The 231,686-nt window shown below is 41.0% G+C and overlaps 1 protein-coding gene across 7 annotated transcripts; it reads right to left on the bottom strand.

The window, feature by feature from the left end:
• Positions 1–24,023: 24,023 nt before the first annotated feature.
• On the bottom strand, positions 24,024–207,310 carry CHN1 (chimerin 1). 7 transcript variants are annotated; one of them, XM_060177688.1, is made up of 13 exons: positions 207,156–207,310; positions 152,279–152,317; positions 146,473–146,528; positions 137,375–137,406; positions 134,959–135,072; positions 132,420–132,516; positions 81,068–81,145; positions 61,089–61,173; positions 51,013–51,186; positions 49,361–49,438; positions 43,150–43,287; positions 27,193–27,298; positions 24,024–24,834 (listed from the first exon to the last, which is right to left on the bottom strand). In XM_060177688.1, exons 1-13 carry the CDS (start codon positions 207,172–207,174, stop codon positions 24,663–24,665), a joined length of 1,188 nt encoding a protein of 395 aa, XP_060033671.1. In that variant the 5' UTR covers positions 207,175–207,310; the 3' UTR covers positions 24,024–24,662. The 7 variants fall into 7 exon arrangements, with proteins under 7 accessions (XP_060033671.1, XP_016044344.1, XP_060033670.1 ...); XM_016188858.2 differs by lacking the exon at positions 132,420–132,516 and adding an exon at positions 111,710–111,998 and having other exon boundaries at positions 207,156–207,284; XM_060177687.1 differs by lacking the exons at positions 132,420–132,516; positions 146,473–146,528; positions 207,156–207,310 and adding an exon at positions 111,710–111,998.
• Positions 207,311–231,686: the final 24,376 nt, after the last annotated feature.

Genomic DNA, 231,686 nt, shown 5'->3' with positions numbered 1-231,686 from the left:
GAGCACCCCCCCGACACACACATATGCTCCTGGGACACCTACCCCAGCAAACCCTCATCTCCATCATAGGTATCAAATTTCTTCAACTCCTTCCCTGAAACTGCCCTATAATCCACCCCTCAGTAATCCGGTGGTCATCTCTGTGGAGGGGACAGCACCATGCAGACACTCCTATTCCCAGGCAACAGGACTACAGTTAATAGGGACTCCAGGGAGCGATGCTAACACTCTAGAGATATGGTCTCCACGAGGAGCTGCATCTCCTGATCTTAGTTGAATTGTCCTTGGTCGGGGCATGCTGGGACTAGACCGAATAGAGGGCTAGCTACTTCCTCCATGCCTAGGCCATCCTAGTTCCCCAGGATCTGGGGGATGGGAAGAGAGAGAGAAGGCCTCTCTCTGTTCTGGACTCGGCTCATCTGTGGGGGTGCAGAGCGAGTCTGTTTAGTCCCACTGTAGCACCAGCTGGCAAGCTCACCATATCTTTCTCTATCCCCCATGCCACCTCCTCCTCTCACCTAAAATGGGAGGAGAGAGGGGGAGGAAAGGCTGCCTTTTCCTCCTGTGCTGAATTTATCCCAACTGCCAACGGGCTGCAGAAGCTGGGGAGAAGATATATCTAGAAGTCTTGTTATAATCTTTCAAAATCTCCCAGTGTTCTCCACCCACTCCATTTTCTTCCTACCTTGCAGAGGAGAGGAACTAACTCTGTTGCTCCAGCCTGCATCTGAAGGCGCAGTTCCTAGTTTCCTGGGGACACGTCACGCCCCAGTCTGCTGAACCTTGCTTCTCACACACAGGACTGCAGACTCGGACAGGTGCTTTGCATTTTCTCACCAGCTCTTACCTTTGCCTGGGCCGCTGGTTGCACCTGACCCCCTCTAGACTTTGTGCTAAGCAGCAGCCCACTGGGTTTCTCTCACTCCTACTCTCTCTCTTACTGGAGGTTCTAAAGAAGAGCAATAAAAACAGCAACAGTCAGAGAAAGAAAAAGAAAAGTTCAAGAATTTACAAAGTAGAAGGTCAGGTTTGGACTGAAAGAAAGCAGAGATAGTAACAGGACAGGGGAACTCCTAAGAGCCATGGTAGCACCTCTGTTCACTGACACTAATAGTCTAAAGATGATACAAGATCAATCAGTCATTTCCCTTCTGGAAAGAGGGAGAATCAACACTAGAACTCAGTCATATGAATGTTTAATACATGGCAGTGGATACAGGCAAATAAATGTCCAGCACTTGAATGATGAACCAGAACTGTATCAGGCTGGAACCAGAAAGGAGCTTTGGGATATAGGTTTTGTGGGTCCCCTGTCTGTAGAACCTTGAAGGCAGTGGTGCCTAGGAACTGTGAGTCCAGGGAGACATTGCAGTCATAGAATCAGACGCTGTTTAAACACGTTGCCATTGATGTTTTTCTGATGACTCAGCTATTCAAATCTATGGACCACCAAAAACCATGTCAGTCTGGTTTTGTTTTGCCTCATGTGCAGACTTCCATTGTGCCCAAGTGGAGAAGCAAGCACTGGCACTTGCCATCTGACTGTCCATTTGGGTTCCCCACTGGGAAGTGTACACTTTGGTTATACTGAGCCCTGACCAGTGGAAGGGCAGGGGAGGTCTAAGTGACTGCTGCTGTCCTTCAGTTAGGCCTCTCCTAGGGCCCAGAGGCTAGCAACACAAGCAGCCAGAGGAGGCAGATGAGAGTGCCATTTGTTGCTCTGCTGTTTTGATAAGATCACACATTTTGTGACCTCATAGTAAGTGTATGGATTTACACATCACATTTTGTGCATGAACATGCGTGTACAGGCTGCTTCATGGGAACTGCCTGGCAGCAGAATGTAGATGAATTGTCCTCTCTGTCCTTTGATTTCCAATTCTCTGCAATGAGAATCTCTTGCTCTTGTAATGAGAGCAAGAAAACAACAAGATTAGTTTATTTTTATTTATTTTATTTGTCTATTTCTTTTTGCCAGAGCACTGCTCAGCTCTGGCTAATGGTGGTGCAGGCGACTGAACCTGGGACTTCAGAGTCTCAAGCATGAAAGTCTCTTTGCATAACCATTATGCTATCTACCCACCACCCACACGATCAGTTTATAAAGAGAAGGAATGTGCATCTGGGGAGGTGGTACAGTGGGTAAAGAGTATGCTTTGTACACATGGAGGCCAGGGTTCTAGTCCCTGCACTGCTTACAACCAGGTGCTCTGATCTCTGTCTCATACAGTAAACACTGTTTTTAAAAGAGGAGAAGAACTATTTTTCTTTTCAAATAGTAAATGCAGTCGGCTTTTTCGCCTAGGACTTTATGTCTAACCTGTGTTTTCCTATTTACCTAGTCATTTCTCCATCCATCTGAGTATTTGCAAAGAAAACTATAGGGAATGATGTTGAACAGATTTTTGTGATGGTTATTTTTGGATGGTGAGACTTCAAATGTCTTTTTTTTTTGGGGGGGGGTGTTTTTCTTTGTATTTACTTCTTGTTCAACATTTGTAACGATGTGCATTTCTAAAGAGAAGTACAGCCTCTGGGCTCTATTGGAGTGAGCACCAGACACAGCCCATGAATGCATGGGACTCAGCAAGACTCTGACCTCATGGCCCTGCTCCCTGGTAGCACCTAGGCTGCCTACTGAAGGCCTGGCTGGGCAGGTGTGCAACTCAGCAGGGAACAGAGAAAGTGAGTTCGCAGGTGGCACTTGGGCTCTATTGAACCCCACCCTCACTCCCAGTGAGCAGCATTCTGAATCTTTGATGTGCATTTTATGACTAGCTGGCTGGATCTGCAACTCACTAGGACTCGGGCTCACAGTTCCAGCGTAACAATGACAAATCCCCACCCCTCCCCACATCTTGCACATTTCTCCCTCACCCCTTCCACCTTGCACTTGGAAAAGAGGCTTGCAATAAAAGGGCATCCAAATGAGATACAAAAAAAAAAAAGTAAGAAGAGGAAGAAGAAGGAGGAGGAGGAGGAGGAGGAGGAGAGGAAGAAGAAGAAGACAAGAAGAAGAAGAAGAAGAAGAAGAAGAAGAAGAAGAAGAAGAAGAAGAAGAAGAAGAAGAAGAAGAAGAAGAAGAAGAAGAAGGGGATAAACCCGCTGCTGGTGAACTCTCACTTCCACATTCTATTATTTCCCAAGTGGCGAACTGTTGATTGTAGCCAAACTGCTCTCATCTTTATTGTCAGTACCTGATAGACTCTGCTTGAAACCAATCATCTTGTGCTGCGCCCAACTTAAAAAAGATAAAAGTTAGGTGCTGAGGTTCAAGGTTGTTCAGGCTTGGTGGGAATCTGCTTGTAATCCATTAATGTGGAATAAATGAAACTCCCTGCCCTCCGTGTGGCCTCAGGTCTCATTCCTTGATTACTTTTGAGTTATACACTGAAGAGCTATATTACAGAATTTTTTATAACAGATGCAGATAATAATGTAATTAGGAGGACCTGTGCTATATTAATATCACATTGAATTTTTAGATGTCAAGTTGTCATTTAAGTATATTTCTAAGCAGTGATAATTTTTAAGTTACATTATTTATTAATAAACACATGCTAAAATTTCATAAAAAGGGGGGGGGCTTTCATGCCATCAAGATCTAAGTGTCTGCTGAATGATTTTAGCTCCAGCAGACCAGACAGGCAGGTCCTCCTTGTGTTTGGATTTGCAGTGAGCATATTATCTTAAATGTCCGATGGCTGGAGAGCTGTAGCCACTTGCTCACGTGGGATGAGGGTTAGAAATCATGACACCATGACTAAGGACAACTGTGGCATTCATTACCTGCTGGAGCGATAAATACAGACACTGTGGCCTGGTAACCTCGCTCCTAGGCCAGGGCTCTGGTTACCACAGAAACGTGCTTCCTATAATCCCAAACTGAGAACAACCAAGTTTCCACCAGCATTCCCAGCACGAGCGCTCCAAATCAACGGAGCTATGTTTTTGTTTAATGGAACTTTATGGGTCCGTCTGCAGGAATGTGGATGGAACTCACAAAGTGGATGAAGCAAATCTCTGAAGGATAATTATTTCATTCACACAAAGTTCAAAAACAAGTGACACCGCGCTACTTGAAGGCTATGAAAAGAGATTGAAAATTCAGTACGAAATAAAGCAAACCTAGCCATCTTGACAGAAGAGTGATGACACAGATATTTGCTGTGTAAGTATTCACTAAATAGTCCAGTGGTGTCTTTTTATTTTCTATTACTATTTAATGGTGATTTACAAGACTATAAGATATTAGGGGCAGAATTCCTCACTGCTCCCACAAAGGTCTGTGCTGCTTTCCCCACCCCCAGGATAACCACCATAGTTCTCCTAAGGTCTTAGAGACAAATTGGTTACATTTTGTTGTTCAGTTGTGTTTTATCTACTTCTCTGAATATATGCTACATTTCACAATAAAAATGATTTAAAAGTACAGGCAGGGGCCAGGAGGTGGTACATCTGGTTAAGCGCACACACTACAGTGTCCAAGGACCTGAGTCCAAGCCCCTGGTCCCCACCTGTTCTCTATCTCCCCCGCCCCTCTCAATTTCTATCTATCCAATAATAAATAGAGAATAATTTTTTAAAATATTTATTTTATTTATTTATTCCCTTTTGTTGCCCTTGTTTTATTGTTGTAGTTATTATTGTTGTTGTCGTCATTGTTGGATAGGACAGAGAGAAATGGAGAGAGGAGGGGAAGACAGAGAGGGGGAGAGAAAGATAGACACCTGCAGACCTGCTTCACCGCCTGTGAAGCGACTCCCCTGCAGGTGGGGAGCCAGGTTTCGAACCGGGATCTTTATGCCGGTCCTTGTGCTTTGCGCCACCTGCGCTTAACCCGCTGCGCTAACAGCCCGACTCCCAAGAATAAAAATTTTTTAAAAAGTAAAAAGTAAAAGCAAAACATAGCCGAGCTTCTTCTTCCTAGTCTCCATGCATGGACCCTTGGGCTTCATTTAAAAAAAATATTTATTTATTTCCTTTTTGTTGCCCTTGTTGCTTTTATTATTGTTGTAGTTATTATTGTTATTGCTATTGGTGTCATTGTTGTTGGATAGGACAGAGAGAAATGGAGAGAGGAGAGGAAGACAGAGGGGGAGAGAAAGATAGACACTTGCAGACCTGCTTCACCGTCTGTGAAGGGACTCCCCTGAAGGTGAGTAGCCGGGGGGCTCGAACTGGGATCCTAACGCCGGTCCTTACACTTGGCACCACATGCACTAAACCCGCTGCGCTACCGCCCGACTCCCTGGGCTTCATTTCTTTCTGGAACCTCAAGCAGCATCTTTCTTAAAAGTCTATGACTTTGGTCATAAATCAGTATGATTTTATTTACCAAGTTCAACATATAGCCTTGTACCGCTGGCTGTGTGTGTGGAGTAGGAAATGTTCTGCTTCAAGAGGGGGAAAAATTAGAAATAATCATAAAAACACCAGACCAGCCTGTAGAGAGCTCCAGTGTCTGGGAAGTTGCGCAGTGAAGGCTGGTATGTGTGTCAGTCCTGCTGGTCCAGAGGATGGGCTAGTGGAGAAATGGGTGGGTGACTAGGTCACAGCAAAGGAAGGCATTCTCTGAAAGTGGCAGATAATCATGGAATGTCAGAGGAGGCCAAAGAAGTCTGCTCCCCCCACCCAGGGGAAGGGTTCTGTGCTTGAGTAGCGAATCCACAGCGTGGCTCAGGAGAGTCTGGAAAACCAGACAGATGAGTCTTTCCCCCAACCCTTCAGCTTATTGCTAGTTTAGGTCTGTTAATCAGTGAGTCAAGGACTGAAACCCATCCTCTCTCCATCAATCTGCAGCCCCTGGAGAAATCACAACCTAAAGAGTCAAAAGAAAATAACTGAACCAAGAATGCATACAGCAACTATCAGCAAGAAAAAATAGACAAATAAATACGAGGATTTAAATGTTAATATAGCAGCCTGGGCGGTTGAGCAGTGGGTAGAATACCTGACTTGTAAGCATAAGATCCTGAGTTCAATGCCCTGCATCCCATATCTGTTAAGGTAATGCTCTGATTCTCTCTTTCTCTCTGGCTCTCTCTCTCTCTCATTAACAAATGGATAAACAGGGGGCTGGGCAGTGGTGTACCTAGTTGAGTGCACATACTACAGTGCACAAGGACTCAGGTTCAAGCCCCTTGTCCCTACCTGCAGGGTATATATCTCCCACACATTGGGTTAGCATTCGGCCTTTTAAAAAAATGCTACAATGTAGATGGATTGTTTTAGGGTTAGTGAAATAAAAGCAGACACAGAAGTTTCAATATTGTGTTTCCACTTAAAAAGAAATGTTAGGGGGGCTGAGCAGTAGCACAGTGGGTTAAACGCACATGGCACAAAACACAAGGACCGGTGTAAGGAGCCCTGGCTCCCCACTTGCAGGTGGGGGTTGAAGCAGGTCTGCAGGTGTCTGTCTCTTCCCCTCTCTGTCTTCTCCTCTCTCGATTTCTCTCTGTCCTATTCAACAATAATAATAACAACTATAAACAACAAGGGCAACAAAAGAGAGGAAATACAGTATCCAGGAGCAGTGGATTCAGAGTGCAGGCACCAAGCCCCAGCAATAACCCTGGAGGGAAAAAAAAAAAAAAAGAAGAAATACTAGAATAGGTAAATTCTCAGGTAGAAAGTAGAATAGTGGGACAGGGGAGATAGCTTAATGGTTGTGCAAAGAGACTCATATGCCTGAACCTCCAGAGTTCCAGGTTCAGTCCCCTGTACCACCATAAACCAGAGCTAATCAGTGCTCTGGTCAAAAATAAATAAATATTAAAAAAACAGAATAGGTGGTCTAAGAGGTGATGCAGTGGATAAAGCATTGGACTCTCAAACATGAGGTCCCGAGTTCAATCCCTGGCAGCACATTAACCAGAGTGGTGCCTGGCTCTTTCTCTCTCTCCTTCTATCTTTCTCATTAATAACTATGTAAAATCTTTTAAAAAATTAGAATAGTGGTTCCCAATGCTGGGTGCGGGGCGGGGACGGAGGAGAGTGGGAAAAGAACTGAGTTGCTTAAGGGGTAGAGTTTCTGTTTGGGATGATGGGGAAGTTCTGGTTATACAGTGGCGATAGTTACACAATGATGTAAATATACTTCACTAGACTAAGTTGTACACTAAGACAATGACTAAAATAGTCCCTCTTGTTATGCAATTTCACTATACACCAGAAGAGATTGGTTAACAAATTCATATGTTAAAATCCTAACCCTAAAGCCATGGTATTAAGAGGTATGGGAGGTGAAGAGGGAGATTAGTAGAATGTAACATTGCTGAATGGGGTTAGTGATTCTCTGAGACAAGAGAACTTGCCATGTGAGGACACAAGAAGCCAGCCATCTGCCAGCCAGAAAGCAGACTCTCAGGAGACACCAGGTCCTCCAGCTCCTTCATCTTGGAGTTCCAGTCTCCAGAATAGTGAGAAATAAATGCTTGTTGTTTCAGTTTCCCAGTTCATGGTGATTTATTTTAGCAGTCCAAACTGACGAAGATAGGCTACATAACAACAACAACAATAATAATAATCTCTTCATGTTGAGCTGGAGGAAAGAAACCAGATTGTGAAGTTGTTTACTGAAGAGCAAGAAAGAGAAGGCAAGGTAAAATATTCTCCCTGAAGGGCTGGGTGGTAGCGCAGTGGGTTAAGTGCAGATGGCACAAAGCATAAGAGCCGGAATAAGGATCCTGGTTCGAGGTCCCGGCTCCCCACCTGCAGGGGAGTCGCTTCACAGGCGGTGAAGCCGGTCTGCAGGTGTCTATCTTTCTCTCCCCCTCTCTGTCTTCCTCTCCTCTCTCCATTTCTCTCTGTGCTATCCAACAACAGCAGCAGCTAGATCAACAATAAGAACTACAACAAGGGCAACAAAATGGGAAAAATGGCCTCCAGGAGCAGTGGATTCGTAGTGCAGGCACCTAACCCCAGCAATAACCCTGGAGGAAAAAAAAAAAAAACACCTCCCTAAAGACTGAAGAGGACAAAACCAAAGACTATCTCCTTGATTTGTCTCTGAAGTCTTGCCATGAATAACCTGGTTGCTTTTTCTTGTGCCTTGACAACGGCTTTGTAGCCCTATAGTGTGTCTCCTCTACTCTTCCTGGTGTAAAGTCCCTGTAAAATTACCTTTTATTATTCTTTTAGTCTATTAGCCTTCCCTCGATATTATTTGAAAAAGAAAATGAATTTCAAAACCAAAGATGCTACACAATGTTTACATAGACACAATGGAAAAAAAATTGCTTTTCAAACAGCTTGAGCAGAAAAACCTCACATCCCCGTGGCAACGAGATTCCACTGTGACCATGCAACTCTGTTAGGTCACCCCCACCTCCAGCCTCCTGAACATCTGTAAGCCTTGACTCTCAAGCAATTACACCTACTGTGGTGGTTCCACAGCACCAGGACTGCTGGCTGTGGGTTCTGGTCTGGTCAGGAGGGGACATTCCAAGAGTCCCATTTAGCCTGGGGCATCTAGCCTGGAGAAAGGAAACTAGCTTTTCCTGGAAGACTCTGAAAGACTGGGGATTCTGGGGCAAGCTGTCATACTTTTAGACATGCAAAGCCCTGAAGTCTGCTCAGGGTTTGGAGTGCTGACCAAAATTAATAGGGTTGTGAAGAAAAGGTATTTAGACAGTAAATTAAAAAAGAAAGAAAGAAAAGGAAGTAAAAAACAAACAAACAAATAAAAAAAAGATGAGCTGAGGAGATAGCATGATGGCTATGCAAAAACCTTTCATGCCTGAGGCTTCTAGGTTTCAGGTTCAATACCCAGCACTACAATTTGCCAGAATTGAACATTGCTCTGGTCTTTCTTCTCTTTCATCTAATTTCTCTCTCTCTCTCTCTTTTTCTCTCACTAAAATAAAATAAAATATTTTTAAAAGACTGACTGAGGGGGTTGGGCAGTTACAGACCTGGTTAAGCATACATGGTATGAAGCGCAAGGACTCGGGTTTGAGCCCTCAGCTCCCCACCTACACAGGGGGCACGCTTCACAAGTGCTGATGCAGTTCTGCAGGTGTCTATCTTTCTCTCTCCCTCTCTATCATCCCCTCCTCTCTCAATCTCTCTAATAAAATGGAAAAGATGGCCACCAGGAGCAGTCAATTCATGGTGCCATCACCAAGCCCCAGTGGTAACCCTGGAGGCAAAAGAAGAACTGACTGATTATAAAAACTGCACTGCTGAAAAGATGAGAATACTGATCAGTAAGGACTGGAAACCCTGGAACCTCAAGAGTTCAGGCTTTCTTTTTTGCCCATAGCCCCCAGTGAACCTTCCTGTGTCTGCAAGGGAGAGTGACAATAGTGCAGCTCCCATAATAAAGGAGAACTTGACCATTCGTGGCTCAGTCATTCCAAAACGCTATTTGAAAGTGACACTGGGGAGTCGGGCGGTAGCACAGTGAGGTTAAGCGCAGGTGGTGCAAAGCACAAGGACCGGCATAAGGATCCCGGTTCCCCACCTGCAGGGGAGTCACTTCACAGGCGGTGAAACAGGTCTGCAGGTGTCTATCTTTCTCTCTCTCCCTCTGTCTTCCCCTCCTCTCTCCATTTCTCTCTGTCCCATCCAACAACAACGATGACATCAACAACAGCAATAATAACTACAACAACAATAAAAAAACAAGGACACAAAAGGGAATAAATAAAATATTTTAAAAAAAAGAAAAAGAAAGTGACACTGCGAACATGCATTTGATAGAAGGACCTGTTCTGAAAGTTCAAAGGGAAGGATGACATGGAACTAGACAAAGGAAATCTGGGGCTGGGTGTTGGCGCACCTGGTTGAGCACACATGGTACAGCGCTCAAGGACCCAGGTTTGAGCCCCCGTTCCCCACCTGCAGGGGGAAAGCTTTGTGAGTGGTGAAGCAGGGCTGCAGGTGTCTCTGTCTCTCTTCCTATCACCCCCTTCGTTTTCAATTTCTAGCTGTCTCTATCCAATAAATAAATAAAGATTTGAAAAATTTTTTAAAAAGACCACTTTATAAAAAAAAGGAAATCATGATGTCTATTCAAAGGAATAAAGCATTAAGACTGGAATTTGTAGTTGAGATTTTACTGCCCTTGGCATTTGTAGACTTTCAGGTCAACAGCATATAACTGTTTTGAACCCCATTAACTAGCTATCTTTCCCTCCCTCTCTCTCTTCCTCTTCCTCTCTGCCACCAGAGTTATGAGTAGGACTCAGTAACCACACAACTCCACCACTCCCATCAGTTATTTTTTTACATAAATAGTGAGAAGCAAAGAGATAGAGGGGGCCAGTGTTGGGCGGTGGAGGTAAGCATACATAGTACAAAGCTTAAGAATCCCGGTTCAAGCCTCCGGTTCTCCACCTGCAGGGTCGTCACTTCACAAGCAGTGAAGCAGGTCTGCAGGTGTCTATCCTCTCCCTATCTTCCCTTCTTTTCTCAATTTCTCTCTATAAAAAAAAAATTTAAAAATGGCCACAGGAGCAGTGGATTTGTGTAGGCACTGAGTCCTAGCAACAACCCTGGAGGCAACAACAACAAAAAAGAATAAGGTGTAAAACTGGAAAGATGGGAAGCCCCAGTAAGGCTTTGGTGGCAAAAATAAATAACTTCTCGCGCAGTCTCCTCCCTTCGGCAGCTGCTTTGTATTGTACCCAGCCCAAGCTATGAAGACGCAAGTCTGTCTTCATAGATGTTTGCTTTTAACCAATGTAATTAATATTAATGGCATTTAATTTTTTTTAGAGGAGGGTGCCTCCACAAAGAGCCTTCTGTAGACAAGCTGTTGGATTCCAATAAGCCCTCCCTCATTAATCAGGCAGGAACCATTCACATTGGGGAACTTTTCATCCACAGCCAGTCAGCCCAGCACAATGGCTTTTTTGGTGGGTGGGCATCTCCTCACCCATGTGGAGAAACCCGAGTGCCAGGTGTCAGGGTTAGAGTCCATATGCCTAGCAGTCCTAAATGTCTTTGATTGCCCAGATCAATGTTGTTGTTTTTTTAAAGGATGTTAAAAAGAAATTTCCTTAAGAATTTTGCACAAGAATTAAAGCTTCCTACACACAAGTTGGTAGTAAGCTTAATCTCCAACAATTTTTTTAAAATTTTTGCTTTTTTGTCTCTTTCTGACCAGAACACACATTTACTGGTTACTGGTGGTGCCAGGGTGCCACCACTATAACCTTCTCATGCTAGCTTTATTATTTTAATTCAGAAGTTTTATTCCCATGAGAGTGCAACCTTCACTAATGTGGAATTACCACATAGTATTTCACAGGCTTTGACTCTAGAACTGTTCAGCTTCTCAACACGTGACCAGACTACCTGCTAGTAAGCAGAACTAAGGTAACTAGAGCCCAAGGCTGTGGCAGAGAGCACCACCACAGCAAAGCAATCTCAGAATACGGGCATAGGGGAGGGGTGGGGAGGGTTTTAGGATTCTGGGCTCAAGGTGGTAAAATAAAATGCTTTTTAAAAAGTATTTATTTATTTTTCCTTTTGTTGCCCTTGTTGTTTTTTTGTTGTAGTTATTATTGTTGTTATTGATGTCATTGTAGTTGGATAGGACAGAGAGAAATGGAGAGAAGAGGGGAAGACAGAGAGGGGGAGAGAAAGACAGACAGACACCTGCAGACCTGCTTTACTGCCTGTGAAGCCACACCCTGGCAGGTGGGGAGCTGGAGGCTCAAACCAGGATCCTTATGCAGGTTCTTGTGCTTTGTGCCACGTGCGCTTAACCCGCTGTGCCCGACTCCCAGAATAAAACGGTTTAAGGTCAGTGGACATAGTATGGGTGCTGAGGGGCATCTTGATACAAAAGCTATTATTTGATAAGTGTTTGCCCAAGCTGAGCAGTCTGTTGTCTCAGTAAATTGATCTAGAGGCTTATCTTCCTTAGGCAAAGGTTTCTGGGAACAAACAGCAAAGTCATGTTGACACATGAAGTGTTAGTTCTCAGATGGCCTCGCTTTGATTGGGTTCTGCAGGCATCTCTGTTCTTGGTACATTTGCTATTGCTTATGTCTTCTGGGATGTTAGGCTCATCACACGCAATTTAGGAAATCCTCCTTGAAGTGACTGAAACAATTCATATTAAAACTCATCTCCTTTTCCACCTAACATCGAATTTAGGTTAAGCTCTACAATTCAGAGTAAAATTTCAGTAAGAGTTGAGGATGAAATTCGACTTAAGTCAGAAGTAAGTCTGAGGGAAAGCAGAGGTGACCAATTATACTCACTGTCCTTGTCTAGATTTATTTATCTATTTAGGATAGAGACAGAGAGAACATGGGGCCAGATGGTGACACACCTGGCTGAGCGCACGTTACAATGCACAAGGACCCAAGTTCGAGCCCGGCCTGCATCTGCAGGGGGAAAGTTTTGCGAGTGGTGAAGCAGTGTTGCAGGTGTCTGTGTCTTTTCCTATCAACCGCTTTCCTCTCGATTTCTGTCTGTATCAAATAAAGATTATAATAAAGATTTAAAGAAATTATAAATTAAAAAGAGAACTTGAGAGGGAAGAGGGAGAAATGGGAGAGAGAGACAGCTGCAGCACTGCTTCACCATTCCTGAGGCTTCCTCCTGCAAGTGGGGATAGGAGGCTCAAACTTGGGTCCTTATACATTGTAACAAGTGCTCTCTCTACCAGGTATGCACCATGCCACCCGGCACTTTTTTCCTTTTTTTTTCTAAATATTTATTTATTTATTCCCTTTTGTTGCCCTTGTTGTTTGATTATTGTAGTTATTATTGTTGTAGTCATTGTTGGATAGGACAGAGAGAAATGAAGAGAGGAGGGGAAGACAGAGAAGGGGAGAGAAAGACACCTGTAGGCCTGCTTCACCGCTTGTGAAGTGACTCCCCTGTAGGTGGGGAGCCGGGGGCTCGAACCAGGATCCTTAAACTGGTCCTTGCGCTTTGCTACCGCCCAACTCCCTTTTTTTTTTTTCCTTTTTATGAGAGAAACTGAATAAAGTGCAGCTTGGCTCAACATAAAAATCCTGGAGAGAGAGAGAGAGAGAGAAATTTGAGACTTCTATTTTGAAAAGAGGGCCCCTCCCAGGGATGACTGAAAACTGGAGCCAGCAAGTGACTCCCCCTGCAAGCACACTTTGATAAACAAATTAATAAATCCACAACCTAAGCCCAACTACCTTTTTTATTTAACTCTCTCTCACATACACAGCCAATATTCCCTCTACCTGAGCCATCCCAGGACTAGGTACCAGAAAACTAGAAACCACACCTGTAGTCCAGAGCCTGTTGAAATTACTATACACTCCCCCACCCACCCCACCCAACCTCAACCCTACACGCCACCTCCACCTGGATTTGTCTTCACGTGTCAGCAGGAAATGAAGCTAGATTTAGCCTGCAGGCCAGGAACACATTAGAGTCACCTGGGAGGCTGTTGACCCAGGCCTTGCTCACAGGGAGTTTGGTTTGACTGGCTTGCAGTAGGACCTCAGGTAATTCAAATGCTCTAGCAGGACTGAGAAGTTCTGTGTGATCCTGGGAGCAGCAGAAGCACCTAGGAGTTTGTTAGGAACATCAACGCTTGGGCTGAGGAGATAGTATTGGGAGTATGCAAAAGACTTTATAACCTGAGGTTCCGAGGTCCCAGCTTCAGTCTGTGGCACCACCATCAGTGAGAGCTGAACAGTGCTTTGGTAGGAAAAAGAAAGAAAAGGAAAAAGGAAGGAAGAAAAGAAATGCAAATTTTTGAGCGGGACCGGGCACAGCGGGTTAAGCGCACAAGGCACAAAGTGCAAGAACTGGCTTAAGGATCCCTGTTCGAGCCCCCGGCTCCCCACAGGCAGGGGGTCGTTTCACAAGTGGTGAAGCAGATCTGCAGGTGTCTATCTTTCTCTCCCCTCAATTTCTCTCTGTCCTATCAAAACAATAATAGCAATAACAACAATAAACAAGGGCAACAAAAGGTAAAAAATGGCCTCCAGGAGCAGTGGATTGGTAGTGCAGGCACCAAGCCCCAGAAATAACCCTGGAGGCAAAAAAAAGGGGGGGTCGGATGGTAACGCAGCGGGTTAAGTGCATGTAGTGCGAAGCCTAAGGACTGGCTTAAGGATCTCGGTTCGAGCCCCCAGCTCCCCACCTGCAGGGAATTCTCTTCACAGGTGGTGAAGCAGGTCTGCAGGTGTCTATCTTTCTCTCCCCCCCCCCCGTCTTTCCCTCCTCTCTCCCTGTCTCTCTGTCCTATCCAACAATGATGACATCAATAACAACAATAACTACAACAACAGTTAAAAGGGGCAAGAAAAGAGGGGAAAATTTAAAAAAAAAAGAAATGCAAATTTTTGTTTCTTGCCTAACAGAAATTCTGGAGGCCAGTCCTTACCAGATTCTCCTGGTGATTCTGAAGGATACTAGAGTTTGAAAAACCACTACACTGGACTAAAGCAGAATGGACTGAAATCAGAAGCAGCCGCTAACAGGGCGAGGGACAGAACCTCCACATTAATGTAGATATTGGCTACTCTGCTATGGTGAGGACAATCTTCTCTTCTTAGATCTTGGTGCATCCCATAGGTCTTGATATGTTGTAATTGCACTTTCATTTGTCTGAAGATATTTTTTAAACTTTATTTATTTTATCTGCTAGAACAGAGAGAAATTGAGAGGGAGGGGAGCTCGAGAGGGAAAGAGAGACACCTGTAGTACTGCTTCACCACTACTGAAGCTTCCCTCTGCAGGTGGGGACTGGGGGAGGGGCTGCTTATACCTGGGTCCTTAGACCTAACCGCGTATGCCACCACCTGGTCCTTCTCAAAGTATTGTTAAATTCTTGACTTGTTGATTTCTTTCAGTAGCGTGTTATTTAACCTCCACATGGTCTTCCAGTTTTCTCTTTATACTTTTTTTTAAATTAAAAAATTTTTTAAAATTTATTTTCCCTTTTGCTCTTTTTTTATTGTTGTAGTTATTATTGTTGTTGTTATCATCGTTGTTAGATAGGATAGAAATGGAGAGAGGAGGGGAAAACAGAGAGGGGGAGAGAAAGACACCTGCAGACCTGCTTCACTGCCTGGGAAGCGACTCCCCTACAGTTGGGGAGCTGGGGGCTCGAACTGGGATCCTTCCACCAGTCCTTGTGCTTGGTGCCACATGTGCTTAACCTGCTGCACTACCACCTGACTCCCCCTCTTTATAATTTTCTACTCTCACATCATTGCAGTCAGAAAAAAAATGCTAGAATACACAAGAGAACTGAATCCCATGGACATGCAAAACAAAACAAAAAACAGAAGCAGACAAACTAAGACTGGGAGAAATATGGTGGTTATTCCCTTGGGAAGGTGGGGCACTGAAATCTGGTGGTGAGTGTGGTGTAGAACTGTACCCTATAATCTTACAACCCTGTAGCCATTACTAAGCACAGAATAAAAAATGGCTTGAAAAATGAAGCATAAGCCCCAATTTAAAAAAATCAGAAAAGGTGCTACATGTTATTTCAAGCTTATTAAAAAAATTAAGAACAATTTTGTGGCCTAGCGTATGTTCTGGAAAAACCATCCATGAGGACGTAAGAAGAGAGTGTGCTCTCTAGATTTTGGGTGGAATGCTTTATGTATGTCCACTAAGTTTATCTGCGCTAATGAGTTAAAGTTATTATAATCTAAACTGAAGCATGTCACATTTTTAAGAATTAGTTTTTTATTTTTTAATTATCATTATTTGTTAATTGGAGACATCCAGAAATGGAGAGAGAAGGGGGAGATAGAGTGGCAGAGAGACAACTGCAGCACTGCTTCACTTGTAAAACTTTCCCCCTGTAAGTGGGGACCAGGGGCTTGAACCAACCAGGTCCAACCTGGTGCACCACCAACCGCCCCATGAGTCTGAACACAAATGTATTTGAACTGGGTTGCATCTAGTGTATGAGAGAGAATGAGAGTGGCTGGGCAGGTGGCTTGCAGAGCACAGGTCTTGCCCGAGTGAGTTTCTAAGCGCAGTCTCCAGTAGTTTATATGAATGAAGCTCTTGTTCTCATTCTCTTATTCACTTGCTCTCTTTCCCCCTTCCCTTCCTATCATTATATAAATTAATTAATAAACATTAAAAAATAAAAGTAGAAAGGGATTACTGGGGACCAGCTGGTAGTACACCTGATTAAGCGCACATAGTACTAAGCACAAGGATCTGGGTTCACTCCCCCAGCTCCCCATCTTCAGAGAGGACGCTTCACAAGCAGTGAAGCAAGTCTGCAGGTGTTTATCTTTCTATCTCCCCTCCTCTCTCAATTTCTCTCTATCCTATCCAATAAAATGAAAAAAAAAAAAAAAAAAAAAAGACCAGGAGCAGTGGATTTGAAATGCTGGCACTGAGCCCCAGTGATAACCCTGGAGGTAAAGATAAATAAATAAATAAATAAAAGTTAAAGACAGGGACTGCTGAGGAGCTGTATAAAAGAGCCCCCACCCCTGGCTTCACTACTCTGAGCCAACTTTGTCAGAAACATAGAGATAGAGGTAAAAGGCACCACGGTACTGAAGCTCCCTCCAGTTTAGTGGGCTGTGGGTTTGAACCCAGACCTGCTTCACTGCTCGTGAAGCCTCCACACTGCAGGTGGGGAGTGAGGGCTTGAACGTCCCAGCCTGCTCCAATTTCAGGACCCGTCTTCCTCAGTGGAAGATGAGTAGAGAGGATGTTGTCCAGCCTCCCTTCAGAAGATGGAACATTCTCTGCCATTGTTGACCCACATTGAGGGCAAGGTCTCATGGGGACCCACAAAGGGGTCTATTGTGTTGTTCTTGATGGAGATGACCACTTCAGACTCCCCAGAGATGCCAGGCGTGGAATGTCAACCCTTCAGCCTCATTATTCAGGTGAGACCTTTCCTTTCTCATAGGATCCTCTTAATTCCATTTCAGCAGGTTCACTTCTTAACAAAGCCCCAAAACCTAGACATAAACCAGGTCCCATGAGATAGAGCGTATGTTCACATGTATCCATAAATTAGGACAAAATATATACCTGAAAGCAAAAGTGCACAATAGTCTCCAGCGAGTCAATAAATGAAGCAAGCAAGTAGAAAGACCTAAAAGGACTCCATAAAGTTCCTAATGGAATAGTTTCTACTTTGACCTAGATACCCTCCTCACCTACTTCCTATTACACTTCCCTCAGTCACTCCAAAGCTAACCTTATCAAAGTAAGGACTACAAAAGCTGAATAAGGGCAAGAGACTGGCATACTTTAATGATGACTCTAGTCACTATCAGGCCACCCCAGCAGCTGGGCCCTAGCTGGGGAGTCCTGAGATTTCCACACAGACATGATGGGCCTAGACCCCGAATAGATCCCTCTCCCCATTATTACTGGTCATCTCCATCAGGAACAACACAATAGACCCCTTTGTGGCCCCCATAGGACCTTGCCCTCAGTGGGATTTTCAAAGTTAACCCAATTGCCAAATAATTTGATTATAGCAATAACTATCTATTGCCTTCTTAAAACCTAAGACAGTAAGAACCTCCCGCTTCCTCTATAAAGCCCATATTTCCCCCAGTCCTGGAACCTCTAGAGCGGAGCTCACTTTTCTGCATGCTTCTCTCAATTCATACCAAATGATATTGCATCTGCTGATCCCAACCTAATCAACGTAACGAGTGCCACCTCGGCATGCTTCTATTCTCATTTTCTATTGCTTTTCCCTATCAGCTGAATAAGTGTCTAAAGTCAACTTTAAAATGTCAGATGGATTTGTGAAGAGTGTTGTATGCTTTACATTGGGTTGTTCTAGCTCTCCCCCTGCCAAGAAAATTGGATCAGTCCTGCTAGTTTCGCGGGCCTGCTTGGCCCCGCCCCAAGGAACCCCGACAGGGTTCCAGAGTTCCAGAGTTAGAGAGTTCTTGGCGCCGCTGCGGGGAAAGAGGCAGCAGAGTTCTGTTTGGTGATTAGTTTGGTTTAGTTTATGAATCGTTGTTCCTGAATAAAGAAATACAGCTTCCCTGCCCAGCTGTATGTCTCTGGTCGTCTCTGTTACCCGCCCGTGAAGCTAGCCCGGCCAGCTAGAGCCTCCGAATTTTAACAACAGAAGAGTATGGCTTGCAAGCTCAAGCTTTCCCACAGAAAGGCAAATACATGTTTGTTTGTTTTTTGCCACCATTGTACCCACATGATTCCAGCTGCTCCATCCTGGTGGCTAATCCCCCCCCCACCTTTTTTTTTCCCTTCTATTTTATTTGGTACAGCAGAGACAATTTGAAAGGGGAGGGAAAGATATAAAGGGAGAGAGGAAGATAGACACCTGCAGACCTTCACCCCCTGCAGGTGAGGAGCGGGTCTTTATGTGTGATAATGTGTGTGTTCAAGTGGTATGCCACGGCTCAGGGCCCCCCTCCCCAAGATTTCTATTAACATTTAGTGTAGAGGCCAATTGGAAATAAGATGCTCACTGAGAAAAAGAACAAAGTTCAAGTTTGACTGTCAAATGACCTGTAAATTCCTGTTCTAATTCCCGTGGCGTATAGCATGGCACTGGACCCATGGAAAGCGGGCAGTAATGGGCACCAGGAGATGTAGATGTGGGACTGCATTCCGGGAGATAACACATTGGGGACCAGAGTTCTAATCTTCTTCTTAATAGATTTTTATCTTAATAGGTTAGTGAGAGTATAGGTTAACAAAGTTCCCACCACCACAGATCTATGTCCATACGCCTTCTCCCCTACAAATTGAGCTTCAAAATCTACCCTTCCCTCCCAAGTCTTTGACTTTTGTGCAATGCTCCAAGCCCAGTCCAAGTTCTGCTTGGTTTCCCTTTCTGGTCTTATTTCTCAACTTCTGTTTATGAATGGGATCATCCCATAGTCATCTTTCCTTTCCTTTTTTTTTTCAAACAGGATCTTAATTTACTGTATTAATATTCATATTTCTCTTTCTGGCTTATGTCACTGAACGTAATTTCTTCAAGCTCCATCCGAGATGGGTCAAAGGTGGATTCATTATTCTTAATAGCTGAGAAGTATTCCACTGTGTATATAGACCACAACTTTCTCAGTCTATTGTTGGGCCCCTGAGTTGCGTCCAGGTTTTGACTATTACAAATTGTGCTGCTATGAATATAGGTATACACAGATCTTTTAAATTCTTTTTTATATTTATTTTTATTTATTCCCTTTTGTTGACCTTGTTTTATTGTTGTTATTGATGTCATCATTGTTGGAAAGGACAGACAGAAATGGAGAGAGGAGGGGAAGACGGGGAAAGACAGACACCTGCAGACCTGCTTCACCACCTGTGAAGGGACTCCCCTGCAGGTGGGGAGCCAGGGGCTAGAACCAGGATCCTTATGCCAGCACGTGCGCTTAACCCACTGCACTACCGCCTGCCTCCCATATTTTTTAAAAAGATTTTATTTATTTATTAATGACAAAGTAGGAGGGGAGAGAGAAAGAGAAAGAACCAGACATCACTCTGGCACGTGCTGCTGGGCACTGAACTCAGGACCTCATGCTTGAGACTCCAACACTTTATCCACTGTGCCACCTCCCGGACCACCACAGATCTTTTTGGATGGGTGTGTTTGACTCCTTCAGACATATCTTTAGGAGAGGAATTGCTGGGTTATAAGGAAGGTCCATTTGTATCCTTGTTAGAGTTCTCCAGACTGTTCTCCACTGTGGTTGGACCAATTTACATTCCCACCAGCGGTGCAGGAGGGTTCCTTTGTCTGAACTTTGTTCTAATCTTCAGTAGAAGTTCAGTGAGCCTTGACACTATTCTTAATCTTGCATTCTTTTTAGTCTTCTCCATTTCACCCCATGTGAATCATAGGTAACACTATCCAACTGCTTGGTGGAAATGTGATGTGTGATAATGATGCATGTTTTTTTTAAAAATTTTATTTTGCCTCCAGGGTTATCATTGGGGCTCGATGCCTGCACTATGAATCCACTGCTCCTGGAGGCTATTTTTCCCATTTTGTTGCCCTTGTTTTGGTTATTACTGTTATAGCTGTTGTTGTTGGATAGGACAGAGAGAAATCGAGAGGAGGGGAAGACAGAGGGAAGAGAAAGACACCAGCAGACCTGCTTCACTGCTTGTGAAGCCACGCCCTGCAGGTGGGGATCTGGGGGCTCGAACTGGGATCCTTACACTGGTCCTTGCGCTTTGCACCATGTGCACTTAACCCACTGTGCTACTGCCCAGCCCCCAATAATGATGCATGTTAATAACTCTCACTTCAGTTCATAAAAGGAAATAACACCAATAAATAAATGTGCCATACAGTTGTTGCAGTGTGTGCACTCGACCAGGTGCAGCACCACCCAGCCCCCCATACAGTTGTTGTAAGCAAGTCAAGTGGAAGATGCTTACATGAGCCTTAGGAGGCGGCGTCTTGGCTAGAGTGAGGGGTCTAGAAGAATGAGGTTCCAAGTTTGATCACTGGCATCACCTGTGTCAGAGTGATGCTCTGGTTCGTTCTGTCATAAATAAATGAGTCTTAAAAAACAAAAAAAGTGCTCAAAGATTTCCATGAGAAGTTACCTGCCCAATGACTAATACAGCTGGGGAGAAGAAATTTGGATATCCTACTTTTCCGACGTGCATTAGAAGAAAGGTAGATAGATAGATAGATAGATAAAGAAAGAAAGAAAGAAAGAAAGAAAGAAAGAAAGAAAGAAAGAGAGAAAGAGAGAAAGAAAGAAAGAAAGAAGGTGCTCCGGGAAGTGGCGCCGTAGATAAAGCACTGGACTCTTGGGCAGGAGGTCTTGAGTTCTATCCCCGGCAGCGCGTGTACCAGAGTGATAATTGGTTCTTTCTCTCTCTCCTCTATCATTCTTATTAATGAGTTAAAAAAAAAAAAAGAGGGAGGAAGGGAGAGAGATTGAGATAGAAGAGAAAGAGCGAGCTTTGATCTAGCAGGGAGCTTGCTGAAAAGACCTTTTTAGACTTGGGACTATAATCCTTTTAAAAAATTTTGTTGGAACTGAAGAGTCAGAAACCTGAAGCTAATTGACTCAGAAGCCTTCGAATTTGAGCTCATCAAGTAACCAGAAACATTTTGATAAATATCTGTTCTTGCACTTACAGACATATTTTTCATCTTGATTCATGGAAGAGCTACTTCCTCTGGCCAGCTGGTATAACTGACATTAAAACAAACAAAAAAAAGTAATAAAAGTATAGAGCAGGAAGAACTTTGATTTCTCAATAATTAAAAAGAAAAACAAACCAAAAAACCTATAGATAGAAAAATCAAGAAAGAAAGGACCTAATATTTCAGGCAGAGCATATGACAAATCTGGGGTGATGACGGAGAGGTTTACTGGTCCCTCCTCCCACTGCTGACTGTGGTAGAAATAAACAGAAAGTTCTGTCCTCTGTCTCATCATAAAAGGTCATGATGTAAGAAACATCCCACTAGTCATTGAAAGATGAGGATAAAAGACTGGGTGATTACTGAGTCAGAACCTCCCTCTCTAAACAACAGGAATTTGTTTTTTCATCTCAAGGAGTATCCCTCAAAGGGCCAAGTGTGTTCCTGATAATGTATTTACTACTTACACTTGCACATCTCTCTCCTGTCTTTCTCATGAATAAATAAACAAAATCTTAAAAAATATATATGGCTAGATGTTTCTGCTCTGAATATATAACTAAGGTTAAGAAGCACCTATTCTAAAGTCAGCCATGACTTTTCCTTTTATGAAAAACATATGGTGGTGATAACCTCATAAAGTGTCTTTCTTTGCAGCCGAATTGTCCCTTGAGAAGGGCTTTGCATAACGATGAAGTTTAGAAAGGAACACACAGTAACTCAACACATAAGCCTCTCCCAGGGACAGATGGATGGGGTCGAATTTCTAGGACAAATGGACTTCACAAGCCAAAATATTGGCCTTTGTGGTTAATGCATTTCAGTGAGTGACACTTTTTTTTTAGTATTTTATTTCATTTTTATTTCTATTTTTTAATTTTCATTTATAAAATGGAAATATGAGCAGCTCTGGCTTATGCTGGTGTGGGGAATTGAACCTGGATCTTGGAGCCTCAGGCATGACAGTCTGTTTGCATCACCATTATGTTCTCTACCCCTACCCTTTAGTTTTTTTATTTTACTGTCACTGGGGTTATCACTAGGGTTCCGTGCTGGCATTACGAATCTACCACTCCAGGGAGCCATCTCCCCTTTTTCTTTTTTCCTCCCTCCCTCCCTCCCTCTATCTCTTTCTTCTTTCTGTTTCATTTGATAAGACAAAGAGAAATTGAGAGGGAAGGAGGAGATAGAGAGGGAGAAGGATAATAAACACACGAGAGACCCATTTCACTGCTCGCTTATGAAGTGTCCCCCCCCCCCCCCCCCGTGCAGGTGAGGAGCTGTCGGGACTCAAACTTGGCTCTGTGCACATGGTTAATGTGTGTGCTCAACTGGGCGCACCACTGTCCAGCCCCCTCAGTGACTCAGACTTTAAAGGAAGTTCCCATGTCAAAGAAATCACTGTGGGCTGGTGAACTAGCTCCCTGAGATAGTGTGCGGCTGCTTTGCCAGGAGCTTTGAGCCTGGTCCCCACTGCACTGGAAGAAGCTTCACTATGGTGGTCTCTTTGTCTTTCTTTCTGCCTTCATCTAAATAAATAAATAAATAAATAAATAGGTGAAGAAATCATTGTACTGTATTATTTTAAATATTTAAAAAATACTTTACTTTTAAAATATATCTAAATATCTCTGTATTTATTATTTATTTGGATAGACAGACAGAAATCAAGGAGGAGGTAGAAAGGGAGAGAGAAAGAAAGATGCCTGCAGACTGGCTTCACCACTCAGGAAGCTCCCCCTGCCATGCAGGTGGAGGCCGGGGGTTTGAACCAAGGTCCCTGTACACTCTAACACACAGTCTATCAGGTGTGCCACTGACCAGCCCCTTTGTATTTTGGTATTTCTCACAGGAGACTGTGACTGAGAAAATCGCTGTGATGAATAACCACATTTCTTGCAAGCATTTAGAACTGTGAGACTCGGGGTGAAGGCCCTCATCACATCGAAGGAAGCTTCAGTACCGTGTCTCTGTCTGTCACTTTCTCTTCCTCTGCCTCTCTATCAAAAAAAAAAAAGTACTAAGGACTGAAGTGGCCAAAATTATGTCTTCCATTTTTTTTTTTAAAAGCAGGATAGAACTTTAGTTCCGGAAGGATGCTCATTTGACAGAGAAAGCCCAGGGGTGATTGGTGACAGTATGAGACCTTTCCTTGGTTTACTGGCCTCTAGCAGGCAGACCACCTTCTCCTGTTGTCTGGAACGCATTTCAGGAAGCATTTTTTTTTTAAATATTTATTTTATTTATTTATTCCCTTTTGTTGCTCTTGTTGTTATATTGTTGTAGTCATTATTGTTGTCACTGTTGGATAGGACAGAGAGAAATGGAGAGAGGAGAGGAAGACAGAGAGGGGGAGAGAAAGATAGACACCTGCAGACCTGCTTCACCACCTGTGAAGCGACTCCCCTGCAGGTGGGGAGCCGGGGTTCAAACCAGGATCCTTATGCCGGTCCTTGTGCTTTGTGCCACCTGTGCTTAACCCGCTGCGCTACAGCCCGACTCCCTCAGGAAGCATTTTTTTATCAGTTCAAGTGTATGTTAACACGTTTTTCTCACAAACCAAACGTTCTGGAGGTCATTTTTTTAGTTAGCTTTAAGGTATTCCTACTTCTCTCTCAGAACAGTATGCTAGTGGCTTTTTCCCCTCTTAACAAGTATAATTCAAGAACTGGGTCAAGGAGGGGCATGAATAGGGACTTGTGTTCCATCCCCAACACCATGTAAAAAAAACGTCAAGTCGATGGACATTCTACTTCTAAGCAGTGTAAAATTATTTTAGGAGCGCAATACAAAAAGTTCAACAGTAAACAAAAAGAAAAAGAGGATGCTAAGTTAAGTCAAACATTTTCACAAGTATGTTCAATCAAGGGGGGACAAGTACGTTAGCAATATTTTTTGATTTCTAAAAAGTCAGATTTAATAAATTAATAATGGCATGCCAGATAAAAACACAAAGTTACAACTAAAAGCCAACAGAAAATGCTCTGCGCTGTACTTTTTATTGGTGTGGATGATCTACTAAGGTAACAAGGCAGAAAACACAATTCGCTTTTGCTGGAAAAGTATTATGTTAGAGGAGAACTGAGAGAAACAGAAATTAAGCATTTGAGAAAAATAGGCATATGTTAACATCTATGGTAATATAGTCGTCAGCAGTGCTGTTTTCTCTATTGTGTTGCATGTTTTATAAGCATCAGAAACCAATGACATTGAACCCAAAAGAGAAGTCACAACAGATTTACTCTGCAAACATGCTGAATCACAACCACAGACTACCCAGGATGAAGCGGCGGTGCAGGCTTGTCGTCGTCTCTGCATGGGGTTCTCGTGCCAAACAAGGGGGCAATCATGCAGTAGCTCGAATTTCTCTTAACATGATAAATACCCAGGAAACTAGAACTGGAAAGTGTGTGTTCACTGTTGTACAAGGACAGCTGAGCCGTGCTACAAAAACAAAACAAAACAAAATAAAACAAACAAAAACAGAAAGCGCCTGCATTTTCATCTGGTTATATGCCCAAACCTCTAACCAAGAAATAAGTCAGCTAGAAGAGCCCATTAAATTACTATAAAACATTCCTTCATCTGTAAAACATGTTTTCCCCCTCAAACTCAGCATTTAAAATAAAATGTCTTCATTTTTGATAAGCAGCTCTACCACCAGTCTCTGATATCTGATATCGTTCAGCGCAGCCATGGCGTCGAGTTCCGGAGATCTCATGAGGGTTGGGCCAAACACAATTCCAAGGTTCTCTGCATTCATGAGATTCTCCTTTTCATGGAGAGTCACTCTGAAAAACAGAAACAGACGGACAGGACTTCATGTGAGCCCCGGTGTTCTATACTGTGCGTGACTATGCCAACAAAACCAAGGCCTGCCTGTACGAGCTCTTCCTCCAAGTTATATCTCTGCACTTAACTTCAAAACACTGACTTTAGTTAAACTGTGTTACTCATTTAAAACTCCTGGTATTGTTAAGCTCAAGCCTCAAAGTGTCTGTGATGGACTATGGTGGATTCACTTCTATTAGTCGGCTTTCTTGTCACAGCTGCCTGCAGCAGGGGTATCTCAGCTGACAGCAGAGAAATCATCATGCATATTCCATAAAGCCTCCCTCCATTTTATCTATCTTGTTTGCCACAGATTGCTTTTTGGGCTGACTAGTTTGCTGAATGCCTAAGGGGAGAGTGTTCTGGTGGTATTAATAGAAAATGGCGCAGGGTAAGCAACCTTGCCAAGGAGTATAACTGCTTTCACATACTCCTCTCATTGTTACAGAAAGGGTGCAGACTATAATTTGAGAGTTTATCCTTTGTTTCAGTGTGGAATACTTAATTATATCTGAATATGAAGCAAACAAATTTACAAAGGAAGCTGCAAACATCTCAAGCAAAAGTTTTTTGTTTTTGTTTTATTTTGCCTCCAGGGTTACTGTTGGCTTTAGGTGCCTGCACTACAAATCCACTGCTCCTGGAGGCTATTTTTCCCATTTTGTTGCCCTTGTTATCCTTGTTGTCATTATTGTTGCCATTGCTGTTGTTGTGGGAATAGGACAGAGACAAACCAAGAGAGGAGGGGAGACAGAAAGACAGACACCTGCAGACCTGCTTCACCACCCGTGAAGCAACCCCCCTGCAGGTGGGGAGCGGGGCTTGAACCGGGACTCTGATGCCGGTCCTTGTGCTTTGAGCCATGTACGTTTAACCCGCGGTGCTACCGCCCGACCCCCACTTAAGCAAAAGTTTTAACAGGAATATTTTCACTCTTCAAAAGCAGCATGAGTTGAACATCTATTTCTAGATTACTCATACTTCAAAGGATACAAATAGAAGTCACGTTTTATTGTCTTTTTGTTTCTGATTGGTATTACAATTTTGAAGCCCCAAAATTACTAAAACTTGGACTTAACAACTAAAAAAACAAATGAACAAACAAACAACAAAAACAAACACCTTAGTGTCAACTGGTAAAAAAACTGAGGGTGAGCAAGCAGAGGAATGAAACTAAATCAACTCCTGGACCATAAGTTTCTATTTTATTGATTTCACATTAGTTTGTAGCACTATAAGATTTTAGTGGTACAGTTTCACATGTGTATGTGTCTTATGTATACAACTCCCTGTAAGCAACATCAAAGTCCTTGTACTATCACACCACCTGAAACCTTCCCCCATCCCTTCTATTCTTTGGTTTTTTGTTTGTTTTCATTTATAAAAAGGAAACACTGACAAAACCATAGGATAAGAGGATTCAACTTCGCACAATTCCCACCACCAGAACTCCATGTCTCATCCCCTGCCCTGACAGCTTTCCTATTCTTTAACCCTCAGGGAGTATGGATCCAAGGTCATTGTGGGCTGCAGAAGGTGGAAGGTCTGGCTTCTTTAACTGCTTCCCCGCTGAACATGGGCCTTGGCAGGTCAATCCATACTCCCAGCCTGCCTCTCTCTTTCCTTAGTGTGGCAGGACTCTTTTTTTTTAACCAGAGCACTGACCAGCTCTGGTTTTTGGTTGTTCAAGGGATTGAACCTGGGACTTTGTAGCCTCAGCTCAGGCATGAGAATCTCTTTGCATAACTATTATGGGGACTCTGTTTTTAACAGAGCACTGCTCAGCTCTGGATTATGATGGTGCTGGCTGCGATTGAATCTGGGACCCCAGAGCCTCATGCATGGGAGTCTGTTTGCATAACCATTATGCTATCTGCCCCGGTCGCCTCCATTGTTTGTAGTAGTCACCATGAAGAGCCTATTTTGGAGCAATAAGCAAGAAAAGTAGGCCTTCCTGCAAGTTGCTTTGTTCTTGCTTTATTACGCTAACGACAGCATCTCTAGAGCCACAACCTTTTCCCTTTCTACGAAAATTAATGCATGTCCTTGGCAGACTACCGGCACTGCTGGCATACTTGCAAACCTATACTTGGGACTGCGAATACACTTCTGTCAGAATCAGGTGTGCATCTGGAAATGTACAGAGTATTTTTAGCTTCCCTACTCAACTTCACAAATGGGCAGTTTCGTACCAGAGGGCTATGCAGTTGTGCATTTATTTATTCAAGAGATCAGTTGCCCTTTCATTCACCTTCGTTTCATTCTATTCTTAAAATCTGGATGCAACACAAGCATAAGCTTCAAAGCCTGTGACTTGCCTCTTTAGATGAGCCATGAGGTACCGGAGGGTTTCGCAGTGAGCAGGTGGCAGCAGTTTCAAGGCTTCATGAAGTGTTTCTAGTTGCTCGTCGGGATCCATGATTTCTAAAGGAGCAAGTTGAATACCAAGAAGAGAAACTTTAACACGCAGCTAATTCTATTCTTATGGTGAGCTTCCGAAACGGCTAGAAATACTTTCTCATGGACTTGGAAAATGTTTTTTAAGGTTCAAGTGCTATAATCCCCATAGTTTCACCTTAACATCATAACACTTTTACGTTTTATTTATTTATTTTTTTGTTATTGGATAGGGTAGAGAGAAAATGAGAGAGCAGGGGAAGGGAGCCAGAGAGGGAGAAAGACAGACACCCGCAGACCTGGTTGGCTGCTTGTGAAGAGTCTGGCCTGCAGGTGGGGAGCCGGGGGGCTCGAACCCAGATCCTCGCATGGGTCCTTGCGATTGGTACTGTGTGCACGTAACCCAGTGTGCCACTGCTCAGCCCCCATGTCATAACACTTTATATGGAGTTTCGGGGGCAACCACCCAGTTCTTTCATTCGAGTGTCTTGGACTCTGGCAACTCTGGTAATTGGATATTGGATAGATAGCCTGTAACTTACGAAAATTCAGACATATATGTGATAGAAACCTATGCTTTCAAATAAGGTAATTGTAGAACATTAAAAACATATATAAGGGATGTTGCACTGTTCAAAATATTTGAATATTCCCTATCAGCAATGATATAGAACCTATACTACCATACTACTCACCGTAACCCCAGCCAGAGTCTTGGTAACAGATATTTATGCCTTCATTTTAGACCAAGACATTTATCATCTGACATTTATTTCCTTTATTCAGTAGATATAGTTTAAAATTATTTTGTATTATGTAGAAAATAAAATCTATCCTGAAAGCACAAAACTCTTCAGCTTCGGCTATTCAGAGGAATAAAATGCAATTTCTAATGTTTTCAGTGAGCATGGGATCTCTGAAAAATACGCAACTCTTCCAAAGGTATGAACTTTGAAGGGAGTCACCTTCCTTTGGGTATTTTACTTCTGTTGTGTTGGTCAAAAAAACTTGGAAAAGAAAATCACGTGTTTTTTTTTAGTTCATAGATCAAATTTCTGACTATCTCCATAATCAGAAATGAGAAAAATTTATGGAATTCTGTGTTGTCACAAAAAACATGCCAGCATATCCCTGATTTTACCCGAATGTGAAGATAAGGTAGCTTTAGTGTGGAATTTCAGGGCAATTCTAGTAGGAACCCAAAATGTTGACCCTTCATCAACAGTAGCCTCAAAATGCCTGGAAGGCCACATCTGCCCATAATTAAAAACACATGGGCAAGAATCCTACCCGTGCTGCTCATGAAGCAAAGCGACTCAATGACAATGTACTGAAGTCCAGTAAGAGCCGATGGAAGAAGAGGATGGAATATTCCGAGCTTGGCAGAGGAGACTGGATAAGTTTCAGAGCTTGAAAAATGATCGAAGTTTCCTCAGAATTCTAGACTTTCTTTTTCTGTTTTTTTCTTTTTTTTAATATTTATTTTTATTTATTTATTCCCTTTTGTTGCCCTTGTTGTTTTATTGTTGTAGTTATTATTATTGTTGTTATTGTCGTTGTTGGATAGGACAGAGAGAAACGGAGAGAGGAGGGGAAGACAGAGAGGAGGAGAGAAAGATAGACACCTGCAGACCTGCTTCACCGCCTGTGAAGCGACTCCCCTGCAGGTGGGGAGCCGGGGCTCGAACCGGGATCCTTATGCCGGTCCCTGCGCTTTGCGCCACCTGCGCTTAACCCACTACACTACAGCCTGACTCCCCTTTTTCTATTTTTTAAAGAATGTTATTTGAGGGGCTGGGAGATGGCATACCCACTTGAGGGCACAGGTACACAGTTCTGTCCCCCCCATTATCTATCTACTTGCAAGGGGGAAGCTTCCTGAATGGTGAAGCAGTGTTGCACGTGTCTCTTCTCTCTAGTTCTACCTTTCCCCTCAACTCCTCTTTGCAACTAAAAATGAATGCGATATTTTTTTGCTAAGATAAATAATGCGTAATCTTTAATTTTTTTTCAGTATTTATTTATTCATTCACTTTTGTTGCCTTTGTTGTTTTTGCATAATCTTTTAAAAATTTTCTTTATTGGGGAATTAATGTTTTATATCTGACAGTAAGTACAATAGTTGGTACATGCATAACATTTCTCAGTTTTCCATATAACAATATATCCCCCACTAGGTCCTCTGTCATCCTTTCTGGACCTATATTCCCCCCGCCGCCCCCAACCCCAGAGTCTTTTACTCTGGTACAACACGCCAATTTCAGTGCAGGTGCTACATGTGTTCTTTCTTGTGATCTTGGTTTTCAACGTCTGCCTGAGAGTGAGAACATCCCTTATTCATCTTTCTGTTTCTGACTTATTTCACTTAACATGAATTTTACAAGCTCCATCCAAGATCGGCTAAAAATGGTGAAGTCACCATTTTTTATAGCTGAGTAGTATTCCATTGTGTGTGTGTGTGTATACACACACACACACACACACACACACACACACAATTTGCTCAGCCACTCATCTGCTGTTGGACACCTGGGTTGCTTCCAGGTTTTGGCTATTACAAATTGTGCTGCCAAGAACATATGTGTACACAGATCTTTCTGGGTTCCTTAGGATATATTCCCAGGAGAGGAATTGCAGGATCATAGGGTAGGTCCATTTCTAGCCTTCTCAGAGTTCTCTAGACTGTTCTCCACAGAGACTGGACCAATTGATATTCCCACCAGCAGTGCAGGAGGGTTTCTTTGACCCCACAACCTCTCCAGCATTTACTGCTACTACCTTTTCTGATGTATGACATTCTCACAGGAGTGAAGTGGTATCTCATTGTTGTCTTTATTTGCATTTCTCTGACAATCAAAGACTTGGAGCATTTTTTCATGTGTTTCTCAGCCTTTTGGATCCCTTCTATGGTGAATATTCTGTCCATGTCCTCTCCCCATTTTCGGGTGGAGTTATTTGTGTTCTTGTGGTTGAGTTTGGCAAGTGCTTCATATATTCTGGTTATTAGCCTCTTGTCTGATGTATGGCATGTAAAGATCTTCTCCCATTCTGTGATGGGGTCTCTTGGTTTGGGTAGTGGTTTCTTTTGCTGTGCAGAAGCTTTTTAATTTGATGTAGTCCCATAGGTTTATGCTTGCCTTAGCTTCTTTGTAATTGGATTTGTTTCATTAAAGATGTCTTTAAAATTTATGTGGAAAAGAGTTCTGCCAAGATTTTCCTCTAAGTATCTGATAGTTTCTGGTTTAACATCCATGTCCTTGATCCACTTGGAATTTACGTTTGTATTTGGTGAAATAGAGTGGTTCAGTTTCATTCTTCTGCATGTTTCAACCCATTGTTTCCAACAAAATTTGTTGAAGAGACTCTGCTTTCCCCATTTAATAGTCTGGGCACCTCTGTCAAAGATTAGATGTTCATAGGTGTGGGGGCTTACTTGTGGGCTCTCAATTCTATTCCACTGGTCAGTGTGTCTATTCATGTTCCAGTACCAAGCAGTTTGGATGACAATGGCTCTATAATACAATTTTGAGGTCTGGGAATGTGATACCTCCAGTTCTGTTCTTTCTTCTCAAGATTGTTTTTGGCAATTCTAGGTCTTTTCTGGTTCCAGAGAAACATTTGTAGCATTTGTTCTATTCTCCAAAAAAATGTGGTTAGGATCTCGATGGGGATAGCATTAAATCTGAATATGGTTCTAGGTAGTATATTCATTTTGATGATGTTAATTCTTCCAACCCATGAACATGGAATATCTTTCCACTTCTTTGTGTCTTTTTCAATTTCCTTGAGTAGTGACTCATAATTTTCAGTATACAAGTCTTTCACTTCTTTGATTAGGTTTACTCCTAGATATTTTATTGTTTTTGTTGGTATAGTAAAAGGAATTGAGGTCTGAATTTCAACTTCTTCTAACTTAGTGTTTACACAGAGGAATGCCACTGACTTTTGAATGTTAATTTTGTAGCCTGGCACCTTACTGTATTGCCTGATGATATCCAAAAGCTTCTTGTTGGATTCCTTAGGTTTTTCTATGTATACTATCATGTCATCTGCAAATAGGGAGAGTTTGACTTCTTCTCTTCCAATCTGTATGCCTTTAATTTCTTGCTATGGCAAGAACTTCCAACACTATGTTGAATAGTAATGGTGATAGTGGGCAACCCTGTCTAGTACCTGATCTGAGGGGAAATGCTTCCAGTTTTTCACCATTGAGTATGATGTTGGCTGTAGGTTTGCTATATATAGACTCCACTGTCTTTAGGAATTTTCCATCTGTTCCCATTTTTTGTAGTGTTTTGATCATAAAGGGATGTTGTATTTTGTCAAAGGCTTTCTCTGCATCTACTGATATGACCATGCGTTTTTTTGGTCTTGCATTTATTGATGTGGTGGATCACATTGATTGATTTACATATATTAAACCAACCTAGCATCCCTGGGATAAACCCCACTTGGTCATGATGAACAATCTTTTTAATATATTGCTGTATCCTGTTGGCTAGAATTTTGTTCAATATTTTATCATCTATGTTCATCAGAGATATTGGTCTGTAGTTTTGTTTTTTGGTTGTGTCCCTGTCTGCTTTTGGTATCAAAGTGATGTTGGATTCATAGAAGCTAGAAGGAAGTATTCCAGTGTCTTCATTCTTCTGGTACTAACTCTTCCTTGAAGGTTTTGTAGAATTCATTTGTAAAACCTTCTGGTCCAGAACTTTTATTCTTGGGAAGGTTTTTGATGACTGTTTTAATTTCATTAGCTCTGATGGGTCTGTCCATGTTATCTAGTTCCTCTTTACTTAATTTTGGAAGTCCGTAGGTATCTAGGAAATCGTCCATGTCTTCCAGGTTCTCTAGCTTGGTGGCATATATTTGTTCATAGAAGTCTCTCATGATATGCTGAATTTCTGCGGTGTCTGTTGTGATTATCTCCTCTTTCATTTATGATCCGATTTATTTGGGTCTTCTCCTTTTTTTGTTTTGTGTGTATGGCTAAAGGTTTGTCAATTATGTTCAGTCTTTTAAAGAACCAACATTTACTTTGATTGATCTTTTGTATGGTTTTCTTATTTTCAATGTTATTTATGTCTGCCCTAACTTTTGATATTCCTGTCCTTCTGGTTGCTTTAGGGTTCCTTTGTTCTTCTTCCTCTAGGTTTTTAAGATGTGCAATCAGGCTGTTTATTTGTGCTTTTTCTTATTTCCTAATGTGTGCTTGTATGGCTGTGAACTTCCCTCTCCGTACTGCCTTAGCTGTGTCCCAAATATTTTGATAGATTGTGTCTTCATTTTCATTGAACTCTCAAAACATTTTGATTTCTTCCTTTATTTCCTCTTTGACCCAGTAGTTGTTAAGTAGTGTACTGTTGAGCTTCCAAATTTTGGGACTATTACTAATCTTTTGTTGATAGTTAAGTGTTAGTTTAATTCCACTGTGGTCTGAGAATATGCTTGGGATGATTTCAGTGCTCTTGAATTTGCTGGTGTTGTCTTTGTGGCCTAACATATGGTCTATCCTTAAGGATGATCCATGTGGACTTGAGTAAAATGTGTATTCCAGTTTCCTGGGATGAATGACTCTGAAAATGTCCAATAGTTCTACTTTATCTATCTCCTCATTTAGCTCCCTCATGTCTTTAATGATTTTCTGCCTGGAAGATCTGTGGAGTTGAGAGAGTGGGGTGTTGAACTCCCCTACTATGACTGTGCTGCTGCTAATAGATTGCTGTAGCTCTTTCAGTAGATGTTTGATATATTTAGTTGGCTTCTCATTGGATACATAGATGTTAATAATTGTTAAGTCCTCTTGATTGACTGGTCTGCTGAACATTAAGTAGTGTCCATCCCCATCTTTTACAATTTTAATTATTTTAAAGTCTATTGTGTCAGATATGAGAATAGTTGTTCCTGCCCTTTTTTGTGGGACATTGGCTTGTATGATAGTTTTCCATCCTTTCACTTTGAGTCTGTGTTTGTCTTGTTGAGTTAGATGGGTTTCCTGTAGACAGCATATTGTTGGGTTATGTTTTCTGATCCATCTTCCTTCTCTGTGCCTTTTAATAGGTGAATTCAGGCCATTGACCTTTATTGATATCATAGATTGAAGATATTTTAACGCCATTCTTGTAGACTTTTAGAGTGTTCTGATATATGGCCTATTTATGGTGGTCTGACTGTTTATAGGAGACCTTTCAGAACTTCTTTCAGGCCAGGCTTGGTGATAGTTGATTATTTCAACTGTTGCTTGTCTGAGAAGATTTTTATGCCTCGATCTAGTCTGAATGACAATCTAGAAGGATACAGTAGTCTTGATTGAAAGCCTTTCTCATTGAGCACTCAATAGGTATTATCTTGCAATTCTCTTCGGTACTGTAGTGTTTGTGTAGAGAATTCTGCTGCTAATCTTATGGGTTTTCCTCAGTAGGTGACTCATTGTTTTTCTCTTGCAGCCTTCAGGATCCTTTCTTTATCCTTACTCCTTTCCATTCTAAACATGATGTGTCTTGGTGTCTTTAAGTCTGGGTTAATTCTGTTTGGGACCCTCTGTGCTTCTTGAATCTTTATGTCTTTGATGTTGTCTAGACTAGAGAAGTTCTTAGCTATTATGTCCTGAAGAATGCTTTCTTCCCCTCCCTCTCTTTCTTCCTCTGGTAAGCCAATAATGCATATTATATCTTTTGAAGTCATCCCGTAGGTCTCTGTTGTTTTCAGAATCTCTTAATCTCCCTTTTTTTTAGATCTCTTCCTTCTTTTCTAGTTGTCTCTAATTTGTCCTCGATCTTGCTAATTCTGTCTTCAGCCTCATTTATTCTATTCTTCTGCCCTCTACTGTTTTCTGGAGTTCATGTATTTTGTTACCCTGTTCTGATACTGTTTTAGCTTGTTCAGCTAGTTGTGTTCTTAGTTCAGCTATTTCAGCTTTCAGCTCTCTAATAACCTTGAGGTAATTAGTGTTTTCTTCCAGGGTCTCATTGGTTGTTTTTGTATTTCTGATGACAATTCTTTCAAACTCTTTACTCACTCCTGTGATTATTTCCTTAACTAGTGTTTGGATGTTGACATCATTATTTTGTGCTTCACCCTTTGAGGTGCTGTTAGCTGGACTCTTGTCCTGGTTCATTTCTCCAATATTACTTCTTGTTGCATTAACCATTTTATGTAGTATGTTATGAGGTCCGTTTCTCAGTACTTTTCAAATTACTGATCACTCTTGCCTGGATTGACTTGTGTCTAAGTAAGGTAATGAAAGAGCTCACAGTTGTGGAAACTGACAGTTGTTTCAACAGTATTTTAATCCCTGAGTTGGAGCTCAGTGGCTTAAAAGCCTCTTTTGTTCTTTTTCTTCTCTATAAGCTATGGGGGCCTGAGGGCTTTTAAACTATAAGTAGACTTCTTAGCTTAATCCCTCACTCCTGACCAAGAGATAAAGCAGGGTGGGGCAGAGATAATCCAGTGGTTATGCAAAGAGATTCTCACAGCCCCACTGCTAGGCTTCTCCTGAGTTTCCTGGTTAGTTCTCTCTCCCCCGGTGTCAGCAGAGGGTCTGCCGGTGGCTGCTCCAGATTCTGAGGGCAGTAGCAATGGAGACTCACAGTTGCATCTGGTGAGTCTTAGGGGAGCCATCCCCTTGTTGGTGAAAGAGACTGGAGGTGGTGTCTCAACTGGTAAACTGCCAGAATGTTACCAGCCACTTAATCTCTCCCTAGGCTCCTCTCTGTCCACGTACCACTCGTATTTGCACTCACCGGTGATTTGGCGGGTTCCTGAAGTCGTTGTAGTCCTGTCTTGTTATGGTCCCAGGTGCTCTCCTTTGGTATCCCTAGTTGACGCCAGAGAGGAGAGGAGAGAAACACAACTGCTGCTGCTCCATAGCCCTACCTCTGGAAGTCCTGCATAATCTTTTTTAAAAAAATTATTTATTTATTTTCCGTTTTGTTGCCTTTGTTTTTTATTGTTGTTGTAGTTATTGTGGTTCTTATTGATGTCGTAGTTTTTAGATAGAACAGAGAGAAATGGAGAGAGGAGGGGTAGACAGAGAGGGGGAGAGAAAGATAGACATTTGCAGACCTGCTTCACCACTTGTGAAGGGACTCCTCTACAGGTGGGGATCCAGGGGCTCGAACTGGGATCTTTATGCCGGTCCTTCTGCTTGGTGCCACATGCGTTTAACCTGCTGCACTATCACCCGACTCCCAATAATGCATAATCTTATACTGCAAATCCTTTAGCGATTTCTACTTCTCTACAGTAATACCAACATAAGACACTAAAATCCAGTCATTAAATTTCTAGAAGATAAAAAAAATCCTATTTACTATAGAAAATCATTAGCTGGTTTTTACTTACCTATCCTTTTTTTTCTTCTTATTTTCTCTTTTGTTGCCTTTGTTGTTTTATTGTTGTAGTTATTATTGTTGTTGTTGATCTTTCTATTCTTTTTTTTTCCCTTTTGTTGCCCTTGTTGTGGTTATTATTATTGTTGTTGATGCCGTTCGTTGTTGGATAGGACAGAGGGAAATGGAGAGAGGAGAGGAAGACAGAGAGGGGGAGGGAAAGACAGACACCTGCAGACCTGCTTCACCACCTGTGAAGCGACTCCCCTGCAGGTGGGGAGCTGGGGGCTCGAACTGGGATCCTTATGCCAGTCCTTGCACTTTGTGCCACGTGCACTTAACCCACTGCACTACTGCCCGACTCCCTTACCTATACTTTTTATCACAGGAATAATTACTTTGAAATACCACTATTCTGGAAATTGAAAGACATCTTACTTGCCTTTTAATTCCACAATTAATGTTTGTAAGGAAAAACTTGAGAGAAAAATAAATCATTGTATTGGTAGGCAAGCAAGCAAACACAGTTCCCAGCTCACAGAGAGCTTATTTCCTACTGGCAAGTGACTGAAGGATGTGATATCATCTGTGCAAAGACAGAGGCAAGTGCTATGGGGAGAAACACAAAAACATCAGTGTAGGACATAGTGGGAATGTTGGGGTGGTCAAGACTGACCTCAGTGAAAAAGAAGGTTTTGAGTAGAGGCTTTGAGGGAGTTGTGCAATCAGTCAAGTAGAGACCTGGGAAGCAACGGTTCCAGTAAAATAAAACAGAGAAACAGCCAAGCTGCAGGAGAGTGAGAAGAGGGGAGTAGGAGGAAGTGTCTGTCTTGTCAGGTACTTAGGGTATTCTAAGGACTTAACATTTCCTGAGGAAAGCAGAAATACTGAACAAAGATTTACATTTTTAACAGTATTTCTCCACAAGTTGCCGTGTGGGAAACAGACCATGAAAGGGCAAGAGTAACAGCATAAAGAACCTTCTCATCATCATTAGAAAAAGTCAGTCGTTTAGATTAGGTGGTGGCAGTGAAGGGGAATTATAGCTGGATTCTGGGAATATTTTGCAAGCAAAGATCACAGAGTTGAAGGGGATACAAGAAGGAGAACAAAAAGTGAGGGTGTTTTGGTTTTTTTGTTTTTGCCACCAAGGTTATCACTGGGGCTCAGTGCCTACACAGATTCCACGACCGTTGGTGGCCATTCTCCCCTGTCTCCTTTTCTTTTTATGTGTTAGGACATTGAGAGGGCAGAGGGAGAGATAGAGGGAGAGAGACAGAGAGACACCTGCAGACCTACTTCACCATTCGCGAAGGCTCCCCCCCTGCAGGTGGGGAGTTGGGGCTTGAACCCTGGTCCTTGTGCATGGTGTTTGTATTCAGCTGGGGGTGGCACCATTCACCCCCCCCCCCGCCCCAGATTTTGGGCTTTAACTGTGAGGATGAAGTCTTCATGCAATTAGAGATGGCAAAGATTATAGATGGGAGAGGTTTGGTGGGAGAAATTAAGATTTCAGCGTGAGTTGTCTTTCAAATTCTGAATGAATGTGTTGTGTGCAAGGATAGTTTTATCATGGATACAGCTGTTCACCAGCTAACTGGCTAGGGAAAAGCTGTACTTTTACAGTGACTGGGTATTTTTCAAAGAACATACTGTAGAAAATGTACAGCTATATAACCTCTCAGAGTATCAAAAAAAAACACCTCTTAACATCCCATGATTCTTTAAAAAACTATTGTATTTATTTATTGATTAGATAGAGACAGAAAACAAGAGGGAAGGGGGTGACAGAGAGGGAGAGAGACAGAGAGACACCTACAGCCCTGCTTTACCACTTGAAAAGCTTTCCCTCTGCAGGTGAGGACCAGGTGCTCGAACTTGAGTCCTCACACATTACAACATGGGAGCTCAATCAGGTGCGCCACCACCCAGCCCCTTCCCATGATTCTCAACACAACATTATCTTGACTCACGGAACAAATACTTATCAACCATCTATTCTGAAAGCAAGGGATCAAAGGCTCTGCGAGAAAATAAACACAAGCAAGCAAATGACTGTCCAAAATCAGTTTACACAGTGAATATAACCACCCAACAAGAGGGAGAAATGGCCCATGGCCAAGAAACAGAGGTGACAGAGGAAGAGATGGCATCTGAGAGAGTTCTCCAAGGATTTTAAAATGTGGACAACTGTAGGGGCAGGAAACAAGCACTTTGAACACAGACCAAGCTCTTCTGAAATATGCATTGGTCATTCTTTATAGGAAAACCCAAATTACAAGAACAGACTTAGCTGAGGACAAGGGGTCAGGTGGTGGCAGAGTTGCCGGAACAACTCAGCAAGTTCTCATTTCTCAGGCTTCTCTTTTGGAAATTTAAATTGCTTAGGACAAAGATGCCTGGTGGGTGGATTTTTCCTCCCCTACTCTGAGTTTATCTGACTCACTCAATGTGGCTCTCTGAGTCAGGCAGTTTTACTAAAATCTCCTGAGAATAGAGTTTCTAGATTGGTTGACCAGAGGATGATTTCCATATTCACTATTACCAGGAACTCAAGTTTGGTTAGGATGTGTCCGTGCATGTTGGGCTTGCTGCTTCTTTCTTTTCTTTTCTTTTCTTTTCTTTTCTTTTCTTTCTTTCTTTCTTTCTTTCTTTCTTTCTTTCTTTCTTTCTTTCATTCTCCTTCTCTCTCTCTCTCTCCCTCCCTCTCCTTCTGATAAAGACTTATTTATTTATGAGAAAGAGGTAGAAAGAGCCAGAGCATCATTCTGGCACATGTGTTGCTGGGCGCTGAGCTGAGGAGCACATGCTTGAGAGTCAAACACTGTCCACTGCGTCATCTCCCAGACCTCAGGCAGTGATTTCTTAACTAGGGCGAGGGAGTGAGGAAGAAAGGCTGGGAAGACCAAGACATCTGGATGATTTATAGGAGCATTTCCAGGGGATTATAAGATTGCCAAGCTTTTAGATAGGATCTCCTGGCCTCCACTTTTATGTTCCCTTTTCATTTCCTGCAGCCTCTCCCTTTTAGCTCTCAACTTGCAGGCTTTCCACAGGAGGCTGCAAAAGAGCAGAACTCAAACAGCTCTGAAAGTAGAGAAGTTTTAACCTGAAACTTGTGGGCTGTGCTGTTGTCATGGGATGCTAGCAAATGCCAATCACTGAGATCTAAAGAACATGGTCCAAACCTTTATTGGAAATGAGAGATTAAAAACGATCGTTCAAGAGCATCCAGAAAGTTCAGTTAAACCTGTCCTTCACTCGGGGTCCTTTCCTGACTTCATTCCCTGTAGAAGTCTGTTCTCTTCCATTAGAAGAGCTAGGCAGTGTGCGAAGTGCAGAGCACAAGGGCTTTTGGATGGTAGACAGCGGCGAGTCTGAATGCCAGTGCCACCTCTCCTAGTGATGCAACCTCAAGCAATGTTTTTATGCCACACAGTGAACATCTTTCCAAGATAATATCATGGGTACAAAATGCCTAGTGTGAACCCTGTTATCTAGCATAGGCTCTGTAAATTTTCACTTCACTAAGCTTCCTTATCTGCCTACACAGATGAGAGGATGGTATATGCAGAGATATCTAAGTGTCTACAAAGTGAAACAAGACTCTTGCTAGAAAAGACAAGTACAAGGACATAATGATCCACAAAAAAATTCTATCAACATCAAACATACATAATCGCTGTTTATACTGTATGTAAACAGTATGCCAGGAGTTTGGGATTACATTTCAAAAACAGCTGAAATTATAAGAAGGAATGTGTAACTTGGTTTAGGATAGTTTCAGTCTTTTTAGTTTGATTTTTTTATTCTAGAGACAAAGAGGCAGAGAGAGAGAGAGAGAGAGTGAAAGAGACCATATCACTGAAGCCTCCTTCAATGCTGTGAGGCTCTGTCTAGGGTCTGGCTAGCACACATTATTCAGATGAGCCCAAGATATCCACCGGCCCAGGATATTTTCGTTCTTATAATGTACTTTGAAGAGATATCTGAGGGGTGAGGTAAGGGGGATTCCTGATGTCAGACAGGAGGGTTGTTTAAGATACAAGCAAGGTCACTTGAGGTGGACGGGTCCTGAAATGAGTGCAGCCTAGAATGCTCCTAGCTATGCCCACAGAATGCGAGCTCAGACCTACTGGGATGCAGAGATTGCAGAGTCTCTAGATCAGACTGATGGGGTTTACAGTTTATAGTATTTATATACTATCCTCATATCAGGAAGCTACTCTCTGCCCTGACCCAGCTTTCTAGTCCTATTCCCAACTCTGACACCATCTCCCCAGACAATACCTTTAGCCCACCATGTTAGCTGTTGGGCTCAGGCAAGATTAGTAAAGTCATGGGCACGTTAGAATATACTGAAAGGACTGTGAGAGAGAGCTTATGTGCACACGTATCCATAAACTACTGCAAAATATATACCTGAAAGCAGAAGTACACTAGAGTTTGCAGTGAGTACCTCCCTAACACTTCCTCTCCACTATTCCAAGCTTGGGATCCATGATTGCTCAACAAATTGTTTGGCTTCATATGTTAACTCTCTTTTCAATCACCAGGTTCCAGATGCTACCAGGATGCTGGCTAGGCTTCCCTGGATTGAAGACCCCACCAATGTGTCTTGGAGCTCCGCTTCCCCAGAGACACACCTTACTAGGGAAAGAGAGAGGCAGACTGGGAGTATGGACCGACCAGTCAATGCCCATGTTCAGCGGGGAAGCAATGACAGAAGCCAGACCTTCTACCTTCTGCAACCCTCAACGACCCTGGGTCCATGCTCCCAGAGGGCTAGAGAATGGGAAAGCTACCACGGGAGGGGGTGGGTTATGGGGATTGGGTGGTGGGAATTGTGTGGAGTTGTACCCCTCCTACCTTATGTTTTTGTTCATTAATCCTTTCTTAAATAAAAAATTTTAAATAAATAAATAAAAACTGAAAAGAAAAAAAAAAGAATATACTGAAAATAGACTTCCTAGCTCTTTTCAAACTGGAGACCCCAAATCTCATCTGTTCTGTTCTTACTTTTAGGCTCCTGATTACTCAACAATTTGTTCTGCTTTATATCTTAATGCTTTTCAGCCACCAAGTTCCAGATGCTATTGTGACGCCAACCTGACTTCCCTGGGCAGCTGACTTCACCAGAGTGTCCTAGAACCCCACCTCTCCAGAGCCATACCCCACTAGGGAAAGACAGAAACAGGCTGGGGTATGGACTGACATGCCAACGCCCATGTTTAGCGGAGAAGCAATTACAGAAGCCAGACCTCCCACCTTCTGTACCTCATAATCATCCTAGGTTTTTTGGTAAAAAAAAAACAAAAAACAGGAAAGCTTAGAATGCAGGGGATGTGATAAGGAACTCTGGTGATGGGAGTTGTACCCCTCTAATACTATGGTCCTATCAATCGAACATTATTAAGTGACTTTAAAAAAAAGACATAAGGAAGACAAGTGTTATGGAAGAGTAACAAAGATAAAAAGAGGCTTTCCTCAGTAACTAAAATGAGTGTGAGGGAAGAAGGGAAGGAAATTTGAGAAAAAGGACTTGCAATCCAGTAAGGAGGGCTTGAATTTTTCTGCTAAGTAGATAACTGTAGTTGTGCAGAACTCAGAATTTGAGTGTGAATCATGGCTCTGTCCTCTACTAATTGGATGCCCTCAGGTTAAGCACAGAAGCCAGGCTTCAGTCTTAGTCCCCAGCATCATGGGGACAAGAACACAGTGTGTCTGAACCCCACTTCAGCCCTGGGGCTCAGAACAAACTGAGGACTGAGCAGCCCTTTGTGTGGTAGCACGGGTTTCCACATTAGCAGCAATCAGACCTACCTCTCTGGGGAGGAAACGTCTGCCCCATGAAATAAGAACCAGGACGGTCCCTGAGACATGCTTCATGATTGACAGTAAATCCATCACAAAATGAAGGCAGTTACATCCCAATGGAACAGATCTCGGGGTTTTTAAGTTTCTAACTTGGGACTTTGCAAAAATAAATTGAATCCTCATGGCTTGTTCTCTGCATGAGTTTGAGCTGACCCATAAGAAACGAGGGTTCTATGAACTCACAACAGAAAACTTCCACAAAAATCTCTGAGAATTAAAACTTAAAAGTCAGAATGAAGAAACTTTGTCCTTGATTAAATTTCAAAGTTAAAAAAGCAAGTCGGTGTTTGTAAGGAAGTGATGTTATTACTTAAAGATCAAGACAACATATGGATATTTAAAGGGGAAAAAGCTAGCAACAGAAATAGCTTATCTCAAAAAAAAAAAAAAAAAGTAATACCAGCAACTTGAAAATCAGTTAAGAATTCCCTTAACTGGGAAATGTTATGCATGTACAAACTATTGTATTTACTGTGGGATGTAAAACATTAATTCCCCAATAAAGAAATTAAAAAAAATAAAATAAATAAAAAAGAATTCTCTTCTTTGAAAAAAAACAGAACGATTATTATTATTATTACTTTTTTTTTTTGCCTCTAGGGGTATCTCTGGGGCTCAGTGCCTATGCTATGAATCCACTGCTCCTGGCAGTCTTTTTTGAATTTATTTATTTTTTATTGGGTAGGACAGAGAGAAATTGAGAGAAGAGGGAAGGATAGAGAGGGAGAGAGAAAGATAGACACCTGCAGACCTGCTTCACCAATTGAGAAGCAACCCCCCTACAGTTGGGGAGGCAGGGCTCCAACCAGCATCCTTGTGTCAGTCCTTGAGATTAGCACCATGTGTTCTTAACCTGGTGTGCCACCACCCAAAAAACCATGAATTATAGGTATGACTTTGTGTGTGTGTGTGTGTGCCGTAAATAAAATGAACAATTGAGCCTTTGCTTTGCCATAATTTCAACTTAACTTAACTTAAAGAAATTAGTTCTTGTTCCTTAAAGTTTGATCTATGAACCGGTGCCAGTCTACAGGTGGCCTATTCATGATCTCTCACAGGGTGAGTAAGGACACTGAGAGAGAACTGAGGAAGTCTTAGGGCAATCTGACTTGAGTAATTTTCTGCTTGCTGAATCTAACAACAAAATATTGGGCTCTGATTTTTAAAGATTTTAAATCTTTTTATTTTTCTAATTATTTTAATTTTATAGAACCCAGGCACAGTCTTATTAAAAAAAAATGAAGTTTAGTTCACTCCAAAGCAATTTCTGATGTTGGAAGTTATTAATTAGTTATGTCAAAGGAGAGTTCAAAATTCCTTTTTTAAAAATTGATTATTGAATACAGACAGAGAGAAATTGAAAGGAGAGGAGAAGATAGGGAGGGAGATACACAGAGAGATACCTGAATCCCTGTTTCCCCATTTGGGAAGCTTTCCCCTTAAGGTGGGAACCAGGGACTTGCTGCACACTGTTGAATGTGCACTTAACCAGATGCGCCATGGCCTGGCCCCAAAGAATTCAAAATTCTTGTGAGTAGATTCACCTTGAAGAGATTTGCAGAAGAAATATTTCCTAAAATGCATTCATGATATTCAGCAGGAAAAAAGGAGTAATGGCTACTAAGAAGAGGCAGAGTACTAGTTATGTGAAATGCACGCCCTCATACTTACTGGCAGACTCGATAAACTTAGGGTAGGCGTCATACGTGATGAGAGGGATTGGCAAATCCCTGAAGTATAGTTTCAACGCTCCAGTGATGATGTTGATGTCTTCATACATGTTGACAGAAATGTCTGCTTTTTCACCATCTTTGAAGGACAACAAAAGAAATAAAAATAAATATCTAGATTCAGAGCACTGTTTATTTTTTGTACAAAGTTTTATTTTTATCTTTATTTGTTTAGTGGACAGAGACAGACAGAAATAGAGAGGGAAGGGGATGGTAGAGAGGGAGAGAGACACCTCCACACTGCTTCACCACTTGCAAAGCTTTCCTCCTGCAGGTGGGGACCGTGGGATGAACTGGGATCCTTGAACATGGTAGCATGTGTGCTCAGCCCAGTGCACCAACAGGCCCCAGCACAAAGCATTAAAGTTTGGTAACGCTCAGCGTTTTCTCCCAGTGCTGGGATATGCTCCCTGTGCAACTTCACTAATGCTTCAGTTTTTAACATCAAGCTTTGTGTACTGATGTATATATGTGATCACTTTTCTGTGTAAAGCAAAACCTATTTTTCGATTTTTTTTCTTTGAAGTTACTTATTTCATGATTAATTATGGAAGGGGAAGGTGGAGACGACGGTCAACAGAAATGTTTTAAAACTTTATGGCTACTTACTTCCTAAAGGAATAATGTGAGACTGACTGGAGGGAAAAAAAAAGGGGGGGGGGTTTACTGGCATGGAATCTGAAAGAAATGCAAAAAAAAAGAAGATTTATCATTTTATAAACGACCCACTGACTGGCCAGAACCCTATGCTATCACTGGCACTGCTAGAATGTAACCTCTGAGCCTCGTACAGGCAAAGCATGGGCTCTACAGGCTGAGCTACCTCCTCTGTTGTTTTCCTTTTTAAGAAAACAGAACGTGGGCCAGGTGGTGGCACAGCTGGTTGGGTGCACGTGTTACAAGGCACAAGGACCCGGGTTCGAGCCCCCCAGGCCCCACCTGCATGGGGAAAGTTTTGCAAGTGGTGAAGCAGTGCTGCAGTTGTCTCTCTTTCTCTCTCCCTCTCTATTTCCTGTATCACTTTCCTCTCAGTATCTGGCTGCTTCTATCTAACAGATAAGGATGAAAAGAAAAGAGAAGAAAAGGAAAGAAGAGAGAGAATGAGAGAAAGACCAACAAAGGCAACCCCAAATTACAAGATCCCAGAGGGAAAAAACTAAGGAGAAATTGCACCAAAGTAAAAGACCTGGAACCTGATGGCAGAGGAAGACCTAGTGGGGTTGTATTATTATGTGGAAATTTTACACATGTACAAACTATTGTATTTTACTGTTGAATGTAAACAATTAAACACCCAATAAAGAAATTAAAAAAAAAAAAAAAAGAACTGTCGGGGCCAGGTGGAGGCACAGTGGGTTAAGTGCAGGTGGCACAAAGCACAAGGACCAGCATAAGGATCCCAGTTCCAGGTCCCAGCTCCCCACCTGCATGGGAGTCGCTTCACAAGCAAGCGGTGAAGCAGGTCTGTAGGTGTCTGTCTTTCTCTCCCCCTCTCTTCATTTTTCTCTGTCCTATCCAACAATGACAACAATAACAACAAAAATGGGGGAAAAAATGGCCTCCAGGAGCAGTGGATTCATGGTGGAGACACTGAGCCCCAGCGATAATCCCGGAGGCCAAAAAAAAAAAAAAAAGAAAGAAAGAAAGAAAGAGAGAAAAGAACTGTCTGTATATGCCAGCACGAAATATGCTGAAAATGAATTTGGAAGAGAAAGGGATAACTACTAGGGTTCCACTACCCCCCACCCCGCCCCATTCCAGCTTGCTTTGCCCTTTTTGCTTCAGGAGGAAATTCACAGCAGGATCCAGGAAGCTGGGGATTGAACCTGGAGACTTCAAGCCTTAGGCATAAAAGTCTGTTGCAAAAACCACTGTGTTATCTCTCCATTTCATATCCTAGTTGTTTTTTTCCATACTCACTTCTATCAATATAAAATGCTCATTCTCTTTTTTATAAGGTAGGATTCTTTTACTATTTTTTTTTACTATCTTCATTTATTGGATAGAGACAGCCAGAGTGTAGGGGCAGCTAGAGAGAGACATATGCAGCACTGCTTCACCACTCACAAAGCTTTCCCTCTGCAGGTGGGGACTGGGGACTTGAACCTGGGTCCTTGCACATTGTAACATAGGTGCTCAACCGGTATATACCACTGTGCTCATTCTCTATAGGGTGCTAGGGACACTGATTTTGAGTGATAACCCCTGCCTCTATTGTGGGTTAGAAAGAGCATTCTCTTGCCCCCCCCCCCTTTGGTGTGTGTGTGCGTGTGTGTCAAAATCTGGCTTTCTGGGGGGCATGGAACAGCAGGCCCGGCTTGACTACAAGCCCTTCTTGTGTGTGAGGGCCCAGATGCTTGCTACTCACTGCTATATCCAAAGTGCAGAGCGTAGGGCCCAGCATACAGGGACTGTATAATACAGACTTTTGAGTGAATAAATGGAAGATAGATCTTAAAAGGCTAAGAATCAAAATATTAACACTCTGGGACTTAGTATACATACCTTACTCAATGCTCTTATTTGAAACCTGCTTTTGAATAATCTATGTATTTGTTTCTGTTTATTTGAACCCTTTTTTCTCTTCCTGTAGGGTTATGTCCAGGGCGCTCGGTGCCTCCAGGACAACTCCACCATTTCAGGGGCCGTTTATCCCCCCCTTTTCTTTTCTTTATGATAAAGGGAGAGAGAGACAGAAAGAGATGGGGGAAGGAGAACTGAGGAGTAGAGTTATTTGCAGCTCTGCTTCTGAAGAGCCCTCACTCTGGGTGGGGACTGGGGGTTTGAACCTAGGCTTCCCCACATGGGGGTGACAACACAAGGTCCCCTTTTTAACTGTTTTAAAATGATAGAAATACAGTCTAAGCAGGCATATTAACATCACGATAACCTGTAGCATCTTTTATGCTCTGTTTCATTACTTTCACCTTTTTGACTCTTCAGCCAGAGTGCAATTTTCCAAGGGGAAACCATATATGCTTTGACCTACCCCATGGAGTTTCCATGACACTTAAATAACTGTTGCTCCACCAGAAAATACAATGGGGGCGGGAGGTTGGGCGGTAGCACAGGGGGTTAAGCACACATGGCGCCAAGCACAAGGACCAGTGTAAGGATCCTGGTTCGAGCCCCCAGCTCCCTACCTGCAGGGGGGTCACTTCACAAGTGGTCTGTAGATGTCTATCTTTCTCTCCTTCTGTCTTCCCCTCTCCTCTCCATTTCTCTCTGTCTTATCCAACAACAATAACATCAACAACAACAATAACAATAACCACACAATGTTTAATAAAAAAAAAACCAAGGGTAACAAAAGGGAAAAAACAGCCTCCAGGAGCAGTGGATTTGTGGTGCAGGCACTGAGCCCCAGCAATAACCCTGGAGGTGAAAGAAAGAGAGAAAGAGAGAGAGAGAGAGAGAGAGGACGGAAGAAAGGAAGGAAAGAAAGAGGGAGGGAGAAGAGGGAGGGAGGGAAGGAGGAATGAATGAAGGAAGGAAGGAAGGAAGGAAGGAAGGAAGGAAGGAAGGAAGGAAGGAAGGAAGGAAGGAAATACAATGGGACAAGACTGTAATGGTCTGAGCTGATCTTAGTGTTGTCATTCTCTGGCCAGCAAGGACCTCCTCACTGAGGAAAGAGTTTCCAGATCTTATCGTTTTAACCCTGACATTTGAATTGAATGAATTCATCCCAGCAGTCTATGGATTTGGCCTTCTTTCTTCTTAGAACTCATTATTTTTGTCTCCCAGAGTGATCACCTTTGCTTACTTCATGCTTACACTGCTCCACTGGATTCCCTATTCATTTAAACATACGTGGCTGTGGGGCTGTGTTTAAACACAGAGCCGATTAAAATCATCTGCACCACTGTTTTCTTTTGCACTCTTGTTAAAATTCTTAACAGCGTTCCTGCAGACCCCGCAGAGGACTGTGGGTGCACACAGACAGGGGGGAGAATCGGTGGGAGGAGGCAAAGACAGGCCCAGGGGTGTGGCTATGTGGGCCAAGAAGGACTTGTCGTGCATCTTGAAGTCTGTTACCCTAGTGTTTTCAGGGCAAAAAATTTTAAATACTAAAAGTGGCATTTATTTTCTTTCTGGGCCTCATGGAAATAGCTGGTTCCTTTGTTAGTGCCATTTTGGAGATTCAAGGCCAGTGGCAAGGGCTGGCATACTTAGTTGCTACCTTCCATAGAAACAGAGAGGCTTCTTAAGAGTTAAGAAGCCTCTGGCACTGACTCAGGGCAGTTTCGAGGCTTGTTACTTAGGACATTAACATTATTAATTCACCCCGTCTTCTTATCAAATACTTGGGCTGTCTAGATTTCCTCATATAATAATGACTTTTTTTTTCTTGGCCTATAAGGGGTTTGTGATAGGCGTTATGGAATATTATGGAACTAAACAAACCAAGGAAAGAGGCTATTGAAAGGATTGAAGCTTTTTCTTTTTGTCATGGCTTTTCCACTCCAGGGAAACTTTATAGATTGAGAGAGAACGAGAGGGAGGGAGGGAGAGAGAGAGAGAGAAAGGGACCCCATAGCACTGAAGCTCCCCCCCCCCCCCAGTGCAATGGAGGCTGGACTTGAATCTGGGCTGTGCACATGGAAAGTCGACACCCATCCAGGTGAGCTAGCTTACTAGCCCAAGATGGCAACCCTTACCCTGTTTTACTTTCTGCGCTCACAATTACAGCTCTTTGCTGATTCCACCGCAAACCAGTACTTAAAACAGAAAGCACAGGAGAATCGTGGAAATGAATCTTTTAAAAAAAAATCTATTTTTATTTTAAAGACTTTTACTGGGGAAATGGTGAATTACTTCTAAGACTGTTGCTGTCACAGGTGCAAATCATTTCATATCTCCCCACGACAGATGGCGGCACACTCCTCCACCAACCTCTCTTCCTCCACCACAGGACACTGGGCCCACAACCCCCTGCCAATCACCCTCCTCCTCATCCTCCTCACACCTCCCCTCCTGGAGCCACTAGTCTGCTGCAACAGGAGATAGCTAATTAAAATCCCCATATCCTGTATTTTCCCTCTTGTTGCAGAAACAAATAATAATATAAAGATTACTTAAGAGAAAGAAAGCACCAGAATTTTTCTTTGTCTGACACCCTCCTTCCATATTCATCCTATGGTCTTCACCTCTTCCCAGTTTGCTGTCTCCAATATATATGAGCGAGGGCTGGCGTCTCAGCTTAGTCAAATAGTAACGGGGGGGGGGGGGGGGGGGGGGCATAATGGTTATGCAAAGTGACTCTCATGCCTAAGGCTCTAAAGTCCCAGGTTCAATCCCCCCTTACTACCATAAACAAGAGCTAAGCAGTGCTCTGGTAAGAAAAAAGAAAGGAAGGAAGGGAGAGAGGGAGAGAGGGAGGGAGAAAGGAAGAAAGTAAGGAAGGAAGGAAGGAAGGAAGGGTAACAAGGATGGCAGGAAGGATGGATGACAGGCAGATAAACTGACCAACTGAGCTGTGTAATGGCATCAACAGCATCACAGCTTTTCTTCAATGTTTGGAGGCAAATTTAATTTGTACAGAATATTGCTCTGCACATACTTTGGTGACCTTGGGCAGGGTAGACAGCATAATGGTTATACAAAAAGACTCTCATGCCTGAAGCTCCAAAGTCCCAGGTTGAATCCCCTGCACTATCATAAGCCAGAGCTGAGCAATGCTCTGGGGAAAAAAAACAAAAAACAAAAAAAGAAAACTAAAAAAAAAATATATATATATATATATATATATTTATAAAATATATATATTTGCATACATATTCTGGTGACCTGGGGGCAGCCTTGAATATTCAAGTATTTGATATACATATATTTCTTACCTAGAAATATGAAACTACTTAATACCTATGACTAATTAAAAAAAAATAACAATAAGGGGCCAGGCATCTAGCTCACTGGTAGAGCACATGCCTCTCATGTGTTAAGTCCTGAATTTGATCCCTGGTACCAGAAAACACATAAACATTTATAGATTAAAAAAAAAGTATAAGCCAAGTCTTGTTTGGTATAATAATAATCATGGCTTAGGAAAAATGCAATAAAAATACCAAAACTCATGCCGTTTGAGCACAACTACTTCTGATCACCAGCACATTAGTCACTGTCTTAAGTTAGGAGCATGCTGAAGAGCTTACCTCTGTCGAAAGCCATCTTGACATCTTCAATCAGGTCACTAAATCCCGATACTCGGTATAGTCCTTCGGAATTAAGACCTATAAAAACCAACAATGGAGCTAATTCATTTCTTGAGAATTATGTCTTCCCTTCAAATTTTAACTTCTTCCCATTCTTTAGGCTGAGTGTGTGATGTGTTAGAAAGAATAATAAAATATTCATGTTTAGAAACCTCTTCACACTTTTCTCCTAAAATAAAAGCATCTCACTCTTACCTCTGGTCACCTGAGTATTTGTAAAAGGCGAAAGATTTATGCGATCTGAAGAGAAACCAGAGTATTCACCTGAGTATTTGTAATTGAGCTCATCCTTTTATTTACGTAGATCAAATGTTAGCTAAGGAAATTCACCACTCCAATTACACAATAAATTATTTTACATAACAAAAGACTAAGAGAAACTATACTAATAGGTCTAATAGGGAGACCATGTGGGATGAAATAAATGGGGCTGCAGCTCTGGTTTCGCCCTAGGATAGTTTTGATAGAGGATATATACCTTAGCTTCTTGGACTTAAGGAAAACATAAGAATTGGGAATTGCACTGATATCTGCATGGCAACTTTTACAGATTAGAAGTATTACTAAATTAATTTTCAAGGGTATTTCTTTTTCAACTTTTTAAAAATTAATTTATTGGAGACACAGAAATTGAGAGGGAGGGGGAAGGGGGAAGAGAGGGAGGGAGAGGGAGAGAGAGAGAGCGCGAGAGCTGTAGAATTTCTTCACCACTCACAAAGCTTTGCCCCTGCAGGTACGTACTGGGGGGCTTGAACCTGGTTCCTTGTGCACTGTGCACCTGTGTGCACCACTGCGTAACCATCTACGGTATTTTATTTATTTATTTATTTATTTATTTATTTATTTATTTATTTATCTATCTTGCCTCCAGGGTTATTGCTGGGACTCAGTGCCTTCACCTTGAATCCACTGCTCCTGGAGGCTATTTTTTCCCTTTTGTTGCCCCTGTTTTATCGTTGTTGTGGTTATTATCATCATTATTACCATTGTTGTTGTTGGATAGGACAGACAGAAATCGAGAAAGGAGGGGAAGACAGAGAGGGGGGAGAGAGAGATAGACACCTGCAGACCTGCTCCACCACTTGTGAAGCGACCCCCCTGCATGTGGGGAGCTGGGGGCTCAAACTAGGATCCTTGAGCCAGTCCTTGCGCTTTGCACCATGTGTGCTTAACCTGTTGTGCTACCGCCTGACTCCTTTAAATTTTTTTAATTAGTTGACTCAATATTGACTTATAAAATCACACATCAACAGGGGTATAATTACACATTGTTCTCATCAGCAGAGTTCTGAATCTAAAGTCCTTCCATTGCAAACCACTGAGATTCTCCCCAGGTTGGGTTAACTGTCATCTCTACAACTATCTGTCTAAGGGGTATTTCTTAAAGCTGGTTATATGTAACGTAAAATCAAGCTGTTCAATAATCTGATAAATTCATTCATTTCAGACTTTCAGATCATTTAACATCTGGAGTCATTCTCCCTAGGTTTCCAGAACATAAATTGACTTGTGCAAGGAAGTACCCAGAAGGTACTAGGCCTTATAGTCGGGGTGAATCCAGACTGTTTCCAACTACACTGGAAATGCCTTACCTCTAGATTCAATTTCCCTGATACACATGTCCACCACCATTGGCCGCTTAGTGATATGGGCTTTCACCAGAGTTGTAAGGTCACAGCTATACACTTTCTTGACATGTTTCAAGTCAGGCTTACAGTCATTTGGGACCATCTTGGAACACTGCTTATGAACATTCAGGCCACAATCTAAAAAAAAAAAAAAAAAAAGAAAAGAAAAAATAAGGATAGACATAAAAATTTCAGAGTTTTGAGCATTTTGGAGTGCTTATTTTATCAGGAGACACTCTTGTTTGAAATAGATTCAATGGTCCCTAAGAGCAGCAAAACATTCTTTCCAGTTTTTCTCTTGGAAAAATTTGGTTATAGGTCAGAAAACTAGAATTCTAACTTATACTTCCTCACTTCCTGGGTTTAAGCTTTCCAGAGATAACTCATCTAAATTAAGTTTTAAAAAGTATCTAATTGGGCAGGAGTGGATAATATAATGGTTATGCAAACAGACTCTCGTGCCTGAGGCTTCAATCCCCTGCACCACTGTAAACCAGAGCTGATCAGTGCTCTGCTAAAAAAAAAAAAAAAAGTATCTAATTAACAGGCTGGGGGTATGGGTCGACCTGCCAATGACAATGCTCAGAGGAGAAGCAATTACCAGGAAGCCAGACATTCAACCTTCTATACCCCACAAGGAATTCTGATGCTGGGTATAGACAGCATAATGGTTATGCAAAGAGACTCTCATGCTGGAGGCTCCAAAGTCCTAGGTTCAAACCTCCACACAACCATAAGCCAGAGCTGAGCAGTGCTCTGGTAAAAAAAAAAAAAAAAAAAAAAAAGACAAAAACAAAAACACTCCCCGAGGAATAAAGAATAGGGAACCTTCCAATGAAGGGGATGGGATACAGAACTCTGGTGGTGGGAATTATATAGAATTATACTCCTCTTGTCATACAATCTAGTTAATCGTTATTAAATCACTAACAAGAAAGGAAGACTATTTACAAATAAAGGAGGGAAACATTGGCCTGATAGTATATATATAATTTACATCAGGAGGACATCTTTCATACTCATAGGAATTACAGTTGAGATACATTGGTGTTAACCATTCAAATATAATAAATTACTATTATATTTGTATAAAAAGCAAAAGCAAAAAAGTATATAATTAAGTGGCTAGCAAATATACGATTATATCAGTTAGTCAATTAAACATTTATTAATTTCTTTCAAATTACATAATAGTTATATTTAATGTGAGGTATTAGTACATTTTAATACAATGGATATGAGGTGGAATTCAACCTTCAAAAGTAATAATTATCCAGGGTTCTCTTAATATGGTGCTACTCATACTAATATCCACTCCAAACACACAGATGTTCAGTAATTTACCCAAGGCCATTCATTAACTACATAGTGAAATTGGGGTTTAAGCCTAAAGGTGGCTCTAGTGGATATTAATATGAGTGGATATTACATAATCCACTCTTTCCCTCAATTTACATTTATTTACACAGGCAAGTATATAATCTCATACTTATATACAGGTTTGCATATAATTCATCTTGTCATCAAATAGCTGAAATTACTATTTGCTCTACCTATTACCAGATTACTACTGCCAACACTATTCCAAGTGCTTCAATTTATTATAGCATTTAAGCTCTATCTTCCCATTGAATAAGCCTAATAAAACCAAACACACAGATGTTCAGTAATTTACCCAAGGCCATTCATTAACTACATAGTGAAACTGGGGTTTAAGCCTAAAGGTGGTTCTAGAGACATCATCATCATACTAAAGTTTAAAAATAATCACAGTGGTTGTGCTCCCCATGCTTGGAAGGCTTGAAAGAGCAAAGCATTTTGGGGGATTATTTTTTGTCTGTGTCTGTTAGGTCTTAAAGGCTGTGAATTTCTCTTTGCGCCCACAGCTGGGATACACAGAGGCTAAAAACCAGCAAAAAAGCAACAGTAAGCCCCTCCCTGCTTGGTTCCTCCTCTTTCCCCTCAGCTAGCCTTCCTTCTTCAACTCTAACACGGAGCCTTCTGACAACCCCTATGTTCTTTCCAGGATATTTTGTTATAACGATTGGGAGGTATGAAACCAAGTATGTTCATCTTATCCACAGGTGGGAGAACAACTCTCTCAGTGTTTCCAAAGCCTAAAAGTTAGCAAAACTCATAGTCTATAAAATGCTGATGTGCCTAACTTTTTAAAATAATATTTTAAATTTAACACCAGAGCGCTGCTCAGAGCTTCAGGCACGAGAATCTTTTAGATGACCATTATGCTATCTCCTCAGCCCGCCTCATTCTTTTACATGTTTACACACGATCACAGATCAGATTAGGAAGGACAACCAGTATCAACCGATCCCAGTGTCTTTATTCACAAAGATGATGACGCTCTGAGAGGTGAAAGAACTTGCTCGAGTTACTCAGCTGGCCAGGAAGAACACAGGCTTTCCCTAACTGCACCATTTGCTCTGTATTCCTATTTTCAGGTCTGATGCAAAGTTACTATTTCAGCCTCCGATTCAATAATGTTTATTATGCCCACGACTCCTCGTCTACACTTGAATTGAAAGGCTCTGTCATACATTATCCCCAGATTTGCCATTTTATGGCTATCTAGATTTGACAAGGATATTGATTAATTAATTAATTAATGTAGCAAGAGAGAGTGAACCCAAGACCTTGCGCATGTGTGGTAAATTATGGCTGAGTGGAGAAGGTAAACACTAAGCGAAACTTGGTCTGAGTGGGAGGTACTGCACCAGAGCCAAAGATTTGGGGGAAGGAGGAGAAGGGAGGGTGTGAGAAGGATCTTAGGGTACTGATATGCCCACACAGAGTCAACAACCATTCATGCTTCTCTGGTTGAGTATTCTCCCCAGATCAATTTTAAAATCTCTTTTTCAGAGGGGGAGAGAGAGAGAGAGGCAGAGAGGTGCAAGCTTCACGCTTTCCCGGGTGTGTTATGCCCAGCCCCCTGGCAGAGGCTAATTTTTTTTCCTTTGAGTGTCTGAGGTTCATCTTTAACATCAGCGGGCACCAACAATCATGGCTGAGTGAAAGAAGCTCAACCAACAACTAAACTCCGACATATATGCTTTTTTATTTTATTTTATTTTATTTTTAAAGATTTTTTAATCCCTTTTGTTGCCCTTGTTGCTTTACTGTTATAATTATTATTGTTGTCGTCGTTGTTCGATAGGATAGAGGGAAATGGAGAGAGGAGGGGAAGACAGAGAGGAGGAGAGAAAGATAGACACCTGCAGACCTGCTTCACCGCCTGTGAAGCGACTCCCCTGCAGGTGGGGAGCCGGGGGCTCCAACCAGGATCCTTATACCAGTCCTTGAACTTTGTACCACCTGCACTTAACCCACTGTGCTAATTTTTTATTTAGCTTTTATTTTCTTTATTTTTAATTTTTTATTATCTTTATTTATTTGATAGAAACAGCCAGAAATTGAGAGGGAGAGGGAGGGAGGAGACAGAGAGACACCTGCAGCCCGGCTTCACCACTTGCAAAGCTTTCCCCCTGCAGGTGGGGGTCAGGGGCTCGAACCCGGGTCCTTACGCACTGTAACATGTCGCTCAACCAGGTGCGCCACCACCCAGCCCCCAATTTATTTTTATTTTCATTCACAGTTCATCTGCAAACTTCAACCTAAAAAGAGTGGGAACAGTCATCTTCTGCTATGCATCAGAAATCATTACTTGGATATGTAAAACTCAGACTTATTCCTTCCGTGAGAAATTTTCTTTTTTTTTTTTTAATTTTATTTATAAAAAGGAAACACTGACAAAACCATAGGCTAAGAGGGGTACAACTCCACACAATTCCCACCACCAGAACTCTGTATCCCAATCCCTCCCTTCATAGCTTTCTATTCTTTAACCCTCTGGGAGCATGGACCCAAGGTCATTGTGGGATGCCTGGCTTCTGTAATTGCTTCCCAGCTGAACATAGGCGTTGACAGGTTGATCCATACTCCCAGCCTGCCTCTCTCTTTCCCTAATGGGGCGGGATTCTGGGGAAGCAGAGCTCCAGGACACATTGGTGGGGTTGTCTGTCCAGGGAAGTCTGGTTGGCATCATGCTAGCATCTGGAACCTGGTGGCTGAAAAGAGAGTTAATATACAAAGCCAAACAAGTTATTGACCAATCATGAACCTAAAGGCTGGAATAGTGCAGATGAAGAGTTGGGGGGGGTGTCCTCCATTTTGTAGATAGCTAGTAGGCCTATTTTAGTTAAATTCCAAAGGTCCTATGGCTATACTAGTTTTTTTGTTGTTTTTCCTTTATTCCCCTGAGCCTGAAATCTGATATGCAGGTGGATCCAAGTTATTGTCTAGGGAGATGATGTCATGGCTGGAAAAAGGACCAGAAAGCTGGATCAGGGAAGAAAGTAGCTCCCTAATATGAGAAAGGGGTATAAATACTGTTGACTGTAAACTCCATAGATTTGATGTGATCTGGGGCCCATAATTAGCTTAGGAGCCTATGTGACCTCTGCATCCCTGTAGATCTGAGCTCATATTCTGTGGTCATGAGTAGGAACATTCCAAGCGGCCCCAATATCAGGACCCATCTTCCTCAGGTGTAGCATAAAGTATGTTGTCCAGCCTCCCTTTGGAGGATGGGGCATTCTCTACCATTGTTGATCCAAGTTGAGGAGGGAAATTTCTCAAGCCATGACTAGTAATTAAAAGTTTTAAGTGTGTGTGTGTGTGGGGGGCAGGTGGTGGTGCCCTGGTTGAGAGCACATGTTACATGTACACAAGGACCTGGGTTCAAGCCCCTGGTCCCCACCTGCAGGGGGAAAGCATCATGAGTAGTGAAGCAGGGCTGCAGGTGTCTCTCTGTCTCTCTCCCTCTCTATCTCCCCTTCCTCCCAATTTCTGGCTGTCTCTATCCAATAAATAAAGATAATACAAAATATTTTTTAAATGTTTTAAGCAAACCAATTTCTCATTGGTCCCCAAGTATAAACACAACTTTTAAAATGTAGTTAGTCAAATAAGTAATTAAAAGACATCATTCTTACTTCTTTAGTCTAAAAGCGAAGTGCTAATATGCTTGAAGCAGTGAATACTTGCTTTATTATCAGAAAACAAAAAAGCAACTCCTACCATTTCCTAGTAGGAGCAGGCAGCAGTGATAATGATAACTGGGAAAAAGTGAACTCTTTCTTTGATAAGCAACCATGCTGATATGCCTGATTCACAATACTTGATTAACCAGTTAAACCACTTAGCATGGTCTAGTAAGACTAAACAGAAAACTACTCAGGAATGTTGGTAGAATAAGGTTCCTCTTGGTAGTGTGTATGTGTATGTGTATGTATATGTGGGGGGGGACTTCAACAATTACAATGAATATATTACTTTAACCTAAAAGCTAACATATCATAAAGAACAAAGGGGATGGGGAAACTCTTCTCCCTCAACAATCACTATCCTTGAGTGTAAAGGTCTACCTTACTTGTGCATAAGGACTTTGGCAAGAAGAGCAGTGCTCCCAAGATGCAATTAAGGGACTCCTTTGCTTTAAAAAGAAAAAAAAAGTCTAGACTGAGGGACAGTGGCAGGTGAGACTATGTCCTGTGCCCAGCATGGAGTCTGGTGTGGCTCGATCTTGAAGAGATCACGTCTGTGACAACAGGCATTCTCAAGCTCATTCCTGTGGCTCCCTCAGTCATCCATTAGTTTTAGAGTGCTCAGCATAAGCCCAGAGCTGTCAGTTCTGAAGAGACAGCTTGCCTTAACATTATTAGCTGGATCCAGTTCACTTCCTACAGCAACTCTGCCAGTCTGGCAACTGGAACACCACCCAACACTTTACATAATGCTAAAAAAAGGGGGGATGGAGGGAAGGGGATGGGAAACAAGATTGCTCCTCTGGGCAAACACATCTTAACAAACATTTGACATGCACTTCTCTGACTTGGTAGACTTAGAAAAAAGAAAACAGAACAAAGCAAGTTGCCTTAGGGTTCAAAAGACAAATCTCTTTTCTTACAGGCAGTGATTCTCTTTTTGTCTATGGATGGGATCTCCAGTGCTTAGTGACTAGTATTTTTTTTAATAATTTATTTTTATTTTTTTAACCAGAGTCCTGCTAGGCTCTGGCTTATGGTGGTGTGTGTATGGTGGTGGTGGGGGGGGGGGGGATTGAACCTGGGACTTTGGAGCCTCAGGCAGGAGAGACTCTTTGCATAACCATTATGTTATCTACCCCTGCCCTAGTAACTAGTATTTTGTTCTTCTATAACAAACTACTCAAACTTAGTGGCTCAAAACAACATAAGTTTATCATCTTATAGTCTTGGAAGTCAAAAGTTCAAAATCAATTTTAAAAGCTAAAAAGTCAAGGTCCTAGAAGGCTTCTGTTCCTTCTGGATGCACCTGGAAGGGGGTGTAGTGGGGGTGGGGGTGAGGGGAAGAACCTACTTCTTCCAGAAGCTGCCAGCATTTCGTGGCCTCTGGCTCCTTTTCTCCATCTTGAAAGTTGCCCGTGAAACATCACTCTTCTGTCTTTACACATTGTCTCTGTCTCCAGCCCTTCTACCTCTCTCTTACCAACCCTTTGTGATTGTTAGTACACTCGAACCACTCTCATGATTCGGGCCGATAATCTCATCTCAACATCCTTAATTTAATCAGAGTCCCTTTTGCCATTACACAGAACAGTCACAGGGCCTAGGGATCGGAAGTGGCTATCACTGGAGATCCAGTTCTGCTTATAGTTAGTCCTTCCTCTCTTTCTTTAGATTCTTAATTATCTGCATTCTGTTTCATGTAAAGTACATGGCTCAAAGATGAACCTCTTCAGATTTAAGAACTCCACTGTCGATCTAATGTAATTTGTTGTCATAAAAAGCAGAACTATTTCTATGAGGAACAACAAAATAGACCCCTTTGTGGGCCCCCATAGGGCCATGCCCTCAACCTGGATCAACAATGGTAGAGAACGCTTCATCCAGAGGATGGACAACATGCTACACCTGAGGAAGATGGGTCAATATTGGGGCAGCATGGAATGCTCCTACTCATGACCACAGAATTTGAGCTCAGATCTAGAGGGATGCAGAGGTCACATAGGCTCCTAAGCTAATTATGGTACCCAGATCACGTCAAATCGATGGGGTTTGCAGTCAACAATATTTATACCCCTTTCCTTTTCCCTGATCCAGCTTTCTGGTCCTTTTTCCAGCCATGACATCATCTCCCCAGATAATAACTTGGATCCATTGGCATATCAGATTTCAGGCTCAGGGGTAAAAAGAAAAAGAAGAGGAAAAAAAAAAAAAAAACACCAGTATAGCCACAGGCCCTTTGGAATTTAACTAAAATATGCCTGCTAGCTATCTACAAAATGGAGGACTCCCCCCTCCAACTCTTCATCTGCACTATTCCAGCCCATAGGTCCATGATTGGTCAACAATTTGTTTGGCTTTATATGTTAACTCTCTTGTCAACCACCAGGTTCCAGATGCTAGCATGATGCCAACCAGACTTCCCTGGACAGACAACCCCACCAATGTGTCCTGGAGCTCTGTTTCCCCAGAGACCTTCCCCACTAGGGAAAGAGAGAGGCAGACTGGGAGTATGGATTGACCTGTCAATGCCCATGTTCAGCAGGGAAGCAATTACAGAAGCCATTCCTTCCACCTTCTGCATCCCACAATGACATAAGGTCCATACTCCCAGAGGGTTAAAGAATAGGAAAGCTATCAGGGGAGGGGATGGGACACGGAGGTCTAGTGGCAGGAATTGTGCAAAGTTGTGCCTCTCTTATCCTATGGTTTTGTCAATGTTTCCTTTTTACAAATAAAAAAATTTAAAAAGAAAAGAAAAAAGAACTAATTCAAATCCCAGTCCTCCTCACTGACTTGTTCCTGCAGTACCAATTAATGTACTTCAGGTCACATAAAATACAGTGCTTTTAAGGACAAACTATCCTGTAAAGTGTAAATACCTTCAAGGCTTCAGTTTCAAGTCTTTCTCTCTGTTCATAGTAAGAGGTGAAGGCTATTGATGTGAGTATCTGCCACTGAGGGAAAAAAAATAATTTTCTTTTTCTGATCACAAATGTTTCAACACATTTCTTTCCTTTTTAAAATTTTTTGACAAGTAGAAGTTTGCTGCTCTGGGCTAACTTTTTCAGAAAGAAACAGAGTCACACAGAGAGAGACAGAGCACTGAAGCTACCTCCACCCCCACCCCGTGCCAGAGTAATCTCACTGAGTGAAGTCAGGGCTTGAGCCTAGGTCCTGGGCATGGCAAGGCAGGTCTCCTACCAGGTGAGTGAGCTTGCCAACCTCCCAACACACTTATTTAAGATTTGGAACTGTAACATATTGCTAAAGATAATTTATAACACATGCCTGTTCTTTGCTAACAGCTGATTCAGAATTCTTATAAGAACGGCCTTTACTCTTTGAAGAGGTAAATGATATGTTTCATTGCTGCTCTAGGAAAAGCAAAGCTTTTAAATTGGCGAGTCAAAAAAAAAAAAAAAAAACCTGCTTCTATGTCTCAGCTGGTCAAGGTGTAAAAGGCAAGCCAGGCTTACTGAAACCATCTCTCCGTGGGCAGGAACTTGTGCTTTGTAAAGAGTAATCCGTTTGCTTTTGAAAGCCTACATCGATGTCAATGACCTTAGCGTCACCATTTTTATCAACACTTTATATCCCATTTGCTTCCCTCTAGCTCAGTCTCTGGCATAGTCTTTCTGATGAAGGTTCTTCATTCTGACAATGGTTAGCCACAAGTCAGGACAAACTTTGCCCTCATTACTGTCTGTTCTCATTGTTGTAAATGGGACTGTCATTCTCTAGAAGGAACAGAGTGGTCAGGACTGATCTGAGTGGCTCTCCTGGACAGACATCTCTGCACAGTTCAAAGTTGACCTGTGGGGAATTCTATTCCCCTCTGTGGCTATAAGGACCTTTGATGGATATGGTCCGTGACGTATACTTGGACTGTTAATCACATCTGAGTGATGATAAGAGAGTGACTTGGGACATTCACAAGTATGAAAAACTGCAACTTACAAATAAGAAAAACTAGAACCCAGAGTTTTTGCACATACCGGACAGCAAAAATATTTCATCAAAAATCATGCCACAGATTTTTACACAATAGATTTTTGGATTTTTACACAATAAATTTGAATTGCCACAGCTATCACTTAAAAATGCTTAGTATACTTTTTTTAGTGTTAAGTTTTATGCTAAAAGACATGTCAGATGACATTTTTTTTTTACAATTTAAATAGCAGAAACTTTCTTACGCCCAAACACTATATATTTGAAATTCAAATGATTACTTTGAAGCTTAATGTTGGGTTTTATAATAGCCTGAATAAATAGCCAGTAAGAGGCATGGTTGTTCTGTACAAATGAATTTCACATGATGCAATTTCTTAATTCACCATGCATTTCAATAGATCCATAAGCTGGTGATTTTTTTTTTATGCACAACTCTTAGCAGTTCCTAAATTTAAATCTAAAAAAAAATTCACAGTCAAATTTATCAAAAGGGTTTTGGCACATGCAAGATTTCAAAATGTCATCAGCAAAATATTAGTGACTAAGTGGTTTATCAGAATCTGGTCACCATCTCTGAAGACAAATCCACAGATTTTTGAAGCTTCAATATGATCGCACAAAAATTTAGTAAGGACAATCTATTTTAACACGTTATCTTTAAAATTCAGTTTCCAAGGCAACAGTCATAAGTTCTTTAAAACACGACTTTAAAAATCATTTTTTTTCATAAATTTAGTGACTGCAACAGCAAAGGCAAGCCTTAAATATAACTGCTTTACTTTATTCCCTTTTATCAGATGCTTTGAACAAGCTGAATTCTCTATTTTACACGGATTAACACCAAATTCCTGTGTGCTGCCCATTAAGTCCAGAAGGCTAAGTACCCACCAGCTGCCTGAGAATCCAGCCTGGTGCATGTGAGTGAAGAGCAAAATGGGACCCAGCCCCTTGTGTGATCACAACAGCAAATGTCCTTATAATTTCCCAGCCTACTAAATAAAGAAAAAAGGAGAGAACTCTTACCTGCACATTTGACTCCCTGAGCAATGAGGCCCCACATAAAGTTGGCACAGTATTCACACCAGTGTGGTCCTCTGAACGTATGGACCTGGAAAACAGCAGTGACAAGGTGATCAGAGGACAAGTGTCTATGGGTGGGAAACAGTTTCCTATCAAAGTGATTAAAAAAAAAAATCAAGGGGGTCAGGTGGTGACGCAAAGTGCCAATGACTGGCGTAAGGATCCCGGTTCGAGCCCCCAGAGAGAGATGGGGAAGACAGAGAGGGGGACAGAAAGACACCTGCAGACCTGCTTCATTGCCTGTGAAGTGACGCCTCTGCAGGTGGGGAGCCAGGGGCTCGAACTGGGATCCTTATGCCGGTCCTTGTGCTTGGCGCCACCTGCACTTAACCCGCTGCACTATCGCCTGACTCCTTTGTATATGCCATTTCTATAGAAGACTGTAATACAAGAGAATGAATATCACAAAATGTGCTGATTTGATTCCAATGTAAATATTTGCCAAAACAACCACTGCAAATAGTGAAAATCATAGCTAAGACTGTGGTTTTCACTACTGTTCCATCTGTGTATTAAATAAGTATTAGAAGCTAAGCATATAATTCTTAATATATATGCATAAACATTTGTTCAAACTTAAGATGCTACTAAATGTTACTAAAATTGAGTGCTTTATGTGATATATATATATATATATATATATATATATATATCACATAATTCCAGCTTCAGAGATATGAAAATGAAAAAAAAATCAGGGCGGGGGTAGATAGCATAATGGTTATGCAAACAGACTCTCATGCCTGAGGCTCCGTCAAGTCCCAGGTTCAATCCCCTGCACCACCATATACCAGAGCTGAGCAGTGCTCTGGTAAAAAATAAAAAGAAAAAAGAAAAAAAGAAAAAAAATCACGTTAGAATCAGAATATTCGGAATACTACCACTGGCCAAACTACCCACGTCAGGCTACAGTGGCTGAGCCATCATGATGTGTGTGCGACTCTGGCTGCTGCCAAATGACTGGGAGGACAAAATGCTGTGTTGATTTCGAATGACACTCCATCACCCTTACTATTTCTTTTATGGAAAAGCATCAGGAATGGAGACACGGTTGCTGCTGAGTTGTTAAAGATGTGCAGGGCCTGTAAATGGTGAGCATTTCCTGGATTCCCTGAAGCAGAACCCAAGATCAACATTCAGATAATGTGTGATGTCTTCGTGTTTGTCTATATTCCCGAGTGAAAGAAACTTCATCAAGTACGCAGCCTTCTTTCACTGCGGAGTGAATCAGTGACTTGCATTAAAAACTTATATAATTAGGGGTCGGGCGGTAGGGCAGCGGGTTAAGCACACATGGTGTGAAGCGCAAGGACCCGTGGAAGGATCCTGGTTCCAGTCCCCGGCTCCCCACCTGCAGGTCACTTCACAAGCGGTGAAGCAGGCCTGCAGGTGTCTTTCTCGCCCTCTGTCTTCCCCTCCTCTCTCCATTTGTCTCTGTCCTATCTAACAAACAACAACAGCAATAACAACAGCAATAATAACCACAACAACAAGGGCAACAAAAGGGGAAAAAATGGTCTCCAGGAGCAGTGGATTCATGGTGCTGGCACCAAGCCCCAGCAATAACCCTGGTGGGGAAAAAAAAAAAAAAATATATATATATATATCATGAAACAGCTACTGAAATGTGTTGTTTTTAGGGACAGTCACTGATATACATACTGGTTTATAGGCTGCAGATCTTGGGTAACCCAGCATTGCTTGTGAAAGTTATAAATATGGAATAAAAAGAAGCATGGAGGAACTTTCAGTAATTATTTTGTACTTCAGTAATTATTTTGTAATTTAACGGGTTTCACTGTTAAATTGGGAGAGAAGAACAGAGCAGATGGTGCAAAACTGCTAAAACAAAAGAGTTCTTAACAAACAGCACTCAGTATTGAGATCTATGATATGATATGACCAACGCCGTGCCTCCCATTCACAGCGGCAGTCATGAGTGTGGCATCTTACAAATCCTGAGACACTTCTTTATATTATAATGTGTATATTTAGTTGTATATGCAGGCCCAACACTCTCGGACTAAAGAACAGTAGCGAGTGAGTGATCTCCAGGATTTTGTTGTCTATACATTTCATTCTAGGGTAGCTTTTATAAAGGCATCTTGAGCCGTTTGGGAATGGAGGGGTGTGTGTGGACACAGATTTTTAAGGTATCATGTAACTGTCTAGGAAACTGTTCTAGAAATAGGCCCTGAAGCACCAAAAGCTTACTAATTTCCCAATGTGTAACAGGGTTTCCTTTTGACTTTTAAAATTGTATTTATTTAATAAGATGTCTGTCTGTCTGTCTGTCTGTCTATCTGAGCATCAGTCAGTTACATGAGGCTGGGTCAGCCAAGTATGCACTATACAACCAACACTCACTACCTCAGTCTCTTTTTGAAATTCATATTTTTATATGTTGAATGTAATATTTATTAAGACTAACTAAAAATCAGACACTGCGGGAGTCAGTAGCGCAGGTGGCGCAAAGCAAAAGGATTGGCACAAGGATCCCGGTTCGAGTCCCCAGCTCCCCACCTGGCAGGGAGTCGCTTCACAAGCGGTGAAGCAGGACTGTAGGTGTCTATCTTTCTCTCCCCTTCTGGTTTCCCCTCCTTTCTCCATATCTCTCTGACCTATCTAACAATGATGACAACAATAATAACTACAACAATTAAAACAACAAGGGCAACAAAAAGAGAATAAATATTTTTTTAAAATTGAACACTGCAGGTTTTGTTTTTTATATTCTTATAAAATTTATCAAACTACAAATTTCACTCACTAGGCAATCCTATTTAGAAATACCTATTAAGTTTACACAACATTATACAACAACTAAAAAAAAATATAAGTCGGTTCAAGAAATTCACTGTAGGTTTATCCCATTAAATAGTGAGGAAAAAAGGCCAGGAGATGGCTCATCTGGTTGAGCACAGGTCTCACTGTGTGTGAGGCTCTGGGTTTGTGTTCAGACACCATGAGAAGACACCAGGAATAGTACCAGAGGGGCTCCATGGATGGCCGTAGTATTATAGTGTTTCTCCTCTTTAGCTCTCCCTCTCTTTAAAAAAAAAAAAAAAAGCAGCTAAGGGGGCCAGGTAGTGGCACACCAGGTTAAACATACAAGTTACCATACCCAGGTTCAAGGCCCAGCTCCCCACCTGCAGGGGGGATAATTCATGAGTGATAAAGCAGGTCTGCAAGTGTTTCTCTTTCTCTCTCCCACTCTATTTCCCCTTCTGCTCTCAATTCCTCTCTGTCTCACCCAACAAAAATTAAAAAGAAAAAAATGGCCGCCTGGAGCGGTGGATTCATAGTGTTCACACCAAGCACCAGCGATAATCCTGATGGCAAAAACCACCACCACCACCAACAACAACATCAAAAACCCCAGAGCTAAGTGGTGAGACAGTGCTCTATTAAGAAGGTCCACAGTGTGTGAAGAGCACTAGGGGAGAGGGCCACTGCTCGGGCTTATGGTACTGATGAGTCCTGCGAGGTGAGTAGTTGGCCAGGAGAGCTGCCTGGGCCTGTGTGCAGATGGGAAGTGTGCATGTGTTAGGATAGCGAGAATTAGGAAAGGCTGTTTCATGGAAATCAAAGGCACTTGGCATGAATGAAGCCATGGTGTGGTCAGAGAATTTCGAAGAAGTTCAGTCTGAGTGGAAGTGGGAGTAACTGGTATGGCAGGCGGCAAGGGGAGACAACCATACCTATACCTATGGATTTGCACTTTGCCCCATGATCAATGCAGGGCCTGTGAAGCTTTTTGCAGGAGGGACTCAAGCATGCACAATTTCACAACTATTTACTGTATACTCTTCATGACATACACCGACCTTAAAAGGTGTGATAGAGGGGATCGGGCGGGAGCGCAGTGGGCTAAGCGTACATGGCTCAAAAGCTCAAGGACTAGTGTAAGGATCCCGGTTCCAGCCCCCGGCTCCCCACCTGCTGGGGGGGTTGCTTCACAGGCAGTTGAAGCAGGTCTGCAAGTGTCTATCTTTATCTCCCTCTCTCTGTCTTCCCCTCCTCTCTCCATTTCTCTCTGTCCTATCCAACAACATCAATAACAATAATAACCACAACAATGATAAAACCAGGGCAACAAAAGGGGAAAAAATAGCCTACAGGAGCAGTGGATTCATGGTGCAGGCATTGAATCCCAACAATAACCCTGGAGACAGGAAAACAAACAAGGTGGGATAGTCAGCAGTTCCTTTGTAGATAACACTTGCTCTCCCTTGGAGTTATTCAGACACATCATTTAGTCAGTTTACTAAACATGATTCCTTTGGGAGGGTATTTTGGTAAGACATAATTTCAAAAGTACCATAAGCTTCGGTCTAAAACATTATTAGTGAGGTCACGGATGGTTGGTTCCTAGAGAAGCAACTTATTAGCTGGCTACACAGTCTTTTTAACTAAGCTACCGTCAAAGTTTGGAGAAATCAAAGGGACAGTATATGACATGCATTGCACCTTCCTCGACAAAGGGCACAGCAACTAATCTAAAAGCTTTTCTGCAACTGGAGAAAAAGGGCAACTTAGTCATATAGCATGCAAGGTCATCTGTCACCTGTGATAACGCTAAACCTCTTGTAAGTCGAAATAAAAGTCTGGACTAGTTCATGACCCTGTTCACAGAGCGCTGATAAGAACCAGACTGAAAAGGACAGACAGGAATGATGGTTGGTTCACATAACTAATATATGCCAAGCACTGGCTTAGGAGGAAACTGAAAGTCACTCAGAAACGGGTCTACTTTTATTTTTTTTGCCTTCCGAGTTATCGCTGGGGTTCAGAGCAAGCACTACGAATTCACTGCTCATGGCAGCCATTTTTTCCATTGTTGTTATTGCTGCCGTTGTTGTTGGATAGGACAGAGAGAAATTAAGAGAGAAGGGGAAGGCAGAGAGGGGGAGAGAAAGACACCTGCAGACCCGCGTCACTGTTTGTGGAGCGACCCCCTCTGCAGGCTGGGAAGCCAGGGGCTTGAGCCAGTCTGTGCTTCACACTATGTGCACTTAACCCGGTGCGCTAGTGACTGGCCCCTGGAAATGGATCTACTTTTTCTGTTTTTAATATTTATTTATTTTCCCTTTTGTTGGCCTTGCTGTTTTTTATTGTTGTAGTAGTTATTATTGTTGTTGTTACTGGTGTCATCGTTGTTAGATAGGACAGAGAGAAATGGAGAGAGGAGGGGAAAACAGAGAGGGGGAAAGAAAGACATCTGCAGACCTGCTTCACCGCCTGTGAAGTGACTCCCCCCGCCCCTGCAGGTGGGGAGCCGGGGGCTCGAACCCGGATCCTTGCGTTTTGCGCCACCTGTGCTTAACCCAAAGTGCTACCGCCCAACTCCCTGGATCTACTTTTATAGTGACCAAAACCCTGATTCCTATAAGATCATTTAGTCTACTTTTTACCAGTGTGAATGTCAGTAACAGCATGGAAAATAAATATAGTCTATGAAGATGAAGAAAAATTCAACCTGTCTTCATTAATCCCTTCCAAGCCATTTACCACCTGTTGAAATAAGCATGAATGCAAATAGCCAGGAGTATGTCTGCAAATCCCACTCCAAGTACAGACCCTGTTGAAGGTAGTTAAAAAAAATGAGAGGAGGGAGTCGGGCAGTAGCACAGCGGGTTAAGCGCACGTGGCGCGAAGCGCAAGGACTGGAGTAAGGATCCCGGTTCGAGCCCCCGCTCCCCTCCTGCAGGGGCGTCGCTTCACAGGCGATAGAGCAGGTCTGCAGGTGTCTTTCTCTTCCCCTTTCTGTCTTCCCCTCCTCTCTCCATTTCTCTCTGTGCTATCTAACAAAAACGACATCAACAGTAAAACAAGGACAACAATAGGAAATAAATATTTAAAAAAGGAAGGAAGGGAGGGAGGGAGGGAGGGAGGGAGGGAGGGAGGGAGGAAGGAAGGAAGGAAGGAAGGAAGGAAGGAAGGAAGGAAGGAAGGAAGGAAGGGGACAAGAGGAGCTGAAATTTTGCTTGGAAAGGTGGCACTGACATTTCAGCTGCAGCTCTTCATTTGGGAGGCTCTGATGAGCCAGTTCTCCAGCATGGTGCAGGCAACAGATACTAAAACCTAACTGAGAGGAGTGTAGGTAGGAAGGCAACTGGACAGCAAAGGTCTGTGCCCCCAGAAATAAACAAAATAAAAGGCAAGCCTGGGTCGCGCACACGGCAAGGCAGCACACTCTCCAGGTGACCCAGCTGGCCAGGCCTTTCATAAGAGCCTTAGGCGACATAACAGCAACAAATATAACCAACAGTTCAAAAACACTTTCCACTTTAAAATACAGGTGTTTAGTGTATTTAAATGAGAAAACCTGTAGTTTTAACGTTCAAACTTTCTTTTTAAGGTTAGAAGAACTGAAGCCATATCTTCTTACTGTGACAGAGTTAAATTCAAAGTCCATAGCAGGACATATTCCTGAATCCTCCATATTTAGTTCAGTCGTGTTTGTAATCTATTGTTGAGTGAAATACACTATAAATACAAATATTTTAAAATATTTAATTTCCTTATTGGACTGACAGAGAAGAAGAGATGGGAACGGGAGTTAAAAAGGGAGAGAGAATCACAGAAATTAGGTGTTGGGGAGCAGATAACTTGGCTAACCAGATCTGATAAAGAAGATTAAATATCTCCTGGAGGTCCTGAACATTAAACTGGAGATTGTTATTGGAAGGGGTGGATGGAGTTTGAAGGTTTTCTACTTGTACAGAAAGTGAGACTATTCTATTTATGAGGAAAGAGTATGCACAGACATAGTTGGACAAAGGAGGGCATTGTGTCTGAGAATTCTAGTGTACCAATTTTCTAATGCTGCCATAACAGGCTAATAAACTTTGTCTTAAAACAATAAAAGGGGGGAGGAGATATATAACTTCGGGAGCTGGGTAATAGCATACCAGGTTAAGCACACATAGTGCAAAGCACAAGGACTCACCCAAGGATCCAGGTTCAAGCCCCTGGATCGCCAAACTGCTGGGGAGGGGGGGGGGTCACTTCACAAGCAGCGAAGTAGGTCTGCAGGTGTCTCTGTCTTCCCCGTCTCTCTTGATTTCTCTCTGTCCTATCCAATAACAATAGCAGCAATGACAACAAGGGCAACAAAATGGGGAAAATGGCCTCCAGGAGCAGTGGATTTGCAGGCACTGAGGACCAGCCATAACCCTGGAGGCACTGCTTGATGACACATGAAACTCCCCTCCTGCCTCCCCCACCCCCGCAGGTGGGGGGACTAGAGGCTGACCCTGATGTCCTCGAATGTAGTAACATACACACTCTATTGGCTGTGCCAGCACTGGCACTTTGATCTGTAATATTCCTCAAGGCTTCCACAGCCTTCCTAATTATCTATTTGCTCTATTTGTCTACTGTATGTCTGAAAAGAAAAGTGAGACTGTCTACCTACAATTGTAGATTTTTCTATTTCATGTTTCAGGTCAGATATTGATACGCACACTGAAACTCTGCTTGTAAGTATATCTAGAAATAAACTGCTTCTAAAAATTATAAAGTGTTATAATGCAGTCACTATTCAATGAGTTCACTATTAGCTTAAAACTAATTTGTATGTTGGGTTAAGTTTTCAATGTATTTTTTTTAAGATAGCAATTTTAGAGCAAGAAAGAAAAAGAGCAGCTAGAACATTGCTCCTCTTCCCATCAGTCCCTTTAAGAGTCCTGGCTTCTGAGGGTCGGGCGGTAGCACAGTGCTTATTTCTCTCTGTCCTATCCAACAACAGCGACATCAATAACAATAAAACAACAAGGGTAATAAAGGGAATAAATAAGTAAATAAATTTTTAAAATAAAATAAAATAAAGCCACCAGAAGCAGTAAAATCATAGTGTTAGCACTAAGCCCCAGCAACTGGAGGCAAAGAGAAAAAAAGAAAAGAAAAGAAAAGGAGAAAAGAAATGAGCAGAGAAGAAAATTACAAATGCCCTCCTAGTCCAACAACAGATGAGTGGCTGAGCAAGTTGTGGTCTATATACACAATGGAATACTACTCAGCTATTAAAAACGGTGACTTCACCATTTTCAGCCCATCTTGGATGGAGCTTGAAGAAATCATGTTGAGTGAAATAAGTCAGAAACAGAAAGATGAATATGGGATGATCTCACTCTCAGGCAGAAGTTGGAAAACAAGATCAGAAGAGAAAACACAAGTAGAACCTGAATTGAAGTTGGTTTATTGCACCAAAGTAAAAGACTCAGGGTGTGGAGAGTACAGGTGTGGAGAGTGCAGGTGTGGGGTGTGGAGAGTACAGGTCCAAAAAGGATGACAGAGGACCTACCTAGTGGGGGTTGTATTGTTATGTTGAAAACTGAGAAATGTAATGCATGTACAAACTATTGTATTTACTGTTAAATGTAAAACATTAATCCCCAATAAAGAAATTAAAAAAAAATACCTTTCTCAAATGTATATACCACTTCCTTAGGATGAATGTCTCTCTTGTCTGTCCTGTGGGACCATGGCAGAGTGTACTATTGTCTCATGACATAAAAGTGATGTATGTTGACCAATAGAACAGTAACTGTGTAAGACATTTAGATAAGCACATATTCTCCATGCACATAATGTAGCCATCTTATTAACTAGCAGTACGGTTCTACCCAAGATTCTTTATCCTCTGAAGAATACTGACATTGTAAGTCAAAAAGGAGGTGAAGTATGACAGTATAATTTATCAATGAAACAAGCTGTAACAGTACACACGGGGGTAGGAGATTGCTCAGTTGACAGAACACACACTTTATCATGTGTAAGGACACAGATTTGACCCTCTAGGAACACTAGGGATGGGGGATGATGTGGCTTTTCTCCTTTGTTCTTTTTGTCTTTCCTTCCCTCTCCTTAATTGTAAAGAGGAGGAGGAGGAGGAAGAGGAGGAGAAAGGAGTTCATGAGAATGCTGGAATTGTGCAGGTACAGAGCCACAGTGCACAAAAAAGGACATATGCAGTAGTTATAGCTGAATTATTACATATCAATCTCTATTAGCTTATAACAAGCAGAATAAAGACACAATCCTCAGTTATTATGGAGAGAATGGATATAAAGCTGCTACCAAAAATTCTGCCTTTAAAGTACTAACAGGACTCAAATAAGGGAGGCACATCTTAAAAGGTAAAGATTATACTAAGTCTATAGATTTATGAGAATAGCATTTAAGAAATGGTTATTATTTATTTAATGGCTACTAGGGACTTGGTGCTGGCACTACAAATTCACCACTCCTCGCAGCCATTTTCTTTCCTTTTTTAATCTTCCTATTTTATTTGATAGGGCAGAGACATTGGGAGGGGAGAGATAGAGTGAGGAAGAGAAAGAGACACCTGCAGACTTGCAGGTGGGCAGCAGGGTCTCAAACCCGGGTCCTTTCACATGGCAATATGTACACTCAAAAATGGTGACTTTTTAGTTGTGTGTTTTCACAGAGGTCTACATTCCTCACTGGTTACACTGGAAATCATATGTCAGGATGGTTCTCTACTTGGAGAAAATTTTTGAGATAATAAGTCTTCTAAAATGTTAAAACAGTAGAATAAACATAAATGCTGGAAATAATCAATATATACTAGATGTGGTTACTAACCTGAAGGTTTGAAACTAGAATACTGTTGGAGCAAGATTCAGAGTAAGTTTTAGTGAAAAAGGGAGCGGCTTTCCTCTCCAGCCGTTTAAAAGTTAGTAATCCCCCATCTTTCATAGCACCCTTGTGAGCTATTTTGCTGTCCCTTAAAAATTTTTTTTCTAACACTATCATGGAGAAAGATGTCAGCTGGCGGTAGGAGTGATGTGTAGATGTCTACCATGGAGGGATAAGAACGTGTACACATGTGACTGCTGTCTTGTGAATCATTATTTCTCTCAATAAAGTGATTTAAAATGGATTTATTAAACATCAACTTTCTGAATCAAACAAAAGGACCTAAAGTATAAAATAAAAACCAATTCGACTTCCAAAAACATAGATTCATTTCATTACTTAAATTATATGAGGTCTGCTCACCAATGTGTCCTGGAACCCCACTTCTCCAGAGGCCTGCCCTACTAGGGAAAGATAGAAACAGGCTGGAAGTAAGGATTGACCTGCCAATGTCCATGTCCAGCAGAGAAGAAATTACAGAAGCCAGACTTTCCACCTTCTGCACCCTATAAAGACCCCGAGTCCATGCTCCCAGAAGGATAAAGAATAGGGCAGCTTCCAATGGACGGAACAGGATACAGAGCTCTGGTGGTGGGAATTATATGGAATTGTACCCCCTCTTAACGTGCAGTCTTGCAGATCATTATTAAATCAATAAAATATATATGGGGGTCTCAAAAGATAAGGGAATCCCCCTTAATAAAAGCCCCCAGAGCATCACTAAATAACATGCAACACCAGAAGCCTCAGGCATGCAAGCCTTGCACTCTACCACCTGATAACTCATCCCAACTGCTGTGTGCGTGTGTGCGTGCGTGCGTGTGTGTTTTAATGCCGTCATTAAAAAGAAATTATTTGACTTGGTGAGAAAAAGAGACCACAGTGCCACTCAGTTCTGGCTGTGGTGGTGCCTGGGGGACTCAGACTTGTTTGCATGCAAGCCTGGTGCAATCCTGCTACTTTAAGCTCACTGGACTGATTTACTTTTTAGTTACATGAAAGAAATAATAAAGTAAGAAAGTTCTACTAGGGATCGAGTGGTGGCGCACCTGGCTGAGTTTGCATGTTGCAAAGTGCAAGGACCCGGGTTTGAGCCCCTATCCTCACCTGCAGGGGGAAAGCTTTGCGAGTCGTGAAGCAGGGCTGCAGGTGTCTCTCTGTCTCTCTCCTTCTCTATCACCCCCTTCCCTCTCAATTTCTGGCTGTCTCTATCCAATAAAAAATTTTTTAAAAACTTAAAAAAAAAGTTCTAACAGCCTCCTAATGAAAAACACAAACTTATAAAAGTGTTCCTCCCATTTTAAATTGACATTTTGTTTGTCTTTAATTTCATAAGAGTAAAAAAATTAAGTTCCACTCACAATCTCCTCTTGTAAAGGAACATCTCTCCACATTTTAAAGCAGAAAAAAAAAATTGAAGCAGCAAAAACAAAAACAAGCAACTGGAAGTATATATATAACATTAAGTTTGGCACAACAAAGGAAACAAAAAACAGTAAAACAGCAACCTATGGGATAGGAGAAATATTTATAAACCATATAACATGTCTAAAATGTATAAAGAACAACCATAATTTAATCACAAAAAAATAGCACAATTAAAAAATGGGCTAAGAATGAGAAAAAACCAGTGGTGAAGCAATGCTGCAGTTCTCTCTCTCTCTGCCCCCTCTGTATATCTCCTTTCTTCTTGATGTCTGGCTGTCTATCAAGTAAAGGTAATAAAAAATTATAAAAATAAATAAAGAATAATACATAAAAATTTAGTTACAAAAGATGAAAATGTCCTGGAGTTCTATACTGCATTGTATCTTAGTTAAGACTCTATCATTAATCTTGCACTGTGTACTTAAAATGTTAAGATCATAAATCTTTTATTTTGTTCTCAGCACCACCTCTTCTCAGACTGCTTTTCTTTTGTAAGGCAAGTAGGTTTAATTCTACAAATCTCAAACCTATGCTGCTCTAAAATTCTAAAACATCAGAGCCGTGATAAAATGCTGACAGCTATTGACAGAAGCAAGTACCTAGCGGCTGAAAATACACAGTTCTTTTTCTAAGACTAAATCAAACAGGATCTCGTTCATCTCTGTTCTTGTTCTTCGTTTAAACAAATGCTCACCCCAAGTTTTAAGCTACTCTTTAATATTTCAACTTATTGCTTTCCATATTTTCAAAGGACATCAAAGCATTAATTCAAAAAGGATACATGCACCCTTACATTCCTGGCTGTATTATTCACAAAAGCCAAAACAGGGAAGCAACCTAGATACCCACCATTGGTATCATATGTGTGGGCTATGTATTCAACAGACTACTGCTCTGCAATTAAAAAAAAGATGAAGTTGTCTTATTTGGGTGAAATTACGGAGCTGGTGGTGGTGTGCTAAATGCAGGAAGAGCTCAAGGACTACTGAACGGTTCTGCTCAGCTACAGACTACAGACGGCTAAACAAGTGAACTTGTAAAAAAAAAAAAAGTAACTGAACTGTCTCTTAGACTTTGTGAGAACTATGAATGTTATAGGTCGGGGGCACACAGCTTTGGTGGAAGAAGTGGTGACTTACCCTATGAATATTTGATTTATTTTATTATTGGATAGAGACAAAGAGAAACTGAGAGGGGAGGCGGAGATATAGATAGATAGATAGATAGATAGATAGATAGATAGAAAGAGAGAGAGAGCCACCCGCAGCCCTGCTTCACCACTCACGAAGCTTTTCCCCTGTAGATGGGGACTAGAGGCTTGAGTGACTTACTCTGCATAAGTATGAAAATATACCTCTGAAATATGATAATATTGTATGACACTTAAATCACTAATAAAAACAGAAAAAGTTACACTCCACATTCTCATTTCCAGATGTGAAACTGATTCAGGTAAAATAAATCACCTTACATAACTACTGACCATCGTATTTAATACTGTTTATTAATTATGAACTGTAGAACCATAAAGATATGGTATTAGACACATGATGCACATTAAGGGCACTGTAAATGGGCAAGATCCATGCAGAACACCATTACTGCTTTCTCCTCATCCTTCTTGTTTTACTGACTCTATTGTCTTTTCTATTTGTTTTGTTTGTGTAAGTTCAGAAGTGAAGGGTCATGTATTACATGCTATGTGTCTAGCCGCATACCGTGCACATAGCATTGCTTCATGAAGACATATGAGCTGAGTATGGGGCAGCAAAGTGTACACATATCTGGCAGATTTAAATAGTTTCATCTTAGAAGAAGTATTCAGGGCAAGATGTTTCAACACAGTTAATGGACTTGTGTAAAATATGTAGTTAGTGCATTAAATGGTGACTTACGAATTTCTAATGCTTGTAATGATCTAGATTTATACCCGGGGTATGATAACTAGTTCCCCAGCTGGTGTTACTAGCCATGAGAAGGACAGCAGGGGTGAAACAGAAAGGAGCACAGTGTTGAGGGATAGTGGAGAGGCCTGAATACATGTGCATCTTTGTGGTTATCCCAAACCATACCTGAGAACTGAAACTGAGGAGTTTATTTATTGACTGGAGCCTTCACAACGTCTGATAAGCACTATACCACAGAAACACAATGCCTCCAGGGACCTTGTACTTTTTCCCCATCAGCACTCTACAAGCCTAAGTATCCTACACAGAAAGAGAACCCCCACCGTGCACTAATTTCTGTTATTTTTATCTTTTCTTGCAACTGACCCACTTAGAATAGGAAGCATGTGAACAGCGGAAGAGCAAATGATGAGTGACACTGTTGCTGAAGCTTAATAAAGAACCATTCTAGGCTGTCTTTTCAATTTGTCAAATTGCCTTTACTTTACTTAATATTACTATTAATTCAAAACAATCTTCAAAACTTTAGACCTTAAAATGTGAACACATATTCTCCAAATACAAGATAATGTTTGAAATTCTTTTAGTCTGAAAACTCATAGGGATTTTATTAAAATTTCTGTAGCAATAAAAATCCTTTGTGATCCAACAATACCACTCTTAGGCATATGATTAGAAGGGACACATGCACCCCAATGTTTACAGCTGCATTATTTACAATAGCCAAAGAGTGGAAGCTGCCTAAATGTCCATCAACAGACGACTGGATAAAGAATTTATGGGACATATATTCAATGGAATACTAGTCTACAGTTTTTTTAAAAAGTTATATAATGTCCTGTGGGACAAAATGGAGGTGATTATGCTTACAGAGCCAAGGAGGTAAAAGACAACTACTGGATATTGTGCTGCTGTGTGGAATATAGAGAACTGAACAAGAAGGAGAAGCAGCAACTGTAGCAGCAGCCATCCTAAGACTCTGTGAGAACTATGGTGGTTTGGCTAGCACAGTGGGTTAAGTGTACGTGGCGCAAAGCTCAAGGACCAGAGTATGGATCCCGGTTCGAGCCCCTGGCACCCCACCTGCAGGGGAATTGCTTCACAGGCAGTGAAGGAGGTCTACAGGTGTCTATCTTTCTCTCCCTGTCTCTGTCTTTCCCTCCTCTCTCGAAGTCCTCTGTCCTATCCAACAATGACATCAAAAGCAACAATAATAACCACAACAATGATAAAAACAACCAACCAGGGCAACAAAAGGGGAAAAAATAGCTTCCAGGAGCAGTGGATTCATAGTGCAAGCACTGAGTCCCAGCAGTAACCCTGGAGGCCAAAAAAAAAAAAAAAAAGAGGGGAATGAAGAATTGAAGGAGAAAGTATTTGGGGAAGTAGTGATGGTGAAGATAATAAAAAGGAGGTGGCTGGTAGGTATAGTCCTTGAATGTGTAAATATAACCAGCTTTAAAGACAGTTACACATTTAGGTTTTAAATTCTTCTAAAAATCAACATATTAAAAAGTTGTCCTTATAAGTTTTTTGATAAAATTTTCATAATAGGAAAAACATAACATAATCTAATGGCTCTAAAAATCTAATGATTTTTATCTAAGATTCTGGAATCTAATGATTCTCAGTATAATCAGAGAATTTTAGAGTTGTAAGAGAATCTACAGCTTATACTGCTCAATTTTCACATTTCAAACTAAATTTTTTAGTGGCTCATTTTGTATTCACCATTAAATACAAATCAGATGAAAGACCAGAGGCTTGGATTTTCTGTGTTCTTTCAATTAAAGGAAGGACTGCTTTCAGCAGAAGTGCTGGCCGTTGCAGCAGAATGTCTGGTCTGTCCATCAGAACTGATGGCCTTAGGCTGGGGAGACAGCATAATGGTTATGCAAAAGACTCTCATGCCTGAGGCTCCCAGGTCCTGGGTTCAATCTCCAGCACCACCATAAATCAGAGTTGAGCAGTGCTCTGGTCTCTTTCTCTTCTTCACTTAAGAAGAGAGAGAGAGACAGAGAGAGAGAGAGAAAGGAAGGAAGAAGGAGAAGAAGGAGAAAAAGAAAGAGAAGGAGGAGGAAGAGAAGAATTATTGATGGCCTCACTATTATCATTTTCCCCCCATAGGTCCTTAAAAAATATTCACTGATTTTTATGAGTGAGAGAAAGAGAGAGAAAAGTGACAAAAGACGACTCAACTCAATCCTGGCATATGGCAGGACTAGGGTGAAGGTAAACCTGGTGCCTCTGGCATGCAAGATTTACTGCTGAATCATTTCCCCTGCCTTTTAAAGTCAATTATTTAATTGAATATTACAGGGTTCACGTTATAGTGTTTTTGGTTTTTTTTTCACCAGAGCACTGCTCAGGGACTAAACCTGAGACATCACGAGTTTTAGGGATGAAGAGTCTTTTAGCATAACCATTATGCTATCTCCTCCACCCAAGTACTATTTTAACTGTACTATCAATTTACAGTTTAGGGTTGAAAGCTTGTGTATTATCTTGACAGCATTAAACCTATTAATGACTATGACACAGCTTGCGTTTTACATTCAGAATAACTAAGGCAAAACCAACCGGTTACCAATTAGAGATTACCTTGAGAATTAAAATAATGTTTAAAAGTATCTTCTCATTATAACTCTTAATGTTGCTTTCTTTCAATTGTTTTAACTTAGTTAAGTAGCTAGGTTTCTACTACTATTTTTATAATATTATACCTAATCTTGATTTTGTGTCACAGAGGTCTCTGAATTAAAATAAACTAATAAAACACTGAACAATTCAATTGTGAAGGAGTTAAGAGAAACACAGAAGCTTTCACTGTATTCGCTGGTGCATGCAAATGCAACTGCTCTTACATAACAGAACTGCCTGGGAGCTAAGACTGGAGCAAAAGCTTTCTTTAGCGCTCCAATCATCTTGAAGTTCTTCTTCTTCTTTTTTTTAATCTTTATTGATTTTGAATAGAGATAGAAATTGTGAGGGGAGGGGGAATAGTGCGGAAGAGAGACACAGAGAAACCTGCAGACCTGCTTTCCCCTTGCAGGTGGGGACCAGGGACTTGAACCCGGATCCTTGAGCGTAATGTGTGCGCTTAACCAGGTGCGCCACCGCCTGTCTCCCCCCCTCCCATGTTGAAGTTCTTAATACATCACAATCTCTGCAAGTAGGCAAGAAAAGCAGTTGGTATGAATTCAGGGGAAAAAAAAAAAATTTCACTTAACAGGCAATTTTAAAATAGTGGCTACCACACACCTCCACATAACAGAAACTCAATTTTCTGATGCAGAACAGAGGTTTCAAAGGTTCCGACAGATGAAGCAATCTATGCAAGGTCACAGAAATAATCAAGTGAGTTCCTGGAGGCCAGGACTGGATTTAAATTATCAATCTTCCTGAGAACCTTAGAATAGAGGTGCAATCACTGCTGGTTTCTAAGCCTATGACTTATTCTTAAAATCTGAGGTTCTTTTCTTTTTTAAAATCATTTTTACTGAGGGGTTAGTGGCTAACAGGACAGTTGGTGGCACATGGGTACAGTTCCCCATCTCCCAGTAAAAGGTACAGAACACTGTACAGAACACTCTCCCCAACCTAGGTTCCTTCCCCAGGTCATACACCAGGCCCCCAGTTCTGTTGAACAAATTACCACTTGCTCACTTTCCGTTTTCTTAGATGGAGGCAGTTCTTAAACAAAAGATGGATCTACACGACAGTTAAAATTAATTCTAACGCACATGGACAACTTATAGGGTAACAGGTCTAAAGGATGCAGCACATTTTTTTTTACTTTTTTAATATTTTATTTATTTTATATGATTAAGACAGAGAACATGAGAGGAGAGGGATATATATATACATATACATATATATATATATACAGAGAGAGAGAGAGACCAGCAGAACTGCTTCACCACTTGTCAAGTTTCCCCCTGCAGATGGGGACCAGGGCTTGAACCCTGACCCTTGCGCAAGGTAATGTGCGTGCTCAACCAGGTACACCACTGCCTAGCCCTGTGGAACATTTGTTTTTTAAAAAAGCTGCTGACCTCTCTAAGAGATCATTATTTTCTTGTGACCACTTCTTCATCAAATCCTCAAAGGCCATGTTACATAACTCCAGCAAACCAAGAGGGCTTCCTATTGCTCTTTTAAGTTTTTTCTGTTGGAAAACAAACAGAATGCAGTAACAGCTGTCTAGAGCTGGACCCAGTTGATTGGGGGTGGGAGGGTGGGGGGTGAGGGAGCATTCACCCTGATGAGTGCTTTCACCAGAGGTTTCTAAACTCTTGGCTTCATTCTCTGAAATAAGATTTGGCAGCTATTCAGCACCTCAGAGCCATGTTATGTAACAAGGCAGTTCAAGAGACAAAAAAGACTCTGCAAGGAGGCTCTGCTGAGTGTAGAAGGCGCTGACACCTACATGGGAAGTGAGTGGCAGCAGGGCCGCATGAATAGTTGTCATTATGTAAGCGCACAGGCTTTTCCCCACAGTAAGTCTCGAAGCGAGACATGCATATCACAAGCAGTGACCTTCCAAGTGAACGATTGTGTGGGTGAGCACTGCTCCTGCCACAAAGTCTGGATTCTTTGGGGGGGATGTTCTGGGAAGTCAAGTATGACTTTTCCCCCCTTTCAATTCTCTGTTTTCCTAATGTCACCCCACAGAAACATTTTTTTAAAAATAACAAAGGGTAGTCTCAATAGAAGGAGTCAAATTCAGAGACTTTTCTGCTCTTGTAAGCAAGTCTTAAAAAAAAAAAAGTAATGAAACCCATTATTGAACACAAGCTGTGTCTCAAACATGCTTTTATTTAAAACAATCTAAAAGAATAGTAAGCCCAAGCTGGTTTGCATTTTTTTAGTTCCAGAAAAGGAATATTCCTATTGTGTGTGTTTCTTTCTTTTTTTTTTTAAGGGGACAAGTACTAAGTAAGTAGTTGGATACTAGGCTAAGGGAGTCTCCACCATCCCACAGTCAACACATTCCAGCTATGCAAAATTTGCTCATTAAAGTCACGAGTTAAACTCAAATTGAGATATTACTGGAAGAGCCAACCAGAAAAGAAAATGTAGAGACTATGCTTGCTTATGAAAACCCTTAATCAGATTTATTATTTGCTTTTAATCAATATTGATAGAAAGTCTGTACTATGACCTTCACTGAGCACTGAAACAGCCTCTTTAATATGCAAATCTGCCGCAGAACACAGCACAGGGCACATCTTTGGACGATTTAAAATCTCAACTGTTTCTAAGTAGTTTGTGTAAAGTTACTTGCAGAAGAAAGTCTATGGGGCTATTTTTGTGACCAAGCATGTACATGACTTTCTATTTGTAAAATAACTTATCTGGGGTCATTTTTCTGATAAAAATCTAGGAGACTAGAATGCATATCATGCAAGAGGAAAGTGAGGCCTAGTAACACACACACATTTTTTTTGAAGGTTCACAACTGGAAGATGTGGTGGACACTGGATGCACATAGGATTTCTATGTATTCTACCAAGTTACCTAATACACTGAATGCTTGCCAGTCCATTTTAAAATCAAAGATGCTGCTTGAAAAGTAAGGTGCTTAATAATAAGTCTAAGGAGGGAAAAGAAAGTGCTAATGGTTTACCTGAAAACATTACAATCTTTAAACAGCCCCTATACATTTATCCTTTATCCCAATGGCAAAATGTCTATTGCTCACTATGGAAAAAAGGACAACAGACAAGGGGAACAACTGAGTAAAATAAGAAATAGTTTTTTAAAAAAGGATGTTAGGTGGAAAACTGAGACATATGTACAAACTACTATATTGTACTGTCAACTGTAAACCATTAATCCCTTTAATAAAGAAAAACAATAAGGATGAGCTGCAGATTTGGAATGAAATCCCCTACCATCGAGCCTGGTATTCTGTTGAATAAATTAACAATAAATATAACTCCAGATTTCTGGCTTTCTTTTCTTTTGAAACCTGACATCCCAACACCAAAATTAATGGCAGTTTATCTCAACGAAAAATGTTCATGTCTCAAAAACTTCATCGTGAAGTTGGGCAACTGCTGGTTGGTTACTATAGAAATGCCAGTGTGGCGGCCCCTTTAAGTGAAGCTGAGTCTCGGTGCTTCACAGCTTCACAGTGCAGACTCTCCGAATCAGGTGGCAAAGGACTCAACTTCAAGGCAGTATACCCTGCTAATAACTACAGCTTGAATCACTACACATGTTATCTTGATTAAAGATGATTAAATTTATTTTAAAAATTTAAAACTCAATGTGATAACTAAAGAGAGAAAGAGGGAGGGAGAGAGAGAGAGAGGGTAAACACTCAAGAAGTAAAACGAAGCTGCTAATACCAGCACGCCATCAACAGTCCTGTGGTAGCCACCCTCTTTTCATCATGGTCAATTCATTAGCGGAAGAGAAAAGACAGAAACTCGGAGAAATGCAGACCATCTGCTCAATCCAGATCCAACAGCACATTCCTCTCTCTTCTAGCCAAAGCTTTTTATCAGGCATGATCAGAGATAAGATCTAATTCTCTCACGAAATGCCCAACACAGGTAATTAAACATATTTGCATCAGAAATAAGAATAACTCCAAAACCAATATTAAATGAGACCTTTTAAACCTCGGTCAAGACTTTTTTTTTTTTTTAAACCATTGAGCATGCACTGATTAAGCAGAATATCAAATCAGCATTAGAGAAAACAGGGCTGGATCCTATTAGCTTTATTCAGCTATGCCTTAAATAAAAGCTTCCTTACAACACTTGTAACATCTTCATTCTTTAAATAGCAAAAGCATTATAGTTCCACACTCCAGATTTACAAAGACATCAGAAGATACTCCCTTCATATTGTCTATTACAAGCAATGTGCATTTTGTTCTTCTAAGATAAGGTTAAAAAATGATCTTACCTTGAAATTGTGAACCTTCTCATATTTTGGAATTTGCTCGTTTTCTTTCAGAGTTGCTCTTCTAACAAGTGATGTCAACTGCGAATAAGCAAAGAGTTTCAGAGGTTGCCAAATTGTCACAGACGACTTTTGAGAACCCAGTTTCATTCCCAAGGCTGCTATCAATAAATCTTGCTGGCGGCCTTCTTGTTTTGATTTGTGCACTGAAGCTCTATTAGTTTTCTTGCCTGACCAAGACTCTTTAGACGGCATTTTGGAATTCAAAGGGAGGGAAAAAAAATAATAAAACCTATATTGATCTTTGTCTGTTGATGAACTCTCTGCAGTTAACAAATGAACATGCTGCCAGGCAGCACAGAATCCCAACCTACAGAGAGCTGCAGAGAAACATCACGGAGGTGCAGGAGGATGATGAAGCACTTCTTAAAAAGAGGTCGGCTAACCAGAAAAATTCTTCTTTCTTCCTTTTTTAAAAAATGGTTCTATATTTAAGCTTTTGAAAACTTAAGACCCTGAACAGAAATGAGTCGTTGTGAACATACGAAACGTTCAGCATCTCTTTATCCCTTTCAAAAAGCCATGCAGTTTTGACAAATGATGCATTTCTAAAAACCTGCTCTAGTCAATATACGAATGTCCATTCTGGTTGAAAGCTGCCTACATACTGCCTGCAGTTGGTAGCAACAGACACCCTGTGAACCCCCTAGCAGGGAGGGTGGGGGAGGAGGAGGACTTGACAGGGAAGGCTAGATTAGACTGGCCACAGTGAGAAAGGAGATAACCAATGAGAATCAAGCAGCAGTATTTAAGAGCTGTATTCCTCAACTCTGTCTGTTCCTCCCTCCTCTCTTGTAAGATTTTCTTGCTGGCTCAAGGCAAAAAAGAAAGAAGAAAAAAAGAATCAGTGGGAAGATAATGAGCAATGTATGAGTCATACATCATTACAAAATGGATTTTTTTCTAACCTATTCAAAGTAAAAGAAAATTGACATACTGGACGCAGGTTTTTAAAAGAGCACATCACTAACAGGTGAAGTATGAGAGCTTGTCTATGTGCTCACTTGTGCATAGGGATTGAAGGTAAAACCCCACTTTATTAGAGACAGCAAAAACTGGCAAGTATTCTGCTGAAAAAGATGTCTCACTAGGTATCACAGAATGTTCATGCAGAACAAGGAGTCTGCACACAACATTCTTAGTACCCTGGAGTGGTCAGATCTATCTACTATTCACATTTGATTAAAAAGTAAAACAAAAAGAATTCAGCTATTTTTACTGAGAGGGATACAATAAAGAAAGATGAGTCTTAAAAATTAGAAATAGTCTCGTCAATATCTCAATTTTATAGATCAAAAAAATTACGGAAAGAAAGAGGGAGAGAGAGAGAGAGAGACACTGAAGTTTGATTCCTGACCTGAAGAGATTTGTTTGACACCTTGGCTACCTTGTCGATTTGTTGCTGGAAAAATCATGATGAGTTTTTCTGTCCAAAAACGCAACACGGCTTCCCCAGCAACCCAACATATACCAGCAGCTATTAGATATGGTCCTACAGTACCTGTGTTCTATGCACCCAGTTAAGTACTTTACATATCAGATCCTTTAGGCATATGTTACTCTCATTTTATACCTGAAAGAACTCAAGCTTACAAAACTTTATGCTCTCAAACTGCACAGCTACTGAGGGTGGCAGGAGGGTCTTAAAAAACAAGACTGGAGCCAGCAGTGGTGTGCCTGGTTGAGTGCACGTTACACTGCACAAGAACCTGTATTAGAACCTCTGCTCCCCACCTGCAGGGGTAAAGTTTTGTGAGTGGTGAAGCACTGCTGCAGGTGCCTCTCCTTCTCTCTCCCTCTCTATCTCTCCTTACCTTCTCAATTTCTGGCTGTCTCTATCTAATAAATAAAGATCAATAACAACACAAGATTTATTTATGAAGGAGACAGAGAGGACCAGAGCATCACTCTGGCATATGCAATGCTGAGGCCCGAACTAGGAACGTCTAGCTTGAGTGACCAATTCACTGTGCCACCTGCTGGACTGACATGGAAGCCTCTTCATCTAGACTGTTTCCACCCGAAGGGAGAAAATGAGGAGAAATGAATGTTAGTTTTTCTTTTCTGATTCCATTCAAGGATGTTTCTCTAGTCATTTTTCTCCCTTTAATTTTGAAGAGTAACAGAGATATGACAAGACAGAATAAGGAATGAGTAACAAAAGAAGGTCTTTAAAAAAGCAGTAGCGGTGAAGATCAAGTTCAGCTTGCAGTACGTTCAGTCTGCACCACAGTCCTCCAGGCTTCGCTCAAACAGCCTGGGCCGCACTTGACCCAGGTTTGAGCGCTGGCACCACATGGAAGGTGCTATGGTCCTGGAGGACTCTCCAGAGCTGTAACACCTGTCCCTTTTCCATCTCAATGAGAAAGCATCCCGGAGTGGCGAAATCATACGTGCTCAAAGCTGTGTTCCACCAAAGAAAAAGGAAAGTCATCCTACCCAAGACAATACCTAATGCAACACCGATTCAAATGTCAATAACATGCTTTAAAGAAATCATGATTTACAGACCTAAGTAAATTCAATTCACTCTAGATGCACAGATTTTTCTTATTTTTTTCTCCCAAATTATAATTTTAATTAATCTCCCTAGATTAGAGTCAATAGTACGCTATATTTCAAGTACTTAACAACTCTATTTCAGTTTATATTTACTGACTGATGAATGTATTGCACTATACTAGTGAAAGCTTTATGTGTGATAGTTTGTTGCTGAACCATGAGGGAAAATGAGCTTGGAGATTAAATGGCTTTACCAAGGCCACCCAACTAGCAGGTAGTAAGAGTAGAATTTTGACTAAGACAATATGACTTTGAGATCTAAGTCTTTTCTCTAGCCTGTCTTGCCTCTCATATTATCTATTGTTAACATGAAATTCTGAAAGATTTGAATAAACTGTGAAATCATGTCTATCCTATTGGCAATCAGATCCCTAATCATTTTTGTACTTCTTCCATATGAGTTTATAGTATCTAGAAGATTTCTTGATCAAAAATTCAAATGCTTTTTCCTGAGGCGAGGGTAGAGCTAGGGCTTCATGCATGTACAATTTCCACTGTTTCCTGGTCACCCCCCCTCCGCCGCTAACCCAATTAGCAATATAGAGACATAAAGACAGAAGGGGCGGGGGGGGGGAGTTGAGCAGTAGTGCAACGGGTTAGCCGCAGGTGGCGCAAGGACTGGCATAAGGATCCCAGTTCGAGCCCCTGGCTCCCCACCTGCAGGAGAGTCGCTTCACAGGCAGTGAAGCTGGTCTGCAGGTGTCTGCCTTTCTCTCCTCATCTTCCTCTCCTCTCTCAATTTCTCTCTGTCCTATCCAACAACGATGACAACAATAATAATCACAACAATAAAATAACAAGAGCAACAAAAGGGAATAAATTTTTAAAAATAAAATAAAAAGACAGAAAGGGAAGGATATCACATCACTATCTGCCCCTGGTGCTGTAACACTTCCTCTGATGCCTGGACTCGGCCTGACCATGACATGGCCAGATAGGGGCTCTAATGAGCTATTTTTCTCCCTTCCTTCCTTCCTTCCTTCCTTCCTTCCTTCCTTCCTTCGTTCCTTCCTTCGTTCCTTCCTTTTCTTTCTTTCTTTCTTCCCTTTCTTTCTTTCTTTCTTTCTTTCTTTCTTTCTTTTTTCTTCTGGCTCTAGGACCTTTTTACACTGCACAGGAAATGGTACTATATTGCCATGGCTCTAAATATTTATGCTATTGGTATTTCCTACCTCAGTCTTCATTACACGTATCTCTGAGCATGAATGCAATATCTATTTAAATAGATAACAATAAGCCCCACTAGTGCATTCATTTCAGAGTATAATAAATTCACATTATACTGTACTAACATCGACACCACTAAGCTGTTCAGTATGTTCTCTGACAGACTTCTATGATATTTAAACAGAAAACATCTGAAAATAAGACTCAGAGTCTAATTTTGTATCAAGAAACAACAGAAATGATCAAATTCTTCAAGTAACAGCTACAAGTACACTTTTGCACTCTGCATGCAGAGCATCAGGCACAGAAGGAGGAGTGGAAAAGCACAGTCTGGTATCCAAACTTGGTTCTGACTATTTTTTGGCCAAGTCACTGAATTCTTCTCAAACTCAGATGGACAAAACAAACTCGTGATCTTGTTTTTGTGTAGTGCCAGGCAATGAACCCAGGGCCATACATATAGGCAATACTGTTAAATCTCCCTCTAGTCCAATTTCTACTCTCTCTATATTTAAGAGAGAATAGGAAAGAGGCAGACAGGAGAGAGAGGGGTGGGGGAGAAACACTGAAGTGGTGGTTGGCCATCCACGTAGATCACTTGGTGCAGTTCACAATGCGCCTGTGTGGTGTCAAGGTTCAAATCCTGGGCCTCATGCAGGACAAGTTGTGTAAGTAATCTAGACCAAAGAACTTTGTTTTTCAACAGAAATTCAAAAGACCAAAGATAGGTCCATATTCATTCAGCACCCAAAGATAAGAAGAGCTGGGTAATCTGTGAGAGTAAGGCCAGCTTTGCTATCTCCACTGAATTCCCATAAAGTAATTCTGGCTAATTTACTGTTGGGGTCCTTTATTCTGATATTCAAGTATTGTAGCTCTGAAATTGAAGTTCAAAGAGATTATATCTCTCTTTCAAAAGAGACTGACATTATAATTCCAAGATCATAAAACTAGCGAGTAAAAGCAGAATGACAGTTATCTAGTTTGTACTAAAATATGAGATATAATTAACATTAAAGTGGGTGACCAACAGCATTGCTCTTTTTTGAGCAGCACACCTACACTGGAAACCAAAAATAATTAGGAATCTGAACAAGTGGAGTGGGTTAGATGAACTGAGTGTTTAATGCATAGTTGCGATGTTTGGTGTAGTTTCGACAATTAGAATGTACTGGCCAATGGGCTCGAATCCTAGGTGTGCAGTGTGTGGGGCTTCCTCATTTTAAGTGATGGAGCAAATGCAAAGTCTGTCTCCTTCAGTCTCCTTTTTTCATGCCTCTATCTTGGTTTTACATTATCTTTGCTCAAAAATGATTCATAAGACACAGTCTTACTTCTTCACATACTGATTCTTGGTGGCTACTTGACTGTAGCTCTGCTACACTGATTACATCTTCACAGAGCAGGTTCCTCGGGAATGTTGAGGGAGGGAGAGAAGGCACCACCCAGAAATGGGAGTGGGTGCAGGGGTGGGGGTGGGGGGCTTTGGCTTTAAAGGGGGTGAACTTTTGGAGCTCTCTCTTTCCAGACTACCATGTGACCATCAAGCCTGTAAGTGTGTTACCTTCTCTCTCTCTCTTTCTTTCTCTCTCTCTTTTGTGTTCTAACATGTTTTTGTTGTCCAATAAAGTTTAATTTACCTGAACAATCACGCTTTCCATCAATTCTTTGTTGTGAAAGGTGTGGCAAACTCTCAGCATGGGGGGCAGAGGCTGTTTCCCTTGCTTTCCCCCCTTTAATGAGAAGGTAACATAGATGGGAGTTGCTGATATGTTCTGAGTTCTATAATCACAACTTTCTACAGGTGCATACGGGTAACATATAAAAATTATATAACAAAAGTGAAATATGCTAGTCATATCATCTCCAATATTTGGCCATTGGCAGTGTTGTACAGTAATGATCATAATGATACTACTAATCCTTCCTGAAGGAACACTGAAACCCTCCTCCATGAATCTGTTCACATTCCCCCCTAAACAAAAACCAGAGGAGCTACTTAGAGAAAAGTGTCACTGACATTTGAAGCTGTACTTTATTCTAATTTTAAGGCAAAGAACCCCTTTTAATGCTCTGTAACAGCAAAAGAGAGAAAACATGAGAAGCCCCAACGCTCAACTATTAAGAGACTTGCAACACAGTGCAAGAAATCTTGAATTAGAAACATTTTCACTTTTTCAAAAAGTTTTCATCTAGGGAATTGGACGGTAGTGCAACGGGTTAAGCGCACGTGGTACAGAGCGCAAGGACCGGCAGAAGGATCCTAGTTTGAGCCCCCGGCTCCCCACCTGCAGGGGAGTCGCTTCACAGGCGGTGAAGCAGGTCTGCAGGTGTCTCTCTTTCTCTCTGCCCTCTCTGTCTTCCCCTCCTCTCTCCATTTCTCTCTGTCCTATCCAACAACAGCAACAGCAATAACAACAATAATAATAACTACAACAACAATGAAAAACGAGGGCAACAAAAGGAAAAATAAATATTAAAAATTTTTCATCTGTAAGATACATATGGGAATTATAAATAAAAATCAGACAGAGTAATATGATGAGTGTTTTTTAACTCATGTGAGGATACCTCAGGTTACTGTGGTCTAGTAGACATTGTGAAATTGTCAATTTAACAAGTAAGCCAACATCAGAATAAAAGCTAAGCATTATATGTTCACGGCTTCTGTTAATTAAACCAGTAAGTAATGATTATTTTCAAAAAGACCTGAAACCAGATTAAAATTAGGTTCTAAGAGATTCTTTCCTATAAGCATACAATTATAAATTTACTTGTAACTTAAATATTTGTACCAAACCTTAATAAAGATAAATGTTGACTCATGAGATGAAGGTTGATAAAATTCAAACTTTCTTTTGAAAATCCATTACTTGTGAATGGCAAGAGTAATACAAAAGTTAGAAAAAGAATGTTCATAAACAATTACCAAAAGAAGAAGTGTAAACATAGGCACAGTTCATAAATCAGTTAGTCACCTCACTGTCCAACATCAACCTGTTTTATCTGTGTAAAGGTACTACTATCAATACCCGACATGTTTTATTTACATTAAGATGTTAATACTTAAAAAAATAAACATGGCAGGGGCCAAGGGGTGGTGCTCCTGGTTGAGCAAGAAAATTACTATATACAAGGAGCTGGGTTCAAACTTCTAGTCTCCACCTGCAAGGGAGGAGGCTTCATGAGCAGTGAAGCAGAGCGGTGTCTCTCTTTCTCTTGCTCTATCTCCCCTTTCAATTTTTCTCTATCCTAACAAATAAAAGTCAATCAATAAATGGGGGGGGGGGGATGGCCACCAGGAGCGGTGAAATCTATTTGTCATGCAAGTACCAAGCTCCAGCAATACCTTTGAAGGCACTAAATTAAAAAAAAAAAAAGTCTTATAAAAATGGCTTGTATCTATAAAATAACCTTTTCATATCATCTCCATAGTATTTCATTTCCTGAAATTCCTATCAGATGAAAGCATCCTAACAGACTGAAGAGAGAACTTTAATACATAATTATCTTGGAAGTAGTCTGTCATACAAGAGATACATTCTTTGACAAATATGCCAATACTGTTCCATATGGAACTCAGAACCTTAAGTGTAATTTGAGATTGGGTGGTGTCACACCTGGCTGAGCACACGTTACTATGCTCCAAGATCCAGGTTCGAGACCTTGTTCCCCACCTGCAGCAGGGGAGACACTTCACAAGTGGTGAAACAGGTCTGCATATGCCTGTCTTTCTCTTTCCTTCTCTATCTCCCCCTCTCTTCTCAATTTCTCTCTGTCGTATCAAATAAAATAGGGTTGGGAAGAGTAACTTTAAGCCTCTGAACCAGACCACCCAAAAGTGATAAGTATATCAGAAGTTAAAAAACACAGTGAGTCAGATTGCAATTAACTTCCTTTGAATAAAAGATTAAAGGGTGATCAAACAACTATTTTTCAGTGACATTTTGAATGTACTGAGGATTCACTCTGTATCTGACTCTACCACAAAAGCCAGGTTAATAATATGAAACCATTTAGCTGAGCAATTAGAGATACTGGGTTCATAGGATAATCAGGTCAAGTGAATTTAAGGCCAAGGCTAGTTTAGGCTGGTGCTTTGTTCTCTTTACCACCAAAATATCCCCTGCGAGTAACTCACGGCAAACTGGGATGTGCAGGGACCTAGGAATAGGTCTTTGAGTTTCCAATAATATAATATATAAAAACATTCTCACTCAACCAGGAAAAACTGATGCTCTATAGAGATGTCATACCTATCTTTAGGTTCAGAAAATTCCTACTGAATAGTAAGAGTCATGGAGGCTTGATTGACTGGGGGAGAAATTAAGAGATGTCTTCCATTTGTTGATGTGGTAGATCATAATTGTTGATTTATGTATATAAAACCAGCCTTGTAGGGCTTGGGATAAATTCTACTGGCTCACAATGTACAATCAAATGATTAATTCAACAGATGCACAGAAAGCCTTATTTATTATCATTCATTCATTGGATAGAGACAGAGAAATTGAAAGGGATGGGGAAGATGTCGAGGAAGAAAGACAGAGAGAGACACCTGCAGCACTGCTTCACTGCGTGCAAAGCTTTCCCCCTGCAGGTTGGGATCAGGTGCATAAACCTTGGTCCTTGAGCACCACAGCATGTGCGCTCTACCAGGGGCGCCATCACCCAACCCCAGGTGGTCTTTAAAAAAAACATTTTTAAAAAGGAAAGGGGGGTGGGAGGGAGCACCCAGCCAGAACTTTACTCAGCTCTGGTTTACGGCGGTGCTGGGGACTAAAATGGGACCTCGGGAGTCTCAGGCATGAAAGGCTTTTGCATAACCATTAAGCTGTCTTCCCCACCTACAGAGGAAAGCCTTAGACAAGATTCAAACCCTTTCATGAACAAGGCATTAAAAAGAATGACGATACTTGGAAAATTCCTCAAGCTACTTGAGTAGTAGTAATTAAGGCAACCTACACCCAACATCATAAATCATGGTGAGAAACTGAAAGCTTTCCCTCTTCAATCAGGTCCAAGGCCGGAGTGGCCACTAGCATTGTTATTATTCAACATTATGCTGGAAGTCCTAGCCACGACAATTAGGCAAGAGAAGCAAACTTGGAACAATGGGAAAAAAAAATAGGGCGAGGACATGGACGGACTCTTCATCAAGAAGAGATCCAGAGGGCTAATAGATAAATGAAAAAATGTTCAAAGTCACTGACTGTTGGAGAAATGAAAATAAAGATCACAATAAGATACCACTTTACACCTGTGAAAATGTCTTACACTAGAGAAGACAGAAACAGTAAGTATTAAAGACGATATGGGGGACCTTTTTTATTTCTTTATTGGGGGATTAATGTTTTACACTTGATAGTAAATACAATAGTTTGTACATGCATAACATTTCCCAGTTTTCCACATAACAATACAACCCTGTAGGGGAACCTTCTACAAGGGTTGGTCCAACCCCTTTGGAAAGCCGTCCAGAGATCTCTCAGAACACTAGAACTGAATCTACCATAAGACCCAGGAATTTCTCTCCTGGGAATTTATCCAAAGGAAATGAAATCCCTATCCAAAGAGATCTATGGGTGCTGGGAGGTGGTGCACCTGGTTAAGCCCACACATTACCAAAGAGATCTACATACACCGAGGTTCACAGCAGCACAGTTTTCAATAGTCCAAACTTGGGAGCAACCCAAATGCCCAGTCACAGACAAGTAGCTATGAAAGCTGGGGCATATATGAAATATTATTAAACTGTTAAAAAAATCATGAAGTCATCTCCTTCACCTCATCTTAGATGGAACTTGATGGAATCGTGTTATGTGAGATAAACCACAGAGATAAGTACAAATATGAATTGACCTCATTTATAAGTAGAACTTAAAAACAAGCACAGAAAAGGATGACACAGAAAATTTGACACAGAAAGCACAGAAAATTTGGGCTGGGTGCAGAGCATTGCATCAAAGCAAAAGAATCTGGGGAAGGAAAGGATGGGAAGGGGTGGAAAGGATGTTGGGGTCCAAGTCCATGATGGTGGGAATGGACCTAGGTTTGGGGTGAGAATACTCTGCAGTCACCTATCATGGGGAGATGACAAATTGTACCCGTGTCAACAACTAGACTGCAAGCCAGTAAGCCTCCAATAAAATGATTTCAAGAGCAAAAAAAAAAAAAAAACCTGGGGGCCGGGTGTTGGCACACCTGGTTGAGCACACATATTACAATGTGCAAGGACCCAGGTTCAAGCCCCTGGTCCCCACCTGCAGGGGGAAAGCTTCCCAAGTGGTGGAGCAGGGCTGCAGGTGTTTCTGTCTTCCTATCACCCCCCTTCACTCTGGATTTCTGACTGTCTCTAGACAATAAATAGGTAACAAAAGATTAAATAAAGAGATTTAAATTAAAAAATAAATTTAGAAATTACATTAACATAAATTTGTAAAAAAAATGCTATCTTCTAGGAGTAGGGCTGATTCTGTAATCATGCCGCACAGCAACAACAACACTGTAAGAAAACTAGCTTAATGACCCTATTCTTGTCCTACTTCACAATGGTTTAAGTATTATTCATCTAGCCGAGTTGGTTTAAAAAGAGCCCAGTAGGCCCAGCTCTTACTGCCCTCAAATCAGTGGTATTTATACAAAGCTTTAGATTCTACAGAATGTTTTTCATTTTATCCTCATATTTTTTTCTTCTATGGAAAACCAATTATTTGCTTGGGGACTGATAAATGGTAAACAAAACAGTCATAATGGAAATGCAAACTTCTTGATTTCACACCTTATCCTGTCTCCACCCTGCTATGTCTGTTGGAAGGATGAGGGTAGACACAGGGAAGGGGATGGGTATGACCACCCAAAATGTGATAAGACTCTAAATTTAAGACCTAGGGTCATACAGAGAACCGCCAGCAAGCAGAGATAGTCACTGTTAAAATTAACTGCCCCAATTCAGTTGTAAGCCTGACAAGTGATTCATAGTCTTCAGAGATGTCAAGTCAATCTTGGTGATTAATTTCTGGCATATTACAGGCATCTTTAAATTATTTTCATGATGGGAAGTAGAGAGAGATGTTACTCTTAGATGCATGCAGGTCCTTAGCTGTCCGTTTACTAAGGTTTCCAGGAGAGTTACTGAGCATACTGTCTTTTATTTCTTGTTTTTAGATTGATGTTTTTCATTTCTTAAACAAAAAAAAATCAACAAAACTATTCCCCACATCAATGAACTGAGAATCATCTAATGCGCAACTTATTAAGCTGTCTTAATTAAGCTTGCCATTAAAATTCACCAGACATGCATAATTTAAAAGGTGGAGAATCATTTCAGGCTCACGGGAAAAGACTTAACTATGTTTTATATTTATAAGAGAGAGTCCAAGATAGCAAAGCATAGAGTAATTAGATAATTACGATGCATTTTATCTTTTTAAGGAGCAAAATACATTAAAAAATACAGATTTGGAATTCTGGCATGTGTTTTGAGAAAATATAATTTATATACAGTTCATAAATTCATTAAAAGAAAATACAGAAATGTCAATGAACAAATGTACTGTATAAGACTCTTGTAAATAGTTTTATTCAATAAATGTATTATTGAGTATCTACTATGTTTTTTATGTTTTATATAATTTGTATTTATAAAAAGGAAACACTGACAGAAACCATAGGAAAAAAGGGATACAACTCCACACACTTCCCACCACCAGAAACCTGTATCCCATCTCCTCCCCTGATAGCTGTCCTATTCTCTATCCCTCTGGGAGCATGGACCCAAGGTCATTGTGAGATGCAGAAGGTGGAAGGTCTGGCTTCTGTAATTGCTTCCCCACTGAACATGGCCATTGGCAGGTTGATACATACTCCCAGCCTGTCTCTCTCTTTCCCTGGTGTGTGTGTGGGGGGGGTATCTACTATGTTTTAAGTATGACTGAAACTGACAGAGAATGGGGCCCTATGCTATTTCACAAGGACCTAATATTAGACAAATATATATTTAATAAACTATAATTAAGATAAGCACTGGATTTTTTCCCATACTAGCTGAGCCCTAATAACCAGATTATCTAACAAAATTGAATAGGGGTTGTGTTTATCCATTAAATCTATGCCTATGACATTCTTTTTTCATGCTGCTTCCTCTTCTTCTGGCTCTTTTGACCCTATAAGGTGATTTCTCCACAATTCTCTAAACCAGATCTGCCTCTCTAGTATGGAAGTGCTTTCAAAAGTTTCCTAAAGCCCTCACTTCAAGGTAGTTTACTGACTACCTCATAACACCCTCTCACCAAAAATACTGCAGGCAGGCACCTGCTATTTAGAACCCCCCCTTCTTCGTTCTCCTTGTCTCTCTCCATAAAGAGTTAAAATAATTGGGACTCGGGCAGTGGCGCAGCGGGTTAAGCGCACGTGGCACAAATCGCCAGGACCTGCGTAAGGATCCCAGTTCGAGCCCCCGGCTCCCCACCTGCAGGGGCGTCGCTTCACAAGCGGTGAAGCAGGTCTGCAGGTGTCTTTCTCTCCTCCTCTCTGTCTTCCCCTCCTGTCTGTCTCCATTTCTCTCTGTCCTGTCCAAGAACAACGACATTAATAACCACAACTATGTTAAACAACAAGGGCAACAAAAAGGAAAATAAATAAATAAAAAATAAAAAAAGATACATTTAAAAAAAAAAGAGTTAAAATAATCGTGTAGAAATGTTCAGCTTATGGTCTGGGAGGTGGCGCTATGGATAAATCAGTGGACTCTCAAGCATGAGGTCCTGAGTTCAATGCCCAGCACACGAGGAACAGAGTGATGTCTGGCTCTTTCTCTCTCCTCCTATGTTTCTCATTAATAAATAAATAAACAAAATATTTTTTTTTAAAAAGAAAAGAAATGCTCAGCTGAAATTCAGTATTATCTATAGTGAAGTGGTTGAAAGCCTGGCTCTTTTAAGACTATCAGTTCTAATTACTAGTCACAGGGGGGCGTCTCAATTTCCTCATCTGTAAATTGGAAATGGAATTTATAGGGAGGATGAGCTAATGTATGCAGAATGTATGCAAAGTTCCTATGAGCAGCACCTAGCACGCAGAGAGCAGTTAAAGCTCTCAAAAGACGAGTGTTGATAGTTCTGTCCTCTCCATCACTGTTACCACAGAACAGTGCTTGGAACAAAGTAGGTGTTAAATGTTCAAAGAATGAGTAAACAAAGTTCAGGGCACATTTTTAAGCCTCACGACTCGTAGAGGAATGCCTTTCGGAATGATTCCAGCCTCCTACCCTTACAAAACTGTCAGAATTGATTTACTACAAAGAAAATGGCCATTGTCTTATAGTGGTTGCTTCTCAAAATGTCTGGTAGTTCCGTTTCAAAAAATAAATAAATAAATCACGGCTGGCCAGAAGTCCAAGGAAGGGCATTTAAAAATTCTGCTTTCTCATTTGACAGTCAGAATGCCTGCAAATATAAACTGACATGTCAGAAACTCTGTGACAGCACAGATATCTTAGCAACACAGCTGACTCAAGGATGAACTGAAAACGTGCTGTGCCACCTCCAACACACAGGGTCACTGAGATTCAAGACACAGGGTCACTGGGATTGATGATGAATGGCAGCTTCGGTTCTAGACTGCTGAGTCACTGTGGCGTAAACCGGCAGGCAGGCCCCAAACAACTTATACTGAAGGAATAAAGTGTCATGGAGATGTGGGATGGACAGAAGTCCTCTGTGATAAAGAGTCCCAAGAAAATACTTGAAAAAGAAAAAGGGACCTGGGGTAGTAACTACTATTTGTAAGCCTAGTTTAATGCTGGATTATTTTCCCTCTTATGAACTCACACTTAAAAAAAAAAAAAAAACAAGATGAACCTACACTGCACCAAAGCAAAGGACGCTGGGAAAGAAGAGAAAGGGATGAGACGGAGGGGCTGGGCTTTTAGTCCTGACGTACATTGGTAGAAAAGAACCTATGTTGGGGGCTGGGGAGATAGCATGATGGTTATGTAAAAAGATGTGCATGTCTGAGGCTCCAAGGTCCAGGTTCAATCCCCAGCACCACCATAAGCCACAGCTGAACACTGCTCTGGTCTTTCTCTCTCAAGTGCTCTCTCTCTCTCTCTCCCCCTCTCCCTCCCCTCCTGCTCTCTTTCTCTCTCTCTCATCAAAATAAATAAATAAAAAAGGAGGGAAGGAAAGGAGAGGTAAGGAGAGGGAGGGGAAAGGAGGGGAAGAAGAAAGGGAGGGGAGGGGAGGAGAAGGGAAGGGAAGGGGAGGGGAGGGGAGGGGAGGGGAGGGGAGGGGAGGGGAAGGGAGGGGAGGGGAAGGGAGGGGAAGGGAAGGGAGGGGAAGGGAAGGGAGGGGAGGGGAAGGGAGGGGAGGGGAAGGGAGGGGAGGGGAAGGGAGGGGAAGGGAAGGGAGGGGAAGGGAAGGGAGGGGAGGGGAAGGGAGGGGAACGGAAGGGAGGGGAACGGAAGGGAGGGGAGGGGAAGGGAAGGGAGGGGAGGGGAGGGAGGGGAGGGGAAGGGAGGGGAGGGGAAGGGAGAGGAAGGGAAGGGAGGGAGGGTGAAGGGAGGGGAGGGGAGGGGAAGGGAGGGGAGGGGAGCAGAGGGGAGGGGAAGGGAGGGGTGGGGAAGGGAAGGGAGGGGAGAGGAAGGGAAGGGAGGGGAAGGGAGAGGAAGGGAAGGGAGGGAGGGTGAAGGGAGGGGAGGGGAAGGGAAGGGAGGGGAGGTGAAGGGAGGGGAAGGGAAGGGAGAGGAGGTGAAGGGAGGGGAGGGGAGTGGAGGGGAAGGGAGGGGAGGGGAAGGGAAGGGAGGGGAAGGGAAGGGAGGGGAGAGGAAGGGAAGGGAGGGGAAGGGAGGGGAAGGGAAGGGAGGGGAGGTGAAGGGAGGGGAAGGGAAGGGAGGGGAGGGGAAGGGAGGGGAGGGGAGGGGAGGCAAGGGAAGGGAAGGCAAAGACCCAGGTTGGGAGAAAGTATCTTGCAGAGAACTATATGGCGGAGATGAGAGGTTGTACCTCTGTGTCAACAACTGAACTGTAGACCATTAATACCCCCAGTAAGTGTGTGTGGGGGGCGGGGAAGGAATAAGGACATTAAAATAAGAAGTATGATGTTAAAAAGAAAAACTTGCCCAAAATATCTCCTCTTGCATGGTCAACTGTAGATTTTACATGGATGCTTCTGCTACGTGTTAAAATGTTAAACCCCATCATCGGATGAATAACATTTCTATATTGTCCTCATTTTTGAAAAGAACACAAGTTTTGCAAAAGTAAGTATAGAATTTACTGTACTATTTTATACCAATAGTATTGTTTTTAATGAACAAGAACATAGTATCTGCGGGTCACATGTTAAAACAGTTTCTTTCTAACACTGTTACCTCTATTTCTGCTGTTGATTATATGAAATTTAGCCTCAAACCCTTTGACGTAACAGGCATGGGGCTCCTTCCAGAGATAGCTTTCTTTGGGGAAAGTACTGCTAGACTTGCCAGCTCAGCGAGCTGCTTTCTCCCTGGAAGAACTGTTTACTTGGAAGAATGACAAACATAACTTTTGGTAGTGCAGGCTTGGGCATTTTCTCATGAATGAACAAAGTAAGACTATCACTTTAAAGAGAAACATGGACAGTCAATGATAAAATTCAAACTTTCAAGTGAAAATAAACATTTTGGAAGTTTTGTTTTTTTTTTTAATCTGCCACTGTGAACTTGACAGCTCCTTAATATTTGAATAACTTTTCTGTTAAAGCCAATACTGATTATTTTTGATGTCATAAAGAGGTTATTGATTTATTTACAAGGTCTATATAATTCAGTGAATTAATATATTCCAAATGACTAATAAGTTATGTAAAAACCCATTAAAACTTCACAATATCTTGATATAGTAATGTACAACATCTTAATGTATCCTGATGTAAAATAATAATAAAAAATATTTACTCAGGAGGCTTCAGATTCCATACTGTAAGTAGCCTTTTTGTAAGGTCTACTTATCCAGTTTGAGAATGCTATCAAACAGAAAGAACAAGAATCTGAAAAGACTCCTCTTTGAAGACTGGAGTCGATAGTGAGTATGGGGTACAGACACCTATCAGTGGGAGGTAAGAAACTGTGATTATGGGACAACTATCTTGCGAGTCATTTCCCCAATAAGAAAAAAATGCTTCACTTTTCCAAATACCTATTTGTCTTTTTTAATATCTATACTTTATTAGTGATTTACAAGGTTATCAGATAATATGGATATAATTCCACACCACTCCAACCACTCAAGTTCTGTCCCCTCAACCCTCTTCAGCACTAAGGACCATAGTTCTCCTAAAGTCACAGGTATGGGTTGACTACAGATTAATGTTTCCTTTTTTTCAAGTTCATGTGTTTTAATTCTCTGCATTCCACATGTAAGTCAAATCATCCTGTAGTTGTCCTTCATTTACTTCCTTACTTCACTAACCATAGTCACTGAAAATTCCATTCATCTAACCCCAATGGATACATTACAGTACTGTTAACTGCTGAGTGTACTCCACTTAGTGTATGCTCCATGACCCTTTTTTTTTTGCATTTAAATATTCGAATTAGATTTTTATCCCATTGTAATAGGCTTCCTTACCTCTAAATATAAATTCTTTATAGAAATTCTTTCTTACCTCCAAATATAATAATTGGCTTTCTTACCTCTAAATATAAATTTCTTCATAGAAATTCTCTCCCTAATGCCCATATTTTAAATTTTTAATTAGGAAGATGAAAAGGCATGCCCCAGGAAAGGACATGGGCTACTTGGGCAAAGATGGCTGACTTTATGTGAAGTTAATGTCTATTTTTATTCACTTCTTAGGCCCAACCTTCAATTCCTTCCTCAGCCACACCTATACCTATTACACCTTCATGTGTCCTTCCTTGCTTTTCCCTCTTCCCTCTCAGCTAAGGGGAACAGTGCCTGACTTCAACAGGTGTCCTCCAGATTCTTTTCCCTCTCACTAATGGGATAAGAATGAAGGTTCCTGGTCACAGAGTTACAAGCCCTAGGGCAGCTGGTGTTCAGAGCTCCCTCATCTTCCATTCTGAGAATACAGATCAAAATTCTTGTGGGGGTACAGAAGGAGTTCTGGCTTCTGCTACCCCTTCTCTGCTGGACATGGACATCGGCCTGTTGACCCATACCCCCAGCCTGTCTCTCTCTTTCCCTAGTAGGGAGGGCTCTGGAGCTGTTCCATGACATGTTAGTGATGTCCTATGCCTCAGGAGGTCAGGATGAAATTGTAGAAGGATCTGGAACTGGAACCTGGTGGCTGAAGCTAGCTACATGCTTCTTGTGATATCTCAGCCATAAAGAGACATATGAACTCACTAGCAGGCCATAAAGAGGCTTACTAAGTTCACTAGTTGTCAATTCCCACTGCTTTGCGGGAATGACTTGGTGTCCACTGTTACTCCATGGCCGTGCCTCCCACCCGAATGTGTATTCGTACGTCAGGTTTTCTATATGTACCTCAGAATAATGTCACCGAAGATTAAATACTAAAACATACTGTTCTGCTGTGCACCTGACTCAGGTTCAAGCCAGTTCCCTCCAGAATTAAAGGAAGTTTCCATGCTGTGATTTATTTCCCTTTCTGTCTAAAAAAATAAAAGGAAAAGTAAAAAGAAATGTAAGGGACCAGGTGTAGGCTTTTATGTTATCATGTTCAAGCCCCCAGTATCCACCTGCAGGGGGAAGCTTCACAAGCAGTGGTGCTGCGAGTGTCTCTCTTTCTCTCCTTCTCTATCTCCCCTTCCCTTCCCTCTTCCCTTCCCTCTTCCCTTCCCTCTTCCCTTCCCTCTTCCCTTCCCTTCCCTTCCCTTCCCTTCCCTTCCCTTCCCTTCCCTTCCCTTCCCTTCCTCTCCCTGTCTTATCAAATGAAAAGTAAAGGCAGAAGCATTTAAGAGAACCCAGTTTCCTTTTAATTTAATTAAGGCATATTGGGGCTTGGCGGTGGTGCACCTGGGTAAGCACTCACATTACAGTGCGCAAGGACCCGAGTTCAAGCCCCCGGCCCCCACCTGCAGGGGGAAAGTTTCACAAGTGGTGAAGCAGGGCTGCAGGTGTCTCTCGTTTCTCTATCTCCCACTCTCTCCATTTCTCTCTGTGTCTATCCAATAATAAATAAATATCTTTGAAAAATAAAATTTAATTAAGGCATATTATTAAAGAGTTACGGGGAGTCGGGCTGTAGTACAACGGGCTAAGCGCAGGTGGCGCAAAGCACAAGGACCGGCATAAGGATCCCGGTTCGGATCCCGGTTTGAACCCCGGCTCCCCACCTGCAGGGGAGTCGCTTCACAGGCGGTGAAGCAGGTCTACAGGTGTCTATCTTTCTCTCCTCTTCTCTGTCTTCCCCTCCTCTCTCCATTTCTCTCTGTCCTATCCAACAACAACAACAATAATAACTACAACAATAAAACAACAAGGGCAACAAAAGGGAAAAATAAATAATATAAATATAAAAAAATTTTTTAAAAAGTTATAAAAGTATAAAAATGTCACTTCTAAATTTCACATATATGTTCACATTTATATTAATAATATTACCAATATGTTATATTATAATGGATTTGTTTTTATCAACTGAAGAAATTTATTAAGCCTCTTTTAATGTTCTATGCAGTAAAATCCAACTATGATTCACGTGTGTGTTTTGGGGGGGTCTTCAACAAATTTTAAAGTACAAATGAATCCTAAGTACAAACGTTTGAGGACCACTGATTCAGTCCATTAGCCAGAACTTCACTACTCAAGAAGATCTCATATACCCAAAACGCATACATACAAATAAGCAGAAATATAAGTAGACAAAGAAGTCAGTAGATGTCTGAAACGCGTGTTAATTCCAATAAATCAAACTTCTGCAAGTATAGCTACTGTATGGAAATAGTCGTTGATGAGGACATCGAACTGATTCAATAATCAACAACTATTTGCAAGTTTTAGAATTTGTCCGAAAGTTTATTTTACTTGAAGTTACATTATTTTCTTTAAAATACTGTCATCAGAGCAATATCTTTAATTCTTTTACAATTATGAATGCTAATTCTTAGTATTGAATATTCTGCTTCTGAGAGTGGCAAACAAAGAATAATAAGCTATCAAATCATATTAAAACGTGTGCAAGGTATTTCTATACATTTGCTTCATTTTTCTTTTTTCCCTAAAATTATAATAAACTCCTGACAGTAAACCTTCATACATAATCTCTAGTGTATGGTTTGAAAAAAAAATAACAAAAAAACACTTCAACTGCCTTCAAAAATTTTTGTTGACTTAGAAAATGACTATTAACTTAGAGGTCTTTGTCAGGTTCAAAGAGCTCAATGAGCTTCAACTGCGACAGTGAAATACTAATAAGCACTTTGAAGAATGAAAAGATGAAAACCCGAAGACCTAGTTAGCCTGAATTTAAGTCATCAGTTGAAAATATAAGCGTGTGCTAACATCTTCAATATGACTAGACGACATACATATTACATTATAAATTAGTGACCAATGTATTTCGATGCCAAATACATAAATTATGTTCCATCATTTGGTATGAATCAGTTACAAAATCTTTTTAAAGAAGTTTATCCAGATCTCATTCTACCTGAAATTTTAAAATTCATTTATTAGAAACGTGCTAATATATATTTAGGGGAAATGTGGAATTGGATCCTTGAGACAACTACAGTACTGTAAAACAGCGTTTCCTCAGTAAGAATAAAATAAAAATTCACAAATTAAAATGCTGACAGCACTGCATCTCTATGCAAATTTTCCACTGTCACATAAATATAAATCCATCCTTATTTCTGTTGTTCCTCTGAAAGGAATAATACTAATTGGATTTGTGTTTCTATGGTACTTTAAAAATGAGGGCCGCATTTGACACGCTAAACTACATTATTTAGAAAGATATTTCCTTTTTTTTTTATAGTAAGAGATTCAATGGCCAAAGGTTTTCAATTCTGTTAACTAGAATCTTTCATTCCTTTAACATTTGATAAAAGCTTATTTGATCATAAGAGGTATGTTTCTAGAGTGACTTCACTCAGTACATGAAGCACATGAAGCTCAGTACATGGATAAAGCACTGGACTCCCCAGCATGAGTTCTTGAGTTCGATCCCTGACAGCACATGTACCAGAGTGATGCCTGGCTCTTTCTCACTCTTTTTGCTGATCTTCTTCATGATTTAATAATGACTGACAAGATTGTAGGATAAGAGGGGTACAATTCCCACAACCAGAGTTTTATAACTGATCCCCTCTATTGGAAGCTTTACTATTCTTTAACTCTCTGGGAGCATGGACCCAAGATCATTATGGTGATACAAAAGGTGGAAGGTCTGGCTTCTGTAATTGCTTTTCTGCCGAACATTTGCATTGACAGGTTGATCCATACTTCCAGCCTGTCTCTCTCTTTCCCGAGTGGGGTGGGGCTCTGGGGAGGCAGGGCTCCAGGACACATTGGTGGGGTTGTCTGTCCAGGGAAGTCCGGGTAGCATCATGGTAGCCAACTATTGTAGATATTTGTTGGTTTTCTTTGGGGGGGGGGGTCATTTCTGTTTCCTGTTACCCTTACCCCTTCCCTCTTGATTTTTCTTTGTCTCTATCCAATAAATAAATAAAATTAATTAAATTTTAAAAGGTGTGGGTTCATCTGTAGATGTCTTCTACTAAAAAAAGAACTGTCTTTTTTAAAAATATTATTTTATGAGAAAGGGAGGCCAGAGAAGCAGCATTCTGGCACATGAAGATAGAACACAGGACTTAATACATACAAAGTCCATGCTCTACCTACTGAGTCATCTCCCCAGTCACCAGAATTTTCTTGTGTGGTAAGGAACGAGTTTCTTCTTACTATGAACTTGTGGCATAGCCAAGTCTATGACACAGCAGGCTGAATTGTAAATTCCAAGAGAAATATATATACATAATAAGGAAAACATGATGCATAGAAAAGCATAAGATAAAACTCAGAGATCCTAACTGTTGGAACACGAGATCTAATGTATGGATTGGCTGAAATTGAAGGGCTGATGGTTCTAGAATTGCCAATAAAATCAATTTGTGAACTCTTCCTCTTGCCATCTGGTTCTCCCTACTGGCTTCAATTACTAATCTTTTCTGTGGGTGAAAGGCTGGAAGGACAGATGAGATTTACACTCATAATATTCTGGGCTCCACTTGAGTTTTCTTTATTAATTACAAGCATGAGATTCCCTTGTATGATCTAGACTGTTCAATATACCATAGACAGCCATGAACTTGGGGAGACGTCAGTCTGCCATTTTGAATTCCTTGAACATATTCCTAAAAAAGATGCATCTAGTTACCACCCTTGGCAAACTAATGACACAAAGACAACTTTTCAGTGCCTCAGATTTCAAATGCTTTTTCTGTGGGATGAGGAAAGATATTCCTACTTTACAAGCACAAACTAAGGATCTCGGTTGCAGCTCCCAGCTTCCTACCTGCAGGGGGGTCGCTTCACAACAGGTAAAGCAGGTCTACAGTTGTCTTTCTCTCCCACTCTCTATCTTCCCCATCTCTCTCAATTTCTCTCTGTCCTATCCAATAAAATGAAAAGAAAAAAGGGGGGCTCTGGGAGTAGTGGATTCGTACTGATGGCACTGAACCCCAGTGATCACTCTGAAGACAAAAAAAAAAAGGTATCATCTACAAAAATATTTTCTGTGATCTGCTGGGCATGAAAGAAAGCACAAGTGAAAACAAGTTCAATTTAATAGTGACTGAATTCCTGTAGCACTATGCAGATGGTACAGGCAATTTGTCCACAGCAATCAAGATGCCTCTGTATCAAGTAAGAGTATTTTTATTTATTGGATAGAGACAGCCAGAAATCGGGAGGGAAAGGGGGTGATAGAAAGGGAGAGAAACAGAGAGACATTTGCCACAATGCTTCACTAGTTGCAAAGCTTTCCCCCTACAGGTGGGGATCTGGAGCTTGAATCTGGGTCCTTGCACAATGTAATGTGTGCTGTTCAACCAGGTGTACACCATCTGCCCCCCCCATGACATATTTCAAGGACAATAGACAATTTATTCAAAAACTCATGTGGAAGCATAAAAAAACAAACCACAAATAGCTTAAACATTCCTGAACAAGAACAAAAAATAAAAATGGGAATATCAGGCTCCTCAACTTCAGTTTATACTACAAAGCAATAGTACTTAAAACTGTGCAACTGGAAAGATAGCCTAGTGGTTATACAAAAGACTTTTTCATGCCTGAGAAAGATCCCAAATTCACTCCCCAGCACTGCCAAAGGCCAGAACTAAGCAGTGCTCTGGTCTTCCACTGTGTAACTTTTTCTCTGTATCTCTTTCACTAAAATAAAAAAAACACTTTCCAAAATAGTGTGGTACTGAAACAAAAGCAGACACTTAGACCAGTAGAACAGCGCAGATAACCCAGAAATAAACACACATATATAGAGGGAGCAAGTGTAAGGGGCGAAACCCTGTCCAATGGATGAAAGAATGACTCTTCAACAAATGATGCCAGGAGAACTCGATAATCCCACGTAGCAAAGTGAGACTAGACAGTAACTTAAAACTGCACACCAGGGAGTCAGGTGGCATTGCAGTGGGTTAAGCGCACACGCTACGAAGTGCAAGGACGGGCATAAGGATCCTGATTCGAGCCCCCGGCTCCCCACCTGCAGGGGAGTCGCTTCACAGGCAGTAAAGCAGGTCTGCAGGTGTCTATCTTTCTCTCCCCCCTCTGTCTTCCCCTCCTCTCTCCATTTCTCTCCATCCTACCTAACAACGATGACATCAATAGCAGTAACAACAATAATAACTACAACAACAGTAAAACAAGGGCAACAAAAGTGAAAATAAATTTAAAAAAAATTTTAAAACTGCACACCAAAATTAAATAAAAATGGATCAAAGGGGCCAGGAGATGGAGCATCTGGTTAAATGCTCAAGGTTCAAGCCCCTGGTGTCTCTATCTGCAGGGTAAAGCTTCACGAGTGGTGAAGCAATGCTTCAAGTGTCTCTCTGTGTCTTTCCCTATCCCCCCTTGCCCTCTCGATTTGTCTCTATGCAATAAATAAATAAATAATAAATTTTTAAAAACTGTTTTTTTGTTTTTGCTTCTACCAGAGCACTGCTGAGCTCTGCTTTATGGTGGTGCTGAGGAGGAGACTAAACCTGGAACCTTTGGTGTCTCAAGCCGGAACGCCTTTTTGTATATGCTGTCTCCCTACCCTCACTATTCTGTATTTAAAAAGATGATACTGTATCCTTGAGACAAAACTGATAGGACTGGGGGGTGATGATGCTTAGTGAAATATATATGGAAGGGAGTCGGGCAGTAGGTAGCACAGTGGGTAAAGTGCAGGTGGCGCAAAGCGCAAAGGACTGGCTTAAGGATCCCGGTTTGAGCCCCTGGCTCCCCACCTGCAGGGGAGTCACTTCACAGGTGGTGAAGCAGGTCTGCAGGAGTCTATCTTTCTCTCTCCCTCTCTGTCTTCCCCTCCTCTCTCTATTTCTCTCTGTCCTATCCAACAATGACAACAATAATAACTACAACAATAAAAGAACAAGGGTGACAAAAGGAAAAAATAAATAAATATTTAAAAATGAAATATATAAGGAAGTGAAATACAACTATTAGATGGCTTTGCTCATATGCCAAATATTGAAACACATAAATATGCAAAAAAAAAAAAAGTAGCCAACCCATCTTAGAAGTGGGGAGATTGGGGCCAGACGGTGGTGCACCTGGTAGAGCGCACATGTTCTAATGCACAAAGACCCAGGTTTGAGTCCCCAGTTCCCACCTGCAGGGAGAAAGCTTCACTAATGGTAAAGCAGTGCTGCATATGTCTCTGTCTCTCTCCCTCTCTACTTCCTCCTTCCCTCTTGATTTCTGGCTGTCTCTACTCAATAAATAAAAAGATAATTAAATAAAATTTTTAAAAACTGGGGAGACTGACGGTGTTTGCCATTGGGGGCATTATCCTTGGATGGTTCCATATCCCTAATGTCTTATAATCTTGTAAATCACTAAAAAGAAAAACAAGATCAATATACAAATTATCAGATAAAGAAATTTTTTTAAATATTTATTTTATTTATTTATTCCCTTTTGTTGCCCTTGTTGTTTTATTGTTGTAGTTATTATTGTTGTTGTCGTCGTTGTTGGATAGGACAGAGAGAAATGGAGAGAAGGAGGGGAAGACAGAGAGGGGGAGAGAAAGATAGACACCTACAGACCTGCCCGACTCCCCAAAGAAAAATTTTAAGTTAAAAATCATGCTATGAAAAATGCTACCAGTGAGGAAAAAACTAAACAAGGAAGTAGACCTATACACTAATGAATATATTACTGAAAGAAAATTGGAAATTGGAGACCCAAATAAATGTAAAGAAAATTCCTACTCGTGGGCCAAAATAATTAATATTGTTAAAAGATGTCCAAGACAATCTACAAATTCAATGTAATTTATATGGAAATGAACCCCCCCACCCAGGAAAAAGAAACAAACAATTCTAAAATTTGTGGGAAACCATAAAGACTCCAAATTTTCAAAGCAACTTTGAAAAAAGATAAAATTTGAAAGCCTCACACTCTAATTTTAAGCTGTATTACAAAGTTTCAGTAATAATATTAAGATGCTATTGGCATTAAAAAAAATAGATAAATGTAATAGACAAAAGAGCCAAGAAACAAATCTACAAAACATATGGCAAATTGACTTGGAGCCAAAAATATACAATGGGAAAATGATAGTCTCTTCAGTAAGCAGTACTAGGAAAACTGCCATCACATACCAAGTATGAAATTAGAACACTACCTTACAACATGGATAAAATTAACTCAAAATGGATCCAAAACTTGAATTTAGGGAGTCGGGCTGTAGCGCAGCGGGTTAAGCGCAGGTGGCGCAAAGCACAAGGACCGGCATAAGGATCCCGGTTCGAACCCCGGCTCCCCACCTGCAGGGGAGTCGCTTCACAGGCGGTGAAGCAGGTCTGCAGGTGTCTATCTTTCTCTCCCCCTCTCTGTCTTCCCCTCCTCTCTCCGTTTCTCTCTGTCCTATCCAACAATGACGACAACAACAATAATAACTACAACAATAAAACAACAAGGGCAACAAAAGGGAATAAATAAATAAAAATTAATAAATTGTTTTTAAAAACTTGAATTTAAGACCTTGAAGTCATAAAATTCCTAAGCAGTAAGATTCTAAACAGCAATCTTAGTAATTATGTTTAAATCTAACTCCAAAAACAAAAAAAGCTTAACTTTATATAAGTAAAAAGCTTCCGCAAAGCAAATGACCAATGTGAATGGCAACTAATGAGTGGGAGAAAATCTTCCCTAAATCATGTAAATTAAAGAATTTATGTAACTCAACAGCTAAACTGCCTGTATAACCCAATTTAAAAAATGGGCAGAGAAACGGAATAGCTATTTTTCCAAAAAAAGAAATAGCTTCATCCGCACTATTCCAGCGCTTAAGTCCATGACTGGTCAACAATTTGTTTGGCTTTATATGTTAACCCTCTTGTCAACCAGCAGGTTCCAGATGCTAGCATGATGCCAACCAGACTTCCCTGGACAGAGAATGTTCCCACCAATGTGTCCTGGAGCTCCGCTTCCCCAGAGCCCTCCCCCACTAGGGAAAGAGAGAGACAGGCTGGGAGTATGGATCAACCTGTCAACACCCATGTTCAGCGGGGAAGCAATTACAGAAGCCGGACCTTCCACCTTCTGCAACCCACAATTACCTTGGGTCCATGCTCCCAGAGGGTTAAAGAATAGGAAAGCTATCAGGGGAGGGGATGGAATACGGAGTTCTGGTGGTGGGACTTGTGTGAAGTTGTACCCCTCTTATCCTATGGTTTTGTCAATGTTTCCTTTTTATAAGTAAAAAAATTTTTAAAAAAAGAAACAGATGTTTAATATTCAGTTGCCATACTTTTTCTGTTTTTCTCTGTAAAGATGGGTCATGACTTTTCCAATAACCCAGTAGGTAAGGTTCAGCTTCGGCTTCAGTAATCATCAGGAAAATGCAAAGCAAAACCACACATACACATAGTAGCTAAAAAAGTGTCGAAGAGGATTTGGAAAAATAATAACCCTGTACTGTTGGTAAAAGGTAAACTGGTTCTCACTATAAAAAACAGTATTGAGGGGGCCAGGTGGTAGCGCAGTGGGTTAAGTGCACATAGCACGAAGCACAAGGATTGATAGAAGGATCCTTTGGCTCCCCACCCGCGGGGGTCGCTTCACAAGCAGTGAAGCAGGTCTGCAGGTATCTATCTTTCTCTCCTCCCTGTCTTCCCCTCCTCTCTCCATTTCTCTCTGTCCTATCCAACAACAATGACAGCAATAACAGTAATAATAATAACAACAACAATAAACAACAAGGGCAACAAAAGGGGAAAAAAATAGCCTCCAGGAGCAGTGGATTTGCAGTATAGGCACCGAGCCCCAGTGACAAACCTGGAGGCAAAAAATAGTATAGATGGCCCTGAAAAACATAAACTTCCATATAATACACATTTCCATTTCTGGGTGTTTATACAAAGGAAATGAAATCATTATCTTGAAGAGATATTTATACTCAATGTTCACTGCAGCACTATTTACAATACCCAATACGTGGTAAGAGTCTAAATCCACTGGCAGACAAATAAAGACAATATATGGAAAATGGAATGCTATTTGGTCACCAAAAGTATCTAGCAAAAGTTGGCTGGCCTCTTCAACATGCTGCTACTTCCTCTCAACTTCTGTTTCTATTCAAAATAAATATTTTTAAAATTTTTTTATATTTATTTACTTATTCCCTTTTGTTGTCCTTGTTGTTTTATTGTTGTAGTTATTATTGATGCAGTCATTGTTGGATAGGACAGAGAGAAATGGAGAGAGGAGGGGAAGACAGAGGGGGGAGAGAAAGATAGACACCTGCAGACCTGCTTCACCGCCTGTGATGCGACTCCCCTGCAGGTGGGGAGCCAGGGGTTCGAACAGGGATCCTTACGCAGGTCCTTGTGCTTTGTGCCACGTGTGCTTAACCCGCTGCGCTACAGCCCGACTCCCTCAAAATAAATATTTTAAAAAGAAAAAAATAGCCTTTTCAATATTATTTTTAATTAGTGATATAATAATGGTTCACACAATTACAGATTACAGAGGTATGGTTTCACACTGCATCCAACACCAAAGTTCTGTGCCCTGTTTGAGCACAGAGCCCTTTTTATAGTATTTACTAAAATCTTATAAATGTAATACTATAAAGAAAATACCTTGTCTTACAGATGAAGAAACTGCAGTCCTGACAGACTAGAGGATTGTCAAAAGATCAAAGGTAGCTTTTCCACCAACTAACTGAACAGATCTCACCTTCCAAAACCCCACACACATTTCAGTGCTCTTCCTAGTACTGTGTTATCGCCCTCCTGTAATACCTACACTCATTCAATAATCATTAACTATGACATAAGCCACATTTTGAAGCCCATCTACTCCAAAACCCTCCAACTAAAAGTAGAAAAATACAGCCTCAGAACACACACAAATCAATTCCTGTAATCGAACTAGCACCTAGCTCATAATTTCAACACTAAAATCCTTCCCACAACAGCATGTCAACCCCCCCCCCCCATAAAGGGTGCTTTTCTTTTTGCCTCCGAGGATACGAGTCATTGACAACGGGAACTCAATAAAGTATAAATTAAACCATATTTGTAATTAGTTAAACATGATTGTCTTTACTTACAAATGTCATCCACTGTGACAGGGATCAATGTTTCAAGCAGTTGAACAGGTCATCATCCCTGTCCTGTTGGATGACACCTGTAAATAAAATAAATCTATTTTTGAGTGAGTAGATTTCAAGCCAACTAGATTTGCATGCAGTTTAAAGCAAAGGGTAATTTTTAAAGCAATGTATAGCTGTGTGCTGCTGGAGCGAGAAGTTCTAGTGCGGGCGGGCCAGGGATTCCTCTTTGCACAGCTGCGATCACTGGCCGTCAGCACTAGAGAATCCAAGTAGGGTCACACATTGTTTGCCAAATAACACAGGGAATCTGGGATCTTAGAGCTAAAAGAATCTTCTAGTCATCCTCTCTTTTGTCTCTATGAAAACCTACACTTGTAGAAGGGATAACCAATGTAACATGTAAACCAATAACTTGGCCAAAAGTAAATAAATGGGGAGGAGGAAATAGCAAAATGGTTATGGAAACAAGACTCTCACACTTGAGGCTATCAAGTCCCAGATTCAATCGCCCACACTACCAAAAGCCAGAGCTAAGCAGTGCTCTGGTAGAGGGGGGAAACATCAAACAGATAAGTGACTTGAGTTAGAATAGCTTAATGTTGAAGAATATATACAGAACACACTAGCAAAGGTTACCATCAAACTGACTTCAAAGACTCACATATACATAGCATTAATATTTCATAAATATTAACTTAGGATATTCTAGCCTATCTGCTTAACTTGTAATAGCCTTAGAAATTTTAATCCAAGAACTGTTGGAAGGTATCAGAAATGGAAAACTAAAAGAAAATAGGTGCTAGAGAGTAGACTGAGTCTGGGGGCAGGGCGGCAGCGCAGTGGATTAAGCCACATGGCACAAAGCCCAAGGACAGGAGTAAGCAAGGATCAGGGTTCCAGCTCCCGGCTCCCCACCTACAGGGGGGTCACTTCACAGGCGGTGAAGCAGGTCTGCAGGTGTCTATCTCTCCCACTCTCTATCTTCCCCTTCTCTTTCAATTTCTGTCTTTTCCAACAACAACAACAACAGTGATAAAAATATAGCAACAATAACAACAAATATGGGGGGGAAGGGAGAGAGGGAGTGGACAGAGTCAGTAAGAAATAGAGCATGCATCTGGGCTATAAAATTCTAGTGAGTTCCAAAAAAAATCTGCGGTTCCTAACAAATATGAGCATATAAAAAACCATTTTCAACAATCTCTAATTTTAAATGTTGGGTTTTCAGTTGCCACAAAAATGTTACCACAGTAAGATCTGCCAAAAACTAAAATATGGGTTGGACAACGAACATTTTTAATTTCCATTCTATACCTAACTTATCTAAAATAATTCTAAGTATTTTAGGATATTGCCTTGAGGCACTATGGCTGTTATAGTAATACTGTCACCTAACTCATACTGAATGCTTACTATGTGCCAAAGTTTTCTGAACAGGTCATATACTATCTCATCCAATCAATCCTCACAACTTAATTTTTATTACAATTTAGAACATCAGATCACAGAGAAATGCACTGGGGAAAGCTCACTCGGCTGGTTCAGTGGTAGAATCTGCACACAAATCTGTTTGGTGACAGACTCTAAGCTCAAGTCACCACATATTACTGCATTTTCTAATCTAGCAACTGAAGATTCCTGAAAAGGTAAGCGTAAGTGCACAGAGAGGATACATAAAATTCCCCCCAACAAAACCTCACACAATACAAAACATCTGGAAACTCTTTTTCTTCAGCACTAGGAAGAGGCTGGAATCAATGCTTTAGGTAAAATAATTTTAATGTCAAGAAATTAAAACTTCTGATGTTAACCTCAAATACATGACAGTTAAAATATGGGGGGGGGGGGGGGGGGACGGGAACGGGGACCTAAAGTTGTTTTCTTGATTCAATTCCTTCCTAAGTGCATTGCTTCCTAAAAGTACTTCTTTATAAAGAAATAAATTTTCCTGTTGCTCAAAGCTGACTTATGCTCCAAATGATGTAATAGTTACCGACAGACTGAACTTATCATGAGGGTTTGAAAAATGATAAATATATGGGGAGTCGGGTGGTAGCGCGGCAGGTTAAGCGCAGGTGGCGCAAAGCGCAGGGACCGGCGTAAGGATCCCGGTTAGAGCCCCTGACTCCTGACCTGCAAGGGAGTTGCTTCACAGGCGGTGAAGCAGGTCTGCAGGTGTCTATCTCTCCCCCTCTCTGTCTTCCCCTTCTCTCTCCATTTCTCTCTGTCCTATCCAACAACGATGACATCGATAACTACAACAACAATAAAAAGGGCAACAAAAAGGAAATAAATATTTTAAAAAAGATTTTTAAAAAATGATAAATATGTATGTGGGCTGGGGAGCACAGGAACACATACACTGCCTGCAGGAAGGCCTGAATTTGATCTCCAGTTCTACATAAAATGGTAGAACAGTGCACTGATCAGTCTTCCCCTACCCCCCTCCATGAAAAAAAAAAAAGGGCTATATAGTCCAGGAGGTGGAGCAATAGATAAAGAACTGCCCTCTCAAGCAGGACACCCCAAGGTGAGTCCCCATCAGCATATGTATCAGAGTAGTGTCTGGTTCTCTTCTCCTATCTTTTTCATTAATAAAATAAATAACAACTTTTTAAAAAGTGGCTATATGTCCTTTTGTGTAAGGACAGAAATACTAATAAGGTGAGTTACATTTAAAGGACACAAAAAGTAATCTGATATATAGCCTGACTGACTCCTTCTCTTACACAATACAGCTATCTTTTCTCGACCCACGTCTTTCATGACCCCAAACCTCTACATTTTTTACACTGAGGACCATTTTTCAACATGTTTTTGTTAAGTTGTCAAACTAATAAATAAGCAGAAGCACAAAAAGAACACATCTGAAATTTTAACTAAAAATTAGATACATGTAAAACTTTAGACCACAGAAGCAAAACATTAAGGGGAAACATATCTTTTCAAGCACTGTGAAGAAATCAATCTCCTTTAGCAATAATGACGGCAAACGCTAGAAGAAGAAGCAATAATGACTTTCTTACAATGACCCCAAAGAGAAGAAGATAAAAGTGTGATTTCAAGATAGCTTACCCTTTTCTCTGTTACCCCATCCTGGCCTGTAGAATCTCTCTCATCATGTGTTTCTTTCAGGACTGCCATATGTTTTTGGTATGCTGGCTCTCTGTTTAAGGTTGTGTATCCTATGTGCTCATAAATTGGGTTTATCGTCATCTTGGCAATGTATTCAGCTGCCTTGGTTTCAATATAGAGAGTAATCAATCCATCAGTCACCAGATCATGGATGGACTCAAAGCGCTTCTCCCCAACAAAGTGTTTTCCATCGTAGTAGAGCCTGAAGTTTCTGGTTTGACTTCCAAATCTGCCTCAATGAAATGGGAAAGATGTTTTTAAGAAAAGTAAGCAAGTGAACTCCTTCTACAGAAAAAAAAAAAACTATCGTTTGTGTGTGTGTGTGTGTTCTTAGTTTAAATAAACTGTGGTTAATCTCTATGAATCATCTAAAATACAAAAATAAAGAAAATCAAACTTTTGAACACAAAGAATTAGTTTTCAAGAACTAGGGATAACAATAAAAAAAACCATGCATAGTCTAAAGGACATTTTTTTTCTTTCTATCAAGTCATTTTATTGGTCCCGAGGAAAATGGGGGAACTTAAACCCCTTATCCCACTAGAACACATTTAGTCAATTCACCAACTCTTATAATACACAAAATTTCCATATTAACATGTCCTAGTCTAGTTGATCAATAAAATTACTTGAAATACTTTAGACCATAACATTCAGCCGATGGCTCCTTGGAGTATGAGGCCAGCAAACATTTAAAATGGAGCTGATTCCAGAACCTGAGTCATACAGTATGGCAGGCTGGCATAGAAACATACTTTTTCTATTTCTAGCCGTGCATCAAGTACTAGTTTTTCCTTTTTTTACACCGTCATTTTTCCGTGTTAGTGGAGTGTGGGCAAGCAAGTGGAGGTGATGTATGTAGAGCAATAAAGTCAAACTATCACCAGCCTCCTAAGAAGTCTGTTCTCCATTTCAAGTAGTTTTTCTGACGCACATTTAAGAGACTGGAGTGAAATGGCTTGTTTTTATGATGATTTCAGTATTTTGCTTCCTCTAGAAAACCTCAGAAAGGGATCCAAGTTGGCATGACTAGCAGTGTCCTTGCAAGAAGACAAAGACAAGAAGGGCACTGGCTTTTACTAAGAGCTGACATCAAAAGGGACCAAGGGCTGACAATATAATGGACCCCTAAAATTTTGTTTACAACTAAACAAATCAGAAAGGACATATTTAATTTCCTGTTAAAAATACACAGAACAGAGATACACTTTTTTAAAGGGTTGCTTAAAATGTTTAAGACCACAAACCTATTGGTACAACATTAACTGTTATTTGTTATATTCCAACAGAGTAAGAACTTAGAAACTCAAAATTTCACTTTTAATGTATCCTTTGAAAAAGGGAAACAAAATATTTTTAAGATAGACTGATATACCTGTCTATATAGTTTAAATTACACTTCAACAATTATTTAATCTAGAACTCATCATTCTATCTATATTGGTCCTTTTACTAGTAAAGCAAGATTTATCTACTATTGGATCTTCTAAAACAGTTAAATTTTGATTTACACTCAAGTTAATGAACAATACATTTTTTTCCAACTTCCAGTTTCTTCTAATACTGATGTTACATTTGTCCCCAAGAAAATTATCATTACATAAATCCAAACAACAAAAATTTCTACAAATAAGCTAAATGTAAAATTTTTTCTAGTTTACTAATTTTATCATTTCCCATTGGTAGTAGACACTCTGTTACTGAGAAATAAACATGCAAGTCACTGTACTTTTATAAGGTGCTTACAGTAATAAATATGCATAAGACTGTTTAATGGTAAGACCACGTATATTCCAGGTGACTACAAAGCATTTCAGTGAAGTAGAACAGTTTAATACTGCTGCGGCATATGGTTTTATAGTGAGAATTTCTTCAATGAGTATGACACTCAAAATAGAGACTATCTGGGAGTCGGACGGTAGTGTAGCGGGTTAAGCGCACGTGGCTCAAAGCAAAAGGAATGGAGTGAGGATCCCAGTTCGAGGCCCCAACTCCCCACCTGCAGGGGAGTCACTTCACAGGTGGTGAAGCAGGTCTGCAGGTGTCTTTCTCTCCCCTCTCTGTCTTCTCCTCCTCTCTCCATTTCTCTCTGTCCTATCTAACAATGACAACATCAATAACAATAATAACTACAATAAAAACAACAAGGGCAACAAAAAGGAAAATAAATAAATATTAAAAAAAATAGAGAGACTATCCAAGTCACGTTATCAGGGATTCGTCACTCAATTGGCTCCTGGAATCTGAGAAGGATGGAGAGCAAAGGCATGAAGAGACGATGGATTAACTGGCTTTGCTGGGTTGGATGGTCAGACTGAAAGAACACAAGTTCAGGATTACAACGGAGCTTCTAGTACATCCAAAGAGATGTCTCTATGTTATTCGGCAAATAACATTAAATACGCTTTTATTTCTCTTTTTAACAAAGACCCTATGTATGGTTCCCAATTTCTCCTCAGCCTATATTACACTTCCAATTCAATCAAACTTTTTTATTTTTTTTTAGTTAATATTTTTTTGTTTTATTTATTATTTTTTTTATTTATTTAAGAAAGGAGACATTAACAAAATCATAGGATGGGGGGGTACAACTCCACACAATTCCCGCCACCCAATCTCCATATCCCATCCCCTCCCCTGATAGCTTTCCCATTCTCTATCCCTCTGGGAGCATGGACCCAGGGTCATTGTGGGTTGCAGAAGGTGGGAGGTCTGGCTTCTGCAACTGCTTCCCCACCTTTTTATTTTTTAACCAGAGCACTGATTAGCTATGGCTTATGGTGGTGAGGGAGATTGAAGCAAGCATCATTGTGAAAAGACAAAAAAAAAAAAAGAATTCTCATTTTGGAATTATGACTCATTTAAAAAGAAAAGTTACATTAATAATACTAAATAAACTGTGAGTTTTCTTTGCCATCTCTGAACTAACCTCTTTTATATTTTGGAAGTCATTTTTAAAAAAACAGCATTGGATCTGGAGGGTGGTGCACCTGGTTGGGCACACTATGTTACTATGTGCAAGGACTTGGGTTCAAGCCTTCAGTTCCCACTTGCAGGGGAAGCTTCCTGAGTAGGAAAGCAGTGCTGAAGTTAGTTGTCTCTCGGTCTCCCTCCCTCTCTATATCCCCCTTCTGTCTTCATTTCTGGCCAAATGTAATAAAAATTTAAGAGAGAAAAGCAGCATGTCCAGACTAACACTTCTCCCTTTTCTGAGCTGAAAGTTATGAAAAGAAACTTTGAATAGCGAAATGGGTATAAAAATTCTACAAATGGAGAACCATAAAGGGGGAGAGGCCAAATCTAGGACAAAGACTCTTTCTAATAGTGTAATGCCGACAGATTATCATGTATTCAATGAATACTTAACAAAAAACACCTTGGAACTGTGTAAAATGTTAGGTATTTAGTGATTAAGGTCCTGCTCCCTCAATTCAGGGACAAGATGAAAGGATAAATTTAAATTTTTTAACCTTTGGATTTATACCTCAAGTGATTATTAAAATGTGTATAATTGGGCCAGAAAAACAACTTGCACAGCCAGGAGGTGGCATACCTGGTTAAGTGCTCACATTACAGTGCACAAGGACCCAGGTTCAAGCCCCTGGTCCCTACCTGCTGAGGAAAAGCTTCATGAGTGGCGAAGCAGTGCTACAGGTGTCTCTCTGTCTCTGTCCCTCTCTATCTCCTCCTCCCCTCTCAATCTCTCACTGTCTCTATCCAATGAGCAAATTAATTAATTAATTAATTATTTAAAAAAGAAAAAATAAGGGGGTCGGGCGGTAGTGCAGCGGGTTAAGCACACATGGCGCAAAGCTCAAGGACTGACGTAAAGATCCTGGTTAGAGCTCCCGGCTCGCCACCTGCAGGGGGGTCACTTCACAAGCAGTGAAGCAGGTCTGCAGGTGTCTATTTTTCTCTCCCCTTCTCTGTTCTCTCCTCCTCTCTTAATTTCTCTCTGTCCTATCCAACAACAACGACAGCAATAACAACAATAATATCACCACCAACAATAATAAACCAGGGTAACAAAAGGGGAAAAATAGCCTCCAGGAGCAGTGGATTCGTAGTGCAGGCACCGAGCCCCAGTGATAACCCTGGAAGGAAAAGAAAAGAAAAAGAACTCACCTGGACAGACTGCCATGCATGTGGGGTAGGTGCAGGCTCAGTGCCTGCCATACTGGAGGAAGTCCTAGTACTGTAGTGTCTTTCTCTCTGTCTCTGCTTCCCTCTATACAGAACTGAAATAGCTGGCCTGGAGCAGAGAAGCCTCAGAGACAACAACAGTTACATTTATATATGTGGTTAAGGAAACCCAATTAATATCTCCCTCACTGTAGAAAACTAAGAAGCTCACTGATTGATGAAATCTGGGTATAAACACTTAAGGTTGCGTAACACCTCAAGAGGCTCTGCTTATGTCCAAATAAAAAGCACCCTTCCGTCTTGAAATCGTGTTCAGCTAGGGCTAGGCAAGTGAGTGTCCTAAATGTTTAACAGTAAACCTTAAGTGTTGACATCAGAGAGATTAACTTTAAATTATGTGTCTGCTACTCACTGACTGATTTTGAGAGTCATTCTTAAAATGCCACACCTGGTTAAGCATACACAGTACTAAGCAAAAGGACCCACACACAGGTCGCTTCACAAGCAGTGAGGCAGGTCTGCAGGAGTCTCTCTCTCTCCCTCTCTATTTCCCCCTCCTCTCTCAATTTCTCTCTGTTCTATCCAATTACATGAAGAATAAAAATGGCTGCCAGGAGCAGTGGATTTTTAGTGCCAGGACCGAGCCCCAGCAATAGCCCTGGAAGCCAAAAGAAATAGAAAAAAACAAAAACTAAACTAAAGGAAAAGAAGTCTTTCTTGGAAATGTGCCCCTCTTATCCTATAGTCTTGTCAATATTTCCATTTTATAAATAAATTAAAAAGAAAGTCATCTTAAGATTCTACATCCAATATATAGGAAAAATATCACACTACCTAACAAAGCTGCAAGGACTATATAAGCACATTTAAGTCACAATAATTTTATGATAGCAATGTGAGCTTTGACCTCTGCAGAGAATGACAGGATTACTTTTCAAAACAAAGTAAACAGACTTTGAAGAGGAGTTGAATACATAACTGGCAACGATGACTGTATAGGATCTGTCAGCAAAAGGCAAGGAAGGCTTCTCTGTGAAATTTTCTTCTGGATGTCCTAGACAAGCTTGTATTACTTGGTAAGCAGACTGGGACAACAACAAGATGTAAAGAGAGGACTAGAGCAAAGAGTCTTTCCACTATACTCCGGAGAATTAAGTCTCTGAATTCAAAGGAGAAAGGCCAGCAAAAATATCAAAAACAAGACATAATAAGTAGATCCAGGGAGTCGGGCAGTAGCACAGCAGGTTAAGCACACATGGCGTGCAACGCCAGGACCGGCTAAAGGATCCCAGTTCAAGCCCCCGGCTCCCCACCTGCAGGGGGTTCGCTTCATAGGCGGTGAAGCAGGTCTGCAGGTGTCTATCTTTCTCTCCCCTTCTCTGTCTTCCCCTCCTCTCTCCATTTCTCTCTGTCCTAACAACAACAATAATAACTACAACAAGGGCAACAAAAGGGAAAATTAAAAAAATAAAATAAAATAAAATAAAAATAAGTAGATCCACTGATGAACACTGAGCTCGTGAGTAGAGAGTACTGATTTGCAAACACTGTTAAAGCTGAGCCTTTCTCCCTCCATTGCAACAGGGGTTTTGTTTATCTTTTCTTGCATGTATTATCTGCTTCTGTCCTTGGTTTTTAATAGCAGCTCATTGTTTGGTGAAGATGTTTGAAACTGTAGAGACCCGATTCTCTAGGTACCTAGAACTCATCAAGACGACCATTCATTGTCTTCAGAATGGAACTGTATGTAGCCGGCAAACAAAAAGACTGGGATATCTGCTTTGAACTGCTACTGTTGTACATAATTACTACTTCCTAGGAATGCCTTCTCCTCAAGTGATTCCAAGTTTTCGTTTTCATGTTTTAAAAAGCTATTTAATGTTGTGTCCAACTGCATTCAGATGAATTTCAAAATATATAATTTTAGCATCTAGCTTTTAAAAGTGAACAAAACCCTCAATACCATCTTTTCTGTTTTTCAGCAAGTAAATTGTACTCATTAAAAAAATCAGGACAGGAGTACAAAGTGATGAAAATATGTACAGAGACTACTAGCCTTTGAGATTTTGCTTTACTTTTTCTAAAACCAAGAATTAGGTCTGATTTGGGGCCAAAGTATTTGGAAGCATCTCTTGAAAGGAAAACTTCAAGCTAACAGATGTTTTCTGTTAGCAAACAGAAAATAAAATATATACAGTATACTTTTCTAACTTAACAATAAGATGTCAGAACTACTTCCAGAGAAACATACAAAAATAATTTTATTCATCCTAAATATATATATATATATATATATTTACACATTATTCTCCAGAGCTAATCCAAAGGTGAAATGCAAGTATCTCATACATCCATTTAATCATAAATATAACTTGGAAAACAGGTAAAACAAAGATGAGGTATTCACTTAAATACTAAAAATAAATTCAGATGGATTAAATAAAAAGGCTAAGGAAGACGTATCATAACTATATACAATTTGAAAAACATTTTCCCCATCTAAAACTATGTTAGAACTTTTGTCTCTACTGCTATCATTGTGGATGATAAAATGGGGCAAAATTAGTAAACTGTGTAACTCATGGTGATAGTCCCTTAGTAGAATAAATGTATCTTTAGCAAAGAAGCAAGCCAATTTGCCTGAGTAAAACTCCAGCGGGTGCATTAGGGAATGGAATGTGGAATTAATACAGAAGGGTTAACTGAAGGCCTGTTAATCCCAGCCTTCCTAACCCTGTCTCCAATCCTTCCCCACTTTGGTGAGAGACTTGTATTCTGTTCTTTGAATAGGACAGAGCAAGATTTCAAGCTAAAGAACTTTAGACAGAGGTGAAGGCAGAGATCTATCCTGAAAATGGAATCAAAGTTTTAAATACTGAGACCTCCCTCTTTGCCACCAGGTTTTCAGAAAGTTTGTATCTTTCCTCATAGGAGAGACTAGAGGATTCCTTTCTGGGACATCTGAGTGGCCCAAATAAAAATATACAAATAGAGAGATTGACCTATAGTGTCAGGTTTGACTCAAGCTCTCAAAATTCCAGTCAGCTTTTTGTTGCCAAAAAAAAAAAAAAAAGTAAATATGAGTAGACAGCCAAGAACTATTTGTCATCTGAGGAAAATCTCTCTCATGAAGGTCAAAAACAGATAATAAATTTTGTACCACAAGAACAGCTAGTACTTACCAGCAGGGGAAAGGAAGCTGATGTGGGGAAATTGTACTGAAGTGAGCAGAGTAAAAAAGTAGAACTGGAATTTCTCTTTTTTGAAAAAGAAAAAATTCATTAGTGATTTAATGATTAACAAGATTGGAGGATAATGGGGGTAAAAGTGGACTTTCAATGGTAAACTACATATGGAACATACGTGATTTTCATTGATACTCACCTGAAGTGCACATGGTATTACCAACTTCAATAAAAACTAATTTAAAATAATTACATCATGGTTTAGGCTTAAAGAATTAAGTAAAGGGGGCCAAGCGGTAGCGCTCTGGGTTAAGCCAACATAGTAGGAAGCGGAAAGATCCCGGTTCGATCTCCACCTTGGAAGGGGGTCACTTCATGAGCGGTGAAGCAGGTCTGCCTCTCTCTCTTTCCTTCCTCTCTCAATTTCTCTGTCCTAGCCAAGAAAAAGAAAAAAGTGGCTGCCAGGAGCAGTGCAGGCACTAAGCACTAGCGATAACCCTGGAGGCAAAAAAAAAAAAAAAGAAGTAAAGATTATTTATTGATTTATTGCCAGCAAGGTTGTCACTGTGCCTCAGTTCCTGCATGACTCCACAGCTCCTGGTGGCCTTTTTCTTCTTCCTTTCTTCTAGACAGAGAGCGGAAGACAGTCAGATGGAGGGAGGGAGGGAGGGAGGGAGGGAGGGAGAAAGGGAGGGAGAGAGAGAGAGAGAGAGAGAGAGAGAGAAAGGAAACACTACAGCACTACTCCACCCTGCTAGTGGAGTGTTGCTTCCCCAATACACTCTTCAGATGCATAATTTCACCTTTTAACAATGCGAGTGAAACACTTTTATAACATCTTTATTTCGCATATAAGGAAACTAAGAATTAGGGAGATTAAGTGATTTGTCTAAAGTTACACAAAAATGCTGGAACCAGAGTTTAAATTCAGAAATGCATGCAAAGCCATGTTCCGAATCACTGGCAGACTAATTTAAGTCCATAAAGTCCAAAAAAAAAAAGTTTTTTTTAAAAAATGTACCTTCTAAAGCAATGTAACAAAAGAAAGATGATATCTGTTCACTTAAAAGACATAACTTAGGTAAAGCCACAGAATTGGGGGAGAAAAACTTTATGCCTCAATTTACACAAAGAACTGTATCAAAAGGTGATTTTCTGGGGCTGGGGAGATGGTATAATGATTATACAAAAGACCTTCATTCCTGCCATCCTGAGGTCTCAGATTCAGCAGTCCCCAGCATCACCACAAGCTAGAGATGAGCAGTGCTCTGGTTAGTCTCTCTCTCTCTCTCTCAAATAATAAATAATTTAAAAGCCGATTTTCTGATAAGCATCCAATGCAACTATATTAAATCAGCTCACTCCGTGAGATTCAAGAAAATCAAAATGAGTAAGATTTCTGTTCTTCTAGAGGATCTCAGTTCATTTGTAGACAGACAGACATGAAGACAGATAATCACTAGAGTTGGTTTCTTGTTCCTAGGTGTATTCAGAGATCATATTTAGTTCTTTTAAAATATGATCAACACTACCAGCTGTTAATGCATTCAGCAGAGACTAAAAATAGAAACTTGCACATTAGGTACCGTCTCTAAAAATAAAAACACCTGAATCATTAACAGATTCCTAAGTAAGTCTAAAAGATTGACAGTCAACATCTATTGGAATCCTTTAGAGAGAAATATGAAAGATCTAGCAAGGGAAGTCAATCTGTGACTTGGAGAATGACCACAACTACAGAATCAGAGTACAGAATCGGAGCCAAAAGCTAATACAATTATCTGAAGTGAGCAGATGGGAAGCAGGAGGAGGGAGCCACAGTCACTCTGAATGATGACGAGAGCCACAGGGCAGCTATTTTAGCTTGGAGATGACCCAAGACTTTCACAGGAGACGAGTTCCACTAGACTCGGGAAATATAGAAGACAATTTGAGGGGGGGCAGGGAGAAAGGTCAAACAAGAAGAAACACAATACATCAGATACGATGAAAACAGTGCTCTGGTCCCTCTCTCATTAAAACAAATAAATACATACATACATAAATACAATATTATAGATTTATATATGCTTTTCTACTCCAACAACCAAGATAGGGCCAGATGGTAGTACACCTGGGTGAGCACATGTGTCGCCATGCTCAAGGACCTGGGTTCAAGTCCCCGCTCCCCACCTGCAGGGAGAAAGCTTCACTAGTGGGGAAGCCATACTGCAGGTGCCTCTTCTCCCTGCCTCTCTTTCTCCCCTTCATCTCTCAATTTCTCTCTGTCCTATCAAAGTGAATGAATCAATGAATGAACCTTTTAAAAAGTTTTAAACTTAGAAGCCACACACAGAAAAGCACAAGATGGAACTAATCCGATCTTTCATTGTGACGGCCACACCAGTCTGAAAACATATTCAGATTTTTTTAACACAGGAATAAAATAAGTATTTATTTTGCATAAAAATCTGTAATTTCAGGGACTGGATGGTGGTGCACCTGGTTAAGTGCACAGCCAGGACCCAGGTTCAAGCCCCCGGTCACAACCTGCAAAAATAAAGCGTCACAAATGGTAAAGTGGGGGCAGGCCTGTAGAGTTATCTATCTCCCGTCCTCTTTCAATTTCTGACTTTATTCAATAAGAAGAAATCATTTTTTAATCTGTCATCTCTTATTCAGTTACTAATAGTGAAACTAAACTGGAATTCTCATTCCCACTCTGTTTCCATTACATAGAGTTGTTTCATGAGCTCAGATCTTTCAGTGTGAGTATAACTTGTTTTTTCATTTTTATTGGATAGGATAGAGAGAACCTGAGAGGGGAGAGGGAGACTGAGAGGGGGAGAGAAAGCCAGACACCTACAAACCTGCTTCACAGCTTGTGAAGTGATAGCTCTACAGGTGGGGAGCCGGGACCTTGAATCGAGATCTTTGTGCTTCACTATGTGAGCTTAACCCAGTGCACCATCGCCCGACCCCCAGTACAATTTTTTTTTAATTGTTAAGAACAATTTTTTTTTCCCCAAGGTCTGTGACCAGCTAGTCTTCTCTAACAATTCTATGATGGAGTGGCCGGGTGGTGGCACACTTGGTTGAGCACACGTTACAGTGCACACACAGGTTCGAGCCCCGGCTCCCCACCTGCAGGGGGAAAGCTTCACAAGTGGTGAAGCAGGGCTGCAGGTGTCTCTCTGTCTCTTTCCCTGTCACCCTCTCCCCTCTTGATTTCTGGCTGTCTCTATCCAATAAATAAATAAAGATAATTTTTAAAAAAAAAGAAATCTATGATGGTAGCAAAGCAAGAAAGCTAGAAATGTGTAAACAGGAAATCCCTGAAATATTTTCCATTACTCGCATATTACCACCCCAAACTATGCTTTCATTTGAACGTTATAATGATATAATAAAAACTCAAGGACAAAATTCTTAACGGAAAAAACCTGGAAACTGAAAATGTAGAGGAGGGGAGGCCGAGGGCCCTGGCATCGATGGCTTCACAGATCACTGATAAAGTTAACAAAGAGAACATCTGAGCAAGAAAAAAGTAAAAGTAAAACCATTTAAGTACTCTAAATATATTCTTGTCCCTGGGGCTGTCACGAAATATATATTCATCAGTCTAGAATACCTAAAGGGATCAAAGATTTGCCAGATGCAGTAGAAATAGCAGACGGTGTTCTACAGCGAAGGTCACAAAACCACAGTTCATCAGCCAAACCAATCCACTACCTGTTTTCACATGATTTATGACTTAAATGGAAATTATTATTTAAAATGCTTATTTTTTTTTTCTTTTCCTAACCAGAGAAATATTCAGCTCTGGTTTATGGAGGGTGTGTGTGTATGGGGGTGGGGTACCAAACCTGAGAACATGGAGCCTCAGGCATGAGTCTTTTGCACAACCATTATGCTATCTCCCCTGTCCTGCAATGCTTGCATCTCAAATGGTGATAAATTTATCTAAAAACAGTACTCTCAATTAGCCTGCAAAGCCTTAACTGAAAGTTGTCAACACCTGAAGTAACAATTTTTTTTTTGGTTAAGGAAAAATAAAGTTAACTTCAATTCTGAAAGGCTTGCTGAATTCCACTGTGTAGTTGGTACTACTGTGATACTAAGATAAACACCCAATAACTGCGAATTAAAGGGCCACTTCGACTGAACTTGAACCACTGGGTAGCAATTTGCAAGTAAGCTGACTGAAAACTATGTCCTGTGGTTTTCTGTGAATTATTAATAAGCACTATGTGTGGTGAAAAAGGTAAGGAAATAACTAGATAAAGTGGAGAAATAGTTGGATTTTGCTTTTGTTTTTGTTTTACCAGAGCACTGCTTAGCTGGCAAACGCTAGAAGAAGACTGCTTAGCTCTGGTTTATGATGGTGCAGGGTATTGAACCGGGGACTTCAGAGCCTCGGGCATGAGAAATAGTTGGTTTTTATGTGTACCTGTGTGTTTCTTTTTACTATAAGACTTCCCAAAATCTTGTTAAAAAGATCTGGGTCGGGAGTCAGGCGGTAGAGCAGCAGGTTAAGCGCACGTGGCGCAAAGCACAGACCGGCATAAGGATCCCGGTTCGAGCCCCCTGCTCCCCACCTGCAGGGGAGTCGCTTCACAGGCGGTGAAGCAGGTCTGCAGGTGTCTGTCTTTCTCTCTCTCCCTCTCTGTCTTCCCCTCCTCTCTCCATTTCTCTCTGTCCTATCTAACAACGACAACATCAACAACAATAACAACTAAAACAACAATAAAAACAACAACGGCAACAAAAGGGAAAATAAATATAAGAAAAGAAAAGAAAAAAAAAGATCTGGGTCAGCCCTCTGTGAGGTTTGTAGGACCTTGCCCTCAACATGAATTAACCATGGTAGGGAATGTTCCACCCTCTGAAGGGAGGATGGACAACATATTCTATCTTCCACCTGAGGAAGATGGGTTCTGAAATTGGGGCAGCTTGGAACATTCCTACTCATGACCACAGAATGTGAGCTCAGATCTACAAGGATGCAGAGGTCACATTTGCTCCTAAGCTGAATATGGGCCCCAGATCACATCAAATCGATGGGGTTTACAGTCAACAATATTTGTACACCTTTCCCATATTAGGGAGATACTCTCTTCCTTGATACAGCTTTCTGATGCTTTTTCCAGCCATGACATCATCTCTCCAGACAATAACTTGGTTCCACCTGCATATCAGATGTCAGGCTCAGGAAAAAAAAAAATACTAGTATAGTCATGGGCCCTTTGGAATATACCTAAAATAGGCCTACTAACTAACTACAAAACAGAGACCCCCAAATCTTCAACTGCACTATTCCAGCCTTTGGGTTCATGATTAATCAACAATTTGTTTGGCTTTATATATTAACTCTTCTTTCAGCCACCAGGTTCCAGCTGCTACCGTGATGCCAACCGGACTTCCCTGAGCAGACGACCACACCAATGTGTCCTGGAGCCCTGCTTCCCCAGAGTCCTGCCCCACTAGGGAAAGAGAGAGACAGGCTGGGAGTATGGATCCACCTGCCAATGTCCATGTTCAGCAGGAAAGCAATTACAGAAGCCAGACCTTCCACCTTCTGCATCCCATAATGACCCTGTGTCCATACTCCCAGAGGGATAAAGAATAGGGAAGCTATCAGGGAGGGGAGGGGATATGAGTTCTGGTGGTGGGAACTGTGTGGAGTTGTACCCTTCTTATCCTATGGTTCTTGCCAGTGTTTCCTTTTTATAAATAAAAATTATAAAAAAAGATCAGGTATACAGAATACACCTATCCCTAAGTTTTCTGTGGTGGTACTTTTGTGACACCTTTTAGTATGATGAAGAAATTACTTTATAGCAAACAGGGTGGGAAATATTTGCCTCACCATATTATCAAAATAAAGTGGTGAAGACTGAAAAGTTAATTATAAAATACATCATGAAATCTAGAAGGGAACCAATTCAAGTACAAAATCTCATTGTGGAGGTGAATGGAATAAATCATTTAAAAAAAAAAAAAAGAAAAAGATTCACTGGGGCCGAGGACAGCTCACTCAGTAGAGCCTGAGCCTCGCCATACGTGAAGCCCTGGGGCTGGGCCCAACACCACAGGGAGCACTGTGGGGGAGCACCGTGGGGAAATTCCACAGGTGGAGGAACTGTACTGTGGTTTCTCCTTTCCCTCTGCCTCTTTCTCTAAATGAAAAAAGGAGGGGCCGGGCAGTAACGCAGCAGGTTAAGCGCACATGGCACAAAGCGGCAAGGACTGGCATAAGGATTCCGGTTCCAGCCCCTGGCTCCCCACCTGCAGGGGAGTCACTTCACAAGTGGTGAAGCAGGTCTGCAGGCATCTACCTACCTTTCTCTCCCCCTCTCTGTCTTCCCCTCCTCTCTCCATTTGTCTCTGTCCTATCCAACAATAATGATAGCAATACCAACAACAACAACAACAACAACAATAAACAAGGGCAACAACAGGGAAAAAATAGCCTCCAGGAGCAGTAGTGCAGGCACCAAGCCCCTGCAATAACCCTGGAAGCAAATAAATAAATAAATAAATAAATAAATAAAGGAGGCTACTCAGCAGTATGGACCATATGCAAGGCCTTAAGTTGATTCTCTGATGGCACATAAAATTTAAAGAAAAGTGAAAATGTAACCATGGGGGCCAGGCGATGGTACACCTGATTAAATGCTCACATTACAGTGCCCAAGGACCTGGGTTCAAGCCCCTGGTCCCCTACCTGCAGAAAGAAAGCTTCACAAGTAATGAAGCAGGGCTGCAGGTGTCTCTCTGTTTCTCTCCCTCTCCATCTTCCCTTCCCTCTCAATTTCTCTGTCTCTATCTAATAATAAATACAGATAAAGCAAAAGAATGTAACCATTTAAAAAACTTATATACATATATATGTCAAAGGCAAATAAATTAGGACTAAAGAGAGAGTGCAGGGTGGGGGAGACAGAATAATGGCTATGCAAACACTCTCATGCCTGAGGATCCAAAGTCCAAGGTTCAATTTCCCACCCTACCCCACCCCACACCACCATAAGCCAGAGCTGAGCAGTGCTCTGGTTAAAAAAAAAAAAATCAGAACATATATGATTCATAGGGCAATGAATATAAACAGGTCACTTCCACCCCCCCCAAAAAAAAGTAACAAGTAACTATCTGGTTTCTATGTCTTCACTATTTTCCCTCTTTTGCTTATTTTTCCTACTGGGAAAAAAATGTGTTGTTGTTTTTTTAACTTAGGTGTCATATCACAACTTAGTTTAGTTGGAACTGGGGGCAAAGAAAAGGCAGGGAGATAGAGGTCTGGATCCCATGTGCCAACAGTATTTGAAATACTGAAGTGGAGAGGTATTCTGACACTCCCCCTAACCCCATTCCCACCCCCACCAAAATACAACTTAAAAAAAAAAGCGGCAAAAAATAAAATAAAACAAAACAAAAAACTGGTTAAGTTCCTCATGGTTCCTAGGCAACAGAGCAAAATCCTGAATATAGCCTTCAGGACACACACCATGCAGTTTGTTCCTCTCCCCAGCCCACTAGCTGACCCCACTCACTCACAGCCTTCTTCAGTCCAGGCTAGCTGAGGCTGGTCTTTTCCTGCTCTCTAACCCCTCTCCCTAAATTCACTCATCCATATCTTCCTGTTCTCAATCAGACTTACTTCCTTAAAATAATCTCCCCTGACTGCAACTTCTTGGATTTAAATCACATTTTTCTTTATTCAGTTAAAAGCTTACAAGTTCTACATTCTACTTGCGGCCAAATTACTCAAATCACTTAATTTTATTAAAGTGTATTTAATTTAAATCCTTCACATAAACTCAAATCATTATAGCACATATTTTACCAGAGCCCTGCTCAGATCTGGTTTATGGTGGTGCGGGGGATTGAACCTGAGACTTTGAACAACCAATATTTTTTAATTGTGGCCCTAATAACATGGCATTACATTTTTTAAAAAAGTATATTATGCTTTTACCAATAGCAGTTTCCTGCTAGTGGAAGGCTACTGAATTCTGCTGTGATCAAATTCTATTGCAGTCAAATACGTTAAAACCTACTCTCACACCCAGAAAATCTCCCCAAAAGTTATTCATAATATTAATCGAGAGAGGCCAAAAAAAAACATTTTTGAGAAATTATTCTACAGGTTATTTTCTACTTATTTGAAACAGCACAACAAGAAGATTTGCAGGAAATGAAACAAAACCATGGTAACCAACAAAACCTATTATGAGCTATCAGATCAAAAGAACACTCAGTACATTACACATCAACGCCCACCAGCAGCCTGACCTCCCATGGTTCCTTTTGATCCTTCTTCCTAAATACACACACACACACACACACACACACACACACACACACAGCTTTCCACTAATTTTCAAATTAAAAAAAAAAAAAGTCTCTTTGCCAGTACACATTGCCAATTCATATCCCAGTTTCTCTTTGCAGAGTACATAGCTACACGAATCACTTACTTGGCTCATATCAAAGTTCCAGTTTGGACCAGGTGCTGGTGCACCAGCTGGCACACACACTACAGTGCACAAAACCTGGGTTCAAGCCCCAAGTCCCCACGTGCACGGAGAAGCTTCATGAGTGGTGAAACGGTACTATAGCTATCTCTTACAAGTACCGCACGCTAACGGATTATACCACTGGAACTACCTATAGGCATCTCTATCTTCCCTTTCTTCTCAGTTTGTCTCAAACCACCCTCCCTTCCTGCCCCCTCCCCCCCACCAAAAAACCAAAGAAAAAGAAAAGTTCCTGGTGGTTAGCCACAATACATACTAGAAATTCAACTCTGCCCTAAATGAAAAACTCAGTAGGATTTACTTTGTAGTATAACTTTAATTTGCTTTTAATCTTGAAACTGCCTCCCCGCCCCCAATTTCTCTACCTTGTGTCTTAAAATCCACTGCAAGAAATGGCTGAAGAAATAGTTCAACTAGTAGAGTACTAGGCGTGCAAGGCAGAGGCCGGTTTGACTGCTAGCACGACATGCACTTGAGCGGAACTCTGGTTTGTCTCACTCATGTGAAACTTTCTCTTTCTCATATGTAATAAACAAAAGTCAATAATTTTGTAATCTTACATGTATGTGTATGGAAAGAAGTCTTTGAGTTACTACTGGATTTTGCCTATATAAAATTATTTTATTTTATTCTTTTTACTTTTAATAGAAAAGCATGATTTTCATTAGTCAACAATTTATTCTGCTTTATATCTTAACTCTTTTTCAGCCACCAGGTTCCAGATGCTACCATGATGCCAACCAGACTTCCCTGGGCAGATGACCCCACCAATGTGTCCTGGAGCCCTGCTTCCCCACAGCCCCGCCCCACTACGGAGAGAGAGACAGGCTGGGAGTATGGATCAACCTGTCAACACCTATGTTCAGTGGGAAGCAATTACAGTAGCCAGACCTTCCACCTTCTGCACCCCACAATGATCCTGGATCCATACCCCCAGAGAGTTAAAGAACAGGAAAGAAAGGAAAAAAAAAAAAAAGAATAGCAAAGCTTTCAATGGATATGGAGTTCTGGTGGTCAGAATTGTGTGAAATTGTACCCCTCTTATCCTACGGTCTTGTCAATATTTCCATTTTATAAATAAAAAAATTTTTAAAGCATGACTTTCATTGTAATACCAAATATCTTCTGAGGAAAAAAAAACACCTCTGAAGTACTATTGTATCATTTCACCTCCAAAATACACTGAATTTTAATTTAGAAATAAAACTTAAGGGTGAGGAAGATAGCACAATAGTTATGCAGACAGACTCTAACGCCTGAGGTTCCAAGGGCCCTGGTTCAATCTCCCACACCATCATAAACCAGAGCTGGTAGTGCTCTAGTAAAATAGTAATAATAATATAATAATAATTAAAATTGAAAGTCTTAAAAATTCACTGCTATCCATTTCACATCATTTAGTACATTGAATTTTTTTAAAAAAACAGAAGTAATATATTTTAAAAATTCATTTCTGAGGAAATAATGTTTGGATGGACTGAGTATAATATATAAAAACCATGCTAAGGATAAAATTTGAAAAACAAAATACCATTAGGGAATAAAGTATGAAACAAAACCACAATGAGATACCACAGATAAAGCATTGGCAAAAGTAGAGAAACTGGAGCCCTCATATATTACTAGTGGGATTATAAGATAATAAAAACCATTTGGGGAAAATTTTTTAGCACAAAGTTTACCATATAACTTAACAATTGATTCCAAAGTATAAACCCAAGAGAAGGGAAAAAAAAAAAAACCTATATACATACAGCCATTATTCCTAAGAGCCAAAAGAAAAAAAAAAAGCAAACAACTCAAGTGTCAATCAATTGGAGAATTCATAAATAAAATGTGATACATGTCCATGCACTATAACATTACTGAGATATTGTTAATAAAAAGGAACAAAGTAATGATGAATGAAATAAGATAGGTGAACCTTGAAGGGAAGCTAAGGGAAAGAAGTCAGTCAACAACAACAACAAAAAAAGAAGGTATTATATATGATTTAATCTACACAGAATATGCAGGAAATAGGGGCCAGGCAGTGGTGCACCTAGTTAAGCGCAGTTATTTATTATTGGATAGAGACAGAGAGAAGTTGAGAGGGGAGAGGAAGATAAAAAGAGAAAGAGACAGAGACACACCTGCAGCACTGCTTCACCATTTGTCAACTTCCCGCTGCAGGAAGGAACCCAGAGCTTGAACCCAGGTCCTCGGCTCACTGAAATGTGTGCGCTAAACCAGATGCGCCACCTCCTGGCCCCCACAGAAATTCCTTAGGTAGTTACTAAGTCCACATAAGTGGTTTGAAGAGGAAGAAAACATTTTTTTAATTTTTTTTTTTAATTTATTTATTTTCCCTTTTTGTTGCCCTTATTGTTTAACATTGTTGTGATTATTGATGTCATCATTGTTGTTGGCTAGGACAGAGAGAAATGGAGAGAGGAGGGGAAGACAGAGAGGGGAGAGAAAGATAGACACTTGCAGACCTGCTTCACTGCCCGTGAAGCGACTCCCTTGCAGGTGGGGAGCCGGGGGCTCGAACCGGGATCCTTACGCCGGTCCTTGCGCTTTGCGCCACGTGCGCTTAACCCGCTGCGCCGCCGACCGACTCCCGGAAGAAAACATTTTGAGAAATAAAAGATTTCTGGGATTGAATATGTGAGACTAATGTGGAATAACCTATGGCTTCCAACTTAGAAGCAACCCAGGTGTCCAACAACAGATGAGTAGCTGAGCAAGTTGCGGTTTATGTACACAATACTACTCAGCTATTAAAAATGGTGAATTCACCTTCTTCACTTCATCTTGGATGGAGCTTGAAGGAATCATGTGAAATGAGATCAGCCAGAAAGAGAAGGATGAATATGGGATGATCTCACTCATGGGCAGAAACTGAGAAACAAGAACACAAAAGGAAAACACAAAGTAAAATTTGGACTGGTTTGCTACACTGCAAAGGACTCCAAGGAAGGAGGGCTGAGACAGGCGGGAGGCAGGACACTGACGTTCTGGCATATGATCATGGGAACAGACCAATGCTGGGAATGACAGTGCTTTGCAGACACCTATGCGATGAGAAATTGCATTCGTGTATCAACAACTGTACTGTAAACTATTAACCCCTCCAATAAAGGGACAAATATTAATGAATTTCTTTAAAATAAATAATTAAAATAAATATCCGTGGGCTTTCTAGAGTCTTTGGAAAAAGTATGAAATATGAAAGAAAAAAGGGTGTGCTCTAAAACGCACAAGGATGATTACAACACTAAAGGTAATTTCAAGGGGCCGGGTGGTTGCGCAGCTGGTTGAGTGCACGTTACAATGAGCAAGGACACAGGTTCAAGCCCCCGGTCCCCACCTGTAGGGGGAAAGCTTTGCAAGTAGTGAGGCAGTGCTGCAGGTATTGTCTCTCTCTCTCTGTCTCTCTCTCTTTACCACTCCCTTCCCTTTCGATTTCTGACTGTCTCTATCCAGTAAATAAAGATAATAAAAAAAATTTTTTAAGAGGTAATTTCAAAAGCAGTTGAGGGGCCGCGTGCTGGTGTACCTGGTTGAGCACATGTTATAATGCACAAGGACTTGTAAATTTCACCAGACATATTTGCATATTAAAAGCTCTAACCTGCCATGCTGTTAAGGAAACCATTTTTTTTTTATAATCAGGCTCCTATTTCTCAGACTTACCCCCCCAGTACCCACCTGCAGGGGGAAAGCTTTGTTAGTGGTGAAGCAGGGCTGCAGGTGTCTTTTCTGTCGCTCTCTTCTCCCCTTCTCTATCTCCTTCCTTCCCTCTCATTTTATGACTGTCTCTATCCAATAAACGAATAAAGATAGTACACAGAGAGAGAGAGAGAACAGAAATCCCACTGGGGAAAAAAAAAAGCAATTTATTCTTAAAAACTTAAGTAATCTTAACAGGTTTCATATTAAAAAGGTTATCTAAGTACATTTCTGAGTTTACTTTATAATTGTATTTGATATACTATATAATATATACTATATATTTTTCTTTATGGAAGGGGCAATGTTTATTGTGATATATTGGAGTGGGGAGGCTTTTAATGTCTGAGAAGGTATCTGAATTATATTTTAAGATATAACTGGGAGTCAGGCGGTAACACAGCGGGTTAAGCGCAGCTGGCACAAAGCACAAGGCCCAGCGTAAGGATCCCAGTTCAAGCCCCTGGCTCCCCAGCTGCAGGTAGGTCACTTCACAAGCTGTGAAGCAGGTCTGCAGGTGTCTTATCTTTCTCTCTCCCTCTCTGTCTTCTCCTCCTCTTTCCATTTCTCTCTGTCCTATCCAACAACGACAACAACAATAATAACTACAACAAAAAAAGAACAAGGGCAACAAAAGAAAATAAATAAGTTTAAAAAAAAACATTAAAAAAAGATATAACTAAGAGAAAGAAGGGAATAAATAAATAAGTAAATAAATAAATGAAATGTGAAGGCTATCACCTATCTGGGGAGAAAAACCAGTGAATCCAGTTTGAGACATATTGAACTTGAAGTCCAGGGTAAACAACTAGTGCTCAAGTACTTATTCCTATTTTGGAGTCTTCAGTTTACACAGTAGTGAACACATGAACACTGACAACTACAAATGTATTTCAGCTATATCAACAACAAAGCAAACTGATGTGAATTCAGTCCACTAGTTGAAATGGGGAGAACCAGGTAAGAAAAATACATATACACTTGTGTATAAATGTAAAATTTTATATCATAATTTGCTTAACATTTTCGTGCCATACATCTAGTATGAAGAACAAATAAGAATCACATTTTAGCATAGAAATTACCTACCTTCGGGAGTCGGGCAGTAGCGCAGCGGGTTAAGCGCACGTGGCGCGAAGCGCAAGGACCTGCATAAGGATCCTGGTTCAAGCCCCCGACTCCCCACCTGCAAGGGGAGGGGTCCCTTCACAAGCGGTGAAAAAGGTTTACAGGTGTCTGTCTTTCTCTCCCCTTTCTGCCTTCCCCTTCTCTCTCCATTTCTCTCTGTCCTATCTAACAACAAGGACATCAATAACAACTACAACCATAAAAAGAAAAAAAAAAATCAACAAGGGCAACAAAAAGGGGAAAATAAATAAATATTTTTTTAAAAAAAGGAAATTACCTACCTTCACTACATCCCATTTTACTATTACTTTGTCGTGTAATGATTTCATGTTTTCTTTTTTTTTTAAGATTTTATTTATTTATTAATGAGAAAGATAGGAGGAGAGAGAGAGAAAGAACTAGACATCACTCTGGTACATGTGCAGCTGGGAATTGAACTTGGGATCTCATGCTTGAGAATCCAATGCCTTATCCACTGGACCACCTCCCAGACCACTTGTGTTGATTTTCAACATCAAAAGTAAAGTTGTATGTTACCCTAGACCTATGAGTGAAAAAATTATACTAATTTTCCTCCAAATAGAAATGTCTGGGCCAAAGTGCAAGGGAAATGGTTATAAAGTCCCAAAATAGCATGTGAGAACAGGAAGTGATGAGGAAGTTTAAGGCTTGGGTGCCATGTTTCTCCAAAAAAAGAATCCTTAACTACAAGATGCCTGCTAGTATCAGTGAAAGCTTCAGGACAGTCATGTTATAAGACAACAGAATATATGGTATGATGGAAAGTACTAAACTTTGTAGTGATGCAAAACTGAGTTCAAATACCAGTTCTGCTACTAGCTATGTGATATTGATGGGAAGAAGGGGGAATGTGACAGCAAAGCAGAAAGAAGAGTATTTGGATATCTCTGTCTCTCTTCTCATCTCCCCCCTTCTTGATTCGTGTCCTAGCCTTTATGTCAGCATTTAATAACCTCAGGCATGCAAATGAACAGACTACTTGGAAATGTGGTATTTCTGCAGCATCCTAGAATTATAAATTAGGAGTGCACAGATGCGTAAAGTAACTTCAAGAAATGCCCGGAACTGTCTCAATTCATTTAGGAGCAAGATGAACAGCGGTCTGAATCCCCATTCCAAACTTCACTGAACACCACAACTGAAACCTGGAAAACTATATACTTAAATAACCAGTTGTAGGAACTCCTGCAACAAACTATATCATCTAAGTATATAACTGATGTCCAATCAGTGGACAATAATAACAATTGTATCATTCTTCCTAGGTTAAATCTCTTGGTAGGAAGAAAAGCAATGCTTGTTCACTGACACAGGCCCAAGAGTCAGGCAAGACTCCTTAATCCAAGAGCTTGATCCTTGATCCAATGGCATCAACTTTTTCTATCATCTTATCATCACTACCATAAGAAATGCCATTTCTTTTACTTTTTTTTTTCCTAGGGAGCATCTACTTTTTAAGCCTATTTCAAAGGATAGATGAACAAGTGCATGAATGAACACACAAATGGATAATAACCCCAAGTTTTGGAGAGGGTTACGAGATTGTCTGAGGTCAAATACCAACTACCTAGATGAATGAGTGGGTGACTTTCGTTAAGTTACTTAGCCTCCAGTTTCTTTATTTGCCTATTTGGAACGTGTGTGCTCAATTCTTAAACTTTTTTTTTTCTCTTTTTTTTAATGGATAGAAACAACCAGAAATTGAGAGGGAATGAGAATATGGAGAAGCAGAGAGACAGAAACACACCTACAGCTCTGCTTCGACACTTGCAAAGCTTTCCCCCTGCAGATGGGGACCAGGGGCTCAAACCTCAGTCCTTGTGCACTGGAACATGTGTGCTCAACCAGGTATACCACCACCCAACCCCTTTTATTTGTTTATCTGTAAGTGAAGAGAGGAACAGTACCTAACCCTAGTTGCTGCACAGATTAAATGAGGCTAATCTGACATGAGGTTATATCCAAAGGCTAAGCATGCTACTGTATTATTATTCTGTCCTTCTTGCTTGGCTAATCGAGTATTTGTTTCTAGGTCTTCTACTGTAAGCTTAGAACTTAGCCAAGTTCTGCTGATAGGAAATGGCCAACAGCTCCCAAGAAAAGCTGCTTCAACCAAAAACCAACCTGAGAGAACTAACAGTTTTAATTTTATGAATAATAAAGATCTCTTCTCTTAGCTCCTTTCCTTTTCAAGCAACTGAAGAGAGCTGACACAGCAGGATAGATGGGAGAAAAGGGGTTGGAAGAAATGGAAGCAAGCAGCTACAATAAAAATGCTTTAAAAGTTTTTCATTTCTTAATTGCTGAGTGCTAGTTATTCATGAGGAATTTTTTAAGGGTCTCAATGCTATTAAAATGGAAATTAGGTCCCCAAAACAAGAACCAATTCAATTACATACTGAAATGCTTTTAAAATTTAAAGCCCTCTACACAGGGTTTTTAAATGAAGCAAGATTCTAATTACAGGTCCGTGACCAACCTTAAAGCCAAAGTGTAGGTCCCTGGCTGACGCTGGCTTTCCCGAATGAGGTAGCTCCCCTCAGCTACACTCAACAGCTGGTCCGCTGCTTCTCGGGAAATCATGCCATGAAACCTAAGAAACAAAGTCAGTTCAGAAACTGCATGTTCTTCACCTTTTTTAATAACACAAAATAAAAAGTCACCCCCTTCCCCTGACACACACACACACACACACACACATTCTTGTCTTGTTTTCTAGACAAAGTACTGCCACAGAATCAATTGGGAACAGTTGGGTTTAACTATACTTGTATTTTCTCTGAGTCTGGTCCCTGGCCAACTTCTCAAGGATGACAAACCAGCATCAAAGTAGCTATCCAATCTATTTAACAATTATGGAATAAAAATTTGTATCCATCCAAGGAATGATCAATCACCTCTCTCAAGAGGACAAGTCCCTCCTTACGAAGTTGTCTGACCATATGGACAGGATAAAAAAAAAATACAGAAATGTGGCCCGTTTCTTTTCTTCACACTGCTGGCAGTGTTTCCTAGTTTTGGCACAGTGTCTCAGCTGACAATTTTCCAGGACCCTGGGTTGTCCTTAATTGGCATGATTGCCCAATAATGTGCATAATCTACATCACTGGATATTCAAGCCAAAACCAAACAACTGTAATACTCGCTTTACTCTCTGCTAAAACTCAATCTTTAACACAGAAAAGGGGAGGAGAGGAGGATAAACACAAGTTCATCTATAAAACAGACACAAAACACACACACACACACACAAATAAGTGATGTGTGATGAATAATGACTAATATTGTGCCTAAAATTATGTTACAAAGTATATCATAATTTAAGTAAATTGAATAACTGCACATATAAGTCAAATTCTTCAGCTTTTACAAGATGAAAGAAACCATGGTCACCTGAATCTGGAGTAATTTATGGTCCCAAAGGTAGGCAATAATACTTTAGCAACCTTACTACAGAATTAGTAGCAACTTTTTAGAGTTTTTCTCAGGGAAATGGCTTACTCTTAAGCAGTTCACAAGAAATATGTTTCAGTCAGGACTAGAACATCTAGGTTAACAACGGGCATCTGGAGTTTCTTATCTCCATAATTTCCTCAATGTTTCTGAACACGTCCACTTTTGACTCTGCTGCAACCAAGAAGATGGGAAACTATCCCTGGTAGTTAACACATACCACTGGATTAGCAAGTGTTTATATTACGTTTAGTTAACGTCACTAAAAGTTAATAAAATTTAATGCCTGCCTTTAAAAACTCAATTAACTTAAAAGGGAGTCCCAAGAAATTTTTTAAAATAATAAAAATAAAATAAAGGAAGTCCCAACAAGGAAATGAATCTTGGAAGAAAACGTCACAATATTTCAAGAGCGTTGAGTGTAGTTATATTAGTTAAATGAAATTTTCCACTTTTGAAAAAAACTGTATGCATGACCTTGTTTCTTACGGAATTACCTTTAATGGAATATGTCAAAAGCAACCTTAATGCCAAAAACAGAGGAATGACTAAGTTATAAAGAACATCAGTGTCACTAATAAAAATTTAAAAAGAAAGAAAAAAAAGATATGTAAAATAAAAAAGACCATCAGTGGTTCTTAAATTTGAAATTACCTTCCCCACAATTTATAAATGTTTGTGCTTCACAGATACCTTAAAAACTTGTTTTAAATATTTTTATTTGCTATATACATTGTTATGTATCTGTTATGATTTTAGGTTACGAAAAAGCAAATAATTGGGGAATTATTGGGGGAATTATTGGCATCATAATTGGTTTTCTTTTTCTCCAGAGTATTATATTTGCTTTTTAATATGCAGAAAAATAAAGAACTTCACAAATTATCATAACATTTTTTATAAAATATAAAACTGTTCACTATTAAGATACTGAGTGTAAAAACTAGACTGCTAAAAGTATATAACAGCTCAGTTTTGTATAAAGCATTTGAAAATAGACCTTCAGGAGGCAATACTTAAAATTGATAACATTAACTTTTTAGGGGTACCAATAACTTTTTCCAGGCTAGAAGAATACACAGTATTTACAAAAAAAATGGAAAGCAAAGAAAATTTTAAGTGTAGAATAAACCACCTGTACCTCTGTATGTGTGTGTGTGTACACATATCTACTCTTGACATATTTGCATACAAATACATTTTCTTCATCTTCATTTAGGATCCTGCATTTACTACAACTTTTTTATAACATTGTTGCATATGCATTTTCCCAAAGTACCTTCTGTTTGATACTTACCTTTATTTTCTGTATTTTTTAATCAATCAGAACAATTATCATTGTAATCAGAGAAATGTTCATTTATTTTTACTAAAAACATCCATTTACCTGTCTTTGCTACATATTCTAATCTAAAAACTGTTTTCTGGTAATCCATACTTACTCTCTTCCGTAATATTTTGGTCTATTTTCCACCTATTGAGAAAAAAATAAAGGGCACTGTGAAAATGCAAAATTTTAGAGTACAACTCAACATTTTGTATATGTGGAAAAAACTAGAGCAATTGTTAGGAAAATTAACTAGAACAAGAGTAGAAAAATTAAGAGTCTAGAGTCCCAGTTTTACCGACACATTAATTGTGCTATTTGTTCTGCTCACTTCATCTCTCAGATCTATTTCTTGGCTACACACTGCTGTGTGCAGAAAAAGAGTGGACTGATTGTCTTTCGTTTCTAGGATTTTATGAATACGAACAAGCATTTATTCATTTTATCCAAAACGTAAAATGAAACATTTTAATGTAATCTAGACTTTTCGTTCAACTTTCAGCTGTTCCATCGTCACAGAATTGTCTCCACTATCTTTTTATAGCAGGTGTGCTAGATGTAGTTTAAGAAAGGTTCACTAGAAAACATTCTAAGGGACTTTTGCTGGGATAGAATTGAAGGACAGAGTAATTTATCTCAATACTCCTTGGCTCCATATAAATGTATACATTTTGACTTTGCCTCTGAATTAATTTAAACATCTGCCGAGTTTCAGCATATGATGAGAGTAAATAAATTTCATAAATTCATCTTCATTTCTGGAAGAGCCATGGTTTTTGCCTTTCCCTGATAGTTTATTTAAACAGTTCTTCTACCTTAGATTTAACTAACGTTTATAGAGGATGGGTAACTGGGAGGGAATTTTCAATCCATGACAATCGCAGTGAACTTAATGGAACTGTAGTTGTCATCTCCAATTTCATGTGCATTTCTTTTTATTTAATATTCATTTATTTATTTATTCCCTTTTGTTGCCCTTGTTGTTTTATTGTTGTTGTTATTATTGTTGTTGTCGCTGTTGGATAGGACAGAGAGAAATGGAGAGAGATGGCAAAGACAGAGAGGGGGAGAGAAAGATAGACACCTGCAGACCTGCTTCACCGTCTGTGAAGCGACCCCCCTGCAGGTGGGGAGCTGGGGGCTCGAACTGGGATCCTTATGCACTTTGTGCCATGTGCGCTTAACCCACTGCGCAACCGCCAGACTCCATCCATGTGCATTTGTACATCAGAGTTTTTAAAGACTTTAACATCAAAATACATTTTACTGCCGATGAACACTGAATTTTAAACAAGATGGGGAGGAGGAGCAATTCAAAAGTATGTGAAGGTGGGCTGGGAAGCTGGGGAAGTAGAATGCGGGTACTGTGTGTGTGAGGCCCTACATTCATTAGACTGCTGGTACTATATATAATGGGAGTGGTGCGCTAGCCTTTCTCTCGTCTCCTCCTCCATATTCTCACTAAAAGAGAAAGTGAATCTTCTTAAAAAAAAAAAAAAAAAAAAGGCGGGGAGGGGATTCATCCCAGGGAAACAAGGATGTCCAATATCCGCAAGTCAATCAACGTAATCCACCATATATCAACAAAAAGAAAGATAAAAATCAGCAGCAACAAATGCTGGAGAGGCTGTGGGGACAGAGGAACCCTTCTGCACTGCTGGTGGGAATGTAAACTGGCCCAGCCTCTGTGGAGAGCAGTCTGGAGAACTCTCACAAGGCTACACATGGACCTTCCATATGACCCAGCAATTCTTCTCCTAGGGATATACCCCAAAGACTCCATAATAGCCAACCAAAAAGAAATATGTACACCTATGTTCGTAGCAGCACAAGTCGTAATAGCTAAAACCTGGAAGCAACCCAGGTGCCCAACAACAGACAAGTGGCTGAGAAAGTTGTGGTCTATATACACAATGGAATACTATGCAGCTATTAAGAACAATGAACACACCTTCTCTGACCCATCTTGGATGGAGCTAGAAGGAATTATGTTAAGTGAGCTAAGTAAAAAAGATAAAGATAGGGGCCAGGTGGTGGAACACCTGGTTGAGTGCACATGTCACAGTACTCAAGGACCTGGGTTTGAGACCCTGGTCCCCACCTGCAGGGCAAAAGCTTCACAAGTGGTAAAGCAGTGCGTGCGGCAGGTATGTCTCTGTCTCCTCTCTCTGTCTCCCCCTTCCTCTCAACTTCTGGCTGTCTCTGTCAAGTAAATAAAGATTTAAAAAAATATTTTTTTAAAAGGAAAGATAAAGTTTGGGATGATCACACTCATAAACAGAAGGTGAGAAAGAATAACAGAAAGTGAAACTCAAAGCAGGATCTGACTGAATTTGGAGTAGGGCACTAAGTGAAAACCCTGGGGTGAGGGTGAGGGTGAGGGTGGATGTTCAGATTCACGGGGCAGGGTGGGGTGGGGGGAGGGATGGAACACAGTCTTTTGGTGATGGGAATGGTGTTATGTACACTCCTATTAATTTTTACTCATATAAATCACTATTTATATTATAATATTATATATTATTATATGATATATAATATATATTATATATATTATATATTATAATATTATTATTATTATATTAGAGGAGGAAAACTGACTGGATGTCTCAAATTTTTTAAATCACAGACTGAGTCTTTTTAATATATAGGCTGAGTCTTCGATATGTTGACTCTCTTAAAAGCTTAGACCAGGGAGAAAAGAAGCAACCGGTGGTACAGCTATATACAAATAATGTCAAAGGACATAAATTAGGGTGATGTTATGTATGATACAGCAAATCCTAACCAAGGGATATTTCAAAGTTAACCCAATTGTCAAACAATGTGATTATAGCAATAACTATCTATTGTCTTCTTAAACCCTAAGACAGCAGGAACTTCCCACTTCCTCTATAGAGCCTGTATTCCCGCCTAGTCCTGGAACCTCTAGGGTAGGGTTCACTCTGTTGCATGCTTCTCTCAATTCATACCAAATGATATTGCATCTGCTGACCCCAACCTAATCAACACAACGAGTACCACCTCAGCATGCTTCACTTCAGACTGTGTCCAGAGACGTCAGGCATGGAATGTCAACCCTTCAGCCTCATTACTTGGGTGAGACCTTTCCTTTCATAGTATTCTCTAATTCCATTCCAGGAGGTTCACTTCCTAACAAGGTCCCAAAACCTATCCCGTAAGATAAAGCATATGTTCACATGTATCCATAAATTAGGGCAAAATATATACCTGAAAGCAAAAATACACAATAGTCTTTATAGAGTCAGTATAAAGTTCACAATGAAAACAGTGTCTACTTAGACTTAGATACCCTCCTCACCTACTTCCTATTATAGTTCTCTCACTCACTCCAAAGCTAACCTTAGCAAAGCAAGGACTGCAAAAGGTGAGTAAGGGCAAGAGACTGGCATACTTGAATGATGACTCTTTAGTCACTATAAGGTCACCCCATCAGCTGGGGCCCTATTCGGGGAGTCCTGAGATTCCCAAACAGACATGATGGGCCTAGATCTCAATTAAATCCCTCTCTCCATTGTTACCAGTAATTTCTATCAGGAACAACACAATAGACCCCTTTGTGGGACCCCATAAGACCTTGCCCTCAACTTGGATCAACAATGGTAGAGAATGTTCCATCCTCCAAAGGGAGGCTGGACAATATACTCTTTGCTATACCTGAGGAAGATGGGTCCTGATATTGGGGCAGCTTGGAATGTTCCTATATATAATGTGAGCTCAGATCTAGGGGGATGCAGAGGTCACGCAGGCTCCTAAGCTGAATATGGGCCCCAGATCACATCAAATCGATGGGGTTTACAATCAACAATATTTATACCCCTTTTTTATTTGGGAGCTACTTTCTTCCCTGATCCATCTTGCTGATCCTTCTGCCAACCATGACATCATTTCCCCAGACAATAATTAGGATCCACCTGCATATCAGATTTCAGGCTCAGGCAAAACAAACAAACAACAAGAACAACAACAACAAAAAAACTAGTATAGCCACAGGCCCTTTGGAATATAACTAAAATAGGCCTACTAGCTAGCTACAAAATGGAGACCCCCCCCCCCAACTCTTCATCTGCACTATTCCAGCCTTTAGGTCCATGACTGGTCAACAATTTGTTTGGCTTTGTATGTTAACTCTCTTTTCAACCTCCAGGTTCCAGATGCTAGGATGATGCCAACCAGACTTCCCTGGACAGACAACCCCACCAATCCACCAATATGTCCTGGAGCTCCGATTCCCCAGAGTCCTACCCTACTAGGGAAAGAAAGAGGCAGCTGGGAGTATGTATCCACCAGTCAACGCCCATGTTCAGCAGGGAAGCAATTACAGAAGCCAGACCTTCCACCTTCTGCATCCCACAATGACCTTGGGTCCACACTCCTAGAGGGATAAAGAATAGGAAAGCTATCAGGGGAGGGGATGAAATACGGAGATCTGGTGGTGGGAATTGTGTGGAGTTGTACCCCTCTTATCCTATGGTTTTGTCAATGTTTCCTTTTTATAAATAAAAAATTTTTAAAAAGAAAGATAAAAATCACTTGATCTTATCAACTGATACAGAAAAAGCATGTAATAAAATCCTACACTCATTTATGATAAAGACCTTTGGTAACAGGAGTGATGTGGGGAAAAAAAAAGACTATACTGTAAATTTTACTCAATAAAGCTCTAAAGTTTAATAAATAACATAAAATAGAACAAATGGCTCTTAGGTGACAGACCTCTGTTAAAATGTTGGCTTGAGACTTGATACAATTTAATGCTGTTATTTAGCATTCAAAAATATTTCCCAGCTACTAAGCATATTGTAAATATTAATTAACGGATCATCCATCACAATACCCAGGAGATATGTGAACATAAATAATGAAATAAATCATCTTGAGTTTTAGAGAGTGAAAGGCGAGCCATAGTCTAGTCAGTACGTAACAGTAATCAGCGATGAGGTGAAGCAGGTCTACAGGTGTCTATCTTTCTCTCTCCTTCTCTGTCTTCCCCTCCTCTCCTGATGTCTCTCTGTCCTACCCAACAACAATGGCAGCAATAACAACAATAATAGTAACAACAACGATAAACAACAAGGGCAATAAAAAGGGAAAAAATAGCCTCCAGGAGCAGTGGATCTGTAGTGCAGGCACAGAGCCCCAGTGATAACCCTGGAGGCAAAAAAAAAAAAAAAAAAAAAAAAATTCACTTCTGTTCCACAGAAAAATGTCATATAGATAATAGCTATCTAAGAACAACTGGGGAAATTCAGACAAATTTCCATGGAAAGAAAAAATAGATTTTGGTGAGTATCAGCCTTTTCAATAGTTATTACCTGAATGGTAGCCATAGAGACAGTAAGGCATAGTAGGACTCAGGACATACTGTATACGTATTCTGCACAGACCCAGACAGTGGGGTATTACCTGAATGGTAGCCATAGAGACAGTAAGGCATAGTAGGACTCAGGACATACTGTATACGTATTCTGCACAGACCCAGACAGTGGGGTATTACCTGAATGGTAGCCATAGAGACAGTAAGGCATAGTAGGACTCAGGACATACTGTATACGTATTCTGCACAGACCCAGACAGTGGGGTATTACCTGAATGGTAGCCATAGAGACAGTAAGGCATAGTAGGACTCAGGACATACTGTATACGTATTCTGCACAGACCCAGACAGTGGGGTATTACCTGAATGGTAGCCATAGAGACAGTAAGGCATAGGACTCGGGACATACTGTATACGTATTCTGCACAGACCCAGACAGTGGGGTATTACCTGAATGGTAGCCATAGAGACAGTAAGGCATAGTAGGACTCGGGACATACTGTATATGCATTCTGCACGGACCCAGACAGTGGGGTATTACCTGAATGGTAGCCATAGAGACAGTAAGGCATAGTAGGACTCGGGACATACTGTATACGTATTCTGCACAGACCCAGACAGTGGGGTATTACCTGAATGGTAGCCATAGAGACAGTAAGGCATAGTAGGACTCAGGACATACTGTATACGTATTCTGCACAGACCCAGACAGTGGGGTATTACCTGAATGGTAGCCATAGAGACAGTAAGGCATAGTAGGACTCAGGACATACTGTATGCGTATTCTGCACAGACCCAGACAGTGGGGTATTACCTGAATGGTAGCCATAGAGACAGTAAGGCATAGTAGGACTCAGGACATACTGTATGCGTATTCTGCACAGACCCAGACAGTGGGGTATTACCTGAATGGTAGCCATAGAGACAGTAAGGCATAGTAGGACTCAGGACATACTGTATACGTATTCTGCACAGACCCAGACAGTGGGGTATTACCTGAATGGTAGCCATAGAGACAGTAAGGCATAGTAGGACTCAGGACATACTGTATGCGCATTCTGCACGGACCCAGACAGTGGGGAGTGTGTAGGAGAGAAAACAAGGGGTAAGGACGCCATTTTTATTAGCTGGGTAGCTGAAAGTAAGGAACTGTCACTAAGTGAGATGTGGAAAGCCATGGTAACGACTGGTTTGGGGAAAGGGGAAAGGTCAGCTGATAACCACTAGACATCTGAGGGGGGATGTATAATAGGCAACTGGGTACGTAGTTTGGAGTTTAAGGTCTCGCCTAGAAATTTAATTTCAAACTAAATTAAGTGAAAGGACAAGAGCAAATACAAATAGAAAAATCACAGTCCGTCTAAGTATCTTTTTACCTTTTTACAGCATTCAGTACAGGATATTTGGTTCTGTTCTACATCATCTGGTCATTTCTTTTCCTCAATTCTATTTTATTTTATTTTATTTTATTTGTAAAAAGGAAACACTGACAAAAACATAGGATAAGAGGGGTACTTGCAGGGGAGTCACTTCACAGGCGGTGAAGCAGGTCTGCAGGTGTCTATCTTTCTCTCCCCCTCTGTCTTCCCCTCCTCTCTCCATTTCTCTCTGTCCTACCCAACAACGATGACATCAATAACAACAATAATAGTAACTACAACAATAAAAAGGGAACAACAAAAGGAAATAAATAAATATTTTAAAAGAAAATTTGAAAAAAAGAGAAAGATATATACTGAGATTATGAGCTGCGACTTAAGAGAGGGAAAAGGTGTTAGAGGTTTGAGCAGAAAGAAAAAGGGTGACATGGGTTAGGAAAACAAAGTCATAACTAACAAGCACCATCAGTGCTAACTTGAGGCTCAGAAATTTAAAGTCTGATCATATTTCATTTTACTCCAGCTATATTCCGTTTCTTGGGAGTACATGCAGAGATTCAAGGGAGATTTAAAGCTTCTTCCAAGTACAGCAAAACTTCTCTGCTTGAGAGTTCTGCCTCTAGTAATCTGTGATTTAACAGTTGAATAATTCAGGTTTTAAAATAAGAAATTACATGTGCTGATCTCAGGAATATTGAGAGATTCAGACCTGCAAAAAGAATCTTAGTCCTTTTTTTTTTTTTAAATTTCTTTACTGGAGGATTAATGGTTTATAGTCAATAGTAAAATACAATCGTTTTTACATGTATAATATTTCCACATGACAATTCAACCCCCACTAGGTCCTCCTCTGCCACCATGTTCGAGGACCTGAGCAGCAGCAACACCCCCACCCCCACCCCACCCCCCGTGCATCAGAGGCTTTCACTTTGGTGCAGTACACCAACTCCAGTCCAAGTTCTGCTGAGTGTTTTCTCTCCTGATTTTGTTTCTCAGCTTCTGTCTATGAGTGAGATCATCCCTCCTTCTTAAAAAGTCTTAGTTCTGATATAAAAGTTCAGCATTAGAGCTAAGACCATAAAAAAAAAAATCATAGATGTTACCTAGACTTCTAACTATAGTATTAAGCCAAACCCAAGGAGACTGCTACAATTTAAATGAAGAAACAAAAAAATCTGCAATGGAAAAACTGAGCAGGGACGGGGGGGGGGGGGGGGGGGGGTAGATCACATAATGGATATGCAATGAGACTCATGCTGCCTGAGGCTCCAAATCTCAGGTTCAGTCCCCTGCACCACCATAAGCCAGAGCCCATCAGTGCTCTGGTTTTACAAAACGAAAAGAAAGAAAGGCATATTTTGTATTCATACAGGTAATTAATTGCTCAGGGTCAGGTTTGTAATTGAGACTGGTAGTGCAGATACAGGTATAGCCTCTCAGACATCATAAAATCCTTATACAGTTAGAGCTGCAACTTCACATTTCTATCAGCAGGAGAGCAGCGTCTGCTTTCTCAGATTTACCCACTAAGTATATTCTCAGCTTTTAGAGTTTGACCAATGTGAAAGGGGAAAATGGCTTGTGTATCATCATTCACATTTCTATTATTAATAAACTTTAACATCCTTTCATATACTACCACATGCCATATTCTGTGACCTGGGCATGTATTCTGTTCATTTTTTAAAATTATGACAAATCTTCTTAATGGAAAAATTATTTCAGTAATGCTATAAGCATGACTTTGAACTTGGTTTTAAAAAGTAAAGATTAGGGATCCTGGTAAATAAAAAGTAAGGATCCTGGTTCGAGCCCCTGGCTTCCCACCTGCAGGGGAGCTGCTTTGCAGGCAGTGAAGCAGGTCTGTAGGTGTCTATCTTTCTCTTCCCCTCTCTGTCTTCTCTCCTCTATACATTTTTCTCTGTCTTATCCAACACAATGACATCAATAACAACAACAATAAAACAACAAGGGCAACAAAAGGGAGTAAATAAATATTTTAAAAAGTAAAGATTAAATACTAAGCAATGGAAGAAGAATGCATGAATTAACTGTAAGAAGACTAATGTCACTTAAGGTATACTTTTTTATTCTATACTGTGTCCTAAAGAGTCTATTAAAATATGGAAATTATCTCAAATGAGTAAAGAATGTTTTTTAAAAATGCATTCAAGTTACAGTTTCATAATACCTACTAGGGCAAATGAATAGTCCCATAAGGAGCCAAGTCATTGACTTAAGAATGCCAGCGCTGGGGGCAGAGTCGAGCACACACACTGCAGTGCACGAGGACAAGCTCAAGCCTATGATCCCCAGCGGCACGGGGGGTAGAAGTGTCATGAACAGTAAAGCAGTGCTCCAGGTGTTTCTCTCATTCTCTATCTCCTCCTCAATTTCTGTGACCCGATCATAAATAAATTGTTTTTGAAAGAATGTCAGAATTTGAGAAACGGATAATTGAGACCCGACTCACTGTAGCGGCCCTATCACACCCACCTCATTAGCACAGGTGACTCTTCGAGGATGGGGAGCTTCCTGTTGCAGCTGATATACTACAATGTAGAAAATAAAGTGTTTTAGTTTCCTTGAAGTAGAACCACTGAATATGTTAGGACATCACAAGCTGGATGCCTTTTATATTAAGAGGAAACCTGTAGTACAACCCTATTTATTATTCAATTACAAGTTGTTATGAACAAAGCAAGTAAAAAAAAAAAAAGAACAAAGCAAGTAAATCAAACTAAATTAATAGAAAAGTCACAATCCATATTAAGTATCTTTTTACCTTTTTACAACATTTAGTACAGGATACTTGGCTCTATTCTACATCATCTGGTCATTTATTTTCCTCAATTCCTTGTGGATGTAATACATAAAGCATGTCTCTGATACAAGTCAATAATGGTTATATACTTTTAAAGCACATATTGTCAAACTAAACTAAGATTTACAGACTGTAAGATACACAGTTGACCCCCATTTATATTGCAAACATCTCTATTCAAAGACAATCGCTCCTTAAGACAAAATTTCAACACCACAGTTACCAACAGTTATTCAACTGAGAGAATACAGCAGTAAAGAAATCAGGTACTAAAAGAATCTGACTAAAGAAAGGCTCCCTTTAAGGGAATCTCGAAATGGGTCAGAAAAAATTATACTGATAATCTTTAAGCCTCATCTCGGGCTTTTTATTTAAAATGAGGAACGAATAAAATATGCAGTTAACTAGAAAGAAAGGTATTTAAGTACATCTAAGCTTATGTTGTTTTGTACATATAATTAAATTTAAAGACGTATGTTTAAATATTTAAGATATTCTGTAAAATAGCAATATACCCGATATCTAGGATTGCCAGACAATGAATCACTCAAATGTTAACTGGACCTGTCAACTGTCAACTTCACCTCTGGCCGTATTCACTCATACACATTATAAGGACATACGCAGATATATACAATCAGCATATAGACATACGTGATTAGAGCTGAAAGGTGTAACCTATACATACACTCTCTATAGTGAATACCAGGGCCCTACAACTAGCATTGCACACTAAACCTTACATTAACTCACTTGTAAAATAGGGATATTAATGCATTCAGAAGCCAGGTGGTGGTGCATCTGGCTGAGCACACATGTTACTATGTGCAGGGACCCACCTGCAGGGGGAAAGCTTCATAAGTGGTAAAGCAAGGCTACAGGTGTCTCTCTTTCCTTCTCTATCTCCCCCTTCCCTCTCAAATTCTCCATTTCAATCCAATTATAAATAAAAGGTTAAAAGAGAGAGACACTGATTTAAAAAAAAAAGGAGAATGTTTTATTTAAAAAAGTATAAACACTAAATTTATTTATTTATAAATTTATTTAAAAAAGTATAAACACTAAATTGTGACAACTGGATGGCAGTCTTAAAAGACAGTAAAAATTACAGGGTTGAGCATGGGGGCAGATAGCATAATGGTTATGCAAAGGGGTCCCAGATTGAATCCTCCACACCACTATAAACCAGAGGTAAAAAGTGCTCTAGTAAAGGAAACAAACAACAACAAAAAAATACCAGAGGGTCAGGAGCTAGTTCACCCAGTGCAATGCACAGGGCCGGGGCTTGAGTCCTGGCCACCACATAGGAGCACCATGCAAAGAGAAACTGTCTCTAGTCATGGGGCAGTACTATAGTCTTTCCCTGTCTCTCACCCTATTTCTAAAAAAAAATTAAAAAATTAAAAAGCCTAAACAACAAGGGCGACAAAAGAGAAAAAATAGCCTCCAGAAGCAGTGGAGGCACTGAGCCCCAGCAATAACCCTAGAGACAAAAAAAGGGGGGGGGAATCTTTTAAGAACCGGGAAATCATGCAGTCATGAATACCATTGAAATGCCCAGTGGCAAAGAAAAAAATTACAAGAGAAAGTAAATGTTGATTTTGATTCAAACAGAAATATTTTAGCGCCTGATTGACCTTAATTACATCAATAATACAATAAGCAAACATTAAGATAAGCATGAAAAAATAAGGATTGTACCACAAAAAATTTTCCTCTTTTGCTGTCATTTATTTCCAAGGCTACAATTCTGTTTCAGGAAGAAGTAATTGTTAGATATATGCCTCCTAATTACTAATGGTTTATCTGCTTTTAAAATTTATTGGGGGGGGGGGCAGAGCCATGATGGTGACTTGAAGACAATACCAGTCACCAGGTTCCATATGCTACTATGATGCCAAGTGGACTTGCCTGGGCAGACAACCTCACCAGTGTGCCTCCCCAGATCCCTGCCCGACTAGGGAAAGAGAGACAGGCTGGGAGTATGGATTGACCTGCCAATGCCCATATTCAGCGGGGAAGCAATTACAGAAGCCAGACCTTCCACCTTCTGCACCCCATAATGACCCTGGTCCATACTCCCATAAGGATAAAGAATAGGAAAACTATCAGGGGAGGGGAGGGGATATGGAGCTCTGATGGTGGGAATTGTACCCCTCTTATCCTATAGTCTTGTCAGTGTTTCCATTTTATAAATAAAAATGTTTTAATTATTTTAATAGGCAATATGTAACGGAAAACTGTGGATACTGTGTAAGAGAAGATAGCATATGAGTTCAATAAACACCTATCAAAAAGGGTGGGGGAGATAGCATAATGGTTATTCGAAGAGACTCTCTTGTCTGAGGTTTCCAAGTCCCAGGTTCAATCCCCCACACCACCATAAGCCAGAGCTAAGCAGGAAAACACCTATCAAAAAGATCAATTCCATATACTAGATTTAGTAATCAGTATTCTTCTGGAAAACCACATCACCATGACTCAGTAACAGTAAGTTCTCATAAACAGTCATATGTAAAAAATGTGCAAGGGACAAGTCAGAGCAAAGGTAAACTGAAAGGCAGAAGAGAATCTGACTCATGGGGCTTCCTGCCAGTGTGATTCTACCATTCCTGGAAAACTATTGTCTTCTCCCCCTCGCCCCCAACACACACACACACACACACACACACACACACACACACACACACACACACACACACACACACACACACACATCTTGTTTATTCCTTCTGATAGAAAGTAAAGAGACTGACAGGGAATTAGAGACAAAGCTCTTTTTTTTTATTTTCTCTTTTTGTTGCCTGGTTGTTTTATTGTTGTTGTAGTTATTGTTGTTGTTGTCGTCATTGTTGTCATTGTTAGATAGGACAGAGAGAAATGGAGAGAGGAGGGGAAGACAAAGAGTGGGAGAGAAAGACACCTGCAGACCTGCTTCACCGCCTGTGAAGCCGCTCCTCTGCAGGTGACAAAGCCCTTTTTAAGGTGCTTCCATGTGGCGACCAGGGGCACTAACCCAAGTCCTTGCTCTACCAGGTGACTGTCTGCCGTGCCCTCCCTCCACCCACCCACCCAGATTAAAAACTGAAAGCGACTTCCAACCAGTGAGATGAGACAAAAAATCTTTAGGGTTAGTCAGTTGTATACGTCCCTTAAACTATACTTCCCAGACACAAAAAGACAGCAGAGCAGCAGGGGTGAGGGGGAAAACATCTATGGTGATGCTTCTAGAGACTGTTCGCATTTTGTTTATTATAACTAAGCAAAAGTGAGGACTTAAAAAATAAAATAAAATACCGGGAGGTGGGCGGTAGCTGCAGCGGGTTAAGCGCACGTGACACAAAGCGCAAGGACCCGAGTAAAGATCCGGGTTCGAGCCCCTGGCTCTCCACCTGTAGGGGAGTCACTTCACAGGCGGTGAAGCAGGTCTGCAGGTGTCTATCTTTCTCTCCCCCTCTCTGTCTTCCCCTCCTCTCTCCATTTCTCTCTGTCCTATCCAACAATGACATCAATAACAACAACAATAACTACAACAATAAAACAACAAGGGCAACAAGAGAATAAATATTTTTTAAAATAAATAAATAAAAATGAAAGTACCAATTGTGCTGGGAACACAAAGCTAATGTCGATCTGAACTGCTGCTACCTCAGTTAACAAATTCCAGCCACTTAACAACTAACAAAATCTAGAACGACTCACCATCTGGAAAGATGTTACAGTGTGAAGCATATATTCAGTTTTAACCTGTTAGGTGTAGATCTGAGGACACTGCAGAGTTAATGGAAGAGGGTCAGCAGGGAGCAAGAGGCAGCAGCCTCTGCTAGAGGGAGTCGGCACTGGTGGTGGCTGAACTGCCTTTACACATATTTTGTGAAGAACTGAAACTACACCCCTGAAATGACAGTCTTACGAAAACAATCTTTTCTTGATTTAAAAGAAAAAGGGGAGAGGGGAGAAGGATGTGAATGGGTCAGCAGAGAGCTCACCCGTGCATCTGGTCTACCATGCATGCAACCCAGGTTTGAAACCGGCCCCCACTGCTCTGAGGGTAGCTTGGTGGTGTGTGTGGTAACTTTCCTTCTCTCCCCATCTCTGCCTCTCTCTTTCTATCGAAAAATTTATCCCGGATGATGAAGCCCCAGGAATGACCCCCCAAAAAAAGAATTTTTTTTAATAATCTATATTTAAATATCAGGCTTCTTAGGTTGGACACTCTGGTCTGCATTCAGTAAACAAGAATTTACAGAATTTTTTTTTTTTTGCCAGTAATGTTCATGTATTTTTTTTTGGGGGGGGGTAAATCTTGTTTAATAAGACAGTTGTCTCAGGAGTGCAATTTCACATTCCCCCAAAGTATGTGCCAGTCAGCCAGCACACCACATTTATGGACATTTTAAAACTACTTTATGTTAATCAGATTTCTAAGTCTAAATCATCCAGGGAAACTTTGACCTGATGAAGCATGATTCTTTAGGAATCAGGGAAGAGGCAGTAGAGGCCTATAAACAAACTCTTTCAGTGACACTATTTTCTTAATTCACAGCTTTGAGAGCAATAAGGAATTCAAATGTTACTTCTTTTATATTGCAAAAATAATTCATATTTTTATAAGAAAGTAAATTTCTTTTTTTTAAAAAAAGGGACCACTTTGTTTTTCTGTTTTTCATCCACCCACTCATCATGATAGCTCCTGACTTATCATCATTTATATTTTCTTCTTGCAGGAAGAAGAACCTGCACCTGAGAATAATCAGTTGCTAAAAAAACAAATAGTTGGGAGTCAGGTGCAGGGCAGCGGGTTAATGCACGTAGCCCGAAGCACAAGGACCGGCATAAGGATCCTGGTTCGAGCCCCTGGCTCCCCACCTACAGGGGGGTCGCTTCCCAGGCGGTGAAGCAGGTCTGCAGGTATCTTTCTCTCCCCCTCTCTGTTTTCCCCTTCTCTCTCCATTTCTCTCTGTCTTAGCAACAACGACATCAATAACAACAACAATAACTACAACAACAATAAAAACAAAAAAGCAAGGGCAAAAAAGGGGGGGGAAATAAATAAATATTAAAAATATAAAACAAATAGTTGAATTCTTAGTTAGCTTCTCCTTGTAGTAGTTTTACCAGCAATTTTCAACAAGTTTTCTCAAGTTCCACTATATGGAATTCTGTGAAAGTCCAAAGGAATGAGATGCATTCAAACATGCAAACCAAAACCAGGTTTTGTGGAAAGCATTTCTGCTTCCCAAAATTACTTTTTCCATGTTGTTCCTAACCCCTGCTGAGAAATTTTCAATAACTAATACAAAATGGACTGAATCTTTATGCTTAGTGCAAATTGTTACATTCTGTACCTGTGATACTTTGCTAACTATTGAAATATAATACGTACAAAATGAAAATGAATTGATACATTTAATGATATAATATTGGATATTACTAATAAAGTGCAATAACCTCATTTTAAATTATTTGTATACTTACAGTATGATTTCCAAACAGGTGGTCTATATTCATCTGTATCTGAAAGATTAAAAACATCAAATTAACACTCCCAAATACCTACAATTAAAAAAATTTTTTTTTTAATTATCTTTATTTACTGGACAGAGACAACCAGAAATTGAGATGGTAAGGGAAGATAGAGAGGGAGGGAGTCAAAGAGACACCTGCAACACTGCTTCACCACTGGTGAGGCTCTCCCCTTGCAGGCAGGGACTCGAACTGGGTTCTTAGGCATTGTAACATGAGTGCTCAACCAGGAGCGCCACCACCCAGACACTAATAAAAATTAACACCTACAGACCTACTTCACCGCTTGTGAAGCAACTCCCCTGCAGGTGGGGAACTGGGGGCTCGAACCGGGATCTTTAACGCCACGTGCTTAACCGGGATGCTTTGCCCCACGTGCGCTTAACCTGCTGCGCTACCACCCAACTCCCAAATTAGTGATTTTTATCACTAATTATTTTACATATATTTTGCTGATGTCTCTTTTTTCCTAGGCACTGCTTGGTACCAAAGAACAAGGACTGTTTAGTCTTGGTCCTTTCCCGAGGTACAGTTCTACCAAAATGTTCAACAAAGTAACTTGATGTTTTTATTTAGCTGGTTTTTACATAGAGACATCAAAGTTAATTTTAACTGCTGCCACTCATTTCTCCCAATGACTGAAGAAGCAGTCAATAACTTCTGCTTCTTTGGGCTTTGTTCTATGATTATTTCTCTGAAAGATCGCTGAACTTTTTTCTTGTTCAGTAAAACTCACTAGATAACAATTTCAGTTCTTGGAAAGGCATTTTGATATTTTCTCGCATCACATTTAGGGAATTCCAGTGTAAGTGGTTTTATAATCTCCAGGAGAGAAAAGCAGCAAGGTACACAGATCTTAAACCTCATACACCCTGGACAATTAGGAAATAGACATTTCAAAGGAACAGAGTGTACTTATGAAGCCACAAAGAACAGGAGGCGAACGTTGCTCTTCACAGCTATCTCCCTAAACTCTACATGAGTGTAGATGCAGCAGGCAGTGGGAAGAGACAACACAAAGAGATAGGAATACGGGCACATGAAGGAGGTAGAAGAATTAGAGGGGAAAAGAAGGCCACTGCAGTCTGGTTTTTCATCTGCAGCTGAATGATAGATGATTTTACCAAACCAAGCTCTGCCTGCAAGACAGCCACCAAACCAGCAGACATGGCAAATGTGTGTTCAACTGCATCACCTGACTGCTGGCATTCACATGACTCCATTAAAGAATGTGATCCTAGCGCCAGCTGGAGGCACACCTAGTTAAACACTCACATTACAGTGCACAGGGACCCAGGTTCAAGCCTCTGGTCCCCACCTGCAAGGGAAAAGCTTCATGAGCGGTGAAGCAGGGCTACAGGTGTCTGTCTCTCTCCTATCTCTCCTCCCCTCTCAATTTCTCTCTGTTTCTACCCAATAATAAACAAATAAATAGTATTTTTAAAAACAAAGGAATCTGATCCTAAAATCTTGGCCTACAAGGAAGCAAAAAATTCTTGGAAAGTTCCTTGAGAAGCCTGAATTTAACATGGAACTCAGGTAAAAACATCTGTAACCTTGGGAGTCCGGCAGTAGCACAGTGGGTTAAGCGCACGTGGCAAAGTGCAAGGACCGGCGTAAGGATCCCAGTCCAAGCTCCAGGCTCCCCACCTGCAGGGGAGTCGCTTCATAGGCGGTGAAGCAGTTCTGTAGATGTCTATCTTTCTCTCCCCCTCTCTGTCTTCCCTTCCTCTCTCCATTTCTCTCTGTCCTATCTGGCAACAACATCAATAATAACAATAATAATAACCACAACAATGATAAAAACAAGGGCAACAAAAAAGGAAAATAAATACATAAAACATTAAAAAAAAAAACCATTTGTAACCTCAAAACATTTAGTAGCCCACTCCCACCTTTAAAATACAATCCCTCTATACGTTAACTCTGTTTTTAGTCACTAGGTTCCAGATGCTAACATAATGCCAACCAGACTTCCCTAGACACACAACCCCACCAATATGTCCTGGAGCCCCACTGCCCCAGAGCCCCGCCCCACTATGGAAAGAGAGAGACAGGCTGGGAGTATGATCGACCTGCCAACGCCCATGTTCAGCGGGGAAGCAATTACAGAAGCCAGACCTTCCACCTTCTGCACCCAATAATGACCCTGGGTCCATACTCCCAGATGAGTAAAGAATAGGAAAGCTATCAGGGGAGGGGATGGGATATGGAGTTCTGGTGGAGGGAATTGTGTGGAGTTGTACCCCTCTTATCCTATGGATTTGTCAGTGTTTCCTTTTTATAAATAAATAAAAATTAAATAGTATGTGACAGATATCTCTTAAGGCAGAGATAAAATGAAATATTCTTTGAAGGGAAGCAATTAAAATTTATGACAGTCTATTTTATATTTAGAAGAAGGGACCTTAGGTCATCTTAGCATGGATCTTTTTGTAGCACAGAGCTACCTGACTTTTTCTTTAGTTAGGCAAAGAGTGGGTGTACCACTATACAGGGAAGGGACGGTTGGGTGGTTTAGAAAAGCATTACTCAACAGCTTGACGAACAGAATTAGTCAGGGAGACCAATTTTCTAGAGCTCAAAATCCACCTGAAAGAAAAAGAACCATTACCCTGATCTTTGATTTCTCAGATTCAAAACTGAGGTGTTCCCTCATCAAATGAACCTGTGGCCCAAGGTTCCAGTAGGAGGTACTCCTAAAATGATCCTGAGGATGGATTAACTAAAATGAGTGATCCAGGCTAGCATCAAAGACATAGAGATTTATTAGAGAGAACAGATGCTGGTCCAGCATAAGGCAAATGGTGGGTGTTGTCTCTGACCTTAGTCTCTCTGGCACACTGAATTTTCTTGGTATAAGGATGATGTGGAGGTGGGAGAGACAGCATACTGGTTATGCAAAAAGACTCTTAGGCATGGTCCAGGAGGTGGCACAGTGGATAAAACACTGGACTCTCAAGTATGAGGTCACAAGTTCAATTCCCAGCAGCACATGTACTAGACTGATATCTGGTTGTTTCTCTCTATCCTCCTATCTTTCTCACGAATAAATACATAAATTCTTTTTTAAAAAGACTCTCAAGCTTGAGGCTCTGAGGCTGGACATTCAATCCCCCACATGTAAGCCAGAGCTGAGCAGTGCGCTGGTAAAAAAATATATATATATATATATATAAATAAATATATATATAATTACAATAAGAAAAACACACACACATTATCTTTTAAAGATTCAAAATATGAAGAAAGAAATGTATTCCAAAATCATAGGTTGTAGACAATGCCTTCTAGGAAGGGAGACAGCAGTAAATTCTCACGAGTAGAAAAGTAACAAGACTGGTTTTTCTTTATAATTCTAAGCAAAAACCTACACATATAAATTCAAGAAAATAAAATAGAGAGGGGTATCTATAAACTATACAGAAAACAAATAGCAAATAAATTAGCCTGAACATTTCTGTGAGAGATTTGTGAATATGCATGTGCACACATGAGGCAGAAGGACAAGGAGAAATGATGGAAACTGCAGAGTAACATATTTATTTTACATTTATGTACTGGTTTGTATGAGTGAGACTGGCTAGAGAGCTCTGCTCCGGCATGTGAGGTGCAAGCCTGTGACATATGCAAGCCTGTCCTCTAACACTGATCCGCCTCCCTGGTCACGGGCATACACAGATTAAAGAACAGTATGGTCTCCGTATCAGCCTTTCTGATCTAAGTTCCTCATCTCAACCACAAATCACAGAGAATGTTTTTGAGCAATACCCTTCTAAGTTCTCCCATGGATGGCAAATAACCAGTAACCTCTAGAACCACAGGAGAGAAATAAATTGATTATATGGAACAGGTACCTGAGGCCTTGGTGTTATTTAATATTGATTTACAAAATTATAAGATAGCAGGGGTATAATTCTACACCATTCCCACCACCAGAGAGCTCTATGTTCCCATATCCTCCCTTGGAAAATGCTTTCGTTCTCCCAAGATTACAAATATGGGTTGACTATTATTTCTTTTCTTTTTTTTTTTTCTGTGTTTTCTTTTGTTTTGTTTATCTTTATCCAGTTCAGCAGAGGCTGACCTAGATTTCTTTTTTTCTTAATTTTTTATTTTTATTTATCTATTGAATAGAGATAGCCAGAAATCGAGGGGAAGGGGGAAGGAAGAAGAAACAGGAAGACACTGCTTACCACTCCCAAAGCCTCCCCCCTGCAGGTGGGGACTAAGGGCTTGAGCCTGGGTCCTTGCTCATTATAACCTGTGAGCTCAATCAGGTGCGACATCACCAGGCCCTTGACTGTTATTTCTATAAATATATATATATATATATATATATATATATATACACACACACACACACACATATACATACATATTTGCCCATTTTTCCTATTGTTTTGAGAAGGCTTCTTTGGATGCTGTTTTTCATTTTTCCTACGTATCTAATTATATAATTAAAAGATGTATGTGAAGGAGAAACTATGAAAAATTTACGTCATTTGTAAGAAGAGAAAAACAGAAACTAATTCAGACAGAGAAAAACTCCATTTAACCAACTCCATTGGAAGTACTAATGGTTCTGAGTGGGTTCTTAAAATGAATCCAGTCCCAGAGAAATCATATTCCCAGTTTGAGAGGCTTAGAACACAACTCCTTTGAATGGCCCCTCAGAATCTCAGGAAGCCTTTCACTTCTCCTTACTGTCATTGGATATGTTGAATAGCAAGCATTTCATTACAGAAAACAATTGAATTAGAGTTTCTTCCACTTTTGGTTAATTGCTAGAATTCTGTGTCAAAATCTTGCTTTTACATATTTTATGATGTGTATGAAAAATGATGCCAAATTTCTCTGGTTTTCATAAACACAAAGGTATAGGTTTTAAACAAGACTTTGGTTTAACATTGTTTCTTATTTATAATTTCCTTTTATAGATTTTTACTTATTATTGAATAGAGACAGAGAAATTGAGAGGGAAGAGGGAGATAGAGAAGGAGAGACAGGCACTGGGTGGTGGCGCACCTGGTTGAGCCCACACAGTACCATGCACAAGGACCCGTGTTCAAGTCCCCAGTCCCCACCTGCAGGGGAAAAGTTTCACGAGTGGCAAAGCAGGGCTGCATGTGTCTCTTCCTCTCTCTCTCTCTCTCTCTCTCTCTCTCTCTTCCTCTCTCTTTTAAATTATAGTGTCTTCTCTCTTTTTTTTAAAAAAAATCATCTTTATTTATTTATTGGATAGAGACAGTTTAAATAATATTTTCCAAAATGGCATTCATCTTTTTCTTTGAAAAAGTTTAAAGTGTATCTGTACTTTGAGGCAATTACTGTTTTTGTTTCTTTGTTTTGGTTTTATTTTTGCTTTTGTTTTTAAGGCAGAAAGGCAAAGTCGGATGACAGCACTGAGCTTCCTTCAATGTGGTGGGAAGCACGCGGCAAAGCGGCACACTATCCAAGTGGGCTATTTCCCTGGCTCAGTGACTGTGTTAAAGCTTAGTGAGATATATCTAGATAACATCTTTCACAGCACTTTATATATTAGTCTACACAGTAACCAGGCCGCATAGGAGTATTCATTTATTGACTGACAGGATTAACTCTACTTACAAATCCCCTAATGCTAAGAATGAAGAGTAGCTTAAAACACTGTGAGTGGGAGTCGGGCGGTGGCGCAGCAGGTTAAGCGCACGTGGCGCAAAGTGCAAGAACCCGCATAGTCAATGACTGCCACCTCTCCAGATTCAAAGGAGGTCTCGAAACTTTACATCAGGCTCAACCTGACGCTGTTGACTGGCTACGGAAGAAGGGCAAGCGCTAGAAGAAGAAGGATCCCAGTTGGAGGCCCCGGCTCCCCACCTGCAGGGGAGTCGCTTCACAGGTGGTGAAGCAGGTCTGCAGGTGTCTGTCTTTCTCTCCTCCTCTCTGTCTTCCCCTCCTCTCTCCATTTCTCTGTCCTATCCAACAACGACGAAATCAATAACAACTACAACAATAAACAAGAGCAACAAAAGGGAATAAATAAAATTTTTAAAAAACATTGTATTAGTGAGTGAATCTTAATTTTCTTTCTTTTTTTTTTTTTTTTGGCCTCCAGGCTTATCACTGTGGCTCAGTGCCTGTACTACGAATCCACTGCTCCTGGCGTCCACTTTTTCCGTTTTATTAGACAGACAGAAATGGAGAGTGGAGGGGAAGATAGAGAGGGGGAGAGAAAGACAGACACCGACAGAGCTGCTTCACTACTTGTGAAGCGACCCTCCTGCAGGTGGGGAGCCGGGAATTCAAACCCGGATCGATCACGGATCCTCGAGTTTCCTACTATGTGCGCTGACCTTGGGGCGCTACTACCCAGCCCCCGTGAGTGAATCTTTAGTCTCTATCCAATTACATCTCATTAACAACCAATATATCTATGGATGCCTCCAAAAATCACCAGTATTTTCTTTTTTTAAATCAGTATTTTCAAGCAAAAATGTTTTTTGTTTTTATTACATCTATCTTTTGTGTACCGTTATATAATTATCTTATTTGTTTGTTTAGAGCAATGCTCCTCTAATGAAGTTTAAACCTATTTAACCTTTTAAATAATAGGGGCCAGGGGCAGTGCACCTGGTTGAGCACACACATTATTACAGTGTACAGGGACCTGAGTTCAAGCCCCTAGTTCCCATCTGTACGGGATAAAAGCTTCACAAATGGTGAAGCAGTGCTCTAAGTCTCTTTCTCTTTCCTGCTCTCTCTCTCTCCCTTTTCTCTCTGAATTTGTCTCTGTCCAAAATAAATTGAAAACTATTTTAAAAATAAAAAAGTTATAACAGTGTATGATAATAGTAATAACAGATTGGTCACCCAGTGGTTAAAGTGCTGGATCTAGGAGTACGAAGTTCTGAATCTGATCGCTGGTATTGCCTGTATCATCAGAGTGAAGCTCTGGTTTTCTCTCTTTCACTAATAAATAAATCGTTGAAAATAATAATAATAGTAACAATAGGTACTAGGTCCAGGGAGACATCCTGATGATGGGAGAGAACAAGACTTGCAAGGTTCAGGCCCCTAGATGGAAGCAGACACTGCTTATGCCAGAGCTCACTGGCATTCACAATCTCTCTTGTTCCCACTCATGAAGATAAGTAAAAGTTAATCCTAGAACTGACCAGAATGTTAAACTGCTAATGGTTTTAAACAGAAGTCTAATAAAAAAAAAAAAGGCCTTTTCCTCAAATATTAACTGCATTTTAAATGAGATTTAAACTAATAGGGCAGAACAACCAAAATCTGTGATTAATTTTTTAAAAATATTTATTTATTCCCTTTTGTTGCCCTTGTTGTTTTATTGTTGTAGTTATTGTTGTTGATGTCGTTGTCTTTGGATAGGACAGAGAGAAATGAAGAGAGGAGGGGAAGACAGAGAGGAGAGAAAGACACCTGCAGACCTGCTTCACCGCCTGTGAAGCGACTCCCCTGTAGGTGGGGAGCTGGAGGCTCGAACCCGAATCCTTACACCGGTCCTTGCGCTTTGCGCCACATGTGCTTAACTCACTGTGCTACTCCCGATTAATTTTTTAAGGCATGGCTCTTTGCAGACAGCCTTTCATTTGAAAATTAACAACTTTTATTCTGTAAAAAGAATAATATTGACATTAAGAAGCACGTCTTCCTTTCAAATGAAAACTCATCTTTCAACCAACAGACGAGACACTCCCTGTACTGCTGTCATCAGAAAATGCAAAGTATAACAACTATTCCCCTGCCTGTAGCTGTTTCTGTACTAAATACTGACATCCCAAAATATGCAGGGTTGCAACCACAAAAATTCTATTATAAAGTAAATGTTTAAAAGAAGGTATAGGGGCTGGGCGGTGGCACAGCTGATTGTACATACATGTTACAATACTCAAGGACCTGGGTTCAAGTCCCCAGTCGCCACTTGTAGGGGGAAAGCTTTATGAATGGTGAAACAGTCTTGCAGGTGTGTCTCTCTGTCTCTCTTCCTCTCTACCACTCCCTTCCCTCTCCGTTTCTGGCTGTCTTTATGCAATAAATAAAGATAATAATAAAAAAGAAAAAAGTGTCTATAAAAAGAAAAAATACAAGCACAAGGACCGGAGGAAGGATCCCAGTTCGAGCCCCCGGCTCCCCACCTGCAGGAAAGTCGCTTCACAGGTGGTGAAGCAGGTCTGCAGGTGTCTGTCTTTCTCTCCCCTTCTCTGTCTTCCCCTCCTCTCTCCATTTCTCTCTGTCCTATCCAACAATGACATCAGTAACAGCAACAATAATAACTACAACAATAAAACAAGGGCAAAAATAGAGAATAAATAAATACAAAAAAAATTTAAAAAAAGAAAAATAGTCTCTTCATAATAGATACAACTACTGTTAAGATCTAGAAAAGTAACAAAGAAATTAAAATTCTTACTCTAAATGAAGTATGTTCCTTAGAAAACAAAATGCACAATAAAATTAGGTGAGAATTAAACACATATAACTAAACTAACTAGGAAAACCAAGAATTTCACTAGATTTCTAGGTACCTCTCATCCTGACTAAACTGTTTTCCTAGAAAATGCTTCAAAACATGGAAGAAAGCATTTCACTTAAGATAATTAAAATTCACCTTGCAAAGTCATGGCCAAATCAGGTCAAATTCACACTTAGAAGAAACAAATTCATTTAAAACTGCTCCAAATTGAAAAGTGATGTGTCATGATTATTATTCTGATAGAAATAAACTATTTTTAAAACCAAAGATAATTGTTTTTAATCTCCAAGGAATGATGATCCAGAATTGTTAAAATACGGGGAAATGCTTCTGAGATTACGCATCTACAGTGCTTACATAAACTTCATCAAAGATCTTCCAAAGTAAATACTCCACAAATACAATGCTCAACTCTTCACCAAGGAGCCACAGTTTAGCCCAACAAAGCTTCCTAGAGGAAATGTGAACCCAGCTTGAAAACCTCCTTTTTAAAACTCAAGCACGGTCTTTTATTAAGGTCTTAACCAGTGTTTCCTTTAACCAACTTGGCAGACCTAGCAAGCAGACTACACAAACAAAGTCCTGCTTACATAAATCTTTTCTCTATGTGCTTGGAAACAAAAAAGCTATAGACAAGAACTGGGTCAGTTCACTTAACTCTAAGGTAAGGGTATTATTTTCTGATCTAAAAGGATTTGATAATTTCTGGTGTTGACCTCTATATGTTGGCATATTGACAGAAAGTCCTCAAATGAGCCCCCTTAACCACAGCTTTTTTTTAACAGAGAACTTCATGATTTGACTACTGTTAAATCTCTCGACATTTCAACATTTTCCAATGGCTCCCATATGGCTTTTGTTAGGTTAGGCGCTCCTGTGGTGCAGTGGTCAGTGCACAGTACTTAGATGGATTTTGTTACTTCAGTAAAGATTTGCCTTTAAATGTATTTCCTGAAACCCTCCCCTGTAAAAGTAGAACATGCAAAAATAAAGAATACCCTTCCACTTGATTTCTCTACATTTCCAGTGTCTAAAATTAAAATGAAGTAAATTAATTATTACTAAGTCCTTGTAATTTAGCCTTTAAGGAATATATCTTTGGGTGTGTTGTTGGAAAGTCATGTCACATTTAATAAGTCGGGATTTTTCTGACAACCCAATACATATCAACACAAAAGAAACATATCTGATGATCATTTTAACTATAACCAACAATTTAGACTTCTGTTGTGTAGGTAGACCTGGAGACAGTCCCAAGATAGAGGGGACCATGCAGCTACCACAGAACAAGTGAAGATAAAGACACCCAACTGAGGGAGTCAGGCGGTAGCCCAGCGGGTTAAGCGCGCCTGGCCCAAAGCACACAGACCAGCGTAAGGATCCCAGTTCCAGCTCCCCAACTGGCAGGAGAGTCACTTCACAAGCAGTGAAGCAGGTCTGCAGGTGTCTATCTTTCTCTACCCCTCTCTGTCTTCCCATCCTCCCTTGATTTCTCTCTATCCTATCCAATGACAACAATAATAACAACAAAGATAAACAAGGGTAACAAAAGGGGGGAAGTGGCCTCCAGCAGTGTATTTGTAGTTCAGGCACCAAGCCCCAGTGCAATAACCCTGGAGGAAAAAAAAAAAAAAAGACACCCCACTGATATCAACATCACCTAAGAGATGGTGCCCATCACAAGATTAGCTAAAGATTCCCGGGAGTCGGGCGGTAGCACAATGGGTTAAGCGCACTTGGCTCACAAGCGCAAGGACCGGGCGGCGTAAGGATCCCGGTTCCAGCCCCCGGCTCCCCACCTGCAGGGGAGTTTTTTTCCCACCTGCAGGGGAGTCGTTTCACAGGCGGTGAAGCAGATCTGGAAGGTGTCTTTCTCTGCTCCTCTCTGTCTTCCCCTCCTCTCTCCATTTCTCTCTGTCCTACCTAACAACGACGACATCAATAACAACAATAATAACTACTACAACAATGAAAAAACAGCAAGGGCAACAAAAGGAAAAATAAATAATTTTGTAAAAAAAATACTATAAGAAAAAAAAAAGATTCCTGTCCAGTACCATTCAAGTCAATACAATAAAACACAGGCAATCAACTCTGTACATATTTGAATTGATACTTACAAACCAGGGGAAGAGAGGGACCATGGAAAGGAAAACCCATAAAAATCCTGTCTCCAGATTATCTCTCTCTCTGCCCATTCCTGGCCCTTTGGGGGCATACAGTTGATTACTTGCACTCTTAACTCACTCCTTTTTGCTTCCTGTATCCACTTAATAAGTATCTGCTCTTATGGCTGACAGAGTTTACACCCTGAAATTATTTTCTGAGATGTGAACAAGAACTGGATCAGTTTTCATGAGTCCCTGGCAATATAACCTTTTAGTCAGACATGAAAAATGAAATATCTTTGTAGGAGTTTTATTTTTATAAATGCAACTGTGATCTTTCTAGTCAGTTATCTAAGTACTATAACTCAACTGTCTCAAATACTTTTTTTAGATTTTTTAATATTTATTTATTTATTTATTCCCTTTTGTTGCCCTTGTTTTTTTTCGTATATGAAATATCTTTGTAGGAGTTTTATTTTTATAAATGCAACTGTGATCTTTCTAGTCAGTTATCTAAGAACTATAACTCAACTGTATCAAATGCTTTTTTTTTAGATTTTTTTATATTTATTTATTCCCTTTTGTTGCTCTTGTTTTTTTTCTTATTGTTGTTGTAGTTATTGATGTCGTTTTTGTTGGATAGGACAGAGAGAAATGGAGAGAGGAGGGGAAGACAGACAGGGGGAGAGAAAGATAAGACCTGCAGACCTGCTTCACCGCTTGTGAAGCGACTCCCCTGCAGGTGGGGAGCCGGGGCTTGAACCGGGATCCTTACACAAGCCCTTGCACTTTGTGCCACCTGCGCTTAACCCGCTGTGCTATCACCCGACTCCCTCTCAAATACTTTCTTTAGTGGATACATAATATATCCTTCCTACTCTTTCCTTAAAGGAAAAGTTGCAACAATAACAACAACAACAACAACAACAAAAGTTTTTCTCCTTGTTACTCAAGTTTGGAACAGATTATTCCTGGCCTGTGTCTTCTTTATACACCAAAGTTTTTAGCAATGACTCAGCTGTATATTTTCCTTTTAGGTATTTTCCCTTTAAAAAGGCATTTATGAAGAGCCCGGCGGTAGCGCAGCGGGTTAAGCATAGGTGACGCAAAGCGCAAGGACTTGCGTAGGGATCCGGGTTCGAGCCCCCCAGCTCCCCACTTGCAGGGGAGTAGCTTCACAGGTGGTAAAGCAGGTCTGCAGGTGTCTATCTTTCTCTCCTCCTCTCTGTCTTCCCCTCCTCTCTCCATTTCTCTCTGTCCTATCCAACAACGACATCAACAACAATAACTACAACAATAAAAGACAACAAGAGCAACAAAAGGGAAAATAAATATAGATAAAAAGGATATTGTTTTAAAAGGCATTTATGACTGTGTTCTCAGTCTTAGGAAGTATTCAATGTGCTTTATTCTCTTTTTTAATTTTTTTAAATATTTATTTATTCCATTTTGTTGCCCTTGTTCCATTGTTATAGTTACTATTGTTGTTATTGATGTCGTCGTTGTTGGATAGAACAAAGAGAAATGGAGAGGGGGGGAAGACAGAGAGGGGGAGAGAAAGACAGACACCTGCAGACCTGCTTCACCGCCTGGGAAGCGACTCCCCTGCAGGTGGGGAGCCAGGGGCTGGAACCGGGCTCCTTATGCCGGTCCTTGCGCTTTGTGCCACGTGTGCTTTATCCACTGCGCCACCGCCCGACTCCCAATGTGCATTATTCTTTAACATAATTTCATAGAAGAGCTAAGATTCCTCAATAATAACAATTAATGTCATTTTACCTACAAGGAGTAAAACAGCAACCTTTCAGGAGGGTAAAATAGCTGACCAGTACAGTGCGCCTGCTTTGTCATGTGCACAGCCCAGCTGTGGGCCTGGCCCCATGGCACTGGAGGAAGTTTTCATGCTGTTGCCTCCCCCCCTGCCCCCATCTCTCTGTCTTTCTCACTCTTTCTTTCTGGAAAAGTCTGCCCAGAGCAGTCAATTACCAATGTAACAAATCGTTTTTATCACTGGGGTTCAGTGCCTGCACTATAAATCTACTGCTCCTGGTGGCCATTTTTTTCCATTTCGTTGTTGTTATTGGATAAGACAGAGAGAAAGGAAAGACAGAAGGGGGAGAGATAAACATCCACTTGTGAAGTGACTATAGGTCTGCAGGTGGGGAGCCAGGTGCTCGATCGGGAAGTGCCAGGGTCCCCGCACTTCACACTATGTGCGCTTAACCTGGTGCACCACCACCCAGCCCCCACAAACAAACAAATCTTATGTCAGCATTTCAAGCTTTCTCAGAAAGAGAAGTATTTAGAAAATAGTTTGACCTTAAATGAAATTTTATGGGAAAAGGCTATTACTCCAATTTTAACATTGCAATATCACAAGTAAAGGAGATGGGGGAGGGGGGGGGAATGACAGCATTCTTCTATTGCCTTGCAGCTAGCTGCGGTTTCACTGTTCCAAATTCAGCTTTTTCAGATAGGAAGAGGCAGAGAGAGGGGAAAACCACCACCGTTGGATCGTAGGTCTCACACATGGCAAAGCAGTTGAGCTGTCTTGCCAGTCCCAGCATCCCTGAATATAATTTAGTAATGCTCATTCAAGCTGCATTTGCCTGGGGAAAACCAGTCACTGAAAGTTGGCAAGTGGAATCTGAAGAAGTTTACTTTCGATTATAAGCTGCAGAGCCAAATGTACAGGAGGGCAGTTCACAGCTGTAGGAAAGAAGACAAAGCCAGGGATGGAAGTAATGCTGTGCTAACCACAGATGAGCAGAGCTGAGTGACTCTAAGTACATGCCAACTGCCCCAAGGTATAACAAAGGGCTCTGCCATCCTGTTCCAGGACCTGCACTCTTCCCCCACCATCCCCAGGCTTTTACTTTGGTGCAATAGGAAAAGTCCTGAATTTTAACACACCTCTGTTATCAATGTATTTTTTAAAACTCACTACGGATTTCAAACTCACTACTGTTATTAATATATGGTTGCTCATGATAAAAACATGAGTCGGAGAATAGTACTGTTCTGCTAGATTCTCTTTAATGGCTTCCTTTGTCATTCAGAATAAAAACCAAACTCTTCACAAGTGCCTACAAGATGGCAGAGTCAGAAAAGAAACAACTTTGGCATTATTTTGTCATGTATTAGAAAGGCAGAACTATGGGGAGCCGGGCTGCAGTGCAGCAGGCTAAGCGCAGGTGGCGCAAAGCACAAGGACCGGCGTAAGGATCCCTGTTCGAACCCCGGCTCCCCACCTGCAGGGGAGTCGCTTCACAGGCGGTGAAGCAGGTCTGCAGGTGTCTATCTTTCTCTCCTCCTCTCTGTCTTCCCCTCCCTCTCTCCATTTCTCTCTGTCCTATCCAACAACGACAACAACAATAATAACTACAACAATAAAACAACACGGGCAACAAAAGGGAATCAATAAATAAAATAAATATTAAAAAATTTTTTTTAAAAAAAGGCAGAACTGGCACAATCCTCTCCTACTGATGGAGTCTTGCCTCTTCACAAGCTCCCCGGGTGGTGAACACACCTGGTTATTCAGAAACACTGACGTACCTGCGCCCTGGTGGGGGGCCAGGCAGTGGTGCACTGGGTTAAGCAAAGTGCAAGGGCCTGCTCAAAAAATTCCAGTTCGAGATCCCGCCTCCCCACCTGCATGGGGGTCACTTCACAAGCAGTGAAGCAGGTCTGCAAGAGTCTTTCTGTCTGTCTTTCCCTCCTCTCTTAATTCCTCTGTCCAGCAACAACAATAACAGCAGCAGCAGCAACAATGGAAAAAAAAAAAATGGCCAGTCCCACCTTTTTTGGTCCAGGAGGTGGCACAGTGGATAAAGCATTGGATTCTCAACCATGAGGTCCTGAGTTCAATCCCCGGCAGCACATGGACCAGAGTGATGTCTGGCTCTTTCTCTCCTACTATCTTTCTCATGAATGAATAAATAAATGAGTTATTTAAAAAAAAGAAAAAGGAGAGAAAGAAAGGAAGAAAGAAAGAAAGAAAGAAAGAAAGAAAGAAAGAAAGAAAGAAAGGAAAAAGATGGCCTCCAGGAGCAGTGGATTCATAGCGCAAGCACCAAGCCCCAGCAATAAACCTGGAGGCATAAAAATAGAAGATGACATCTTGTTTTATCTTTCTCACCCACTCATCTCCAGTCTCTCTGGCATCCTTGCCAAACATACAGGACACACTTTTATTTTAATAAAATTTTTATTATCTTTATTTATGGGATAGAGACAGACAAATATTGAAGAGGAGGGAGGAGGAGGGAGGGAGAGAGAGAGAGAAACAGAGATACCTGCATAGCCCTACTTCACCACTCATGAAGGTGGAGACTACCCCTGCAGGTGCAGACTACCGGGCTTGAACCCCCATCCTTGCACACTGTAACATCTGTACTCAAACAGGTGCGTCACCACCTGGCCCCCAGGGCATACTTTCACCTAACTGTTCCCTGGGCCTGAAACATTACTCCCAGGTATCTATCTCTCTGGCTTCCATCCTCATATGATTCAGTTCTTCACTGAAAAGTTAACATTTAAATTTTAGTCATTCAGTTCTTCACTAAAATGCTAACTCTAGATTCTCAGGGCTCACTGGTAGAATGCATGCCTTGCATTTGAGAAGCCCTAAGTCCGATCCTTGGGGCTGTATAAAATGACAGACTCAAAACCCTGACCACTCATATTTTTCTGGTTTTTATTGTCATATTTTCTCTTCAATATCCATCTCTAACTAAAACACATTTTACCAAATTATGTTGTTTTCTATCTCTTTCTTCTAAATATGCAATAGTCACGGAGACTAGGGTTCTTTCTGTTTTTCACAGTGCTGTGTCTTTAATGCCTAGAATAGCACTTCTTAGTGTGATCTTAAGGGTCTTAGTAGATCACTGAGCCTCTTGCAGGGGGTGTACAAGGTCAAAACTCTTTGCATCAGCAACTGAGAAGTTATCTGCCTTTTTCACTGGCGGAGGAATTAATTTTAAAGGCACTAGTGATGTGAAAGCTGCCGTGGGTAAAACTGCTGGAACCCCAGTACAAAGCAATGCAGTGGCTGCAAACATTAGTGCTGTCATTACACTGTTCGTGTCATGGATGCATAGTTTCCTCTAAAATCAATCTAATCGAAGCATGTCCTCGATGAATAAGCAGTTTTAGAAGTATTTTGAGGGGGCAGACAGTAGCACACTGGGTTAAGCGCACATGGCATGAAGCTCAAGGATCCCTGTTCTAAGCCCCTGGCTCCCCACCTGCAAGGGGGTCACTCCACAGGCGGTGAAGCAGGTCTGCAGGTGTCTGTCTTTCTCTCCCCCTCTTCGCTCCATTTCTCTCTATCCTATCCAACAATAACAACCGCAATAACAAGGGCAACAAGAATGGAAAAAATGGCCTCCAGGAGCAATGGGTTCGTAGTGCAGACACTGAGCCCCAGCAATAACCCTGGAGGCAAAAAAAAAAAAAAACCTACAATTTGGAAGGTATGTATAATTCAGTAAACTAGTATTTTTGAAATGACAAATACACAATAGTGCAAAATAATGCTTGGAAAGAAGAATGAGTCAAATTATAAAACAGACCAATGGATTTTGATGCGACTGAGAAAAAAATGTTCGCAGACACAGTTTCAGAGTCTGCACTACAACTGGTCTTTAAGAAAACTGCAACACTACCTCGAGAAAACAAAGAAGCAAGTACGGCAATCAGTTTTTATGATAAGATCAGCTAGTGGCTGTCCAAAAAATGGGAATGGGGCCTGCCACAGCGGAGATGACCATGTTGATTTTAAATGTTATATACTTGAAACGTATATTATAATGCAGTGCTACTCAAGTTTCTTAAAAGGAAAACTAACACTTACCTAGTTTTAGTGAACGTAGTGTCAGAGAACATCCACAACTGTTTGAAAAGATTGTTTAGAATTTCCCTCTTTGCCAATTACATATATTTGAGGCCAGATTTTCTTCAAATAATCCAATCAAAACAGCACAGCAAAATATGATATGAACTTTCTCTTAAGCTAGGCATTAATGAGTTTATAAAAATATGAAAGAATGCCACTCTTATCAATATGTTAAAAAATAAAGCTATTTTCATAAAATGATTTATGCTAATATGTAATAGATTTGTTATTTTAAATTAATGTGTAATATTTTTAAGTTCTCAATTTTATTTTCAGATCATAAATGGCAAACATATAAGCCACATAGACAAATGAACCTTAGATTCCTTAATAATGACTCCCAATGGACAGGTGGAGTGGGTAGATAGTTCAAATGATAAACACATGTGTTAGCATGTGTGAAATCCGAGGTTCAATTCCCAGGCAGCACATGGGAGCACCAAGGGATCTCCACTGAATGGTCGCATGGAGGGTGTGTGTGTGTGTGTGTGTGTGTGTGTGTGTGTGTGTGTGTGTGTGTGTGTGTGTGTGTGTGTTTTAAGCGCATGTGACACAAAGCACAAGGATCGGTGTAAGGATCCCAGTTCGAGCCCCCAGCTCCCCACCTGCATGTGTGTGTGTGTGTGTGTGTGTGTGTGTGTGTGTGTGTGTTAAGCGCACGTGGCACAAAGCACAAGGATCGGTGTAAGGATCCCAGTTCGAGCCTCTGGCTACCCACCTGCAGAAGAGTTGCTTCACAAGCAGTGAAACAGGTGTCTATCTTTCTCTTCCCCTCCTCTCTCTATTTCTCTCTGTCCTATCCAACAACAACGATGACATCGATAATAACTACAACAATAAAACAACAAGGGCAACAAAAGGGAATGAATAAATAATTTTTTTAATATTTATTTTATTTATTTATTCCCTTTTGTTGCCCTTGTTGTTTTATTGTTGTAGTTATTATTGTTGTTGTCATTGTTGGATAGGACAGAGAGAAATGGAGAGAGATGGGGAAGACAGAGAGGAGGAGAGAAAGATAGAGACCCGCAGACCTGCTTCACCACCTGTGAAGCGACTCCCCTGCAGGTGGGGAGCCGGGGTTCGAACCGGGATCCTTATGCCGGTCCTTGTGCTTTGCGCCACCTGCGCTTAACCCGCTGCGCTACAGCCCGACTCCCAATAATTTTTTTTTTAAAAAAAGGTGTGCAACTGAGTCCCACTGAATGGTCACATGGAGGGTGAGAGAGAGAGAGAGAGAGAGAATGTGTGTGTGTTGGGCAAGCTTTCTTGCTCAGCAATTCTGTTCATGATTGAGGACCTGCACTGACTCCTCAACAATGCATTAAAAATGTGTGCAAATGAGTCCCATGACAAAAGTCTGAGAACCACTAGCCTAAAACATTAACTCATAGGTACTAATTAATTTTGTGGCATTTAACACTTGCACTGTGTTAACTCTTATAGAATGCTCTTACATTTTTTTTTCATATGTGTTAAAACAACCTTATAAAATAGGTATCATTACTACCACTATTCCATAGGTGAGAAAACCAGAAGGGAAAAAAAAAAGTGAGGTCAAAGCATTTGCTCAAAGTAACGGACGGCAAGTTTACCTAAGTAGAGGTAACATTACCCTAGATCTCATGTCCCTGACTGCTACTGCTACAAAGAGCTGTTAGGGTTAGACATAAGGTGAATCATACAGAACCAGATGACTGAATTTACAAATATCAAAGCAACCAGAAGGAGCCAGAATACAAAGCCAAATGAGTTGAGAATTGAAGGGAGACCATGTAAGGAGGTTCGTGTGCGCAAAAGAAAGGCCTGGATAAATTCTCAGAGACACAACGCAGAAGTCTGAGGAACTATTTCACAAGATAAAGCAAGTATCATCAAGCCAACTGATAGACAATAAAAAATATGGGATAGCAATTTAGTGTCAAGATCAGTCTGTGGATAGCAGAAACAAGCTGATATTATGATAGTCTCTAACTCCAATAGCCAAGGGCAGTTTCCAACTCACTGAACTCATCAACTCCAAGAAATGCCTCCACTGAGGCCCAGAGCAGGGCGATAGCCTGGTGCTGACCCATCCTGGCTGGACTAGTGACATTTTATGAAGTCAACCTATAAAGGCCAAGAACAGAATTCCTCCTCAACTTTCGATTTTCCTGAACTGAAAATACGTACATATACTTGCCACAATCTTGAAATGTTCACTTTCTGTAATATTTAGACCAGCAATCATTTTTGATAGAGAGGCCTTTGAAATTACTGATCTAGGTGAAGCAGATGGCAACACAGCAGCCACAGTTTTTGCAGTGCAGCTGTCTGACAAACAGCTGGAAGTTGAGCAGAGAAAGTAAAGTGAAATCTTGTAGCAATTCTGATTCTGTTGGAAGGAAACAAAAAAAAAAGAAGGACTTCAAGTCAGGTCAGCTTCTGGCTAGTGGAATCTGCTTAGTATTATGACTGTGAGGAACTAAGTTATACAAACCCTACTGGGGGAGTCTTTGAAAAGGAAAAACAAACAAACAAACAAACCTTTCCATATGCATTCAATCTGCTACAAGGGAAATGATGACTTTATCAGCATATCCTCAAAAACTGAAATGAAATCGATCCTGAAAAGTTCCTAGTACTCAAGGAATGATAAACAATAACTAATATTCTTTCTCTGGTCTTCTATCTTTATTTTATATCAAAAATTTTAAAAAAAAAAAGTACTTTCTTAACTGCTTAGTGACCCAGGGTGATGGATCCTAACATTATTTTGGCCTTGAACCATTCATTTTCCAATCACGAATTCTTCTACATGCATCCTAGGGTCAGAAAGAGAATGCTGAGTATAATGACTATGTTCACTGGCGTTTCTCAAGAGGCGTGTGGCTGCTGTCCAATCATGTCTCCTTCCTACCACAGCCCAAGCTTTAACATATGGTTTGCAAAACTATAGTGACTCCACATTTTGCTAAATCATGAAACAGAAAGCATACATACAGAGTTACGAGTGTTTTAGACTCCACAGAGTACTGTGTGGTCTTCTTGAATGACAACAACTTAAGCTACTAGTTTTTTCTATGTAGAGCAAAAATCTGAGACAGAAGCTGATAATACACCCATCAAGTTCAAATTTTTTTAAAAATTTTTTTGTATTATCTTTATTTATTTATTGGATAGAGACTGCCAGAAATTGAAAGGGAAGTGGGTGATAGAGAGGGAGAGAGACAGAGAGACACCTGCAGCACTGCTTCACCACTCGCAAAGCTTTCTCCCTGCAGGTGGGGACTGGGAGCTCAAACCTGGGTCCTTGCACATTTATAACATGTGCAACCAACCTGGTGCGCCACCGCCTAGTCTCACAAGATCAGGAAAATCAGTGTCTGAAGAGAAGTTCCAGAACATTTCCCTGTAAGAACAACAAATAGCAAAGAAAAGTGATGGCTGAGAGTTTCAGCATGGTACTAAGAAGGAAGAGAGTTCAGTCTTTTTCAGACTGGAATGAGATTAAAGTCTGACTATTAAGACTTCCCTCACTTTGCCCAAGAACTGAGGTAGTATAGGGAGGGGAGTGGTTCTACTTCAGAACTGAGAAAGAAAAAGAATCATAGAAACATCTAGCATACTTCACATATAAAATATTAAAAGTCCAAGAAGTGTATCAAAATAAAAAGGCAATCATCTAATTAGATAATCTAAATATCTAATTTCACTTTATTTTTTTTTTATCACATCAATGCTCAGCTCTGGCTTATGGGAGTTCTGGGAATTGACTCAGGGCCCTCAAAGCCTCAGGCATAAAAGTATTTTGCATAACCATTATGCTATCTCCCCAGCCCTAAATAATCTCATTTTAAAATATCTAATGAAAAGACTTTCTTTTTTTGCCTCCAGGGTTATTGCTGGGGCTCGGTGCCAGCACTACGAATCCACTGCTCCTGGAGGCCATTTTTCCCATTTTGTTGCCCTTGTTGTGGTTGTTATTGTTGGACGGAACAGAGAGAAACTGCAAGAGGAGAAGGCAGAGAAGAGGGAAAGATAGACAATTACAGGCCTGCTTCACGGCTTGTAAAGTGACCCCCTGCAGGTGGGGAGCCAGGGGTTGGAACCCAGATCCTTAAGGTCCTTGCGTTTTGTGCCATGTGCACTTAACCCTCTGTGCTACCACCCAACCCCCGAAAATATTTTAATTCCAGATGCAACTTTCTAGTAAGCGATACTGTTATTAAAAATGTGGATTGATTTTTATATTATACAGCTACGAACAAGTATTTTGTTTTAAATGTGATGTTTACTTGGATAATGTGCTTGCTGTGTCACACACGATTCAGGTTGGAGACCAGCCCCACAACACTGAAGGAGGCTGTGGTGCTGCGGTGTCTTTCTCTCCATCTCTCTCTCTCTACCTGAAAGAATCAGCCAGGAGTAATGAAGGCCCAGTGATGACCCCCCCCACACACACATACATGACCTGCTTACTCTACTGCACTAAAACTGGAGAAATATCCTCAAGAATACTGAATATTTGGGGACTGGAAAACAAAGTATCACTGTCACTGGAAATTAAAAAAGACTTGTGTGATCCAAAAATCAGACCAAGCAGAGAAGTGACAGTAACGAAAAAAAAATCATTTTCATGGAAGTCAGGCGGTAGCACAGCGGGTTAAGTGCACATGGTGCAAAGCGCAAGGACCAGAGTAAGGATCCCAGTTCGAGCCCCAGGCTCCCCACCTGCAGGGGAGTCGCTTCACAACTGGTGAAGCAGGTCTGTAGGTGTCTTTCTCTCCCCCTCTCTGTCTTCCCTTCCTCTCTCCATTTCTCTCTATCCTATACAACAACAACGACATCAATAACAACAACAATAATAACAAGGGCTACAAAAGGGAATAAATAAATATTTAAAAATAAAAACATTTTCATGTGCCTTTATCAGCCCTGTAAATAAGAATTATTTCTAGTAAGACCTTTCAAATTCTGGCTATCTATCAAAGAACAAAGACTTTGCATAATTCGAAGGTACTAATCAAATTCTACTTTCCATTTAAAAAAATGTTTTAAGGGAGTCGGGCGGTAGCGCAGCGGGTTAAGCGCACGTGGCGCAAAGCGCAAGAACTGGTGTAAGGATCCTGGTTCCAGCCCCCGGCTCCTCTTCTGCAGTGGCGTCGCTTCACAGGCGGTGAAGCAGATGTGTAGGTATCTATCTTTCTCTCCCCTCTCTGTCTTCCCCTCCTCTCTCCATTTCTCTCTGTCCTATCCAACAACGACGACATCAATAACAACAATAACTACAACAACAATAAAAAAACAAGGGCAACAAAAGGGAAAATAAATATTTTTTTAAAAGTTTTAATATCTGAATACTCTTGAAAGTAAAGCAAGTATGCCTGCAATAAATGCTTCCCAACAACAATGAAATGCTCAGAAATAAAACATAAAGAATATAATTTCTTTCATATGACTAATTTGCATCCACATACACAAGACTGGTTTCCTTCATGTATATAATATAGATGAAATAAACAACTTCAGAAAACTTGAATTCTCACTATGAAGCACACAACTATAATGTTAAAATTGTCTTGAGGGGGCGGGTGGTGGTGCACCTGGTTAAATGGATGTATTATCAAACATATACAAGAGCCCAGGTTCAAACCCCCAGTCCCCACCAGCAGAGGGAAACCTTCATGAGCGGTGAAGCAGTGAGACAGGTGTTTCTCTGACTTTCTCTCCCTTTCTATCTCCCTCCTCCCTTTCATTTTCTCTCTGTTCTTATCAACTAAATATATATATATATGGGGGAGAGAAGGGGAAAGGAGGGAGACAGACAGGGAAAGGGAACAGGGGGTAGTGTGGTGGTTCACCTGGTGCACATATTTCCAAGTACAAGAACTCAGGTTCAAGTCCCCCACACCCCACCAGTGAGGGGGGGGGGGCTGAGGGGGGGGACACAACACACTTCACGAGTGGTGAAGCAGGTTTGCGGGTATCTATTGTTCTCTATCTCCCCGTCCTCTCTCAATTTCTCTCTGTCCTATCTAATAAATAAATATATACATACAGGGGGATGGATGGGCGGTGGCACACCGGATTAAGTGCACATAGTACAAAAGCAAAGGACCCACTCAAGGATCCAGGTTCTAGCCCCAGGCTCCCCACCTGCAGGAGTTCACCTCAAAAGTGGTGAAACAGGTCTGCAGGTGTCTATCTTTCTTCCCACTCTATCTTCCCCCTACCATATCAATTTCTCTTTGTCCTACCCAATGGGAAAAAAGCCACCAGGAGCAGTAGATTTGTAGTGCCAGCACCGAGCTCCAGGGATAACCCCGGAAGTAAAAACAAAATAAATATATATATATACTATATCATATATATAATCATGTATATATATATATATATATATATATATATATATATATATATGCACACATACATAAATATACTAAAGAACATTGTCTTGATTTTCTGTATGGGCAAGTAGTAAAAATGATAACAATTACCAGAATATATTGACATATGCTGGATCATTCATTTGAGTTAACTGTTCTAACACACTTGCCTAAGAAGGAAAATAATTTCTGTATTTTATTGGTAAGTGGGATATTTACTGAAAGCACAAGAAGTTCTGAGGAAGACACAGGTGGCAAACAAGTATCTATTATTAACTTCTCCATCCCTTTCCTCTCTTTTTCAGCAAGATACATCTGATGCAAACTGTAGCCAGCTAAATTAACAATGTAAATACATAGATTTACAGTATAAATGTAAATGTTCTCTCCAAATGTCAAAAATACTGGGGAAAAGATTTAGTTTACCAATTTGAGAGTCAAATTTTAATCTCTGTGACTTTTCCCCTTCATTTTATTTTGAAAATATCCAAACTTGTTTTTAAAAGTTGCAAGAATGACATCAGAAAAGCAGTATAGTATGTCACTCACCTAAATGCACTTCCTACTAACACTTTTCTCCATTTATTATCTCCTCTTCCCTCTTCCTTCTATATAACCCACAAAAACAACTGCAAAATAAGAGCAGGCATCACAGAACTTCACTCAGCATGACTCTCCTAAATATAGACAATTCTTCTGTATCACCATAACACCATTATCAGACCCCAGAAATTCACCTCCTGAGAGCCAGGAGAAGCAATGACAACCATTTAGGATCTAGGTCCCAGGATTTTTGTTGTTGTTGTTTTGTCACTGATGTAAGAAGAATAGTGAAAACAGCATATTGGGAATCTAATAAAATCTTTATTATGCAAGCCTATTTTACCCTATGGTTTTCTGTTTTGAAGATAATATGTCCTAAATAGGCAGCGTTAAATGCAACTAACTACTTAAAGTGTTTTTGCATGAACCTATGACAGATCCTTTTTTTTTTTTTTTCTTTAGGGCTTGGTACCAGCACTAAGAATCCTCTGCTCCTGGCGATCACTTTTTCCATCTTACTGGATAGGACAGAGAGATAAATTGAGAAAGGAGGGGGAAATAGAGGGAGAGAGAAAGGCAGACACCTGCAGACCTGCTTCACCATTTGTGAAGGGGCCTGCATGTGGGGAGCCTGAGGATCCTTGTGCAGGTCTTTGAGCTTTGTACTATGTGCTCTTAACCCAGAGTGCACTACTGTCCGGCCCCAATGACAGATCCATTTTTTATTGATATTTATTTATTTATTCCCTTTTGTTGCCATTGTTGTTTTATTGTTGTAATTATTGTTGTCGTTGTTGTTGGATAGGACAGAGAGAAATGGAGAGAGGAGGGGAAAATAGAGTGGGGGAGAAAGATAGACACCTGCAGACCTGCTTCACTGCTTGTGAAGCGACTCCCCTGCAGATGGGGAGCAGGGGGCTCGAACCGGGATCCTTAAGCTGGTCCGTGGGCTTTGCGTGCCACCTGGGCTTAACCCACTGCACTACCACCCCACTCCCCAGATCCATTTTTATTTATGTATTTATTACTGGATAGAGACAAAGAGAAATTGAGAGGGAAGGGGGAAATAGACAATGAGGTACTTGCAGCCCTTGCTCACCACTCATGAAGCTTTCCCCCTGCAGGTGGGGACCAGGAGCTTGAACCTGGGTCCTTGCACACTGTAATGTGTGTGCTTAACCAGGTGCACCACCATCTGGCCCTGACAGATCTATTTTGTAGGTACTGATTTCAGGTTTTAAATTATCTAATAGAGTCTAGTTTATCATTGCTCTAGTTTCTACATTGTCAAAACATACATATACAAAGAAAATCTTTTTAATGTTCTAATTTATTGATTTTTTTTGTATTGCATGTGTATCTTTAAAATATAATGGTTGACTTACAGAAACCATAACTCCTTCCCCCAAAAGAATTCTGTTCCATACTTCCAGGAATAAATGCTAGGGGAAGATGACCAGAGGGCTCTGAACCCCAATTCCACCAGAACTTGAAATATTTGGCACCAGGAATCTTTGTTTTTATACCATCACTGAAAAAGGAAGCAAATCTGGGGTCCAGTGGTGGCACACTGGTTGAGCGAACACGTCACAATAGCCAAGGACCCAGGTTTAAGTCCCCAGTCCCCACCTGCAGGTGCCTCTCTGTCTCTCTCTATCTCCACCTGCCTCTCAATTTCTGGCTGTCTCTGTCCAACAAATAAAGATGACTGAAAAAAATTAAAAAGAAGTAAATCTGGAAAACAGCAGCGGAAGTCAGGCACAGTTTCACTTATCTGAGAGACAAGAGGGAAAAGGAAGGATACCCAGAAGTAGTAGCAGGCATTTATGTGACTTAAAAAGGAAAAATGAAGGCAGGACCGTAGGAAAAAATGGGCCAAATAAAAGACATGTAGATAGACAGTCAACCCATGTCTGTGACCTTGGGAGAACTACTGCAGTTTCTGCTGGAGGGGATGGGGACACGAAACTCTGGGAATGGAATGGAATGGAATGGTGTGAAGTTATGCCCCTGTTATCTTATAACTTTGTAGATCACTAGTAGTTAGTTACTAAGACAATACTGAAAGAAAAAAGAAAGAGACTTTATGGGAACATGCATTATCAGTTAGAGAGAAACAGCAGAATAATTAAGCTTAAGGCACATTTTGGAAGTATAAAGTGACTTCAAAAAGAAATTCAGATGAGGTATACCTACCACTCTCTTGGTAATTAGGATGTCATGTTTTTCCTCACCATAGCTAAGAAGTGGGTAATAATTAGTAGTAGTTAGCTACAAAGCACTGAATACAGATTTTTTTTAATGGTTAAACTGTTGTGAACTAGTAAATGAATCTAACCGTTTACATCTCTTACATAAGAAATGCCTGGGGGGCTGGGTGGTGGTACACCTGTTAAGTGCACACATTACAGTGCACAAGGACCAGGGTTCGAGCCCCCGCTCCCCACATGGGGAGGAGGCTTTAGGAGCAGTGAAGGAGGTCTGCAGACATCTCTCTGTCTCTCTCCCTCCTTATCTATCCCTCATCTCTCAGTCCTATCCAACAAAATAAAGTAAAAATAAAAATAAATGCCTGTAATGAAACTACCATTATTCCAATGATTTTTAATCATGAAAATTTTGAAAAAGAAAAAAAGCTATTAAAGACAGTTTGCAGCCAGACAGAAAATACATTTTAGCTAGGAGCAAGAAAATAAGAAGCCAAGCTGGCTGGGGAGATAGCATAATGGTTATGCAAAAGATTCTTGATGCCTGAGGCTCCAAGATCCCAGGGTTCAAGTCCCAGAACCATCACAGACCAGCACTGAGCAGTGCCCTGGTATGTCTCTCTACCTTTCTATCTCTCTCATTAAAATAAATATAAAGATATTTTTTAAAATAAATAGTGGGAGTCAGGCGGTAGCGCAGCAGGTTAAGTGCATGTGGCGCGAAGTGCAAGGACCAACGTAATGATCCCGGTTCGAGCCCCTGGTGCCTCAACTGTAGGAGTCGGCTTCACTGGCAGTGAAGCGGGTCTGCAGGTGTCTGTCTTTCTCTCCCTTTCTCTGTCTTCCCCTCCTCTCTCCATTTTTCTCTGTCTTATCTAACAACAACGACGGGGAAGCAATTACAGAAGCCAGACCTTCCACCTTCTGCAACCCACAATGACCTTGGGTCCATACTCCCAGAGGGATATAGAATGGGAAAGCTAACAGGGGAGGGGATGGGATATAGGGATCTGGTGGTGGGAATTGTGTGGAGTTGTACCCCTCCTATCCTACGGTTTTGTTAATGTCTCCTTTTGAAAATAAATAAATAAATAGAGAGAGAGAGAGGAAAAAACAAACAAACAGAAAAAAAACAAAAGCAACACACTTTTAAATAAAGTATTCTCTGAATCTCAGGAGAGAGAAAAAGGAAGGGATTTGGTTGTTAATGGAGGTTTATTTTTTCCATTGTTAGGATTTAATTTTCAAGAAAAATAACTAGGTATTTATGAAAGCACAATCTTCATTCTCAATGGAAAAACAACAAAGGCGCTTTAAAAATAAATCCTAAACATTCAGTACTCGAAGGTGTGAGTGGATGACTGAATCAACCCTGTGTGCCGGTGTACACCCCCACATCTGCTCCCGTTACATTTCTCCAGCCAGTATTTCTCCAGAAGTTTCTCTACTCAGAAATTAATTTAGCTAAAATTCAATGTTGACAAAAATCCAGTGAGAATTATTGAACTTTAAAGAGATTATGTCTTATAAATAAGCCTTTTAAAGGTAATCTTGTGCAGAATGTTATGATGGGAACGATGGCTACAGGACGCCCAACATGTGACCTGTGACAAAGGAGAGGGCAAGCTAACAAAGGGCCGGTTTCAATGGCTCTGCCCACAGCACACAGCACACAGGCTTAACAGCCAGTACATACAATAAATGTATTAGAAAAGAAACCTTCAGTGATGCTTTCCTGATACATAATAGCATCTTTCTTTACAAAACTTCATAAGAATGGGGGGGTGAAAAGAAAAAAAAGAGTACTTTCATAACCCTCTAAAATATTTGGCTGTAAGCTTTCCATTTTGATTTTTTTCAGCACTGAGTTCTCAACATAAAATTCCTTCTATTTGTTCTAGGTCCATGACATGACTTTGGTGATAACGCTAAATCTTTTTTTTTTTAAATCTTTTTTTTTTTAAAGAAACTTCTTTTTTTCCCCCTTTTGTTGCCCTTGTTGTTTACATTGCTGTTGCTGTTATTGCTGTCATTGTTGTTGGATAGGACCGAGAGAAATCGAGAGAGGAGGGGAAGACAGAGGGGGAGAGAAAGAAAGACACCTACAGACCTGCTTCACCGCCTGTGAAGCAACCCCACTACAGGTACTACAGGTGCAGAGCCTGGGGCTCTCCCTCTCTCTGTCTTCCCTTCCTCTCTCGATTTCTCTGTCCTATCCAACAACAACATCAATAACAATAATAATAATAACCACAACAACAATAAAAACAAGGGCAACAAAAGGGAAAAAAAATAGCCTCCAGGAGCAGTGGATTCATGGTGCAGGTACCGAACCCCAGCAATAACCCTGGAGGCAAAAAGTGAAAATTAAACTAAAATAAATTTTAAAATACTAGTATTTTTAAGATGTCCAAAAATGATGCTAACTACATATCTCATAAAGCAAATATTATTTTAAAGTAAATGTTTAGCAGTGAAGGGAAGGGGCTGAGCACACACATGACAATGTGCAAGGCCCTGGATTCAAGCCCCCAGTCCCTACCTGCAGAGAACACTACACTAGCCCAGAAGCAGTGCTATAGGTCTCTCTCTTTCTCTCTACCTTCCCCCTCTCAACTTCTCTCTGTTCTGTCAAATACATTAATTAATTAATTAACTAATTAATTAAAAACCAACAACAACAAAAGACTTTCAAAAAATAAACAAACAGGGAGTCAGGCAGTGATGCACCTGGTCAAGAGCACTAACTATAGTGCACAAGGACCCTGGGTCAAGCCCCTGATCCCCACCTGCAGGGGGGAAGCTTCAGGAGTGGTGAAGCAGGGCTGCAGGTTGTCTCTATATCACTTTCCCTATCTCTTTCCCCCTCTCAATTTCTCTTTGCCTCTATCCAATAATAAATAAAAACATTGTGGTCCTGGAGATGGAGCAGTGGACAAAGCACGGGACTCTCAAGCGTGAGGTTCTGAATTCAATCCCCAGTGGCACATGTACCAGGGTGATGTCTGGTTCTTTCTCTCTATCTTATCTTTCACATGAATAAATTAAAAATTATTTAAAAATAAATAAAAGTATTAAAAGTAATGAGTAAATAAACAGATAAAAGTGGAGGGAAGTGATCACTTCTCTATACTTAAGAGGCTTCAGTGTATTTTCAAACTAGCCTGAACGTCTTCAGCAAAGTACCTGGTCACCTACACTAGAAATGAACATTATTCAAAATGTTAAATTGCAGTTCATTAATTTTAAGAAGCACCACAAGTGTTCTGTAAATCTTAACTTTGACATTTAAGATACATAAATATTTAGATAGTTCTTCTTAAATTGTTGCCAAATTTTTCTTTAACTAAAGAAAAAAAAAAGGAAATAGGTTAGCAAGTGTCATCTTGTAGACTCTGCAAATAAACCTTTTTTCCCTTAGTTATCATTAAATATCCAGAAGAAAAGATGTAAACACTCAATGCAATAGTCTCAATATTCAAAATGTAACTTTGGAATTGTCACTAAAGGATTATTTCCTAGGTTTTAATATCAGTAACCATAAAGAGGTAGATTTGTGAAGTTGAGGTAAGATCCTTCATCTGAAACACTTGAAATATTTATAGCTAGACCATCTCATTTGATCACTGCACATCCTCAGGGTTAAGCTAGAGAGATTTATTATATAATTATGAACCCTGGCAACTGAACATGAAAAAGGAATTTTAAAAGCATCTAGTCAATAATGAAGTTAGAATGATCCTCCCAATTTTATACAGCAACAAATTCGCAAAGCAAGTAACTTGAAAAACAAAGGAAAAAAAAAAACCTTTGTTGTTTACAAAACTAAATCAAAAATGTTAACCAAGAATTCTAAAACAGAGACATCCAAAGATCCTCTGTATACGTGTGTGTGTTATTTCTTCCCCCTTAATTTCTCTCTGTCTCTATCCAATAAAGAAAGATAATAAAAAAATTTTTTTTTAATCAAGGTATAGGGGCCTAGTGGTGGTGCAGCCTGTTGAGCACATGTGTTACAATGAGCAAGTACCCAGGGATACCATGGTCTCTCTTTCTCTCTCCCTATCTTCCCCTACCCTCTCAATTTCTGGATGTCTCTATCCAATAAATAAAGAGAATTTTAGGGAGTCGGGCAGTGGCGCAAAAAGCGCAAGGGCCAGCGTAAAAACCCTGGTTCCAGCCCCCGGCTCCCCACCTGCAGGGGAAGTTGCTTCACAGGCAGTGAAGAAGGTCTGCAGGTGTCTATCTTTCTCTCCCCCTCTCTGTCTTCCCCTCCTCTCTCCATTTCTCTCCACACTAGCCAACAACAACAGCAATAACAACAATAATAATAACTAAAACAATAAAAAAACAAGGGCAACCAAAGGGAATAAATAAATAAATATTTTTTAAAGATAATCTAAAAAAGGGGGGTGTGTTGGTCTGCTTCTAATTCTGCTTCTAAGACCTTCTGTTTTGATCATCATGTTAGGTTCGCGTGCATTGCTTAACCCTGTGGTCTATTTACATAATCATTGTTTTGTTTGAGACCCGCACTGGCTTAATCCCCACTGGTTCGAGCTCTTTTACCACTCCACCCCCTCTCCTAGTCACATCCTTTTTTCCACCATTTAATCCCCACTGGTTCGAGCGCTTTTTCCTTCTCCCCACCCCCTATCCTACGTATTTCCTCTTCCGATCTGACACTTCTGCCTCAGGAGATATAAAGGACAGGATTTTCTAATGAAGGGAGATTGACTGATTGCACTGCATTCCCGCTCATCAATAAAGATTGAACTGCGTCCCAGCTCAGCCATGAGTTCCTGGTCGTCTCTCTCCCACCCATGAAGCTAGCCCAGCATCTGGTGCCCGAACAGGGACCATCAGGAGTGCAGTAGTGTGGTGGCACACTGGCTGAAGCACCCATGGTGGGTAGCACAAGGACCTGCTCAAGGATCCCAGTTCAAGCTCCTGGCTCCCTACCTGCAGGGGGGGTCGCTTCACCATCAGTGAAGCAGGTCTGCAGGTGTCATCTTTCTCTCTCCCTGTCTTCTCCTCCTCTCAATTTATCTCTGTCCTGTCTATCCAACAAAGACAGTAGCAATAATAGCAACAACAACAATGAAAAAAAGATGGCCTCATATTTAATTTGGATTTTTCCGTAAAAAATATATTTATCTGAAATGTTTTTCTGGGCGGGGGTAGATGGCAGATTGGTTATGCAAACAAAGTGTCACGCCTGAGGCTCTGAAGTCATTTATTTATTTCATTTTATTGGATAGGGCAGAGAGAAATTGAGAGGGGAGGAGGAGACAGGGAGAGAACAACAGACACCTGCAGACCTGCCTATCCGCCTGTGAAGTGACCCTACTCCCCCCCCCCAGTAGGAGGAGCAGCGGCTGGATCCAGGCTCCTTGCGCCTGTCCTTGCACTGTGCGTTATATTTTTTTATGAGAAAGACAGGAGTTGAGAGAAAGAACCAGACATCACTCTGGTATATGTGGTGCCGGGGATTGAACTCAGGACCTTATGCTTGAGAGTCCAATTCTTTATCCACTGTGCCACCTCCCAGACCACCCTACTATAAATTCTTGACCTCTGAATCTAGGAATCATTAGTTAAATGTAGTTAAAGTCTATGTTTGCAAATGTTCTGTTTAAAATTTTTAATAAATGTCACTTCTAAAAAAAATGACCCAAAAATGAAGGCTTTTTAAACGTGTGTTTCTGATAATCAAGTGCTGGCACACAGAAAATGATTCCTTACTTAAGTAAAAAGAATAAAAAGGGAAGTCGGGCAGTGGCGCAGTGGGCTAAGAGCACGTGGCGTGAAGTTATTGATGACGACATCAACAACAACAACAATGACCACAACAAGAAAACAACAAGGGCAACCAAAGGGAATAAATAAATAAACAGATAAATAAATACATAAATAGTTTTTTAAACAACAAAACTTAAAAAAATTAAAAAGTTTAACTTATCATGACAGCTGATCTTAATATAATCTGCATGATAAGCAACGTATTAAAACTGCATGTTTTTTAACTTTAAAATTAGCCTTACTAATCAAAGAAAAGCATCTTGAAACAGATCTTTTACAAATTCTCTAATATCAGGATTTGGACAGATGGCTCAATGTGTTAGCACAAGACTTGCATGGCTAAGACCCCAGAGATCTAAGGTTCAGTTACTGACACCACCATAAGCCAGTGCTGAATGCTGCTCTGTTCTTTCTCCTCCTCTCTTATAGAAATCAGTCCTTTAAAAGTATCTAACATAGGGGCCAGTTGGTGGCAGACTTGTTTCAGCAGACAGATTACAGTGCACAAGGACCCAGGTTCAAGCCCCTGTTCCCCACCCGAAGGGGGAAAGCTTCATTAGTGGTAAAAGAAGGCTGCAGATGTCTCTCTATCTCTCTCTCCCTCTTTCTCCTCTCCCCTCTCAATTTCTCTGTCTATATCAAATAATAAATAAATATTTTTAAAGTATTTAATATTATTTATATATATATAATATATATATGATATATATATCATATATATATGATATATATATCATATATATATGATATATATATCATATATATTATATATACATATTATATATATACATATTATTATACATATTATACATATTATTATACATATTATACATATTATTATACATATTATACATATTATTATACATATTATACATATTATTATATACATATATACATATTATATATACATATATATATGATATATATTATATATATATGATATATATTATATATTATATATATTATATATATATATATATATCATACACTAATTTTCCTTTAGACCCTGGTTCTAAGAGCAGAATATGACCCAAAATGTGAACATTTTCTCTCAAAACTCATTTTATTGTTGTTGTTTTGTTGGGAGGATATACAGTAGATATAGTTGTTGACACATGTCAAATTTCTCAATTTTCAGGAAAACACTCTCACCCCCAGCCTAGGTCCTCCTCCACCATCATGGACCAGGACCTGAAAACCCCCTGCCCTCTTCAGAGTTCTTTACTTTGCTACAACACACCAAACCCAGTCCAAGTTCTACTTTGTGTTTTCCCTTCTATTTTTATTTCTCAATTTCTGTCTATGAGTGAGATCCTTTGGGGGTTTTTTGTTTGTTTGTTTTTGTTTTTTTAAGAGCACTATTTACTCAGCTCTGGTCTATGCTATTGTGGGGGATTGAACCTGAAACTTTGTAGCCTCAGGCATGAGAATCTAGCATAATCATTATGCTATCTCCCCACCCTATCTCAAGACTTTATCTGCAACTCCAGATCAAGTGAAAATGATCTCTGAACAATTATCCTTTAAATGCCTCTGTTTTCCCCAAGGTCAGTTATTTTATTTGAAAAACATGATATAAGGAGAAAAGTTTTGATGAACAAAGTGAAATCAAAAAGGCACCTTGAGCCAAAGGAGGCCTTCCTGTGTGTGTGTGTGTGTGTGTGTGTGTGTGTGTGTGTGTGTGTGTGTGTGTGTGTGTGTGTGTGTAAGAGAGAGAGAGAGAGAGAGAGAGAGAAAGAGAGAGAGAAAGAGAGAGCAAGAGCTCCTCTGTCTGGAGGGACCAAGAACAGCAAAGGAGGGAGAATACGCCACAAGAAAGAGGCTTTATGTCTTTCTCTCCAGAGAACTGCAGAGCCATCTGTCTGAAAAAACCAGGAAAACAGCCCTCCAAGTATCCTGCAAGTCACTTTACTGTATAGCAATGCCTGTTGTCTCTGTTCTCTTTATTACTGTTATTAATTCCTCTTGCTCCCTCTTCTTGTTCTTCTGAAATATTTTAGCCTTTAAACTTTAACAAAGAGTGAACTGACAGGTTGAGGACCACTTCTTATTCAAACAATAAAATAATGTCACTGTTAAATGTTATGATGCGGAGGTGGGGGGAGTATGAATTCATTATGGTTCTCATGTTTACAAATTTTATACCTATTTAATCAGTATGTTCATAACACTCAAGTCTGAAAATATTAACAAATTCCATGCAAAGGAAGTGCACCAAAAGCAACTTACAAATGGCAAAATCAACTCCATTACATTCTTTCACAGTTAAATATTATTAATGACATGTGAAATATCCAATGAGACACTAACTTCATCTTTCTTTTTTATATATTTGTTATTTTTATTTATTAGATAGAGACAAAAGAAATTGAGAGGGGTGGGGATGTGAGAGAGAGAAAGAGACCCAGACACCTGCAGCACTGCTTCACCACTTGTGAGGCTTTCCTCCTGCAGGTGGGGACCAGGGGCTTGATCCTGGGTCCATGGCACAATGCAACATGTGTGCTCAACCAGATGTGCCACCACCCAGCCCCCTAACTTTATCTTTCTTCCCAGATTTAAACACATTATTTAAAAAACAATCATCAGTACAAGCTTTCTAGTACACTTTTTAATAACTTCTATTCAGCTACTTTAAAAACTACTTAGTATTGGGTGGGGTAGATAGCATAATGGCTCTGCAAAGAGAATTTGAGAATACCTGAAGTTCTTAAATCCTAAATTCAATCCCCTGCATCACCATAAGCCAGAGCTAATCAGTGCTTTGGTTTAAAAAAGAACAAAAAAAATTTCCAAACAGGCTTTTAGTGCACAAATGCCCTATGACTTTGGCTAGCCTGCTGAAGTCTGAAAAGGAGGCTTGGTCAGGAAGGGAGCCTCTTTACCATCTCCTTGCTAAGGGCTTGAAAATGTCTAAAAGAAAATAGGGGGAGTCGGCGCTAGTAGCGGGTTTAGCGCACATGGCACCAAGCACAAGGACTGGCGGAAGGATCCCGGTTCGAGCCCCCAGCTCCCCACCTGCAGGGGAGTCGCTTCACAGGCGGTGAAGCAGGTCTGCAGGTGTCTATCTTTCTCTCCCCTTCTCTGTCTTCCCCTCCTCTCTCCATTTCTCTGTCCTAACAACGACAACATCAATAACAACAATGATAACTACAACAACAACAACAAAAAAAGGGCAAACAAAAGGGAAAATAAATAAATATAAAAAAATTTAAAAAAATAAAATAGAACACGTGACAAAGCAGAAGTGTCCATCTTTCTGGAACCTCACTTTCTAACCCTGTATCTCTACATTTATCTTGTGCACTCGGACACAAGATAAATTAAAGGATTAGTAAATCAAGGGGCAGCAGCGGTGTACCTGGTTGAGTGCACATGTTACAGTGCGCAAGGATCCAGGTTCAAGCCCTTCCTCCTCACCTGCAGGAGGAAAACTTTATGAGTGGTGAAGCAGGACCGCAGGTCTCTCTCTCTCTCTCTCTCACCCCGTATCACATGCTCCCCCTTTCAATTTCTGGCTGTCTCTAGCCAATAAATAAAGACAATTTTTAAAAGGATTAGTAAATCAACCTTAGTTAAAAGTAAATTAAAAGTCCAGTGTCTGCAGACTGCATTTCCAGATTTAGAAAGAGACAAGAGAGAGAAAGAATCCAAAGCACTTTCCAGGGAGTGAGTCTACAGCCTCACACACACAAGTCCTGCGGCGCAACCACTAAGCCACCTCCTGACACTGCAGATATTGGTTAGTGTAGTTTCTCTGATATGAAATTTCAAATAAAGAGGGGGAAAAAGTATGCCAAAAGAATATAAAGTGCTCGTTACTAATAATTTAAAAAAAAAAAAATTTTTTTTGAGAAAAGTAAGCCAGCAGAAGAAACCAATCTCAAAATAAATGATTTCATTGCAGGGATATACATATTGGTTCTTTAAAAACTTGAAAATCAGGGGGTCAGGCGGCAGCGCGGCGTGTTAAGAGTACATTACGCAAAGCGCAAGGATACCGGCTCCAGGCCCCACACCTGCGAGGGAGTCGCTTTAAAAGCGGTGAAGCAGGTCTGCAGGTGTCTGTCTTTCTCTCCCCCTCTGTCTTCCCTCCCTCTCTTGATTTCCCTCTGTCCTATCCAACAACAACGACAGTAATAACAACAATAAAAACCAACAAGGGCAGCAAAAAGGGGAAAAGGTAGCCTCCAGGAGCAGTGGTTCGCAGTGCAGGCAGGCACCTAGCCCTACTGATAACCCCGGAGGCAAAAAAAAAAAAAAAAAAAACTTGAAAATTGGGCAACAAAAACAACGTATGAACATACTAAGATGTGTTTGCTATTTAGAAATTTGATTAAGACTATGTAGTTATTGAAAAATTAGAGGTGTAGTTATTGAAAAATTAGAGGTTTACTATTTCTTGAAAATTATTAAGCTACCAGAGCACTATGGTCTATGGCAAATTTTATTCACTTAAATATTTCTGAACACTTACCATGTGTGACACACTGAATTATGCAATATATGGAGTAGAAAAATGAGAAGGAATGAATCTTACCTTACAGAAACCATAGAAAGAATACGGCAAAGATACATAACTATTTTTTATTATTATTTCTTTTCCCTTTTGTTGCCCTTGTTGCTTTTTATTGTTGTAGCTATTATTGTTGGTGGTGGTGATGTCGTCGTTGTTGGATAGGACAGAGAGAAATGGAGAGAGGAGGGGAAGACAGAGAGGGAGAGAGAAAGATAAGACACCTGCAGACCTGCTTCACCGCCTGTGAAGCGACCCCCCTGCAGGTGGGGAGCCTGGGCTCCAACCAGGATCCTTAAGGCAGGTCCCTGCGCTTCGCACCACGAGCGCCTAACCCGCTGCGCTACCGCCCGACCTCCTAAAGATACATAACTATTACACAATAAATACACTGACAAATATCACAGGAGATCTGCAGGTAAAATGGTAGAATTCAGAAGATAGAGGAATTGCTTTCTGAATGGATGCTGAGTAGGTTTGTGATATTAAAAAGGAGGGAGGAACAAGTAATAGAAGTACAAAGGAAAAGATTTGGAAGCTACATCAAAGATCAGTCTGCAAGAGGGAGCAGCTAACTGGCTATCAGAAGCCAGGGAATGGGAAACAAAAGATAGCTAAGTGCGAGTGGGAATGGTAGGAGTCTGAAGTGCAGAGGAAATCCTGATAAGAGACTTGAAATCCTGATGGCAGGGGTAGCATGGTGATAGACCTGACCTGACTCATCTTCATTTCTCCCACAAACTACTCAACTGATAAGTGACTCAAGAGGGAGGTGGAGGAAAAGTTTTTCTCACAAAGTATAGTGAAGACCGGCTATAATTGCAAAGGGATAGCTTAGGGGAGAAAAAAAATGCATGATACAAGACAAAAAAAAAAAAGCAAATTCTCAGGCTCATTATCCCCACTTCTCTTGAACTGTATTATGCTTATAAACCACCTCAAATTCTTGGGGCTGGTGAGACAGCATGACGGCTATGCAAAAGACTTCGGTGCCTTTCACACTTGGCCTTCATTCTGTTTTTCAAAACAGCCCAGCCCTCTCGAAGCCAATCAGCTAGAGCTGAGCAGTGCTCTGGTCTTTCTCTGTGTGTCTGTCTCTATATATCTTTCTCTCTCTCTCATTAGAATAAAATAAAATAAATATTTTTAAAAATTCTTGCTATGACAATAAGTACTAGTAACTAGCATAATTTTTCTATTAGCCATCGAAATATATCAATGTTTAGGCGTTAATATCTGCTCTTCTAACAAATATATGAAAATTAGCAGGAATATTCATGTAGCACACAGTTTCATTATTAGGAAAGATTGCTGTTTTTATTTTCAGACCACTGAAATATTAAGTTAGCCATTTCCACACTGAATCCCTACTTAATTTGATTATGTTCCCTACTGTGAGAGTAAAGCATGAATAAGACAGTTAATTTATGTGCAATTCCTTCGTATTATTGAAAGGAAAAAGAACAATAGTTTAATTAAGTGGAAGTTGTTATCTAATTGTGCCGAATAATTCAGAAACATCTGCTGGTGGTTAGTAATGCTATAGTTAAACCTCAAAGAATCTGCTTCCAGACAGATTTCCATTTTCTTCATATCTTTGTAGTCTTCCAATTGGGAAGTCAGTCAGAGTGTGGAGTCCATAGTTAGTGAGCTTCAAATGTAAAAATAACATTTGAGCAAAAATAAGGAAACAGAGAGGGTGTGTTTCACATGGATTTGGGCCTTAAAATTAGTGTCCCTACTTAAGCAGGGGAGTAAACTACTGTACTACCCAGTATCCGGCCAAACATGCACTGAGAGCAGGTCTGACACAAGCACTGTGTCAGTTGCTAAGGACACTAAAAAGAAACCCATAGGTTCTCCTAATGGAACGTCACCGAGTGGGGAAGACGGAAAAATAGAGCGCAGAAGTGGTGGAGCAGAGCTGTGTACAGGACACACTATAGGCGCAGCAAAGAGGGAACTCCTGTCACCTCCCTGCCTCATGTCCTGTCATTTCCCCTGGTTCACTCTGTTCCAGTCACACTTGCCCTTCATTCTGCTTTTCAAAATAGTCCAGCCCTCTCCGCACCTGTCCAAGAGACAATTCCCAAAATTTCACATGACTCATTTCTTCCCTTGAAGTCTGAGCCCAAAGCTCACTATGTCTGTTGGGCCTTCCCTGGCCACTGCTTTATTTGTTCTTTGTAGCAAATACTATACATACTATACTTTTTTTTTTCTTTTGCTTCCAGGGTTATTGCTGGGGCTCGGTGCCTGCACTATGAATCCACTGCTCCTGGAGGCTATTTTTTCACATTTTGTTGCCCTTGTTGTTGCTGTTATTGTTGCTACCGTTATTGTTATTGTCGCCATTAATGTTGTTGTTGGATAGGACAGAGAGAAATCGAGAGAGGAGGGGAAGACAGAAGGGGAGAGAAAGACACCTGCAGACCTGCTTCACCACTCATGAAGCGACCCCCGCCACCCCCGCAGGTGGGGAGCCAAGGGGCTTGAACTGGGATCCCAACGCCAGTCCTTGCGCTTTGCGCCACGGGCGCTTAACCCATATTTACTTTTTTTTTTTTTTTGCTATTTCCCTTCACTGTAAACAGAGGTTTGTTGTGGACAGAAACCAATACAAGTTCTCAATAAGTATTTATGAAGCAGAAGAGTAAACACATCACCTAATAGGAAAATACATTCCAACTCATGAAAGTTATAAAACCATACTTTTTTTTTCTTTTGGTAAAGACAAGTCTTTTTCACTGCTCCCAGACTTTTTCTTTTTTCTTTTTTACTTTAAACAGTAAAATAGAAAGGCAGAAAGAGAGGGAAAGACACCACAGCACCGGGGTTCCACCCTGGTCCCATGGCACTCTTTTAGCTTTGGCACTTGAACCCAGTGGGCTCTTTCCAGCTCTAATAAACTTCATGTTTCTGCATCTTTTTCTCACATTACTTCATTCCTTCCTTCCCCCTAGTTGTAAATAGCCTGCGTTCATATACTGTTTTGCCTATTGTATCACTTCCTACAGGTATCTCTCAGGTAATGCTTCATCACCCAAATAAAACCTCTTGCTTGGAGGCTAAGAGAATAGGTCGCCTAATAGTCCTAACCGACTCACTGTACCATGCACAATGACCTGGGTTCGAGACTCTAGTCTCCATGTGTGAGCACTACACATGTGAGAAGCTTCAAGAATGATATAGAAGTGTTGTGGGATCTCTCCTTCCTTCTCCCAGTTTCTCTCCTTGCCTTTCACCCTCTTAATTGAAAAATTAAAAAATAAAAATCGTCTGCCAGGAGCAGTAAATCATTCCGGCCCAGTGAATTTCTGGGAGCAAGAAAAGAGAAGGGGAAAAAAAGAAAAAAACCTGGATATACTTTTTTTTACTTACACTTTTTTATTGCCTTTATTTGTCTGATACAGACAACCAAAAGTTGAGAGGGAAGAGGGTGACAGAGAAAGAGAGAAACAAAGAGACGCCTACAACACTGCAACACCACCCACAAAGCTTTCCCCCTGTAGGTGGGGACTGGGGGGGGAGCCTGAACCCAGGTTCTTGCACATTGTAACATGTGCACTCACCCAGGTGCGCTATATGACGACAAGTATCATTCAACATGTTAAACGGGTAACATGCTGAAAATTACACTTTAGTTGTACTAAAATTAGTGGACGAAATCACACACTGGGGAGGCCTGCAGAACTCACTGCTCCATCACTTAGCACTTGTCTCTACTACCTAGCACAGGCTACTTCAAGTCCTAAAATCGTCTCTGACAAAATTCACAGCCATTAAGGGGGTGGGGGGGGGTCGGACTATAGTGAAGCGGGTTAAGCGCACGTGGCGCAAAACACAAGGACCAGCGGAAGGACCCCGGTTCGCGCCCCGGCTCCCCACCTGCAGGGGAGTCGCTTCACAGGCGGTGAAGCAGGTCTGCACTGCAGGTGTCTATCTTTCTCTCTCCCTCTCTGTCTTCCCCTCCTCTCTCCATTTCTCTCTGTCCTATCCAACAACGACATCAATAACAACAAGGGAACAGCAAGGGCAACAAAAGGGAATAAATAAATAAATATAAAACAAAAAGGAGCAAGTGGGGAAAAAAGAAGCTAAGCTATGTTCTATACAACATATACAAGATAGAAAGGCTACACTATAAGTGCTAAAGGAAAAAAAATAAAGTGTTAGTGGCAGAAATGGGACAATCAGAAAAGACTCGCCTTTTGGGCTGGGGAGACAGCATAATGGTTATGGCAAAAGCTTTTCAAACCTAAGGCTCTGAGGTCCCAGGTTTAATTCCCAGCCCCACCATAAGCCAGAGTTGAGCAGTGTTCTGGTATCTCTCTCTCTCTCAGTATTTTTCACTCTGTATCTACACTTTCTCATTGAAATAATAAAATAAATAAAATATAGAAAAACAAAGAGAAATGCTTTTTTTTAAAAAAAAGACTTGCCTTTTTAAAGATTTTATTTATTCATGAAGAATGACAGGAGAGGAGAGGGAGAGAGAGAGAGAACCAGACATCACTCTGGCACATGTACTGCTGAGGACTGAACTCAAGACCTCACACTGGAAAGTCCATTGCTTTATCCACTGCACCACCTCTCGAACCACGAAGACTTGCAGTTTTAAGAGAGGCCTTGTTCAGTTTTTGAAATGTCGATGAGCCTAAGGTCATAAAATTCGCTCAAGTACAGTTGTGTTTCTTGGACGACACCCTTTTCCTGTTTGCTTTTCACTGAGATATACAGGGTCTAATTAATTTCTAAGGCAAAACAACAGATGGAAAGGGAAAGGGACAACTGTTCAGAGTGGCTGGAGGAAACACGATGAGGTGGCCCCATGCCATGCCACCAAGCAGCTGGCGTGGTGACAGGTCTGGCCTGACTCATCTCCCTCTCCTACAAATGACTGTTAGCGGTATTAGCTCTTTCCAACAAATACTCCCTTTTTTCAAATCTGAAAACTTCCATTCAAACTGGGCAGGGGAATTTTAGCCTATCAAAAATTTTTTTAATTCTTTTTGTTACTTGAGGAATAAATTTTTTTTCAAAAAAAATTCTAACTATGTGGGAGGAAAAAAGATTTCTGGGGGCAGGGTGCCAGGGGAGGGGTCGTTTCCCATACAACGAAGGAGGTCTGTAGATGTTTGTCTTTCTCTCCTGCTCTCTGTCTTCCCTTTCTCTCTCAATTTCTATCTGTCCCATCCAATAAAATGGAAGGAAAAAAGAAGGCCACCAGGAGCAGTGGATTCGCAGTGGATTTGCACACAGAGACCCAGCAACAGGGGCACACACAAAAAAAAAGCAGAAGACGAGGAGGAGGAGGAAGAAAGGAAGGAAGGAGAGAAGGATGGAAGAAAGGAAAAAAGAAAGGCAGGCAGGCAGGCAGGCAGTAGCCACCAGGAATGGTGGGTTCGTAGTACAGGCACCAAGCCTCAATGATAACTGTGATGGCAATGAAAAAAAAAGAAAGAAAGAAAACTTCTGGACAGTTATGTTGGGTTTTTACAATTACACATATCACTATCTTACGTCTTCAAAGCTAAGGCTGTGTGGGTTAAGCGCAGGTAGCACAAAGAGCAAAGATCAGCGTAAGGATCCCAGTTAGAGCCCCTGACTCCCCACCTGCAGGGGAGTCGATTCACAGGCTGTGAAGCAGGTCTGGAGGTGTCTATCTTTCTCTCCCCCCTCTGTCTTCCCCTCCTCTCTCCATTTCTCTCTGTCTTATCCAACAATGATGACATCAATAACAACAACAATAATAATAACTACAACAATAAAACAGTAAGGGCAACAAAAGGGAATAAATAAATATTAAAAAAACAAAGATAAGGCTATGTATGTATAGGAAGGTTATTTGTAGGAATAGATGTGACTCAAAACAGACTGCATCACCAATATTCCTACTGCACTGGACACTTAGAGAAACTATAATTGTTACCTCATTCATAAATTCATAATACCAAATAAAGCTCCACACTCTTTTTTTTTTTTTCCCTCCAGGGTTATTGTTGGGCTCAGTGCCTGCACCATGAATCCACCACTCCTGGAGGCCATTTTTTCCCCCTTTTGTTGCCCTTGTTGTTGTAGCCTCGTTGTGGTTATTATTATTACCATTGTTGATGTTGTTTGTTGTTGGATAGGACAGAGAGAAATGGAGAGAGGAGGGGAAGACAGAGAGGGAGAGAGAAAGATAGACACCTGCAGACCTGCTTCACCGCCTGTGAAGGGACTCCCCTGCAGGTGGGGACCCAGGGGCTCGAACCGGGACCCTTACACCGGTCCCTGCGCTTTGCGCCACATGCGCTTAACCCGCTGCGCCACCGCCTGACCCCCAAAGCTCCACACTCTTAAAGAAAAAACTTCAAACTGAAATAGGAGGATTTAGACATTACTAAGGGAGGGGATATAGGCAAGTATATAAACATAGTGATTTAATGACTATATTCAGCCACAAAGATGAAGTATTCTAAGAAAAGGAGCCGGACTACCACCACTGTGCCACCCTCCTGCTTAGCTAAGTTCCTTTCGTATTCTTTGATGAGCAATGAAAAGTGTCAGCAGGGACTGCATTCAAGTGGGGTTTTTCTATAAGACGGGCAGTTGAAGGGGGTGGTTACCAGGCTTGAAGACCCATGTTCAAGTCCCCACTCCCCACCAGCAGTGGAAGGGGGGAAGCTTCACAGGTGGTGAAGTAGATCTGTGGGTGTCTCTCTTTCTCTCTTCCCTTACATATCCCCCTCCCCCTCTCAATTTCTATCTATCCTATCAAAAAAAAAAAAAAAGAAGAAGAAGAAAAGAAAAAAAAAGGAAGGAAGGAAGGAAGGAAGGAAGGAAGGAAAAAGGCCGCTAGGAATGATGGATTCATCGTGCAGGCACCAAGCCCCAGTGATAACCCCGGTGGCAATAAAATAATTTTAAATTTAAATAAAAAGTGTAATTGGCTCATTTTTTTTCATTAAATTTTAAAAGCCAGGAAGACAGCACCAGTGCTGATATGCCAGACCTGCATGCCTGAGGCCCCAGAGGTCCCAGATTCAATGCCGGATACCACCATATGCCAGACATGAGTAGTGCTCTGGGGTCACCCTCCCTCCCCTCCCTCTTTCATTATGAAAGTAAACATATAAATCTTTAAAATAAATGAATACATTTTAGGTCTAGAGCACAGACTTGTATGGCTGAGGTCGTAGGTGACAAGATCGAGCCCTGGTATTACCATATGACACGTCTGGGTCAGTCTCTCCTCAACAGCTGATAAAATAGATAAATTGGGAGTCGGGCGGTAGCACAGCAAGTTAAGCGCACATGGTGCAAAGCACAAGGACCAACATAAGGATCCTGGTTCCGGCTCCCCACCTGCAGGGGAGTCGCTTCACAGGCGGTGAAGCAGGTCTGCAGGTGTCTGTCTTTCTCTCCCTCTCTCTCTCTTCCCCCCGTCTCTCCATTTCTCTCTGTCCTATCCAACAACGACATCAATAACAACAACAACTACAACAATAAAACAACAAAGGCAACAAAAAGAAATAAATAAATTTAAAAAATTTTTAAAAATAGATAAAACACAAGGGCAACAAAATGGGAAAAAAATGGCTCCCAGGAGCAATATATTCGTAGTGCCGGCACTGAGCCCAGCAATAACCCTGGAAGCAAAAAAAAAAAAAAAAAAGATAAATCTTTTTTAAGACTAAAAAATATTTCTTTGCATCAGGACACTTACAGAAAATCAGAAATATTCCTAATGAATATCATAAAAAATGTGCAGGGGGGGCAGGCAGTGGCACACCTGGTTAAGCACGCACATTACAATGTGCAAGGTCCCAGATTCAAGCTTCATGAGTGGTGAAGAACAGGTATCTGTCTCTCTCTCTCTCTATCTATCTCCCTCCCCCTCTCAATTTCTCTGTCTCTATCCAATAACTAATAAATAAATAAATAAATAAGTAAATATAAATGTTTAAGGGGGTCGGGCAGTAGGATACCGGGTTAGGCACACATGATACGAAGCCCAAGGACCAGCGTAAGGATCCCAGTCTGAAGCCCCGGCCCCCCACTTGCAGGGGGGTTGCTTCACAAACAGTGAAGCAGGTCTGCAGGTGTCTGTCTTTTTCTTAAGATTTTATTTATTTATTAATGAGAAAGGAGAGAGAGAGAACCAGACATCACTCTGGTACATGTGCTGCTGGGGATTGACCTCAGGACCTCATGCTTGAGAGACCAGTGCCCTAGCCACTACACCACCTCCCAGACCACTGCAGGTGTCTATCTTTCCTCCTCTCTATCTTCCCCTCCTCTCCCAATTTCTCTCTGTCCTATCCAACAACAACAGCAGGAACAACAATGGGAAAAAGATGGCCTCCAGGAGCAGTAGACTGGTAGTGCAGGCACCGAGCCCCAACGATAACCCTAGCGGCAAAAAAAAAAAAAAAGAATAAACAAACAAACAAACAAATAAATGTTTCAAAAGAAATAATGTGCCACTGTGATTTAACTATTTCAAAGAACTGTCACAAAGCTACCTATAGGCAGGTGTATCGAGATAAAGACGTGGAAGAAAGCGTCATAATGAAATGTATTCGAGACAGTAAAAGAGACTGGGGAGAGAAGGTAGCAAACTACAGTGAAATCCTCAGTTCCAGAAGTGAACTCACGGCAGTGAAGATGGTGGGTGGCTAAATGGCAGCAAGGAGAAAGAGAAAAATGGAAAGGGGGTAATGCCATAGCTAATTCTACTCACAGAGAAGAAAGTTACGAGGCCTCAGCGGTTGGTCTGAACTGTAGTCCATTTGTTATGATGACAGAAATTCCTGCCAAGGAATGAGCCAACTGGAAACTTTTCCCCCAGCTCTGACAACTAAGGTTCTATTAACATGACCAAACAGAACACTCTGTCAGATAAAAAGTCCTGACTTCAGTGGTCTGGACTTTCCCTTCTGTCTCACCTTGTAAAGGATACGTGCTTCTCTACTAGGCGAATGTCAGCAAAGTCTACATGAAATTACGTACAGAGCTGCACGCACCACAGTTCTAGAAGGTAAGTTCTAAGACAGAGATCATGGCTCTTTTCTTGCCAGACGTGTCTGATGAGTAAAGAAACACGATGGGGTCCAGGCAGTGGCAGACCTGGTTAAGTGCACACATTACGGTGCGTCAGGACCTGGGTTCAAGCTTCTGGTCCCCGCCTGCAGGGAGAAAGCTTCACAAGTGGTGAAGCAGGGCTGCAAATATCTCTCTTTCCCTCTATATCTCCACCACCCCTCTGAATTTCTCTGTCTTTATCTAATAAGTAAATAAATATATATATACATATATTAAAAAGGGGGTTAGTCCCCAGATTTAAAAAAAAGGAAGAAAGACAAAAAAGGAAAAGAAACAAGATGAAAAGAGCGTGAACTACATGGGGTTGACTTTTTTTTTAATATTTGTTTATTCCCTTTTGTTGCCTTTGTCATTTTATTGTTGTACTTATTATTGATGTCGTTGTTGTTGGATAGGACAGAGAGAAATCAAGAGAGGAGTGGAAGACAGACAGGGGGAGAGGAAGATAGACACCTGCAGACCTGCTTCACTGCTTGTGGGGAACATGGGGCTTGAACCATTTGGTTGACTTTTAGGATTCAAGTACTTTAAAAATATTATCAGGTTCAGGTTCAATCCCTCCATAAGACAGAGCTGAATAGTATTCCGGTAAAACTCAGACAGACAGACAGACAGACAGACAGATAGATAGATAGACAAATTTTCTATCTATGCTGATAACTGATAGGATCAGAAAATGTGTGCAAATCCCTGAAGCTTAAAAATGCGCAGTGGGCAAGATAGCTCACCTGGATAAAAAAAAAAAAATTTTTTTAAAAAGCATGTATTTGCTTTGGCATGGGCAAGACCCAGGCTTAAGTCTAGCACCCGCCACACTGAAAGTTTCTGTACTGTGGTGTCTTTCTCTGTCTCTCTTGCTTTCTTTCTATATTTATTTATTTATTTATTTATAATTAAATAATCAAATTAAGGATAGTGACAGAGAAATACAGAGGGAAAGAGACAGACAGACATCTGCAACCCTGCTTCATTACTCGTGAAGCTTTCCCCCCTGCAGGTGAGGACCAGGGGCTTCATCCTGGGTCCTTGTGCACTGTAATGTGTGCACTTAACCAGGTGAGCTGCCATCTGGTCACTGTTTCTGTCTCTCTGAGAAAGTCAGCCTCGAGCATTGAGGTCCCAGTGATAACCAAAAAAGAGAATTCAGTTTCAGCTCCCAAGAGTGTAAGATCAGGAAGAGTGGGGGGGGGGGGGGGGAAACAGCATAATGGTTATGCAAACAGATTCTCATGCCTGAGGCTCCTAAATCCCAGGTTCAATCCCCCGCACCACCATAAGCCAGAGCTGAGCAGTGCTCTGGTGTTTCTCTCTCTGTGTGTCTCTCTCTTCATCTGTCTAAAAAAAATAATAAAATAAAAATTTAAAAAAAAAAAGATCAGGAAGAGTTAGGATCTGCTACTTCTTTCACAGAAGAAAGAAAAAAGAAAGAGAAAAGGAATATGCATTAAAATTACTTTTTCAAGCAGCAAAAGTGTTATTAAAAGTGTAGAAATGATAAGAGGATCACTTGCTCATGGTACTATGTGTTTAACTGGGCTCGCCACTGCCCAGCCCCCCACCACGGTTCTATGTACCTAAATAACCCGTGTCATAATAAACCGCACATCTCAGGAGCTGGATGGTGGCACACCTGGTTGAGCTCACATGTCACAATGTGTAAAGACCCAGGTTCGAGCCCCCGGTGGAACCTTGAGGCCCGCCCCCCCAACCGCAGCTGCAGGGGGAAAGCTTTGCGAGTGGTAGTGTTGCAGATTGCAGGTGTTGTCTCTCTGTCTCTATCTCTACCTTTCCTCTCGACTTCTGGCTTTCTCTATCCAACATATAAATATATATATGTATATATGTGTATATATATATATATATATATATATATATATATATATATATATACACACACACATCAGGAAAAATTGTTTATAAAAATAATTTAAAAATAAACCTCATGTCTGATACATCCCCAACAGAAATGCTACAGAAGTCTTTTACTTTTTTTAAACATTTTTTTAAATATTTATTTACTCCCTTTTGTTGCCCCTGTTATTTTATTGTTGTAGTTACTGTTGTTGTTGTTGATGTCGTTGTTGTTGGATAGGACAGAGAGAAATGGAGAGAGGAGGGGAAGACAGAGGGGGAGAGAAAGAGAGACACCTGCAGACCTGCTTCACCGTCTGTGAAGAGACTCCCCTGCAGATGGGGAGCCCGGGACTCGAATCCGGATCCTTAGGCGGGTCCTTGCGCTTTGCGCCACCTGCACTTAACCCACTACGCTACCGCCTGACTCTCAGTCTTTTACTTTTTAATCACTATAATTTCCATGACTCATTTAATGAAATGAAGATACCTATGACAGCAATAACAACAACAATAACAATAATAACACCGACAACGATAAACAACAGGGGCAACAAAAGGGAAAAAATAGCCTCCAGGAGCAGTGGATTCATAGTGCAGATACAGAGCCCCAGCAATAACCCTAGAGGCAAAAAAAAAAAAAAGTAAAGTTACCTTCATAACTTCCCGTAAAAGAATGTTGGACTGGAGTCGGTGTATTGCACCAAAGTAAAAGAATGGGGTGGTGGGTGAGGGGCCCTACATAGACCAGGACGGCAGAGAACCTAGTAGGGGTTGTATTGTTGTGTGGAAAATTTGAGAAATGTTATGTATGTACGAACTACTGTATTTACTGCCGACTGTAAAACATTAATCCCCCAATAAAGAAATTAAAAACATAATAATAAAGAAGAATGTATCTGAGGCCAGGAAGGAGGCTCAATGGCAGAGCACAGGATTTGGATGCATGATGCTTCCAGTCAGTTCCTCAGCTCGACGTTTGCTACAGAACTTTGCTCTGGCCTGCTCCCTTTTCTGTCTTTCTCTCAAAATAAATGAACACATCTTTAAAAATGTATAACATCCTGGATCAAACTATAAAACATACATGCAAAAAAACCAAAAGACAAACAAACAAAAACTAGACTCTACTGCTGGTGGTCTTACACTGAACTGTCACTCCTACAAGTTCATATGGTGTAGCCCTAACCCATAATGGAAGTGTATCGGAAAAGAGGTAAAAAGGATTAGAAGGGAGTCGGGCTGTAGCGCGGCGGGTTAAGCGCAGGTGGCGCAAAGCACAAGGACCGGCGTAAGGATCCCGGTTCGAACCCCGGCTCCCCACCTGCAGGGGAGTCGCTTCACAGGCGGTGAAGCAGGTCTGCAGGTGTCTGTCTTTCTCTCCTCCTCTCTGTCTTCCCCTCCTCTCTCCATTTCTCTCTGTCCTATCCAACAACGACAACAACAATAATAACTACAACAATAAAACAACAAGGGCAACAAAAGGGAATAAATAAATAAAATAAATATTTAAAAAATTCACTTAAAAAATAAATAAAAATAAAAAAAATTTTTAAAAAAGGATTAGAAGAGGTCAGAACAGGGCCTCATAATAGGAACTGGTGCCCATATAAGCCTCAAGAGAGCGTGTCCTCCTTCTCTCTTCCCGTAGAATTCTGGCCACAGCAAGAGGAGAGACAGATATGGGCCAGAAAGTGAAGCCCCACTAAGAAGGGATCTGGTAGACACGCTACCCTCCCAGTCTCCAAACTATGAGAAATTGATTTCTATTGTGTGACGTAACTCAAAAATGAGAATGAGAAATACTAGATAGTTTCACTCCGATGTAGACTATAAAAAACTGTGGTCTGGGAAGTGAAGCAGTAGATAAAGTGTTGGTCTCTCAGAAATAAGGTCCTGGGTTCAATCCCTGGCAGCGCATGTACCAGAGTGATAGCTGGTTCTCCACACCCCCATCCCTCTCATTAATAAATTACTAAAATATTTTTTTTAAAAACTGTAAGGGCAGGGGCAAATAACATAATGGTTATACAAACAGACTCTGATACCTGAGGCTCTGAAGTCTCAGGTTCAATCCCCTGCACCAACATAAGCCAGAGCTACGCAGTGCTCTAGTGGAAAAAAAAAAAAAAAAAAAAAACTGTAACAAATGATCAACAGAAAATAAAAATAACCTTTAGGCTCAGACAACAAAATGGTGTTTATCAGACAGGAAGAGGTTAAAGGATGGGAGAGACTGGGGGGCAGGAGGGTCATGACTGGGGGGCAGGGGAGGTTCCCTGGATGTTAACAAAGGATTATTAGAACTTGGTACAGTATCATATACTTTGAAGAAGCTTGGTACAGTATCATATACTTTGAAGAAGTTTCAATTTGTCCCCTTCAAACTTTAAAAATATTACAAACCAATATTTTTTTCTTAAATACTTATTTATTCCATTTTGTTGTCCTTGTTTTATTGTTGTAGTTATTATTGATTGCTATTGTTGTTGTTGGATAGGACAGAGAGAAATGGAGAGAGGAGGGGAAGACAGAGAGGGGGAGAGAAAGATAAGACACCTGCAGACCTGCTTCACCACCTGTGAAGCGACTCCCCTGCAGGTGGGGGAGCCGGGGGCTCGAACCGGGACCCTTACGCCGGTCCTCGCACTTTGCGCCACCTGCACTTAACCCGATGTGCTACCACCCGACTCCCCCAATATATTTTTTAATATTTTAGTTATTTATTGATGAGAAGGACAGGAGGAGAGAGACTGAACCAGAAATCACTCTGGTACACGTGCTGCCGTCAAACTTGGTACCTTATTTATGTTTGGAAGTCCAGCACTTTAATCCACTGTGCCACCCCCCGGACCACAGTAAACCAATATTATTAGCTTAATGAAAATAAACCTGTTATCTAGGCCACCCAACTTAGGAAATGTCTACCCTATCAACTAGCAGCTGCTAGCTGGCCTAAGCTAACCATCACATTCCAAGATACACAAGAAGGATCTTATTGTCAGTGATTACTTTGAGATGACTTAAGTAGAGCCTTGTGAAGTGAAGTCTGGTGACTGCTAAGTCACAACTGCCCAGTTTCTTATTCTTACCCTCTCTTCAACATCACACAGCATCACACAGCAGGATACTATTGCCTCATTTTCCTTCCTCTCGATTTTAAGCTGGTTATCAAGAGTGAACGCAAGAATACTTCTAAGATAATGTACTCCATCATTTCTCACAGCCCTTAGGGATAATCAACACAGTAAAAAGCTATTTTTAATTAGACTGGTTCTCAAACTTGACTCTGTAAGAATCACAGGGCAGTCCCTTTGAAGTATTGACGCCCACAAGTAATATACTCTGTATCTCTCTGGGCAAAAGAACTTTTATTTAATTTCAAATTTAAAATGCTTTTTTTTCCCCACCGGGATTATTTTATTCATTTTCCCTTTATTGGGGAGAGAGTAATGGTTTACAGTTGACCGTAAAATGCAGTGGTTTGTAAAATGGGTAACATTTCTGTTTTCCACATAACACTCTAAACCCCCACCTAGGTCCTCCTCTGTCATCATGTTCCAGGACCTGAACACTACCTCCTGCCCCAGAGGTCTTTACTTTGCTGCAATACAGTAACATACTTTTAACAGACATCTAATACAACTAAAGAGTTGTTGAGGCCACGTGGCGGCACACCCCGTTAAGTCCAAGGACTCAAGTTTGAGCCTTGGCTCCCCACCTGCAAGGAGGACGCTTCACAAGCAGTGAAACAAGTCTAAAGGCATCTTTCTCTCTTCCCCTCTGTTTTTTTAGTTTGTTTATTTATTTATTTATTATTGAATAGACAGAGAGGTTGAGGGGGAGGGGAGATAGAAAGGTAGAGAGTCAAAAAAAAAAGAAAGGGAGAGAGACAAAGAGACACCTGCAGCTCTACTTCACCTTTTTTTTTTAATTTGTTTATTGGGGAATTAATGGTTTACAGTCTACTTCACCACTTGTGAAGCTTTTGGGAACCAGGGGCTTGAACCTGGATCCTTGGGCACTATAGTGTGTGCGCTCAACCAGCTGCACCACCAGCTTGCCTCCTCTCTCTTTCCCCCTCCCCTCTCAATTTTTAACTGTCCTATCCAATAAAAATGAATAAATAAATAAGTTTTTGAAAATGTCCGCCAGAGCAGTGGATTCGTAGTGCTGGCACCAATCCCCAGCAATAAGCCTGGAGGCAAAAAAAAAAAAAGAGAGCAAGAGAGAGAGAATGGTCTAGGGGGCTGAGTGGTGGTGTAACCAGTTAAGTGTGCAAGGACCTTGGTTTGAGGCCCCCGTTCCCACCTACAGAGGGGAAACTTCACAAGAGGTGAGGCAGTGCTGCATGTGTCTCTGCCTTCTCCCACACCATGGCAGGCAGACTTTTTTTTTCTTTTTTATTGTATTGGTCAGAGAAACTGAGAGGGATGGGGCAGGGAGAGAGAGAGGAAGAGAGAAACAGACACCTGCAAACCTGCTTCACCGCTTGTGAAACTTCCCCTGCAGGTAGAAAGTGGGAGCTCGAACCCAGATCCTCTAGGTCCCTGTGCTCCCTACTATGTGCACTTAAAAGGGTCCTCCACCGCCTGGTCCCCACTATACATGTTTTTTTAATCTTTAGTTATTTATTGGCTAGAGACAGTGAGAAATTCAGAGGGAAGGGAGTGATAGAGGAGAGACAGACACACCTGCAGCCCTGCTTCACCACTCACAAAGCTTTCCCCCTGCAGGTGCGGACCAGGGGCTTGAACACAGGTCCTTGCACATTATAACATGTGTGCTCAGTCAGGTGTGCCACTATCTGGCACGCCCCCCTCCTTTTTAAATTTTTTTTATATTTATTTATTTATTTAATTTCCCTTTCATTGGCCTTGTTTTTTATTGTTGTTGTAGTTATTATTGTTGTTATTACTGTTGTCATTGTTGGATAGGACAGAGAGAAATGGAGAGAGGAGGGGAAGACAGAGAGGGGGAGAGAAAGACAGACACCTGCAGACCTGCTTCACCGCCTGTGAAGCGACTCCCCTGCAGGTGGGGAGTCGGGGGGCTCAAACCGAGATCCTTTTGCTGGTCCTTGCGCTTGCGCCACCTGCGCTTAACCCGCTGCGCTACCGCCCGACTCCCTTTTTCTTTTTTTTACTTGAGCACAGCTCAGCTCTGGCTTATGGTAGTGTTGAAGACAGTTTGGGTGCTCTGTGGCCTCAGGCATTTAAATCTGTTGTGTAAAAACTGTGCTAGTATTCTGAGAGAGAGATTCATCTGTAAACTTCACCTCTGTAAACAAATCTTGAAAACGTAACTATCTCTGGGGCCCGGTGATGGTGCACCCGGTTAAGCGCACACATTACAATGCACAAGGACCTGGGTTCGGTCCCCACCTGCAGGGGGAAAGCTTTGCAAGTGGTGAAGCAGGGTTGCAGGTGTTTGTCTGTCTCTCTCCCTCTCTATAACCCCCTTCCCTCTTGATTTCTGGCTTTCTCCATCCAGTAAATAAAAATTATTTTTTTTAAAAAATGCAACTATCTTTTTTTCCCCTTTTTTCCCCCTTTTGTCGCCCTTGTTGTTTTATCGTTGATGTGGTTATCGTTATTATTACTGATGTCATTGTTGATGTACAGGACAGAGAGAAATGGAGAGAGGAGGGGATGACAGAGAGGGGGAGAGAAAGATACCTACAGACCTGTTTCACCACCTGTGAAGCAACCCCCCCAACCCCTGCAGGTGGAGAGCTGAGGGCTCGAACCAGGATCCTTACTCTGTCCTTGCACTTACTGACATGTGCACTTAACCCGCTGTGCTACAACTATCTCTCTAAGAAAGAATTAAGTTAGTCACAAATTGTTTTGTTTTTTGGTTATGCTGAGGCCTCATGCATGTGTGATTTTACCACTCCTGTGCAGACAATTTTCATTCTTTTATTTAAGAGAGAAAGAGGTGAAGACAAAAACAGAGAAGAGAGGAGAGAAACCACAGCACCAAAGCTTCCCCAGCTTACTGACACTCCACTGTGGTACTGGGGCTCAAATCCAGGCTACAAACATGGCAAGGCATGCACCCTACCAGATGAGCTATTTATCAACTACAGAAATAGTTTCAAAGAATTCTACTTCTGGAAATCTTGCTGTTAAGTATTAGTTACAACGGTGTTAAGTTAAATGCTTCCACAAAGGCATCAGGCAGTAGCACACCTGTTTAAGCACACACACTACAGTGCGCAAGGACCCAGGTTCAAGCCTGCAGGGGGAAAGCTTCAGGAATAGTGAGGCTCGGCTGCAGGTGTCTTTCTGTCTATCTCCCTGTCTCCCGCCCCAATTTCCCCTGCGTCTATCCAACAATAAATAAATTTTTAAAAGGTTTTGGAAAAAAAAAGGTTTTGGATATAAAATATTGAAAAATGCTTCCACATATGAAAATATCAAGACAGAGTAAAGCCTTATACCATTTTTTAACTTTCAAATAGACACACTTTACATAAAATATTAAATACAAGTATCCTCACTTTATTTTTTTAAGTTTGTGTTTTGCCAGATGCTTTTACAAAAGACCTATATTTAGTGTAGATCAACTTTATTAACCAAAAGAAAGCTAGAAAGGATTTTCACATTTACAGAAAGGAAAAATAATATTTGCTTTAAATCACTTATGCCTCAGAAAGGTTCAATAGCAAGGCTATATTTTCCATCCTGTAATACAAAATAGATATGAAATACTCGAAAACAACCCTAAGGTCAAAACAAACACTTGAAAAAGAAACACCTACTGAACCAACACAAAATGCAAAATGTCACTTCAAGTCTGTTGGAATATTAGACATACTAAATACAGCTCTAACCTGGGTTCTAAGCATCTTTTTGACACAAAAGGCCCATGTGACCTTGGGAAATAACCTCTCTGGGTCTTGGTTTATTGATTTGTAAGTAAGCTAGCTAAATAAAAATAACTGTGCTGCCAGCAAATTAATTCACTCTTAAGTATTTACATCCAAAAAACATTTGTTGCATGTGCTGGCAGGTACAAGCTTGATCAAATAGCATTAACTAAGATGTTAGTACAAACTTGATATTGTGAGTAACTTACTAAAAGCATCCTTATAGGTATAAGTGGCCTTTGTTTTGGGGAAAAAGTAAATCACTGAACATCTAAATTTTCAGAAATTGAGTTTTCTTTAAGTTTGATACTTAGGTTAGGTTTTATAAAAGGAAACTATGTGCCTATTCAGTCGTTCCCAACTGGTTGTCATTGAAGAAGAGGTGGGGAGGACCTTGAGTCGATACTAGAGAAATTACATCCCATAAATAACATTTCTTTCCTAAAATATTCAAGAATAGCCCTTCCTGAAATTACTTATCTTCCAGTGCTCAACTTTCTTCTGTTTGATATTCACTAGAGATTTTTCATATTCACTAGAGATTTTTTCCATGTTAACAAATACTACATACCACTTACTCTGCTTTCCAACGGTTTATATTGAGCCCAAGAGCTTTCCCCCCCCCACCGCCCCCAAATCCAAAAGGACTCAGCACATACATTTGGCGATTCCAGGCATTTTATCCCAAATGCACTGGCATTTTATTCCAACATAAATAAATAAATAAACTTTCCAGGACCTTTATTTACCGATTTGAGGGGCGCAGGTTGGGGAAACAACCACCTAACTTCACTCCCAAGTTTCCGATTCTCGGAAGAGAATCTTACTTTACAAACACCCACGACCTCAGAGCCTCCCAGGCCAGAAATGGCCCGGAGAGCACACGCCCATCCGCGCTGCCGGCAGGGGAAACAATGGGGGAAGCGCGAGCGACCAGCCGGGCAGGAGCCCCGGGCACCCCGACCCCAAAGCCCCGGCCCGCACGGCACCACGCGTGCGGGGTCCCTGACCCCGACCCAGGGGCCCCAGGGCCCGAACCCGGGGCGCGGCCCACCTGCGGCGGCGCGGGGAGAAGGTCGCACTTACCAAACAGGGTCAGGGCCATTGTCCCGGCGCTCGCCGGCCGCCAGTCCACGCGCTCCTCCCCGGAGCTCAGCGCATGGAGCCCCCGCGCTCAGCCCTCCGAGCAGGCTGCAGGGGCGTGGTGGGGACGCGGGCCAGCGGGCAGGCTGCAGGCCGGGGCACCGGGGGGCCGCTGCAAGAGCACAATAAAAATCCAAAGTTATTGGCGCCTTATTGTAAGGCGCACCGGCCCCGGGGAGACCCGCTAGCCCAGGGCGAGGCGGCACTTGTCGCTGCGATCCGCGCGCTGCAGCCAGCGCGCCGCGGTACCTGCGAGGCGGGAGGCTCGGCTGCGGCGCGCGGGCGGGCGGGGAGGCGGGGAGGCGGGGAGGCGGCGCCGGGGCGGCGGGGAGACGAGCAGCCACGCAGAGCCCCCGGCGGGGCGCGCTCACTCCGCATCCCGCCGCCTCGCGGACGCCATCTTGCTAGAGCGTCTCCCACCGGATCGCGGCTCCCAGCCACCCCCCCCCCCGCCAGCCGCCGAGCCCGGGGCGTTCCCATGGCAACGGGCGGGGGGCTGCGGGCCCGCGCTCTGCAGCCGGGGCCTGGGCGGAGCCGCCGGACACTCCCCCCGGGAAAGGGCTGCGGCGGGCGAGCGAGGGGGTGGCGGCTCCGAGGCTGAATCCTCGGGCTTTTCTTGAATGGCATTTGAGGGAGCTCGGGGAGAAAAGCCAACTGTTACTAGAAAGAGGAAGAGTCACCGCACGATGCTCCCGGGATGCAGGGACCCGGCTAGGGTCATTGGGGTGTCGGGTTCATTTAAGGATATTTGCCCTCGGTTTTCACCGAGTGTCGGGAACCAGTAGTGACCTGACATCGCAGAGCTTAGAAAACAAGAGAACCTTGTGTGCAGTTGTACCCCTCTTATCCTATGGTCTTGTAGATATTTTTCATTTTTTTTAAATAAATTTTTAAAAAAGAAAGAAAGAAAACAAGAGAACCTGCAGTGGAGCAGAGACACTGAATGTGGCTTTCCATTTTGGCATCCGGAGCCTATTGGGATAGTTCTACTGAGATAGTCTTTTGTGAGGAAACAGGTGTCACTTTAGAAAGAAAATTGGAATTACCTAAAGGAATTACTACAAGGTCCGTGTTTGAATCTGATATTCTTTCTTTTACCTTACACCTCTTTGATAGTGTCTCAGGAAGAAGAAAAAAAACATCAACATTTCACACGGATTGACATTTCTCTTTTCCCACAACAGACTATTCCCCTGAGCTTTTTTTTTTTTTGCATTTATCTGATAACAGCGACTGACACCATCCCTTCTGTGATGTCCTGTCGTTGCTTTGATTAACGAGAAATCAGATAATGTCTTGAGATTATAAGCCAAAAGATGTTCTTAAAAAGCTATGCTGTGATGTTTCCATTTAATATATTCAGCAATTTCATATTCCTTGGTTGCTATATTTTTCCCTGTTTAAAGTACCCCTTTTTCTAGTTTCTCTGCTTAGGGGCTTGATGCTATTCAGAATCTGCTCACGTCGATTTTCTCTTTGCTTCTCATTTCTTCCTACAAGTTTCTCCTTTTCAGTTTTCAGATTCCCTAAATTCATGTTCCTGGTCTCTTTAACTTTCATCTATTTTTACAAGAACAGTATATAAATGTCTTCTATTTTATTTATCTTGAGGATCAAAGTCATTATAAACGTGAAAATAACTGCTTCAAATATAGCCACAGTTAATTTATCATCATTTCATAGAAGAAAAATAAAGGCAAGCTGGAGGGAGGAGTCAAGCCTTTTGTTTCAAGTCAGTTAATTCAAGAAAAGAAGAAATAGTAAAAATAATTCAACATGAATGGGCAAATGTTTCTGATGTTTTATGCTTGAAATATTCTGACATAATAAAATGGCTCTCCTTTAGCCAGTGATATCAAAATACGCCCTGAAATCTCCAGAATGTTAAATCTTTAATGAAAAGGACTCTTGATTTTGAGCATTTCTCTTCATGGAAAATTGCAAACACAGGATTCATGAAGATAAATGAGAATCTCTAGAAGGCTTTATGGGACATATTTTATAACCATGTAAAGACTGCCATTGACAGTTCCTAGATTCAGAAAAAGGGGGGAGGGAGTAGGAATTCAGTGCCCAAGGGTAGAAAGGAATGAAGACTGGGTCACAACCATCTTGGGGCTATGTCCAACTGGATCTCTGACAATGACCATGCAAATTAACATTTCCTAACTAAACTAATAAAAAATAAAATTTAAAAAATGCTGATGATCTACTCTGCAACCATAGAACTCAGAAATTAAGGGTTGAGTGGTAGCACAGCTCGTTGAGTCCACACGTTATAGTGCACAGGGACCCAGGTTCAAACCTCTGCCCCCTACCTGAGGGACCAAGCTTCATGAGTGATGAAGCAGTGCTGCAGGTATCTCTCTCCCTCTCTACCTCCCTCTTTTCTCTAGATTTCTTTGTCTCTTTCCAATAAATAAATAAATATTTTTAATAAAGAACTCATAAAATAAAGCTGTTTACTGGCTGGGTGGGCTTCAACTTTTTGGGACCCTCATTTCCTTTGGTGGTTCTAATAAAAACACTGTCTCTCTTCTTAGGAAAAAAAAAATCTTTGTGGACGTACATACACACACCAAAATTTTCTCTCATAATTTCAGGGAGATTGTGGACTATTTGAGCCATAGTTAAGTATTATTTATACTCATAAAATCTTGACTAGAAGGAGCTAAAAACGCTCCCAATTTATAGATAACTGAGGACCCAGTTGTTAAAAGATTCTCTTAAACGTGTATATCACTTTAGTGACAGAGCTAATGGAAAATATGCTCCTGATGTTCTCCCTGTCCAAACCACTCCCTTCAGATCCACTACCATTACATGGTCTGAATTTAAAAAGAAAGATTTGGTGGGGGTCAGGTGGTAGCGCAGCAGGTTAAGCGCACATGACACAAAGCACAAGGACCAAAGTAATGGTCCCAGTTCGAGCCCCTGGCTCCCCACCTGCAGGGGGGTGGCTTCACAGGCAGTGAAGCAGGTCTGCAGGTGTCTTTTTCTACCCCCTCCTCTCTCCATTTCTCTCTGTCCTTTCCAACAACAACAACAACATTATCATCAATAACAACAATAATAACCACAACAATGATAAAACAACAAGGGCAACAAAAAGGGAAAAAATAGCCTCCAGAAGCAGTGGATACATAGTGCGGACACTGAGCCCCAGCAATAACCCTGGAAGCAAAGAAAAAAAAGAAAGAAAAATCTGGGGGCCAGGTGGTGGTACAGCTGCTTATATGCCCACATTATAATGCACAAGGACCCGGGTTCAAGCCCCTGGCCCCTACCTGCAGGGGGAAAGCTTCATGACTGGTGAAGTAGGACTGCCAGGTGTCTATTTTCCCTTCTCTCCTCAATTTCTCTATGTCTCTACCCAATAGTAAATTTTTAAAAAGAAAAGGGAAGAAAATAAAAGCCTGTTTAGTATTAGGAATGACAACGGAATTGAGAATCACTTTGTCCTGGGTTATTTTTGCGTGTGTGAGTCTGCTTGCAAACAAACTCAGACTGACGTTGTAGTTTGGAAGCTGAATTTGTCTAGAAGTGTCTTTGCTCATATTCTTCCTCTCGGGCCTGCATTTCCAGTTAGGCTAAGAATAAAAGGTGTTTTTCCCTCCAGAATATCACCGTTTCGGTGGTACAACTCAGTTTACTTTTGGTGGTGTTGTTTGGGATGGGGGTGGTGGTGGAAGGTTTGCCCCAGGGCACATAGATGTGAAACAGTCCTGAACTTACCCTCCTGTCACTAGTCAAGTTTTGGTTACAGTACCAGCTTTCTACACACCACTTCTGAGCACACATTGTTAAATCCTAGTGATGGTTTAGGCACAAGTGTTGGTGAGGGTTACTTCTCATCCTTTTCATCTTTTTGCTGCAAATCTTAGTACTCCCACACCTGCAAAAAAAAAAAAAAAAAAGCTTTATTTATTTATTTATTTATTTATTGCCTCCAGGATTATCACTGGCGCTCAGTGCCTGCACTACGAATCCACTGCTCCTGTGGCTTTTTTTTTTTTTGATAGAGCAGAAAAAAGTTGAGGGGAAGAGAGGAGCATAAACACCTGCAGATCTCTTTCATTGCTTGTGAAGCGACCCTCCCAGCAGGTGGGGATCCTTGTGCACGTCCTCGTGCTCCCTACTTTGTGTGCCCACCACCCAGTCCCCCAAAAAGCAATATTTTAAAATACTACTTGAAGCAAGATAGCATAAGTGGTGCCTTGTTTCTCTTTCAAGTGTCTAGCTTTTCCACTTGTGATACTTTCTTTTTTTAAATATTTATTTATTCCCTTTTTGTTGCCCTTGTTGTTTTATTGTTATAGTCTTTGTTGGATAGGAAAGAGAGAAATGGAGAGAGGAGGGGAAGACAGAGAGGGGGAGAGAAAGATAGACACCTGCAGACCTACTTCAATGCTTGTGAAGTGACTCGCCTCCAGGTGGGGAGCCGGGGCTCGAACCAGGATCCTTAAGGAGGTCCTTGAGCTTCGCACCATGTGCGCTTAACCAGCTGCGCAAACCCCCCACCCCCCCACCCCCAACTCCCTCCACTTGTGATTCTTATTCATACACTTCCCAGTGGCCCAGTATGCTAACAAAATGCTTTTCTTTCTTTTTTTTTTTACCAGAACACTGCTCAGTTCTGCCTTATGGTGGTGCTGGGGACTGAACTTCAAACCTGAGAGCCTCAGGCTTGAAAGGCTTTTTTTTTGCATAGCCTTTATGCTGTCTCCCCAGCCCAACAAAATGCTTTCTATACTTGATCAAACTGCTGCGTCTTGATTTGTGTAACACTGTACTATCCAATGAGGTATATAGCATGTTTGTCACTTAGCTGGAAATAATGAAGTAACTTTTTTTTATTACAATTTCAATGTCAGGAAGGGTGTTAACCACCTAAGTGATTATTATGGGTGGTACCTACCCTAGATTATTTATATATACAAAAAATGTTTTATAGTGAATTGACTTTTCAAAACAATTACATTTTCATTCAAGGATTCAGTTTTGTGTTTAACAAGTTAGCGCTTACAAGGACCAGATATTTTTAAACCCTGTTTCCAACTAGTTAGATCTATAGGAAATGTTTTGTTATTCCTTGTCCCTATCCTCTTCATTTGCAAAAATAAAGGGGTGGAACTAAATTAACAATCTCTCAGGTTTAGCTGTCATTCTTAAATACTTAAAAATATTTAAGTCAAAAAAATATTTAAGTCAACTAGACTATGGATAAACAAAGACGACATTTTTGTTTGACTCTTCAATATATATGAAGTGCTGGCATAAATAGTAAGATTAAGAATAGAATGATACCTTTATTTCATGACTACTTAATGTAATAAAATCATATTTTGCCTATCAGTGGTGTTGTGGTTTCATCTGTATTATGTTGTACTAATGTTGTATTTATTGTCTAGACAGCAACCGTGTTTTAGATTTCAGAAGATTAACATTTAAAGTGTACATTGAACAATACATTTCAAACATGCTGAAATGGCTTCTCCTTTTTATTTAAGTTTTGTTGACTAAACAGAAATTAGACAGCCCTTAAAAATGTTTGCCTACATTTTAAACTAATGACTTATCACAAGTGTTTTGGGTTTTCTCTTTGTTATTCATTTAGCTTCATTCCCACTGGTAAACATTGATTTGCTTCTCAGTTTTGAATGAAGCTGAAATTAATGAGGTAGTTTCTGTCTCACAATAACCAGTTAGAATTATAGCACTTTATCATGTCAACACAGCTTTAAACACTAAGAATACCAGTGCTATTAGCACAGCTCCCAAAATAACATAGGAATTTACTATTGAAGGAAAAAAAAAAAGAACACACAGGCACAGTGTATTTCTGCAAATGTAATGGAAACAGATTCTATTCCTCAGTTGCAATTATTAACATTTAGATTATTTATTTGAAATGTTGGCAATATGTGACATTCTTTTTATTTATGTTACCAATTGAAGTGTTTGTTTCCATAGTTTGGTTTTGTTTAGAGTGAGTTTGACCTGTTCTTAATAATGTCTTCTTTAAATACTTAATCCCAATAAGTTTTTCCCGGTAATTCTCTTTTCTCTAGGCTTTTCTGAGTGATTAACTTACCTGATACTCACATGGCATTAATAGTTTCCAATAGCACTTTCACGGTCTAAGTCATATGCATGCAAACAACTGAGGCATCATTTGCCTTGAACACAATGATCTAGATCAAAAAGTAGGAAAAAGTATTTATGTCATAAACTATAAAACTGGCCTTTCGGAATAAATGCTTCAAATTAATGTTTGGGAGAATTCATTGTGTTCTATTGACCACCAAAGTGTGCCTAAACTATATACAGAGGGGCAATCTTGGATGTCAGAAATGAAGGAAACTTGAAAAATATGTAAGAAACCTTACAAAGGGGGCCAGACGGTAGCAAGGGCTGGTGTAGGATCCTGGTTCGAGCCCCCGTCTCCCCACCTACAGAGGAGTCACTTCACAGGTGGTGAAGCAGGTCTGCAGGTGTCTATTTTTCTCTCCCCCTCTCTGTCTTGCCCTCCTCTCTCCATTTCTCTCTGTCCTATCCAACAACAACAATAATATCAATAACAACAACAATAATAACCACAACAATAAAACAACAAGGGCAAAAAAAGGGAATAAATAAATAAATATTTTTTTAAAAAATTTTTAAAAAGGTTTTCCAGCTGGTGGCACACCTGTGTGAGAGATGGTTACGTCTTCTCTTCAAAAGAACATGAATAGAACTGTTTAGCACAAAAATTCTTTTTATAAATTGTTCTCTGTGACCACCTGTGGCCAGTAGTTTTTTGTTCTTTAGGTCAGCTCCTTGCCGTGCGTGCTAATCCTCCAGCAGAGACCCTCAGACTTTTCCTCTTCTCCTTATTTCGGCAACGGGGAGATCTGAGCTCTGAAGCCCAGCCCAGGGGTGAAGGAGACAGCTCTGCGTCAGGTATGAAAGATGGGAGAAGGGTGAAGGGGGCTGTGCTGCTGCCGGACGGCCACTGTTGGCAGCTCGCCCTTTTGCAAAAGAATAAATGCCTTGCTTCAATTCCTTATTTTTTGCCTTAATAAGTAATTTTAATTGGACATCATTTACAACACCTGGTTGAATGCACATGTTACAATATACAAGGACCCAGGTTCCAGTCCCTGGTCACCACCTGCTGGGGAAAAGCTTCACAAATGTTGAAGCCATGCTACAGATGTCTCTGTATCTCTCTCCCTCACTATCACCCCTCCCCTTTTGATTTCTGGCTGTCTCTATCCAATAAATAAATAAATAAATAAACTTTGTTGGTATGCATGAGACCCTTTCTGTTTCATTTGGTTTAAATCCCCCCTGCTTAACACTATTCTATTTACATAACCACTTCATTCTATTTACATAACCACTGTTAACAAGTTCCACCCTCCCTCCAGGGCATTTGTGGTTCAGTGATAGGATTCTCGCCTGCTCTGCCCCCTCTTTGTCACACTCTGATTTTCACCAGTCACTTTTTCTCTCCACCCTCTCTATGTCACATCCTGTTTCCACCCTACTTCGCAAGTATATATAAAGACAGCATTGTGAGTTTTACAGTACCTTTAGTTTAGCTCAGCTCAGCTTAGATTGCGCTGCGTCCTGCATGAATAAAGAGATACTGCCTACAGCTCAACCATGAGTCCCTGTTCGTCTGTTACCCGCCCGTGAAGCCAGCCCATTGAAAACAACATAAGCTGTCGAAAACAACAAAACTTTATTAAAAAAAAGAAAAGGTTTTCTGAACACTAAGCAGAACCTGGACTGGAGTTGGTGTACTGCACCAAAGTAAAAGACTCTGGTGGGGAGGGAGAGTACAGGTCCTGGAAAAGGATGACAGAGGACCTAGTGGGGGCTGTATTGTTATGTATGTACAAACTATTGTACTTACTGGCGACTGTAAAACATTAATCCCCCAATAAAGTAAAAAAGAAAAAAAAAAGAAAATGAAAGGAAAGGTTTTCTGGGCTGAGGAGATAGCATGATTATGCCAAAGACTTAAGACTTTCATGCCTGAGGCTCTGAAATCCTGGGCTTAATTCCCAGTGCCATCATAAGCCAGGGCTGAGCAGTGCTTTTGTGTGTTTTCTCTCTGTGTCTCTCATAAAAACAAATAAGTCTTTTAAAAAAAGTTTTCTATCTCTAGTTTTATGGTTCTAGTTTTAGTTGCTCAATTTTCAGAGACCTTTTCATTTCAGTTGTCACCAATTTCTGGTTTGAACTTTGAGCGAGACTAGCTATCGGGTAGTTCCAAGAGATGTCATTAAAAAAAAAAAAAAGTGAACTAGCCATAATGTGATGAAAGGATTAACACTGGCATTGACCTTTCTGCAGATTGTTAAAGTCATGACATTTTTTGTATAGAAAAACAGAAAATGCATCATTATTTTTCTGACAACCCAACAGAAATGAATCATAGTCCAAGAATTTTTTGAGCTAGAAGATAGAACTGCAGTCTATAAATCATTGTTTTTGATACACTGAGTTTGACAGACTCCAGGGTGGAAGTTGTAGAAATATCATGTTACCTCCCTAGAACTTCCCTCGTTTACCAGCCAGAAAGATCTAGATTCTAGTGCTAGCTTTACCTCTCACTAACTATGTGGCTTGGAGCAAGTTTATCTTTCCAATACTATCCTCCTCTGTAAAATAGAGGTACGCTGTGTACTGAGTGGTTTGCAACCCTTTGATTTCAACTGACAGAATTCAAGTTAATTTAATCAAAAGGCATATATTATCCCTGTAAAGGAAAGAGCCAAACTCAGGATGAGTTTTAGGAAAGACGGAGTACTGCAAGGACTATCCTCAAGGGCTCAGTTTTTGTACTTCTCCAGTGACTCTCTCCATATAACAGAGTCCCTCCCTTCCATCTAGTATCTCCAGACTCACCATTTGTGTTGACAACAATGACTTCAGAGGGTTCTACCATCCATACCCTACCTTTCCACCCAGGGAAAGAGAGTTTTGCACAAGTCCTGGAAGACATCAACCTCAATGACCTGAATTGGGGTCTGTCCCTATCACAAATTATTGCTGAAGCCAAGAAGAATGGTGAACACAGGCCAGTCACAAGTTACCCTGAGCTTGAGTAGCTTAAACTTCTCAAACCTCAAGACTACGGTGAATTCCTCAAAGAATTAAAAAAAAAAAACTTAAAAAAATTTATTTGTATTTATTGGATAGAGATATCTTTAGGGTAGAGGGTGACATGAAGCCAGAAAAGACATTTTTTCTAATATTTATTTATTTATTCCCTTTTGTTGTCCTTGTTGTGTTATTGTTGTAGTTATTATTGTTGTTATTGATGTTGTCATAGTTGGCTAGGACAGAGTGAAATGGAGAGAGGAGGGGAAGACAGGGGGAAGAGAGAAAGATAGACACCTGCTTCACCACCTATGAAGCGACTCCCCTGCAGGGGGGTGGTGGGGCTCGAGCCGGGATCCTTATGCTGGCTGGTCCTTGTGCTTAACCTGCTGTGCTACCGCCCAACTTCCCCCCCCAAAAAAAAAAAAAAACTTTTATATCTGACAGGAGAGCAAGTGAAGCACTAGGTCTGATCTGTGGTACTCCATATGCAGAGTTGTTCTGACCAGTGGTATGGGCATTTTCTCTCACTCTTGAAATAAGTAACTTCGAAAATAGCATACAACTAAGAGAAAAGGGGCTGGGCAGGAAACTCACAGTTCTTAACAAATATCATTTTCCTACCTTTTGCAACTTTTTTTCCGAAGGTAGGGACTCAATTCTTGTGACACAGTCCTTTCCTAGCTAAATATTCTCTTCTACAATGTAAAGGCAATTGTGGTTTTGGGGGCCAGGCAGTGGCACACCTAGTTAAGCACATGTTATAGTAGACCAGGTCCCAGGTTCAAACCCCTGGTGTCCTACCCCACCTGCAGGGGAGAGCTTCACAAGTGATAAAGCAGGGCTGCAGGTGTCTCTCTGTCTCTCTCCTCTCTCTAAACCCCCATTTCAAGTTTTCTGTCTATATCCGATAATAAATAAATATAAATAAAAATAAATGTTTAAAAAAAAAGAGCAATGGGGGGCCAGGCGATGGCACACCTGGTAAGCGCTTGCACACATTACAATGCACAAGGACCCGGGTTCAAGCTCCTGATCACCATCTGCAGGGGAAAGTTTCACAAATGATGAAGCAGGGCTACAGGTGTCTCTCTGTCTCTTTTCCTTTCTATCTTTCCTTCCCCCTTCCAATTTCTCTGTCTCTATCTATCTAATAATAAAATAAATACATAAACATATTTTTAAAAAACAATGTTTTTGATTTGTCTTTGTTTTTTGTTGCCACCAGAGTGCTGCTGGAACTTACTGCCTGCATGATGACTGCTTCCTGTGGCCACTGATTTCCTCTTTTAACCTCATAGGCATTTGTTTCCCAAATGAGCTTCCCCACCACCCCACCCTATCCCAGAGCCTAATTAGCTTTGGCTTATGGAGGCTTGGGGGGGATTGAATATAGGACCAGAGACAGCCTCAGGCATTAGAACCAGTTTGCATAACCATTATGTTACCCCCTAATCTATTATTATTATTTTTATATTTACTTATTTTATTTATTTTCCCTTTTGTTGCCTCTGTTGGTTTTCATTGTTGTAGTTATTATTGTTGTTGTTACTGATGTCGTCATTGTTGGATAGGACAGAGAGAGGAGGGGAAGACAGAGAGGGGGAGAGAAAGATAGACACCTGCAGACCTGCTTCACCGCCTATGAAGGGACTCCCCTGCAGGTGGGGAGCCAGGGGCTTGAACCGGGATCCTTAAGGCAGGTCCTTGCACTTTGCACCACCTGCATTGACCCGCTGTGCTACGGCCAGACTCCCCCCACCCCCAATCTATTATTTTGTAAGGTATATTTGTCTACTTGGGCAATCCCAAATAAACAACTGGATTTTTTAAAAATATTATTTTACTATTCAGTTTTTAAATAATGTCTACCTTTTCAAAATATATTCTTAATTAATTTTATGCCTTAGGTTTTTCCAGTTGAGCCTGAAATGAAATTCCAAGTCTGGTAGTGGGCTTTATAGGGGTGAGTAAGCATAATTAGGGCACTATTTTGCTAGGCTATACAGCTATATATAAGCTACAATACATAAGCTACAAAGCTCAGTGATAGCACCACAACTACTACCAGAATGCCAAGTTTTTCTTTTCTTCTCTCTCTCTTTATTTTTTCGTTTCCCAACGGTAACTCCGTTTCTTACCCAGGAACTTGAAGGTGATAACAACAAATAATAGATAAGTTCTTCAGCAAAACGGTGCCAGGGTGAAATTTAAGTCACTGTAAGGTAAAAGTAAGGTTTGACTAACGTGCACCTTTCTTTCTAATCTTGGACTAGTCTCACTTCTAAACTTTAAAAATATTTTAAATGCTCCTCTCGCACTGAGAAGGGAAGCCAGCTGTCTTAGGGTATGTCTTCCTGTGTTTCCTGTGTTTCTTTTAAGAAACAATGCAAATTGGAGAAAGATAACCTCTAGAGAGAGGGTGAAATAAAGCCCTAATCCTAACAACAACAAAAAAAGAGATGATTTAGAATGCGCAGTTGCTCATATCCGGTCTTCATTGAGTATGGCCACTCCTCTGTGCGCTCCACCCGTTTGTGATCCTCAGAGCATCAAGTTAAAGTTGTTCCTCCCAACTGAGGCAAGTCTCCTTTTAGTCCACACAACCTCCACCCCTAGCATGGCACACATTAAGTTCTCAATGCATTCTTTTTTTATTATTTAAAATACTTTTTTTAAAAAACAAGATAGAGATGTAGGGGAAAAGATATATAGAGAGCAAGGGAGAGACCAGAATCCTGTTCAGTTCTGTCTTATGGTGGTACGGAGGTGCTGAACCTGGGACATTAGAGCCTCAGGCATGAAAGCCTTTTGCATTACCATTATGCGATCTCCCTAGCCTTTCTATAGACATTCTTATCCCATTACTTAATGAAATAACAAATTCTTTTCTCGGGCTAGTCTTTGCTATCGCTCTCTCTTTTCCATCCCCAGGATTTTACTGTTCAAGGCTCTTTTTCAGACAGACAACAAGAGTTCCGAAATCAGAATCAGAAACTAGAACACCAAAACCCTTCCTTCAGCGTGTTCAGGGTCAACTTGAAACTGGGTTGTGCACATGGCAAAGCAAACACATTATCCAAGTGAGCTATTTTGCTGTCCTTCTTTAAAAAAAAAAAAAGTACAATCTTCTGGAAAGAATGGGCGGCGATTGATTATCTTACTGTCAACTGAATTGGAATCAAACATCCCTTAAAGTAATGGAATGAGACTGGACAAAATTCACATTCTATAGTCCTTCCCACTATTCCAGATCTCAAAGGTTTGAAACTTCATTCCTGGGAGTCGGGAGGTAGCAGTGGGTTAAGTGCACGTGGCGCAAAGCTCAAGGACCGGTATAAGGATTCCAGTTCAAGCCCCCAACTCCCCACCTACAGGGGAGTCGCTTCACAGGCAGTGAAGCAGGTCTGCAGGTGTTTATCTTTCTCTCCCCCTCTCTGTCTTCCCCTCCTCTCTCCATTTCTCTCTGTCCTATCAAACAACAACGACATCAATAATAACTACAACAATAAAACAAGGACAAAAGGGAATATATATATGTCATTCCTTTTTTCCCCCCTTCATCAAGGTGGGAGTTAGAGTTTTTAAGTAATTGAAAATATCTACCACCAGTATAAAGTAATACTAATACAGATGCTGGGTTAAAAGAAACAACAAAAGTCTATATATACTGATACAGATATTATCTAGCAAAAATTCCCAATTATTTAAATTAACTTCTCTCTCTCTTTTTAGAATATTTTATTTATTTATTAAAGAGAGAGGTAGAGAAAAGAGAAAGAATCAGACATCACTCTGGCACATGTGTTGCCAGGAATTGAACTCAGGACCTCATGCTGGAGAACCCAACACCTTATCCACTGTACCACCTTCCAGACCACTCAATTAACTTTTCCATGAAACCACCTCACCTAGAAGTAGCTAAAACTTTTAACAGTCAGGGAATTCTGTTTCAAGTATGGATCTCAATACGCTTTAAATTTTATGGTAATTATTAGAATATGTGTATGCAAAGAAATGAAATATGTTGAGAGTCCGCCGGTGGCGCAGCGGATTAAGCGCATGTGGCTCAAAGCGCAAGGACCCGCCTAGGGATCTGGGTTGGAGCCCCTGGCTTCCCACCTGCAGAGGAGTCGCTTCACAGGCAGTGAAGCAGGTCTGCAGGTGTCTATCTTTCTCTCCCCCTCTCTGTCTTCCCCTCCTCTCTCCATTTCTCTCTGTCCTATCCAACAACAACGACATCAATAACCACAACAATGTTAAACAACAAGGGCAACAAAAGGGAAAATAAATAAATAAATGAAAGCTTAAAAAAGTTAAAAAGAAATATGTTTTAGTAAATACACACACCTTCTACCTGCCTGGTCTATAGACATTCTACCTTTTGACTTAACTGGATCCTTACCACATTAATGGGAGGGTTCTATTGCTTCTCTTTATATTTTTCTTTGTTTCCTCTTTCATCTCTCCTCCTTTTCTTCTTCTTCCTCTCCTTTTTTCTACATCCTCTCCCTCTTCTTCTTTTTTTCCTCAAGTATTACTCAACTCTGGTTTATGGTGGTTGAGGGATTGAACCTGGGACTTTGCATAACCATTATGCCATCGACCCTGCCCTTCTCGTTATATTCCCAGAACATTATTATACAGTTCGTGTTAATAAAATATATTAATGACAACATAAAAACTAACAAAGCATCATGTGCTAGACTCCTTATAGGGAGCACGCTGGGATATTGATGACATTCTGGTCAGTGGTTTACACTACCACTCACTCCCATCCAGTCTATATTTTGCCAAAAGCAAAATGGCAGGTTTTATTTAAAGTTTGTACTTATTGATAGTTGCATGATAGGGGATTAAGGAAAGCAAGTTAATTATAATTGCTGAGTATTTCCATGTTCGGTCTGTTTGCAGTTCAGCAGAATAAGCTTTGCAAAGACGTCAAGAGTTTTCTTTTCACACCAGTTCACAGAATATTTTACTCTATGTAAACAGACTTTCTATATAACTAATGCCTCTTTTTACGTGCAGTGACCAGAGACAGGGACCTACTTTTTCTTCTTAAAAAAGCTATTTCATTTTTTAATAAAAGAACAGTCATATTTAATCTTTTTTAATATTTATTTATTCCCTTTTGTTGCCCTTGTTGTTTTATTGCTGTAGTTATTGTTATTGATGTCATTGTTGTTGGATAGGACAGAGAGAAATGAAGAGAGGAGGGGAAGACAGAGAGGAGGAGAGAAAGATAGACACCTGCAGACCTGCTTCACCGCCTGTGAAGCGACTCCCCTGGAGGTGGGGAGCTGGGGGCTGGAACCGGGATCCTTACGCCGGTCCTTGCACTTTGCACTTTGCACTTTGCCCCTTGCACCACCTGTGCTTAACTCGCTGTGCTACCGCCTGACTCCCAAAAAAACTATTTTAATGATGGGCCTGGGCAATAGCGCAGTGGGTTAAGCGCACATGAGGACCAGCGTAAGGATCCCATTTCAAGCCCCCCGGCTCCCCGTATGCAGGGGTGTCGCTTCGCAAGTGGTGAAGCGGGTCTGCAGGTATCCATCTTGCTCTCCCTCTCTTGGTCTTCTCTCCTCTTTCGATTTCTCTCTGTCCTATCCAACTACAACAGCAGCTGTAACAGCAATAACAATAACAACCACAACAAGGGCAACAAAATGGGAAAAATAGCCTCCAGGAACAGTGGATTCGTAGTGCTGGCACGGAGCCCCAGCAATAACCCTGGAAGGAAAAAAAAAACTATTTTAATGATAAACATACTAATTTATATAGTATAATGGCCAAGAGTTATGTACAAAAAAAGAAAAGAAACAATTACTTATTCTACTAAAAAGAAGAAGAAGAAGAAGAAGAAGGAGAAGGAGAAGGAGAAGAAGAGGAAAACACTACTATTTACCTTTTTTTTTTTTTCCTTCTGTCACTGGGACTTTACCTTTTCCGGATACAGAGAAAAGGGGAGAGAAGGAAAGATACTACAGTACCAAAACTTCCCTTAGTGCAACACAGGCCAAGCCTGAACCTGGGCTGGCCAATGCAAAGCAAGCCCCTCGCAGGTAAGTTATTTTGCCCCCACCCCACCCCTAACATTTTAGTCTGTCTTTTCTGAGATTCTGTTTTCCCCCTCTGACTCTATACATGTGGTGTGCAAGCATGAATTGGCCCTTTTCTCTGCTGTTTTTTAAATATTAATAACTTCATTTTTTAATTATCTTTATTTATTAGATACAGAAAGCCAGAAATTGAGAAGGGAGGGGGAGAGAGGGGGTTGAGAGAGACAGAAAGATACCTGAAGCCCTTCTCATGAAGCTTTCCCCCTGCAAGTGGGGACTGGGGGCTCGAACCTGGGTCCTTGTGCACCACCACCCGGCCCCATTTTCTCTGCTGTTATGACCATGTGGGCATTCTCGTTCCTCTAGTTTGGTTGGACCTCTGGATCCACACTGACATCAGCTGAGTCTTTGAGTTCTCCTCTCTCTGAAGATGAATGTTTATGTTATTAGAGATTGCTGAGATGTCGTCTTTGACCGTTTGCCTTAAGAAACTGAGAAGCAGCAGTGGGGGAGATAGCTCAGCTGGTAGGACACAGGACTTGCTTGCCTGTGGCTCCCAGTTCAGTCCCCAATGCTGCTTGTTCTAGAAGGGTGCTGACTTCTCTCTGTCTAGTGTGAAATTATGACATACATAATACGGTAAATAAGAATTTCAAAAATGAAATTGAGAAAACAGAGTGAAAGAGATTTATAAGGGGGGAAATGAGAGAAAACAACAGTAGCATCCACTTGACCAGTTGCTTTTCTTTTCTATTTTATTTTATTTTATTTATTGCTACCAGGGTTATCACCAGGGCTCAGTGCGGGCACTAGAATTCCACGGCTCCTGGTGGCCATTTTTTCCCTCTCCTTTATTTTTATCTGGTAGAACAGACAGAAATTGAGAGGGAGAGGGGAGGTAGAGAAGGAGAGAGAGAAAGATAGACACCTGAAGACCAGCTTCACCACTTACAAAATGTCCTCCCTGTAGCTGGGGAGCAGGGGCTGGAACCTCGATCCTTGCACATGGTGATATGTGTACCTAACCGAGTGAGCCACTGCCTGTCTCCCCCCCCCCCAAGTTCCAATTATTCAAAGAACCAGAGAAACCCAAACTTTCTTGTTTTTCAAGTTTGGCTGGCAGAATGGAAGCTGTGGTGTCCTGCCTAGAACCTCCCAATCAGGACCAAGGCAACCATTTCTTTCAGACACTCACTGGACATGTCTTGCTGCTGGCTCATAACTGGGTCACACACCAGAACTTGCCCTGGGACTTAAGGAGCTACTTGGACCACTTGGACACAGTTTCTCCAGGGGCAGCCTATACCCAGTGACTTGTGGATACATATTCAACAGATCTCAAACCTAGGTCTCTTGTCTTTAATGGGGCTACTCCAGAATCTTTCATGGGTTCGAGTGTGGCATTGATTAAAGTTGTATCAAGATTGCTCTATGCACAATCTTGCTTCCGTCAGTCCCTTCCAGGTATTGAGTCAAAGAACATGGCCCTTTAAACTTTCTGTGTTCGAATCTCTGTCTCCAGCTGTTTCCTGGAGACCCTGACAGTGGGTGTGAGAGATTTGTCTAAAGGTCTCACATGATGCTTGATCTCTTTCTTTGCACTGTGCCTTATAATGTGCACTCACTATTATTTTTATTCATTAATTTTTTAAAAATATTTTATTTTATTTATTTATTCCCTTTTGTTGCCCTTGTTGTTTTATTGTTGTAGTTATTATTGTTGTTGTCGTCGTTGTTGGATAGGACAGAGAGAAACGGAGAGAGGAGGGGAAGACAGAGAGGGGGAGAGAAAGATAGACACCTGCAGACCTGCTTCACCGCCTGTGAAGCGACTCCCCTGCAGGTGGGGGAGTCGGGGTTCGAACCGGGATCCTTATGCCGGTCCTTGTGCTTTGTGCCACCTGCGCTTAACCTGCTGCGCTACAGCCCGACTCCCCACACTCACTATTATTAATTAAGCTAACACAAATGTCTTCTTATGATTTGCAATCGAGAGTTCGAATATATTATTTCCTTTTGGTACATTTCTAGAAGCAAAACTAATGTCACACATTTATAAGACTTCTGATCCCTGTAGCCTCATTACTTTTGTAAAAATTGTTGTACCAATTTATAATTTCATTAACAGGATGTGAAAGCAAACATTTCTCAGACTGCTCTGTGTGTGTGTGTTCCTTTCTCATTTTTCCTCCAGAAAACCACGTCTCCTTCCAGTGATTATAGATTATTTTTCATGTTTTAGAATATAAGTGGAACAAAACAGTATGTAAATTTTTGACTGGTTATTCTACTGAGCACAAATATTCAGATTCATCCATGTTACTGTGTCCACCAATAGTTCACTCCATCATTCTTGCTGAGCAGTATTCCATTATAAGGATTTTTACTGATCTTTTAAAAAATATTTATTTGTTTTCCCTTTTCTTGTCCTTGTTGTTTTATTGTTGTTATTATTTATGTCGTTGTTGTTGGATAGGACAGAGAGAAATGGAGAGTGGAGGGAAAGACAGAGAGGGGGAGAAAAAGACACCAGCAGACCTGCTTCACGGCTTGTGAAGCGACTCCCCTGCAGGTGGGGAGTCAGGGGCTCAAACTGGGATCCTTACGCCAGTCCTTGCGCTTTGCCCCACCTGCGCTTAACCCGCTGTGCTACCATCTGACCCCCTTTACTCATTTTTTGATGGGCATATAGCTTGCTTCCAAACTTGGAACTATTATGAATCAAGTATTATGAACACCCACAGGCAAGTCTTAATATATATACATGCTTCCACTTCTCTTGGTATATATCCAGGGCTAGAGTGACTGGTTCAGGGGATAAGTGTCAATTCATTCTCCTTGCTAGTTAATGTAGTTTGAGACTTTTCTTTAAATAAATTTGGTATTTGATACATAAGTTTCCCCTTTTTATTGTCATTATTTATTGGATAGAGACAGCTGGAAATCTAAAGGGTGTGGGGAGACAGAGAGGGAGAGAGACAGAGAGACACCTGCAGCTCTGCTTCACCACTCGAAACACTTTACCCCTGCAGGTGGTGACTGGGGGTCGAACCCAGGTCCTTGTTCATTGTAACATGTGTGCCCAACCAGGTGTGCCACCACCCAGCCCTGAGACTTGTTTCTTTCTTACTTGCTTGCATTCTTTTTCCATCCATCCATCCTTCCTTCCTTTCCTCTTTTCCTTCCCTCCCTTCCTTCCCTTCCTTCCTTCCTCTTCAACAGAGTGCTGCTCAGCTCTGGTCTGTGGTAATGCACGGATTGAACCTATGTCTTCATAACCTCAAACTTGAATGTCTTTCCCATAACTGAATGTCTTTCCTCCGCTGCCTTGAGCCTGGTTTCTGTCTGCTAAGGCTGAAATCTCCCAGCAAACAAATGTTCTGCTGTCTTCCTAAACTTGGGTGCCCAGTGCCATGCCTATGGCCTGGAAATAGCAAGTGTTGAATAAATAAGTAAACTACGACACACTTAAGACATTTTCTTTTCTTTTTTTAATATTTATTTTTAACTGAGCCAGTTTTTAAATATTTATTTCCTTTTGTTGCCCTTGTTGTTTTATTGTTGTAGTTATGATTGGTGTCATTGTTGTTGGATAGGATAGAGAGAAATGGAGAGAGTAGGGGAAGACAGAGGGGGAGAGAAAGATAGACACCTGCAGACATGCTTCACCACTTGTGAAGGGACTCCCCACCTGGGGGACTGGGAACTCGAACCGGGATCCTTAGGCCGGTCCTTGTGCTTTGCCCCACCTGCACTTAACCCACTGCGCTACCGCCCAACTCCTAAGACATTTTCATCAAATCTGTAGGTGACAGAAAACTGGAAAGTTTGCCTTGAGTTAAGCACACCTCTTCTCCAGCCTGACTGCTTTAGTGTAAATCCTAGCGCTGCCATTTGTCAGCTCTGTGACCTTACACAGGTTATTAGTTTCTGTAGTGTCTAGTGTTGTGTCTTGTAGGGTCACACCTATGCCACCCTCTGCCCTAGCCCTAAGGGTACGGGATGCGTCCTCATCACGGTGGATACTTAATGCCCAGTCTGAGCAGCACAGAGATTCTTTTAATTATTATTTAATTATTATTTTAATTATAGCTGTGTTTTTATTAGTGATATAATGCCATAAGATTATAGGAGAGTAGGGGTGTAGTTTTACCACACTGCTCCTACCACCGATGTTCTGTGCCTTACATGTTCTTAAATTAAAAACAAACAAAACAAAAGCCAAAAACATTCAGCCAGTCTCCCACCTCAGCCCCCCCAAAACTGTCATCTTGGTTAGGTACACCTTCCCGTCCTCTCATTAGCGGACACACTGCAGGGAAATGTGAGCCTTGTGCAGTGAGGTAACAAGGGAAATAATAAAGGAAAATAGTAAAGGAAAAGTTTCACCAGCAGGTGGACCCAGAATCCAAACTATGCCCCAGCTCATGCGCACAGCATGAGTCTGGAGGCTCCCACCGCCAGCTCTGTGTTGCTGGAATTGCTGGTCCTTTTGAATTGACCGTCACTTTTCATTAGAGTACTGTCTTCATGTTGTTTTATAGTCCATTCCTGCCCAGTTGAAATGGAAACAATCTTTAAGTCTGTCTTATATAAATTAATAATGTTTATTTTTATATTCCAGACTATTTCAGGATAGGAAGCATGTATAGAGGATCAAGTGCCAGTTTTTCCCCAGTTTCATTTCTTTTACTTCAATTTCACAAGATTCCCTATTGTGGTAGATATTTACTAGTGATTGGGCACTTACAAAATATAAACACCTTGGGGCTGGATGGTGGCATACCAGGATGGAGCACATGCTACAAAATGCAGAAGGACTTGGGTTCAAGCCCCCAGCCCCACCTGCAGAAGGAAAGCTTCACAAGTGGTGAAGCAGGGCTGCAGGTATCTCTCTCTCTCTCTATTTCCCCACTTCCCTCTCAATTTCTCTCTTTCTCTACCCAAATAAATAAATAAAATATTTTTTAAATTATTCTCTAAAAACAAAAAAAAATATAAACATCTTTATAAACAGCTCAACTTGTCTGGCCACCATCAGTTGCAGTCTAAGACAATATTGGGGCTAAGAAAGATATTAATAAAAACCAAATATTAAATCAAGCAAGTCCTTCCCAGATTAGGGAGATAGCATGATGGTTATGCAAAATATTTTCATGGCTGAGGTTCTAAAGTCCCAGGTTCAATTCTTTGTACCACCATAAGCCAGAGCTGATCAGAGATCTAGTCTATCTTTTTGTATCTCTCATTAAAATAAAACAAGTAAAATGGTTTGAGAGAGAGAGAGAGGAGAGAGAGAGAGAGAGAGAGAGAGAGAGAACCCTTTACTTAACCTGTGTTATCTCCCAGGTACCCAGATCTTACTCTCTCTTTTTTTTTAATTTTAGATTTTTTAATATTTATTTATTTATTTCCTTTTTGTTGCCCTTGCTTTTATTGTTGTTGTACTTATTATTGTTGTTGATGTCGTCGTTGTTGGATAGGACAGAGAGAAATGGAGAGAGGAGGGGAAGATAGAGAGGGAGAGAGAAAGACAGACACCTGCAGACCTGCTTCACCGCCTGTGAATCTAACCCCCTACAGGTGGGGATCTGGGGGCTGGAACCGGGATCCTTATGCCAGTCCTTGCGCTTTGCGCCATGGGTGCTTAACCTGCTGCGCTACCGCCCGACTCCCACTCTCTTTTTTAAATAAGATTTTATTTATTAATGAGAAAGATCGGAGGAGAGAGAGAAAGAACCAGACATCAGTCTGGTACATGGGCTGCCAGGGATTGAACTCAAGACCTCATGCTTTGAGAATCCATTGCTTTATCCACTGAGCCACCTCCTGGACCATGACCTAACTTCTCTGTTGGCTGAGTCTCCCCTTGCTACCTCAGCTCCACAGTAATTGCTTCTCAGGGTATGTGACTCACTCTGTATTGCACCTTCCCTCCCTACTTCCCATCTTACTAACTCTCATGTTGGAATTGACACTTTCTTCTTTAAAAAAATTATATATGTATATGAGAGACAGAAGAAGATACACAGAGAAAGAAAGAGAGCACTAAACCAGAGCACTGTTCAGTTCTGGCTTATGCTGGTGCTGGGTAGGTAATGAACCTGGGACTTCAGAGCCTCGGCATGAAAGTCATATGCTGCCCCTCCAACTCCACCACCTTCTCTGAATGAGTTACACTCCTGTAGCAAAGCTTTCTTCAGACCCTGTTTGGCAACCCAGAATCCGCAGGTAATTTGCAGACTAGACTACTCAGTAGTTCTTCTCTTCCGACTAGGTTTCTTGGTTACTGGCTACATTGAAAGTTCATGGGCCGCTTCACAGGCGGTGAAGCAGGTCTGCAGGTGTCTGTCTTTCTCTCCTCCTCTCTGTCTTCCCCTCCTCCATTTCTCTCTGTCCTATCCAACAACAATGACATCAATAACAACAACAATGATAACTACAACAATAAAAAACAACAAGGACAACAAAAGGGAATAAATAAATAAATAGAAAAAAAAGAAAAAGAAAATTCAGGGGCAGGGGAAGATAGTATAATGGTTATGCAAAGACTCTGCTTGAGGCTCCTTCAGGTCCCAGGTTTAATCCCCTGCACCACCTGAACTGGTTTTAAAAATAAAGGAGTCGGCAGTAGCTCAGCAGATTAAGCACATGTGGCGCAAGGACCAGTGTAACGGTCCCGGTTTGAGCCCGGGGCTCCCCACCTGCAGGGGAGTCATTTCACAGGCGGCGGTGAAGCAGGTCTGCAGGTGTCTATCTTTCTCTCCCTCTCTCTGCCTTCCCCTCCTCTCTCCATTTCTCTCTGTCCTATCCAACAACAATGGCATCAATAACAACAACAATAACTACAACAATAAAAAATAAGATAAAAAATAAATAAATAAATTTAAAAAGTTCAGCAACCAGGGCTGGGCAATGGTGCCCCAGACTGAGCATACATTAAGTGAAGCAGGAAACCAGATTCAAGCTCTTGGTCCCCAGCTTCCGGGGGAAGCTTTAGGAGCAGTGAAACAGTGCTGCAGCTGTTTCCTTTCCTCTTACCCAACTCCTCTTTCCCTCTCAATTTCTCTCTAATAAAATAAAAATGCTAGGAGGTTGGGCTGTAGTGCAATGGGTTAAGCACACATGGCACAAAACTAGAGGACCGGCTTAAGGATCCCAGTTCGAGCCCCGGGCTTCCCACCTGCAGGGGGATCACTTCACAAGCGGAGAAGCAGGTCTGCAAGTGTCTATCTTTCCCCCGCTCTGTCTTCCCCTCCTCTCTCTATTTCTCTCTGTCCTATCCGGAAACAACAACATCAATAACAATAATGATAACCACAACAATGATAAAAATAAGAAAAAAGGAAAATAAATGAAATATTTATAAAAATACTTAAAATATTGTTTTTAAAAAGATCAACAACTATCTCACAGTGCAAAGTACAGTTTTGTAAATTGCATCTTTTTATTCATCTAATTTTTTTTGCCTTTTAAACACATTTTTATTAGTGATTTAATGTTGATTTACATGTCAACAGGGGTATAATACATTCCACACTGTTCCCACCACCAGAGTTCTGAATCCCCAGTCCGTCCCTCCACTGCAAACCACTGTAGTTTTCCAAAGGTTGCTTTTTTTTTTTTTTTACAGATTTTTAAAAAACTGTTTAAATGGAAATAATTTCAGCCACCACTAGGTGGTGTTTGTTAAATTAATTAAAAAACTAAAATTTCCTTTTGCTTCTTAGTTCAGAAGGAAATGTACCAAAAAAGTAAATATGTTACCAACTACATTTCAGTGCTAATATTTACTTTCCAACCAATTACAGTTTTTCAGACCAGATATAGTGTAAATGAAGACTTTGCCTCTCGCAAGTGTTATATAATCTTTCATCTGTCTTCAAACAAAATGGAAAGGAGATCTTTCTCTTCCTCCCTTTGAGAGGGCCCAGGGAATGAAAGGAAGCAGGGAAGCAAGTCTTACTTGAGAGAATATAAGTGTTTGCCTGATTGAGATTTTTTTTTTTTTTTTAACCAGAGCACTGCTCAGCTCTGACGTATAGTGGTTGAGGGGCTAAACATGGGACTTCGGAGCCACAGACATGAGAATCTCTTAGCATAACCATTATGCCATCTACCCTCACTCCTTGAGAAAAAAAAATTGTATTGACAATTCTTTTTTTTTTTTTAAACAATTTATCTATTTACTCATGAGAAAGACAGGCGGAAAGAACCAGATATCACTGTGGTACATGTGCTGCCAGTGACTGAACTCAGAACCTCATGCTTGAGAGTCCAATGCTTTATCCACTGCACCACTTCCCAGACCACTGTATTGACAATTCTTACGCCTTTATTTTAAAAATTAAAATTTCACTCAAAGACCCAGGAGGTATGTCAGAAGACTAAGCACACGTGTGAGATCTTGGTTTGATCTTTGGCTCCACATCGGACAGAGTCCCTCTCTAGCTTCTCTCCCTCAGAAAATAAATATACTCTTTTTTTTTTGTCTCCAGGGTTATTGCTGGGGCTCAGTGCCTGCACTGTGAATCCACTGCTCCTGGAGGCTATTTTCTCCCTTTTGTTGCCCTTGTTGTTTAATGTTGTTGTTATTATTGTTATTTTTTATTATTGTTGTATTATTATTGTATTATTATTGTTATAAACTCAATTCTCTTTTTAAATGAAAGGTATTTCCTAACCTTCTAGATTTCTTTTTAAAATAGTGCTTGTGGGACCAGGTGGTGGCACACTTGGTTAAGCACACACATTAGTGTGCAAGGATGCGGGTTCAAGCCCCTGGTCCCTGCCTGCAGGGGGAAAGTTTCATGAGTGGTGAAGTTGGACTGTAGGTGCCTCTCTGTCTCTCTCTTTCTATCTCCCCCCTTTCAATTCCTCTCTGACTCTATGCAATAAAAAATAAATAATTAAAAAATAAATAGTGCCTGTCATATTTATGCTTGACATAACAAGTCTTCTGCAAATTACTAAAAGCACCTCCCGCAACCCCACCTGCAGGGGAGTCACTTCACACGCGGTAAAAGCAAGTCTGCAGGTGTTTATCTTTCTCTCCCCGACTTCCCCTCCTTTTCCCATTTCTCTCTGTCCTATTCAATGACAACAATAGCTACAACAACAATAACAACAAAAAAGGGGGTAACAAAAGGGCAAATAAATATTTTTTAAAAAGATAGTAGCTGGGATTTCTTGTGTCTTTGAAGACTCTATAAAGTAACCTGAACTGTGGTTTCACACCCTGCACATGTATTTCCACAGCAACTCCCAGGGTCTCTTCACGTCCCCAGAACAATTGTGCAGCGTAGTGACT

This window comes from Erinaceus europaeus, chromosome 18, assembly GCF_950295315.1.
Source record: "Erinaceus europaeus chromosome 18, mEriEur2.1, whole genome shotgun sequence".
NCBI classification, from domain to species: domain Eukaryota; kingdom Metazoa; phylum Chordata; class Mammalia; order Eulipotyphla; family Erinaceidae; genus Erinaceus; species Erinaceus europaeus.
The sequence above is the reverse complement of the archived record's forward strand: the minus strand, read 5'-3'. Positions and strand labels throughout refer to the sequence as shown.

Coding starts and splice junctions, on each gene's coding strand:
- CHN1 (XM_016188858.2), bottom strand. Junction 137,407..146,472: donor GAGTCACCTGTGCTAATGAG/GTGGGTGTGATA, acceptor TTTTCTCAATAG/GTGGAAAATAGACCAAAATA. Junction 111,999..134,958: donor ACCTACACTTTGGCTTTAAG/GTTGGTCACGGA, acceptor TCATTGAGGCAG/ATTTGGAAGTCAAACCAGAA.